General features: G+C 55.4%; 4 protein-coding genes and 1 non-coding gene across 9 annotated transcripts; 4 read left to right on the forward strand and 1 right to left on the reverse strand.

The window, feature by feature from the left end:
- Positions 1 to 8677: 8677 nt before the first annotated feature.
- On the reverse strand, positions 8678 to 161962 carry ANKRD11 (ankyrin repeat domain containing 11). Of its 4 annotated transcripts, none has more exons than XM_062177166.1 (13): positions 161891 to 161962; positions 106164 to 106224; positions 42157 to 42300; positions 31565 to 31703; positions 23667 to 23837; positions 23334 to 23537; positions 22442 to 22584; positions 21103 to 21250; positions 14584 to 20885; positions 12706 to 12804; positions 12464 to 12607; positions 10883 to 10975; positions 8679 to 9571 (listed from the first exon to the last, which is right to left on the reverse strand). In XM_062177166.1, exons 3-13 carry the CDS (start codon positions 42241 to 42243, stop codon positions 9386 to 9388), a joined length of 7716 nt encoding a protein of 2571 aa, XP_062033150.1. In that variant the 5' UTR covers positions 42244 to 42300; positions 106164 to 106224; positions 161891 to 161962; the 3' UTR covers positions 8679 to 9385. The 4 variants fall into 4 exon arrangements, with proteins under 4 accessions (XP_062033151.1, XP_062033150.1, XP_062033148.1 ...); XM_062177164.1 differs by having other exon boundaries at positions 106142 to 106224; XM_062177163.1 differs by having other exon boundaries at positions 42157 to 42303; positions 106142 to 106224.
- On the forward strand, positions 79029 to 162220 carry LOC133747763 (proline-rich protein 2-like). The gene is made up of 2 exons (XM_062176056.1): positions 79029 to 79091; positions 160739 to 162220. The coding sequence occupies exons 1-2, from the start codon at positions 79029 to 79031 to the stop codon at positions 162218 to 162220; spliced, it is 1545 nt and encodes a 514-aa protein (XP_062032040.1).
- A 15538-nt stretch (positions 162221 to 177758) lies between these two features.
- On the forward strand, positions 177759 to 218191 carry SPG7 (SPG7 matrix AAA peptidase subunit, paraplegin). Of its 2 annotated transcripts, XM_062177201.1 has the most exons (17): positions 177759 to 177950; positions 181122 to 181224; positions 184633 to 184719; positions 191469 to 191710; positions 195375 to 195514; positions 196672 to 196774; positions 200033 to 200158; positions 200609 to 200771; positions 201048 to 201221; positions 206596 to 206720; positions 208058 to 208160; positions 209607 to 209717; positions 211198 to 211313; positions 213185 to 213341; positions 214564 to 214730; positions 215216 to 215293; positions 217490 to 218191. In XM_062177201.1, exons 1-17 carry the CDS (start codon positions 177771 to 177773, stop codon positions 217688 to 217690), a joined length of 2376 nt encoding a protein of 791 aa, XP_062033185.1. In that variant the 5' UTR covers positions 177759 to 177770; the 3' UTR covers positions 217691 to 218191. The 2 variants fall into 2 exon arrangements, with proteins under 2 accessions (XP_062033185.1, XP_062033186.1); XM_062177202.1 differs by lacking the exons at positions 215216 to 215293; positions 217490 to 218191 and adding an exon at positions 213538 to 213793 and having other exon boundaries at positions 214564 to 214666.
- Positions 218192 to 223514: 5323 nt separating this feature from the next.
- On the forward strand, positions 223515 to 225559 carry RPL13 (ribosomal protein L13). The gene is made up of 6 exons (XM_062176357.1): positions 223515 to 223597; positions 223830 to 223942; positions 224021 to 224162; positions 224353 to 224526; positions 224978 to 225034; positions 225356 to 225559. Exons 2-6 carry the CDS (start codon positions 223839 to 223841, stop codon positions 225512 to 225514), a joined length of 636 nt encoding a protein of 211 aa, XP_062032341.1. The 5' UTR covers positions 223515 to 223597; positions 223830 to 223838; the 3' UTR covers positions 225515 to 225559.
- LOC133748959 (small nucleolar RNA MBII-202) lies at positions 224216 to 224296 on the forward strand. Its single transcript, XR_009864552.1, has one exon. It is a non-coding gene; the product is annotated as a small nucleolar RNA MBII-202 (small nucleolar RNA).
- Positions 225560 to 234705: the final 9146 nt, after the last annotated feature.

Genomic DNA, 234705 nt, shown 5'->3' on the forward strand with positions numbered 1-234705 from the left:
CGCACGGGCCGGGCGCGCCGCGGTGCGGGAGCCGCGCCGTCAGGAGCATCTGCGGGCCCAGGCGGCGCCGGAGTGGAGGCGGGGCTTCGGGGAGGGGCCGAGAAGGGGCGGTCCCGCGGGGGCGTGGCCACCGTGGAGGGTGGGGCGGAAGCGGTGCCCGAGGAGGCCGGAGTCGGCGGGGGCGGGGCCAGCGTGGGGGCGGGGCCCACGGAGTCTTCAGGCGCGCGGGGACACCTGCGCCCGCTCCAGTGGGCACGGCGGGGCTGTCCTGGAGGTAAGCTGCCCGCGCGGGTCGGGGTGGTGGGACTGTGGCTTCGTGCGTTTGCGGGGCGCGGCGATAGGACGCGCCCGAGTTGAGGCCCGCGGAGGGCGGCGAGGGGCGTTTGGAGAATCTGCCGCGCGCGCGTGCGGCCGGTCTTCCTCGGGCCGTCTCGGCGGTGGCCTGCGCGCAAGCCCGCACCGCTGCCCGCGCGGCTTCAGCGTCTGAGTGGCTTCTGACTTGGCTCTCGTGTGGTACGAGGCGGGCGCCGCCCCTCTGTGCGCGGCTTCCTGCGCGCGGCCGCGCCCTCGAGGACCGCCCGTCCCATCTGACGAGCGGGCGCGTGCGGGCGTCCGAGCTCCTGCCTTCCTCGCCCGCGCGCACCTGGGCTTACCTGGCGCACCTGGGCTCACCTGGGCGCACCTGGGCTTACCTGGGCGCACCTGGGCACACGTGCGCGTACCTGGGCTTACCTGGCGCACATGCGCGCACCTGGAGCGGGGCCGCTGGGTCCCCGGCGGCCGGAGGAACGCGGGATGGGGGCCCGGTTTCTCTGCGCCCTCGCGGAACACCGCCGCGCCTCCCCGGGCCGGGCACTGGGGCCTCGAGCGGCGGGGCCGCGGCGCAGGCGGACCCCCTCGTCTGCTTGAGAGGCGGTGGGGGAGCGGCTTCACCACGCGGCGCCTGCCCTGGCAGGACGGGGACTGACCGGAGCGCCGGGGCGGACCAAGCCTCCCGGGGAAGAGGGCAGGGACCCGTGGACCTGAGCGGTCCCTGCGGCCCCCGGTCTGCGACAGCCGGAAGCTGGGGTCAGGAACGCCCGGCCAGGTAGGTGACCAGGGCCGGGGCCTCTTTTCTTTATGGTTTTCTGCCTCGGGCAGTGTGGCACGGTGGGCTGCGCCGGCTCGCTCCCCAGAGCCTTAAACCGCAAGGACCGGCCGGAGCCGGGAGCCGGGAGCTGGGAGCCGGAGCCGGAAGCTGCCCCCGGTGGAGGGGAGGTGGCCCAAGACCCCGCCTCGGATGCCTCAGGGCAGGGGGACTCCGTGTCTCAGGCCCTCACCACCCCCAGGCTCCCCCACACTGCAGCACGGCCGGAATCTCCCGCCCCTTGTGAGCAGTGGGCGGACACCCAGGCGTGCTGATGGCCCCCCGGGCGTGCTGATGGCCCCCCGGGCGTGTGGGCCGACACCTGGGCTGCCCCGTGCAGGCTGTCTGAGGCCTTGTCGGGTTCTGCGCTCCCAGAGCGCGGTGCCCAGGGCATGGAGTTCACTTTGGCTGGTGAAGGGTTCATCACTGTGCTTCCCACAGCACTACAAGAGTGTCTGCTGTGGCCACTGGGGCACAGTTCCCGGTCCCTCCACGTGCTGACCAGTGTGGCTGTGACGCTGGCCTTGGTGGCCACCCAGGATGCGACCGGCCAGGTGGTGCCTGGTGGGGTCAGGGAGTCCTCCCGCTGTGGTCAGGGGCCGGCAGTCCTCTAGCTCTGGTCCGGGACAGGCAGTCCTCCCGCTGTGGTCAGGGGCGGGGAGTCCTCCAGCTCTGGTCATGGGCGGTGAATCCTCACACTGTGGTCAGGGGCAGGGAGTCCTCCCGCTGTGTTCCTGGGTGGGGAGTCGTCCTGCTGTGGTCAGGGACGAGGAGTCGTCCCTCTGTGGTCAGGGACCGCTGTGGTCAGCGGCAGGGAGTCCTCTAGCTCTGGTCGGGGCGGGGACAGGGAGTCCTCCAGCTCTGGCCCAGCATTCTGGCCGTTCGGGGTGTCCTCAGGTTCCAGGAGGGCAGCCAGACGAGGCTTCGTGCTGGCGTCCACGGGGTTGTGATGGGGAGTGTCCGAGTCTGTGGTCACTCGGTGGCAGTACTAGAAGTGCTGAGTCTGCACTCCATGCACGCATGCTGGGTTTCCGTGTATTTGTGACTGTTTTTTGAAATGTAGCATCCATTTTTTTCTTTTTAAAAGATGTATGTATTTAATTGAAAGGCAGAAGCAGAGAGAGAGAGAGATCTCTCTGCTGGTTTACTCCCCAGATGGCTGCAATGGCTAGGGTGGGCCAGGTCAAAGCTAGGAGCCCGGAGCTTCTGGGTCTCCCACGCAGGTGCAGGGGCCCAAGGACTTGGGCCATCCTCCACTGCCCTCCCGGGCCGCAGCAGAGAGCTGGATGGGAAGTGGAGCAGCCGGGACTAGAACCGGCGTCCGTAGGAGATGCCATCATTATAGGCAGTGGCTTGATCTGCTATGCCACGATGCTGGCCCCCCTTTTTAAAAGGATTGATTTATTTGAAAGTCAGAGACAGAGGAGTTTGATCAGCTGGCTCACTCCCCAGATGGCCACAACAGCCAGCACCAGGCCAGGTCGAAGCCAGGGACCAGGGGCTTCATCCGGGTCTCCCACCTGCGTGGCAGGGGCCCAGGCGCTTGGGCCATCTCCTGCTGCTTCTCCCAGGTGCATTAGCAGGGAGCTGGATCGGAAGTGGAGCAGCCACGGCACGCAGCGGTGCCCACGTGGGATGCCGGTGTCCCATTGGTGGCTTCACGCGCTACGCGGCAGCGCCAGCCCCTGGGCGTGCCCTTCCTGGTGTTCCTAGCTTTCATGGTACAAGCCTTTCGCCCCAAGGTCAAGGCGGTTCCTGCCTGCTGCGTCTCTGAGGCTCTTTCACCAGCGGCCTTAGCATGGCCATGTGGACCACCCTGGTGGTGTTCGCTGTGTCCTCTCGGCTCGCACAGTGTCTTGGGCTGGGCGTTTGGTGTAGGGGTAGACACGGCTTGGGGTGCCCACGTCCTGTTTTGGGTCCTGGATTGGCTCCTGACTCCAGCTTCCTGCCAACGCAGGTCCTGGGGCTGCCTGGGAGGGAGAGCCAGATGGGTTGTCCCCACCATGCCCGACACCGGGGCAGGGGGCCGCGAATGGAAGACAGTGGCTCACCCCGAGTGTCAGCAGAGGGGTGGGGCGTTGCCCAGCCCTGGGTCCAAGGGGAGGGGTCCCCATGGTGCCGGTGATCTTGGGGAGAAGCCCTCAGCCTTCGCTCACCGGGGGTGCCGCTTGCACTGGCTTCCGTGCCGGCTTTCACTGCGCCGCAGCATTCCCGCTGTTCCGGGTTGGCTGATGGTGAGGTTCCCCTCCCCCGCCGTGTGCACGTGGGCGTCAGGCTGCTCGGGCTGTCCCAGGACAGGTGCCGCTTGCCTGTGCTGTGCGGGACAGTGGTCTCTCGTGTCTGTGGCTTGGGTGTTGGAGGCACTGGCCCCTCCCCTCAGGTGCTGGGGAGAAGTTTTGCCGCTGCACCCAGGGAGCCTTGGGGTTGGCCCCGGCTCCAGGCGGCCTGGTCTGCTCGGACGCTCGGCGTGCATGCTTCTTGATGGGACACGTCCGGTCAGCAAGGTCGTACGGTTGATGGGCGTCCAGTGCTCACAGGACTCGCTGGGATTCTTTATTCCTGTAGAATCAGTAAGCCCCCGCTTTTCTTTTAAATATTACGTATTTGAAAGACACACACACACACACACACATCGATCTTTCACCTGCTGGTTTACTCCCCAAAAGCCCCCAACAGCCAGGGCTGGGCCAGGACAAAGCAGGAACTCCGTGCTGGTGTCCCGCGCGGGTGCAGGGGCCCAAGCAGTTGGCCCGTCTCTCTGTGCCTTCCCAGGCCATCAGCAGCCTGTTCCTAACGTTAGTAATTTGAGTCCTTTTTTTTTTTTTTTTTTTTTTTTTTTTTTAAGCTCAACTACCTAAGGGTTTGTTCATCTTGTTGCTCTGGTTAAAGAATTGCTTTGGTCTCCCAGAGTCCCCGCTCACTGTGCTGCTGTCTCTGCTGTGGTGGCTTTAGGTTCTTTTCTGGGCCCATAAATTGTGAAGTTAGCTTTTTGTCTTCCCCTTTGTTTTATTTTGCCTTTTACAGTTTTTCTTTTTTAAAAAAACTTATTTTGTTTATGAAAGGGGACAGAAGGGGCCGTCCGCTGGACAGGATGCCTGCAGTGGCCGGGCCCAGGGCAGAGCCCGGTGGGAGCCAGGAGCCCTGCCTCCATGCGGTCTCCTGCGTGGGCGGCCGGGGCCCAGGCCTACAGTCCTGACCTGCTGCCTCCCAGGAAGCTGGAGTCAGAGTCCGAGCTGGAACCTGAACCCAGGCACGCCGGCACGGTGCCAGCCGCCGTGTGGTCCCACGTGACTCCGTGGCTGCCCCCACTCCTCGCGGTTCCGTAGCCTGTTAGGAGGACGTCAGTGTTTGTAGCTGTTGCGTCTTGTTGCTGTATTGAACCACTTACTAGTCCGCAGTGTTCTTCCTCTTGTAAAGACAACGTTTACCATTTGAGAAGCAGATAGATACAGAGACAGGAGGCGCCCGTCTGCTGGTTCACTCCGCAGGTGCTGGCAACAGCCAGGACCGGGCCAGGCCGGAGCCAGGAGCTCCATCCGCGTGGCAGGCACAGACCCAGTTAACTGAGCCGCCGCCGCTGCCTCCCAGCATGCTCGTTAGCAGGAGCCAGGAGCCAGAGCCCCGAATGAAACCCAGGCCCCAGTGTGGGATGCAGCGCCTCGGCCTGCTGTCCATGCTGGGCGCAGCGGGTGAAGCCTTGGCCTGGGCACCGCACGCTTCGCCGGAGCGCCTCGGACAGCTCCACTTGAGTCCAGCGTCCTGCCGGTAACCTGGGAGGCAGCAGAAGGTGGCACAAGCGCTTGAACTCCTGCCCCTCACACAGGAGGCCGGCATGGAGTCACAGGTGCCACACGTGACCTGATGCCTGGTCCGGTCCTCGCCCCCCACCCGCCCCCCAGACCCGGGGTCCTGACCTCGCTTTAAGGCTCCTGCTCTCCCCCGTGCTGCTTCTCGCCTGGGGTCTCCTGGGAGTAGAGGAGGGGCAGGCGTCTGCCCAGCAGAGGGCCTCCGTGGGCGGGGCCGCTGCTCTGCCTTTGGGACTGCACCGGGCCCTCACGCGACTGTCTCCAGGGAGCCGAGTCCTACAGTTGCGGGTTTCCGTCTGTTGCCGCGTTATTGAGCTCCGTGACACCTGGGAGATCTTCGTGGCCTCAGCTGCCACTCCTGACTCTCTGGGCTGAAGCTGAGGCGCCACTGACTGCACCCGGAGGCTTTTTTTTTTTTAAGGTTATAGACAGAGGGGTCTTCCATCCGCTGGTTCCCTCCTCAAATGGCCACAGTGGCTGGAGCTGAGCCAATCTGAGCCCAGGAGCTTCCTCTGACTCTCGCACATGGGTGCAGGGGCCCGAGCACTTGGGTCATCTTCCATTGCTTTCTCAGGCCCCTGGATCAGAAATGGAGCAACCAGGACTTGAACCAGTGCCCATATGGGTTGCTGGTGCCACAGCTGAAGGCTTAACCTACTAGGCCACAGTGCTGGCCCCTGCACCCAGGATCTTGTCCTGGCTGGAATCAGGCTGCCAGTTACAGCCCGGCTGCCTCAGATCACAGAGCTTTGTTGTTGTTTATTTAAAAGGCAGAGCAACGGAGAGCGGTTGGTTTGGGTGTGGGGGAAGAGAGAGCTTCCATCCCCTGGGTCACTCCTCAAATGGGTGCAACAGCCAGGTCAGGACCAGGCCCTTGCCAGGAGCCAGAAGTCCATCTGGGTCTCCCACAAGCGTGGCAGGGTCTCTCCTACATGGGCCACCCTCCAGGGTCTCCCAGGAGCTGGGTCGGAAACAGAGCAGCCAGGGCTGCGGTGGGCTCCAGCCAGGGGTGTGGCGTCCCAGGTGGGGCCTTAGTTCTGCGGGGGCTCGTGAAGGCTGCTGCTGTGAGCTGTCCTGCATGTGTCCTCCGTGGTCAGTCTGGGATCCGGGTGGCCGGGGTCTCACTGTTCACAGTCCTTAAAAATTTACTTTGTGATCGTGGGAGGATAGATCTGTCCCCTGGGTCACTCCCCCAGTGCCCGCTGGGGCTGAGCCAGGCTGAAGCTGGGAACTCATTCCAGATCTCCCATGTGGGTGGCAGCCTCCACTGTTGTCACCCAGGGTGCACGGTAGAGAGCTGCAGCCAGGAGTGCGCACAGCTGCTCTGTCAGGGGAAGCGAGTGTTTTCAGCATGAGGTTAAACGCTTGCTCCATGTCCTGGGGGGTTTCTGGACTGCCGGCTGGGCTGTGAGTGGGAACAGGCAAAGGCCCAAATGGGCCCTTCAGGGAAGTAGAGGACCGAGCGCGGCCCAAGCGATGCTTCCCCACGGCCCGGGGCGCCCTGCAGGCGTTTCCACTTCCAGAGCCTGGGCCGCCTGCACCGAGCCCCCAAGCTCAGAGGTCATGGCCGCCGGTGCTGCCCTCTGCCTCCACACGCTTCCCAGCACCAGGCAGTTTTCTCTGGTGATTTCTTATTGCTCCCGCCACCCCCAGCTGCCAGGATTTCCAACTCCCAACTGTGGTTGGGGGACACCCTTGGCACCCTCCGGTGGTCTTCTGTGGAGAAAGCTACTGATGTCTGAGGTCCAGCATCTTCCTGGAAAGGAGAGGCACCCCATTTACCGGTCCTTCATCCCCTCTGCCCGTCTCTGCCTGAGACTGGGAGGAGGGAGGTGGAGAGAGAACTCCTGGCAGCGGGAGCCAGGAGCCGTGCAGGTCTCGCACCGGTGTGGCAGGTGGACACAGCCGTCACCTAGTAGCTGACTGTGTAGGGCTCTGCTGTTGTGTCCTGGGTCTTTGTCCCGTGGCTCCTGCCTTACGGTTCTGCTGCTCTTTTGGTGTGCAGTGGGTACCTTCTAGTACTCCGCTTAAGTTCACGGGGTTCTTACTGTGTTTTATTTTTAAACCCCTTGACCCAAATCCACTGCCGCCGTCAGTGGCTGTCAGCACTGCTTCCTGTTTAGAATCAGAGCTGCAAGCACACAGCCTCTCTGCGGTCCTGGGCATGTCCCTGGCCGGGGCTGTCAAGTCCGTCTCGCTGGTCCCCATGGGTCTGTGGGCGGGGTCTCCTGCCTTCAAGGCTGCCCCTGGCACCTAAGTAGGGGCTCCTGAGCCTCTGGGACACAGGTCAGGGGCTTTCATCCCATTGGGGTGCCTGAAAGAACCAATCTTCCATCTAGTGGTCCATTTCCCAACACCCAGAAACAGCTGGGGCTGGAACTCTACCCAGGTCTCCCCTGGGGGCAGCAGGGCACAAGCACTTGGGCCATCCAGGAGGCTGGGTGGGAGGCAGAGTGCCCAGGATTCAGGCTGTCCCTCCCATCTGTGATGCAGGCTTCCCAGGTGGGGCTCAACCTGCTGCACCAGTCGGGACCCTGACACCTAAAAAAAATTTTAAGAGATTTTTTATTGAGGTGGGGGGGGGGGAAGAGGAGGAGAGAGGGAGAGAGGGGGAGAGGGAGAGATAGGGAGGTCTTCCATCCACTGGTTCACCCATCATGGGATGTCAGCATTGCAGACGGCAGCTTAACCTGCTACGCCACAGCACCAGCCCTGCCACTTAAATTCTTCAACCATAATTTGCTGTTCTTTGAACGTAATTAATTGGTCTTTCATAGACTTCCGGGCTTCAGCAGAAATGCAATCTGCTGGTGGCTTTCCTGCTGTGGGCCAGTGTTTTCTGGAAAACCAGACACTAAACGGAGCCTCACTGCGGTGCCTGTTGGGGATGGCACCGTGCACGCCGAGGGCGTCTGCCAGTGCCACTTTCCCGGCAGCACCTGCATGCTTTGTCTTGGTGCTGCCCTCAACCCTGGCTCTGTGTCCCTGCTCGGAGCCCCGTGAGGCGGACATGGTCTGGGGCACGACAGATGCACCCCGTGATGGCGAGGTTGGGGAGCATCCCAGCTGCTCCATGGAATGCTCCCCTCTCTTCTCGGGGCCCCTCCTCCCCAAGCCACAGCAGCCCCAAACGCAGGCCCTGGAAGCAAGGTGGCTTGTGAGGGAGCCGGGCTGAGCAGAACGGCAGGGGAGCGGTGGGAAGTGCTGGTCCGAGCCCCCTCGCTGCCCCAGGGAGGCCAGTAAGCCAGAGCAAGGCCCTCTGTCACTCCGGGCAGGCAGAGGTGAGGAAGCTGCAGAGGTTGGCTCCCGAGTTCTGTGGCCTCACCCTGAGACCCTGGGCTGTGTGGCGCAGGCCTCATGAGCGTGGTTGGGGCTTGGCGCAGGGCCTGGGACAGCATTGGACTACCAGGCAGTTCTGAGAGAAGTGTTAGCTGACCAGAGGTCTATGGTTTAGAAAACGAGGCCCAAGGGAGGTGGAGGGACTCGAGGGTTCCACAACGTACCAGTGGGCGGCGGCTCAGCAAGGGAGGCCCTACTCCATGCTCACTGCGACCACCAGCACTGGCACCGACCCAGGGGAACCTGGGAGCTGTGCAGACTCCCCTCCCCAACCCCACTTCTTGGAGGCCCCCAGGAGCAGACAGGAGGGCCCCTGAGGCCACATTCCCCAAGGGGGTGCAGCAGGACAGGAGGAGGGAAAGGAAAGGAGGTGCCAGGGGAGCAAGACGTGGCCATGTCCTCTCTGGAGGGCAGCGTGATGTACAAAGAGCATTTTAATTAATTTATTTCTGTCTTTACACGTAACTGAGTGATGTTACATAAGTTATTTACAACTGTGCAGTGATGTGTTGCAAAATAAATTATCTAGAAGGCAGCAAAAGTACATTGTGAATGTATATAAAACTGTACAGCGTTACGGATACACTTTTTATATGATTATTGGCTCTGTAGTGTTTCAAGTTATGTTCTCAGAAAGAGAAACAAAATGCCCAAGATTAAAGGAAAAAAATATACAAACCACGTGGATTTGACTCCATTAAAAACACTATGGGAGAGTCCTGGCTCCGCGTCCCAGCGTCCTCAGCCTGCTCTGAGGCCTGGTGGTGCCATCCTGCCCCCACCCCAACCTGGAGGTCTCTGGAGAGCTGGACCCCTCAGTCCAACTGAACTGATCAGAACGGGACAGGAAGTCCAGGACACGCTACTCTGCCCCTCTTGCCTCTGCAGCGGCGGGACAGGGCCCGAAGCCCGGTCTGCCATGGGCGCCGTGGCGCCATCTCCTGCCTGGGCTGGCGAGGCCGCCTCCTCCCGCATAGCTGGTAGAAGGAGATGGGGCCTGCCTGCTGGCCTCAGGGCCAGTCTGGACGGGGCAGAGGCCGTGGTGAGGTGGTCTCTCCCTCCCCTGCCGGGCTTGTCAGCAGCACTGGGCACACACGCGTAGCTCCTGTGGGCGTCACGCCGGCAGCAGCACGAAGTCGTCATTGACGTCGACCATGGGCACGTAGAAGGAGGGCACCTCGTTCACACACAGGGACTTGTGCCCGGCGGGGTCCAGCTCCTGCACCTTCAGCTGCCACTCCATCCTCTGCACGGCATTCAGGGCGGCGGCCTCGTGCTGCTGCCGCATGAGCAGGCACGTCTGCAGGACACAGGCAAGACCCCAGGCTGTCCACCCACCTGCTGGCTGCAGGGGGCAGGGACCAGCCCTGAGCCCATCGCCCCACACCCCTGGATGCCTGGTCCGTCTGTGGCAGCGCCTGCGAGGGTCCCAGGCTGTCCACCCCCATGCTGGCTGCAGGGGGCAGGGACCAGCCCTGAGCCCATCGCCCCACACCCCTGCGAGGCTTAGGGGATGCCTGGTCCGTCTGTGGCAGTGCCTGCGAGGGTCCCAGGTCTGGGCCAGGCACTTCCACATCTTGGGCTGTGTACTTGGCAGTGATGCTGGCCGCCCACAGCCCACCCTGAGGGCTCTGCCTGCTGCTGTGACCCGAGAAGCAGCTCTGTCACCTCACTCGTGGGCAGTGGCCTCACGTCATCTCCTTTCTAGGAGAAGCCACACCACTCAGGAGTGCACGTGGCAGGCTGAGCAGGGAAATCTAACTGCCCAGGATGAGGTCCAGCTGGGCAGAGTGATGGGTGGGAGGGTTTGTACTGGTCTTCCAGAAATGACCGTGCTTGGCCGCGGGGTGTGGGCTGTGTCTCCACAGCGTCTCACAGGTCTGTGAACCCTCAGGAGGGGCCTGCAGCGGGGGAGGAGGTGGGGTGTGGTACATGCCACGCCATGCACCTGCACAGATGCTGCAGGGAACTCGAGCTGCCCCGCCCGCTGGCGAAGCTGGGGGCCTGGGGAGGGGCTCCCTGGACATCCGGTCTGGCCACTTCCTCTCCACAGACTGTGTACACTCATTTTTCCTCTGCTCATTTCTAAGAGCTCTTTGTGTCACACAAAATCGCATTCTCCACATGGTGTGCAAACTCCTCCCCATGCATTTAGAAGGCTTCCAGGCAGGTGCCCTGTGGCCAGGTGGGCACAGACCCGTCTCAACGGAGACCCCAGCCCCCGGGGCCACATTCTCCTCTGTCCGAAGGCTTTGCCGCATCTGAGCTGAGCTGAGCCGGCTGTGGCTGAGGGGCTGGAGCTCACCACTCTAGGGGGGACTGTGGGTGCGACCCCAGTGGGATGCCCGGCTCTGCTCACCACTGTGTGTGTGTGGAGGGGGACTGTGGGTGCGACCTCAGCGGGATGCCCGGCTCTGCTCACCACTGGGGGGGGGGGGGGACGGACTGTGGGTGCGACCCCAGCGGGTTGCCCGGCTCTGCTCCTTACTTGCTCATCTACCTCCTACCCTGCCAGGTCAGCTGCCCTGGCCAGCACTTCCGAGTGGTGGGGTGTGTGTGCTGTGACCCTGAGGGGGCTCAGCTGGTCAGGGGCTGCTCCCTAGGCACTGACCTTCATGCGGTCGTACTTGTCATCCACGTCCTGCAGCCAGGAGATGAACTGGCGGGCGTTGAAGCGGTCCCGCACCGACTTGTTCTCGTCCCCCTGTGGGAACCAGACAAGGGCCTCGTAAACACAGGTGTGGGGACGGGACTTGGAAGCAGCAGAATGCCTGCTCATTCAGGGGCCGAGAGGCACGAGCCGCGCCCTGCGCCCAAACGCTTCCACAGGACAGCCATGGAGGGGAGGCTCCGACAGCTGCCTGCTGCTGGGCAGGGCCTTGCTTTCTGTTCAGGATGTATTTATGTTTGAAAGACAGAGCAAAGAGGGGAGAGCGAGCTCTTCCATCTGTCCCACAACAGCCAGGGCTGGGCCAGGCCAAAGCCAGGAGGCAGAACTCCATCCGGGTCTCCCCCATGGGTGGCAGAGGCTTGGGCACTTGAACCCTCACCTGCTGCTTCCCAGGCACATGACAAGCAGAGGGCTGGAGCAGTGCTCCCCACAGGACACGGTGGCCCAGGTGAGCCCGGGCCCCTGCTTGTGCGTGTGTATGACACGCGTGTTCTGGGAGAAGTGAAGCAAGGCGCCCTGGACTCTGCCTCCACCTTCTCCAGGACCTGCAAAGCTGGCAGCGGCTCAGCTTCACAGCGACCAAGTTCTTTCCTTTGGGAGGATGTCAGAGAGGCTGAGGTGGTGACCGAGGGTCCTGAGCAGCCTGCTCAGCCTCCTGGCTGTCCTCACCTGCGTGGAGCGCTCTGGGCTTGGTAAACGGGGAAGCAAGCCTTGGAGGAGCAAGAGTAAGGGCTGTGCCCACCTGGCTGGCTGGGCGGCTCCTGAGCTCTGGGAAGGACCGTGGTACAGGAGCGCCCTCTGCTGGCTGAGTGTCAGGGGGGCCCCAGCTAAGCCAGAAATGCTGCTCTGTGCTTGCCAAGCGAGGAGTCTCAACCAACCAAAGATGTGTTAGGTGTTGAATGTGTTAAAAAAGTTGTTAACTAAAACTCACTAAACCACTGGGTGTCACCACATGGCAAGGCCTTGGGTGGTGCTTGAGCTCCTCAGGGCTGGGGAGGGGTCCTCAGAGGCATCTGCCGTGGGACTTGGCCCCAAGGTCTCAGCAGCAAGGAAGGTACGAGTCTCGGGCAAGTGGGCGCTGGGCACAGGGAGAGCAGGGTCCACTCGGCACACGCTGGGTCTGACCTGTGAGCACGGGCACGTCACAAGTCCCCGAGAGGACTGCCAAGGCCAGGAGCCACAGTGTGTGGCTAGGAGGTAGGCAGGGGCCACTGCATGTTTAGACAGAGAGGAAGGAGGTGCAGGCTCAGGCCAGCACTGAGGGGGCAGGTACTGCCCGGACAATTCCAGGGGGCAGCCTCAGCCGGGGGGGGGGGGGGGGGGGGCGTGTCCCCTTGGCTCCAGGCTGTAGGAGCTGTGGTGGCAGCTCCTCCACCCCTATTTGAATAGAAGATGATGTCAGCAACTGTCCCCCCACGTGTTTCAGCGAAGACTGTGGACATGGAGGCCCTGTTTGGTCCACTGCTGAGGCTGACCGAGGCAGGGCAGCCCTGCGGGCCGCGCTGTGGGGAGGGCACTGACCTGGCTCTCCAGAGGCATGTTGTAGACCTCCGAGTCCAGCAGCATGGTGCAGGCGCTGAACGGGACTGCCTGGTTGGCGATGGTCCTGGCGGCCCGGCAGTGCACCCGCAGGATCTCCTGCTCACAGGACACAATCAGCTTCTCCTGGAGGCGGAGGGCGCTGGTGAGCACGGCCATGCGCCTGCTGCCCCCCGAGGCCCCGCGCCCGCGGTGCGCAGCTGCCCCCGGCCCCCGGCCCATACCCGCTCGATGCTGTGCTGCAGACGCAGCTTCCCCCGCACCGCCTCCTGCTGCTTGAACAGCTCCTTCAGGGGCTCTGCCAGGGAGGGAGGGGGCGCAATCTGCAGGCACAAAGGCGGGGAGAGGTCAACAACAGACTGCAGTTCACACAGGTCCTGGTCCAGTGAGCCCCGGCCACCTTGAGACGTTCTTCCATCACCAGGAAAGAGCACCCTGGATGCTGGGCACCACAGAGCCGCCCTGGCCCCAGCCCCGAGTCGTCGTGACCCTCCGTGCAAGTTGAAAGCAGACCGAGAGCAGGCGTGAGTGCCCGGCAGCGAGGCATGGGGGGCTGGCGCTTCACCTATGGTGGGAGCCACATGCCCTAAACCAACCACTAAACTGACCAGGGCATGGCCAAGCAACACAGCCACTGAGGGCAGGAGCTGCCCAGGCTCCCCTGGAAGCGACACTGTGAGGCCGAATGCCTGGGGGGGGGGGGGGCGTCTCCTGGGGTGGGCCCTCGGTTCTGCAGCTCCACGCACCGCACATGGACGAGCACAGGTGTCGTCAGCAAGAACCAGGCCCCGTGCTCAGAGAAAGAAGACTCAAGGCCAGGGCGGGCCAGCCGAGCAGAGACCAGGCCTGCGTGCGGTCTGGCTCTCGAGCAGAGCCACAATCAGCTGCTCAATGGAAGCCAGTGCCCATCTCGGGCCAGCGGGGCAGGCTGTCCTGACAGCACAACTCCAACAGTTGTGCCCAGGGCCGAGTCTGCCAACCAGGCGTGGCCTTGCTCCACCCTGCATAGAGCCCCAGGCCCCGGAGCTGCTGCCGGGGCCCTGCACCCAGAGGAAAGTACCACAGCCTCGTGGAACCGGCTTCCTGGGCCAGCTTGTTCTGAGGGCCTGGCTCAGGCCCCAGGTGGAGGGGGTCCTGGGTGTCCTGCCTGCCTCAGGCCGGTCGAGCACCCTGGGAGGGTGGCAGGCAGGGAGGTTGCTGTCACTGGGAAGGGAAGCTAGGTGGGTTGGAGCCAGCACCTGACACATTGAGCATGCTCCTTGCAGCCTAGGGCCCCCCAGGCCTGGCTGTGCTCCGCACGACGGCAGGTCTCAGCTCTCAGTCCCCAGAGGCAGTGGCTTCTCTGACTTGTCCACTCAGCAGCCGTGTGGCTGGCAGCTGCACATCCAAGGGCCGGCTTTTGCTCAAGAGGTGAGCAGCTGTGCCGCTGCACACACAGGGGCTGTGGGCAGGGGCCGGCCCGAGCAGAGCAGTGGGGGCCTGGCTCTGCCATGAAGGAGGCTTTGCCTGTGATGCTCAAGACCCCTGTGGGCAGGAGCAGCCAGGTGCCCGCGACAGCGACTGGGGACTGTGTGTCTGGCAGGACGCCAGGGTGTGGGGGTAGCGCCATGATGTTCCACCAAGCCAGCTGGGGAGGAAGCAGTGCAGAGGCCCAGGTGTATGGTGGGACTGGGATGAGACTGAAGGACTGGACTGTAGAGGCACAGGACGAGGACAGGCCTAGGCCTAAAACCCCAAGGAGAGAGGGTGTGTGTGTGTTGGGGGAGTTTGGGGGATGACCACCAGGAACTGGGACAGGCCCCCCCCGAAATCCTCTCACTGTGCAAACGCAGTGGGGTGGCAGGTGCACTGATGGCCACACAGGTGGAATCAAGCGTGGGCAGAGGACCACGCCGGGGGAGGCGGGGATGCAGGGCAGCACTATGTGGACCCTGCGTAGAGCCAGCATGAGGCTAGGATCCGGGCTCACAGGAAACAGAGCCGCAGGAGAACACTGAGGGCCAGGGAGGTGACCCGTGTGGCACCTGAAGGGGAGCCGACCATGCCAGCGGCTCTCCTGGCCCCCAAGGCTGCCAGGGCACAGGCCGCGCCGGCGCACTCACCACAGGGATGTGGAGTTTGCTGAGAGGCTTGCCGTCCAGCAGGTAGGAGCCAGTGTAGGTGACGTACTCGGCGTAGCACTGGGGCGCCTGGGGCGGGATGAAGCATAGGATCTTACGCTTCTCCTCGATCTTCTTCCTGATCTGAAGGTACTCAAAGTAGGGGTTGGACCTGTCGCTGTGGTAGGGCTCGATGGCGTCCAGCTTGATGGCGTCCACAATGGCGGCCAGCGTCTGCTGGATGACCTCCCGCGTCTGCTGCGTGGACGTGTGCAACTGCTGCAGCTGCTGGCTGGAGCGCTGGAAGCGGCGCTTTCGGGGGTGCTGGGACTGGGCGTCCTCCTCCTCTGAGCCCCGGGCCTTGGCCCTGGGGGCAGGGGTGGGCGGGGCCTCCCTCTCAGCAGGGGGCGTGCTCTGCTTGCTCTGACTGGCCAGCATCTGGGCTCGGTTCCTGGTCATGCGTTGGGGGATCTCCTCCACCTTGGGGACTCGGGGTGCTTCGGCTGGAGGCTTGGGCTCTGGCTCCGTGGCCTCCGACTGCAGGCCACTTGGGGGGTTCTCGGCCAGGGCCGGGGCATGGGCAGGCACGGCCTCTTCCTCGTCCCGGCCAGCACCGTCCATGGCCTTCGGCTGCGTCGAGCTCTGCGTCGAGCTGTCCACGGTGGGGCCATCAGGTGCGCACTGAGAGGCGGCAGAGTGGTCGGCGGCCTCGGTCTCTTCGTCCTTGCCCACCAGGGGTTGTGGTCCAGCAGCTGCAGGCGCCGAGCCAGAGTCTGATGCCTCGGGGCCCCTCTCGTCTGCCACAGTCCCTGCTTCCACCGTGTCTTCTGCAGGCAGCTCCACCCTCGGCGCCTCGGAGCTCTCGTGCTCGCTGGACGGCCGGCTGCAGGGCTGGTCCGGGGGCGGCGCCGGCTGCTCCTCGGCAGGCAAGGAGGGGGCGTCCCCACCATCAGCGGCCACAGGGGCCCCGGGAGGAACCTTCTCTGGAGGACCGAGAGCTGCTTCTACAGGCTCGGCCTCGACATCGGGAACATCCTTGGCCTGCAGAGGAAGCTCTGGCAGCGAAAAGGGGCCTAGGTCTAGGTCGTCCTCAGAGGTGGGGAAGGCGTCCGGCCAGGTCACCGGCTCCACCTGGCCGAGGGCAGGCAGGTTCTGGCTGCTGTCCAGGAAACTGTTTTCCAAGGCTCCCAGAGGCTCCACCGGAGCCACGGTGGTCATACACGGAGGCTCGGGGTCCACGGCCAGGGGTGCTTCTGGAAGTGAGGTGCAGTTGCTGAAGAAGGGCCCCAGCCTCGCGGGAGGTGCACAGGGCGTGGCCTCCTCGGCTGTGGCGACAGCGACCGGCAGTGTCTCCACCCCATGGTCTTTGGCTTCCTCCAGCCCCGGCTCGGGAACTGGCAAAGGGTAGGAAACAGGAGAGACGGGGTACGAGGTTTCGGAGGCACCCAAGGGTCCAGGGGCAGCAGTGGGGAGGGGCTCTGCAGGGCAGAAATGCCTCGGGGACTCTGGGAACCTCTGAGGAGACTTCAGCAGCAGTTCTGAGCCCACAGGCCAGCTGACGGGGTTTTCGGAGGACAGGGCCTGCTCAGCCGCAGGGTGGGCCCACTCGACAGGCTCCTCAGTGATGACGGCACTGAACGGGCCCTCGTCCAGGGGCTCCAGGTAGCTGGGCTCTGGGGGGATGATGGCGGCGGTGGCTTGCTGGTCCTCGGTGGCGTCCAGAGGAAGGCCCAGGTCAGGAGCCAGTGACCCTTCGATAGGAGGGGCCAGCAGTTCGCCTCTGGGAGAAGGGGAGGATTTGGCCTGTAAACTGGAGAAGACGCCCTCAGGGGAGGGGGTGACACTGACCACGGCTGCAGGAGGGCAGTGCAGGGCCTCGGCCTTGGGCGAGGGGAGGCCATAGTCCGGGGAGTAGTAGCCCGGGGACAGGCAGGCAAACTTGTCCGTGGGGACAGCCGGCAGGGGCCCCTTGTCTTCCAGCAGGTGCTGCACTGGGGAGTTGTAGCTGGAGGCTGCGGGGACGCTCTGCTGCCGGAACAGCTTGTCCCCGACGCTGAACTCCTCCTCGGGGGTCCTCCTGACATCCACAGACACAGAGCGATACAGGCTTGTGGAGAGAGGCCTCGTGGGAGTCTGGCTCGGGTTTTCCGGGAGCCCACTCGAGGCTACGGAGAATCTGTCAAAAAACGAGGGGGAGCAGGCATTTGTGGAGGTGGCGGAGACGGCCATCGAGTGCTGGGAGTCGGCGCAGTCGAACACCAGGTCAGTGTAGTCCTCGGCAGAGCAGGACGGGGTCCTGGGCGTGTGCATCACCTCCTCGTAGCTGGGGCAGGACACCACTGAGGTGGGCGTCGGCACCCCAGTCGGCCGGCCCTGGTCGGGCCTCGGGGAGGCGGGCAGGCCCTCCTTCACAGGAGGCCCGGTGAGCCAGTCTTTGGGTTCGGTGCCCGGCCCCCCGTGCAGCTTGCTCTCGGCGGCAGGTGCAGTGGGCGCTGCCTCCTTGAGCTTCCGGTCTCTGCAGGGGGGCTCGGGTCCCAGCGGCTTCTTCAGGGGGAGGTCGAGGCCCTTCTTGCGCCCCTCATCGGCTGCCTTGGCCTTCTCCTTGAGCCTGGGGTCCCCCGAGCGGTGCCGCATCTTCTCCATCTGCTTCATGCGCTCCTTGTGCCTTTTGTGCCGCTCCTCCACCTCCAGGTCCTTCTGGGACAGCATCCGCTCGAAGCTCGTCATCATGAGGTCACCATCCCCCAGCAGCTTCTCGCGTGGCCGGCCATCCTTTCTGCCCACGTCCCGGGGCGGCGGGGGCGGCGGCAGGGCCGGCGGCTTCTCACTCCCGGCGCCCAGCTTCCCCGCGTCACCCCGGTCCTGCTTCTCCTTCACTCGGGCCTCGCCCGGCCGCAGGCCCTCGTCCCGGGCCTTGTCCTTGAAGGCGCCCGGGGGGTTGTCCTTGTCCCTGGCGTGGCGGTCCCTGTGCTTGTCCCTCTCCTCGCGCCACTTCTCCCTGTGTCTCTCTCTCCTCTTCTTCTCCTTCAAGATGCTGAGGGCGCTGGACCCGTACGGCTTGAGCTCCTTCTCTGCCCTCCTGGCAGGCTCGCGCTCGGGGTCGTTTCTGTCTTTCTTCTCGGCGGAGAGCAAGTCCACGGTCCGCTCCGGCGCGTCCTCCGCGTCGGCTCCCAGGCCGTAGGGAGGGCCACAGGGGTCGGCACCCAGCAGCTCCTTCTCGCCCTGGCCGCAGCCCTGCCGGTCCTCACTGCGCTCCTTCCTCTCGGCCTTCTCCTTCTTGGCTCGGTCGTGGCTCTTCTTGGACGAGGACGAGGAGTGCCTGTGCCGCTCCTTCTCCCTCAGCCGCTCAGGCAGGCTGCCGGCCTCCTTGGCTTTGTCGTCAGCCGGCGGCTCCGTGAAGGACAGCTCCAGGAGGGCGCTCAGGCCGGGGTCCTGCCCGTGCTCGGCAAAGCTGTCGGACGAGGCCTCGCTCATCCGGTCGGCGCAGTCCTCGCGGCACTCGTGCAGGGCCTCCTCCTCCAGCTTCTCCAGGAGGCTCCGCTCGGCGTCCGCACTCCGGGCCGACTTCCTGTCCCTGGCGTGCTCCTTGTCCGCCTTCTCCCGGTGCTTGCTCTTGGCCTTGTCTTCGGAGCAGTGCCTCTTGTCCGCCTTGTCGGGCAGCTTCTGCTTGCTCCTCCTGTCCGGGGCGGCGTCGCTGGTGGGCCGCTCGCGCCGCTCTCTGGCCCTGTCCGCGGGCTCCTTCTCCCGCTTCTCCCTGCCCTTCTCCAGGGGCTTCTCCTTCCGCTCCTTGCCGCCGTCCTTCCTCTTGTCCCTGGGGTCCTTGTCTTTGGGCTTCTCGGCGTGCGGCCTGTCTGCGGGCGGCTTCCTGTGTCTGTCTGGGGGGTGCGGCTCCCGGCCGTCCTCGCGGTCCTGGAGCCCGTCCCCAAGGCCCTCCTTCTCGTCCTCGCTCTCGTCCGTGAAGATGTCGGCCATGTACCAGCTCTTCTCCTTGCCCTTCCTCTCGGGCAGGTCTTCGGGGGCCGAGCCGGGGAACGGCCTCTCCTTCCGCTCCCGCCCCTGCTCCAGGGACGCCTTCCTCTCCTTGTCTTTGCCGTGCATGTCTTTGTGCTTCTCCTTGGTCTCTTTCTTGTCTTTGCCACTCTTGTCGAACTCCTTGTCCTTGGGACCCTTGTCCAGGGCCGACCTGTCGCCCCTGTCCCTGTCGCCGGATTTCTCCTTGTACTTGTCGGCCTTCGCCTTCTCCTTCCTCTCCTTCTCGGGGCCCTCTCTCTTCTCGCGCTCTCGGGCGGGATGGTGCCTCTCCCAGGGCTCCAGGCCCCGGGGGAAGTCGCTGTCACCGACGCCGTGCTCCCTCCCGTCCTCTCTGTGCGCCTCCTCGGGCCGCTTCCGGGCCCCGTCTGGGAGCTCCCTCCTCTTCTTGTCTTTCTCCGGCAGGTAGCCAGGGAGGCCTCTGTGCTTCTCGGCCTGCTCTTTCCTCTTCTCGGTGTTCTTGTCCAGATAGTCCCGGTCTCTCTTCCGGAAGAAGGCGTCCCTCAGGTCGCGGGGCTTCTCGCGGGCCTTGGCGTCCCGCTTCCTCTCCTTGCTGTCGTCCTTCACGGGCTCCAGGATGAGCTTGGCCACGGGGTCACTCTTCATGTCCCTGTAGTCCGTCCCCGGAGAGTCCCAGCTGTCCTCCCCCCTCAAGTCGAAGGTGGAGTCGGACAGGTCCGAGAACCACCTCTCGTGCTGGTCGTCGGAGAGGCTGAACTTGCTGTCTTCGTTCTCCAGGAAAGGGCCCTTGCTGCAGTAGTCGTCGAAGGCGCAGTCTTCCCGTGGGGCTCGCTCCCTCTTGGGCTTCTCCTTGTCTTTCGAGGCCCTGTCCTCCTTCTTCTCGGCCTTGGAGGGCCGCTCCTTCGCCTTTTTCTTCCTCTCCTCCTTGTGCGGCCGGAGCTTCTCCTCTTTGGGGGACTTCTCCTTGGCCGGCTTGTCCTTCTCCACTCTGTTTGCCCGCTCCTTGTCTTCTCGGAAGGACCTGCTCAGCTCCCTCACTCTCTTCAGCGACTTCTCGTCTTTGGAGACCTTTATTATATCATCTTTAAAGAGCCATTCTTTTTCTTCTGACTTCATTTTGCTAAGTTTCTCTTCCTTCTTAAAGTGGTCTCGCTCGTGCCTCAGCACCCTGGGTTTGCCGTCTGCGGGGCCATCGCTGTCCAAGAGCCCCGCCTTCTCGGCCTTGGGCCTGGAGTCCTCGTACTCGTAAGCCAGGCTTCTCAGCTTCAGCTCCTGGCTGACGGCGCAGGCCCCTTTCCCCCTGTCCCTGTGCCTGTGCCTGGTTTTGTGTTTCTTGACGACCTTGCCGTCCTTGTCCAGCCTGGGGACGGCGCTCTTCCTGTCAGGTGCGCTGGGCAGGCCGCCGCGCTTCCTGTGCTCCTGCTTCTTCCTCGCGGGCTTCAGCGACTCCACGCTCGAGCTCTCCGAGGAGCAGTCAGACTCGCTGGTCAGTCTCGTCCTTGTGGAGTCTGACAAGGAGCTCACCTCGGACCAGGCAGGAGAGGAAATGGTTTTCCAGTTGTCCGTGCGCCAGTGCTTGGCGTGCTGGTCTGTGTGGCTGGGGTTATGCTTCTGGGCTGCGGAGCTGCCGTGGGAGGAGGCGGAGGAGGCAGACAGCGAGCTGAGCAGCGAGGGGTCTTTCAGCACCAGCGGGGACCCCTTGAGGCAGCCGGAGCTCCCCGCTGAGTCCCCGTCGTCCTCCTCACTCTCCGAAGACTCGCTCTCCGACTCTGACGAGCAGAACTTGTCGCTCCTTTTCCCAAACCGAACTTCTTTGCCTTTTGTTTCTTTCTTTCGCTTCTTTTTCACTTTATTCTTTTCTTTTTGCTGCTTGGAGTTAGAAGACTCCCGTGTTTTGTTAGCAGGCACCACCGTGTGTGCCGCGAGCCTCAGCTTCTCTCCCGGCCCCACCGCGAGGCCCACGTCCTCCTCGTCGGACGTGTCCGACAGGATGCGATGGGCTGCCTTCTTTGGTGCGATCGTGTTATTTTTAGTGTAACTTTTAACTTCCATCTTGGGTATGGAAATGAAACTATTCGCCTTGGCCTCCTTCCTGTAGTCCTTTTTCAGCAAGTGCTTGTCGTCCACGGGGGGAACCCTGTCCTGCTCATCGTCCTCGTCGAACTCGTACTCGTCCTTGACGGGCGTCGCCGTCTTCTGGGGCTCAGGGTTCTTGGCCTTGTGCTTCAGGCCCTTCTCAAACTCAGAGTCCGTGTTGTTGCCGTCCACCGAGCTGGACGGCGCAAAGGACGGGGCATCCTCCTCTTCTGAGCTGTCTGTTGGAGACAGGGAGGGAGGCGTCAGGGTAGGGAGGGGAGAGCAGAGGCTGCCGGGGAGGGGAGGGGAGGGAGGCGGGGCGGCCCCCCTGCTTTTGGAAAAGCACGTCCCTGGGCCTAGTTACGTGTGCGCCGCGCTCGGGCAGAAGGAAGCCGGGAGCTGCTCGGAGAGGCTGGCCTCTCAGCAGACAGACAGCAGGGCCCACGGGCGGCTTACCTGTGGAGCTCTCCTCGCTGGAGGTGTAGGTGCCTTTGCCCAGCAGCAGGTTCACCATCGTGGGGGAGTTGGCCACTTTCAGAGGGGTCTCGCCCTTTCGGTTGCTCTGCTGGGGATTCCCTCCGTACCGCAGCAGCAGCTTCACCACCTGCAAGACCCAACGGCCACGTGGGCAACAGTGAGGAACACGACCGCGTGTCCGTCCCGGAGCCCCGGCCCTGACCTCGAGAGGGCGCCCAAGCTGTGCTGTGGGAGGGCACAGAGGCCAGCCGGTCCCATGGTGGGCCCACTGTGTGACGGCAGCGCAGGCCCTGGCCCTCCCAGGCCACCCCACCTCCGCGTCTCCTCAGTTTCTCCTCCACAGCGCGTGCACCACTTCCCTGGGGTCCCACGTGCCGCCACAGGGAGCTCCTCAGCAGTGTCGGCAAGCCAGTGTCAGAGCCTGGTGGTCTCGGGGCACTAGGGGACGGGACGAGGGAGGACACAGACCTAGCATCTGCCAACCGGGTGACTCTATTTCACTTACACTGGAAAACAAGATAAGCTCTCCCTGGTCTGACTCCAAGAGAAAGGACAGGCAGGTGAAGGTGAGTGACAGGGACACTCTAGGGGCACTGCCACAGCTCCGCCAGGGCTGCAGAGCCAGCATCTGTGTTCAACACACTCAGGACAGCGACTTGTTCAGCTTGAGTACAAAGACTCAACTCAGCCTCAACGTTCACCCAGCCTGACGTGACAGCATTAACACAATCTTCACCAGAGCTTAATGCAGCCCCTGCGGCCGGCCCAGCCACAGCCCTGTGACCGCCCCGTGAGCTCACACACCCACAGGTTCTGGGCTTACAGCACGGACGTCCTGGGGGCCCTGCTCCCTTTCTAGGCCAGTCCCGCAGTCCAGCAGACAGGCTGACCTGTGCACCTTGTTCAGACCCGGAGGTTGTGTTCTCCTGGGCTGTGACAGGGACTGTGTTCCTGCTCTTGACCCTGTCCCCCTGGACGATGGCTCTGGCCCTTGTGCTCCGTTTCTCAACCCTGGAGGAACCCTGCCCTCAGCTGGAGCAGCACCGTGGGAGAGGTGAGAGGGAGGCAGTGGCAGCCCCTCTGCGGCCTCCATCCCCCTGGGCGGTCTTTCTACCAAACCCAGGTAGCCCCCATGACTATACGACACCAGCTTTCCACATGCGCACTTGGTGGGGCTGCAGGAATGACCCGGGATGGGGGTGGGCACACAGAGGGGACAGCCAGGCCTTTGAGGCAGGGGAGCCACAAACTCACTTTTCTGTACCCAACAAGTATGCAAGCTGGCTAGACAGAGGAGCAGGAGCTAGGGGATGCCAACCTTGTAGTGGCCGTTGTTGGCGGCATCGTGCAGGGGCGTGTCGTCATCCAGGCCCTTGGTGTTTACCTCTGCACCTGCGGCCAGCAGCTGCTTGGCAACGTCGTAGTAGCCACGGTTGCACGCCTCGTGCAGCGCTGTCCAGCCTGGAAAAAGACACTACGACGTGGTCACCAGGTCCTGCAGAGGCTCACTCTCATGTCGGGGCAGTGCTGCGCATGCACCGGATGCCGAGGGGCAGGGCCAGCACCTCTTGTCTGCAGTGACCACCTCGCTGCGCTTGGCCGGCCTAGAGTAACAAACCCTACTCGCCCTACGTGTACAACGGGAGAGGCCCCACTTTGCAAAGTGGTCAGCGGAGGATCAGAAAACGCTTGTCCTCAGGCTGTGCGGATGGAGGGTGCCTCCCACAGCCAGCTGCTGCCAGAGTGCACGGCTGCCCCCATCGGTGTGAAAGCAGGGCTCCCCCTCCTCCCACCATGGAGACAAACCCCAGTTCCATTTAGGGAAACTGCTCTAGAAGAGAAAGGGCTCTAGGTTAGGCAGGGGTCAGACAACGGTAAACGCAGCAGGTGTTCACACAGGACCCTCCCTGCATCCCACTCTCAAGGTGATGAAAGGCGGCAGCTCAGCCTGGGCTCAGCACGGAGGCGCCCTCTGGTGGGGCACCAGGGAACTTCCCAAGACTCCTCCAGAACCTGAAACTGCGGATTCTGCAGCACAGCAGAGTGAACATGGACTTCTCCAGTTCCCTTCAAGGCGATGAAGAGCAAAATTGAAATACTTCCTGAGAAACAACCATGCTCCTCACAAACGGCAAGCCGTGAGCGTGGGCCAGCCCACAGAAAGTCCAGGGAGGGCCGCCATCCCAGGCCCCGGCGTGGGGGGCACTCACCGGCAAAGTCCTTGACGTTGACGTCCGCCCCCTCGCCAATGAGCTCCTTGATGCGGCGGGCGTCCCCCCGAATGGCGGCGCGGTGCAGGCGCGTCTCCCCACGCTCGTTTCTCTTGTTCACTTTGTCTTTGGTCTTGGAGGCGGAGGTGGGCGTGCCCTTCTGACACACCGTGGACTGGGAGGGGTGCTTTGGCGTCGTATCAACTGCAGGCCAAGGAAGGACAGGCAGGGCGTCAGCCTCCTTCATGAGGGGAAGGGGTCGCCCATCCCTGAGTACCCCCAGGAGCAGCCAGTCTGTCCCCAAGCCAGGGCCCATGGCCGCCTGGGGCTCACCTGGGCTGTTTGCAGACTCCTCTGCCGTCATCTGCATGAGGAGCGCCACCTGCTGGCGCTCAGAGAGGGGGTAGCCGGCGCGGATCCCAGACAGCCCCATGCCGAACAGCAGCCCAGCCTTGCGTGTGACAGGCTCCTTCTTGATCCTCTTCCGCTCGGGACCCTGCTTCTCTGTGAGGCAGGTGGAGAGAGGGAGAGGAGATTTCATGCCACAGGACCCAGTGTGGCAGAGCCCCTCCACTCCACCTGCAGCCATCAGAGCATCAAGTGGTGGTGAGAGGGGGCAAGCAAGGCACAAGAAATGGAAGCATCTATACCCCCCGCTGGCTGCAACTCGGACACCTGCTCATCAGCCAGACACCCACTGAGTGCCTCCTGAGCCCCAAGAGCTCCTGCCACAGACGTGGCAGCTGCCGGGCACCCATGGCCAGCACCCAGGACACACGCTTGGGATGGAATTCACCTTCCCACTCTGCCTCAAACAAACAGTGCATGAATCGAGGCCGACTTCTCACTCCTGTACCTATCTTCTGGGAACCTCTGCTATGCCACGGGGCTTCCAGCAGCAACCCAGCCTGTCCCGTGAGATGGACTGAGCTGCAGGCGTCAGCACAGGCACTCACGAGACACCCGTCTACCTCCAGCTCTTCTTCCCAAAGGGGCAGTGCTGGACTCCCTAAACCTCTGACACACCCTCCGATGCCCCAGCACTTCTGCGGGGGCAGGGGGGAGGTTCCAGGTTGAGGGGTCCAGACTACAGGTTCCGTGGAGGGCCTGCTGTGGGCACAGACCACTGTGGGGGGTGCAGGGGTGCTGTAAGCCGGTGACTGACCCTGGGGAGGTGAGCTGCGTCTGCCCGGCCACTGGCAGAGGCCGTGGTCTCCAGCTGCTCTGCTCAGAATACACCCGCTGTAGCCCTGAGCGTTTTGTTAAAAAAGTACTTTTAAAACCTAAATCTGGGGCTGGTGCTGTAGCATAGCAGGTAAGCCACCACCTGCAGTGCTAGCATCCCATATGGTCGCAGTTCGAGTCCTGGCTGTTCCACTTCCAATCCAGCTCTCTGCTATGGCCTGGGAAAGCAGAAGATGGCCCAAGTCCTGGACTCCTGCACCCTCCTGGGAGACCCAGAAGAAGGTCCTGGCTTCAGATCAGCAAAGCTCCAGCCATTGCGGCCATTTGAGGAGTGAACCAGTGGATGGAAGACCTCTCTCTGTCTCTGCCTCTCCTCTCTCTCTCTGTGGAACTCTTTCAAATAAATAAATCTTAAACAAACAAACAAACACAGCGGGCACTGCGGCTCAAAAGGCTAATCCGCGGCCTGCGGCGCCGGCACACTGGGTTCTAGTCCCGGTCGGGGCGCCGGCTTCTGTCCCGGTTGCCCCTCTTCCAGGCCAGCTCTCTGCTGTGGCCCGGGAAGGCAGTGGAGGATGGCCTAAGTCCTTGGGCCCTGCACCCCATGGGAGACCCGGAGAAGCACCTGGCTTCAGATCAGCGCGGTGCACCAGCCGCAGCGGCCATTGGGGGGTGAACCAACGGAAAAGGAAGTCCTTCCTCTCTCTCTCTCTCACTGTCCACTCTGTCAAAAAAAAAAAAAAGAAAAAGAAAAAAAAAAAAAAGAAAAAAAAAACCCTTGACCTCTGCAAGCAGGGATTGTGCTGTCTCTGGCCTACGTGCCCCTGTGTCCTCATATGGCCCTCAGGCCACACTCTCCAGTGTTAGCCACACGGTGACAGACAACAGACCAGGGAAACGGCCCACGCCTAAGCGGAGGGACCGACGCTGCTGAGGGCTTGTGCTCTGGGACCTCCCCGGGCCCAGGGGCTGGGTGACAAGCGTGCTCTTCATGGGAGAGGGTATCCCATGCCACCGCTCCCTCTTCCTTGCCCAGAGCAGGGGACACTGTCTTCTGGACACCATCTCAGATGTTCACAACTTTCCAGGCGTGTGCACGGCATAGTTGAATCCTGGCTGTGAGTGACAGCTGCCGATTCTATCTAGTCACTTCAGAAGTCAGCGGCCAGTGAGCCAGCCCTGCTTCTGTGCTGTGTGGGGGCCAGAAACTCACTCGAGGTGTGGTCCCTACCCAAGCACAGATGTCATTTCTAGGCCGTAACAGGAACCTGGCAGAACTCTGTCTAAGCCTTAGGACAGAAGCCCACCCTATACATGGGTCTAGAGGACTCTGAATGAGGAAATGGAGACGACCTGCTCCTGCATGGACTCTACCATCTCAGGTGCCTGCCAGGCACTGGCCTTGCTCGTCTTCAGGAGCGCTCCAGGAAGCAGGGGACACTCCTCCTCTGCTCTCCCACAGGTGACCAGAGCACCTGTCCTCACAGACACACCTATATACAAATACTGAGTATTTCTGTCCCACAAGCCTAAACCACAGACAGTCCACATACTGCACGGGACATCCCAATGTTGGGAAGGGACTGTCACTCTTACCTAGGCACCACACCCACTCCTGGCTGCCACCTGATGGTCACTGGCAACTGGCCCCTCCATTCCTGGGCCACGTCTGTCAGGGCTCGACACTGCTCTTGGAGGTGAGAAGAGCCTGCCCTGTCTGCGGCGACTCCACCCCAGCATGCCTCAGCTCTGCCCTCCGCTTCTGTCCTGCAGGTGAAGGGTTTCACAGCAGTCCCAGTGTGCTGCCCAGCCCTGGGTGTGGGCCACTGCAACTCAGCTTCCATCTCTAGACCAAGGATGGAGGAAAGCAGTGTGGGCACGGGGTGTGCAGACTTCCACCAAGGCAGAACAGGCCCCAGGCACGGCTGCTCGCTTCTACGGCACTGAAACATGGTGAGAATTTAAGAAAACAGCAGCACTGAGCCCTGCTGAGCCTTCCGAAGCAAGAGGTCATGGGAGCTGGGCAGGGTCCTGGAGGAGTTGCACTGGCACTAGGAAGGCCAGAATCACAAATTCCCACACACCAGAACCTGACAGGTGAAAACAGTAAAAGACACAGAGGTTGGAAAATGTCCCCAGAGGCCAGCACTGTGGTGTAATGAGCTGAGCCTCGGCCTGCAGCGCCAGCATCCCACATGGGTGCCAGTTCGAGTCCTGGCTGCTCCTCTTCCAATCCAGCTCTCTGCTATGACCTGGGAAAGCAACAGAAGATGGCCGAAGTCCATGGGGCCCTGCACCCACATGGGGGACCCAGAAGAAACCCTTGGCTCTTGGCTTCAGATTGTCCCAGGTCCAGCTATTGCAGCCATTTGGGAGTGAACCAGTGGGTAGAACACCTTTCTGTGTCTCCCTCTCTCTGTGACTCTACCTCCCAAATAAATAAATAGATCTTCCAAAAAACCAAGAAACCAAACAAAACTGTCCCAATCCCTGTGTGCAGCCAGGACAAGGCCAGGCAGGCTCTGGTGTACCGCCCTCCCTGCCCCTGGTCTCTCTCAGCGAGGCCCCTGGTAGCTCTGCCGTGCCCTCACCTTGAAAGTCCTAAGGTGCTCACTGACCTAAGGTCCTGTGCACCCTGACCCTCGGGGTTGGCCACCAGCCTGAGCGCACTTCGGAGCCCTCAAGGCAGGCCTTTCTGAAACTTGGGGAAATGGAGTCTTTTTTTTTTTTTTTTTTTTTTTAAGATTTACTTATGTATTTGAAAGTCAGAGTTACAAAGACAGAGGAGAGGCAGAGACAGAGGTCCTCCATCCACAACTGGCCCCAACAGCTGGAGCTTCGCCAATCTGAAGCCAGGAACCAGGAGATTCTTCCAGGTTTTCCACATGGGTGCAGGGGCCCAAGAACTTGGACCACCTTCCACTGCTTTCCCAGGCCATAGCAAAGAGCTGGATGGGAAGAGGAGCAGCTGGGACTAGAACTGGCACCCATATTGAATGCCGGCACTGCAGGCGGTGGCTGTACCCGCTCCGCCATAGCACCGGCCCCAACAGAATCTTAAAAAGGAAAAACTTTTCCTTGCTAGTCTAAGCTCCCCTTTGAAGAAAAAACAGCTTTAACTGAGAAAGGAAAAATGGTTTAGAAGCAGCACACCCAGTGACACATCATGCTGAACTCTCGACTGAATAGTTTATTCCAGGGCTAACGCTGTAGCACAGGTTAAGCCACTACTTAGGATGCTGGCATCCCCAGTCCCAGGGCAGGTTTGAGTCCCAGCTGCTCCGCTTCCAATCCAGCTAGTGCCTCTAGGAAGGCAGCAGAAGATGGCCCAAGTGCACGAGTCCCTGCCACCCATGTGGGAGACGCAGATGGAGTTGCCGGTTCCCGGCTGTTGTGACCATTTGGGGAGTGAGTCAACAGATGGAAGACACCTCTCTGTCCCTCTCTGCTGCTGCTGCTCTACCTTTCAAACAAATAAATCTTATTTGTTTGAATTGTTAAGATTTATTTTTAAGATTTATATTTTTCATTATTTGAAAGGCAGAGATACAGAGAGAAGGAGAGAGAAAGAAAGAGATATAAATTTTCCATTTGCTGCTTCACTCCCCAAACAGCTAGGGCTGGGCCAGACTGAAGCCAGGAGCCAGGAGCTTTCTTCCAGGTCTCCCACATAGCTGGTAGGGGCCCAACTACTTGGGCCATCTTCCATTGCTTTCCCAGGTCATTAGCAGGAAGCTGGATCAGAAGTGGAGCAGCCGGGACTCGAACCATCACCCATATGGGATGTCGGCACTGCAGGCAGTGGCTTAACCTTCTATACCACCGCGCCAGCCCCATAAATAGATCTTTAAAAAAAAAAAAAAAAAAGATTTTATTTTTATCTGCTTCTTTGCAAGTGAGAAGCCCAAAGCCTCCGTTCAAGTCAGGTCCTCTGTACCCTTGGGCCCCGCCAACATCCACAGAGCAGACCTGTTCTGACAGAACTCAGCTGGACCCTTACCTGATTCCCAGGGAGGCGACAGAGCCCCAGACCCACCCAGCCCGAAACCTGCACCGGGCCTGCCCATTCTCCCATCGTGGCAGGGTGGCGGGTCAGGAACAAGTTTGTCTGTTGGGGGTTCTGGGAAGAAAGGACCAGGAAGCCACTGTGTCCAGTGTTACAGCTGGGCAAAGATGGGTATAGAGCCAAAGGTGGGTCTGGCCTGGCCCTGCCGGACTCCACTCTGTGCCACAGAAACTGTGTTCCTGGCTCACTGTGTACACAGGGGCACTGGCAGCCTGGAGAGGGGACCCAGGCTGAGGCTGCAAACGGGCTGTGCCAGCCACAACCAGCACTCACCAGTGTGCGGCTGACACGGCACAGTCCTCTTACACACTCAGCACCCGCAGTGCTTAGCAAGGCGACGTCCAGACTCCAAGCAACCCTAGCACACCCAAGGCCACAGACGCCCACAGCAAAGCCCGTCTCCTCCAAGGAACAGGGCTGGCCTAGAGCAGACCTCGGACACACCATTCCTACCACAGGAACCAAGCGATCACACTTGGAAAAGGAACAACCCCTGCTGAGTGACAGGGCATTGCCACGTGCACCAGGGGGGAACCTCAATCACAAGATGCAAGCAAGACAAGACAATATTTCCCATTTTGCTCAAGAGAAACACACAGGGTTCTGAGGAGACAGCGGCAGGGGAGGAAGAAGGCCTAGATGCCAAACTGAAGGCTACAGCAGAGACTTCCCCAGCAGGGGCGGGAAAGCCCTGGGAGGCTGGAGGCTGGTCAAAGCTGTCTCACTTAGAGATCCCTCAGGTTGTGGGGAAACGTCACACTCAGCAAGGAGACACAACAGTGTAATTAAAAGCAAAGAGCAACACAATGTAACTGCAGCCTAAATATTTTGGGTGCTAAAGCTCCAACCTAATACCAGTGTCACATGGGCAGGGCACACGTGGGGCTGAGCTGGACAGGAAGCTGTGGTTCATTTCCTGGCTGAAGGGGCTGCCTGCTTGGGCAGCAGGTGGAGCTGTTAGCCGGCTTATGGACTGGCATGTCACAAGGAGAAGCCCGTGGCCTGCCACGGGGATCAGATCAAGGTGCCCTTCCTCCCGTTGCCTTTGCCCTGCAGCCACATGGAGACCTGGCCCCGGCACCTGCTCCTGCCCAGAGCCTCTGGAACAGCACAGCACTTCCCTACGTGCTCCTGTCTTCTGTGACGTCCAGGCTCCAATTCACAAGGCTGAACCACCCTGTCCTGGTGGGCTGCCTTAGAATGCACCACGTGGAGGACTGAACCCTGCCAGGGTTGAGGCAGTGCAGGGGCACAGCCGAGTAGCTTCCCTGGGCTCATCAGCACCACCCTCAGTCCTCAGGAGCAACAGGCAATGCCTTGGCCTCCTTGGCAGAGGGTGAGGAGACGCCGCGGCAGGAAGCTCTGCAGGGCGCCAGGGGGCAGCCTTGGGCCTGGGGACCCTCCCTTCCTCCTCCATGCCTGTCACTCCTGGGGACCAGAATGGTTGTCTTGGCCTCGCCCCCATGTGGTTCACCCTGCTGATGGAGCAGGCAGTGTACACGAGCACCCCTCAGGCTGCCTCCAGCAAGTGCAGGCAGGAGGAGGCAAGAGTGGCCAAGGCCACAGGCTGGGGCGTGGCTGGAGCCAGCAGAGCAAAGATGTGCTGGTTTAAAAGGTTTTTGGTGAAAAAGTCAACGTTCCAGCAAAAATTCCACACCTCTGTGTCAGAATCACTTTACTGGGGAATCTAATACATTACACAGATATCCAAGAAAATGGTGTTTTAGAATCAGGCTGCAGGCCAGCACTATGGTAGCACGTTAAGGCTGCTGTCTGCATCCCATATGATGCTGGTTCACATCCCAGCTGCTCCACTTCTGATCCAGCTCCCTGCTAACGCGCCTGGGAAAGCAGTGGAAGATGGCCCAAGTGCTTGGGTCCCTGGCTGTGGCCTGGCCCAGCGATGGCTATCCAGGGAGTCAACCAGTGATGGAAGATCAATCTCTCTTTCAAAATAAGGAAGTAGAACCTTAAAAAAATTAATAAAATCAGGCCCCCAGGGAAACAAACAGAAGAAGAGGAAACCTTTTACATTTCTTCCCTGCTTGCCTAGAAAGCTGTTCTCACAGTGGTCCTCACTGGTTTCTCGCCCCACCTTAGCAAACTCTGCTGTGAGCTCTCACGGCCATGCCACAGGACCCCTAGAGGCCTGCAGAGAACAAGGAAGCCAGTGGAGCAGCCCACCCAGTGACAGGCCGGTGAAGGCCCCAGTACCCAGGAGGGCCTGGGTAAAAAGCATGCCCAAGCAAGGCGGCACGGTGCAGTCGGGGAGGGAGGGGCGCCCTGAACAGCAGGCCCGGCCCTGCTGGGCAGTGGCAGCACCAGAGCTCGTGGATGCCTCCCCTCACGGCCATCACCCAGAAAGCAGAGCATCGGCAACGACCACCAACTCTCCGTGCACCAGCAAAGGACAAAGGGTGTCCCTGGGAGACAGCAGCACCCTACCCCTCTAATGTTCTTCTCTGGGGCACCCCTCCCCTGGCCAGGTCTCACCGTGCAACCTTCCAACACCAGGAGCTATGGGTGCTGTCCCTACAGCAGGTTGCCCCCCCAACCTTTAACCAAGCACGTGGCCAGGACAGGAGTAAGTGAGGCTCCCGCAGCCAACACAGGAGTTCACAAAGGCCCTGACATGCCCCCCACCCCCGCCTTGCAGCGTGAGGGTGCTGCCCAGGATGGAGAAGGCCCTGGGCCCGTCCAGGACACAAGTAGAGGAGCTGTGCTGACCCTGCTCGGTAGCTCTAGACCCTAGCCACACCCAGGAATGCCACTCTGGCCCCACTCCCATTGGGCACCCCCTCAATTCTCACTGCACACCGCGGCAAATGGCTCAGGTGCCTTTGCAGCCTCCCACAGAGCACGGCAGCCTGACAGCTAAAGCTTGGGGGCCCCCGAAACCACAACCACCCAGGGCTGTCTCCTGCCTGCACTGCCCCAGGATTGCTCCTGGGGCTACGGTGGGGCTGGGAGGGGCCGGTACCTGTGTCAGAGTCCTTCTGCTCGCCATTGGCCCCCACGGTGAAGGGGAGCTTCCGTTTGGTTGCACGCTCTCTCACCTCCTTGGCTCCATCACTGCGGTCCAGCTTTGGCGTCTTGTTTAGGGAAACTTTATCTTTATCCTAGAAGAGAAAGTGATGCATTCAGACACCAGAAGTGCGATTCTCCAAACCCACTGCCTGCCTCCCTTCTTCCTGGGCCAGGAGAAGCGGAGCTCTTGCCTGGGCAATGTCCAGCTCTTCCTACCCCAGGCTGACATGTGCAGAGCCAGCCAGGCTCCTGGCCACGCCCCTGCCGTGGCATGAGCGATGGCCTGTCACGGATCAGTCCAGCCATGCCCCGTGGCCGTCTCACTCCTTGTCCTGCACCTGGAGGACTCTGGGGAAATCGCTGCTGACAAGCCTTCTTGGTGCAGGAAGCAGGCAGACAGAAGGCACCCACGCATCTCCCATCCCGGCCCTTGTATCCTGGTGTACTAAGTCAGGAGGAGAAACAAGACAGAGGCTGCCGGTGCAGGCAGTCGACCAGGGGTGCTGGGGCACCGGGAAGGCAGGCCGAGCGCCCTCCTTTCTGGAGCTGGAGTCGCCTCCCACTGCCACCAGACGCTCTCTGGGCAGCAGTCTGCCTATTCTGCTCCTGATGCCCCTGCTTTTTGCCCTCGCTCTGGCCAGGGACACGGCCAGGAGTTAGAGGGCTCACAGGTGAGCGCATCTGGATGCAGCATCCCCACCAAGGAAAGGCCAGCACACGCCTCTCCTAGGGTGAGGTTCCAGAAGCACCAGCACCAGCCACACCCTGGCCAGCCTCAGGCATCCATAGCATTGTGGAAGGAACAGGGCAGCCCTGGGGAACTGGACACAATGCCCACACGTGTCCAGCGGGCAGCACTGTGGGCAGCTTCTGCAATCTCACTTAAGCGGATGTCTCTGTGGCTCAGAGGTGACAAGACACGAGTGTCCGGATCCCAAGATCAGGAGGAGGTGGAGGTGAGAGGCACAAGCAGGAACTCCTCTCACTGGGACTGGTCACAGGGCAAAGGTGCAGGCCCCCAGGCTGCCCAATGAATGCTCACACTGGACAAGGTACCTCCCCCACCCAGGTCGCAGGAGGTGGCCCTGGGGCCTGGGTGCATCCTCACACGCTGTAGCACAGTGGCTCAGCCCCAGGAAGCCCCCGAGGGAGGCCTCTGTGTGGCCTCTGGCAGCAGACATGCGCCGCGGGGCCACTGCCCCTCCTGTGGCAGCTTGCTTGCTGGAACCCCCCCCTAGAAAAGCTGCTGGCCCCAGGTCTACCCTCAGCATGCTAGAGACCCCTGGAGTCTCCTGGCAGACCTGCTCTGCCTCAGGGCCAGTGCTGGCCAGTCCTGCCAGCAACCATCCAAAACCCAAACACCAGTCTTGTCCTTTCAGAGCACAGAGATAGGAGGAACGTCCCCACTAGTCTAGCGAGGCCGCCGTGACCACAGCTCTAGAACTGGAAGCCCGAGCCATGGACAAGGGGGACTCAGATTTGAGTTCCTGGCTCCTGGCTCCCGTCAGAACCACCCCGGCTACTGAGGGAATTTGAGGAGTGAACCAGAGGATAGAAGATGTCTATCTCCATCTGACTTTCAAGTAAATAAAAATATATCCACTTGCAAAAATTAAACAGACATGGGTGGGGGACATCTTCCTGGGAATGCTGACAGCCAGGAAGCGAGGTTCTCCCCTACGATGAGGCTCAAGTCATAACGACTCAACAGCCCATTACAAAAAAAACCATTCTGGCTGGCGCAGTGGCTCAACAGGCTAATCCTCCGCCTTGCGGCGCCGGCACACCGGGTTCTAGTCCCAGTCGGGGCACCGGATTCTGTCCTGGATGCCCCTCTTCCAGGCCAGCTCTCTGCTGTGGCCCGGGAGTGCAGTGGAGGATGGCCCAAGTCCTTGGGCCCTGCACCCCATGGGAGACCAGGAGAAGCACCTGGCTCCTGCCATTGGATCAGCGCGGTGTGCCGGCTGCAGCGCACTACCGCGGCGGCCATTGGAGGGTGAACCAACAGCAAAAGGAAGACCTTTCTCTCTGTCTCTCTCTCACTGTCCACACTGCCTGTCAAAAAAAAAAAAAAAAAGAGGGGAAAAAAAAAAAACTAACAAAATGGTGCATGTGCATGGCCGCCACCAAGCCTTCCAGGGCGACTTGCAGGAGGAGCGCAGCTCCAAGCTGGGAGACATCTGTGCCTCGGAAATAAGGCTGCTTTGGAACTGCATCCGCTCAATGCTTTTGTTTCGTTGTATTCCCTTGAGAGAAAACAAAGTACTAACCTTAAGATTATATGACTGGGGGGCCTGCGCCGTGGCACAGTAGGTTAATCCTCCGCCTACAGTGCCGGCATCCCATATGGGCGCCGGTTCTATAGAGTCCCAGCTACTCCACTTCCAGTCCAGCTCTCTGCTATAGCCTGGGAAAGCAGTCCAAGATGGCCCAAGTGCTTGGGCCCTGCACCCACATGGAAGATCAGGAAGAAGCTCCTGGCTTCAGATCGGCACAGCTCTGGCCGTTGCTGTCATTTGGGGAGTGAACCAGCATTTGGAAGACCTTTCTCTCTGTCTCTCCCTCTATCTGTAACTCTACCTCTCGAATAAAATAAAATCTTTTAAAAAATTATGACTGCATACATAAAAATCCAAAGGAATATAAACTTTGAAATTAAGAGGTGCTTTCAGAGAAAGTACTTGCTATCTGCTACAATTTGAAAATGACTTATTATTAAAAATACAATGAACAACTGGCAACTGGAGTTTATTTTCTGAAATGCATTTATTTATGTGAAAGGCAGAGAGAGAGAGAGAGAGAGAGAGAGAGAGAATTTATCTTCCATCTGTTAGTTTGCTGTTCAAGTGCCCGTAACAACTGGGGCTGGGCCGGGCGGAAGCCAGGAACGGAAAACTCCACCTGGGTGCATCCCATGGGCAGTGGAGACCTCAGCACCTGAGTGTCACCTGCGGCCTCTCAGGGCTCGAGCACGTCAGCAGGAAGCGCTGGGAAACAGAGGGCTCTGGACTCTGTTACGGGAGGTGGACGTCGCTGTGCCAACTGTCCACCTCAGGAAGTGTTAAAGTATCACTTGATATTATTATCCAAATACATCAAGTACACAGAATAAACCCAAGAAAAGATGCTCAAGCCCTCTCCCTAAGCACAAAACACTACTAAGAGAAAACTAAGAACACACTCAGGGTCTCAGGGCAGTTCTCCCGGACTGGTCTTCACGTCTCAGAAGGGCAATCCCAAGACTTCCTGTGGGGCCCTCTGGACAGAGATGCCAAGGACCACACTGCAGAACAGGGTCAGTCCTGGAAAAAGGGTGGAATGGAAGCCCTTCCCCGGAGGTTCACATCAGGAGAGAAATGAGAGCCACAGCTCCCTGGGGACAAAGGGCCTACAAAGCAGCAGAGGAGATGGAAGCCCGGGGGTGTGCACAGGGAGCAGAGTGTCCCTGGTCCAGAGAGAATGTCTGCAGATGCCAGCAGAGGAGACCCTCCTGACCAGCAGACAGCAGAAACACAAAGCCACACGGTGCCACCAGACCATTTAACACCAGCAAGGGTTAACAAGGACGTAGACTGATCCATTTTTTAAAAGATTTATTTATTTATTTATTTATTTATTTGCAAGTCAGAGTTACAGAGAGAGAAAAGGAGAGGCGCGGGGGGAGGGTGGTGGTGGTGGTTTTCCATTCGCTGACTCACTTCCCAACTGGCCACAATAGTCGCAGCTGCACCAATCCGAAGCCAGGAGCTTCTTCTGCGTCTCCCATGCCAGTGCAGGGGACCAAGAACTTGGACCATCTTCCACTGCTTTCCCAGGCCACAGCAGAGAGCTGGATCGGAACTGGAGGAGCTGGAACCAGTGCTCACATGGGATGCCGGCACTGCAGGCGGTAGCCCCACCTGCTATGCCACAGCGCTGGCCCCATTGACCCATTTTTAAAATTCCATTTTCTACAAACTTCTTGAAGTACTCAGATGGCTCATGGCAGTATTCTGTTACCTGCTCACCCACAGAAGGATGACCAAACTGCCAAACATTCACACCAGTGCCACACAAGACAAGCCATGACTCAGCTGATTCCGACTGTGCACCTTACTTGGGGGGAGCGGCCCGGGGAAGGCTCCCAGGTACAATGGCAGCACAGTGTCATTTCTTCTGCACAGAGACAGGCTCTGGATTTAAAGTAAAATAGAAACTACGATGTGCATTTAGAGTTCATCAAAAAAGTTCCACTATTTTCTGGAATATTTATTTATTTTATTTGTACAGAAACAAAGAGGGCAAAGGAGAGAAAGAGGTCTTCCATCCGCTGCGTCACTCCTCACATGGCCAGGGTTGGGCCAGGCCAAAGCCAGGAGCCTGGAGTTTCTTCTGGGTCTCCCAGAGGAGTGCAGGGGTCCAGCACTTGGGTATCTTCCATTGCTTTTCCCAGGCCATTAGCAGGGACCTGGATTGTAAGTGGAGCAGCTGGGTCTAACTGGCACCATATGGGATGCCAGCATCACAGGCAGAGGCTTAACCTGCTACACCACAACGCTGGCCCCAAAATCCGTATTTTTGATGCTACTGTAAATGCATTTTAAAATGCCAATCATGCATACTAGCTTTGCACCGCAGGCAAGCGGAACTCACTCTCAGGGCTCCCCGCACAGTTCTTGGGCCTGTCTCCTCCTTGGCCTGTGGATGAAGGTAGTGCCGCCCCTCCTTCCCCATCTGTGAGGCCATGCTGGTCACAGCTGCAGGACACGCTGACAGTACTGGCGACAGCAGGCAGCTTTCTGCCTCGTTTCCAGTCAGGTGGGAAAGATCCAGTGTTGCGGTCCTGAGTCTGGAACGAACTCGAGGCTCCTCCCAGCTTCTCTGCGTCAGGCGGAGAAATCCCCGTCCACTCCCACTCTGCGGGGGGCGTGCGTCTGGAGATGCTTTTGCTGCTCAACTGAAAGGATCACACGGCTTTCTTGCTGTAATTTATCAATAAGATGGATTGAGCTGATGGACTGTGGATATTAAATCTGCCTTGAATTCTTGGTACAAACTCTATTTGGTCATGATATACCACCCTTACACCAACAAATTCAATTTACTAAAACTCATTAACATTTTAAGCCTGTGTTCACAAGGGCTACTGGTGAAGCTTCCGTGCTCTGCGGCTGGTGTCAGTGCAGTGTTGAGGAACAGCTGACCGCCCAGCTGTCCCTGGACACAGAGTGGCCTTCTCCCCTCCATCACACCCTATGCAAAAGCAAACTGGAAACGAGTCACAGACCTGCATGTGAGAACTAAAATTACAAAACTTAAAAGCAATCAGACTGGAGTTCCAGGGAGGTTAAACAAGAATGAAGAAAAATTGGGGATTATGAAGGCAACACACACTTGAGGGCAGCCAGTGAGGGGCAGGCAGCAACCCCACCAGACAAGACCCGGGTCACGAGAATCGTCTTAACCTTGTTTTCTTCCTAAAGTGAGAGGCTCTGGCTTATTGTAGTAATTGCAGCAGGGAAGGAATGCAGGGAAGGAAGTGACAACGCAGGACTCTGACTGGAGCCAGGCACTCAGTCACATGGCAAAGCCCGGAGGGCACCTGTGGTGCGAAGTGCTCAGCAGAAGCTGGGACGTCAGACTCTGACCACAGCAAACGCGCAGAGTTGGAGGGTGGCACATCCCACTCCTCGTACACTCGGTGGTCGCAGAGGTTGTATGGGTTAAGAATCAGGGCCACGGAGGAGTTCTGGGCAGCCTGCAGGTGGCAGGCCCCCACACTGGCTTGGGAAGAGAGGATGGCCAAGCCCGGCCAATTTGTGCTTCCTTCTCTGCCCCAGCAAGAGACATAGAGAGACCCTCAAGCGAATGTGGACGCTGCAAAAGCGACCTGGCCTCTGCTGCTGCAGTGAGAGCCAACACGAGCAGAATGCTCGCTCCAGAACTCCTGCAGCCGTGGGGAGGAGGGTGGGCCTGTGGCCTGCCACCCTGTGCACAGATCTTAGCAAGGCCTGCATGGAACCACCAGATGGGGCAGAGCATCACCACACCAGCCACAACGCTCTGAGCTTCCAAATGGAGGCCACCTCTGAAGCTGCCCCTCTTAGATGAGGGGCGCTGGCGAGCTCACAGCCCCACTGGTGGCTCTGATTCAGCCACCTCCACAGACTGGCTTCAGGGGGTGTGAGGGCACCAGTAGCTTCTCTGGATTGTGGTGACACAGTGCACATGTAGTTCTCAAACCAGAGGGACCCGGTCTTGAGAGAGGCAGGTGCCCCTCCCCTCATGGGCACTGCTGACCTAGGGTCCGAGCGCAGGGAGACAGAGCAGCCAAAAGCACACAGCAGCCTGGAGGGACACCATCAACAACACGGGGCTGCTGGCTCAGGCTCGGGGGCTGCAGGAGGCGCTGCAGCAGGCTACGCAGCTGACAGGGAGGGGTCAGACCCCTGCGGGAAAGGGCAGGAGTAAACAGCAGGTACACGTGGTATGGAGGTGCTCCATGCATGCAATCGCCTGTAGCCTCATCACCAACCTCTCAGATCAAGGCTCCATGAGGAAAATCTGAAAACAGGCTGCTTTGTATCACATGGAAATGCACCTGTGGAAAACGGAGTTCATGACGGAAAACTAAGCAGAAATATCGCGAGCGGCCATCGTGGGCAGCAGCACCCTGTGTTCCTGAGCTTTGCCACTAGGGAGGCCTGCATCCCAAGGACAGGGGCACCTACAGCATCGGGGCATCCTCCCAGCTTCCCATGCTGGTGGCAACCCAGGCCAAGACAGCGTCACTTGGGCACAGCACCGTCAGTGCTGTCAGATTTTCTCTTGGACAGTTTATAAGAAAATAGGACACGAGCATCGTGGCGCACAGGGTATGCTGCCACCTGTGATGTCCCAGCATCCCATAGTTCTAGCTGCTCTGCTTAAAATCCAACTTCTTGCTGTTGTACCTGGGGAGGCAGCAGCGGATGACCCAAGTGCTTGGGGCTCCACCACCCACATGGGAGACCTGGATGTTGTTCCAAGCTCCTGGGTTTGGCCTGGCCCTGCCCTGGCTGGTGCAGTCATTTGGCAAGCCAACCAGTGGATACAAGCCCTCCCTCTCTTTCTCTAATGCTTCGCCTTTCAAATGAATGAATGAGTAAGTTCTTAAAAGAAAACAGGATACCCCTGCATTACCATCTATGCCTCTGCAGACACAGCTCAACCCACAACAGCAGGACCAGGCACACTCACTCAGTCCCCTTTGTATTTCAACAAAGGAGCAGAGCCAGAGCAGTAGAGCAGGCTTCGGCTGCAGGCTTCCCTCAGGCCCAGCCCAGCCCATCTCCAAACACGTTCCACTGCCCACTGAGCCCGTGCGTGAGGACCGCTTTTTGCACCATCGTTGTCACAACTGGCCACCTGGGAAAAAGAGTTAATGCCCGTATCGCCAGCTTGACGGCTGCGGGTTCCTCTTCCCAGGGTGGGTGCTCACCATTCTCCCCACTGCCGAGTCCCTGGGGAAGTGCAGGCCGTTACTCGTTCATCCGTCCACAGCTACAGCTCTGGAATGCCACCAGCAGCTCCCCAAGGGCACGACACAAGCATCCTTCTTCCCAGAGCACATGCCAGGCACAAGAGTGGCCTTGACCTCTACAGCACTGCTGGGGTTAAACACACGGACCTAAGTGTGACCCACCCAGCCAGGGTGCAACACCACGCCCCAGGGCTTCCACGGCTCAGCCCCTCTCTGGAGAATGCAGAGGCAGTGACAGGAGCTGCAGCCCAGGAAGACAGCTGAGCCACAAGCACAGGGGTGCATCTCCACAGAGAACACGGGGGTGCATCTCCACAGAGAACACGGGGGTGCATCTCCACAGAGCACGGGGGTGCATCTCCACAGAGAGCACAAGGGTGCATCTCCACAGAGCACGGGGGTGCATCTCCACAGAGAGCACGGGGGTGCATCTCCACAGAGAGCACGGGGGTGCATCTCCACAGAGAGCACGGGGGTGCATCTCCACAGAGAGCACGGGGGTGCATCTCCACAGAGAGCACGGGGGTGCATCTCCACAGAGAGCACGGGGGTGCATCTCCACAGAGAGCACGGGGGTGCATCTCCACAGAGCACGGGGGTGCATCTCCACAGAGAGCACGGGGGTGCATCTCCACAGAGAGCACGGGGGTGCATCTCCACAGAGAGCACGGGGGTGCATCTCCACAGAGAGCACAGGGGTGCATCTCCACAGAGAACACGGGGGTGCATCTCCACAGAGCACAGGGGTGCATCTCCAGAGAGCACAGGGGTGCATCTCCATAGAGCACGGGGGTGCATCTCCACAGAGAGCACGGGGGTGCATCTCCACCGAGAACACGGGGGTGCATCTCCACCGAGAACACGGGGGTGCATCTCTAGAGAGCACAGGGGTGCATCTCCACAGAGCACAGCACGTGCTGCATTCCACAGCCAGTGAGGCGAGGAAGCTGAGGCCGACGCAGCCAGCAGCACTGTGGCAGGAGGTGGACAGTGAGAGAGAGACAGAGAAAAAGGTCTTCCTTTTGCCATTGGTTCACCCTCCAATGGCCGCTGTGGCCGGTGCACTGCAGCCAGCGCATCGCACTGATCCGAAGCCAGGAGCCAGGTGCTTCCCCTGGTCTCCCACGCGGGTACAGGGCCCAAGCACTTGGGCCATCCTCCACTGCCTTCCCGGGCCATAGCAGAGAGCTGGCCTGGAAGAGGGGCAACTGGGACAGAATCTGGTGCTCCAACCGGGACTAGAACCCGGTGTGCCAGCGCTGCCGGCGGAGGATTAGCCTAGTGAGCCGCGGCGCCAGCCCACCACAGCTCACTCCTGACACAACTGGCCACAGGCACTGAGCTCCAGGTGCTGTTTCCGGGGCCAGCCTCAGCTGGGAGGTCCTCCAGCCCACAGCCTCCACCGCAGGAGGGAGGAGCAGGGCAGGGTCTCCTGCTTCCCTGCTGGCAACGCCAATTCTGTTGCATGGAAACTCGTACGCAGACCAGAACACCACAGCTGGATCAAGGGCACCTTGACCTATCTGTGTGAACCTGCCCAAGTACTTCAGGGCCTCAGCGTCTCAGTGCCAAGGGGCGGGACGCACCAGCAAGCACGGTCCCATTCCCGTCCGCCAGTCCCAGGGCCCCTGTGGCAGTCTCCCCTCCACCTCCTCACTGAGACTCAGAGGGTCGTGGTGCTGGCCACCGCAGGACTCAGCCTCAGCCGGCCCCGGGCGGCGCCCACACCAGGAGCATGGTTCAGAGGCACAGGTACTTCTACTTGTTCTGTCTCAATAGCGGCTGGGCACGTTCACCCAGAACCACAGCAACCAAATGACAGTTTGTTAATTTTCACACATGCAACACCTGCTAACCTGGGACCGCACCAAACCCAGTTATGATCAAAGATAGATGAGTCAACAAAGCAGGAGGGCCCAGACACACAGGGGAGGACCATCCTAGACCCTCTCTCCCAACCAAGTGCTGGAATAGAGGGCCAGGGGACGGAGCTGGGAGTCGGACCACCCAGCAGCAGTGTACAGGGACAGCTGGGTGGACCGTCAGGACTCCGTGACAGGAACCTGCCAGTCTGTGGGCACACAAGCACCTCACCATCACTAACCCCGAGATGCTCCCATCCTGTTGAAGACTGGGGAACTGAACTCAGGGCCGACAGCTGCCTTGCCGACAGTCACAAAGCCAACACATGACAAACACTGAACTTGAACCTTGTTCTGATTCCAAATTCATTCTCACCAGATCCAACCTGGCACTGCAGGGCAGCAAGCTCGCAACCCAGGACTGTGTAACACACACTCCCACCCTACACTGCAAGACAGGAAGTGTGCACCCCAGAATCGTGTCCTCCAGACCTCACACACACTGGACAGGAAGTGCATAGCCCAGGATTGTGTCACACACACCCCGACCCCACACTGCAGGACAGGAAGTGCACACCCTAGGACCGTGTCCTCCACCCTTACCCCAAACTGCAGGACAGGAAGTACACAGCCCAGAACCGCATCTCACACACACACACACACACACACAGGAAATGCGCACCTCAAAACTGTGCCCTCCCCCTCCTCCTCCACCCTGTACTACAGGACAGGAAGCACGCACCCCAGAATCCAGTGTTAACAGCTCTCGATAAAACACAGTGGTTTGGATTTACGTCTTCTTTTCCTGCTCACATTTGGAGTAAAATTCCCCAGCAGTGCTTGCAGTCGGGATACAGAAGTGCAGTGAAGCGTCTGGCGGTCTGAAGGGTCCACTGACACGTGGCACAAATCCTGCGGTTCTGGGGCTGGAGATGTGCAGCCAAAGGCAGGCTGCAGCCGAGAGCAGTGTCTATACACAAACCTGTTAGTGAAAGCTTGACTTCGGTCCCCAAATCGTAACCACAACCATTAGGAGGAAGCAAGCCCACGTGTAGAGAGCCCTCCCCTCACAGCCACTTGCTCTGGCTGACCAGGAGCCATGGGGAAGGCGGGCACTGCCAGCCAAGAGCCTGGGTCTGAACACCACGCACGGGGGCCCGCGGCGGCAGGTGCGAGCATTACCTTCTTCCCAGGTTGTTTCTCCACCATGTCGCTGCGGAGAGCGAAGTCTTCCTGCTGTGGTGTTCTAGAACACCCACCCTTGGGCATCGTTCTGCTCCCTCACGTGGCCGTCATTTATGCTGCTATCGCTTCGTCGTCGACCGTCTGCTTCAAGAAAGGACACAGAGGTCAGAATCCACCGTACCAGGAGGCAGCCAGAGCCCAGCCACCTTCACACTGAGCTGCCCAGGTCTGAGAGTGGCTGCGGCTGAGCGCAGGGGGCCAGAGCCGCCACACCCCACGTGGGCCTTGGCCAGAAGCACTGGCTCAGGACACACACCCCCAAGGTGCTCTTCCCAGAGGCAGAGAGACGACGGCCACGTCCTGCTGACAGCAGGCAGGCACCTTCTAGAAACCACCCCAGTACACGGCTTCAGGTCCTCCTTCCCATCAGCCGCATGCCCTGTGCTGCACTGTGACCTACTCACCCACGTCCCGTGCCTCCCTCAGGCAGCCCTGTGCTCAGGACACACTGCCCATCCACCTGCCACTCCTCTGCGGACTTCTTCACGGCGCCCCCTCGAGGTCCCGCTGGAGTAGTGTACTGTAACAAGCATCACTGTGCTCCATTTCTGGCGTTAAGGACACAGCTATCTCACCCTGGGGAGGAGGGAAAGCTGTGGGCTCTCCCTCTGCACCGCCTCCTGCCCCAGCGCTCCCAGACAGGGTATCTGTCTGCCTACTCAAACTCTGGGTTCTAGACTCCACCACAGAGCTGCGAGTCACAGCCTGGACAAACAGGCATCTCAGCACCGTGCCCAGGGCCAGCTGTCAAACAGCTGTCTAGGAACCAGGAGGACATGCTTCAGAAGGTTGTTTTATTTTTTGTTTTTTGTGTTTTTTTTTTTTTTTTGACAGACAGTGAGAGAGAGACAGAGAGAAAGGTCTTCCTTTGCCGTTGGTTCACCCCACAATGGCTGCTATGGCTGGTGCGCTGCGGCCGGCGGGCTTCGCTGATCCGAAGCCAGGAGCCAGGTGCTTCCTCCTGGTCTCCCAATCAGGTGCAGGGCCGCTGCACTCCCGGGCCATAGCAGAGAGCTGGACTGGAAGAGGAGCAACCGGGACAGAATCCGGCGCCCCGACCGGGACTAGAACCCAGGGTGCCGGTGCCACAGGCGGAGGATTAGCCTATTGAGTCCCGGCGCTGGCCTGCTTCAGTAGAAGGTTTTTAAAATCCCGGCCTGCCTGCTCTCAGGATGGACAACTGGACAAAGGCGTACCTCAGAGGCGCACAGGCTCTGTCTAGGCCAGCAGAGCCCATGGCCTGTCACTGCAGTCCTGCAGCATCTAGCTGTGCTTCCTGTGCCCAGGTGTCCACGCTAGGGCTCTGGTCAAGGATGGTTCTGAGCCCCGTGTTCAGTGGAGAACCAGACTCCTCTTCCCTCATGAGCAGAGCAATGGCCCGGAACAGTGAGAGGAGAGCACGGCTGACTTACAGACCAACTGCACCCCGATTCCGTAAGAGGAAGCACAGTGGACAACTGGCGAGACTGGGCGAGCTCTGCCACAGCCATGCCCATGGGTGCAGATAACACGCCAAAGCACAGGCCGAGCCCAGAAAGCGTCAGCATCTTGCTGTCATTACTGCTGCCCTTTGGGGAGCACAGTGCGAGTCCCAGGGTCCCTCCTTTTGATTCCAGAATGCCAGCAAATACTGCTTCCATCGCCTGCAGCTGCTCCTTGCTCACTGGGGAGGTACGAGGTGTCTGCCAAGCACACCTCACTGCAAGAGAAGCAGTCCACACACTGGGAGCTGGCCAACAGCGATGCAACTGGACTTGTTTTGAAAGGCTGTTGTCCTTAAGGCACATCCTCGCTGACCTCCCCGCAGAGCGCCAGGGATCCGAAGGCTCGCCCGGGAGATGAAGGCAGGCGTCACCCGCCACACCCACCACAGGCAGGTGTCACTGTCAACTCCTGGTGGCTTAGCGGTACTGCCCAAGTGTTCTGCTGTGCCCTCCCAGGACCCTGGCTCCGGCTCCCTCAGGGCCTCACACTGCAGACCTGAGTCACTGGCAGCAAGGTAGACTTGGCCTCTTGACATCCAAGCACAGAACTCAGACTGTGGAAGGCCAGCATGGTGAGGTTTCTGGCTGGCAACTTGGACATACGACCATCTGGCCCTCTCCTGACCTCTCAGGAACCCAGGCCACAGGACCATGGCTCATGCCACAGCTTTTTCTAAACAGCTGACTGGCCAGGAACAGAGGCTCGGCTACACGTCAGTCCTTGTCCATCTCAGCCCCTCAGGAAGCCGCTGATGGTGCTGTCCCAGGTCCTCGTGGCCGCACTCCAGCCTGTGCCCCAGCAGAGACAGGGCCCGTGAGGAGGCAGTCACCTATGTGCTACAGGATGTTTTAGAGGGTGGGACTGCTGTGAGCCCTAAGTCTCCCTGTTCGGAGCTGAGCATTTCACTGCTAACCACGGAAAGGGGCCTTGTGCAGAGTTGGGAAGCTGTCTTGGCTGGCCTCTGAGGCTTTCTGAGCACCACCATCAAATCAAACGCTGGGGCAGGAGCCCAGGGGCACAGTCTCCCTGGTCAGGTGACGCGGCTACTCCTCTTAAAGGTGACTTCACAAGCAGCTTCCACCAGCTGATTTCACAGACGGGAACAGAGAGCTGCCTGCGGCCAGCGAAGGGACCCACTGTCACCCGGTGGCCAGCGAGAGGCTGGCCCTGCTTGGATCTCTTCACACATAAAGTGGAAGCTCCAGGTGGTGGCCACCATGGAAACCTGCATCTGTGGGGCCGGAGAGGCACCTGTTCCAAGGGCTAACAAGGAGCCCTGGGCCCACCTGCAGGGCACATGTCCCCACAACGACAAGGTCACAATCAATCCCTAAGGGCTGCAGCATTCAAATGTGAAAAATGCTGTCAAGGTCAGTCTAGGAAAAAGACCAGGACTCTCTCTGCACTTCAAGATGCGCATGTGCAGGGGCCACCAGCATCTCGTATGGGCGCCAGTTTGAGTTTAGGCTGCTCCACTTCCGATCTAGCTCCCAGCTAAATGGCATGGGAAAGCAGAAGATGCCTCGAGTTCTTGGGCCCCTGCCACCACATGGGAGACGTGGAAGAAGCTCTTGGCTCCTCACTTCAGCCTGGCCCAGCTCTGGCCCTTGTAGCCATCTGGGGAATAAACCAGCATATGGAAGATCTCTCTCTCTGTGTAACTTTCAAATAAATAAATCTTTTTTAAAAAAATAAAAGGGTGTGTGGGCACTTGAGTGGAGGTACCCACAGCTCCGCCTCCCGCCCATCTGCCCTGCCCCACCCAGCACAATGCAGCGTGTTCCGAGAGCCTCCCTCAAGGCCAGACCTGAAACAAGAGGCCAGGTCATCACTACAGATGCTAGCCTGTCCCTGCTTCTCGGGGTGACAACAGCAGGAGACTATAGGGAGAGGGAGGGCACGTCTCCCTGCCGTTGGTAGAGCAGGGACAGGGCCTTGGAGGTAGCTGCTGGGTCTGTGCCATGCAGGGTACTCCTTGCAGAGGTGCGCCAGCCCTTCAGCACCAAATCTGCATTGAGCTAACACCCTGTCCTGCACACCAATGGCCAAGAACAAAACAAAACTTCTAACAACAATGCCCTTCCTTAGAACTGGTAGGAAAAAACAGCAAAGGGCTGAAACACATTCTTCCGACAGAGCAGAGGCGTGTTTCTGGTGTCTGTAGCCGCCCAGGCCCCAGGAACGGAGAATCCAGGGCCCATGCCTTCTCATGGTGCAGGCGGCTGGCCAAGCTCCGTGCCGTCCAAGAGGCTGCTGCACACCCTACTTCCTGTGTGGAGCAGACGCAGGGCAGGGGCAGCAGCCCTGGAGACAGGTGCAAGGCAGGGGCCACTTCCTCTCTATAGACACTTCAGAGACCCTCACCCCCAGGCCCACAGACCACGGCTGCAAACCAAGAGCACCCCAGAGCACTCTCCTCTTAAAAGACACAGAAACACACCAAGGGCACTTCCTAATGGCAAAGGGGAAGAGAGGCTCCAGCAACGAGGAGTCTTGAGCAAAATCTCAGAAGGAAAGGCATGTGGCATTGTGGCACTTCCCATGGGGGCGGTGTCCACGGGGAGGCGGTCCCAGCCCTGCTGACACAGCACTGGAACAGAAATTGAAATGGGACTGGACACAGGAGCCCCGGCTGCCCACAGACACCAATAGCCAAGAAAGCCCCTGGTAGTCACTCGGGCCTCCTCGTCCAACTGAGCTGCAACCAGAGGAGGTGGAACCCTCAGTCCACACAGAGCCCAGGTACACGCCGCACTGTTCAGGGAACTTGAGAAATCCTCACCCAGTCCACCCTGTGAGGCTCAGGAGGAGATGGGGCCACCAAAGAAACCCAGGGTGCTGCAAAAGAGAAACCAAGAACTGCACACAACTCTTGTTTGGGTAGATTCTGGAAAGCCAGGATGAGAGAACACTGCAGGGTCTGCTCCTGTAAACAGAGGCTAAGGCCCAGAGAACAGAAACGAAGCACGCAAAGCGCAGCCCGTGGCCTTCCCTGGGCGGGGGGGGGGGGGGGGCGGCAGCACCAGAAGCCTCCCCACACTGCAGGCTCTGGGGGCAGTGCAGGGAAGACAGGGCTGAAGAAACGGCTGCAACGCGACCCGGGCCGGGCTGAGCCCAGCTGGGCTCAATCATTTCAACACCTGAGTATATGACAATGTGCGACTCCAGCGCAGGGGCCCTGGGTAAAGCTGCATGGGAACGCACACTGGCTCCTCACTGTTGGGGTCAGGGCACGTGTGAGGTCAACACCAAGACGCCACCTGCCCTTTCCAGTGTTGGTGGGCACTGGCAGGTGACATGCAGCAGGAGGCAAGGTCTTTAGCCATTGCTCTCAGAATGAGGGCACAACAGCGAACCTGTCCAGTGTCACCTACAGGTGCCCTGGATAAAGCACTGCACGGACTCAAGCTCCCAGCCCTGTTCTTTGCTCTCCATGCGGCAGAGCTGTAGGAGCAGCACAGCATGGAGAACGGGGCCCATCTCCACAGAATGCAGGGGGCTGGCTCCAGGAACTCCCGCACAGCACAACCTGCAGGTTCGCAAGTCCCCTGCGTCACAGGGGGTGGGGTCTGCACACTGCATCACACAGAGATCACCACACTGAGTCGCTGACAGCCTACTCCTGATTCACTGCAGAGGGAATTTTTGGTCACAATGATGCCAGCTCCAAGTCCTCACGTGAGCACAGCATGGCTGGCATGTGGTCAGCGGGGAACGCTGCCTCTGGGGACACCTGCAGCCCGTACTGGAGTGCAGGGTCCGGTCCCGGCTGCTCCATTTCTGACCCAACTGCCTGTTAATGTGCCTGGGAGACAGCAGAGGACTGGCCCAACCACTCGGGCCCCTGCCAGCCTCTTGAGACCCTCAGGCACAGTTCTGGCTCCTGGCTCCATAGCACTGGCTGTTTCGGGCATTTGGTGTAAGATCAATCAATCAATCAATCAATATCTCTCTATCCCCTCCTTTCAAGGATGAAACTAAACATACACAGCAAGATTGTCATTTCAAAGAAAGCTGACAGCAGTCTTGGCACTAATAAAATTTCACATGAAGCCTTCAAGTAGACAACTGAACTCTGGAGCACACACGACTTCCCGACACCAAGACATTTCATGAGGGCGGAGGTGGCTGTTTCTGATAACACCTAGGATCTGCACAACTCAGCAAACCAGTATTTTCCAGATGAGCAACAGGAAGTCGAACAGCCCGTCGGAGCGAGGCCAATCCTCTGGCAGAACAGACTGGGGAGCACAGGGCATCCCACACTGCTACTCCCACCACAAAAAACCTGCCATCTCCTGAGAAGGAGACAAAAACATGCCTCCCTTCCCCACTAGGTCACCTGTGTGGGGTCAGCTGAATGTAGCAGACTGAATGCAAAAAACACGCACAAGTATTCAGCTGCTTTTAGTTAAACCACATAATAGAGATTTGCAAATGTTTCAGTGTCCCTCTACACACTAAATTACTGATTTCTTTTGTAAAATATTTTCCAGTAAAAATCTGGACATAATACTTTGTAATCTCTAAATGAAGTCTCAGTTGGATTTCTGTTACTGTAAATTAAGACACAGCACATCCATGCACTGGGCTTCTCCGGGGAAAGCTGCGCAGCTCACCCTCACCCTTCTCGCCCTCGCTAGGGTGTCTGGGGGAACTGGTTCACCCAGCAGGGACGTGCAACACAGATGGCAACTGGGCAGAGCCCCACACTGGCCGAGAAGGGTGAGCAGCCATCAAACAACTAGTTTTAAAAAAATAAAAGTTCCAAAAAGACACTTAAAATTAAAAGAAAAAGCCTGAGATAAGTGGAACATGCGTGGGTCCCATGTCTGGTGCAGTGGCTGCCACCCCACCGGGGAAGCCCGCGTCCCATATGCACCTGGGTTCCCAGTTCTACTTCCCAGGCTCTGGCTTCAGCCCGCCTACCCCTGGCTGTTGGCAGGCATTTGTGTAGCCAGCCAGTGGATGCAGTCGGTGTGTCTGTCTGTGTCTCTGTTTCTATTTCTGGAAGAGGGGGAGGGCACAAACAGGGAAACACACTCAAGAGAGACAGCCCTTCACCCACAGGAGGTACCAACCTGTGCCAGCATATGCCACTGCTCAGGAGCTACAGCTGGTGACCGGGCCTGCGCCTGGCCAGGAGTCCACTCCAGGGAGACCATAACCCTACATATAAAAGGCACAGCCATGAAGCCAGGAACAGATCTGCACGATCTCAACTGAAGATCTCACAATCTCAACAGCTTGTCAACCACCAGGTAAAAACCACCACGGCTGCAGAGTCTGAGAGCTCGGCCCTGTCCCTGGTAGAGGTCTGCCCACTGAAGGCCCCCTCTCCACAGGAGGACAGCATTCGCTCAGAGTACATAGAAAGTTCCTGCACACCAGTAAGCAAAAGAGAAACCATCTAACACGGAAATGGACACAAGACACTCAAGGAAATCTAAAGGGTGGATGAAAAGGTTCTCAATTCCATCAGTAATCAAAGAAATGCAAGCTAAAGCCAAAACAAGGTAATGAGTACTGGAGAAGACTCCAAGCAAAGAAAACTGATACATATTCTCAAGGAAGCGCATTCCCCAACAGCGATCATCTCATTGGAGGACAAGACCAACCCACGCACAGAAGCAGCACTCCTAACAAAGAATGCTGCATGGCAACACCAAGAAACCTCTCGGCGTGCAGGGGACAATGCCTTCTACACTGACACAGTGCTCCAGTGACATGTCTGTACAGTGGTGGCCAGGGTGGGGCATGGCACTGGGCCTGGGGTTCTAAGGCTTGGTTTCACAGGTGCTTGCGCAGGGATCAGATTGTATTTCACAATGAATACAGACCAAGAAGTGAGAGGACTCAGGCTGAGAGACTGTTGGCCTTGCTCGTGGGGCCTCCTGCAGTGGCCCTGGCTCCAGGAAGGGGCGACCTGGAGGGCAGGAGGGAGCACCCCAGGACTGCTCTGCGCTGCGCGTAATCCTATCCTATGCACAGAGCACACAGGATGCTCTAAGTGCAGGAAGCAGAGGGTTCTGAAGCTTTAACAAAAGCAAGGTGAGCACACAGCTGAGAGAAGAGGCGCTGAACAGGCAGCAGCAAAGATTCCTAAAGAAAGTGTGGTAGCAGACAGACATGCAGGCCTGCGTGTTAAAGCTTCACCTGACCTTTCTCTCTGTCTCTCTCACTGTCTATGACTCTGGCAAAATAAAAATAAATAAATAAATGAAAAAGGGGCCGGCGCCATGGTTCACTTGGCTAATCCTCTGCCTGCGGCGCTGGCATCCTATATGGGCTCCGGATTCTGTCCCGGTTGCTTCTCTTCTAGTCCAGCTCTCTGCTGTGGCCCGGGAGGGCAGTGGAGGATGGCCCAGGTCCTTGGGCCCCTGCACCCATATGGGAGACCAGGAAGAAGCACCTGGCTCCTGGCTTTAGCCTGTCCAAGGCTTAGCCATTGCAGCCGTTTGGGAAGTGAACCAGTGAATGGAACATCTCTCTCTCCCTCTCTCTGTAACTCTGCCTTTCAAAAAAAAAAAAAAAAAAAAAAAAACCATGACGACACCAAATGCAGGTGAGAGTGCAGGCCTCTAAAAGCTGTGTGACTGGGGCTGGCGCTGTGGCAAAGGAGGTTAAACCTCCCCACCTGCAGTGCCAGCATCCCACATGCACACTGTTCAAGTCCCGGCTGCTCCACTTCTGATCCTCTAGACCCCTGCTAATACACCAGGAAAGCAGCAAAGGTGCCCCCATGAGAGACCCAGCCGAAGCTCCTGGCTGCCCAGCCATCTTCAGTTACTTGGTGTTATCGTGGTTTTTAGCGGGCCCTGGACATACAACTCAACAGGTGCACACGATGGCGTGTAGGCCAGAAAAGACATCTTACATTTACAGAGAAACCTGCAGAGAAACGCTTACAGAAGCTCTGTCCAAGATAGACAAGACAGGAAAAATCCTCTGGTGGTATGGGGGGGCGGGTGTGTGGCTGAGTGACGGACACCCACTGCTATGTCAGAGTGCCTGGACTTCACTCCCGCCTCTGGCTCTTGACTCCAGCGACTGGGCTCCTGTCACCCACACCGGAGCCTCTGGCCCCATCCTGGGTCTCCAGTGCTGTGGGTATCTGGAACGTGAACCAACAGATAGAGGTGCTCCACTCTCTCTGCCTCTCAAATACTTTTCAAAAAACAAATAGATAAAAAATAGAGCCTCAACAGCTGGGTTCCACAGCTGTGAGTTGTGAACTCTCGACACAGCAGCACTCTGGCAGGCGTCTCTGTGGGTGCCCACCTCCAGAGGACACAGCCTGTGTGTCCCCAGTGACAAACCACATGCTGACGAGGAAGGCAGGGCTGGGAGAGGACAGCAGAGTGTATGCCCAAGGGTACATCCAGCCCTCAGCCCCTCTTGTTCCTGTTCCAGTTACCACGAGAGACACTGGGGAAAAGCACACAGGACTGCATTTGGGGATTGCCTGTGCATCTATCATTCCTTCCAAAGCTCTTTTTAAAAAAGAAAAAGCAAAGCAAAAAACAAGAAAAACACTGCAGTGGGGGAAGGAGTATCATGCAGTTTTTTTTTTTTTTTTAAGATTTATTTATTATTTATTTGAAAGGCAGAGTTAGAGAGAGGCAGAGGCAGGGAGAGAGAGAGGTCTTCCATCTGCTGATTCACTCCCCAGATGGCCACAATGGCCGGAGCTGTGCTGATCCAAAGCCAGGAGCCAGAAGATTCTTCTGGGTCTCCCACATGGGTGCAGGGGCCCAAGCACTCGGGCCATCTGCTGCTTTCTCAAGCTATAGCAGAGCTGGATCAGAAAATGGAGCGGCCGGGACTTGAACCGATGCCCATATGGGATACCAGCTCTGCAGGCCACAGCGCTGGCACAGTATCACACAGTTTGTAGGTGACATTTGTGACAGTGGCTTCCCTGCAGTTTCAAAAGCCCACTCAACTAATATACTGCAGATGGAACAAGGTGAAGAGGACGCGACAGGGTAACTTCTATAACAAATTATGTTGTGTGTTTAACCTCAGAACCATGCACTGCTCAGGACTTCAGACCCAAGCATGTGGCAGGAACTCAAGCACCTGGGCCGTCACCTGCTGCACCCAGCACCGCGGCAGGGAGCTGGGTTGGAGCAGAGCAGCGGGGACTGGAACCAACAATCAGATGTGGGACGTGGACGCTCCAAGTCGTGCTTAACCTGCCCCGCAGGTGACTTGAAATTAAAACATGGCAAATGGACTCCACAGTAGTGGGACCAATAGAAACTTGTGGAAAAGCAATAAACAAAAAATAAAAAACTTCCCTGCTCTCAATAATGACACTGTTGGTGGTTGTGTGACAACTCCTGAGGCTGCTGATGCACCTGCCACATGGACGATCATAACTGCGTCTCGAGCAGCCAGAGTTCTGCAGGGAGGGGGAAGGACAGAGCGGGAAGCGTGTGCGTGAGGCAGGACGGCCTGGTAACAGTTTCCTGCCTCAGATGAGGTGTACCGGTCGTCAGTCTGGGCGCTGTAGGCTTAAACTGCTTAGAGCTCAGCGCTGAGGGTCCTGGTTCCGGCAGGAGAGGGACAGCCATCTGGGATGGCCAGGTTGAACCAAACATCCCGAGGAGCACGGCGTTCACTCAGGGTAATTTGCATTCACACCTCAGGAAAGGCAGTGATGGTGATGAACCCAACATTCCAAACGATTTCAATCCATCACAAACTAAATGACTCAGTAACCCTAACCCTCACCTTTGAGGATTACGAGAAAATTAACTCAGTATTTAGAAACTGGCAGCCAGACACTGGTCTCCCCGTGTGACCACGTGACCGTGTTTGTCAGAGGAGAGAACGAGGGAATCAAAGGTACCCACCTGCAACTTCAGCGAGTCGTTGAGCACACTGTGCACCACACACGACAAGAAAGGCTGCACAGCGGCCAGATGGCACCATGGTCCTCTAAGGACACCGACACCCCGCCACAAAGCCAAACAAGACGAATTTCATCCAGCCTGTAGCTCCCACTGCCGATGTGCAGCCATCAGGGACCAGGACTGGGTCCCGCCCACAAGAAACCCCTCCGGCCTGCCCCTGGTGACTTCCACTCTCATCCCTGCTGAGGCACAACGGTTAATAAACGAAATCCACTCCACATTAATTCCACTTGTTTGTATTCTTCAATGAGGTAACAGAAAACTGTGAATTACAGAGACAGCTCACAACAGATTTGGGACGCAGAGCAGCTCCACAGACAAAAAGATCCCGATCTCTAACCAAAGGGAAAAGAACAAAGAGGATTTGCAGGATAAACATGACTTGGAAGACAGGACTTCGTAAGAGGCTCGGCGGTGCTCCCATGGCGTGGCCGGCTCCCTCATCCACCTCTCGGTGAGCTGTGATGGCCCTGTGACTGTCTCACAAGAGGAGCATACGGTGCAGGGTGTCTCGTGTGATGGGAGGTCACAGGCCACAGAGGCAGGGGACGACGGGCTCCCGACCTCACTCTTGGCACAGCCAAGTTCCCGGGCTCCCTGCTCTTGGCGCTGTGGAGGAGGACATACACTTACTGGGGTAAAGACCCACAACCACAAAGTCAAAACGCCAGAAAGTATTTGTAAAATGTGTCAAAGGGTTACACGTTACAAAACTCTGTCCACAATGAGCCCTTCCCGAGTAGTCCAGCAACATGAAAACAGAAACACAAAGACCAACACATGACGGACTCCAGAAGCAGCCACGCTCACCGCTACTCAGCCACCCATGCTGGGTCCGGCTCTGTGGCTTTAAGATGACACACGTGGAGGGTGAACACACTACAATGACGAGAGAGAAGGGCAAAGCCAGCAGGTCCCACCCCACTTCCAGCCGTGTGGCCCTAAGCAAGGCAGCTCCCGAGCTGAAAAGGCGAATGACTTTTATAGTTTTCTTTTACTCAATTTATACAAAAGTCTTCAAAAGGGAAAATAAAATAAAATTAATGTGACAGTCTATTGGGAGAACCACTGGTTCTCCTCAAGCTGTCAGCCTCCGGAATATTCTACAAGACAGTTTCCCAAGTGCAAACACCCAGGAGCTGGAACGGCAACGTGGAGGCTGACTGCACTAAGAAACAGGTGATTTCACCTGAGGAACCTGCAGAGCTGAGCCAGCAAGGCAGCAGTAGCTGCAGCCAACGCCTGCTCGGGGCACAGCACAATCCCAGCTCACAAAGATGCACTGGCTGTCCCTCCAGCAACAAGCAGCCCGGGCAGGCTCTTACCACCACCCACCAAGTAAGAGGGCTTCCTTCCATGGCCAGGACGAGGAAGGCAACCTGGGTCACTTCCCTAACAACTTAGGCTGGCTTCTAAGGAAGCCTTTTGCAAAATGAAGCCTGATCTTTGTCTCACACCTGTTCCAGCCCCGGGAAGGGCCCATACATACACAGAATGGCAAGCTGAGTCCCTTGTCCCAGAGAGCCGTGTTGCACAAGGACTCCACACACACCACATTCTGTCCGAGCTGATGCTTGCCCCTGGGGCACAACAGCAGCTCTGGGAGAGCACGAGAACCACCCAAGTGCCCACTCCAGCCTGCTCAGCTGGCCGAGCCCCAGAAATGTGCTCAACTGTTTTCCCTGCTGCATACAACGAGGACAAGGGCACATGTTCTTAAAGGGTTTTTGGAGAATCAAATGGAAACATACTTTGGAAGTTTTATCTAAATCCAAGTCATGAGTACAAAGCATGAACAGAAAGAGACATGAAAACACAGCTGCTTTGGGTCTGGGCTGGCGCTGTGGTGCAACAGACAAAGCCACTGCTTGACGTCAACAGTCAGCAGTCCTGGGGCTCCACTTCTGATCCAGCTCCCCGCTGATGCACCTGGGGAGGCAAAAGAAGACGGTTCCAGTTCTTGGGGGCCTGCCACCCACGTGGGAGACCCAGACATAGTCCCTGACCTGAGGCTTTGGCCTGTCCTGGTCCAGACCTGGCTGCTGTGGCATAGGAGGTAAAGCCGTGCTTGCAGTGCCAGCATCCCACATGGGCACCAGTTCATGTCACGGCTGCTCTACTTCTGATTCAGCTCCCTACTATGGCCTGGGAAAGCAGTGGAAGATGGCTGAAGTCCTTGGGCCCCTGCACCCATGTGGGAGACCCAGAGAAGGCTCTTGGCTTCAGATCAGCGCAGTTCTGGCCTTCGTAGCCATCTGGGAAGCGAACCAGTGGATGGAAGACCATTCTCTGTGTCTCTGCCTCTCTGTAACTCTGCTTTGCAATTTTTTTTTTTTTTTTTGGCCAGGCAGTTAGTGAGAGAGAGAGAGAGAGAGAGAGAGAGAGAGAGAGAGAGAGAAAGCTCTTCCTACTGTTGGTTCACTCCCGTAATGGCTGCCACGGCGCCAATCCAAAGCCAGGAGCCGGGTACTTCCTCCTGGTCTCCCATGCGGGTGCAGGGACCCCAGCACTTGGGCCATTCTCCACTGCCCTCCCAGGCCACAGCAGAGAGCTAGACTGGAAGAGGAGCAACCGGACTAGTACCAGGCGCCCCAAGCAGAGGATTAGCCAAGTGAGCCATGGCGCTGGCCTAAATAAATCTTTAAAAAAAATAAAAAAAGAGTGGGGATGGAAGCTCTCTGTCTCTGTCTCAATCTACCCCCTACTACTCAACCCCACTTTGTCACCCTGCCTTTCTAAGAGAGAAATTTTTAAAAAAAGAAAAGAAAAAGGGGAGTGGGGGGCTGGTTTTTTCAAAGGGGCCAGTCCCTTCTAACTTTGTTTAGAAAACAAAGTTTTCACCTAGAAGCAGTACACTTTTTTCTGATGCAACAGTCCCTGATTCAGCGCGGACGCAGGACCTGTGGCAGAGTGCAGAGGCAGTGCCACATCCTCACCCCTTTTCCAAACCAGTGCACCAGGGAAGGCCGTGTTGGCCCCAGTGACAGCGGTCAGCTGTGGAGTGTGCATACGTCAGGGCCAGTTCTCAAACAGTGAGATCCATGAAAGAAACCCCATGTCGGCCGGTGCTGTGGCTCCCTTGGCTAATCCTCTGCCTGCAGCGCCGGCACCCTGGGTTCCAGTCCCAGTTGGGGTGCCGGATTCTGTCCCGGTTACTCCTCTTCCAGTTTAGCTCTCTGCTGTGGCCCGGGAGTGCAGAGGAGGATGTCCCAAGTGCTTGGGTCCCTGCACCCACATGGAAGACCAGGAGGAAGCACCTGGCTCCTGGCTTCAGATCAGCACGGTGCCAGCCGTGGCAGCCATTACGGGGGTGAACCAACGGAAGGAAGACCTTTCTGTCTCTCTAACACTGCCTGGCAAAAAATAAAAAAATTACAAGAAAGAAACCCCATGTCAAAGGCATGCTTGACTCTGGGAACTCTTGAAAGAGCCCAGGACCACCCGTGGGTTGGCCATGGTGAACTCCAATTCCACACAAAGCACTGCTATCATTAATGGCATGATAGTGCATTTCTTTCTTTTTTTTAAAGATTTATTTTGAAAAGCAGAGTTACAGAGAGGCAGAGACAGAGAGAGAGGTAGAGGTCTTCCATCCACTGGTTCACTCTCCAAATGGCTGCATCGGCCAGAGCTGGGCCAATCCAAAGCCAGGAGCCAGGAGCTTCTTCCGGATCTCCCACACAGGTGCAGGAGCCCGGGCACTTAGGCCATCTTCCACTGCCTTCCCAGGCCATAGCAGAGCTGGATCAGAAGTGGAGCAGCCAGATGGGATGTCGGCCCAGCAGACGGCAGCTTTACCCACTATGCCACAAAGCCGGCCCTGCAACAGCACATTTCTTGTCAGCACTTGGTGAATTCCACTCACCTGCCAAAGGATGACATCTTGGGTGCTCCAATGTTTTGGCAATTATGATAAACTATTTTTTACTAAGTTAAATGCCATCTGGGGAGTAAACCAGCAGATGGACAATCTGTCTCTCCCTCTAACTCTGACTTTCAAACAAATCAAGTATCTTTTAAAAAAAAAATGCAGAGGGCCGGCACCCCAGCCCACCTAGTTAATCCTCTGCCTGCGGCGCTGGCATCCCATATGGGCGCCAGGTTCTAGTGCTGGTTGCTCCTCTTCCAGGCCAGCTCTCTGCTGTGGCCCGGGAGGGCAGTGGAGGATGGCCCAAGTGCTTGGGTCCCTGCACTTGCATGGGAGACTGGGAGGAAGCACCTGGCTCCTGGGTTCGGATCAGCGTAGCTCCAGCCATAGCCGCTATTTTGGGGGTGAACCAACGGAAGGAAGACCTTTCTCTCTCTCTCTCTCTCACTGTCTAACTATCTGTCAAATAAATTAAAAAATAAAATGCAGAAAGGAAATGCCAGGGCCCATCACACAAACAAAGATCAGGCTTTTACGATATGTTCTCATCATATGTGCACATATGGTGTGACCAGAGAACGTTTCAAACACCGGCCTAACGTGTTGAGACTGAAATCCATAGTCAGACGCATCTGAGTCTGTTTATACAAACAGAAACAAAACCGTTCTTAGATTACAAGTGCTGGACAGCATCTGACACATAATCCCAGCGCTCACGGAATGACCTGCAGCATTCAACCCTCAGGCTCAGGATGGAGACCTAAGCTTCCCAAAGAATGCCCAGGAAGTGGGCTCACAGGTGCCGCTGAGTTCACCTGGGTGCCGCTGAGCTCACCTCTCCACAGTTCAGGTTCCTACCCCCTTGCAACAAACCTCTTTCACAGCTTTGATCCCCAAAAAGGAGGCGGTCCCACCACGTCCAGCCCCAGGGGACCACAAAGCCACAATTTAAACAATACAAGTGATGGTCCGCAGAATGTATGGGAGGCCTGCAGAGACCCAGGGCACTACTCCAGGCTGCACAGCCACCAAGGGCTGTGATATCATACCAACTTGTGCAAAGCAGCCCCAAGGTCCACAGGGAGGGTGGACAAACTGGGGTCCGTGGCAGCATGCTGGACTCCAGGAGCCAGACAGCAGCACATGTGCAGGAGCTTCCGCCTGCATGAGGCACCCACGGATCTGGAGGCAGAGTCTCTCTCTGGGGAGAACCAGGAAGAGCTCTCTGTCTTGGGGGGTGGGGGTGGGGGGCACAAGAACCAACATCGTGTGTAAACAATCAGTGCCTCTCCTGCCCTAGGTCAGACATCAAGGAACAATGAAAGCCAAGACAGACTGAGCTCCCTGACCACCCCAGTAACTGAGCACCTGATACCTGGGGTCTGCAGGGATCAGGAGAAAGCACAGGTGGCAGGACAAGAAGTGGGCTTGTTCCACGGCTGTCCCTCCTGAGTGTGTCATTCTGCACAGGCGGACAGACCCAAGGCTGGCGAGGGTGAGAGCCTCGTGCCTTCCTTGCTGCCAGCTCGGACCCTTGCAGCTCTCCGCAAACAGGGGCCTGATCAGAGACCAGCACAGAACAGGAGCCACTTTGGGCTTCAGGGAAGCAAGCTCTCAGATGGCACACAGTGGGAGGGGGAAGGAGCAGGCCTCCCACAGCCCTAAAGCCCTAGGGCTCCAGCTAGTTTACAGAACCCTCCCTCCCTCCCTTCCTTTCTTTTTCTTCCTTCCTTTCTTTTTTCTCCCTTCCTCCCTTCCTTCCTTTCTTTGTTTCTTTTTTAAGATTTATTTATTTGAAAGTCAGAGTTACACAGAGAGAGGGGAGGCAGACAGAGAGAGAAGTCTTCCATCTGATGGTTCACTCCCCAATTGGCCACAATAGCAGGAGCTCTGCCGATCTGGAACCAGGAGCCAGGAGCTCCTTCTGGGTCTCCCATGTGGGTGCAGGGGCCCAAGCACTTGGGCCATCCTCTGCTGCTTTCCCAGGCCACAGCACAGAGCTGGATCGGAAGTGGAGCAGCTGGGTCTCGAACCTGAGCCCATACGGGGTACCGGCACTTCAGGCCAGGGCGTTAACCTGCCACACCACAGCACCAGCCCCTCGAAAAACTTTTAACTGTGAATCTGCTGATCTGCTTCTCAGCCCAGCCAAAACCACATGCATGTGACACAGCCTAGGCTTCCAGCCACCCGTGCCAGGGCATCCGGGGAACTCAGAACTCCTGTCTTCAAGGGCCTGGAACGCTCAAGAGACAGAGGCAAGAGCCACATCACCACAACTGCACCGGGGCCTGAGAGCAGGTGTTCAACAAACGGGCTGCACACACCCACCCTAGGGATGCCCACTGCCTGGGATGTCCCTCAATTCTTACCAAGTCAGCATTATAACCATGACCCCTTCAACACTGGCAGGAACCCAGGGTAGAGGAACCTCACAGGAAACAGCAGGTCTGCGGGCAACCCCGCCACCACTGGGCTGTGACTGCAAGGTCCTTGTGAATTCCCCACTCTATGGGGCTGTGTTTCTCATGGAGGTACACCAGCCCAAACATAACCCTGTTAGAGACAAGAGCAAACTTAAATGCCAAACCCAACAGACTCATGAGTGAAGACAGCACACGAAGCACCCTCTGCAAGGTTCCTCATGACCAGGAGCAAACGGCGCATGTTTGCTGCACCTCCTGGGGCCGTCTCAGACGCGCCACTCATTCACTCACCAGGATGGGCCGTGACTCAGTGGGACGACGCAATATTCACTCTTCCTGGGCTCCCTGCACTGGCCTACACTCTCCCCACCTGCCGAGCCAGGGGTCCTGCCTTCTAAAGCTCACCCCTCTGTATGGGACCATACCCTGTTTGATCCTCAATGCTGTCACGGCAGTCACCTCCTGACACAGGAGCAACCTGGGTCTGGCAGGCACCTATGCAGCCCAGCACCTCCACTGCCCGTGCAGAGCCAGGACAGCCTGCTTACAGGGTGTCACAGATGCCAGCCTGCTTACAGGGTGTCACAGATGCCAGCTCCCTGCAAAACTAAACATCCGCTTGGGAAAGGCCTGTCTGATGCAGAAGTCCTGCACTCACACACAGCCTTTGGTTTTCAGAAGAGCTTTTACAGAAACAGGCATAAAAAACCTATCATCTTTGCTTTCCTTGTGTTTAGAGACTCGGTTGGGCAAAACAGCAATTTTCTCCCTTAACTGCAACGTGTGCCCCTAGAGGCTAAATAAGCCAAATCAGCAACAACGGGGCTTTCCAGAGACGAACCCCACAGGAAGCCAAGGGGGCCTCGCCGGTCTCAGGCCCGGAACCCAGCAGGGGCTGTGGGTCTATCTGCTCCCATGCCAAGTGCCTGTGGACAAGTCACAACCCTGGCAACCTGAGATAGCTCCCTGTTGACACCAGACGCTCACCTGGGTGACGCTCAGACATGGTCCTGAACAAGGGTCAGTAATGACCGTCAGTGAACCCCTGTTCATCGGCCTCCTGCTTCCAGGAGAGCAGGACTGGGTTTCCCGTCACGAACACAGGGCAGGCTCAGAGGTAGAGGATGTTTGGCAAAGCCTGCAGCATTGGGAGATGTGCCCTCAGCCTGGGTGAACACAGAAGTCGCGTACAAAGGAGGCTGCTGACAGCAAGGGGTGGCAGTCAAGGGCTGGCCTGGGTGTGCACCAAGTCCTGGCCATCCGTCTACCTCCAGCCCCAAGTCTGCAGTGAGAAGGCGGACAGTGCTGTCCTTCAGCTAACCCCAAACACATGCCCCGCAGCCTGGAACAGCAGAACCCTAAACCCCCTTGTCTTCAGAAATGGAACATGGCATGGAAGACGAGGTCGCAGGGGGCGCGGGCTGGGGATGCTCAGCTGTCACAAACACCCAGACTCAGTGCCAGTGCTGCTGCCACCGAGACCATCCCCAGAGTCAGGCCTCGGCACAGCCACAGAGAAGCAGGGAAATCAAGTCAGGTGTGCTTATTAAGGAAGCATTAACCAAGAGGAAACAATGTCTCAATTTACAATGGGTACTGTCCCCCAACACACCAAGCACCCCCGGCCCACTGCACAACTAGCTGGGCAGCACAGCACACTGGGGAGCGTCAGTGCCGCCGCCGCCCCCCCCCCCCCAACCGTGGCTGTCGCCACATCCAGCATCATGAGAGGATGGGACCACACAGTGCTAGCCCAGGATAACATCTCTGCTGAGAATTCACGTTACGGCAGCTACAAAATGTGCACCGCTCAGATATCACCGCAAGGCCAAGGCTGCCTGGGCACCCACCACACGCTTCCCAGACAGCCTACTGTCTTGTCCTAGGAAACAAAGCAACCTGACTCATAGGAGGCACAAAGTGCAAACTACCAGGCATCGACAACCACCGAACGAGAGAGACTGAGCTCTCTCTGCGGCCTGGGAAAGCAGTGGAGGAAGGCCCAAGTGCTTGGGCCCTGCACCTGCATGGGAGACCAGGAAGAGGCACCTGGCTCCTGATCGGTGCAGCTCCAGCCATTGCGGCCATTTGGGGAGTGAACCAACCGGAAGGAAGACCTTTCTCTCTGTCTCTCTCTCTCTCTCTCTCTCTGTATTTCTACCTGTCAAATAAATAAATAAAATCTTTATTAAAAAAAAAAAAAAGGTTGATTTATCTTGGGCTGGCACTGTGGTGTAGTGGGTAAAGCAGACACCTGATACAGGATGCTGGTTCAAGTCCCAGCTGTCCCACTTCCAATCCAGCTCTCTGCTATGGCCTGGGAAAGCAGTAGAAGACGGCCCAAGTCCTGGGGCCCCTGCACCCATGTGGGAGACCCAGAAGAAGCTGCTGGCTTTGGATTGGCCCAGCTCTGGCCACTGAGGCCAACTGGGGTATGAGCCAGCAGATGGAAGACCTCTCTGCCTCTCCTTCTCTCTTTCAAATAAATAAATAAATCTTAAAAAAAAAAAAAAAAAAAAAAAGACGACGACTGATTGATCTGCAAGGTGACAGGGAGACACAGAGACCAGCACCCTGGGATCTTCCACATGCTAGTTCACTGCCCAAACGGCTTCAACAGCCACGGCTGGAAGGTGGCAGAGATCCAAGCCCTGGAGCCATCCTCTACTGTTTCTCAAGGCAGATTAGCCAGAGCTAGATGAGAAGCAGAACAGCTGGAATTCGAACAGGCACTGTGATGCTATGGGATGTAGCACCACAGGCAGCGGCTAACCTGTGCGCCATAGCACCCCCAACTCTTATGTTGAAATCTAACCCCCTCCAGTGAGGAAATCGGGAGGATGGGCCTTTGAATGAGCCCCCACAGCACTGCCCTTTCTGTCCTCTCGGCAAGGACACAATAAGGAGGCACCTGTGAGCCAGGGAGGCCGTCTCCCAGCCTCCTGATCCTGAAGGCTTGTGGGTATTTGTTCAGAGAAGCCAGAACAGGCCCAACAGGAATCACACAGATATGGCCATGTAAACCACCTCTTCATTTCTTTTTAAAGATTTTATTTATTTGAAAGTCTGGGTTACACGGGTGTGTGTGTGTGTGTGTGTGTGTTTTATCCACTGGTTCACTCTCCAACTGGCCACAACTGCATTGATCCAAAGCCAGGAGCCAGGAGCTACTTCCAGGTCTCCCACACAGGTACAGGGGCCCAAGGACTTGGGCCATCTTCCACTGCTTTCCCAGGCCATAGCAGAGAGCTGGATTGGAAGTGGAGTAGCCAGAACTCGAACCGGCACCCATATGGGATGCTGGCATTGCCTACACCACAGTGCCGGCCCCCATTTATTTTTTAAATATTTATTTATTTATTTAAATGAAAGGCAGTTACAGAGAGACAGAGAGGTCTTCCATCCACTGGTTCACTCTCCAGTAGGCTGCAACGGCCAGGGCTGGGCCAGGCTGAAGCCAGAAGCCAGGAGCTTCCTTTGAGTCCCCCATGTTGGTGCAGGGCCCCAAGCACTTGGGCCATCTGCTGCTGCTTTCACAGGCACATCAGCAGGGAGCTGGATCAGAAGGGGAGCAGCCAGGACTCAAACCAGCACCCATATGGGATGCCGGCATCATAGGTGGCGGCTTAACCAGCTACACCACAGTGCCAGCTCCTACCCCTTAATTTAAAAAAAAAAAAAAAAAAAAAAAAAAGGAAAAGATCCATTTACGTGAAGAAGACGTGCAGAGTGCACTGAATGGTGCCACCCCACCCTCTCCAGCTGTCAACCTGACTTAAAAAACGTCTGTGCAGAGGACCTGGACACCCCGACTGGACTCACAGGACACAGAAAGAGAGACAGCGGGACTGGAGGCCGTCTGCAGCAGGCAGCACAGCCTGCCAGCAGCTGGCACTGTAGAGCGTGACCTGCAGAGCCTCAACACCATCGCTGCTCAAGACACCGGGTGTGCGGTCACAGCTGACAGCCGCCCTGGGACCAAAACAACACCTACACAAAACGAGTGGGCTGTTCTACACATGAACACTGCCCAAGGCCAGCATCAGAGGCCGCTCCTGTATCCTTGAGCATCCACTCAATCTGACAGCCCACCCTGATGCCACTCAGCCCCTGGGCCTCAGGGATGTGTGCAACCAGAGGATGCAGGAGCCAGCTGAGGAGCAACAGTAACTATTTATTGTTTTCTCTTTTAAACAAATTCTTTACTGATTGATTTGAGGCAGAGTAGGAGAGAGAGATGCAGACTGCGATCTTCCACATGCTGGTCCACTCCCCAGATGCGTGAGGGGCTGGACCAGGCAGAAGTCAGAAGTCAGGAACCCCACCAGGGTCGCCCATGGGTGTCAGGGACTGAAGCACTTGGGTCATTTGTCACTGCCTCCTGGACGCACTAGCAGAAAGCGAGGCTGGCAGCACAGCGCAGCTGAGGTCCAAGTGGGCAGTGCACTACGGGATGCAGACCTGCTAAGCATAGCTTAACCAATGCTGAGCCACACACCTACTTGAAGTATGGTTTGCTTAAAAATGTTCTAAGCATACAGAAGAGTGAAAGGAACACCATGGGTACTCTTGTCTGCACATACCTGCTTTGGAAGGTTAATACAAAAAGGTCACCTGACACATGACCCTTCTGAACCACCTCCTGCCACAGAAGGGCATCAAGCTGCTGCTGATGCGAACCGTGCCTGCAGTCCGTGAGTACACGGGCACCGAGTGGGACAGCCGTGCTGCAGGTCCTGCTCTGGGGCCCCCTGCTGCCGCCACCTGCAGTTCTACCCTTACTGACTGCAACTGGCTGCAAAGATTCATCTCATCAGCTGCCACTGGTGGGCTTCCACTAACAAGACTGCAACAAGTGCTGTTCTGCCGTTCTTGATACATAAGGTTTACAATGAGACGTGGCACTGCAGTCAACTAAGTACATCTTTCAGAAGTGTGATGCAGCCTCCCACTGCAGGCTTCAGATGAGGGCAGACGTCTGGTTATCAAATGAGCAAGAGATCTTGATGCAACGGGGAGCAACAGCAATTTGCATAGAACATACACTTTGGTAGAATGAGATTATTGTAAACAAAAATAGACAGTAATTAACAATTCACTTAAATCAAACCTTTAAACTCAAGTGCTAATGCAAGGCTCTTTGGCTGACAGGAGGGGCCAGTGTCCAGGCTTGTGATCTCTCAGGAACTAAGTGGAGTCGCTTTCCTCGGAAGAGAATCTCAGGGAGTCCACACCGTCCTTTCTGGGGGTGGCAGCAGCATAGGGCCAGAGGAGCACCTCACTGTCCACACACACTAAAGGTACAGTGCCCGAGAAGGACACACATGTGACACAAACACTTCAAACTCCTCCAACAGTCCTGACTCCACACGCAGTATCAGAACAGAAAAACAAAACCAAGACTTTCACCGAGAAAAGCCTCAGGTCCAAAGCCCGTGTCTGAAGGGTGAGACAGGCGAGACCAAGAGCAAACTCTGAGCTTCTGCTACCGAGGTAAAGACAACAGCGCGGTTTCACTCCCCTCTGTCTTAAACACATCGACAGCTTTTTCATTTTCCATTATCAGGTAACTCCATCAGGTCATCGAGTCAAAAGGGAACGATGTACACGGGGCAGGCTATCTGCAGGCTCCACAGGTGGGAGGGGCAGACACCCCCAAGCGGTTTCCCAGCCTTCCAGAAGGACTGTGTGGGCCGCCAGCCTTGTCGCCATAGCAACAGCTCCAAACATATGTGCAGTGACACGAGCTGATTTCTGAAAGCTGTAGAGGATAACGGTATAAAGATAATTCCAGATTAAATAAGGACCACCCACTCTCTCCCCTGTCTGACCCAATCCCTAGAGCCCTGATCACACTGATAGCAATGGCACCTGTGTGAACACGACTGTAATCCCCTCTCAGACCAAACCATCTGTGTAATGACACACCTATAAAAAGCAAAGGAAAGCCCCTCAGTTAACGGTCTCTGTGTACTAAAACAACCACATGCAGGGGGCCGTGGGCCAGCCCCTCACCACTCTCCAACCCCAGCTGAGCAGGGGGCCCTTTCTCTCAGGTCCTTCAAGTTCTCAGCACCTGGCGACCTAAGCCCAAGGAAGATGCTTACTGGCAGATCTTCACAGACCATGGCTGCAAAAACAGCTCCCGGGCTAAACCACAGGGATCTGACAGAGCAGAGCAATGGCCCAGGAGCCAGCACTTCAAAGACACCACTGGGACCCACATCCCATACAACTGCCGGTTTGAGTCCCAGCTGTGCCACTTCCAATCCAGCCCCCTGCTAAAGTGCCTGGGAAAGCAGCAGAGGACAGCCCACGTGCTTGTGCCCCTGTACCCACATGGGAGACCTGGACGGAGATCCAGCTTCCTGGCTTAGCCCTGGTCCAGCCCAGCCGTTGTGGCCATCTAGAGAGTGAACCGGCAGAAGGAAGATCAGTTGGTTGGTCTCCCCCCGCCCCCCCCCCGCCCCCGTATCTCTGCATTTTAAATAAATGAAATAAATCTTAAGAAAAAAATAAAGGAAGGAAGGAAGAGAGAAACCACCCCACTGTCTAGTCCAGGAGAATGCCAAAGTCCCAGATATTTTGAGACCCTGATAGGGAGGCATCAGGTCCAGTATCAACCAGCAGGAGAGCCATGTGCTGTCCAGGGCCTGCCAGCGGGGGCACCGCACGAGGACAGACGGATGCTGTCCAGGGCCTGCCTGCGGGGGCACCGCACAAGGAAGAGCACCAGCTGCGAAGGAAGAGCCACAGGAACTCACAGTGAGGACCCCTACTCCCTCCCGCTGCAGCACATGATGAGAAAAGAATCACGTGCTCTCCCCCTCTACAGTATCTCTGGAGCATTTCACAGAAAGTAAGGCAAGTCCATCACCACACTCAAGGTGGTATCTTTAGGAGAAACGAACTTGCCACTTCAGTTGCAGAAATCTGCTCACGGGCTCTGCAGCTCCACACGCTTGTCCTCAGTCATGACACTCAACACCAGACACTACACGTCACTCAGCTTCTGCTGGGATTTATCCCCAGTGAGCCTAGGAGCAGGAAGAGGGAAAGAGGTAAAAGGCAGCTCACATCGCCTGTCTCAGAGAGCAACTACTACACACTTTGTAATTCTGAGTGCTCGATACAAGACCAACATAAGTAACACTGAAGTCTGTTCACAAACCAAGTGCATTTGGTTTAAAACACATCTATGCTCCCAAAAAGAAAAACACATACTTCAAAACTCTAACACTTTCCTTTACAGATCCAGGGTTTGTAAATCACATTTGTGGCAAATTCTTCCGAGGTAAAATCCAGCTCATACTTGTGGCTTTACATGTAAATTTAAAAAAAAAAAAATATTTATTTGGAAGGCAGAGTTACAGGGCAGCAGGGTGGGGGTAGGGACAGGGTGAGGGAGATCTTCCATTCACTCATGGCTCAACGGCTGGGGCTAGGCTAGATGGAAGCCGGAGCTTGGAATTCCATCCCAGTCTCCCACTTAGGTGCAAAGGCCTGAACACTTAGGCCATCTTCCACTGCTTTCCCAGGTACATTAGCAGGGAGCTGCATCAGCAGCGGAGCAGCCGGGACACAAACTGGGACTCGTGTGGGATGCAGGCATTCCAAGTGGCAGCTTAACCCTCTGTTCCACGACGCTGGCCCTAACCGTGAATTCTCAGAAGTCAGGATACTTAAGGTATTTCTAACACAGAAACTGCATGCATGGGAGAATGAGACACAGAGGTTAAGGATCAACTGCAGGAAGCAAGGCAGTGCATCCGAAGCCCAGCTCCCACTCCGGGCCGACAGGTGCTGCAGCTTCACTGGCCAAGGCTTCACTCCTCCAGAAAGCACTTCGCAGTCACTGCCTGAGGAAGGCCTTCAGACCCAAGGGCAAGGCACAATGGGCTGTGTGCAGCAGTCTGGACGCTGGCCAGGACACAGGCATTCCCGTTGGAGTGCGCAGGTCAGAGCCCTGGCTCTGCTCTGACTCCAGCTTCCTGCTGATACACCCCAGGAGGCAGCAGGGATGGACTAAGAGACTGGGTTTCTGCTTTATGGTTTCAGCCTGGCCAGCCACAGCCAATGCAGGCATATGGGGAATGAACCAGTGGATGGGAGAGCTCTGTCACTCCCGCCGCTTCCCCGTGTGTTTCTAGAACAAAGCATTATTACACAGACATTATGTTTCAAGGAAGTGCCTCAGACTTTGAGGGAGAAACCAAAGTGCAGTGTCCAGTGGGGCCCCTGACTGAAGAGAGCTACAGGGGCAGCGCCAATGAAGTCACCCTGGCCACACAACGCAGGGCTGCTTCAGGTGCAGAGGATCCTCACGTCCAACACTCTGGGTCCCAAGGACAATCTGTGGGCACAAGCATGAGTGATCACTGCCGTTCAGAGGCAGGACGCCCTGGCTGGAACTATGACAAGCAGTTTAATTTGTCTCAGTCTCTTCATCTGTACACTGGGAGATTCACCAAGCTCCAAGCTGTCTGGAGGATTCTGGGGTGGCTTCGCCGTGAAAAGCAAGTAGCAGGCACACACTGGAAACGGTAGTCAGTGAGTTGGTGCCGGGCACACAGCAGTAGCTCTTAACCATGGTTTCCCAGCCCCTCAACGCCTGGGCTTAACGATGCACTCACGTCACATCTGTGCATCCCCTCACCAGCCAATGCTCTCACAGATGGATCATTGCCAGAGGACGCGCAGAGATGGAGCTCAGACAAGCCACAGCCATGCCCCTGCTGGCCAGGCCTCAGGCCTCCACACAGGACCACCAGTTTGAGACCCTGCCTCTCCAGAGCATCACCGGAAACCACTGTCGCACCAACGGGGGGGGGGGGGGGGGCACTCTTGTCCAATACGCTGGATAGAATTTATTTTCTGGAAAATAAAACCGTTCCATCTGCCTCTCTGCTTGCTTGCCTGAAACCTGCCACAGCACCTTGCAACAAGCCATTGATGAAACCGCCCAAGGGGGAATTCGGGCTATGGGTGAGGCTCCCTGGCCCAAGTCACAGACTGAGAACAAGGTTCACGAGTTTGAGAGCCAGACGTCACAGCAGAGGATTTAACAAGAGGCAGGAAAAGCGACCCTCAGCAAAGGTATGAGGGGGTGACAAGAAGTGGGACCCTGCAGGAGCTGTTACCGCTGAGACACCCAAGCACATGCTCTCTGGCTGCATCACAGCAAAGGAAACATCAGTGAAAGGCAGTGAGAAACACTTGGTAGGAGTGAAGACCATAAGGGAGACACGGACACACGGCATAGCCACAGCAGCAGCGGGGGAGTGCAGGTGCATCTGGAACACCGCGACATCGCTGTCCGACAACTCCAAGCCCTGGGTGGGCAGGGCCATCAGGAGCCTCCACCATCACGAGCAAAGGTGCACTTCAAAGGCGACCACAGCAAGAACAATTTTTACATCTGCAGACAGAGAAAGGGGAAAGACGAGTCACCGCCAACAGGGAGCGCAAAGAGCTGTGGTCTGGTTGGGCCGGCTCCCTGTGTGTCTGGGGAGCTGATCAGAGCTCACGGCACTGGGGATTACCAGCATTACTAAGGGCTTGACCAGGGCTTAGTCCTCCAGCCCCTGCCCTCCGGAGCACACAACCACATGGCACAGCCTGGGCCATGAGTGATCCTGGCTTTCTCAGCCCGGGAAAGCCTGAAGTCCGTCTCTGTTCTAATGATAACCAAACTCCCCTATGCTGTAATACAGCAGAAACAGATCAAACTAAGTAAACAGACCAAGAAATCCCGTGAAGACAAAGCTTGCCAGACCTGCAGGGGACTGTGACCAGCCCGCTAGAATAAGGGAGTAAACTCCAAGACACTGAGAGGGTGAGCCAGACTACCATGCAGCATACAGCGGAGGAGGGAAAGTCAGTCTCAATGGTGCAAAGGCTCTTTCTGGACAGAACTAAGACAGCTGCAAACACGCACGTAGGAGAGCTTCAGAGTAAAGAGCAAGAATCCACAGGGCCACAATCAAGGCAGCAGACTACAAAGTATCCTTGCAACACACAGAGCAGGAAGAAGGCCTCCCCCAAACATCACAGGACAAATGTCTGGAAGCAAAGGGAGAACAATCAGCCAGGAGTCACACAGTAACCCTCTTTGTTCAAGGGCTCAGGCAACAAACACCAAGGGGCAGAGGGAATCTGAAAACCAGGAAAGCACAGGCTGCTCAGACAGCCAAGGAAGCAGGACCTGGTACTGGGAATTCAGCAAGGACCAGGGTCAGAGAAGAGGTCAGGTGGGAGGTAAGGCACGCAGAACTGGGAGTGCCAGGTACACACAGAACACCGAGGAGACAAGGCGAAAAGGCTCTGAGAAACCTGTGTCCCTAGAAGGCCACCCCAATACAGAGCAGAGAGAAGACCGATGAAGCAGGATCATGAACAAAGGCACACGACAGAGGCCCACGGAACAAGACGGATGACACCCCGCAGGAAAGCAGCGGGCAAAAACCAGCACATCCACGGCGACTGGTCAGAGCTCACTGAAAGGGAAGTGCAAGCTCGCTGGGTGAAAAGCGGCGAGAGCTGCAACAACTGAGCCCCAGTCAGCGCCCACGGACGTTCTGAAGCCCATCACACACGAAGAACAGTGAGTCACGGGGCCCTCGGCCGCTGAGGCTCCCCTGACCTGAGCGTGCGTGGCAAGCACATCCACAAACCCCTCCTCGGGAACTCCAACAGTAAGTCTGCGTGAACACCGGACTGTTGAGGTCACGTGACACAGGAGGCTGCCGTGCACACAGGTGCGAGCACTGTGACCTTCCGTGTCCTACAACACTTCAGTAAGCAAGGCTGTTTGTTCAGAGGGCACAGGGAGAGGCACTACACCACGGGGTCCACCCGCTCAGGGAAGGAGCACCCGCTGCTCTTAGTCTGCTCCTTGTCCTTGCATGCACACACATTTATCAGAAATCTTGTTTTCTTTGCACTCAGATGACCAAACACTGTTTCTTATTGCAAAACAACTTTTGAGTTTCTGAGATAAACCTCACTTGTTCTCAAACTGCTTTAACTTAAGGACTTTTACACCTATATTAACATGAGAAATGTCACTAATTCTGACGTCTAAGAGCCCTGCCTGGAGAGAGAGGCAGGAGGTGGCCCAGCTGTGGCACCACGGACCCTCCTGATGCATGATGCACATCTCCAAAGTCATCTAGAACCAAAGATTTCTTTTTTTTTTTGACAGGCAGAGTGGATAGTGAGAGACAGAGAGAAAGGTCTTCCTTTTTGCCGTTGGTTCACCCTCCAATGGCCGCTGCGGCCGGCACATTTCGCTGATCCGAAGCCAGGTGCTTCTCCTGGTCTCCCATGGGGTGCAGGGCCCAAGGACCTGGGCCATCCTCCACTGCCTTCCCGGGCCATAGCAGAGAGCTGGCCTGGAAGAGGGGCAACCAGGATAGAATCCGGCGCCCCGACCGGGACTAGAACCCAGTGTGCCGGCGCCGCAAGGCAGAGGATTAGCCTGTTAAGCCACGGTGCCGGCCTCAAAGATTTCTTCACATCAATGATTTTCTTCCCCTTATTTTCTGTAAAATTCCCTCACTAGCCCTTCAGTGGCTGCAGTGGCTTCTTTCACAAGGGATATGATGATGATGATGATGATGGTGGTGGTTGGAGTCTGTCTTCTGCCGGACCTCTGAACTGCCAAGGGCCATGAATAAGGCAGGAGCGGCCTTGCTTGACTCTTCCAATAGATGTCACCCTGGACATCCCAAACACTACAGGATGACACGAACATGTATGTAAAAAATCCTATGAAATCTATTTTTTTTTTAAAAGATTTTACTTACTGAGAGTAGAGTTACAGACAGTGAGAGGGAGAGACAGAGAGAAAGGTCTTCCATCTGTTGGTTCACTCCCCAAATGGCTGCAACAGTTGGAGCTGTGCTGGTCCGAAGCCAGGAGCCAGGAGCTTCCTCCTGGTCTCCCATGTGGGTGCAGGGGCCCAAGGACTTGGGCCATCTTCTACTGCTTTCTCAGGCAATAGCAGAGAGCTGGACTGGAAGAGGAGTAGCCAGGACTAGAACTGGTGCCCATATGGGATGCTGGTGCCGCAGGCAGAGGATCAACCTACTGCACCACGGTGCCAGCCCCTGGATTTTTGTTTTGTTTTTGCCTTAAGAAGAAGGAGAAGCCAATATGAACATTTTATTATCAACTCTGCTAATATGGAAATAATTGTATTTAGCTGGATAGAATAAAGTAATTCCAACAAGGTAATAATTCAGCTGCTTGAGGTCTGATTGTGCAGCGAATGCAGCACACAGCTCAAAGCATGCTGGAAGGGCTGAAGATCAGCACGGATGGGAAGTTCTACTAACACACACTCTGCACATCCTGCAAGCAGAGGCTGCTGGCTACCAGGCCACATGCAACGGCTGTGATGGGCGGGGTGCTCTCCTGGCAGGAGAGGCCCCACTGCCAACAGTTCAGCAGCCAGGGCGAACATCCCTTATGGCAAACATTTACCACAAATAATCAGAGGGCAGAGGTGGAGACCAGGGCAGTGTGCAGGAGCACAGAGGGAAGGCAGCCCAGTGGCCAGGCCAGGGACAGGGCTGGGGGGAACTGCACACAAGCTTTCTGGAGGCACGTCTTCCAGGACAACTAGCCAGAGACTGTGCTGGCTTCAGGGACCCCACCAGGAACAGAGCAGCCAGCCATGACAGGGACAGAGTGGAACCCTGAAGCACTGCAGGCAGCAGTGAGAAACGGTGCAGTCCTTAAAACACTAAATCCTAGAATCACTGCATGATAAAGAATTCCACTTCAGGGTGCTGAGAGCAAGGTCTCACGAGCTGTGCACAGTTCCGACAGCAAGGCTCAAGTCACTAACCAAGGCCCACTGGCAGAAGAGTGGATAAGCAAGATGTGGTCTATCCAACAATGGAAGAGTACCATGACCTGTCCCAGCAGGCCCCACCAGCAAAGCAGGGCGCCACTCCACAGGAGGGAACCCAGCTGGGGCCACTTACACAAACAGTAGAGTAAAAGTAATGCAAAGTACAAAATCCTTTTTACACAAATTATAAGCAACTCATATGCTTAATTTTTCTGGAATGATTCTCGTGAGATCGCCCAGTGAGGCCGGGGGAAGCTGTGCCTGCCTCACCGGCACCTGCACAAGGCCGCACAAGGCCCAGGGCAGCCAAGAGCTCCTACCCTAGCATCAGCTGTATCACCATTACACATATTTCCACATCTACACAGAGCCTTCAGGTTTTGTAAGTGTGCACCATGTGGCCCCAGTGGAAACACCTTTCCCTCTCAGCACAGTCTCTGCACAGGGGAGTCGCTATCCCTCTGGGGGACACAGTCAAGCAGGCCTCCTACAGAGGTGCTGTGTGAACCAGAACAGACGGTCAGAAAAGCAATACCCACACCCAAAACACTTACACTTCCAACATTTTGCTACTTGAACAACAGGAAACCTATAGATGTCCATCAAAATGCACTTTCCACTGTGGGAGGCTTATGCCACCGCCCGGAGGTGGAAACTCCTCCCACATGTGCCTGGCAAGCATCTCAGAGGGCCTGGGATTCCCTACCCACTGACCCAGGTACTCCTACAGGTGACAGCACAGAGGACTCAAGAGGGTCCGGCACTGTGGCGTAGTGGGCCAAGTCTCGGGCACAGGTTTGTGTCCCAGCTGCTCCTCTTCCAATCCAGCTCTTTGCCGAGGGCCTGGGAAAGCAGTGGCACAGGTGCTCGGGGCCATGCAGCGGAGCACTCAAGAGCAGCCAGCCCATTCCTGGGTACACAGATGGGCAGTGCACCTGCCCCAGAAGATGCAACGGCTGCCACTGGGCATCATTTCCTTCACGCCACTAAACTCCATGTCTCAATCCGAGTTCCACTTAAGTGCAATTCTGGTTTATTGCCTAAGATTCTAAAACTCAATCATAGCCATTTTAACTTAGCTTTAAAGAAAAAAAAAAAAGGCTTCTATTTTACTTCAGTAAAAATACAATGTCAGGGTGGCAGAACAGGTTGAGCCACCGCTAGCAATGCCAACAGACCATATGGGCACCGGTTCAACTCCTCCACTTCCAATCCAGCTCCCTGCCAATGCACCATGGAAAAGCAGCAGATGGCCCAAGTCCTTGGGCCCCTGCACTCATATGGGAGATCCAGATGAAGCTCCTGGTTCCTGGCTTTGGCCTGGCCCAGCCCCAGCCACTGCAACCATCTGGTAGTGAACAAGCAGAAAGATTTCCCTCTCTGTAACTCTGCCTTTCAAATAAATAAAAGAATTCTTAAAAAAAAAAACAATATAATGCCAGGGTAGGTGTTTGGTATAGCATGTAAGATGTCACTTGGGATCCTGTATTCCCTGTGGGAATGCCTGGGAGTCAGCCCCAGCTCTGCTTCCAGCTTCAGCTTTGTGCAAATGCACACCCTGGGAGGCAGCAGTGATGGCTCAAGTCCTTGGGTCCCTGGGACCCTCCGGGGCAGCCCCCATCCAGTCCTGGCTAATGTGCGCATTTTAGGAAGTGACCCAGTGGATGTCTGAATCACCAAAAAAAATAATAATAAAAATTTTAAAATAAAAGTACATCCCCAATTACATTTCATTGTATCATAAAGTGCTTTTCCAAATTACTTCAAAGAGTCAGATACGGCCTAGGCCTAGAAGACGGCGACGGCAAGATCCAGAGGCGAATGAGATCTCTGTGACACTCAGCAGAGTCCCCGCGCTGCACTCACACTTCTACTTCCAGGCAGAAGCAACCCAGCTCCTTCACTCAGAGCCAATATCTGACTCAACAGGGTACTTTAAAAGGCACACAGAAAACAAAATTAAAAGCTGTCATTTTGGTGCAAAAGATTTAGAAGTCTATACACATGAGGGGTCTCCAAAAAGTTCACATAAAATTCAAGTGTTTTAGTAATAACATAGACTTATATTTTAATTTCATTGTCCACCAACTTTCTGATGTACTCCCATCTAACTCTGAATTGTCAGCTACCATGATTACCAAGCAAAACATTTCTCTGCTTCATATTTTAAAACTGCAAAGCACTAAAGTCCACACTGCCAATGTCACCTGAAAACCTCCCCAAGACAACTCTGGAAGCGCTACGTGCTTTCCACATCTGGTCAACAGGGACAGCTTGGCACAAACCGCTCAAGTACCCTTTCTACAGAAAATGTTTATTTTCATTTATTTGAAAGGCAGAGGACACAAAGAGAGAGCTTCCATCCACTGGTTCACTCTCCAAATGGCTACAACAGCCAGGGCTGGACCAGGCCAAAGCAAGGAGCCAGGAACTCCACCCAGGTCTCCCGCATGGGTAGCAGGGGCCCAAGGGCTTGGGCCACCATCTGCTACTTCCCAAGTGCACATCAGCAGGAAGCTAGAATTAGAAGCACAGTAGCTGGGACTCGAGTCAGGCAGTCCAATGCAGGACATGGGTGTCCCAGGTGGTGGCCTGACTGCGGTGACGTAACACCTGCCCGCTCTTGAAGGCAGACTTTTCCCACCTGGTAAGATGAGGAGGGGATTCCCTGGGCCCAATCTGGCCAACAGAGCCTCACACTTCCCACACTGCAGCCCCTCCGGTGGAGCCCATGACCCGTCGTGTCTGCCTGTCCATCCAGGTGCTGCAGTCTCGGCTGTTCAGGCTAACCCCTCACTCTTGAGCCTTGGCTGCCAGCCAGGAGAGTTCCCAATGGGACAAGAGCTCCCTTTTCAGCTGTCACCATGAAAGCTGCTCTCCACCTCGTGCCTGTCCACCCAAAGCCTGGAGCTACACAAACTTGTGAGGACCACCTTCAAGTACCTTCCTGAGATGCACACGTTCAGCCTACACAACACATCAGTGATGGCATTTCCTTAAATCCTGTATAAAAGCATACAGTGTCACAGTCACTACAATCAACATCACATAATTCAGTTGATAAGCACACACCTAAGATGAATGATGCTTACTTACATGTGATGAAACTGAAGAATCACACATCATAAATGCTGAAATGTCACCATGGTTAAAGGAGCACAGATCTACGGTTGTCAGCAGCACTAGCCTACCCTGGAACTCTGCAGCACTCACACTCCCCGCTGACTACGCCGGCACCACTGCACCGAGACCAGCGGCGACAGCATTCTTAGAAACAGCCGTATTCAAGACGGGCATGAGTGGCACAGAGCCACCTAAAAGATCTGTTGTAAACCCTGACCTGCTTCATCTATCACTGGGCTCCAGGGAGAAGAAAAGATTTAGATCCACCAAACATGCCTGTCAGTGCCACTCCCAGCACACACAGCTTCTGACTCTGGCTTCCTGCTAACGCAGACCCTAGGAGGCGACAGTGGCGGCTCACTGACTGGCTCCCTGGAACCCACACAGGACACCTGCCCCTGCGGGCGGCACGGCAGCTAGGCTGACAGGCCAGGATCACAGCCTGCTCATCCTCATCGCCTCCTGGCACTCAGGGCCCACCTCTGTGTCCTGGGGGCAGCCCTCTACCTGCAGTCACACAGAGTATCAGGTGCTTCTGGTGGATACTCTGCTGTGGCTTGAGCAGCTGCAGGTGGGGAAAGACATGGGCACTGGGTCTGCCCTGAGCCAGGGGCAGCGCTCCCAGCATTCCTGTGGGTCTTGGCTGCAATGGAACTGGGAACCACACAGTGCTTGGATTTTCTGAACTGAAGCAGCTCCAGGGATGCCCGGGTACCCACATGCTAGTGCTTTCTCTCTGCAATAGCTGATTTCTGATTCACAATGAGCTGTATTTAGCTCCCCCTCCCAGCCGTTCACTCTGCTCTTCCTGCGCGTGGCTCAGTCATTCCGGGGATTGAAGGAGAGCTCTGCCATGCCCTGAGGTGTGCATCAGCCCTGGGACACATGGCTCAGCACAGGCCCATGCATCTTCAGAGAGCCTGTCACAGAGTGAGCCCGCCTGGCCCAGCATAGCAGCCATACCCCTGGAGGTGGATTTTTTTTTTTTTTTTTTTTTTTGGACAGACAGAGTGGACAGTGAGAGAGAGAGAGACAGAGAGAAAGGTCTTCCTTTGCCTTTGGTTCACCCTCCAATGGCCGCCGCGGCTGGCGCACCACGCTGATCCAAAGCCAGGAGCCAGGTGCTTCTCCTGGTCTCCCATGGGGTGCAGGGCCCAAGCACTTGGGCCATCCTCCACTGCCCTCCCGGGCCACAGCAGAGAGCTGGACTGGAAGAGGGGCAACTGGGACAGAATCCAGCGCCCCGACCAGGACTAGAACCCGGTGTGCCGGCGCTGCAAGGTAGAGGATTAGCCTATTGAGCCGCAGCGCCGGCCTGGAGGTGTTGTTACAGTCAACCATGAACTTGCTCCACGGTCCTGGGGAACTTGACTCTTCCCAGCTGTCTGAGATCTGAGAGCCTTCTGTGTTCCTTGGGTTATTCTCACAGGACACGCCCAGAGACGCACTTTGGCACCCAGGAGAGTCCCTTTTCTAGAAAGTACACCTGTGGTTCTTTATTATTATTATTATTAAAGATTTATTTATTTATTTATTTGAAAGTCAGAGTTGCACAGAGAGAGAAAGAGAGGCAGAGAGGGAAAGAGGGAGGGAGGAAGAGAGAGAGAGAGAGAGAGGGAAAGAGAGAGAGAAAGAGAGAGAAAGAGGTCTTCCATCCATTGGTTCACTCCCCAATTGGCCACAACGGCCAGAGCTACAATGATCCAAAGCCAGGAGCCAGAAGCTTCTTCCAGGTCTCCCGCACAGGTGCATGGGCCCAAGGACTTGGGCCATCTTCTACTGCTTTTCCAGGCCAGAGCAGAGAGCTGGATTGGAAGTGGAGCAGCTGGGATGCGAACAGCTGCCCATGTGGGATGCCAGCACTGCAGGCAGTGGCTTTACCCGCTACACCACAGCACCAGCCCCAAAACAGCCTTTTAAAAATATATATATATTTACTTAGGGGCCAGCGCTATGGCATAGCAGGCAAAGCTGCAGCTGGCAGTGACAACATCTCATATGAGTGCTGGTTCAAGTCCTGGCTGCTCCACTTCCAATCCAGTTCCCTGCTAATGTGACTGGGAAAGCAGTGGAAAATGGCCCAAGTATTTGGGCCCCTGCAACCACGTAGGAGACTTGGAAGAAGCTCCTGGCTCCTAGCATCGCATTGGCCCAACTCCGGCCACTGCAGCCATTTGGGGAGTGAGCCAGCAGATAGATGAACAATTGATCTCTCTCTCTCTCTTAACTCTGCCTTTCAAATAAATAAATCTTAAATCTTTAAAATTACATTTATTTATTTATATGAAAGACAGAGTTGGGGGGTGGGGATCTTCCATCCGCTGATTCACTCCTCAAATGGCTGCAAAGGCCGGAACTAGGTTAGATCACCAAGAGCTAGGAGCTTCTCCTGCATCTCCCATGTGGATGCAAGTGACCAAGCACTTAAGTCTTCTTCCACTACTTTCCCAGGCACATTAGCAGGCAGCTAGATCAGAAGTAGAGCAGCTGGGACTTGAACCAGTGCCTGCTTTACTCACTACACCACAGTGCTGGCCCCCACAGCAACCTTTTGTCATTTTTCTCTTTTTATTTGAAAGGCAGTCAGGGAGAGACAGACAGATACACAGAGAACTTCCATGCACCGGTTCACTGCCCAAATGCTTACAACAGTTGGGGCTGTGTCAGGTTGAAGGCAGGGGCCAAGGCCTCCGTGTTACCCTTCCCCACCAGGTTGGAGCTCTTCAGGGTTTCTTCCGCAGGGAACCTCATGCAGATATTGCAGGGAGTTCCATCAAAAGACCACCCAGCAGGAGCTGCTTGGGCCACTCTCCTCCAGCCACGCTTAGCTGAGGTCTCACCCCCAGCCTCCTCCAAGAGCCCTTCCCTCTGCCACCTTTCAGACAGGGGCACTGCCAGACTGCTCTTCTCACACCACGTACTCCCCTTAAGAAATGCCGGGCATGGCAAGCTGACACCTGTCAAGTACCTCGAGCCCCAGGAAAGAAAACCTCGATGACCACCGGGCAAGCAATATGCCCAAGATCTGCTGAGGCCACACACTTCTCCAACTCCACCAAGATGTCCTCTGGCTTCTCTGTGCTGGGAAAAGAATCAGCTTAACAAAAGATTTTTCTTTTTTCTTTTTTTCTTTTTCTTTTTTTTTTTTTTTTTTTTTTACAGACAGAGTGGACAGTGAGAGAGAGAGAGACAGAGAGAAAGGTCTTCCTTTGCCGTTGGTTCACCCTCCAATGGCCGGCGTGCTGCAGCCAGCGCACCGCGCTGATCCAAAGGCAGGAGCCAGGTGCTTCTCCTGGTCTCTCATGGGGTGCAGGGCCCAAGCACTTGGGCCATCCTCCACTGCTCTCCCTGGCCACAGCAGAGAGCTGACCTGGAAGAGGGGCAACCGGGACAGAATCCAGCGCCCCGACCGGGACTAGAACCCGGTAAAAAGATTGTTTTCACACACATTCTACAAAGCTCAAATATTTAGGTATAAATGAATGGGGTGGAGGGGGAAGAGATAAAATTTGTTTTTTGACATTTATTTTCATTTGACTTGAAAAGCAGAGAGACAGAGACAGACAGAGACAGGTCTTCCATCTGGCTTGTTCACTCCCTAATCCAGATCGCCCATATGAGTGACAGGGACCCAAGCACTTGAGCCATCACTGCTACTCCCCAGAGCGCACCTCAGCAGGAAGGTGGGTCCACAGCAGAGGAGGACTCAAACCAGGCACAGGGACACAGGGTGCACATCTCCACCCCAAAGTCCCAAGTGTCTGCTGAGCAAACGCTCCATGCATCCACACCGAGGTTAAGTGACTCCAGCCGCAAAACCACACTGGCCTGTCCCCTGCTCTGCTCAACATCAGAGAAGCCAGGATTACACAATGTGGCCCCCGGTGCCACAGATGCACAGGGCTCGCCCCTCTCCTGAGAGGAGCAGGCACACGGGGTGCCAACAGCAGGCCACTTTCCACAGGGACCATACACAGGTGACCTCAAGGACCGCCCTGACAGCAGGATTTACTGCTGGACTGGCGCAGGGAGGGAGGCCCTGGGAGTGACAGCCACAGGGGACCAGTCCCTCTGGTGTTCAGACACTGGCTTCCTACTCATCTCCTCGCGACAGATGCTAAAGGTCCATGCTGCCCAGAAACGTCTGCCAAAAACCGAAGGCCAAAAAGACACCCGTGGTGCTGATCAAGGTGAGAGGCTGATGGGGGAGAAAGGTCATCTGTGTTATTAACAGAAAGGAACCACAAGAACAAGTGGTTAATTCAAGGGCTGCTTTTTTAATGTGACATAATAGAAATCCACCGAAGAGCTGTCATTTAAGATCTCCAGAGAAATCCACGATGCTTCCTCCCAGACACAACTCCCCGAGCCTCTGTCCATCCACCTGACGTCCCCGAGGTGCAGCAGGACGCGCGTGCCTCCTGCTGACAGCTGCGTCTGACTCACAGCCTCCGCACCAACTGCCTGGTTGCTTCTGTAGGAACACGGCTACAGCACGAGGCCAGAGCAGGCCACTGCAGGCTCCAGACACAGCGAAGGCAAGCCAAAGGGGACAGAGCAAAGCCCAGTGGGCACAGGTGTGGACCCCACAGGAGATAAAGACTGCCCCACTCCACACCTGCCCTCCTGCCCCCATGTGAACACCCACGAGGTCCCCTGCAGCCATCTCTCAGTCTTTCCGTCAGCCTCAGTTCGCCCTCAGAAAAGATCTGCAACACCCTGGTTCCAGGCCCTCCACTCTACCCGTGGTCCTCAACCCCCTCAGAGGAGAGAAGGTTCTGGAAGGTTTGTCCCAGACTCCAAACTGAAATCCCTGTTCAGAAGCACTATGGATCTGGGGTCTGCTGGCGCAGCACACCCTAGCAGGAGGGCGGGGCGGGCACCTGAATTCCCCTCCGTGCAGGCAGCCACGTGCTCTGAGGTACAGGCAGGATGGGATTCAGTCACCTGGGGACCCAAATAGAGCTGAGATGCAGAGCTCAACACCCACGTCCACAGCCTTTACGGTGAGAAGCCCTGGAAAAGCCAGAGTCCCGAGGAACAAGGAAGGCAAGGCACGCCACACCACGCCATGCCACGCCACGCCACACCAGCCAAGCCAGGAGGCACAGGGAGAGATTTTCTTCCCTTTCCCTCAATCAGGGCATCTTTCTTATATTCATCACTTGGTGACACCAGCTGTGAAACCACAGCTGTCCAGGGCAGAACCCAAGGGAGAGGACAGGACTTCCGGGCTGCGGTGTGAATGTCCCCCAAACACCATGGGCTGAAGCTGAATCCCCACTGTGGGGGCTTCGAAATGCCAGTCTCTGAAAAGAGACGGAATCCTGGAGTGGCACTATCATCGAGGGACCAGAGCCTGGGCAGTCACCCTCATGGGATACGGGGCAGAAAACCTGTGGGGCCCTGCAGCTCCTGCCATCTCCCGGAGGCACTCAGAAGCACAAGACAGGTGTCATGCTCAAGACGAGATTTCCTAATGCCACGTTTTCATATTTCATGGAAATACTGCCCAAGGCCCCAGAAACGCAGGTTCACTCCAGGTCCAATCCAGTAACCCTGGCCCCGTCAATCAGTGAAGTCACTGCCCATGGAGAATTCCCACAAAGTAAGCCGCATGACTGTGGCCGTGCAAGGGCCTGCCTGCCCAGGATGAAGGGCACAGGGCCTCTCCAGGGACGAGGTGCCTCTGGGGCGGAACGGGGTCCCAGGGCAAGTTCCCCAAGAAGGAGCTGCTCCGGGGAGCCCAGGCACCTCCAGCTCACACCAGGGCCTCCACCCAGTCCTCATCAGCTGCCACCCCGTGAGCTATCCTCAAAACCTTCTGGGAGCAGCCACGTAGCCTACACATCAGGAAGCATGCTATCACACTGGAACCCCTAGGTTCAATTCCTGGGTCCCCACAATCCACGTGGGAGACACTGGCTGCATGCCCAGGTCCCAGCTGTGGCCCCAGCTGAGCCCCAATCTGGATGTTGCAGGCATTTGGGGAGTGAATCAGCAGATGCAAGTGCTCTTTCTGTCTCTGGCTCTCAAATAAATATATATATATTTATTTATATATATATTTACATATATATTTATTTATATATATATTTATTTACATATATATTTATTTATATATATTATTTATATATATTTATTTACATATATATTTATTTATATATATTATTTATATATATAAATATATATTATTTATATATATTTATTTATATATATTTATTTACATATATATTTATTTATATATATATTTATTTACATATATATATGTAAACATATGTAGTCAGGATATTAAATAAATTTATATACGTATTCAGGTTATTAAAGGAGAACAGTAACTCTAAGCTCTCTGAACCACTTTACAAAGTCAAGGAATACAATCTCAACTAAGGATAAATGAACAACTTAGTTTTTTTGCATTTACATGCAAAAGAAACAAAAGAGCTGCCACGGTCTTTCTGGTTTCTTTAAGCTTTACTTTTACGTGAAGTCCTTGCCAAGCAAAAAAAAAGCTTCAGATGAACAACCTAGCCACTTTAACACAAGTCCACAGCAGGCTTTCTGTGAACGTGACGACTGAACAGAAACGGGGCTCCTCTGGCAGGCGACTGGCACCAGCGCTTGGGGCATCTCTCAGGGAGCTCACGCCCACATCCGAGCGTCTGGGTTCAAGTCCCGGCTCCACGTTCAATCCTGTTTCCTGCTCATGCACTCCCTGAACAGCATCAGCTGATGGCAGCTCAACTCCCCGGGTCCCTGCAGCCTGCATCAAAGGTCTGGGTTGTGTTCCCACTTCCTGGTTTCAGCCTGGCCAGGCCCCAGGTCTTGTAGACATCAGATGGAGGATTTCTTTGTGTACCCATCTGTCTGCCTCTCAAATAAAATGAAAAATAAAAAATAAAAAAAATTTTTTTAATGACTTCATGACTCAGACTCGAACCCAAGCACTTGTTACGCAACGCAGCCATCCTAAGGAGCATCTCTACTGTTGCACCAAACACCCACTCCCTAAGTTCCTAAGATTATTTTCAAAATATTTTAGATTTACAGAAGTTGCAAAATTAGCTCAGAGTCCCCGTAGGCCTTTACCCGGCCCACAGAGTGAAGTCAGCACAGATGGGTCCACGGCGATGTGTGGGCTGGGTCTGTGGAACGGTCACAGAAAACATGGGACGCTCTCCCCAGTGGGTCCTTCCTGGCGAAATGGAGCAGCTCCTGGATACATCCACATGAGAGAGAAGGAAGGGTTGCTGCCTCTGCCTACAGCTCTGAGCACACATGGAGTCCAGGACACACGGAGGGAAGTCAGAGCCAGGCAGGCCAGGCCGCAAGTAGACAATCACATCACTGAACAAACATGGAGACCCAGCTCTCACCTTGTCTCCTCCCACTTGCAGGTGGGCTGCACTTCGTGGGCACCTCGACAAGAACACAGTGTACAAGAGGGGCAGGGGTCTAGGTACAGAGCAGGGGCCTGGCAAAGTGAGCAGTGCCCTTCCCCCAAACGAAGACGCCATTCTAATGAGAAAACGGGCGTGCTCAGAAAACGCATGGCTGGTGCTCCTGGAGGTGGGGAGCGGGCACACTGGGACATCCTGACACAGCGAGACTCAGGAGCCCTGAGCAGTCTGCAACACAAACACCTGCTATGCTGGCAGTCAGGGAGGCTGGGTGAGAAGTACATAGGAATCTGGTGTTTTTCTGTAAACATAAAACCCAAAGTAAAAAAGAATATTAAAAAATAAAATCCCAGATATGTCAATAAGCAAAAAAATACACCCAAGAGAAACACCGATCAGCTGAAGCCTCCCCAAGATGCACAGACAGCAGAAGCAAATGCAGACAGGACACTCAACAGTCAACGCGCCCAGGCGAAGCCCTGCACAGGAAAAGCAGGATGGAACTGGGCAAGAAAGACCACACAGAAACAGGAAGTGGGTGGGCTTCGGCGAGCTATGCTGCAGGGTCAGGCATCCGAAGTCCCCAAAGCAGGTGGAGGACAGAAAAAGGTCTTGGGAAAAAAATAAGGCCTTTCAAAGTGCAGAAATTTTGATAAAGACTACACCCTTAGCAATCCAAGACACTGAACAACCCCAGCCACAAGAAGACAACCACAGGAAGGGACACACCAGGACACAGGGCAGGGGCCACTGTAGTGTAGCAGGTAAGGCCTGCAGTGCAGGCATCTCATAAAGGCACCGGTTCAAGTCTCAGCTGCTCCACTTCCAATCCAGCTCTCTGCCATGGCCTGGGAAAGCAGCAGAAGATGACACAAGTCCTTGGGCCCCTGCACCCATGTAGGAGACCCGGAAGAAGCTCCTGGCTCCGGATCGGCGCAACTCTGGACGTTGTGGCCAGTTGGGGAATGAACCAACAGATGGAAGACTTCTCTCTCTCTCTCTCTCTCTGCCTCTCCTTCTCTCTCTGTATAACTCAGATAAATAAATAAATAAATCTTAAAAAAAAAAAAAAAAAGGACACTAGGGCAGTCTGAAAAGCAGTGAACACAGGAGACCAAGGGAGAGAGGAACACATGCAGGGATGATGGCAGGTTCTCTCCTGGGAGCAACCTGAGTGCACAGACAGAGAGTGCCAACCACAGCCAACCTGGGGCTCCGTGCCCCTGAAAACTGCTCAAAAACAGAGGCAATGATCGTGGCTGCACAGCACTGAGAATACACTTACACTTACAACAGGCTACACGTCAAACGGGTACATGAAAATGAAAATGTCTATGTGTACCTGTGTATACACAGCCGTTCTAGTGAGACATGTGTAGTGTGCCCCCATACTCATTCAAGTGAGATGTGTCTATACATGCTTGCCTGTGCCCCCTCACTCTACAGTGAGACGTGTCTATTTGTCTGTTTGCCCCCTCACTCACTACAATGAGACATGTCTATGTGTGTCTGTGTGCCCCCTCACCCACTACAGTGAGACGTGTCTATGCATGTGTTTGTGTGCCCCCTCACCCACTACAGTGAGACATGTCTATGCATGTGTTTGTGTGCCCCCTCTTACCACAGTGAGACGTGTCTATGCCTGTCTGTGTGTGCCCCCTCACTCGCTATAGTGAGATGTGTCTGCGTGTGTCTGTGTGCCCCTGCACTCACTACAGTGAGACGTGTCTATGTGTGTCTGTGTGTGCCCCGTCACTACAGTACATGTCTATGCATGTCTACATGTGCCCCCTCACTCACTACAGTGACGTGCCTATGTGCTTTGGTGTGCTCCCTCACGCGCTACAGTGAGACATGTCTATGCATGTGTTTGTGTGCCCCCTCATTTACCACAGTGAGACATGTCTATGCATGCCTGGGTGTGCCCCCTCACTCTACAGTGAGACGTGTCTATGCGTGCCTGGGTGTGCCCCCTCACTCTACAGTGAGACGTGTCTATGCGTGCCTGGGTGTGCCCCCTCACTCTACAGTGAGACGTGTCTATGCGTGCCTGGGTGTGCCCCCTCACTCTACAGTGAGACGTGTCTATGCGTGCCTGGGTGTGCCCCCACACCTATTAAACAGAGACAACCACCCACCCACTGCTGTCTGCCGGAAGCCCACCACACAGAAGATGTAAAGAATGCAGCCCTCTGCAGGAATGCAGAGCACCCTCCACTGCAATCAAGAGGTGAGGCCATCAACAAGATCTAAAGGTCTTCAAGGCAGTGGCACCTAATACCTGAGCCTCACAGGACCTACAGCCTAAACACGGCTGCACAACAGAAGCAGAAGCACCCTCAGAGACTGTAACACCTTGCTGTCAAAGACACACACAGGTAGACACAAAGTTGGAGCAACTCAGCAAACACCTCCCCAGCATCCCTTGCAAAGCTCACACTTAGCCCAGCATCCAGAACGCACTGGAAGTGACAGACCCACTGCCAAGGCCAAGCTCACTGCCTGTCCAGCAGCTGGACTGTCCAGCAACCACCAGACTCCTGGAATAGAATCTCCCAGGCTGCTTTTCTCTGGACACCAAGTTAGAAAAGGTGAAGTTCCACTGTCCAGGCAGGAAAACACCAGAGTAAACATGTATGTGACCACTGCCCAGCCACACCTTTCTGGTTCCTTTACCCAAAATTACTTTTCTAAACTCCGTGGCTATTCGATTTTTACAAATAAATTCAAAGCCAACACAAATGCTACCCTTCACTGGTATCTCCAGTGGTCTCACCATTCACTGAATACTTCCTCCTACAGGGCCACGGCAAGCCTCCCTGCATGCCTGCTAGATGGTAAAGGCCTTGAGAGCAGGGCGCCAGCCTCACTGCCCAGGAGGCAGTGGGATGACAAAGGCTTGGGGAGGCTCTAAGCATTACCAGGGCACAGTGGCCTGGCACCCGGGGGTAGGAAGTATGTCAGGTAGGCCTTTTCCCATCCCTGTGAAAACCCAGCAGCGCTGTGCGTGGCATCATGCCAATCTCAGTGTCTATTTATATTTGCAGAACAGCAGGAAACATGTCAGAATTAGCATTCTGGTTTGTGTTAAGTCCGTGTATTAGAAAATATTCACGCCCAGAAAAGTCACAACCAAGTTCAGATGATGAAGACAGCTTTCATCATGAGGACGAGAAATAAGGAAAGTGTTTAAGAGGAGAGCTCTGATGAGCTGCAGGCAGCCTTGTCAACAGTTCCCAGCTGGGGGCAGAGCATGCCCCCAGGGCACCCTCCGGCGGGGGGTGGGGGGGTGGGGGGGGTGGGGGGGGTGGAGATCCTCCACAACACAGGCACCCTCCAAAGCAACTGTCCTCTGCCAAGCTCCTCTGTCACCGGGAGCAAACACCTCGTTTCCTCTAAGCCTGCCACACCAACTCAGGAATCACCAAAACCAGTTTAAAAATCCCCCTTATATTAAAGAGAAGGAAGGAAGGGAAGGAAGGAGGGAAGGAGAAAAATACATGGTGTTCTGTACTCGTATAAATAAAAAGGAACAATTTCACATATGGGGGCTATGCTTTATATTAAAAAGCTTCATTAATGCTGGCCAGTATTGTGGCACAGTGGAATAAAGCCACTGCCTGCAAATAGGCATCCCATGTGAGTGCCAATTCAAGCAAGTCCAGGCTGCTCCATTTCCATTCCAGCTCCCTCCCAATGCATCTGGGAAAGCAGTGGAAGCCCACCCAGGTGCTAGGCCTCCTGCCTCCCACATGAGAGACTGGAGTAGAGTTCCAGGCTCCTGGCTTCTAGCTGACCCAGTCCTGGCCATGCGACCTTTTTGCAGAGGGAGCCAGTGTTCCATGGAAGATCTTTCTTGTTTCTCTAACCCTGCCTTTCAAATTAATAAATCTGGTATTTATTTTAAAAAGCTTTAAGATTGTACGGGGGGGGGGGGGGTACGGCGGCATTTCGGCATAGCGGGTAAAGCCACTGCCTGCAATGCAGGCATCCCATATGGGTTTCGGTTCTAGTCCTGGCTGCTCCTCTTCCAATCCATCTCTCTGCTACGACCTGGGAAAGCAGAAGACGGCCCAAGTCCTTGGGCCCCTACACCCACATGGGAGACCACAAAGAAGCTCATGGCTCCTGGCTTCAGATTGGCACAGCTCTGGTCACTGCAGCCATCTGGGGAGTGAATCAGCAGATGGAAGACCTCTCTCTCTGCCTCTCCTCTTTCTATGTAACTGTAACTTTCAAGTAAAATAAATAAATCTTTTGGAAAAAAAAAGATTGTACAGGGGATGTTGTGGAGGTAGGGGGAGGGTTAAAGGTACCACTTAGGGGCCGGCGCCGCGGCTCACTAGGCTAATCCTCCGCCTTGCGGCGCCGGCACACCGGGTTCTAGTCCCAGTCGGGGCACCGGTCCTGTCCCGGTTGCCCCTCTTCCAGGCCAGCTCTCTGCTGTGGCCAGGGAGTGCAGTGGAGGATGGCCCAAGTCCTTGGGCCCTGCACCCCATGGGAGACCAGGAGAAGCACCTGGCTCCTGCCATCGGATCGGCGCGGTGCGCCGGCCGCAGCGCGCCTACCGCGGCGGCCATTGGAGGGTGAACCAACGGCAAAAAGGAAGACCTTTCTCTCTCTCTCTCTCACTGTCCACTCTGCCTGTCCAAAAAAAAAAAAAAAAAAGGTACCGCTTAGGGCATTTGCACCCCATAGCACAGCACCTGGGACCAAGTCCCCCTTTGCCTTCCTGCCAATGCACCTGATAAAGCGGCAAGTAACTGAGCCCCTGCACCCACACGGGATACCTGGACGGGGTTTTTGGCTCCTGAATTCAACATGGCCTGACTTGGGCTGTTGTGGGCATCTGGAGCGGGAACCAGTGGGCAGACAATCAATATTTCTCTTTCTCTCTCTCCCCACTCTGCCTTTCAAGCATAAAACTACTATTTAAAACTGATTGTATGTATAATCATTTCCAAAATCAAGGCCTACAGAATTAGACCCAGGCAGCCCAAGTCCAGAGTGTTCATGTCCAGTTAAGCAGACAGCACTGTCACAAAGTCCGCGTTGTCTCACCCATACCGAAAGCGTTTTTCCAAGACTACCGAGAGCTGGGTATGGAGAATTCCCTAACTTCAAAAAGACACCAGCAAGGATACCCACACACACCGGAGTATGGAAGTTCGAGTTCTGGTCCTATTCCTGCTAATGCACACCTGGGAGAAAGCAGGTAATGGTCCAAGTACTTGGTCCCTGCACCCACAGGGGATCCAGATTGAGTTTCTGGTTCATTCCTTCGGCCTGCCCCAGGCCTGGCTGTTGCCAGCATCTGGGGAAGTAGATCAACAGATGCTAGCTCTACCTCTGTCTCTGTTTCTCTAATAATAAATATTAAAGAAAAAAAAAAGGCAAAGATCTGGAAAAACAAATTACTAAAGAAAGCAATCATACTTAACTTCAGGACAAGATTAAACTGAGCCATGACAGGACACACACTGTAATATTCCAAAGACTCCTGGCCCAGCGATGAGACGTACAGGCAACTCTGAGCAGCTTCGTTAGAGGAAGAATTATGCAAGCAAAGCAAACTGGATGAGCCCTGGGAAGCGCTGCCGGCCGGACTGTAGGAACAGGCTGGGCCTCTTCCAGCGCTACAATCCTGGGGGCAGAGTCCACTCAGAAAGGCCACAAGCAGCGAGCTGTTACATAAGAAACCGCTCTGCACTGTGGGGACCGTGTGCTGACCTCTGCTGGGTCCCAGCAAGAAGAGGGGAAACAGCTTCCTGTGCCAGCGCAGTCCAGGGCAGTGCAAATGTGAGGCCACACGCAGGCACAAAGCAAAGGCCCAGGCCAACAGAGGGGTCAGACTCTGTTCAGGAGAATTCTAGGAGACTCCTTCACTACCGGGAGTCCACATCCGTCTCTGGAACCGCACACAAACTCGTGAGTACGGCAGAGCGGAGAGCAACAGAGAGCAGCATTCTCCTGAGCACACAAAACCTGTGTCCATCAGAATTCAGGCTGCTTTGATTCAATCTTAGCAGTGGGGACCTTTTTTCTGCCAATGGCCATTTGAATACTTGTAGCATCACTTGCAGGCCATAGAAAATTATCAACTTAATCATTAGCCTGCTATAGATTTACTGAATTTTAAGTCTCACCTGGGCCAGACCACATGAACTCACTGCCTTACACAGCACATGGGCTGGCTGTTCCCCACCCCCGAGCTTCTTACAGCAAGCGGGTGACACAGCAAGGCTGATTCCTACGTGCAGCACCAGGACCACAGCCTGGCAAGTCAGAAGCTCTCTTCACTAGCACGCTGCTTGTTTAGCTGGAGTGATGCTGCACTGATGGCCAACAAGGTGAGTAGCCTCACACACACCTTCTCCTCAGAACACACAAACCCAGCTGTTCACACAGGCACTGGCAATGTGTTTCTGTTGCGGAGGGGAGTGTGGACAACAGGAGAACGCCACGTCAAGGCAGCAACTGACCAATGTGTTGTCAGGCAGAGACCAGCACGTCAGACAGCTTCTGACAGCCTCCAGGTCCTTCTGATGGAGAGAAACACAGTATGTCGGGGCTGGTGCTGTGGCATAGCCGGTGGGGCCGCTGCCTGCAGTGTCGGCATCCCATATGGGTGCTTGTTTGAGTCCTGGCTGCTCCACTTCCAATCTGGCTCTCTGCTATGTCCTGGGATAGCAACAGAAGATTGCCCAAGTCCTTGGGCCCCTGTACCTGTGTGGGAAACCCAGAAGAAGCTCCTGGCTCCTCGATTCGGATCAGTGTAGCTCTGACCACTGCAGCCAATTGGGGAGTGAACCAGCAAATGGAAGACCTCTCTCTCTCTCTGTGCCTCTCCTTCTCTCTTTTAAATAAATTGTAAAACAAACAAACAAAAAAATCCCAACACAGTGTGTCCACAATTGGACCTGAGAGCAACTACTTCAAAAAACAGGGCGTGGACACTGCGCCAGCTCAGTCCACAGGCACCAGGGGCACCCACACTCAGAGGCAGGTTTTGGGGCTGAATCAAATAAAATCTCCAAGATTACATCAAAAAGCATTAACTTATTTTCCCATGTTCCAACTGTTTTCCTCATACACTTCAACCAAACCAGCAAACAGAACTGAATGTAAGCGCAGCTCTGAGAACACAGCTGTTGTCTATTAAGCCACATGTAATGGGCTGTGTAGCAGAGCAGTTGTCTTTCACAGCAGTGTTCTCTAGTACGGTGCAGAGGGCTCCCTGCTCCCACACTGTCTCTGAGCAGTGTTCTCTAGTACAGGGTGCAGAGGGCTCCTGCTCCCACACCGTCTCACAGCAGTGTTCTCTAGCACAGTGTGCAGAGGGCTCCCTGCTCCCACACTGTCTCTGAGCAGTGTTCTCTAGTACAGTGTGCAGAGGGCTCCTGCTCCCACACTGTCTCCTGAGCAGTGTTCTCTAGCACAGTGTGCAGAGGGCTCCCTGCTCCCACACTGTCTCCTGAGCAGTGTTCTCTAGTACAGGGTGCAGAGGGCTCCTGCTCCCACACCGTCTCACAGCAGTGTTCTCTAGCACAGTGTGCAGAGGGCTCCCTGCTCCCACACCGTCTCACAGCAGTGTTCTCTAGTACAGGGTGCAGAGGGCTCCTGCTCCCACACTGTCTCCTGAGCAGTGTTCTCTAGCACAGTGTGCAGAGGGCTCCCTGCTCCCACACCGTCTCACAGCAATGTTCTCTAGTACAGGGTGCATTGGGTTCACTATTGCTGCAGTGTCTCTCAGGTCTAACTTGGTCAACTTCACAGTCACGGCACAAGGAAGTCCTGGGAACAAGTGTGTTGTGAAGACGCCACCCCAGCCCACCTTCCACACCTCTCAGGACAAGACCCTGGACCCTAGCTCAGTGCTGAGAAGGGGTGGGCGCGCACGGACCCTGCGTGTCTCCCCTGCGGGCACTGCAGCCGTCGGCCTCTGAACTCCCACGTCACGTGCTCCGCGTTGGGAGCTCGCAGCTGACAGAAGATGTCCCTTCTGTGCCAACAATCCTGCATGGCAAGGATGCGGCGCCGATTAGAGGACGGGGGCCTGTGGGCCTCGGGAGAGTGAGGAGACACCGCCATACAAGTTTTCTGTAATTGCGTACCCAGGACTATCCTCTGAACATCAGTAAGAAAGGACCCCAAATCCTGGTACACAGGCATCTCCTAGAGAGAGGAGGAGTGGACTGCTCACAAGTGCCCCCAGCTGGCCACAGAATATGCACCTTCTATGTAGGGTGAGGGTGTGGGACCCAGCACACCAGATCAAAGCCTTGCCTCGGGCTGCACAATGGACTCCAACCAGGGCACAGCATTCAGGATCAGAACGACTACACACCACAGGGCACTGCAGGCACTAAGAAAATCAAATCCTGCTTGCAGAATGCAGTGGGATTTTGAAACAGTTGCAGCCTCTAATAGTTGTAAGTGCTCTAAATCCAGAATCTGGTCTGTGACAAGTTACCCAAAAGGTGTAAGCAGAGCCACACTTCTCTCCTACCCACAAGTGCACAGTGTGAAACTGTTAACAACTCAACCTGCTTGAGTCATGGTTCTAGGTGAGCTCTTCAGGGGCTTCCTCAAGAGCATCCTCTTCCAGGGCAGACCCCATACTGACTCCACAAAGCATCCAGGAAGGAGTACCTGCTTTTCAAGGCAGAGAGGCCAGGCCTAAACCCAGGTCAGGGCTGGTTTCAGTTTAGAGACAAAAAGAGATCCAAGACGTCCTGCAGGAGGTGGCTGAACAAACTGGTGCATCCAGACGGCGGAATAGGAGCCCTGGGGGAGGTGACGTCACATCACTGAGTGACGCGTCTGCAACAGCTCCACTCGGCAGGATTCCAACTCCCAGATGCTCTGCAGAACCACAGAGCCAAGATGCCCCTTGGCGGCTAGGGGTGGGAGGAAGATGGAGGGGGTGGGCAGTGAGCGGCCATGTGTGGCGCTGCCCGGGCACGCCCACTGGACGCCCACCGCCCAGGGCGACCCTGGGATCCACCGTGGACTCTGGAACATTAAACAGCATCCACACAATTCCTCGACTGTCACAGAAGGGCCACGCTGGGAGAGGCTGTGCAGGGCCGTGGGAGTCCCGGGGAGCTCTGTGCACAGCGTTGCCGTGCACCCAGACTGCAGGAGCGCCCACGCTGCTGCAGGCTGAAGCTGGGCTCACAAAGCTCACGGTACTGGCTAAGTTCCCAGGGCCAACAGAGTTGCAAGGAAAACAGCTTCTGATGTGCATGACAAAAAGCAAGCAGCAGCTCAGGGCCCGAATGAAGGTGAGGCTGAAGCAGGTGCCCTGTGGCTTAGCGGCACAACACCTGGACCTGGCTCCAGTCAGACTGAGCAGCAACAGTATAGGCACTCCTGTAGCCGGATGGCCCCCAAACAACCTCCACACACAATTCCTCATGGGGTCTCTGGCACCCTGAGGTTTACAAACAAGCTCACAGACCCTCTGCAGGGCCCTGGAGAGTGCCCTCTGGCAAGTCAGAAACTGGGGGACTCAGCAGACAGGTCCCACATAACTGCACCTCCAGATCTGGAATCAGCAGCAATCACAGATGGGGAGCGGGTTTCTGGCACAGCGGTGTTCACCACTTAGGAGGCCACATTTCGTATCAGATGCGCTACTTCTGTCCTAGTCTCTCCACTGCTGAGTCAGAGTCCTGCTAATGCAGATACCAGGAGACGGCAGCTCCCTGCCACCTACATAGGAGATGCGAGTTCTGGGCTCCTGGCTTTCACCTGGCCTGGCCCTGACTACTACGAGAATTTGGGGAGTAAAGCAGAGTACGGAAAATTTCTGTCTCTTTTATTACCTTTCAAATAAAATAGAATTTTTAAAAAAGTTTCATTAAACCCAATTTTTTTAAAGATTTATTTATTTATTTGAAATGCAGAGTTACAGAGAGGAAAGAGAGAGACAGAGAGGTCTTCCATCCACTGGTTCACTCCCCAGATGGCTGCAATGGCTGGAGCTGTGCCAATCCAAAGCCAAGAAAAGCCAGGAGCTTCTTCTGGGTCTCCCACAAAGGTGCAGAGTGAGGCCCAAGGACTTGGGCCATCTTTTACTGCTTTCCCAGGCCATAGCAGAGAGTTTAACCCGCCGCTGTGGCTCAGCGGGTTAAAGTCCTGGACTGAAGCACTGGCATCCCATATGGACACCAGTTCGAGTCCCGGCTGCTCCTCTTCTGATCCAGCTCTCTGCTATGGCCTGGGAAAGCAGTAGAAGATGGCCCAAGTCCTTGGACCCTTGCACCCACGTGGGAGACCCGGAAAAAGTTCCTGGTTCCTGGCTTCAGATCAGTGCAGCTCCAGCTGTTGCGGCCAGTTGGGGAGTGAACCAGCAGATGGAAGACCTCTCTCTCTCTCTCTCTCTCTGTCTCCACCTCTCTCTGTCACTTAAATAAAGTCTGTCTGTTTGTTTGAAACAGAGCAAAAGAAAGACAGAAACAGAGATCTTCCATATGCTAGTACATTATACAAATGTTCCCCAACAGAAGCCAGGAGCCAGGAGCTCCACCCAGACCTCCCACATGGGTGACAGAGACCCAAGGAATCCTCCCAGGGTGCCCTTTGCAGAAAACCTGACACATAGCAGAGGCCTCGAACCGGGGCACTCCAGGGCGCAAGCTGGCCACGCTCCCACCTGACATCAGCCCCTCAGCAAAGCCTGGGCACAGGCCTCAGCCAACTCCACTGAGGATCACGGCCCACAAGACGGAGGACCCGATCCTGGTGCTGCTTCTGCTGTCTGCTAACCCCAAATCTGACTCTGCCCCAACTTCCCAATAATAAATGAAATTGTTGTTTAAGAATTTATTAACAATTTGCAACTCCTGGACTTGGTGATCTCTGAGGGCACCGAGCACCGACGTGGTGGAAACAAGTCTTGACGTTGCAGGACTCATACGAGGATCCCGAGGACCCAGCAACAGGGAAGCACACAGCTTCCTTGCTCCCAGAGACAAGGCCACGGGGCGCAGCTGACTGACCTTTCCTTTCCATTCTGAGCTGCTTTCCAGGGTGCCCCACAAGTACTCGAACCACACAGGTATTCTGCTGTTCTACAGCATCACATGCACAGTGTCTGTCAGGAGCTACACAACGCGAACCAAGCCACTCAAGTTTCAGGAGACCCCACTCTTCCGCTTTAGGAATGTTGACACGACACAGCTGGCCTGGCTGACTCGGCCCCTTTCAGAGACCACCGGCAGCAGTCCCTGGGGGCCCTGCTGCCTGCTCCTGGCTGGTCTGAGCTCAGCATGCACGACACAGAGAGGCCTGTCCATCCCAGTCACAGCTCAGCATGCACGACACAGAGAGGCCTGTCCATCCCGGTCAAGGCTCAGCTCAGGGTGCTGCAGTGCTCAGGCAGGTGAGGCAGATGCGAGGAAAAGCTGAAAAAGCAAGGCTGTATCTGTGAACTGAAGCAGGGAGTTCTGTCAGAACGGCCCCAGGAAACCTATAGACTAAAGCACATCCCACACATTCAACCAGAGTTAGGCACGGACAGCAGCTTCCAGACTTGAGAGCCACTGCTGCCCCACGAGCTGGGGATCCAGAGTGCATCCTTAAAAGACAGAGCACAGAGAGTAACAGGGTTGTGAGACTAAGACAAAAGAACGTTCGTAGAAGCTACAAACATGCCAAACTTCTCACTAAAATTCCAAACTGGGCAGGCAAGGACAGCACCACCCGGAGCTGTCAGGTGCTCAGTCTGCCTCGGGCAGGGCCCCAGCCAGCTTCTTCCACAGCCTCCTGCAGGAAGGCCAGGGAGAGCCCCTGGGGACACCCATGTTGGTCTGCCCGCTCCACACTAGAGCTATGGAAGGAAGCAAGGGTGAATGTGCTTCAAATGCAGACTCTACGGGCTGGTGCTGTGATGTAGTAGGCTAAGCCTTCGAGTGCAGTGCCGGCATCCCATACGGACGGCAGCTGAGTCCTGGGTGCTCCACTTCTGATCCAGCTCCCTGCTGTAGCCTGGGAAAGCAGTGGAAGATGGCCCAAGTGCTTGGGCCCCTGCACCCAAGTGGGAGACCCAGAAGAAGCTCCTGGCTCCGGTTCGGCTCAGCTCTGGCCACTGCAGCCATTTGGGGAGTGAGCCAGCAGATGGAAGACCCCTCTCTCTGTCTTCCCCTCTGTCTGTAACTCTATCTCTTAAAATAAAATCTTAGAAAAAAATGTGAACTCTATTATACCTTCCCTGTAGACCATGTCTCTCGTCTGATCAGTATCTGTAAATTCACTTTGCTACCCTAGTGCCTGTCTGGAAGCGAGGCAAAGCCTAAAGGGCCTGCAGCTAGAGTACAGAGGACGTTAGACCACCTGCTGACGGTACCCACCACCTCCATCGCCATGCCAGGGCAGGGGACTGAGGAACAAGCCACACTCACAGGTCCCTGTGGCCACTGGCTCTCCTCTACCCACCTCACACAGAGTGCTTTGAGGGTCGAAGACCTGTGTATGCAAATAACTGTTCAACTTCCTCAGTGTTACACAACTAAGGCCCCTGTAAGCCTGCACTTCCTCTAGTGTTACACAACTAAGGCCCCCTGTAAGCCTGCACTTCCTCTGATGACAAGACTGGCCAAGCACTAGTGACAGCCCCAGTCCTCCACAGGTTCCTTTGCTGCTTCCACAAAGAGGCATCTAACAGTCTCTCCCCAGTCTACTCTGAGTCCCTGGCAACACCATGGCCTGTGCCACAGTAACACTCATAGTGCCAATGCCTTGAATCCAAGCGGGGATGGTGGTGGAGGTGGGCCTGCAGGAGATGCTCAGGGTGGAGAGGGGTGTTCCCAAACCCTCTCCCTGAACCCAGCTCTGCAGCTGTTTGTAAATGTGCTCCAGAGCAACTTTCTCCCAGAAACTGTGCTCTCAGATGACTTTCAGAAGCACATAATACATGACTCGCTTAGGCAGTGAGAGAGAAGATACTCTGTAGAGCACATTGGCACAACAGTTACTCACAAAGCCTCTCTCCACATAAGTAACTTTCTTATCAGGCTTCTTGTCTATGTTGCAGCTCAAGCAAGCATTCTCAACTCCTCACCAGGAAAGAGAACTTGGGACATGCCCACCAAGTCCAGCCCAGGCAGCCCCAGCACCTCACTTCTTCTCCCAAGCATCTCTGCATAAAGGATGCAAAACCGTGACTCCCAACTGATCTCAAAATAAACTTCAGCCGGAAAATCATCCAGGTCCTAGGTCCTCTCTGTTGTCTGACTATAAATTCTAATTCTGACCTGGAGCATACACATCATAGCCTCCGGGCACAGTCACAGGCTTCCCTACCCACACTGCTGGAAGCACACAACTAGTTGCAAACACACCAGCTGGGCTCTGGGTCTTATGGTCAGCCCCAGAGAACCAGAGGTCATCACCCAGGAAGAATGCAAGGTGCTAGTATGAGGTACACGGGACTGTGCCTTTAATAGCACACAGATTCGCAGACACCAGGACGCCCAATGAGGAGGGCAGACCCACCCTCAGAGAACAGTGCCCAGACAAGGTAGGCACAGGGCAGGGGTCAGAGTACATCAGCATGCAGATGGTAAAATCTCACCAGATGAAGGAACAGGAGAAAGGCTTCTCTGAGCGGATGAGCACAGCACTACAAACAACCCTCAGGCCAGGGCAAAGCCTCAGGAGCAGACACGGGCTCCATCCAAGACCAGGACGCACACAATCACAGGGAGAGAGCCCCACACACGGCAGGCTGCAAGAGGACCTCAGAGGGAACACCCACATCACCGGTGCTCAGGGGAAGCACTAACAGGACAGCAAGATCAAGAATGTGTAACAAGTGCTATGCTCGCCCCTCAGCAGGGCTGGCGTCAGGGCAACTCGATGACAGCCATGTCAAAAATTCACAAAGTGCATCTGAGCCCCCACAAGAACAGGCCAAGGGGACACCCAAAGGACTTGTCCACGGTCCCTGCGAGCAATGCACCGCCTCTGGGTATCCACAAACCCTGGGGAGCGTCACAGCACTGTCTGCCTCTCAGAGATCTCCTGCTCTGGCAGGCTCAGGCCCAGGCTCAGGCGAGATCCCCGCCCTCGAAACAAGGCCTGCCTTCATGCGGAGGAAACAGCAGCCTCCTGCTTTCTCATTCTCAGCCTGCCACAGCGACAGCCACCAGAACACTGCTGAGAGGGCCAGGGCAGCTGACTGCACACGGAAGGAAGAGGATGACACGTGCAAGAGACAGACTCCCCTGGAACTAAGCGAGGGGTGACTGGTGCCTCAAGTCTCTCTTACTCTGTTCCCAGGTCACCTTCCACCTGCCCAGGTGAAAAACAAGGTGCACGCAGGAGAAGGGGTCAGACCCATCGCACATGGCTGCCCTCACGGCACACAGCTGCCCAGAGGCACATGGCCACTCTCATAGTACATAGCCATCCTCACGGCCATGTGGCACACAGCTGCCCCACCGGCCTCACGGCACACGGCCACCCTTGGCACACAACTGTCCTCACAGCACACAGCTGTCCTCAAGGTCATGTGGCACACGGCTGCCCTCCTGACACACGGCACCTCTCGAAACACAGGGCTACCCCGAGGCACACAAGCAGCCCCACTGCCCTCATGTACACAGCAGCCACATACATCACAAGAGTGGCAGGCCAAGCCAGCAGCCCCGGCAAGCAGGTCTCTGAACTGACCCATCACCTACCACCATCCCTGCAGCCTAAGACTGACACGGCTACCACGTCCCTCAAATGGGAGAGGAGGGCTCCGAGCCACAAACATGGCACCCTTAACTGGCACTGTGGATAGAGTCCTGGAAAATCGACTTTTTCAAGAACTCTGAGACCTAGAATCTCTGCATGATAAAAATATGCATATCTCTTTCCTTGGGTTTTGTAGGGAAAAAATAACAAGTGTATCCAGCAGAGCCTATGCCTGCCATGAACCTGAGGAACACTGGGAGAGAGGAGAGGTGACATAAAGACTCAGGCCTGAACCTAGCCTCCAAAATACCTGCAGGCTAGGAAGACAGAAAACAGGACCAAGGACAGACCAGCCAGAGCCCTGGGCCTGGCGCCACAGCCTCCTAAGGCATGACCACCAAATATGAAGACAGGGGATTTAAAATAAAAAACAAAAAAGCAGCCCTGAGGTTGTTGGCTCGAGCCTATAACCTGAGCTTATACACCTGACACAGCCTCCTTCCAGCTGCGTCACACCCACTACCGCCAGCCACTCCCTGTCTACCCTGGATCCACCACTAGACCACAGAAGCTCAGCCCCAAAGCACAGACATACCAACGTGGCTGAATCAAGGCACTGCACCACCCCAGTCCACTCCCTGCAATGGTGGCCTCCACTACCTGCTGGGACCCCTGAGAGCCCAGGGGCTGGAACCCCCTTTGCTCTCCTTTCTGCCCCCAATCTGATACCCTAGCAGAGCCTGGGCTCTACTTCAGTGACCCTCACAGGGAAGAAAATGCTGAGAGGCCACCACAGCAACAGAGGGGACGTGACTGGCCTGGAGACTTTTCCCTCGCATTCAGGACAGCTGGTGGCACTGTTTTTGTGACATTAAATGTATCTCAAACCCCTCTTCCCAAAGGACAAACAATAAAGATGCCTACTCTAATTGGGAAAAAGAGAAGAAGAGCCCTGAGCCACCCTTGAAGGCCCCCAAGCCCCTCTCGACCCAGCACAGGGGTGCTCAGACCACACCCACCCAGGCTCCTTCCTCAGGCCCTCTTCCTCCGTAAGCAGAATGCACCCAAGGGGTCAGTGCTGTGGTGCAGCAGGTAAAGCTGCAATGCCGCCTGCAATGCCGATATCCCACATGTGCACCGGATTGAGTCCCAGCTGCTCCACCTCCCATCAATCTCTCTGCTATGGCCTAGGAAAGCAATACAAGATGGCCTGAGTGCTGGGGCCCCTGCACCAGCATGGGGGATCCAGAGAAAGCTCCTGGCTCCTGGCTTCAGATCAGCGCAGCTCCAGGCATTGCAGCCATCTAAGGAGAAAACCAGCAGATGGAAGACCTCTCTCTCTCTCTCTGCCTCTGCCTCTCTGTAACTCTGCCTTTCAAATAAATAAATAAATCTTTAAAAAAAGAATGTACTGAAGCAAACACCATGCTGTAACGTGAACTGTCCCTTCCATGTCTGTTACAAGAACTAAGTAACAGGGGCCAGTGCTGTGGCACAGTGGGCTAAGTCAGTTCATGTCCCAGCTCTCTGCTATGGCTTGGGAAAGCAGTAGAAGATGGCCCAAGTCCTCGGGCCCCTGCACCTGCATGGAAGACCTGGAGGAAGCTCCTGGCTGCTTGCTTCAGATCAGCCCAGTTCCAGGCCATTGTAGCCACTTAGGTAGTAAATCAACGGATGGAAGACCTCTCTCTCTCTCTCTCTCTCCCTACCTACTAAGTAAATAATAAATAAATAAAATCTTAAAAAAAAAAAGAACTCAGGCCGGCGCCGCGGCTCACTAGGCTAATCCTCCGCCTTGCGGCGCCGGCACACCGGGTTCTAGTCCCGGTCGGGGCACCGATCCTGTCCTGGTTGCCCCTCTTCCAGGCCAGCTCTCTGCTGTGGCCCGGGAGTGCAGTGGAGGATGGCCCAAGTGCTTGGGCCCTGCACCCCATGGGAGACCAGGAGAAACACCTGGCTTCGGATCAGCGAAATGTGCCGGCCGCAGCGGCCATTGGAGGGTGAACCAACGGCAAAAGGAAGACCTTTCTCTCTGTCTCTCTCTCACTGTCCACTCTGCCTGTCAAAAAAAAAAAAAAAAAAAAGAACTCAATAACAAAAGGATTTCACAAAGTTTACGGAAAAAGAAATTAAAAGCTGTGTTTGGGACGGCATTTAGCCTAGCAATAAGCCACCCCACTATTGGGGCCAGCGCTACAGCCACAGAGGGTTAAAGCCCCAGCCTGCAGCACCACCAAGCCATATGGGAGCTGGTTCAAATCCCGGCTGCTCCACTTTGGATCCAGCTCCTTCCAATGTGCGTAGGAAAACAGTGGAAGGTGGCCCAGTTACTTGGGTGAGAGACCCAGAAGAAGCTCCTGGCTCCTGACTTTGGATCAGCACAGCTCTGGTTGTTGCAGCCATTTGGGGAGTGACCCAGCGATGGAAGAGCACTCACGCTCTCCCTCTCTCTCTAGAACTCTTTCAAATAAGTTTAAAAAAATTTTTTTAATAAAATATATCCCATTAACAGAGTACTCAGGTTCAATTTCTGGCTCTGTCTCATGACTCAAGCTTCCTGCTAATGCAGATTCTGAGGGGCAGCAGTGACGGCTCCAGTAACTGGATTCTTGCCACCATGTGGGAGATCTGGGACGACATACCCAGCTCTGGCTCTGGCCCTACCCCTAAGTCATCTGGGAGGTAAACCAGTGAATCAAAGTTCTCTTACTCTCAAAACAAAGGGGCAGGTTGTGAGTAGGGGAATAAAGACACTAAGTTTATTTTGATGCAAAATCCATGCATACAACATGCTCAAAAGATCATGTAAAGAGGCAGGTGTCTGGTGCAGAGGCTAAGTTGCCACCTGGATCACCTGATTGCACATCAGAGGGCCTGGATTGAAGTCCCAGCTCTGTTCTCCATTCTAGTTTCCTGCTAATGCACAGCTTTGGAGGTAGCAGATGACGGTTCAGGTACTTGGGTCCCTGCCACTCACATGGGACACTAAGACTAAATTCTCTGAGCTTCAGCCTGGCCCTAGTTCAGGGAGCGAACCAGTGAATGGAAAAGCTCTTTATCTGCCTCTCTGCTTTTCAAACAAATAAAATTATATAAATAATAACTTTAGGGGCCGGCGCTGTGGCATAGCAGGTAAAGCCACCGCCTGCAGTGCCGGCATCCCATATGGCTACCGGTTCAAGACCCAGCCACTCCACTTCCCATCCAGCTCTCTGCTATGGCCTGGAAAAGCAGCAGAAGATGGCCCAAGTCCTTGGGCCCCTGCACCCACGTGGGAGACCCTGAAGAAGCTCCTAGCCTCAGATCAGCACAGCTCCAGCTGTTGCAACTAATTGGGGAGTAAACCAATCAATCAATCTCAATCTCAATCAATCTCTCTCTCTCTCTCTCTGTCTCTCTCTCTCTCTCTCCCCCTGCCTCTCCTCTATCTTTAAAAAGCTTGCAGGGAAGCAAGCATTTGGCACAACAGCAAGCCAGCACTTGGGCTGCCTGTATCCCACACTGGAGTGCCCAGTTCAAGTCCAGATCCTTCTAGTCCCCATCCAGCTTCCTGCTAATGCACACCCGGGGAAAACAATAGGTGATATGGCTCAAGTACTTGGGTTCTTGTCACCCACACAGGGAGCCCAGAATAAGTTCCAGGCTCCTGCCTCTGGCCTGCTCCAATTGTGGGCATTTGGGAAGTGAACAAGCAGACGGAAGATCTCTGCTTCTCAAATAAAATGAAAAATTTTAAAAATCTTTATTTTATTTGAAAGGCAGAGTCCAGACAGAGAGAGAGAGAGAGAGAGAGATTTTCCATCCACTGGTTCACTCTCCAAATGGCTGCAATGGCTGGAGCTGGGCCAAAGCTTCATCTGGATTTCTCACATGGGTGCAGGGCCCAAGCACTTGGGCCATCCTCCACTGCACTCCCGGGCCACAGCAGAGAGCTGGCCTGGAAGAGGGGCAACCGGGACAGAATCGGTGCCCCAACCGGGACTAGAACCCAGTATGCCGGCGCCGCAAGGCGGAGGATTAGCCTGTTGAGCCGTGGTGCCAGCCGACACAGAAGCTTTTTATCCTCAAACATAACAGCATGGAAGAAGGAACCAGTGCTGTGGCATAGTAGTTTAAGCTGAAGTAGAGCCTGGTTTAAGTCCAGGCTATTCCACCCCGATCCAGCTTCAACCTAATGCATATTAGGAGGCAGCAGATACTGGCCCAGGTGGGAGACCTGGGGGGAAGTTCCTGGCTCCTGGCCTACGCCTGGCCCAGATCTGGCTGTTGTAGCCATTTGAGAAGTACATCAGAGGTTGGAAGATCAGTATCTCTCTCTCCTTCCCTCCCTCCTGTCACTCTGCCTTTCAAACAAATGAATAAATCTTTAAAAAAAAAAAAAAAAAAAAAAGTGAAACCGTTTAAAACCTTTAGCCGGTTTAAAAAACTGATGATATTAAAGAAAAATTAGTATTCCATGAGAATCAGTGTATTTACCACAATGGACAGGAAACAAGTGACGTCACAGCCATAAACAAGGCTCTACAAACAGTCCACAAACTCTGCTGGGCGAAGCAGAGCCTCCACAGGCCGCCCAGGCACAGCACCCTGCTCCTCGCGCCTCACCTCACGGGCTCCCCAGTGCTGCTGCAGGAAGCGTGTGGGATGGAGCTGGGAAAACTGAACACAATCAACACTTTCAGGATCAATGAACTCATCTGAATGACACTTCAGACCCCGCAAGTCTGTCTGCTCTTAAGGGTCCAGACACAGAAAATCCCCTAGAACCCTCAGATTACAGTAAAAATTGGTCACATTGAAAAACTTGGTACTTTTTAAGTTGACATAGTTAGCCACCATTATTCCTTTAATAATGAAGCAAAGAATGCTTTCCTGTGTATATTTAAATCCTAACAGAAGTTCTGGTTACAACAGGCAAGATGGGGCCGGCGCTGTGGTGCAGCAGGTTACGCCACCCTCTGCACCCTCTGCCAGTCTCAGCTCCACTTCCAATCCAGCTCTCTGCTACGGCCTGGGAAAGCAACGGATCATGCTCATGTGCTTGGGCCCTGCACCCGCGCGGGAGACCTGGAAGAAGCTCCTGGTTTTAGCCTGGCACAACCCCAGCCGTCATCTGGGGAATGAATCGGCAGATAGAAGATCTCTTTCTCTGTCTGCATTTCCTTCTCTCTCTACCTTTCAAATAAATAAATTAAAAAAAAAAAAAAAAAAAAGGAAGACAGAAAAGAAAAACAGGGCAGAGAATTTGGACTGGGAACCGCGCCCCTCACAGAGCTGTGACTCTGTCCTCGGCACAGGGCCAGAATGTGGGCAGAAGCCAGGTGGCACTGGTTTCTCCTGGTGATGTCCCTCGAGCAGGACAGGGGCCAGGGAACAACTGCTACTCCCCACCCTGCGGCTCAGGCATAGACAGGCGTGGCTGCAGTAGGTGCTGGGGGCTGACGGCCCTTCACAGATCCAGCTGGGAGCCAGCAGCATTCAGACAGTGACACACGACACACACACAGGGACAGTGACACACAACACACCCAGGGACAGTGACACACGGCTTACACTCAGGGACAGTGACGCACGACACACAGGGACAGAGACACACGGCGCGCACACACAGGGACAGTGACACAGAGCTCACACACAGGGACAGTGACACACGACACACACAGGGACAGTGACACACAACATACCCAGGGACACTGACACACGGCACACACACAGGGACAGTGACACACAACATACCCAGGGACACTGACACACGGCACACACACAGGGACAGTGACACATGGCACACACCCAGGGACAGTGACACACAACACACCCAGGGACACTGACACACGGCACACACACAGGGACAGTAACACACGGCACACAGGGACAGAGACACACAGCACACACACAGGGACAGAGACACATGGCACACACTCAGACATAGCGACACACAGGGACAGTGACACGACACACACACACAGAGGGACAGTGACACGCAGCTCACACTAAGGGACACTGACACACGGCACACACACACAGGGTCAGTGACACACAGCACACACACAGGTACAGTGACACACAGGGACAGTGACACATGGCTCACACATAGGGGCAGTGACACAGAGCTCACACAGGGACAGTGACACACGGCACACACACAGGGACAGTGACACAGAGCTCACACACAGGGACACTGACACACGGCACACACACACAGGGTCAGTGACACACAGCACACACACAGGGACAGTGACACACAGGGACAGTGACACATGGCACACTCACAGGGACAGTGACACAGAGCTCACACAGGGACAGTGACACATGGCACACTCACAGGGACAGTGACACACAGCACACACACAGGTACAGTGACACACAGGGACAGTGACACATGGCTCACACATAGGGGCAGTGACACAGAGCTCACACAGGGACAGTGACACACGGCACACACACAGGGACAGTGACACAGAGCTCACACACAGGGACAGTGACACATGGCACACTCACAGGGACAGTGACACACAGCTCTCACAGGGACACTGACACACCACACACACACAGGGACAGTGACACACAGCTCACACTCAGGGACAGTGACCCACGACACACACACAGGGACAGTGACACACGGCTCACACTCAGGGACAGTGACACACAGCTCACACACAGGGACAGTGACATGGCAAACACACACAGGGGCAGTGACACATGGCAAAAACACACAGGGCAGTGACACATGGCTCACACACAGGGACATGACACAGAGCTCACACACAGGGACAGTGACACACGGCACACTCACAGGGACAGTGACACAGAGCTCACACACAGGGACAGTGACACATGGCACACTCACAGGGACAGTGACACACAGCTCTCACAGGGACACTGACACACCACACACACACAGGGACAGTGACACACAGCTCACACTCAGGGACAGTGACCCACGACACACACACAGGGACAGTGACACACGGCTCACACTCAGGGACAGTGACACACAGCTCACACACAGGGACAGTGACATGGCAAACACACACAGGGGCAGTGACACATGGCAAAAACACACAGGGCAGTGACACATGGCTCACACACAGGGACATGACACAGAGCTCACACACAGGGACACTGACACACAGGGACAGTGACACATGGCACACACTCAGGGACAGTGACATACGACACACACAGGGACACTGACACACAGTGACACTATCATGCTGTGTACCTTGCAAGTTCATCATTTCAATAAGTCAAAAACTGATCGCTGATATTTTAAATATATTGTTCAATTAAAACAAAAAATATTAACTCCAAGTCTCTTCATATAAACACCGCTGCCTTTAGTTATCATAACACACCACTTTCCAAAGGCGAACTGTTTCTGGAAACTTGCTTCAGAGAGAGGTGGCTCAGGCTGGCACTGGGCACTGGGGGATTCACATTGTGCAGACACACACACCTGTGCACTCACGCCACCAAGAAGCACATCAATGCCCTATGTCTGAAAACTCCCTTAACGGTTCTGGCAAGAGCTGCACCAGCTGCCTCCTTAAGCTGGAGTATTAGCCCATAGAAGTGTGAGAAACACCGAATCTAATTAGTATAATGCATGTGATCTCTTCGCCTAGCTAGGCACTACCACTGTCACTTTGCAGACAGCAAACTGAGACTCCGAGTGCTGATGAAACTCGCTCCGGTCACATGCACGCTGGACGCCAGGCAGGCCAGGCTGCAGGAGAGGGATCAACAGCACAGCAGAGAGGCTGCAGAAACCCAAGCCTTGGAGTAGAGCAGGTGCTCACGCTGCGCCACAGGCAACCAGAGCGACAGCGACAGCAAACAGCGGAGGATGTACACAACAAGCTGCTAGGGAACTCGGAGGGCTGTTCTGTTTTCTAAAAGCCTGCAGGAAAGGGCCTCAGGGAGGCTCTCAGGAGAGGGCCCCGCCCCTGCCCCGGGCTGCCCTCAGCCCTCACACCCACACAGCTCAATGCAGCCAGCCTCTGTATTCAACCCAAACACCAAAGAAGGACTGTACTCTGCACTAATGGAGACTGCCGCAGTCAGAGTGCTGGGCACTGCACGCCTGGAGGCCCACCAGGCAGTCCTGCTCAGACCACCACCAGGGGGTCTAGTATCACTAGATACTCGCTAACAATCTAGTTTTCCACACCAACAGAAGCAGCATTTCGCACTGTCCTCACTACAGGTGAAGACCAGCCTGACTCTCTCCGAGCAGATGCACAGCTCAGAACAAAGGCTGAGGGGTCATTTCCCCCGTTACGCAAGCACGGAGCAGAAACCATCAGGCACAAAGACGTCGCACCTCAACACCAGCCCCCACTGGCTCCTGGCTCCTGGCAGAGACACCTCAGCTCTCATTTCCCCACTTCCGAGGAAATACCTGGGAAGACCAGCTGGAAGTGTTACAATTCAACAGTGACAGAGGAAAGAAAACCAGGAAGTAGCAGAAAGGGCTCCTTGTGTGCTTGCTAGGCGTAACCGCAACACAGCTCCTGTTCTGCACTGGCCAGGACACGGGAAACCAAAATGAGCCCAGCTGTTACCACTCCTGCTGTTCACAGGCGTCTCCCACGGGAGGACCGCGTCCTGTGGCGGCATGCACTCGGTCAGATCTGGGGAGGCATCCGTCCGTCCTCTCACAACATGTGCCAGTCATCTGCAGGAGGCAGCTTATTTCTTGGCAACCACTCCCTGGCCTCCAGCTTCTAGGAACCCAGCCTGCAGCCACCAGGCCCCTCCCCAGGGCACCCTGCCCAGAGCACAGGGCCCTCACAGCTTCTTCCCACAGCTGTTCCTCATGCCCATGTCACCGCGCAGCTCAGAAGGTGCAAAGCAAACACAGCCACGGCAGGGTCTTGGGCCTCCCGGCTGCTGCGGAGGGAGAATGACAAGATAACCCTCCTTTCCAGGTGAGCTCTCCAGCCCGTCAATCGTCAGCAGCACTCCTCTCGCTCTAACACCAGGGATCCCAGTGACCCCACAGAGCTCCACAGACGCCCACAAAGTCAGACGCTTACGTGAGGCTCCTCCAAGCACAAGAAAATTAACCCGGAAACATTCACTGTTTTCATACTCATCTTTACAGCCCAATGAAAACAACACGAACTGAAGAGCGAGCACGCAGGGTTTACCGATTCCATAGCTGAGACTCACGGTGACGATGACTGCGTGTTAAACCCAGGGCGGTGCGTCCCACAGCAGGGCTGCGAATCCTCTGAAATGAGAGAGCACAGTCAGCAGGGGAGCGTCGTACGAAGACACGCAACTCCCACACACCTCCACCCCACTCCTGTCCACTGGGACACACAAAGGCCCTAGGATGTCCGCTGGCGGCTGCAGGCACCGCTGCCCCTGCCCGCGCAGGTGGAGGGACGCCCTCAAGGATCCAGGGCCAGGACGGCTAGCCCAGCTGAGAAGGGCATAGGTGAGTCTGACAGACACCTCACAAAACTATTATCAAACTTGTGTCAACATTACATGTCTTGCAGCCTAAGTGGGCTTCCTGTCACACTCAAGACGTAACCTGTCCCTTTGTCCCACAAAGCCCCATATGGCCTCCCACTCCCCCAATCATAGCACCACCTGCCTCTCCCTACTGCAGAAACACACCTGAGTCTCCATGCTTCCTCTGCCATTTCGTTCTGTGTGCTGGTTCCTCCCGGCAAATATTACTGGGCACCATAACCCCCTCTATGCACATTCTACACTCTTAAACTACTTAAGGGTTCATTCTCAAAGATCTAAGACCACAATTCACACCAAATATGCTACACGCGATTCAATTCAGAAAAGTGGTATCAGCAATTCTTCCCAACACAGCCCAGGAGAAATGTGACATCCAAAGGAACCCACAAATGCCTGACATTTTTTGTTTTATTTATTTGAAAGGCGGGGGTGAGGTGAGGGGAGAGGGGAGAGGGGGAGAGGGGAGAGGGGGAGAGGGAGAGAGCACTTCCATTTGCTAGTTCACTCCCCAAATGGCCACAAGAGCCAGAGCTAGGGGCATCCGAAACCAGGAGCTTCCTCTGAGTCTCCCATGTGGGTGCAGGGACCTAAGGACTTGGACTATCCTCTGCTGCTTCCCCAGGCCACAGCAGAGAGCTGGATTGGAAGTGGAGCAGCCGAGACTTGAACGCTGACATCACAGGCTGCGGTTTCACCCGCTATGCCACAGCGCCGGCCAAGTGTCTGTAGGTTTTGTATCTGATGAAAAGATCTGGTCTGGGGGGACATACATAGGCACAGGACACTTTCTGGGCAAGCACAAGGTGCCGTTGTGGAAGGCGTTTCCCTGAGGCAGCCACAAACAGGAACTCCGTCTAGGGAAGAATTCACCTCCAAGCTGGTTCCTTATAAAATATGAGTCCCCTCTGCACTACCAGCACCCAAGAATGAACAGTTTATCAAATATGAAACATCAAGTAAAAGCTGCCGCCTGCAGTGCCAGCATCCCATATGGGTGTTGGTACAAGACCTGGACACTCCACTTCTAATCCAGCTCTCTGCTGTGGCCTGGGAAAGCAGAGGATGGCCCAACTGCTTGGGCCCCTGCACCCATGTGGGGGACCCGGAAGAAGCTCCTGGCTCCTGGCTTCAGATCAGCCCAGCTCCAGCAGTTGTGGACATTTGGAGAGTGAACTAACAAAAGTCTTTAAAATTTTTTTTTAAAAAATGAAGTGTCGGGCCCGGCGCTGTGGCGCAGCGAGTTAACACCCTGGCCTGAAGTGCCAGCATCCCTATGAGCGTCAGTTCGAGACCCGACTGCTCCACTTCAATCCAGCTCTCTGCTATGGCCTGGGAAAGCAGTAGAAGATGGCCCAAGTCATTGGGCCAGGGCCCCTGCACCCGTGTGAGAGACCTGGAAGAAGCTCCTGGCTCCTGGCTTTGCATCATTGTAGCTCCGGCTGTTGCAGCCAATTGGGGAGTGAATCAGCGGATGGAAGACCTCTCTCTGTAACTCTTTCAAATAAATAAATTAAAAAAAAAAAAAAAAAAGGAAACAAAAGTGGCACTCCTGTTTCTCTGCTCCACTATGAGGGATGGGCTACTTTATTAAAACTGCCCCAGATAATAACAAATCACAGCACACTGCCCCTGCCCTGGCCAAGCCCTAAATGGCGCCTGGACAGTCAGTGACCACAGTATTCTTCCCTTGACTCTCACCTAACCGTATAGGGAGTGGTCAGTCATTGACCACAGCACACTGCCCCATCCCTGACCTAATCCTGTAGGGTGCCGGGGACCACAGCAGGATGGGGGGGAGACAGGCACATGACTGCTAACCAGGAGTGAAAAACAGAGGGCTCCGCGACAACTCAGCCTGCTCTGGAAGGGGCAGTGGGGAGAAGACGCCCAGAAATCACATTTCCACCAATCTCCTTTACAGCCCTTACAAGAAAAGGTGCAAAGTGAGGGAGCAAGTGGGACTAAGGCCCTTCCTCAGGTGACCCAGGCAAAGGGCAGCCCGCAGTCGTGCACCACCAGGACAAACAGGGCATCGAGTGGCAGGCCCAGCAACCTGCTTCACCCTGGAACTGGCGCTCTGCTGCTGTGCCCAAGAAGGCAGCAGAGGATGGCCAAGTACCTTGGCCACTGCCACCCACGTGGGAGATGCAGATGGAGCGGCGGGCTCTGGGTTTCAGCGTGGACCAGCTCTGGCTGTTGCTGTCATGTGGGGAGTGAACCAGCAGACTGAAGCTCTTTCTCTCTCTCTCCCTCTCTCTGTCACTCTTTCAAATAAATGAATCAACTCTTTTTCTTAAAAAAAAAAAAAAAAGGAATGTTTCAGCAGGCATCAGGCAGAAAGACCAGGACATAACCTGGGATAACCATAACGCCACTTTTCAATTCCAGCTTCCTGCTGACTTTATAAGTGAGTTCAGTTGCACAATGCGAGATTAACACATCACAATGAGCTGCATCACCACACACTAGCACTGAAAAGTAAAACAAGAAATTCCACTTGGGGCCAGCATTCCATATGGACACCAGTTCGAGTCCTGGCTGCTCCACTTCTGATCCAGCTCTCTGCTATGGCCTGGGAAGCAGAAGATGGTCCAAAACCTTGGGCCCCTGCACTAATGCAGAAGTCCTGGAAGAAGCTCCTGGCTCCTGGTTTTGGATCAGCCCAGCTCCAGCTATTGCAGCCATTTGGGGAGTGAACCAGTGGATGGAAGACCTCTCTCTCTCTCTCTCTACCTTTGAATAACTCTGCCTTTCATATAAATAAATAAATCTTTTAAAAGAGGTACTCCCTTCAAAACAGTATCAAAAAGAATAAATAACAATAAATGTAATCAAAAAGATACAAGGCAAATATGCTGAAAATCACAGAACTATGCTGAAAGAAACTGAGTGAAGCCAGTGCCTGTGATGTTGGCATTCCACAGGAACCCTGGTTTGGATCCTGGCAGCTCCCTGCTAATGGCCTAGGAAAGCAGGGAGGATGGCCCGAACACCCACATGGGAAACTCGGATGGAGTTCCATGCTCCTGGCTTTGGCCTGGCCTAGTCCTGGCCATTGGAGCCATTTGAGGAGTGAACCAGTAGATGGAAGATACCCCTCTCTCTCTGTCTTCTACTCTCTGTAACTTATAAATAAATAAATCTTAAAGTGTGGTGGCATTGGGACATAGATGGTAAAGCTGCTTCCTGTGACACTAGCATCCCATATGGGCACTGGCTCATGTCCTGGCTGCTCCACTTGCGATGCAACTAATGGCCTGCAAAAGCAACAGAAGATGGCCCAAGTCTTGGGCCCCTGCCTTCCATGTGGGAGACCCAGATGAAGCTGCTGGCCATTTGAGGAGGGAACCAGTAGACAGAAGATCTCAATCTCTCTCTCTCTCTCTCTCTCTCTCTCTCTCTCTCTCTCGCTGCAATTCTGACTTTCAAATAATAAGTAAATCTTTAAAAAAAAAAAAATTAGAGCCCTACATAAATGAGGAAAATACCAAGGACAGACTGAAGACATAAAACAGTTAAGTCTGCAACACAGCCCCAGGCGCCCTGGTGACTGGATGCATTGCTTACTCAATGCATTTTCCCAAACCCAGATGGTGATCCTCAAATCCTGATCTCTATAAATGCTATCCTTAAAACATCTTACAGAACTCACAGAGGGGCCGGCGCCGTGGTGCGCTAGGTTAGTTCTCTGCCTGCAGCGCCGGCATCCCATATGGGTACCGGTTCTAGTCCTGGTTGCCCCTCTTCCAGTCCAGCTCTCTGCTGTGGCTGGGATAGCAGTAGAAGATAGCCCAAGTGCTTGGGCCCCTGCACCCGCATGGGAGACCCAGAGGAAACTCCTGGTTCCTGGCTTCGGATCGGCGCAGCTCTGGCCGTTGCAGCTATTTGAGAGTGAACCAACGGGAGGAAGACCTTTCTCTGTCTCTCTCTGTCTGTAACTCTAGCTCTCAAATTTAAAATAATAATAATAATAATAACCACCTTAAAAAAAAAAAAAAAGAACTCACAGAAAAGTTCTTAGGCCTTTTCTGAGAGCAAAGAAGGAAGGTGCTCATCTAGTTCCAGGGTTTTTTTCCTGAAAGAGTTGTTTTTTGTTTTTTAAGCCTTCTGGAGAGGACCAGATTTTTCATTAGTAAGGAGGTCCTGACTTGATATTTCTTCAACACCATCAGCTCTCAAGTCCAAGACTCTCCCACATCTGGCCCAGTAATATCCTTTCCTTCCCACACACATCACTGTCCCCAGATCCACAAAACTCCTCTGATTCAACAATGTGCTCAAGTCACCACCTGCCTCGCCACCACAGAAGGGGAAGGGCTCACACACTGGTGGGCGCAGTATGACCAGCGTCTGAGGGACAGAGGGCTCCCCACCAGGCGTGCCCCTGCCTTCCTGAGACACCACTCTGAGGCCCGTCACTGCAGAAGGGAATCTGTTCCTGAAGAATCATCCTTCCTAACTCCTACCTGGAAACCAAGATGTTCATCTGTTGTGTCTGTACTTCTCCCACTGACCCTGGCAACAGGTGCACCTGCCAACCTAGCAATCAGGCAGGTTCCACGCCAGCCCCTGACTCCAGGAGTTCACCTCGATTCCTTCCTTCCTTGGTCAAATTCATGGAAATTCTCTCATCTCCCAGGAGCTACCAGAAAAGCCCTGCTTGCAGAAGTCTGAGGCAGCAAAGGTGAGGCCCGGAAGATAAAGCAGCTCCAGCCGATGCAGGTGCACAGCCCCCCAGCTCTGCTCTGTTTGCTGGCAAGCAGCCAGCACCTCCATGTCACCACCATTGACCACACCCATCTCCTGTGCTGCACATGTCACTTCACGTGACCCCCGTGACAACAGTGTCATCTCCTCTCCTCTTCTGAAAGGCTGGCTCCTGGGGCTGGCGCTGTGGCACAGTGGGCTAACACCCTGGCCTGCAGCACCAGCATCCCATATGGGTGCCAGTTCAAATCCCGGCTGCTCCTCTTCCCATCCAGCTCTCTGCTATGGCCTGGGAAAGCAGTAGAAGATGGCCCAAATCCTTGGGCCTCTGCACCGATGTGGGAAGACCCGGAGGAAGCTCCTGGCTCCTGGCTCCAGATGGGTGCAGCTCTGGCCGTTGCGGCCACCTGGGGAATGAACCAGTGGATGGAAGATCTCTCTCTCTCTCTCTGTAACTCTGACTTTCAAATAAATAAATAAATCTTTAAAAAAAAAAAAATTAGAAAGAAAGAAAGGCTGGCTCCAACTCCAGCTTAGAGCCCAGATCCTAATGGGCACACACCTGCCCTCTCTGCTCCTGGGAAAATTTCATGTCAAAGCCCTGCCTGTGCCAAAACACCAGCACAACACCGGCCATTACAGAGAGATAACTTATTGTACACCTCCAACACCCAGGGCAGGGGCCACTGCCTGCAACTGGCACCCCATCCAAGCCGATCCAAGTCTTAGCTGCTCCACTCCCAATCCAATTCCCTACAGATGGTCTGGGAAAGCAGTACACAATGGCCCAACTACTTGAGCCCACATAGGGGGCCTGGATGGGGTTCCAGGCTCCTGGCTTCAGCCTGGCCCAGCCACAGCCATTTGGGGAGTGAACCAGAGGATAGAAGATATTCCCCCCTCCTCTCTCTCTGTAACTCTTTCAAATAAATAAGTATATCTTTGTTTTTAGTGCAGGGCGAACTTAGTCCATTCTCCATTTACAGCCAGGAAAGCAGCATTTATCTAACACATTACTGCCCCATCCCAGGCTTCCCTTCCCAGTTTCCATTCCTAAGTCTATTTTTTCTTTTTAAAATTTTTATTATTCATTTTTATTGATTTTAAAGGCAGAGAAGCAAAGAGAGATTTTCCAGCTGCTAATTTACTCCCCAAATACTAGCAACTTAAGCCAGGAGCGCAGAATGCAATCCAGTCTCCCACATGGGTGGCAGAGACCCAAATACCTGGGCCATCGCCTGCTGCCCCCCAGGACACATACTAACAGGAAGCAGACATGGAGAGCAGAGCTGGGACTTGAATCCAGGCGCTCTACCATGGGACACGGCACTCAACACCTGGGCTGTCTCTGCGGCTCTCCTGTGGCATCCACCTTGCTGGATTTTCATGACCACGGCCCTTTATCCCAACTCGCCAAAGCTCACTCCTGAACTCACAGTGCCAACCCCCAACCAGAGGTGGCACCCTGCTCCTCAGGTGTGTCTATTACTCTGCTTGCATTTCTGCCCTGTTTCAAGGAAGCACAGAGCACACCACTCATCCAGCTGACCTCCTTCCTCACCATCAGAAGCCAGCCAACAAATTCTGCCAACTCCAACTCCTACGTAGCACTGTCTTTCTCCCTGCTGGCAGTGCCCTGAGGTCCAACCCAACAGTGCCCCACCATCCCTTCACCTACATTATCCTAACTTCTTCCTCCCCACCTCCAACCACACACTGCTGGAAAGTGAATTTGCCACATCTGACTCACCTCGAATTTATGCCAGCTCTGGCCAAACAAGGGATGTATCAATGCTTATTCAAACGTCAAAGCCACAGTAAAGAACCTGCTTTGCATGAGTATGCATGGCACACGCCTCAGTGTTTGTGTTGGCCTGTTGGCCGGCAGCAGCTGGCTGGTTTTGCACATGGGTGTGTGCCTCCGTGACTCGTAACATCTTGTGGACCTCTGACAGCTGCCGGACACTACACAGGATCTGGATGCTGCTGTCCATGCCTTCACCTGCGCTCCCCAGGACAGAAGAGCCTCCAGCCAGGGGGATGTCTCTTCCCAAACAGCCCAGTCCACTCTGGCCAACTCCCACTCAGCCTCCAAATCCAAATGCGGGCCGTGACCCCAACCTCACCCGCTCAGTGCTGCTCCAGTTCTCCAGGGCAGCGCTGCTTTCCTGTCTGCACTACGTCATCACTCTTCCCAGGACGCCTTCTCCAAGCACACCCCAGGCATCCACACCGCGGTCACAGCTGCGGCATCGGTCTGACAGCTCATAATATCTGAAGGCAGACACTGCTGCAAAATCCTGCCGTCTCACGGCTCAGGCCACTGAAACTGGTCACACAGCACTCACTCAAACCGAGGATACAGTACTGAAGAAATTCTAGACCTCAGGGAACACAGAATTCACTGCAAGGTTAATAGCAGGTATGGCTACAAGCTACAAGCCCACTTTTTATAAAAATATCACCATAATAAAAAAGCCTCTCCCTCCTTGGTCTCTGCTTGAGTCTACCCTTCAATCCACTCAACTTATACTCTTTGAAGCAGATGAAAACTCACCTCACACAAATGTGGTTCACAGAAACACGAGCTTGGCAATGAAAACATAGGCAGAAAGCAGCACTGCCCAGATCTGTACCAAGAGGAAAGACAGGCGGCTCCCAGAGGCCCTGGCGGCACGGACTCCTGCAGGACAGCCGCTGGTCCTGCTGTGCCTACGGAGGCCAGCTGAGAGCTCAGCCTCCTCCCCAGACTCCACTTCCTGCAGGACAGGCATCCCCAAACCCCTAACGCCCTAAGACGATGCCACCATCAAGCTCTCGAAACACTGCAGAACAGAAAACAACCAGTGCTCAGTGGGTCTCACTCAAGCACAACTGAGCTCAAACTCCAAGGCCTTCCTGGAAGAGCAGCACAGGAGCAGGAGACACTCGGGCACAGGCACGGCTCAGAGTCCGGCACGGCAAGGAGAGGGCTGCTCTGCCTACATGAGTGGACAAGATCAGTAACGTCTGTCTCTCCTCTCTAAATGCGGCACAGTGACCAAGAGGCAAACAAGACACTGGCCTCTGGACACCAAGTCTGCAGCCTGCAGTCTCCCAGAGGAGCTCTGCGTACTACCTGGACCCCCAGTGTCCCTCTCAGCTGTTCCTTTCAACACCCACAATCCAATCGGGGCACCTGCAGACCAAAACACTTCTACTGCATTTCTGCTGTAATAGAATTATTGAACCTGAGGCGACTGAGATAGTTAACAACCTGTGCAGCTGTCGGCTGCCCAAACCTCTCCCACAGCTGCACGACAGGGCACGGAGGCTCACGCAGTCTCTTCAGCAGACTTGTCTGCCTTCCTGTGCTCTCTGGTTGGATTCTGAGTTTCACAGGCATTTATGAAGCAGACCTCGGTGAGGACAGAGAAAACATCGTGGGGAAGCTCAACACAGCTGCATCCGACCCCACAGAGGACCACAGCTGAGGACCTGGAGGAAGTCGTCCCCAACCTCCTGAAGTGACACGCACCAAGGAGACAAGCAGCATTTGTTTACCCAAGAAGCACCAATCTACAAGCCGCCATGTGCAACACAGTGAAACAACGAAGCTGGAGCCCCTGAGGAGCCACCCACAGCTGGCTGCAAACAGGAAGGCCTCGTGTTCCATCAGCGGAGGTAGCACTGATGCAGCCCACGCCCTGGAATGCAAACCCACAGTCTCCGAGGCATCAAACCGTAAGTGGAAGATGTCTTCCTTCAGTCTCCTCACTTTCACGCCACACCTCCTGGGCCTTGTCTCTGCCCTCATTCTCTCCCTCCCCAGTCCACACTACTGCCTCCAAGCCAGGGTCCCCCACATCCTCTATCGCAAGCCTCTTCCGAGCTCCCAGCCATCACCTCTGTCCCAGGACTGTCCACGCAGAGCACTCAAGTCAAGACCTTTCTCTCTGTCTCTCTAACTCTGCCTGTCAAAAAAACAAAAGAGAGAGAGAGAGAGATGGGAGAGAGAGAGAGAGAGACGGAGGGAGGGAGGGAAGGAGAGGGAGAAGAGGAGGAGGAGGGGGAGAGGGAGGGGGAGGGGGAGAGGGAGATGCCATGGAGCTAAAAACTGCACTACAGGGACAGGCATGCAGAGGAGCAGCTGCCACCACTGGGCACCTGCATCTCAGCGTCCACTCCTCTCAGTCAGCTGATGTGCACCCTGGGAGGCAGCACGTGACCTAGGTTCCTGCCCCCGACTGGGAGGACACCTGATTCCAGGCTTCAGTCCAGCCCAGCCCTGGCTGTGAACCAGCAGATGGGAGAGCAATCAACCCCCACCCCCACACACACACACACACACACGGCCTAGCAAATGAAAATAAACGACACCTAAAAAAACCCAAAACTGTACTAAGAGGAAAACAAGTTAATGTCTCAAGTTCTCCACATAAAACGTGGCGAGCAAATGTGCCCGAGATGCATGGGTCATACACACCTGGGCTTCCATCCTCGAGAACGGCAGCAGAACACACACAGCGGAGCCCCAAGAAGCCTGCCCAGGTCGCCACTGCACACTGGCACCTGTGCGTGCAGCTGGGAGCTGAAGTCACTGAGGGCAGAGGAAGTGCCTGCAGCTCCCTGAGCCCAACGCCGCTCCGGCTCCACCACCCAACTGGGACCTCTGGCTCCAGAGGAAATGGCAGCATGCGGCAGCAGAGTCACCCCCAGTGCAGAGGGCCGGTGGTCTCCCTACTCCCTCATGCTCCACTCTCGAAGAAACAAAGGCGGATGACCCACAGACTCAGTGTACTGCTGTTTCACATCAGTGCCTCACAGACTGATCTGTCAAGGTAAGATAAGTGTGTCCACAGGGCATAACAAACCAAAGGTCAAAGTCCAACCCAGGCAGATGCAGGAACCAAGCCCAACAGAGACTGCAAGAGTTGTCAGGGCCTCCCCACAGGGCTACAAAGAGGGAGGCCACCTTCCTCCTTCCTCCCCACAGCAGGAAAGCCAACCCCTGTGGTGCCCTAAGAGGCATATTTGGACTGTGGGCAACGCACGCGCGTGGGAATCCTCCAGCACCTGCCACTAGCTTGTTGGTGTTGTTTTAAGATTTATTTATGTGAAAGAGCTACAAAGAGAGAGGAGGAGAGGGAGGGAGGGAGAGAGAGAGGGAGAGAAAGGTCTTCCATCCGCTGGTTCACTCCCCTACTGGCCACAACAGCTGGAGCTGGGCTGATCCGAAGCCAGGAGCCAGAAGCTTCTTCCGTGTCTTCCACAGGGGTGCAGAGGCCCAAGGACTTGGACCATCTTCTGCTGCTTTCCCAGGCCATAGCAGACAGCTGGATTGGAAGTGGAGCAGCCGGCACTCAAACTGGCACCCATATGGGATGCCAGCACTGCAGCCAGTGGCTTTACCCACTATGCCACAGTGCCAGCCCCTCCCCCCTTTTTAAAAGATTTATTTAATTAGCCACTAGCTTTCAAAAGCAAGTGATTCCTGTGTGGTATGTGTGCTGCAACCTCCTGAAGCAGAGTCCCAAAATATTTAAATAAAGAAGCTACAGAACCTCAAACAGGTTCTACTGCACACATTTAAAAAAAAAAATTGGAAGCTGGCATTGCAGCATAGTAGGTCAAGCCACCACTGCGGCACCGGCACCTCACATGGGCATGCTGGTTTGAGGCCGGCTTCTCCATTTCCAATCCAGCTCCCTGCTAATACACCTGGGAAAGCAGCAGAAGATGGCCCAGTGCTTGGGCCCCTGCACTCATGTGGGAGACCTGGAAGGAGATCCTGGCTCTGGGCCTGGCCCAGCTCTGGCCATTGCGGACTCTGGAGAGTAAACAAGCAGACTGAAGATTTCTCTCTCTTCTCTCATTCTTTTTTTTTTTTTTTTTTTTTAAAGATCTCTTTATTTACTTGAAAGAGTTACAGAGAGAGAATGAGAGGCAGAGAGAGAGAGAGAGAGAGAGAGGTCTTCCATTTGCTGGTTCACTCCCAAATGGCCAGAGCTGAGCCAATCTGAAGCCAAGAGCTTCTTCCGGGTCTCCCACATGGGTGCAGGGACCCTAGAACTAGAGCCATCCTCTGCTTCTTTCCTAGGTGCACCAGCAGGGTTCTGGATCGGAAGTTTGGCAGCTAGGACTTTAACTTGCTGAGACACAGTGCTGACCCCCCACATTTTTTTTTAATCCTGAAAATCCAGAGTCAGAATAAATTCAACTGCCCAATAACAAATGCAAAGTCACAGAAAAAATTTCAAAAACAAATTATTTCAAAGTATTTTCAAATTATTTCAAAGTATAAAAATTTAACACCAGGGCTGGCACTGTGGTGCAATGGGTAAAGCTGCTGCCTGCAGTGCCAGCATCCCATGGGGTGGAGTTCCAGCCGTTCCACTTCCAATCCAGCTCTCTGCTACTGCCTGGGAGGGCAGTGAAGATGGCCCAAGTCCTTGGGCCCCTGCACCCGCATGGGAGACCTGAAAGAAGCTCCTGGCTCCTGATCGTTGGTGCAGCTCCAGCCGTTGCAGCCAATTGGGAAGTGAACCAGCAGATGGAATACCTCTCTCTCTCTGTCTCTCCTTCTCTCTGTGTAACTCTGACTTTCAAATAATAAATTTTTAAAAATAAAATAAAAATTTAACCACTTTGCGTAACTAGTGTCCCCCTGTTTACCTGCCCATGATGCCATGCCAGACCACTAAGGGCACTCACCCTCCCTACACCGCCTGTGCAAAACCTTTCTGGACGTCACCCAAGATCACAGCCAAAACAGTATTTATTGGCAGACTACAACACAGTCTGTTTAATGTAAACAATTCCAAATTAGGTGTAGAACTTAAAAAACCCTTGCACTGAAAGCAAAATCAAGATCAGCTGTGCTTAAGATCCTAGAAATACATTTTTTAAAGGAGTAACAATTAACTCTCCAATAGGAGAACAGAGGGAGGCGTGCAGTCTTCCGCAGTGCACAGACTACCCAGGACAGTCAGTGCAGGAACCCCAAGACAGAACCAGGTGAACAGGAAACAAGCACTCTGGGGAGATGAGGGCGAGGCAAACTATGCCGGCTTCTCCCCAGACCCTTCCAAGGTGCCACCCACAGGTGCTGGCACCTTGAACAAACCACATTTTTCTCACCAAGGACTAATTTCAATAATCAGCACTATCCTCACAAGTCTTTGTTTCTGGACGCGACAGAAGACGCTTCTGAAGGAGTCTCTCAGCTGCCCGTGAGGCACGACACGATGCTGGAACCTGACCCTGAGCAAAGGCAGTTCTGAACACTTCACTTCTGCAGACACACTGCTTCTCTCTATACCTCTGGGTTTCGAACAAAAGCACATCCACAATCTTCACCTGGCTGGATGCTGGCCTCACACACCTAGGACTCATTTCCAAAGAAATCTCTAAGTGGCTTGAGCAGGAAGCCTGTGTTCCACAAAGGGCATTAAGATTCTGGGCCCTTGGGGCCAGCGCTGTGGTGTAGCGGGTGAAGCCGCCGCTTGCAGTGCCGCCATCCCATATGGGCGCCAGTTCAGCTCCCGGCTGCTCCACTTCCCATCCAGCTCTCTGCTGTGCCCTGCGAGGGCAGCGGAGGATGGCTCAAGTCCTTGGGCCCCTGCACCTGTGTGAGACCCAGAGGAGGCTCTTGCCCAGAGTCAGGCTCTTCCCTTCCACCACAAACACAAGGCCTGTGTCTCCTCTTCAGCTTGGAGCATTTCATTGCCAGTTAAGACACAGTGCACAGTGAGCATCTCTCCCCAGCCCAGCCTGCAGGCAGCTCAGCACCACAGGTGCATAGGGTGCCCCTCACGGGAACTGCCCTGTGCAGAGCCCTTCCCACACACAAGGCTACCAGCCCTGTGAAGCCCTCTTGACCAGGCCTTGTAGGCAAGACAAATGGACATCATTCTTAAGAGCGAGGAAGGGCTGGTGCCGTGGCTTAACAGGCTAATCCTCCACCTTGCGGTGCCGGCACACCGGGTTCTAGTCCCGGTTGGGGTGCCGGATTCTATCCTGGTTGCCCCTCTTCCAGGCCAGCTCTCTGCTATGGCCCGGGAAGGCAGTGGAGGATGGCCCAAGTCCTTGGGCCCTGCACCCGCAAGGGAGATTGGGAGAAGCGCCTGGCTCCTGGCTTTGGATCAGCGAGATGCGCCGGCCGCAGCGGCCATTGGAGGGTGAACCAACAGCAAAAAGGAAGACCTTTCTCTCTCTCTCTCTCTCACTATCCACTCTGCCTGTCACACACACACACACACACACACACAAAAGAGCGAGGAAGACTTTCTTCCAGCTAAAGATACTCAATGGGATGCATTAAGTGAGACAAAAGGCAATGACCTTTGGCAAAACATATTAAGCAGATCTGTACATGTGAGGATGCAGCAAGAGGCCCATGGTGCCCAGTCAGCCCCCGGTGAGAGCAGACCTCCCCTGAAAGACGCCAGCACTGCACAGGGGTCAGGGGCTTGGCCTCAGCAAAACGCCGCCCACACCAGGCTGCACACAGCGGATACTCAGAACACACTCGCTTCAGCAGAGAAGAGTGTTCAAACTTTTGTATGCCTGCATAGAATAAAGACATGTTTCAAAACAGGCAAACACTCATGTGCACTTCTTAAAATCACAACCAGAAAAGAAACACTCTGTACTGAGACTCCCCACATGGAAAAAGCAGTAAGTAAAGCCAATTTATCCATAAGGTGCAGCTTCCAGCCCAGAGAGGACTCTGCTTTGCTGTAACTTTAGCTGGCTGAAAACTCTGAAGCCAGTGCTCACTCAAACTCCTTTACCAAAGACTTGCTGCGAGGAGCAGCTGAGAACCCAAGCACTCAACCTCTGGGTACCAGCAGCCTACCCTGAGGGACATGGCGTAGGTGGGATTAGCTGTCAGCATCAGCAGCTTCACCAACTACTATCACTGACCTGGAATCCAACTTGCATAACAGTACAAGAGCACAGGGCCTGCACCATGGCGTAGAAGGCCTCTGCTTGTGGGGCCAGCATCCCATATGGGCGGCAGCTTGTGTCCCGAATGGAAAAGCAGTGGAAGTGCTTGGGACCCTACACCCACCTGGGAGACCCAGAGGAAGATCCTGGCTCTGGATCAGACCAGCTCTGTCTGTTCTGACCATTTGAGGAGTGAACCAGCAGATGGAGGTCCCTTCTCTCTGCCTCTCCCTCCATATATAATTCTGCCTTTCAAATATATAAAATATTTTTTTAAAAAAGTCAAAGAGGCAATAAATTATCACTGCAGGGGATTAACCCCCTGGCATGAAGCACTGGCATCTCATATGAGTGCTGGTTTGAGTCCCAGCTGCTCCTCTTCCCATCCAGCTCTCTGCTATGGCCTGGAAAAGCAGTAGAAGATGGCCCAAGTCCTTGGGTCCCTGCACCTGACTTTGGATCAGCTTAGCTCCAGCCGTTGTGGCCATCTGGAGAGTGAACCAGCGGATGGAAGACCTCTCTCTCTGTAATTCTTTCAAATAAATAAAATAAATCTTTAAAAAAACATTATCACACGGGGCTGGCGCTGTGGCGAAACAGGTTAAAGTCCTGGCCTGAAGTGCCAGCATCCCATATGAGCGCCAGTTCTAGTCCCGGCTGCTCCTCTTCCGATCCCTGCACCCACGTGGGAGACCCAGAATAAGCTCCTAGATTCTGGCTTCGGATCGGCGCAGCTCTGGCCTCTGCGGCCATCTGGGGAATGAACCGGGGAATGGAACATCTCTCTCTCTCTCTCTAACTCTTTCAAATAAACAAAATAATAAATCTTTAAAACAATATATAGCATTGTACTTTCTCTACTGACTCTTCTCCAAAAGCAAAGTGCACCTCTTAGGAACCACTTCAGGGCCTGTCAGCATGTGAGGCTTCTGCTGGAAACATGAACCAACCAAAACCAACCCTGAATCAGGGGCTGAGCTCCCTGGAGATAGTGCCCCAGACAGGCCAGCTGCCTAGGACAAGGCACATGGGAAAACCCACGTGACTCCACAGAAACCTACTGTGCATCAGGGGCTTGTGTCCATACTTACTGAACTTCCTGTCTCTCCAGAGCAGATGTAGTTCAGTGGAGGTCAACTACTGAGTGCTGGTTCCTGCCTAAGAAGCTGTGACCTTATGTGCCCCGTTGGCTTGTGAAAACAGGTTACATCACATCAAGTGAAGGAGGAGAGCCGATTCACTTGTTTAACAAACACTCTACCACAACTACACAAATCCAGCCTCCTTGGGTCTAACATGTTAGCCCTGGGAGCAAGAGTCCCCTTCCACAGGCCTCATTACCATCGCCCAACTCTGCTGGCCAAGACATGGGCGTCTAGTGCAGCGGTTAAAATACTACTTGGAACTCCTGCATCCTACATCACAGTACCAGTTCAAGTTCCAGCTAATCCACTTCCAACCCAGCTTCCTGCCAAAGCATCGCTGGAGGCAGGCGATAATGGCTCAAGTACTTGTGGCACTGTGTAGGAGACCCAGATGGAGTTCCAGGCTCCTGGTTTTGATGTGGCTCAGCCTTGGCTCTTGTAGGCATTTGGGGAGTGGATGAGTGGATGGAAGATCTCTGTTTCTCCCAATCTCTGTCACTGCCTTTCAAATAAACAAACTTTTAAAGAAAAGCAATCTTGGGGCAGATGTTTGGCACAGTGAATAAGACAGACAGACACACTCACACACACACACACACACAAAGAGGAAGAAGAAGAAGAAAGAAAAAAGAAGAAGATTCCAGAAGACAAGCACAGTAATGGGGAGAAGTGAGCTATCCTCAGGCTGCTCAAGAATCTCTTGCGGCTAGCATTGTGCTGTGGCGGGATAAGCGACTGCCAATGGCACCAGATGGATGCCAGTTCCTGTCCCAGGTGCTCTGCTTCTGATCCAGCTTCCTACTGACGTGCCTGGGAAAGCAGTGGAAGACGGCCCAACTGCTTGGACCTTGGTCACCCACACGAGGGACGGGGATGAAGCTCCTGGCTCTTGGCTTCCACCCAGTCCAGTCCCAGCTGTTTGTGGCCATATGGGGAATGAACCACTGGATGGAAATTCTTTCTGTCTCTATCTAATTCTTTCAAATAAATCATTTTTTTAAAAAAAATGAAGAATCCGCCGGCGCCGCAGCTCACTAGGCTAATCCTCCGCCTTGCGGCGCCGGCACACTGGTTCTAGTCCCGGTCGGGGCACCAATCCTGTCCTGGTTGCCCCTCTTCCAGGCCAGCTCTCTGCTGTGGCCAGGGAGTGCAGTGGAGGATGGCCCAAGTGCTTGGGCTCTGCACCCCATGGGAGACCAGGATAAGCACCTGGCTCCTGCCATCGGATCAGCACGGTGTGCCCGGCCACAGCGCGCCTACCGCGGCGGCCATTGGAGGGTGAACCAACGGCAAAAGGAAGACCTTTTTTTTTTTTATTTTTGACAGGCAGAGTGGACAGTGAGAGAGAGACAGAGAGAAAGGTCTTCCTTTTGCCGTTGGTTCACCCTCCAATGGCCGCCGCGGTAGGCGTGCTGCGGCCGGCGCACCGCGCTGTTCCGATGGCAGGAGCCAGGTGCTTCTCCTGGTCTCCCATGGGGTGCAGAGCCCAGACACTTGGGCCATCCTCCACTGCACTCCCTGGCCACAGCAGAGAGCTGGCCTGGAAGAGGGGCAACCGGGACAGGACCGGTGCCCCGACCGGGACTAGAACCCGGTGTGCCGGCGCCGCAAGGCGGAGGATTAGCCTGTTGAGCCACGGCGCCGGCCAGGAAGACCTTTCTCTCTGTCTCTCTCTCTCACTGTCCACTCTGCCTGTCAAAAATAAAAATAAATAAATAAATAAAAATAAAATGAAGAATCCTGGGTTGGCACTGTGGCATAGCCAGTAAAGTTGCCGCCTGTAACGCTGGCATCCCATATGAGCGCCAATTTGAGTACCAACTGTTTCACTTCCAATCAGCTCCCTGTTAATGCTCCTGGGAAAGGAGCAGAAGACGGTCCAACTCCTTAGGCCCCCACACCCACATGGGAGACCTGTAAGAAGCTCCTGGCTCCCAGCTTCAGATTGGTCCAACTCTGGCCTTTGCAGCCATTTGGGGAGTGAATAAGCAGATGGAAGATTCTGTCTCTCCTTGTCTCTATAATCTCTGTCTTTCAATTAAATAAATAAATCTTTAAAACAAAAAGGTTGTCACTTTTAAAAATTATACACACAACTATATTACACAAATACATGCAAATTACAAGGCATGTGTGTATTGTAAATATACACACATGACACATATACATACATCATAAATACACCATTTATGTGCACACGCATGTACTGCACAAAAGCCACACCCATTTATGCTTTTTACTACATTTTATGTGTGCATGCACAGCATTGCACACGTGGTATACACATTCACATGTACACTGCAGAGACCAATGCATCTCCTGTGTGCATGTTACATGTGCACGTACATACATGCTGCACACAGATAACACACACAATGCACGTCGCTCACATTCTTCGTGCTGATCCTCCTCAGTCCTGTGTGCTGGTAAGTCAGGAACTACAGTGAGGCGCAGGTGATGTGTTCCAAGCACATACACTGGGCAGAGACAAAGCCTGCGATTTTGGCTCCTCCCCCTCCTTCCCCCCAAAGGGACAGGGTACTTCATTTCACCAAAGTCCAGGACACTATTCCCTCAACTTCCCACAGGGGCCTTGTATTTCACTGTAGAGCACCCCGGTTTCAGGACGTCTCAGCTTGGACTTTCCCTTGCTTTTCTACTTCCAGCCTGGGAAAGCCTGGGCAGCAAGCTAGCCCACTCACCACGCCCAGCCAGCAGGACTGGGGACCATCTCCACCTCAAGCACTGCCATAAAGCCCGACCTGAGTGTCCCCACTAACCTCACAGCCTCTCAAACCTGAATTCCTCAGGCACGCTGGTGCCAAGGGACAGGTCTTTCCACTCCTGGAATCTCCTCTTCAGCTCCACAGCCACCTCTGTCCTGCAGCAGTGCTCCTGCTTCCAGGTTCCACTGCTTTCCTGAACAGCAGCCACTGCCCTCTCACTCCAGGGGCCAAAACGTAAGCTGTGCCAAGCTGTGCTCCTGACACACAAGGTCCAAGAGCCAGAACTGGCCTCAGACCTCAGCTAAGCGTATTAGTCAGGTGATCTCCCTCCCGAGGTTCTTTTACAGCTTAGAGGCGCACCGAAATCCCACCCCCACAAAAATGCCAAAGTAGGTCTCAGTTCTACAGCACAGAACCCACTGACCCAGCACTGCACTGAAGCAGAAGGGCTGGACTGCACTGGACAACATGAACGAATCCAAATCCATCAGGGAGTGACCCACGGTGCTCAAAGTGGCAGCTTATCTACACCAGGTCCTGTTATTAGTGACACTTAACACAGTCAAACCCAAATGGTGACTCAGGAAAAGTTACGTCCCCCGCCCAGAAACACACTGCCAAAGTGAAACACACTGCTAAAGTGACTGGGAACGGGAAGCTGCTGAATTCCACAGGGCTCCAGCTGAGACCCCGGGAACAAAGGTTCAAGAACACTTCTCAGCAACAGCACAGAGTTCTTCCAACCTGGGGAATTCTAGGCACTGCTACTTCCCAGCTGCTCTCAGGTGGTGCTGGGAGAATCACAGGGCCTGGGGGAGGCCTCTTCAAAGTGCTCAAGTCCAGGGCACAAGCCCAGCTTCCAAGCTGCTTCAGGAAGCCTGTTATCAATACTATTTCCTCCAGGCATTCCAAACAGGTCCAGCGCTGCCCCTAGGGGCAGATGACAGCAGCAGAGACAGCATGGTACAGGAACACACAGGACCCAAGTGTCAATCCTTCACACAGTGCCAGCTGGAGTCCTGGCTGCTCCATTTCTGATCCAGCTCATGTGTCCAGGGAGGTAGCAGCTGATGGCCCCTGCTACCCATGTGGGAGACCTGAACAGAGTACCTGGCTCCTGGCTTTGACCTAGCCCAGCCCTACCTGTTGTAGCCATTTGGGGAATAAGCCAGTAGATGAAAGATCTCTCTCTGTCCCTTCCCCTCTGTCACCCTATCAAATAAATAAATAAATCTTTAAAAAAAAAAAAAAAAAGCACCAGCTTTAGTGACTTCCTGGAAAACTGTCCTCGTCACTCCACTCTCAGCTCCAGGTGGAGACACAGGCACAGATGAAAAGAGGAACGAGGACTGTGCCTGCTCCGCAGCTGCACGGAGGCCCGGACTCCTCCGCCGGCCCCACCAGAGGACCTCTGGGGAGTGAGCCAGCTGAGGTGAGCATGCCCTCTCTCTGCCTCTACTGTAATTAATTTATTCAATAGCAGCAGCGCGCATCGTTAACGACTTCATCAGCAGGGGATGGAAGCTTGCTGATGACTTTTTTTTAGCTGTCATACAGTTTTTATTACAAGTTTAAAATAATTTTCTAAAATAATTTGAAAGGCAGAGTTAGAAAAAGAAAACAAACAGAAAGAGAGAGAAAAAGAGAGAGAGAGAGAGAATCGATCTTCTATCCGCTGATTCACTCCCCAGATGGCTGCACAGCTGGGACCGGGCCAGGCTTAAGCTAGAAGCCAGGAACTTCATTCAGCTCTCCCACATGGGTGCAGGGACCCTAATATTTGGGCATCTTCCGCTGCTTTCCCAGGTGCACTACTGGGAGCTGGATGCAAAGTGGAGCTGCCGGGACTCAAACTGGCACCCACAAAGGATACTAGTAACACAGGTAGTAGCTTAACCCTATACATCACATTATGGGCCTCAATAAATACTTAAAAAATTCTACTTGAGCAGGTATGAAACAATTTTAAAAGCCTTAAAAGCATTACCTTTAGGTAAAAATAGTAAAACCCCATGCTGCACAGATAACAGATACCCGTAGTTCCAGTCATCTGATAAACGGGCAAAAAGCAAACATCTAACATCTTCCGCTCTCATCTTCTGTCCACTCCCTACCACTGAAAACTCACAGCCATAGGTTTCGTACTGGGTGACCAACAACGGCAGAGAGGGGAAGCCGGCACAGACTCAGCCCTGCCCTGCTGGGCTGGTGGAGCAGCTGTTTCTGTCTCCTTGCCATCTGTGGCTTTGGGTTTACTGAGTGTCAGTGCTGGGAACTCAAGCTGCGCTGGCACTGGTCCCTTGGGACTCTTGTCCTCCTCACTGCCACCCTCTCCCGGCTGTCTATAATCCCAAAACATATTCTGCCTGTCTCCCTGACCTCCCCTGCTGTGAGCACCCTCCATGCTTCCAGGAGCAGCGGTGGACACCCAGGTCTCCTGGGTCCACAGGAGGGCTGAGCCTTCGCAGCGTGCCTTTCCCTCACGGTCACCATCCTGGTAACTCTGCTACAACTGCAGGAGCCTCTGACGGCTACAATCTGCTGCACGTTTACTGCCTTGAACTGGAACTAAACCAAGGCCTGGAACACTCACTGCCTCCTCATCCAGTCACAGTAGAAAACTTACACACTGGCATGTATGCACATCTGTCTATACCCAGGGACACATGGGTGTACACGTGTGTCCTCACAAACACAGACACACACACGTGTACACACCCACCCTCACAAGCCCAAGGACAAGCACGTATGTACAACACTGCTCTTCACACACCCAGACACACATGTACATACCCAGGAACAAGCTCATGTGTTCACGGCCATCCTCAAATACCCAGGGACATAACAACAAACCCCCACAGAGGCACCCTCCCATGAGAGGGTGACGCGTGTACACTGCTCACTTCTGCACGTTTGTAAATGGAGTTTTCCATTTTGCAAAAAATAACTAAGGCTCAGAGACAATGCAAGGGCACTACTGGGTAGAGCTGGCTCGCAGGACAAGAGTGCCCCAAAGGCCAGTGGCTATGCCTTCTGGTAAAACCTAAGTGATCAATACAGACACCCAAGTCTTATGGAAATGAGCATCAGCACAGAGTGAGTCCCGTGGACCCGGCTCCTAAGAGCTGCCCCTGGTGAGCAGAGCTGCCAGCCATGGGCAGGCCTCTGCCGTCTGTTCATGGTTACTTGAATGCCTCGAAGGGGAACTGCGTATTTCAACAGAGACCCGTGGCTTGCAAGTCTAAAACATTAACCATCGGCCGGCGCCGTGGCTCAACAGGCTAATCCTCCGCCTTGCGGCGCCGGCACACCGGGTTCTAGTCCCGGTCGGGGCACCGATCCTGTCCCGGTTGCCCCTCTTCCAGGCCAGCTCTCTGCTGTGGCCTGGGAGTGCAGTGGAGGATGGCCCAAGTCCTTGGGCTCTGCACCCCATGGGAGACCAGGAGAAGCACCTGGCTCCTGCCATTGGAACAGCGTGGTGCGCCGGCCGCAGCGCGCTACCGCGGCGGCCATTGGAGGGTGAACCAACGGCAAAAGGAAGACCTTTCTCTCTGTCTCTCTCTCTCACTGTCCACTCTGCCTGTCAAAAATAAAAAAAATAAAAACATTAACCATCTGTGCCCTCTGTAGAAAAGTCTGCCAACCCCTGGCTTAGGTCACAAGCCAAAGCTTCACTCAACCACAGAGAAGTGCACCCAGCAGCCTAGCCCTGTTGTGAACAGTACTCAGATGTCAGAACCCAGAGTTTTATGCAACCAGGGAAAAGTCCATCTTAGCAGGCTAGCTGCTGGGCTGAACGGTGCTCAGCAGTTCTGTTTGAAAACTAAAGGCCAATCTACAGAGTCAAGAGTTACCTGGGGCTGGAAGGATCTTAATGGGTAACAAAAAAGCTCTCAAACTGGACTGCATTAGAATTGCATCCTTAAAGTGGATCAATTTATGGCAGGAAAAGTATACTTCAACAGATCTTATAAATTATTTTTTAAAAAGTCAACTATCTGTTCAATTGCATGTGTATAATCTAATACCTAAAACTTAGGGCACAATGCTGTAATAAATCCATAAGAACTCTTTTAAACAAGTGTTTAATCTTTAAAAATTTTAACCTCTGAGCCGGCGCCGCGGCTCACTAGGCTAATCCTCTGCCTTGCGGTGCTGGCACACCGGGTTCTAGTCCCGGTCGGGGCACCGATCCTGTCCCGGTTGCCCCTCTTCCAGGCCAGCTCTCTGCTGTGGCCAGGGAGTGCAGTGGAGGATGGCCCAAGTGCTTGGACCCTGCACCCCATGGGAGACCAGGAGAAGCACCTGGCTCCTGCCATCGGAACAGCGCGGTGCGCCGGCCGCAGCACGCCTACCGCGGCGGCCATTGGAGGGTGAACCAACGGCAAAAGGAAGACCTTTCTCTCTGTCTCTCTCTCACTGTCCACTCTGCCTGTCAAAAATAAAAAAAATTTTAAAAAAATTTTAACCTCTGAAATCAAGCAGCACATGCAGCTGGAGACACTGTGGAGGCTTACCTCAGGACACTGGGGAAGTCCCAAAGCCAAGGGCAGTGCAGGCTTCCCCCAGCCCTGCCCAGAAATGCAAACCATCCACCTGGGAACACCTGCTGGAGTCCACACTGCACAGCCAGCCCCTGGCTGTCCTGCCCACAGCTCCCTTGCCGTGCTCAGCAGCAGCTGTCGCTTTCTGGCTGCCACACTTGCCCTTGTTCCCTTGCCATGCGTTCAATAACTACCTCTGATCCAGGGAACTCTTCCACCTCCTGCAATGCCAGCTTCACTGGGTGGCTTCTCATGGGAGACATGACAGAATCAGACCTTAGCCAGAAGCTGCAAGCATAGGGCAGGTAGACCAACCAAGCTGAAGTGCAAGCCCCACGAAACTCAATTCTCGTCGGCACCATGGCTTAACAGGCTAATCCTCCACCTTGCAGCGCTGGCACACCGGGTTCTAGTCCCCGTTGGGGTGCCGGATTCTATCCCAGTTGCCCCTCTTCCAGGCCAGCTCTCTGCTATGGCCCGGGAAGGCAGTGGAGGATGGCCCAAGTGCTTGGGCCCTGCACCCGCATGGGAAACCAGGAGAAGCACCTGGCTCCTGGCTTTGGATCAGCGAGATGCGCCGGCCGCAGTGGCCATTGGAGGGTGAACCAACAGCAAAAAGGAAGACCTTTCTCTTTATCTCTCACTGTCCACTCTGCCTGTCAAAAAAAAAAAAAACTCAATTCTCCACCTTCGCACCCAGAGCACTGGGTACTCAGTGGCAAAGACAACCACATCCCAGATGTGGCTGAAGCAACTAATTAAGCACAGACACCAACTAAAGCCATTCACTACCAACTTTAAAATCAAGAATACTGGGGCCGGCACTGTGGTGCAGTGGGTCAAGTCGCCCGGACTGCAGTGCTGGCATACATCCCAGCTGCTCCACTTCTGAGTCAGCTCCTTATAATGGCCTGGGAAAGCAGCAGAAGACAAGCCAAGTACTTGGGCCTCTGTACCTACACGGAAGACCCAGAAGAAAATCCTGGCTCCTGACTTCAGCCGCATCCAGCCCGAGACATTACGGTCACTTGGGGAATGAAACAGTGGATGGAGGGTCTCTGTCTTCCCTTCTCTCCCCAAACAGCCACAACAGTGTGGACTGGGCCAGGCAGAAGCTGAAAGACAGGCGCTTCACCTGGGTCATCCATGTGGCTGACTGGGATCTAAACACTTTGGCCTCAGCTCAGCCCAGGGCCATTGTCAGCACTTGGGGATTGGACCTGCATAGGTCAGCTGTGTTTCTGCCTCTCAAATAAGAAAAAAAAAAAAAAAAAAAAAAAAAAAAGGAAAGAAAGAAAGAAAAAGCAAGCAAGCAAGCAGATGAGGGACCAGTATGGGTTAAACAAGTAACATGACCATCTATCTCTATCAGAACACAAATCCAAGCTGATCCAATTTCTTTTTTTGTTTTTGTTTTTTGTTTTTGACAGGCAGAGTGGACAGTGAGAGAGAGAGAAAGAGAAAGGTTTTCCTTTTCCGTTGGTTCACCCTCCAATGGCCACTGCGGCCAGCACACTGCGCTGATCCGAAGCCAGGAGCCAGGTGCTTCTCCTGGTCTCCTATGCAGGTGCAGGACCCACCTCCCTGCTGTTGCACCTGAGAAGGAAACGGATGAGGCCCCAAGTGCTTGGGCTCCTGCCACCCTTGTGGGGAACCCAAACGGAGTTCTGGAATCTCAGCTCCAGCCTGACCCAGATCTGGCTGTTGTGGCCATTTAAGGAGTGAACTGCAGATGGAACACCTCTCTGTCTCTGTCGGTCATCTGTCTATCTATCTCCCTCTCTCTGTCACTCTGGCTTTCAAATAAATCAATCTTTAAAAAGAGGAATGGGTGGGGGAAAAACCAGTTGAGACATAGGCTCTGCCTCACAGTGGGCTGCTCTGAAGGAAGACACCCCACTCCCGGCCACCTGCTGCTCTGCACCCAGAGTGAGTCACTGCTGAGAAGTGGTCCAGGGACGACAATGAAATAGCAAAGAAACATGTTCCGAACGACTCACCGTTGTAAAGTTTAACCAAAACAAAGTCAACTTTCTTCCTTAATACAAACATTCCTGCTCTCGTCTCCCTTTACCAGTCAGTCCTTCAGTAACTCAGACGGGCAGTGTTCACTTCTCAAGAAGCATGCACTGTACGTGGCAAATACCCAATCCTCAGCACCACCGCCAAGTTCAGACACATCCCACTCATCACCTCCAAGGCAGCCGGCTACAAAGAAGCCATTTCATTTAACTGCATTTCTTCAAACAGAACCCTCACTTGTCTTACCCTGATGGAGCAAAACATGATTTAAGTTCCCAAATAGGGAGATAAGCCTATTTTTACCTTCTATATCCTAAAACTCACTCAAGAACAGCTCAAATGCAGCCTACCTCTACTACAGCACCAGCACTCACCGACTTTCATTGATTACTGCAATTAACTAAATGGTCCACATCTAAGCCCTCAAGTCTCAAATCTAGGAGCACACCAACCGGGAAGCAGGAGCTCAAAACCACTTCCAAAATCTAAAATACGATGTCTTCCTCAGAGGGCAGGGTTAAAGCACTAAATCTGGCACGATCTGGGGCAGCGGTTCAGATTCGCAAACACAAGGCATCGTATCTTCCACATACACACAGTTACACACTGCCACTGCTACAGGGGGACAAGTCCCAGACACTATGCTTCCAGTCCAGCTCCTCACTGATGCACACCCTGGGAGGCACTGGGGTCCCTTCCACCTACATGGGAGACCTGGATGTAGTTCTTGGCTTTGACCCAGACTAGCCCCAGCTGTTGCAGGCATCTGGGAACTGAACCAACTCACTTGCTCACTCTCACTCTCTCTCATGATCTACCTCTCAAATAAATGAATCTTTCAAACAAATATTAAGATGATACATTTTTAAAACTTCCTACATTAATCAGTAAAAATTAAGTCTACTCAATTTCAGCGCCAGAGTATACACTACTTCAATACTGTGACAAAACAAAAGTACACCAACTGTACAGTAGAGTATAGCAGTTTGCAAGAACAAAGTACTTACACAGCCGCATTCTACATTTGGGGACAACCTAATTTTATTTCAACAAATGAAGGACAAACCAGGATGACTCAAGAAAACGGCAACCAGTATTTATCGCCAGTAAAATCTGAGCATTCAAGCAAAAACACTGTTTGAAAATGCACGTCTCGGCCTCCACTGTGGACCAGATCCACTCTTCCCCTTATGCTAATATCTGAACAGCAACAGCTAAGGAGGCCTCCAGACTCTGAACAGAAAGAAACGAGGAGGAAGAGAAGCAAGGGGAGCCCCGGTTGGAAGTCCCAGGACAAAACACAAAAGAAGAAAGCTGTCCAGCTCTGCAAAGAGCCCCAGGGACTGCTACTGCTCAGAGCAGTGATCAGCGAGTGCAAGGCAGGAAGCAGCCAGAGGAACTGTGCACGCCCACCTGAAGAGCCGACGACAAGTATGCTGGGCCAGGAACAGTTAATGTGAGAACGTTCCCAGAAAGATTCTCAATCAGTAGTCAGGAAAAAACCACCCTTGAGTAAATGTTCCTTCTGGTCCCATCTAGCAGAGCTTGAAATGAAGAACTGGAAGAACCAAGCTGTGTTCCAGCAGTGTAAGTACAACCCAGAACAAAGCCCAAGGATATTGATGGCAACACAAAAATATGCAGGAACAAACGAGGGAAAACTAATGATACCTGGCACACAATCAAAAACCAGCAACACAGCAGGAGAACTGCAGGCAGCATTTCTCAGGCTGAGCAACACTTGTGCAACGAGAGAAAAATCCACCAGACTGGTACACAGATGAGATAGACAAGGACACACCTTCCATGTGTTCTACAAGCTACAAAGAATTATGCCAAGTAAAGAACCCAAACCAAACTTCCTAGGTGTGGACGACTGACACAGGAGCTGAGACAGTGCTTGGGACACTCATGCCCCTTACTAGAGTGCTGGGTTGAAATCCCAGTCCTGCTTCCCATTCCAACTTCCACCTAATGTGCACCCAGGGAGGAAACAGGTGCTAAGTCAGGCAGCTAGTTCTCTGCCTCCGACTTGGGAGATCCACACTGGGTTTGGAAGATGGTGTGCTCTCACTCACTTGCTGTTTTTCTGGTTTTTTAAAGATATTTTGTTTATCTGAAAGTCAGAGTTAGAGAGGAGAGGCACACAGAGAGATCAAGCTCTTCTATCTGGTGGCTCACTCCCCAAACAGCCACAATGGCCGGAACTGAGCTGATCCAAAGCCAGGAGCCAGAAGCTTCTTCCAGGTCTCCCATGTGGGTGCAGGGACCCAGGCACTGGGGTCATCTTCTGTTGCTTCCTCAGGCCCATTAGCAGGAAGCTGGATGGGAAGTAGAGCAGCAGAGCCGTGAACCAATGCCCACAGGGGATGCCAGCACCGCAGGCAATAGTTTTACCCACTAAGCCACAGTGCAGACCTCTCCTTTTGCCTTTTAAACAAATAAAAAATAATTAAGGGTAGGTGTCTGATATGGTGCTGTTAAGACTCCACCTGGAACCGCCATCCCATGTCAGAGTGCCCAATTCAAGTCCCAGCTCCTCCAGCTCCCGCTCCTGCTAATGCCCACCTTCCCTAGAAGGCGGCAAATGACCGAGACACTGGCTCCCAGCTTCGGGCTGACTCATTCTCAGCTCTTCTTGCAGGCATCTGGGGAGTGAACCAGTGGTTGGAAGACCTCTCTCTCCCACTGTGCCTTTCAAATAAATATTTAAAAAAGCAATGAAGCACTTTAATACACACCTGAACATATTTAAGGGATAATAAAGAGTGCCTAGGGTATCAGACTCTGCAGTGGGCAGTAACCCTGCAGACAGCAAACGTTCTCCACGGGCAGACTCCAGGCTCTGGCTGTGTCACATTTCCAGCCACCTCTCCTTCATTTATGTGGAGTCACCAACCAAGGACCAGAAATACGATCTGAAGGAATCACAGCCACAAACTCCTAAATTTGATGAAAACTGTAAACCAGGTAATCCAGAGAACTCAACAAAGTCCAAGCACAAAGTAAGAAGAAAATCCCACTAAGACACAGCCAATCACGAGGGCCCCTCGGGAGCAGACCTCTCCCGGATACCCCGTGTGGGACACAGTGGGTCTACAGAACTCAGGACTGAAAGGAAAACACTGAGTTTGCAACTCCTAGCCAGCAAAAACACCTTTCAAAAGCAAAGATAAAATAAACACACTTGAAACAAAGTTGAAAGAATTCATCAGGCTTCCTAGAGACAGGAGGAAAATGCAAACAGGCTGACATCCAGGTCTACACAAAGGAATGAAGAATCTAACAACTCAAACAACACAGTTCTGCTGCCATCTACCCCCAAAAATCACAGAACCAACACAGACAAAAGGGAGTATCATTCAGCCTTCAAGAAGGAAATCACACCAAGTCTACAACAAAGATAAGCCCCAGGGAACCGTCACAGGGGCCACCTAGATGAGATACCTAGAGCAGTCAAATTGACAGAGAGCTCAGTGGTCGCCAAGGGAGGAGAGAGAGAGGACATGGAGTTACTGTTTGGGGGGTGGGGGTGCAGTGGCCCAGCAGGTTAAACCATCACCTGGGATGCGTGCACCCCATACTGCAGTCTCCTCTGCTTCCGATCCACCTCCCTGTGAGCATGCCTGGGGGCAGTGGAGGATGGCGCAGGTATGAGTTTCCGCCACCCAAGTGGAAGACCAGGATACTTTTTTTTTTTTTTCCCCAACGATTTATTTATTTGAAAGTCAGTTACACAGACAGGCAGAGGCAGAAAGAGGTCTTCTTTCTGCTGGTTCACTCCCTAACTGGCCACAATGGCCAGAGCTGTGCCGATCTGAAGCCAGGAGCCAGGAGCTTCTTCCAGGTCTCCCACACAGGTGCAGGGGGCCAAGGACTTGGGCCAGCTTCCACTGCTTTCCCAGGCCATAGCAGAGAGCAGGATCAGAAGTGGAGCAGCTGTGTCTCAAACCGGCACCCATATGGGATGCCAACAATGCAAGCAGCAGCTTTACCCATTACACCACAGCGCGGGCCCCAAAATAGTTTCTGATTCCTGGCTTTGTCCTAGCCCATACGCAGCTATTGCAGGCATGTGGGGAGTGAACCAGTGGACAGCAGATCTCTCTCTCATTCTCTCTGCTACTCTGCCTTTCAAATACACTTTTTAAGATTTGTTTATTTGAAAGGTAGAATTACAGACACATGAAGAAATAGAGAGAGGTCTTCCATCCACTGGTTCACTCCCCAAATGGTCACAATGGCCAGAGCTGAGCTGATCCTTAACCAGGAGCAAGGAGCCTCCTCCAGGACTCCCACGTAGGTGCAGGGACCCAAGGACTTGGGCCATCCTCCACTGCTTTCCCAGGAGCATTAGCAGGGAGCTGGATAGGAAGTAGAGTAGCCAGGACTCCAACTGGCACCCATATGGGATGCCAGCACTGCAGGCCACGGTTTTCACTCACTGTGCCACAGCACTGGCCCCATAAATACATCTTTAAAAAAAAAAATGGATATAGGGTTTCAAAGGGGCCCGGCTGCCACGGGCATTTCCAAAATAAACCAGCAGATCACAGATCTGCCATTCTCTTTCTTTCTGCCTTTTGGATGAAAAAAAAAAAAAAAAAAGCTTTTAATTTAAAAGTCTTTTGGAGCCGGTGCTATGAAATAGTGGGCTAGGCCTCTACCATCAGCACCAGCACCCATATGGGTGCCAACTCGTGTCCTGGCTGCTCCTCTTCCAATCCAGCTCTCTTGCAGCCTGGGAAAGCAGTGGAAGATCTCCCGAGTCCTTGGAAGACCTGGCGGAGGCACTGGCTAAGGATTAACTCAGCTCTGGCCACTGCAGCCATCTGGGGAGTGCACCAGTGGATAGAAGACCTCTCTCTCTGTTAACTCTATCACGCAAATAAATAAGAAAAAACTCTTAAAAAAAAAAAAATGCTTTAGAGCTCCAACTCAGGCTCCCTCCTGCCCCTCCAGGAGTTAGGGGGATCGGGTGGCTTCACAGTTTCCACCCTCTAAGTTGCCTGGTCATTGCAGTGACCACAGGTCCTGGCATCAGCTCAGACTCAGGTGTGATCTGAAAGGGCCCATTATGAACAACAAGACATTCTTCTCACTGAACAAACGCCAAGGGCTTTAGGAATTTTGTGCCAGGAATAAAGGTATAAGAGAAAAAGCAAACATGTTTAGTGAAACAAGTCAGTCTGGGTAGGCATTCAGCCGAGGGGTTAAGCTGCCGGATGGGACCTGCACCCCACATCAAAGAGCCAAGTCTGACACCAGCCTCTGTCACCTGGCTAGACCTTCCTGCTCACAAGCAAACTCTCATCCTCTGATGAAAATACACATTTTTAAATAAATAAAGCATATACTGTATGACATCAAATGTTGACTCTGCATTTTTTTTGCCCACGTAGGTAACTGAAAGTGAAACTGAGGAATGAGTCAGCACTACAGCTGGGTGACGGTTCCCACCTTAGTTTGTATGCTAACACTGTCCTTACCTTAAAAAGAGAGATTTATTTATTTGAAAGGCAAGAGTTACAGAACTGAAGACCTTACTCTACCGAACAGCTACAGGCATCATGCTGGAGTGCAACCATGAGGATGGGGAAGCGGCAGAACAGGCCCCCACACAGAGAGCTCTGCTTATAGGAAATCCTCAGAACTGCGCCATGGGGCCAGTGCTGTGGAAGAGGCCCCAAGTCCTTGGGTCCCCACACCCACGTGGGAAACCAGGAGGAAGCTCCTGACTTCGGATCAGTGCCACTCCAGCGTTGTGGCCATTTGAGGAGTAAACCAGTGGAAGGAAGATCTCTCTCTGCCTCTGCCTCTCTGTAACTCTTTCAAGTAAATAAATAAATCTTAAAAAAAAAAAAGAAAAGAAAAAAAACTGTGCATTTTCTACAGCACAGGAGGGAGTGTCCGGCTCTCTCAAGGCAACCACAGGTGCCAGCTGAATTCCAGTAACTCTATAGCAGGCTAATTTTTTTTTAAATATTTACTTACTTATTTGAACGTCAGAGTTGGGGCCAGTGCTGTGGCATAGTAAGTTAGGCCTCCTCCTGCAGCACTGGCATCCCATACAGGTGCCAATTCGTGTTGCCACTGCTCTTCTTCTGAACCAGCTCTTTGCTATGGCCTGGGAAAGCAGATGGCCCATGTGCTTGGGCCCCTGCATCCACTTGCAAGTCTCAGAAGAAGCTCCAGGCCCCTGGATTGGGATCTGCTAAATTCCACTCACTGAGTCCATATGGGGAGTGTAATTCTCAAATAAATATTAAAAATATTAAGAAAAAGAGCCAGTGCCATGGCTCACTAGGCTAATCCTCCGCCTGTGGCTGGCACCCTGGGTTCTAGTCCCGGTCGGGGTGCCGGATTCTGTCCCGATTGCTTCTCTTCCTGTCCAGCTCTCTGCTGTGGCCCGGGAGGGCAGTGGAGGATGGCCCAAGTGCTTGGGCCCTGCATCCGCATGGGAGACCAGAAGCACCTGGCTCCTGGCTTTGGAACAGTGTGGTGCGCCGGCCGCAGCGGCCATTGGGGGGTGAACCAACGGAAAAAGAAGACCTTTCTCTCTAACTCTGCCTGTCAAAAAAAAAAAAAAAAAGTTACGGGGAGAGAGGAAAAGACAAGAAATTTTCCATCCGCTAGTTCACTTCCTGTGTGGCCCTAAAGGCCAGGACTGAGCCAGATTGAAGCCAGGAGCTTCTTCTGGGTCTCCCACATGGGTGCCGGGACCCAAGCACTTGTGCCATGTTCTGCTGCTTTTCCCAAGTCATTAGCTGGATGAGAAGTACAGCAGCCCAGAAAGCCAAATGAGATGTTGCCGTTATAGGGGGCGGTTTTACCGACCACGCCAAGATGCCACTCCAGCAGGCTAATTTTTACGGTGAAGATTTTCTATGGCTGTGAATGATGTAATAAATATCCAAAAGATCTGCGGCAGAAAAAAGTTTCCCACCCCGCTCGAGACAAACGAAAGCCAGCCACTGCAAGGTAACAGGTGCAGAGGGGCCTAGGAAGCATTCTGGACTGACGCATGCATTCACGTCTTGACTGCAGTTGATACAGATGCCAAGCTTTAGAAAACCGCACACTTCACAAAGTGTAGCTCAGGGACCACACTGTGGCGTGGTGGGTAAAGCCATCGTCTGCAGCGCCAGCATCCCATATGGGTGCCAGTTCAAGTCCTGGCTGCTCCACTTCTGATCCAGCTCTCTGCTGTGGCCTGGGAAAGCAGCAGAAGATGGCCCAAGTCCTTAGGCCTCTGCACCCACATGGGAGACACAGAAGAAGCTCCTGGTCCTTAGCTTCAGATCGGCCAAGCTCCAGCCATTGCGGCCATTTGGGGAGTGAAACAGCGGATGCAAGATCTCTCTCTCTCTCTCTATCTCTCTATCTCCCTCCCTCCTTCCCTCCCTCTCCCCCAATGGGAAATTATCTCCTCCTTCCTCTCTTTGTCTCAAATAAATAAAAATAAGAAAAAAGAATGAAATGAAAGGAGACACAGGGTGTGACGTGCACAAAGCAACATGACAAGGCACACTCGTCTCCACAGCAGCTGTGAAGCTGCAGGCTGCCAGATGCGCTGGGTCCAAACTAATCACATGCAGGGAAAACTGGCACAGATTTAGAAAGGAGAAAGCGAGCTATCAGCCTCTAGCTCTCCCTCAATTTAAAAACACTCCTGGGCGGGGCGTGGACATCTGGCACTGTGTAAGTCACCACTTGGAACACCCACACCCCTTGTTAGAAGGCCTGGCTCAAGCCTGGGCTCCTCCACTGCTGAGCCAGCTCTCACCAGTGTGTACCCCAGGAGGCAGCAGGTGGTGATGGCTCAAGGACTTGGGTCCTTGCCACCCACGGGAGATCCGCACAGAGGCCTGACTCCTGGCTTCAGCCTGATCCAGCCCTGACTATTGTGGGCATCTGAGAAGCAAAGCAGAAAATGAAAGATCTCACTCTGCTCTCAGCCTCTCTCGTTATCAGCCTTTCAGATAAATGGAAAATTAATCAATACAGTTTGAAAAAAAAACATGCCACTGAGAATGGTATTCCCAAAAAAATTAGGGGGGGGGGGGGTGCGGCGGCATCCAAACCAGAAACTATATGGAAATTCTAAAAATTTCCACAACTTAGCCTGTGAGCTGCTGAACCAAAACTTAAAATCTTACTAGGGCCAGCACTGCGGCACAGCAGACAAAGCTGCCAGTGACAGCGCATCTCCAATCTCCCCATTTGGTGTCCCAGATGCTCCACTTCCGATCCAGCTCCCTGCTAATAGCCTGTGAAAAAGCAGTGGAAGAAGGCCCAAGCGTTTGGGCCCCTGCACCCATGTGGGAGACCCAAATGAAGCTCTTGGCTCTGGCCTGGCCCAGCCCTGGCCATTGCAGCCATTTGGCATGTGAACAAGCAGGTGGAAGCGTGCTCATGCACCTCTCTCATATTATGTCTATGCACGTGTATATAATATATATGTATACATAAAAATAAATTAGGCTTTCAAATAAATAAATATTTTAAAAAATAAATAAGACCTGCAGACCTGAAGCCTCGACATCAAGGAGTGATCTCATCCTCTAAGCATTCAGAGCTGAACCAGAGGGATCAAGTTTCAGGATCCACCAAGTCCCCTGCAAGCAGACCAGCCAGAGGAAAAGCTTCAGATCCCAAACAGAACCAGCAGGAAATGTTGAAGGTGCAACCTGATTCAGCATCCTCATCAGGTGGAGGAAGGGAAAACCCTCCTCTAGTGGCCAGGCCCTCCCCAGCAGGACACAGCCTTCTGGGCACCACAGCCCCTCAGTCATTTCCCTTGTTTGCTGGCCACCTGCGGGGCACTCTCAGCATAGTCAACACTGGCCCCAGTGAGCACTCTGCAAAGTGGGGGCCGGCAGTGTCCTGTTCTCAGGCCTCCTCCAGCCCTGACATCCAGGTGACTCATCCATGTGCTCCCAGCTGAGCAGACAGCATCAGACCAGCAGCTGGATCTCACTGCAAGCTTCCTGTCCCTTTCCTGGGGCTGAAGCCACTGTAGAAGGGCCAGGCAAACACCCACAGACACAGCAGCAACACCTAAGAGAGAAGCCCGGAGAACTGCAAACAAGGACAGTGCTTCCACTCTACTTGCAACCCAAGGTGCTGTCTGAGCTTCGGAGATTTGCAAGCTGCAGTATTAGGAGATCTTAGCAGTTACTGAAAGAAGAAACCTCTCAGACCCAAAGAAATCAAGCAACAAAACAAGGCTTGCTGACGTTCACAGCAAGCCCAAAGCCACGGGGGTCAGAGACAGCCACAGACACGCCAACTGCAATAAGCAGCTGAGAAGGGAGAGCTCAGGCCTGCCAGGCGGCTGACCAACCACACCCACCATCTCACCTGTCTCCACAACAGACCCGAGGCTGGGCAGGCAGGGCCAAGGGAGCTGTGAGACATGGGGCACAGAGGCAGGAGGGCAAATGGCAGCCTCTGAGCAGCAGCCCCAGATCCACTCCCAACTACACAGGTGGGGTACACGGGGTCAGAGGGAGACAAGACACACTCCCCCAAGATGGACGCGTCAGACTCTAGAGGCAGACAGCCCTAAAGAGCACCTGGTGCCAGCAGACGGCTTCGTGCGTCCTGCACCACCCCTACTGAAGGGCAGGCAGGCCCTGACTCACCGGCTGCTCACTAACAGAACACAGCAGAGGAGACAGAGCACTAGATGAGGCGTCTCCAGGTGGCGAGGCTGCCACAGTCATGCCCGTGCCTTTACCAGGCGACACAAGACTCAGTCTTCAAAAAAAAAAAAAAAAGATTGATTTATTTATTTGAAAGGCAGTTACATAGAGAGAGGAGAGAGAGAAAATGAGAGAGAGGTCTTCCATTTGCTGATTCACTCCCCAATAGGCCGTGATGGCCAGAGCTGTGCCAATCTGAAGCCAGGAGCTTCCTCTGGGTCTCCCAAGCCAGTGCGGGGGGCCCAGGCACTAGGGCCATCTTCCACTGCTTTTCCAGGCCATATATAGCACAGAGCTGGATCCGAAGTGGAACAACCAGCACCCGTCTGGGATGCCGGCACTGCAGGCAGCAGCTTTACCGCTACGCCACAGTGCCGGCCCCAAGACTCGGTCTTCACTGGTAAGAAAGGCTCTCACTGCTGCTCTGAGAGGAGAGCCACACAGGAAGGAGGCACAGGAGACCTCTGGGAGTTGGGAGCGAGCAAGAGAGCAAGGGCTTCGGCCCCCACAGCCAGAGATGACCCCTGCCAAGGACCAGCTGAGCCTCTGTGAGCACAGCAGCAGACCGGCTATGTCCAGACTCCTGACCACAGAAATACAGACTATGGATGTGCTTGGTATACAACACAGAAAACAAAGACACTCCCCCCCCCCCCCCTTCCCGGGCACATACACACACATCCCATGTGTCCGGGTGCTCTTCCTAGCACCTCCTTCCCAGGCAAACAAAACAGGATACGTCAACTCAAAAGGGAAAAAAAAAAAAAAAAAAAAACAGGATACAAGCAATCACACACAGCACAGACCTCTCCGGCAGTGTTCTCTACAACCTATTACCAACGTGCACTGTGCCAAGCTGAGACCAAGTTGAGACCAAGTGCTCCGCACCACCCCTCCTGGCACTGGCTGCTATATTGCACGTTTCCAAAGTTTCACAGAATGCTGCTCCCCAGGCTAAGCCTCACAACAGTGCACCCCACACATACTCGCGTATAATCCAAACAAAATCCAACTTAAACCTAACTAAGCCTTTAAACACAAATTTATGCTGACAACTCAGCAAGAGAAGTTCCTCCCCTCCTCCTGCACAGCATGCAAGGACCCCAGGTCCTCTCTACATGTCCATTCAGGGTGGCAGTGGGCACCTCTCCGCAGAGCACATCTCAAGCAGAGACTTCCCTGACTACTCTCTCTGGGGAAGGCTGGAACGTTCTAGGACCTCAGGCAGAAAGGAGACCCCTCAGCACTTGACTGGGGTGGGCAGCAGAGAAGAGCACCCCGACAGGGTCTTGTCACAGCAGCCCTGCGCTCACCGCGGTAACACGGCACACTCCACGGGGGCCAAGTCCACACTGACTGCCTCTACACTTCCTCCTGGTCTCCCATGCCGGTGCAGGCACCCAAGCACTTGGGCCATCCTCCACTGCATTCCCGGGCCACAGCAGAGAGCTGGACTGGAAGAGGAACAACCGGGACAGAATCCGGCGCCCAACCGGGACTAGAACCAGGGGTGCCGGCGCCGCAGGCGGAGGATTAGCCTAGTGAGCCGCAGCAACTGCCCCTTTGCTTCATTACAAACATCCAGCCACACCCTGAAGTTTGAAGAGGAATGCGGAACAGGAAACAACCGGGTCGGGGCACAGGCGGTTAAGCCTCCACTTATGACACAGGCATTCCTATCAGGAAAGCCGGTCAGAATCCGGGCTCCACTTGAGACCCAGCTCCCTGCTTATGCCCGTGGGAAGCAGCAGATGGGTCCCTGCCACTCCCATGCATGCTCCTGGCTTTGGCCTGCCCCAGCCCTGGCTGTTGTGGCCATGTGGGAAATGAACCAACAGACAGAAGGTGTCTCCTCCCACCCCCTACATTGCTCTGCCTGCCCAATGAACTAATCTCTTAAAAAGTGAGTCGAGGCCGGCGCCGCGGCTCACTAGGCTAAATCCTCCGCCTTGCGGCGCCGGCACACCGGGTTCTATTCCCGGTCGGGGCACCGATCATGTCCCGGTTGCCCCTCTTCCAGGCCAGCTCTCTGCTGTGGCCAGGGAGTGCAGTGGAGGATGGCCCAAGTGCTTGGGCCCTGCACCCAATGGGAGACCAGGAGAAGCACCTGGCTCCTGCCATCGGATCAGCGCGGTGCGCCCGCCGCAGCGCACCTACCGCGGCAGCCATTGGAGGGTGAACCAACGGCAAAAAGGAAGACCTTTCTCTCTGTCTCTCTCTCTCTCACTGTCCACTCTGCCTGTCAAAAAAAAAAAAAAAAAAATGAGTCGAGCAACCACAGAGTCAGAGAGAGAGGTCTTCCATCCAATGGTTCACTCCCCAGATGGCCGCAACGGCTGGAGCTGCGTCGATCCCAAGCCAGTTTCTTCCGGGTCTCCCACGTGGGTGCAGGGGCCCAAGGACTTGGGCCATCTTCTAGTGCTATCCCAGGCCATAGTTGGATCAGAAGAGGAGCAGCCAGGACTAGAATCAGCGCCCATATGGGATGCTGACACCTCAAGCCAGGGCTTTAACCCGTTGAGCCACAGTGCTGGCCCCCACTTGTCCACATCTTAATAATCCACAAGAGGCTGGCGCCATGGCTCACTTGGTTAATCCTCCACCTGCGGTGCCCTCATCCCACATGGGCACCGGGTTCTAGTCCCAGTTGCTCTTCTTCCAGTCCAGCTCTCTGCTGTGGCCCGAGAGGGCAGTGGAGGATGGCCCAAGTCTTTGGGCCCTGCACCTGCAAGGGAGACCAGGGGAAGCACCTGGCTCCTGGCTTCAGATCGGCACAGCACCAGCCATAGCAGCCATTTGGGGAGTGAACCAACAGAAGGAAGACCTTTCTTTCTCTTTCTCTCTCTCTCTAATTCTGTCATAAAAATTTTTTTTAATTTAATAATCCACGAGTCAGGACCTCATCTTTCCCCTCAAATGTGGGACCAGATGTCCTGATGCACAGACTGTCAGCACTTCATATTATTCTCTGGCTCTCAGAACAATAAAATGATTGCTTTGTAACAATATCATATACACGTTAACATGGGGAAGAAAAACAAACCAAAAGCTGGCCAAACCCAAACCAGGAGAAGCCTCCACACAGGACAGGCGCCCAACCCCATCCAGACTGGGCAGGTAGGCATCACGTCCCATTCCTGACTCAGCAAGGCGGGGCTCTCCAGCCCAGTCATCACCAGCGCTGAGACCTCAAGCTGCAGGGAACAGACTGCCCAAAACCTTTGCTCCCCAGCCTCACACCTGACCCAGTATGACTGGTTCTTCCACAAAGGGGCCATGGCACTACATCCCAACAACAGCCACATGGTCACGCCGGCCAACGCACAGGCTAGAAAAGCTAGAGCAAGCCATCACCCCTCCCCATCCAGCTCCCAGCTAATGCACCTGGGAAAGCAGCAGAGGATGGCCCAAGCCCCTGGGCCCCTGCACTACGCGGGAGACCAGAAGAAGCTCCTGGATTCATGCTGGCCCAGCTCTGGCTGTTATGGCCATTTGGGGAATCAATCAGTGGATGGAAGCTCACGCTCTCACTCCCTCGCTTTCTCTCTACCTCTGCCTTTCAGATAAATAAATCTTCTTTAAAAAATGTAGGATGGGGCCGGCACTGTGGCACAGCAGGTTAAAGTCACCACCTGCAGTTTTGGCATCCCATATGGGCGTAGGTTCGAGTCCCAACTGTTCCACTTCCGATTCAGCTCTCTGCTGTGGCCTGGAAAAGTAGAAGAAGATGGCACAAGTCCTTGGGTCCCGCACTCACGTGGGAGACCCGGAGGCGGCTCTTCACTTCGGATCGGTGTAGTTCCAGCTCTTGTGGCCAACTGGGGAGTGAACCAGAAGATGGAAGATCTCTCTCTCTGCCTCTTCTTCTCTATGTAACTCTGACTTTCAAATAAATAAATAAAATCTTAAAAAAAAAAAAAGTAGGACACAGAATAGACAATCTTTAAAAGTGAATCACTCTTTCAAAAAAAACAATCACAAACACCCACACACTGCCAGTGACCGTGATCCAGTACAATGCTGACTGAAAGCCATCTGACAAAAATCAAATTTTTAAATGCCCATAGCCTGTGACCTGGAACTGTAACAGATGGAGAACACTCACACATGTACACAGGTATGTACAGAACATTTTGATGTCCCTCTGAAACACTGTAAACAAGGCGACATCCACAGGTAACAGACAAATCAGTCACGGCATACCCACATCAAACAGCCCCCCTATTCAGTGATGCCAAACAAATCCCCAGCAGAGCTGGGGACAGCAAGGTGTAGAACTAGCAACGCCACATACACAGACACGCATGCTGCCACACGCAAGGTGCCCTTGGAGAGCACCACAGGTGGCAGCAGAAGCTGACAGCCAGCAGACAATGCCCCACTGCCAGCCTTCACAGGAAGATCATTATTTTCAATGGGAAAAGCTTGAAGGTAAAAGCAAATCAAAATTAAGTGGTTTGAAGAGAAAGTGAAATTTAAGTCATCACAATAGCATCTCAACCTACTATACGACTCTGCAGTTTAACAGACCTGTGTCATTCTTGTTTGTGGTTGTTTTCACAGAATACTGGATACTTTATAAATAAATGAACTTCAAGGGCTGGCATCTGGCCTAGCAGTGAAGGCACTCACACTCCACGTCGGAGAACCTGGGTCCTAGCCTCAGCTCTGGCTTGACTCAGCTTCCACCAGAACAGCTACTGCAAGGCAGCCGCGATGGCACAAGAGTCACTCGCTTACTGCTGCCCGTGTGCAAGATCTTGATTACATTCCCAGTGCCGGCCACCGTGCGCAGTTAGGGAGTCTCTCAAATACGCCAAGAAAAAAAAAAATGGCATTTTATTAAATGTCTAAATGTCCCCAAAACACTGTTTTAAAGCTATTCTGGGGGCCAGCATCATGGCACAGTTAAGCCATCACCTGCAATGCCAGCATCCAATATGCCAATCCAGCCTCCTCTAATAACTCCAGGAGGGCAGCGGAAGATGGCCCAAATACATGGGCCCCTGCTATCTTCATGGGAGACAGGATGGAGTTCCAGGCTCCTGGCTTTGGCCTGACTCAGTCCCAACTGTTACGTCCATCTGGGAAGAGGAACCAGTGGGTGGGAGACTTCTCTAACTCTGCCTTTCAATAAATAAATAAATCTTTTAAAAAAGAAAAAACTATTTTGTTCTGTCCTGCAAATCAGGATGCAAACAAGGTCCCTTGTTGCACAATTTCAGAGCTCAAAGTCCACATCAGGCAGGTCCATCAGCTGGGCCTCTGATAGAGGACTTTGGCTGTGTCATAGGGCAGAGAAATGGGAAGCAAACAACCTGCATGGAGGAGGGGTAACTGCATGGGTGGCCTTGCTTCCTAACACCTGCTCTCCTGAGCGCAAACTCCTCTGTGAGACCAGCACCCAGCAGTGCCACACACGACTGCATCACCTGGCACCTGGCCAGCTACGGAAAGTTCTACCACCTCAACATGGCCACGCCAAGGACCACGCCTCCAACACAGGACCCTTTGGAGGACAAACCATGCTGCCCAATGCTCATTATAACCATGGAAAAGGAGGATGGCACAGGTATATGGCTTAGAGGTGGCAATACCAGTTAGGACATCCACATCCCACGCTGGTTTCTGGGCTCAACAGCCAGCTCTGCTGCACACTACCGGTTCCTGCTAATGCAGACCCTGGAAGGCAGTGGTGATGGCTCAAGTCACTGAGTCCTGACCATGCACGTGGGACACAGGGACTGATTTCCCAGCTCCTGGCTTCACACCTGGCTGGGGGAGAGAACCAATAGATGGCAACTCAATCTTTCTTTCAAATAAGTTTTAAAAAGAAAAAAAAAATATGCAGAAACAATGCTATAAGAAAAAAATCTAATGGCATAGTTCATGGTGTCAAATTAGTACATAAAAATTGTGGGGGCTGGTGCTGTGGCATAGCAGGTCATTCCCTGTACGTGCCAGTTCAAACTCCAGCCACCCTACTTCTGATCCAGCTCCCCACTAATGTGCCTGGGAAAGCAGCAGAAGACGGCCCAAGTCCTAGGGCCCCTGCACCCACATGAAGAGACCCAGAAGCTCCTGGCTCCTGGCTTTAGACCCACCCAGCTCCAGCCCCTGTGGCCATCTGGGGAGTGAATCAATAGATGGAAGATTTCTGTGTCTCCCACTCTAACTCCCCACTGACTTTCAAGTAATAAATTTAAAAAAAAAAAAAAAAAAAAAACTGTGGAGGGAGGGGCTATTTGACCTGCCCGTTAGGATGCTGTTTAAGACAGCCACACCCCACCATCAGTGATTGGGTTTCCATACCAAGCTCTGGACTGCAGCTAACACGCAACCCTGGAATGCAGCAGAATGGTTCAAGTAATTGGATCCCTGCCATACACGTTGGAGACCTGGACTGAGCTCCTGGCTCCTGGCTGCAGGCCCGCAGGCCCGCAGGCCCCCAGGCCAAGGCTGCGGCAGGCTTCTGGGGAGAGAGAAGGGAACTGGAGCTCACTGCTGGTTCACTTTCACTTTCTCTCCTCCATTGACTTCTGAAAGCCAAATTGTTGGAGTAACTTTTTTTGTTCTCCAAATCTATCCATCTATTCCAAACATCTCTGTAGGAAACAAAAATCCTTATGTTGTCGACCGACTTCATGCCTTCATCCAAAACTTGAACATTCTCCCAAGCTCACCGGAGTCAGCCCACAATGCCCCAAAGAGAACAGGTCTCAGGGTCCCATGTGTAAGCGACCGGGCAACACGTGAATGTGTCCTCCCTTGCCAGCTGCCTCCTCAGTCCACACGTCCCTTACACCGCCCCTGGGAGTGTACAGATGGCCCAAGTGTTTGGGCCTCTCCACCCACATGGGAGACCAGGAAGACACTCATGGCTCCTGACTTCGGTCTGGTCCAGTCCTGGCCATTTCAATCATCTGGGGAGCAAACCAGTGGATGGAAGATCTCTCTCTGTCTCTCCCTCTCTATAATTCTGCCGTTCAAATGAATAAAATAGGGGCTGGTGCTGTGGTGCAGCGGGTTAATGCCCTGGCCTGAAGCACCGGCATCCCACATGGGCGCCAGTTCAAGACCCGGCTGCTCCACTTCCGATCCAGCTCTCTGCTATGGCTTGGGGAAGCAGTAGAAGTTGGTCCAAGTCCTTGGGCCCCTGCACCCGCGTGGGATACCTGGAGGAGGCTCGTGGCTCCTGGCTTTGGACTGGCACAGCTCTGGCCATTGCAGCCAATCGGGGAGCGAACCACTGGATGGAAGACCTCTCTCTGTTTCTCTCTCTCTCTCTCTCTCTGACTCTTCTCTCTCTGTGTAACTCTGACTTTCAAATAAATAAATAAAATCTTTTTTAAAAATGAATAAATCTTAAAAAAAGAAATTTTTAACAAATGCAGGTTCTCCCCGGACTAGTGAGGTTCACTAGCACAGGGTCTCTGGCACTGCTGGATCCTTTGGTTAGGTGACGGATGCCCCCTCACCCACGGTGGACACGTGTCAAGACCCAAGGGTCACCTGAACATCACTGCGCCCTATGCGCCTGCAGCTGGGCTGTTCTTGCTGGGAACTTTCACCTCTCTACTGAAGGGCAGGCAGGCTGTCTCTGGCACACTGGAGCCGTCTCTCAGTTCAGCAAGGGCTACTTGAGCACAGGTGATCTGATGACCTGGAAGGCCACGAAGTGACAAAGGGACAAACAGGTGACTCACATCCTGGGGCTCAAAACAGCACACAACTTAAAACCTACAGATAGCTTATTTCTGGAATTTTCCACTCAGTATTTTTGGACCCTGGCTGGTTTCGGCTAAGCGGAACTGTAGAAAGTGAAACCGAGGCTGGGGTGGGGGCAGCCTGAAGTGCTCGGAGCAGGTGCGGTCACAGGGAAGACTGTGTGCTGCTCTCTACTCCATGCTGACTTTTCCAAGTCCCTCTGTTACCACGCTGCCACTCACACATTTTTACCAGTGGGTAGAAGACATCTCTGTCCTTCCCTCCCTCCCATTCACTCTGCCTTTCTTTTTTTAAATAGGAATTTGAAAAAAATTGAAAAAAAAATTATTTTGGGGGGGGTTTATCTTGGCTTATCGATTTTGCACTGCTACAGTATCAATCCAGATGATGTTTCTTTTTTTATTTAAACATATTTTTTAAAGATTTATTTATTTACTTGAAAGACAGAGCTACAGAGAGGGGGAAAGACAGTGAGAGAGAGAACTTCCATCTGCTGGTTCACTCAACAAATGGCTGCAATGGCCAGGACTGAACCAGGCAAAACCAGGGGTCAGGAGCTTCTTCTGCATCTCCCACAGGGGTACAGGGGCCCAAGCATCTGGGCCACCTTCTGCTGCTTTCCCAGGCACACTAGCAGGGAGCTGGATGTGAACCTGAGCAACCAGGATCAAACCGGCACCCACGTGGGCTGTCGGCGTTGCAGGCAGCAACTTTACCCACCATGCCACAGCACCTTAGACTAATTCTTGTCAACCAGATTTTTTTTTAAAGATTTATTTTATTTATTTGAAAGAGTTACAGAAAAAGGTAGAGATAGAGAGAGACTTCTATCCACTGGTTCACTCCCCAGATGGCCTCAATGCCTGGAGCTATGCCCATCCAAAGTCCGGAGCCAGGAGCTTGTTCCAGATCTCCCACGTGGGTGCAGGGGCCCAAGGACTTGGGGCATCTTCTGCTTTCCCAGGGCATAGCAGAGAGCTGGATCGGAAGATGAGCAGCTGGGACTAGAACTGGGACCCACACTGGAAGATTGGAAGATTAACCTACTGCACCACCCCCGTCAGCCAGATATTATTTACATATGTATTCATACAGCTTAGAACTATAGGAAATAAACAAGTCCAGGATGAATCTAGATACATACCAGGGCAAACACAGGGTCTCTGTTTTCCCAACAGGGCATCCATCTGCAGGTCTCGTTACCTCCAGTATCTCCAATCCCTGCTCCCCCCACGGTATCCAAAACTGTAATTCTGGCCTCTACACTGTCCTAACTAAATTCCTTGAAGATAAGCAACAGAGCGTTCTGGACAAAAAAAAACCTGCTCCAACACTAAGATCTAACAGGAGGACCCCACCTGCCCCTGTCAAACTTCCCAAGATGACCGATTCCTTTCCTGGGCCGAGCTGCCCACTCCTCCTGCAGAACCTACACACTGCAAGACCAGAGCTAGTCCCACAGGCTGAGTGTTCCCAGGCAGAAGGTAAAGTGGTGGGGAGTAAACACAGAAGCAGCAGCACCCCACCTGCACCACCTTCCCCTATGTTCCCGCTGCTGCCTTGTCACTCCTCACACAGGTGCTCTCCTAACTTGCCCCAATCTCATGGAATCAACTTACCCTCTCTTTTTTCAAGGTTTTTTTTTTTTTTTTTTAAGTAAATCACAAACATCACTAAATCTTTGCAGTTTCCTGTACCACACAGTCCACTCCACCAATCTCCTCGCTATTTCAGGATTATTCAGGGGTAGGCACTTGACACAGCAGTTAAGTCACTGCCTGGGAACACCAGCATCCAATACTGCAGTGCCTGGCCTACGTCCCAGCTATGCTGCTTCTGACCCAGCTTCCTGCTAATGAGCATCCTGGCTCAAGTGTGTGGAAGGCGCAGATGGAGCTCCTGGCTCCTGGCTTCAGCCTAGCCCAGTCACAGCTGTTGCAGGCATTTGGAAAGTGAACCAGTGTGTGAAAGATCTTTGTCTCTGTCCCCATACCTGTCGGCCTGGCTGGCTGGAACATGTATGTGTGTGGGCTCTTCCTATGCATTTTCAAGTAAAATGAAAATAAGTAACATTTTTATTAATTTCATAGTTTTGGAGCAGGCACTGCGGTGCAGCAGGTTAAACTGCCACATGGGATACCCCCATATCATCAGAATCCCAGCTCCTCAGCAATTCTGACCCGGCTCTCTGCTACTGCACCAGGGAGGCAGAGGACGACGGCCCCCAGTACTTGGGTTCCTGCCACCCACATGTTTCCTGGCTTCAGCCTGGCCCAACCACGGCTGTTGTGAACATTTGGGGAGTGAACCAGCAGACAGAAGATCTCTATCTCCCTATCTCTGCCTCTTTCTTTGTGACTGCCTTTCAAATAAACAAATCTTATTTAAAAATTTCTAGCCGGCGCCGCGGCTCACTAGGCTAAATCCTCCGCCTTGCGGCGCCGGCACACCGGGTTCTAGTCCTGGTCGGGGCACCGATCATGTCCCGGTTGCCCCTCTTCCAGGCCAGCTCTCTGCTGTGGCCAGGGAGTGCAGTGGAGGATGGCCCAAGTGCTTGGGCCCTGCACCCCATGGGAGACCAGGAGAAGCACCTGGCTCCTGCCATCGGATCAGCATGGTGCGCCGGCCGCAGTGCACCAACCGCGGCGGCCATTGGAGGGCGAACCAACGGCAAAGGAAGACCTTTCTCTCTGTCTCTCTCTCACTGTCCACTCTACCTGTCCAAAAAAAAAAAATTTTTTTCTTCTTAAATTTGAGGACCTTACCACTGCCATGGTTAGCATTAGGAGACCGTGGACAACAAGTACAGTGGAATTCACTTACTACTTTTTGTCCTTCCAATGTTATTCCAAAATAAAAGTTCATTAAAACTCAACTTGTAGGGGATAAAGCCGCCTCCTCTGGTGCCAGCATCCCATATGGGTGCCGGTTCGAGTCCTGGCTGCTCCTCTTCCGATCCAGCTCTCTGCTATGGCCTGGGAAAGTAGTGAAGGATGGCCCAGGTACTTGGGCGTCTGCACCTGCATGGGAGACCTGGAAGAGGCTCCTAGCTCCAGATCGGCCCAGCTCCAGCCTTTGCAGCCAGTTGGGGAGTGAACCAGCAGCTAGAAGACCTTTCTCCCTGTCTCGCCCTCTAACTCTCTCTCAAATAAGTAAAATCTTTAAACAAAACAAAAAACCAGCAACTTTGTCCTTGACTTTTATTTCCAGCTGACCACTGTCACACTGCACTGACCATCCAAAGTCCCTGCTCCAACCGCACCTGTTTGGCAGGCAGAAGAATGCGCTCAGAGACCGACATCCTGCAAGTACCCTAAGCCACAGGGAAGAGAACAAGGGCCGTGAGCCAGCAGACGGGGAGAGCAGCCCAGGTCATCCAGGCCGTCCAGTGTAATCCCAAAGGTCCTTGACAGTGGAAGAGGGGGCAGAAGAGGAGCCAAGACACGTAACACTGTGGACACTGACGACGGGCAAGGTCCACGGTGGCTTCTAGCAGCTGGAGGCAGCAGCAAGATAATTCTCCCCAGGAGCATCCAGAAGGAAGCAGACTTGCCAGTACCTCGGTCTCAGCCCAGGAGATGGTGAGGCTTCTAATTCACAGAGCTGTGAAATTACAGCCGCATTTGTTGTTAGCCAGTTCCGTGGTGATTTGTCACAGTATCAACAGAGAAACATAAAAACCACATTTCTCTAAGTTTCTACCTCTCACAACCTCCCAGGCACACTCCAACTGCCTCCTACTTCCCGTCCCCCTTGAATGAGCTTACATGTGAGCTCAGAAGCAGGTTACTAAGGAACAGGAAAGAAAACTTCCAGTTAAATTCTCAGATTCACTCTCCAACTTCCTACAACCTCACTGTACCATTTGCCTCCACGTAAATGTTTCCTTCACAGACTAGTTACTGTCCAGCCAGTGACCTTTGGGAACCCAAGTTTAACAGAATCAGATCTAACCTCTCTGCCAGAGAAAAAACTGAAGTTCACATGTAAATCCCATTAAGTCTGCATCTGCTTAAAATGACCTCAACCAGTGCATGAAAGCACCTGTCAGCTTCCAGGTTTCATGCAACAGCTTCAAGATGCCAGAGGAAAGCACTGTCGCAGACCTGAGCGTGCACATACTTCATACATTTCGCTCTGCCTGAAAGGACTCTCAAAGCAACAAAATTCTCCATGTAGGCAACCTAAATGAGAAGCAAAGCACATAATTATTTTAAAAATGATTTATTTATGTCAAATGCAGTTAGGGGGAGAGACAAATAGATCTTCTATCCACTGGTTCACTCCTCAAAAAGCCCCAACAGCTAGGGCTGGGCCAGGCAGGAACCAGGAGCTTCACCTGGGTCTTCTACCTCAGTGTAGGGCCCCAAGTATTTGGGCCATCCTCTGCTGCTTTCCCAGGTGCATCAGCAGGTAGCTGAATCACAAACGGAACTGTCTAGACTCAAACCCATGTGGGATGCCTGCCCCCGCCCCCAAAAATAATTATAAGAAAAATTTCAGAAAGTCTAGAAGTCTTCTGAAATCAGGAGCCATCCCAGAGCTGTAGAATACTAGGATAACTGCAAGTTCTCAACATGTTTTTCTGAGTTCTAAAAGCTGGATTTTCTTACTTATAATCATCTAAAGGCAAGGTTTTTTGTTTTTTGTTTTTTTTTGTTTTTTTGGTTTTTTTTTTTGACAGGCAGAGTGGATAGTGAGAGAGAGAGAGACAGAGAGAAGGGTCCTCCTTTTCGCCGTTGGTTCACCCTCCAATGGCCGCTGCAGCCGGCGCATCTCGCTGATCCAAAGCCAGGAGCCGGGTGCTTCTCCTGGTCTCCCATGCGGGTGCAGGGCCCAAGCACTTGGGCCATCCTCCACTGCACTCCCGGGCCATAGCAGAGAGCTGGCCTGGAAGAGGGGCAACTGGGATAGAATCCGGCGCCCCAACAGGGACTAGAACCCGGTGTGCCAGCGCCGCAAGGTGGAGGATTAGCCTGTTAAGCCACGGCGCTGGCCTGCACAATCTTTTAGTTAGCCGGACTATTAACAATTTTTTAAAAATTATTTTGAAGGAGACACCAGCGCTGTGGCTTAACAGGTAAAGCCACCACTTGCAAAGCTGGGATGCCAGTTTGTGTCCCAGCTGCTCCACTTCCAACCTAGCTCTCCGCCAATGCCTGGGAAAGCAGCGGAGAGAGGATGGCCCAAGAGCTTGGGCCCCTGCTACCATGTAGGAGACATGGAACAAACTCCTGGCTTTGTCCTGGCCCAGCTCTGGCTATTGCAGCCATCAGGAGAATGAACCAGAGGACAGAATATCTGTCTCCTCCCTCTTTCTGTAACTCTTTCAAATAAATAAATAAATCTTTAAAATAAAAAAGAATTTGCGAGTGTAATAAATTGTAATTTTTAAAATTAATTTGCAGGTCCAGGGCAGGTCATTTGGCACAAAGTGGCACAACAGCATCCTATCCTGCAGTGCCTAGTTCGCGTCTCAACTTATTTTCTGATCCAGCTTCCTGCTAATATGCATCCCTGGGGCACTCTGGTGCTTGGGTCTCTGCCACCCACATGGGAGACCTACACAGAGCCTCAGGCTCCTGGTTTCAGCCTGGCTCAGCCATGGCTGTGAAGGCATTTGGGATGTGAATCAGGAAGGGAGTTTTACACCTCTCTCTCATGTAATAATACGAGGTGACTGGCACAATGGCTAATACACCAGTGAGGACACCCTGCCCCACTGCAGAGTACCTGGGTTTGACTTCTCAGCCCGGCTCCTGCCTCCAGCTTCCTGCAAATGCAGACCCTGGGGAGCAGTGGCAATGGCTCCAGTAATGGGGTTCCTGCCACCCACATAACAGACCCGGAGTGAGCACTGCTCTACCCTGCCCAGCCCTGGCCACTGCAGGCTTTTGAGGAGTGAATCAACACATGGGAAATGGGACACATTCTCTGTCTCTGTCTCTCTCGTCCTGTGCCCTCTGAATGCGTACATAAAATCTTAAAAATTAATTCTTTCAAGAGTGTTTCTTTGAGGTTTTTTGGGCTTTTCTTTTCATTTCCCGTTTTACAGGATGTAAAACCACATTTAGGCACATGGTGAAGACTAACAAGGTTCTATTTCTTAAGGGCAATGGGGTCCTCACTGCTTCTCACCCTCTGTTTTAGGGAGGCTTAAACAATCATTACAATCTCCACTCTGCATTGTCACCAGAATTAAATCAAATTCTTTTGGGTTTATTCTGATGTGAATACAAGGGGAAATAAGCTAATCACAACTTCGGCCCAAACCGCATGAATCAAGCACTCTGTGCCATCTCTCCATTACTTAGGAACAGCAATCACTCCAAGACAGCAGCATCCAAAGACTGAAAACTGCAGCTGGAGGGGACGCAGCAAAGGACCCTCTGCTACACTGTAGATGACCACAAAGTTATTAACCATTTACAAATTTCAACTCCAGCCATTCCTAAGGATCAGATTTTTACAGTTTTACAAGTAATAAGTAGATATTTCTCATGAATTTTACCACTTTCACAGAAAAATCTTTTATTTAAATAATCAAAAAATGTTTTATGTTAAGAAAAGGCCAGCAGCATTTCAAATAATGAACAGGTACACAATGGTCACTGTACAAGTGGGAGAAAGGGTGCCTACGGATTCTGAGGGTAACAGACTGCTGTGGGCACCAGGTACAGCCACCACCTGCAGTGCTGGCATCCCATATGGTTGCCAATTTAAGATCTGGCTGCTCCACTTCTGATCCAGCTCCCTGCTAATGTGCCTGGGGAAGCAGCAGCAGATGGCCCAAGTCCCTGAGCCCCTGTCACCCACGGGGGAGACCCAGATGAAACTCCAGGGTCCTGGCTTCAGCCCGCACAGCTCTGCTCATTGTGACCATTTGGGGAATGAAGCAGCGAATGAAGATCTCAATTTCTCTCTCTGTAACTCTTTCAAATAATAAATTTTTTTTAAAAAAATTGCACCACAGAGACCCCAAGAGCAGCATGGGAAATGCAGGCCTGATGGGCAAGACACTGCCGCCATCATGGCCTCAGAGAGCCTAAGGGAGGGCTGGGGAGGCCACCAAGAGGCCTTGCTGTGAGCAGCTCTGAGCCTTTCAGCCCTTGGAAAACCAGCTGTAGGGACAGACTTACTTTGGGTCCAAACTGAAAACACACAGAACTATCTATCCACAGAGCCAGCTCTAGAACTGAGACTTACCCCTACAAGTGTTGGATTCCAACCACAACACCTTTCCCTGACACAACCTGCAAAGCTGGAGGTCACAACCCAGCTCACTCCTATCAAAACCAACACCTAAGTCCTCACACCGGAATCTTCTGCTTTTTTTTTTTAATTGAGAAATCACAAACCTACATGGGAGGGCAGTAACACACAACTCCATTTTAGTGTACTTCCCTCTGAAGAACAGATTATTTTCTTCACTAAGATGCTAAAACGTTCAGAGGACTCTGCTATGAAGCTAATCCGCTGTTCCTGCCTCCTGCGGCCAGAGGTGCTCCAAGTGACAGAAGAAATACCTGGTGACCAACAGCAGAGGCAACAAGCCAGAGGGCACAGCTGTCCATCCAAAGCCAGGGCGTGGGATCAGCAGGACTGCCTTTGCTTCCAATAGACAGTGCTGCTGACACCACTTCCACAGAGCGCATCTTCTTCCCTTTACTGGCTTCCCCTGTCTCTTGTTCCTTCTCACACCTCTATCTCAACTACAAAGCCCAAGCTGTAACAGAAAGAAACAAGAAAACAGCAACAATGCCCAAATATTTTAAGTTCATGATCCAAAGTTTCCCCTTTCAAATTATTTAAGCACCTCCATGTATAGGCTTTAAGTAAGTCAACCAATATTTCTTGAGTACTAGGTGGGGCCTAGTTAACCAGCCCTGTCCCCAGTAAGCTTCCGACCCTTCAACTGGGATCGGACAGCAATTCCCCATCCTCAGGTATCTCATATGTGCACCAAGTTCTATGGGGTTACAAGAGACACTTTTTTTGGGAGAGGTGATTAAGTAGTATGGAGGCCACAGCTGTGACACAGCGTATTAAGCCGCCACCTGCAACCCAGCATCCCACATGGGCATGGGTTCCAGTCCCAGATGCTCCACTTCAGATCCAGCTCCCCGCTAATGTGCCCAAGAAAGCAGCAAAAGATGGCCCAAGTAGTTAGGCCCCTGCCACCCACATGGGAGACAAAGATGAAGTTCCAGCCTCCTGCCTTTGGCCTGGCCCAGCCCAGGGGAGTGAACCTGCAGATGGAAGATTGATCTCTCTCTGTCTCTCCCTCTCTCTCTGTAACTCTACCTATAAAATAGAATACCTCAAATGGCCACAGCAGCCAGGGCTCAGCTAGGCCAAAGCCAGGAGTCAGGAACTTCTTCTGGGTCTCCTCCTACATGGGTGCAGGGGCCCAAGAACTTGAGCCATCTTCCACTGCTTTCCCAGCTGCAGTAGCAAGAGGTTGGATCAGAAGTGGAGCAGTCAGGACATGAACTGGCACCCACTTGGGCTTTACTCGCTACACCACAATACCAGCCCCAAATAAGTAAGTCTTAAAAAAATATATATATATTTGGGATGGGCTTTGAGCACAGCAGGTTGAGCAACCAATTGGGACATCACGTTCCATATCAGATTGCCACAACTGGGACATCCACGTTCCATGTCAGATTGGCAGGTTAGTTCCCAGCTCCTGATGACTCAAGTACTGGAGTTCCTGCCTGGCCAGAAGATGGAAGATTCTCTCACTCTGCCTTTCAAATAAATAATCACACACACACACACACACACACGTGGGGTAGCACTGTGGCACAGCAGGCTAAGCTGCTACTTGCAACACCTGCATCACCTACCTAAGTCCCAGCTACTGTGCTACCAACACATCTCCCTAACGCCCCTGGAAAGCAGCACTTGAGTTCCCACCACTCTGGCAAAATTAGAGGTAGTTCCTGGCTCCTGCCTGGTGCAGCCATTTGGGGAGTGAACCAGTGGATGGCGGATCTCTCTCTGTCACACTGCCTTTCAGATAAACAAATCTTTAAAACAAAACAAACAAAAAAAATGTTAAGACTCAAGGGCTGAAAAAAGTTTAATGTCCAGGACATATCAGCAACTCAGACAACAAACCAAACCAGTTAAGAGATGGGAAAAGGACCTGAATACAGAGTTATCAAAATTAGAAATATAAATGGCCAACAAATATATGAAAAAATGCTCAAATGCAAATCAAAACCACAACTTCACCCCTGTCAGAACAGCTATTATCCAAAGAAAGAAATCAACAAACACTGGCCAGGATGTGGAGAAAGGGGAACTCTTACACACTGTTGATGAGAATATTAATTAGTGCAGGCATGGAAAACAGTGTGGAGGATGCTTTAAAAACTAGGACTAGAATTGCCATATGATCCAGCAATCTCACTATTGGTTCCAAAAGCCAGGAACTCATCACATCAAAGAGCTCTCTGCTCCACCACGTGAATACCAGCACTGTTCGCAACGCCAAATATGGAATCAACTCAGGCATTCATCATAAGACAGATAAAAAACAAAAGGTCTATATCTACAATGGAATATTATTCAGCTACTAAAAAGAATAAAATTCTAGCATTTGCAGCAAAATGGCTGAAACTGGAAGACATGTTGAGTGAAATAAACCACACAAAGGAAAATATTGCATGCCCTCCCTTATACAAGCCAAAATTTAAAAAAAAAAAAGAAAAACAATGCCCATGGATATCAGTTTTGCTGCAAACAGTGTTTCGTCAAACTGAGTTTTAAATCTTTGTCAAACTGAAAGGAATTAAATACTACTGTAATTTTAATGATTTTGTGGCTATTTTACAATTTATAGAAATGAAGCTAAACATCTTTTCATTTGATTTTTCCTGCTAGACTATGGTCTTCTTACTTTTTATCTATTGAACTCTTTAGCAGAGCCATTAAGCCTTTGACAATAATCAAAAATGTTATCTAAAAAAAATTAACTGAGAAAAAAAAAGGCTAAGAGTCATTTTGGAGCGGGAGTAGGGCATCTGCACAGGAAGCGAGGGGGCTCAGCAGAGGAATCCGTTCAATGAGGCCAGCCCAGCAGTAAGGGGCACAGGCCACTCCGGGAAAGGCCAGCACAGCCAGGGACCAGGACCAGGGACCTGCGGGTCATCAGGGTTAGGAGCAGGCACCATCTGGGATGTTCACACCACCGCTGCATCAGACACTACTTAGGAGACAGCGCTGCGCCACAGCAGGCTAAGCCTCTGCCTGCAGGGCCAGCACCCTCCACGGGACTGCCCGTTGGAACCCTGGCTGCTATACATCCCAACCTGCCAATGTGCCTGGGAAGCACATCATGACCCAAGTGCTTGGGCCCCTGCACCTACGTGGGAGACCCGGATGGAGCTTCGGGCTCCAGGCTTCAGCCTGGCCCAACCTTTGCTGTTATGGCCATCTGAGGAGTGATTCAGCAATACAAGATTTCTCTCTCCCTCTGTCTCAATCTCTGTTGCTCTGCCATTCAAATAAATACCTTTTTTTTTTTTTTAAAGATTTATGTATCTATTTACTTGGAAGGCAAAGTTTAGAGAGAGAGAGACAGTGGGACAGAGAGAGAAAGATCCTGCATCCACTGGTTCACTCCTCAAATGGCCACAACCACCAGAGCTGGGCTGGTCCAAAGCCAGGAGCTTCATCCAGGCAGGTCTCCCACATGGGTGCAGGCACCCAAGGATCTGGACCATCTTCTGCTGCTTTCCCAGGAGCATCAGCAGGGAGCTGGATGGGAAGTGGAGCACCTGTATGGGATGCTAAGGTCACAGGCGGCGGCCAACGCCCCCATCCCCCTCAAAAGGACATTATTTGACCGGATAGTGAACTAGAAAGAAAATGTTAAATCTGGAGGGGGGGGGGGGGGAAGGGCAGTCAAGGAAAACACAAAGCCCACAGCGGAGTGCAACTCTGGCATGAGGGATTCCACGAATAAGGCCCCTCAAACCACCAGTCAGCAAAGCAGCCATTCAAGGGCTCAGTGCCTCAGCCTACAGGTTTCCACCCCGGCTGTCCTGCAACGGTCGGAGCCTGAGAGCTGGGGACGGACACCCTCCTTCACGGCTTTAAGATACAACTAAAACAGCTGAACTGTACAGACTCCATCTGGAATTCCGATGAAGAGGACAGTGCTGGAAGCATCTCCAGGCAGCACCTTCGGGTGGCTCCCACGCCGTGAACGGCCGTCACTCCTGGGGCTGCCACCTGAGGGTGAGGACTCGCATGCTGACAGACCAAAACACTCGTTTTGCCAAAAATGCAGACTATTCCCTGAACCAGCATCTCCTGTTACTGTCTAATTACATTGTTTAACTGGCCATGGGCTCATCGCCCAAATGCAAAATCACTCTGATATTTGGAGAAACATAACCTCTTATGTCAAGTCCACTTAAAAATACAAGGCAAACAAGCTTCTTGGACAATATTCTCGAACGCGAAACTCTGCAGCGACACTGTAATTACAGCGAACGTGACAGCCCCGAGCCCGCCGCAGCCCAGCTGGCTGAGAGCCGGGTGCACGGGCTGGCCCCTCAGCGCCGCGGGAGCTGTGCCCACACACCCAGGACTCCGACCAGGCGACACCCTCAGAAACGGACTTCTGTTACATCCTGCTCTGGGTATTTTATTAGAGTTTGAAAAGAAAAGAAAGAGAAGGAAGGCGATGATGACCGTGACCACGACCACGACCAGCGCATCTCAAGGCTGCCAGCCTAGGTTAAACTTAGCCGTATCTCTGCTTAGCCTTCCAGGAACGAGAAGCACACACACAAACAACAGGAAAATGCCACAGCACGTTGGTCTTTGTTCCCTCGCAGCGCCCCGCACTGCAGATAGCAGCCAAGGCAGTGGGAGCCTGCCCCTAGGGAAACCCCAGGGAGCAAGGGTCGAGGGCTCCCACCGCACCGCGGCCTACCTTCCTGTCACAAAGCCGAGCAAGGCGGTCTTCCTGTTCTATTTTGTTTTTGCTGCACGACAGTTGCAAAGTTACCATCAGAGGAGTTGAGCAGTAACCCTCCACAGACACGGCCCGACTCCGTCTCCAGGGCGCAGAGGCTCGTTGGAGACACCGAGTTCTCAGAGGCGCTGCGCAGGGCCAGTCTCCGACTCGGGGCTAGGCAAGCTGGTCAAGGACTAGGCTTGCACAAACAGAAAGCAGGAACCGTCTCCACAGCACTTTCCCCAGCAGCAGGACCGTTACCGCCTGGCTGTTCTGCAGCCCAACAAGTGCACACCGAGAAGGGGCCTTGCCGCCACAGGAAGCCGTCCCGGCGAGGGCTGCAACGCTCCCAGCAATCTGCAGGAACCCTGACCCCCGCGCACGCGCGGTAGCTGCTGAGAAGCGTTTTCCACGGGAGCTGAGGGCCCTCTTAGCCCAACTTAATCTTCCAAAAGCTTCTACCCGAACTCTAAGGAAGCTGGGGTCCACACGGGAGCAAACACCCCAGCACCACCACAGAGAGCACCCGGGGCAGCGCCACGACTCGCCCCCCAGACGGCACCGACACAAGGGTCAACATCACAATCCATGTGGCAGGGCCAGCCCTGCACACGCGCGCGCGCACCCGGCTACCGCCCTGCCGGGGGATGACGAAATGAGGAACGGAAATTAACATTTCAGGCAACGTCTCACATTGTTCCTTGAGGCCAAGGGCTGCAGCCGCCGCCGCCGCCTTCCTCCCGCTCGCCCCCGGCCCGCCTCCCCTCCCCCAGACCCCCCTGCCGCCCGCATTCCTGCCCTCGCCGCGCGCGCGCTCCCGCGCCCCCCGGCCCCCGCGCCGCCCCCTCCGGCGCCGCGCCGAGGGCCGTCTGCCCCGGTTCCACACAGCGCCAGGAACAGGGACGCCGGGCGAAACGACGGCAGCCGGCGGGGCAGGCGCCCTCGTGCGGGCCAGGGGTCGGCGCCCCGGGCCGCCCGGCGTCCACCGCGGGCCCCTCACGGCGCCCCCGGAGTCCACCGCGGGCCCCTCACGGCGCCCCGGGCCGCCCCGAGTCCACCGCGGGCCCCTCACGGCGCCCCGGGCCGCCCGGAGTCCACCGCGGGCCCCTCACGGCGCCCCGGGCCGCCCGGAATCCACCGCGGGCCCCTCACGGCGCCCCGGGCCGCCCCGAGTCCACCGCGGGCCCCTCACGGCGCCCCGGGCCGCCCGGTGTCCACCGCGGGCCCCTCACGGCGCCCCCGGAGTCCACCGCGGGCCCCTCACGGCGCCCCGGGCCGCCCCGAGTCCACCGCGGGCCCCTCACGGCGCCCCGGGCCGCCCCGAGTCCACCGCGGGCCCCTCACGGCGCCCCGGGCCGCCCCGAGTCCACCGCGGGCCCCTCACGGCGCCCCGGGCCGCCCCGAGTCCACCGGGCGCCCCGGGCCGCCCGGTGTCCACCGCGGGCCCCTCACGGCGCCCCGGGCCGCCCCGAGTCCACCGCGGGCCCCTCACGGCGCCCCGGGCCGCCCCGAGTCCACCGCGGGCCCCTCACGGCGCCCCGGGCCGCCCCGAGTCCACCGCGGGCCCCTCACGGCGCCCCGGGCCGCCCCGAGTCCACCGCGGGCCCCTCACGGCGCCCCGGGCCGCCCAGCCCCTCCAGCGCCCAGGCCCACGCTCGGCTCCTCAGGGCGACCCGCAGACCCCTCGGGTCCGCCCGGGGCGCCCCCTGGGCCCTCCCGCGACGCCCCCCGACCCTCAGGCGCCGCGGAAAGCCCGCCCTGGGCCCCTCACGGCGCCCCCAGACCACAGCGACGCTCCAGGACGCCTCGCAGCCCGCCCCGGCCCCCCGGCCCCCCGGCCCGCGGAGGCCGCTCAGCCAGCAGGCCGCAAGGCCGCGCGCTCCCGGCCCCCGCCCCGACCCTCGGCCTCGGACGGCGGCTCTCACCGGCTCCGAGGGCGGCTCGGCGGCGGCGGGGCGCAGGCGCTGCCCATGCAGCCCCGCCGGTTTCCCGGCCGCGCGGCCCGGGCGGGAAGGCGGCGGCGCGGGCTCGGGGCGCCGCCGAGCTGCGAGGGCCGCGAGAGGCGAGCCCGCCCCTCGGGCGCGCCCAGGGCTCGCGCGGGGCCGCGGTTCGGTCTGACGCTACTGCGGGGGCGTCTGGCCGCGGGCTCGGCGGCGGCGCCTCCCGGGCTGGGGCCCTCGCTCCATCGCGCTCCGTCGCGGGCGGCCTCTGGCTCCAGGACCCAGCGGCGGCTGCGGCGGGCGCCGGGCGCATGAGACGCTCCCGCCCATTGGCCCGCCGTATCCGCCACCGCCATTGGCCCGCCACCGCCGAGCCGCAGGCGTTGCGCACGTCACGGCGTCGGGAGGAAGTGCGATTCCGGGGTGAAGAGACGACGCTGCGATTGACAGCTCCCCGGACGGCCTTGGGGCGGGACTAGGACGACGTCCCGGGGACGACGGCGCACGGCCGTGCGTCGGGGCGCACGGGGCGCGGAGGCTTACGGGACGCTGGATTGGCTGTCTGCGTCTCTCAGGGGGCGGGCCTTGCGCTCTCGGGCACGACGATTGGTCTAGCCGAGTGCCGGAACCACAGGCACCGGGTCTGGAAGCGAGGCGCGGTACTGAAGGAGGTGGGAAGCGAAGTGTCCGCTGAGCGGGCGCGCGCTCCCCAGGAAGCGGCTCCGTCGCTTTCGCCTGCCCCGGGGCAGGGCTCCCCTCAGCTGCTCCTGGCCGGGCGTGTGCAGTGTTCGGGCGCGGCCGGCCCCGAGCCGAGGAGGCCGTCTCCGCGGACTGCTTGTCCGAGCCGCCCGGGGCGCACCGGGCCCGTGCAGCCGTCGCTCTTCCACGTGAGTGGCGCTGGGGGTGGGAAAAGCGGCGGTGCACGCCCCCCGGCGCTGGGCCGCGGCCGGCGGGAGCCCGGCGACGAGGCGCATCCGGTCACGTCGGCGGCCGGGGCCTCCCCGGGCAGGTGCAGCTCTGCGGCGCAGGGGTGGCGCGTGGCTGCCGAGACCGCGGAGCGAGGAAAGGTTGTGCCCCGTGGTCGCAAACTCGAGGTACAAGTAGAAGAAGCAGAGGCGAGTGTTTGGCCCGGCGGTGGGACGCTCACGGCCCGTATCCGCGCGCCTGGCTCCAGCCGGGTCTCTGCTCCTGACCCCGGCCTCCCGGGAATGCGCGCCTGGGAGGCTGCAGCGGCTGCGTTCCCGCCCCCACCCCCACGGGAGACCTGGATTGAGTGTGGCTGCTGCCTCCAGCGGGGCTGTCGCTGGCATTTGGGGAGCGACCCAGTGGGTGGGAGAGCGAGCCCCTCAAGTGCTCCGTGTAAAACAGGAAAGCCAGCCTACCCGTTTCCGACCGGCATTTATGAAAAGGGGGCCCACGGTTTCCGCGTGTGCCTGATTGTCGAATGACGAGATTAGGCCGGTGAACGTCAGGCCTAGACCCTACCCCACGTGTTGCGTAAGTGGCGGTGACTGGGGGTTGGTGTTTCGTGTTTGTTCCCTCCCTGGACTCCTGGAGGCGGGCGCCCGCCTGCCGTACCGCAGCGCCTGCGATGCACCTGGGAAGCTCAAGCGCGTGGGCCCCTGCCGCGCACCTGGGAGACCCAGGCGGAGTTCCTGGATCCTGGCTTTGGCCTGGCCCAGCCCTGGCTGTTGTAGGAATGTGGGGAGTGGAACAGCAAATGGCAGTCGGACTGAAAACGTGCCGGTGTAAAAGGTGAAAGCCACGGAAGCAGCAACTACGGAGGGAGAAGAAGCCGAGCGTAGAGAATTAAGCCGTCGGATGCACTGATTCGAAAGCTGCTCCTGTCCGCTGAGGGCCAGCACGAGGAGGGAACTCAGGACTGGGGATTTGACAGGTGCAGCTGGCCCGCGGACATCGCAGTTTCAGCAGCCGTGTGACCCTGACCCCAGGGTGGTCAGAGTCGGAGGCAGCGCCGCTCGGGAGGTGGTCAGGTCCTAAGGGTGGAGCTCTTCCCTTGGAAAAGAGGCTGAGGGAGCAGCCCTCAGCACGCCCCTCACCTGCAGAGCTGTGTGCTGAGTGCTTGGAGAGTGCGGGGGGCAGGATGACGATCAGGTCTCGTCTGGAGCTGGCTTTCAGGGTTAACTGGGTGAGATGTGAGGGAAGCGCTGTAGGTCTGCGCTGTCCACAAGTGGCCATCTGCGACTACTGGCCCCTTAAACTGTGAAGGCTGTCTGCCCCAGAGGTTAAGAACACATCGCCTGGGACCCCTGCATCCCACATTGGAGAGTGCCTGGGTTTGAGTCTCACATCTGGTCCTGATTCCAGTTTCTGTCGGTCCTGGGAGACTGCAAGAAATGGCTCAAGTAGTTGGGTCCCTGCCACCCAGTGGGAGTCCTGGATCTTAGTTCCCCACTGCTGGTGTTGCCTGGCCCAGCGCTGGCTACCAGGTACATTTGGAGAATGAACCAGTGCATGAGAAATCTCTTGTGTGCTTTTCAAATAAGTAAACTTAGAAGAAAAATAAATAAAGAGGGGCTGGCATTGTGGTGTAGCAGGTTCAGCCGCCACCCGTGGCAGCGGCATCCAATATGAGTGCTGATTTGAGACGCAGCTGCTCCGTTTCCAGGCTGCTCCCCTTCCAATCCAGCTCCCTGCTGATGTGCCTGGGAGAGCAGCAGCAGATGGTCCAAGTCCTTGGGTTCCTGCACCACATGTGAGAGCCAGAAGAAGCTCCTGGCTTCAAGTTAGTCCAGCTCTGGCCATTGCAGAAGTGAAGAAGTGGATGGAAGATCTCTCTGTCTCTGTAAACTTTGCGTTTCAAGTAAATAAATCTTTTTTTTTTTTTTTTTAAGAAATGAGAATCCAAAGTATGTGTGCTGTAATATAAAATACACTCCAGAGTTTGAAGGCTTGGTACAAAAAGAACATAAAGTATCTAACAAACACTTTTTTTTATTTGTGACACGTTGAAATGACAGTTTTTAGATATATTAAACATAGTGGCTAAATTATCACATTCCTTTATGACCATGGTGACTAAGAAATGCCAGTCATGCCTCGGCTCACGTTCTGGGAAGGTGACTTGAAAGGGCAGCGCTGCATCCAGCCAACAGAAGCGTCCACTCTGTCCCACTCGAGTCTGCGGCCTGTATTGGATTCAGGATAGAAGAGATAGGGGCAGGACTGGGAAGACGGCAACAGAGAGAGGGAGCGATCTGTACTCTGGTTTGCTCCCCACGTGTCTAGCCAGGTGTGAGCTAGGCCAAAACCATGAGCCAGGTCTCCCACGTGGGTGGCAGAGGCCCGGGCACTTGGGCCATCATCCCCTACCTTCCCAGACATGTTAACAGGGAGCTGAATTGCAAGTGGAGTAGCGGGCGCTCTGATAGGGGATGCTGGTGCCACAGGCAGCAGCTTAACCCCCCAGGGTCTGCTACTTCCTAGATGCTAATTGAAGGCTCAGACAGCCTTTGAACAGGCTGCAGACTGCCCAAGGGCAGGCCCTAGGCGAAGAGCCCCTGGCAGCACAGGACTCATTGGAAGAGAGAAAACAGGAGGCCCTGGCCCACGTCTGCACCAGGGTGAAGCTGGCTGGCAAGAACACAGTGTGCGGTTGAGTGGAACTGAGTTTGAGCACAGTCGGCAAGACACCATGGCCTGCAGGACCGGCGCCTGCAACGCCAGCATCCCACATGGGCACTGGTTCAAGTCCCAGCTGCTGCTCCTGGGAAAGCAGTGGAAGTGCTTGGGCCCCTGCACCCACGTGGGAGACCTGGAAGAAGCTCCTGGCTTCGGCCTGGCCCAGCCCCAGCAGTTGTGACGATTTGGGGAGTGAACCAGCAGGTGGATCTCTGTCTCCTCTCTAACTCTTTCAAATAAATAATTAAAATCTTGGTTCCTTTAATGGGTACCTGGGTTGCCCTGGGTATTCCTATTAGGAGACCTAGAGGCGGACCAGAAGCAAGCACCCTGGGTGGCCCTGGGTTCGAGCCCCTCAGGAAGGCCTGTCTTCAGACCCTTCCCCACTACAGTGCTGCAGCCATGTTCACTGGATTCTTCCTGCAAACACTCGTTCAGGACCTGCTGTTTACCAGGAGCTGGGGGTTCAGCTGTCAGTGCAAGCCAGGCGCTGACATCCACGTGTCGGGCCACACGTGGCTGGACACTCAGGTGCGGCTTCCAGACCCAGTGGTGTTGGGAGGGGAAGAGTGGCTAAGCAGACCAGCCCTTAAGCAAAGGCACTGGAAGCTCCCCCCACCCCTCTTCCTGCTCCCCACACTGCCCATCTCCCTGCAGTGCACTGGGAGTGCCAGGGCCTGCGGATCGGCCCCTCCCCGCTTCCCGCAGGCTGGGCAGAGGTCAGTGCTGAGGCGGCAGCCCGGCTTCCCTGCTGATGGTCCACTTCCTCTTCCACACAGCACCTTCCCCCCCGCCTCCTCCCTGTGGCCTGTGCTCACACAGCCCCTCCGTGTTCTCGGCGCTGGAATCAGGAAGCAGCGCACACTTCACAGGAAGTCATTCCGTGTTTTCCTTTCTGGTTCCCAGAGCGCTGAGGTTTGCTGCCCTCCAAAACCACAGCCAAGGAAAAGCCCCAGGCTCTGGCCTTGACCTGGCCAGCACCAGCACCGCCCCAGACGCGCTCTGTAGTCCCTCAGCTGTGGATTTTCTTTTTCAGATACTAACGTTTTTCTCTTACTCCCCCCCAGCCCCCATTTTAATTGTGGTAAAATGCACATAACAAAAATTGCCATTTTTGGCCGGCGCCGCGGCTCACTAGGCTAATCCTCCGCCTTGCGGCGCCGGCACACCGGGTTCTAGTCCCGGTCGGGGCACCGATCCTGTCCCGGTTGCCCCTCTTCCAGGCCAGCTCTCTGCTGTGGCCAGGGAGTGCAGTGGAGGATGGCCCAAGTGCTTGGGCCCTGCACCCCATGGGAGACCAGGAGAAGTACCTGGCTCCTGTCAACGGATCAGCGCGGTGCGCCGGCCGCAGCGCGCTACCGCGGCGGCCATTGGAGGGTGAACCAACGGCAAAAGGAAGACCTTTCTCTCTGTCTCTCTCTCACTGTCCACTCTGCCTGTCAAAAAAAATAAAAAAAAAATTGCCATTTTTAAAAAATATTGATTCATTTATCTGAAAGAGGGGGAGAGATGTTGAGAGGTCCTCCATCCGCTGGCCCACTCCCCAAATGGCCACAATGGCCAGAGCTGGGCCGATCCAAAGCCAGGAGCCTCCCCAGGTCCCCCATGTGGGTGCAGGGCCCAAGCACTCTGTCCTTGTCTCTGTAACCCTGCCTTTAAATTTTTTTATTTACTAATGTATTTTTTTTTTTTTTTTTGACAGGCAGAGTGGACAGTGAGAGAGAGAGACAGAGAGAAAGGTCTTCCTTTTGCCGTTGGTTCACCCTCCAATGGCCGCCGCGGTAGCGCGCTGCGGCCGGCGCACCGCGCTGTTCCGATGGCAGGAGCCAGGTGCTTCTCCTGGTCTCCCATGGGGTGCAGGACCCAAGGACTTGGGCCATCCTCCACTGCACTCCCTAGCCACAGCAGAGAGCTGGCCTGGAAGAGGGGCAACCGGGACAGGATCGGTGCCCCAACCGGGACTAGAACCCGGTGTGCCGGCGCCGCAAGGCGGAGGATTAGCCTGTTGAGCCACGGCGCCGGCCTTACTAATGTATTTTTTTATTTGAAAGGCAGAGCATCAGAAAGGGAGAAAACAGAGAGAGCTAGAGAGCTCCTCACTTGCTGGTTCACTCCCCAAATGCCCACATGAGCCAAGGCTGGGTCAGGCCAAAGCCAGGAGGGCAGAACTGTATCTAGGTGTGACTTGTGAGTGGTAGGGGCGCAGGCACTTGAGCCAGCACCTGCTACCTCCAGGATGCACTACTAGGATCAGAAGCTCAGAGTAGCCAGGACTCAAACCGGGCATTCCAACGTGGTGTGCAGGTGTCTAACAGCCTCCTAACCACCGCACCAAGCGTCTGCCCCAGTTTTGGTATCATTTTAAAGCCAAAGCAGATGATCAGTTAATCACTACATAGTAAATCTTACAGTCCAAGTAGGATGACTGAAGGTAGGGAGAAGTCTCCCAGAGGGCTGTCACGTTGCGTAGCATGCTCTACGTAAGGACTCAAGTGGGAAGAGGGGCTGAGGGTGGCTGCATGCCAGCGTTCTGAGCACTGTGGCTCCAGCTGTGGCCAGAATCTGAAACGCCTGACAGTCCAGGTCAGAAAGTAAGGACTGTAAACATTGTCCCATGAGTGTGCACCTCGTGTGTGTGTGGCCCTTTGCATTCATGTCAACACCCCAGCCACGGAGGTGTTGGGAAGTGCGGCCGCACGGCTGAGTGACACTGGCCAGCCGTCGGCACAGCATCCTCAGGCGAGCCCTGCCCTGGTCTGTTCACGTTCGCTACTGCTGAATTCAGCAAAGATCCCAGAACAGATTACTCAGATCCCCTCTGGATACTTCAGGATGTTACCCGGAGAAAGGCTCCCAGGGGAAATCTTGAACCCAGCGCAGGATTCCTTTTTCCGTGTACGAAGCTCACAGCCGGCTTGGTCTTGGGGGGGAAGCTGCAGAAGGGCAGCGGCAGCAGTGCAGGGGTGGCGTGTCCTCCGTGCAGAGGGCAGGCTGACAGCAGCCCCAGGATGCTTTGCCCTGCATGGACCAGTCCCCGCTCAGCCTGCACCAGTCCAGACATCTCCTGCACAGAACACAAAGTCCAAACGCAGCTTCCAGGCTGCCCGGTTCAGCAACTCGGTGACATCATGGGAGCCAGTTCTGCTTCACCCCAATGCTACTGCCCAGCCCAGGGCCTTCAGTGAAAAACTACACGAGAGGGAGCTGGGAGACTCACCATGATTGATTTAGGCCACCTGCACTTCAAGTGGGTGGCCTGGGCTCCCAGAACCCTTTGTGGGAGGCAGCAAGGTGTACGCACCTCAGGTTAACACTGAGGGGCTGCTGTTTCCCCCTTGTCTTGGGAATGTCCATGGAGCTGTCCAGAGCCAGTGTGGTGTGTCTCGGTGCCAGCGTTGTGACAGCCGCGATGGCTGTGACTGTGCTGTCAGTGTTTCTCAGCTTCAGTGCCAACAGAGAACATCCGTAGATACAACCCACATAAGCAAAAGCACTTCGGTCTCAATTTTTTAAAAAAGGTTTTATTTATTTGAAGGGCAGAGCTACACAGAGGCAGAGGCAGAGGCAGAGAGACAGAGGTCTTCCATCGCTGGTTCACTCCCCAAATGGCTAGAGCTAAGCCGATCCAAAGCTAGGAGCCAGGAGCCTCCTCCGGGTCTCCCACACCAGTGTAAGGCCCAAGGACTTGGGCCATCTTCTTCTGCTTTCCCAGGCCATAGCAGAGAGCTGGATGGGAAATGCAGCAGCCAGGACTCAAACTGGCACCTATATGGGATGCCGCCACTGCAGGTGGCGGCTTTACCTGCTACGCCACAGCGCCGGCCCCAGTTTCATTGGTTTTAAAGAGCCTAAAGAGGGGCCTGGCATTGTGGCACCACTTGCAATGCTGGCAGCCTATTCAGGCACTAGTTCGAATTCTGGCTGCTCCACTTCTGATCCAGCTCCCTACTGATGAGCCTGGGAAAGCAGTCACCCACTACACCCACATGGGAGACCCAGACTTTTCACTAGGCCCAGCCCTAGGCATTACAGTCATTTTGTAAGGGAACCAGCAGATGGAAGAACTGTGTCTCCCTGTCTGTAACTCTGCCTTTCAAATAAATAATAAATAAATATTTAAAAAATGAAAACAAGAGCCGGCACTGTGATTTAGCCCTAGCCATTGCGATCATTTTGGGAGTGAACCAGTGGATGGAATACTGATCTCTCTCTCTGCCTCTCAAATAAACAAATAAATCTTTAAAAACAAAACAAAACCTCAAGAGGCCCAGAAACCCAAAAGCTTGGGGGCTGTTGGCTTAGATTCAGCACCACAGCATCTTGCACTGGGACAGGTTCAGCTGTTACCTGCACAGCACAGCACTGACCAAGGAAGTTAGGTATGCATGGGCAGAGCCACAAAGATGAGTACATTCTTTAAATTAGGCACAAGCTGTACTTAATGCTTGAGTACTCACAATTAGAGTCTGCACTGGGCTTATACTCTGTCTTCCTGGAGAAAGATCCACACCAACCACTCTCCATACAATCACTGTGTGAAGGCAAGAGTGGGAGACCACTGTCAGCTCACTGCTGGGACACTGGTTCAGAGCCCAGGCTCGGGGCAGGAGTGGGACCACTGTCAGCACACTGCTGGGGACGCCTACCCGCCGTGTTGGAATGCCTGGGTTCAAATCCTGGCTCCACTCTGCATTCCAGATTCCTGCTAACACACACCCAGGTGTTCAGCAGAGATCGGCTGAAGTCGGGTTCCTTCCACCCACACGGGAGCCCTGGATGGAGCTCCCGGATCCAGCCTGGCCCAGCCCTGGCTGTCGCAGGCTTTTGGGGAGTGAGCCAGCAGATCTTCGTTCTCAGATTCTCTCCCTGTGTCTACACCTTCACATTTAAAATCATCTTTTTTAAGAAAATGTACACTGTGGCCGCAGACTGCCTGGCCCCCAGCCCTGCCCCTTCTTCACCTGTGACCTCAGGGCAATGGGCTCACAACAGCACCTGCCAGCTAGGATTCTTGTGACGATCACACATTATTGTTTTTAAATTATTTGAAAGAGAAGCAAAATTCTTCCACCCATTGTTTGACTCCGCAACAAGCTTTCTTGGGCTGTATGTACACCTGCTGTGTTAATGAGGATGCACTGATTTGGCCGAAGGTCAGGATAAGCAAAGGCAGCCACTGACTTACAGTGCGGTAAGCACTGCTGTGACAGCGGCGTCCGCCCTGCAGCACCAGTTCAAGTCCTGGCTGCTGCTTCTGATCCAGCTTCCTGCTACCACACCCGGGAAAGCAGTGGCTGAGTGCTCATGTAGTTAGGTCCCTGCCACCCGTGTGGGAGACCAGGGTGGAGTTCTGGTTCCTGGTTTTGGCCTAGTCCAGCCCCAGCTGTTGCAGGTATTTGGGGAGTGAACCAATGAGTGATCTCTCTGTCCCATCCTCACCTCCCACAGAGTGGCAGGACCTATGTGCTTAAGCCATCATCTGCTGCCCGCAGGATGCCTGATCGCAAGTGGAGGAGCCCAGACTTGAGCCAGACGCTGAGATACAGATGCAGGCACCCCAGGTGGTGACTCGAGTCACAATCCTTCCACATGGCTCTGTACACGCAGAAGACCTAAGTGCTAACCACCGTTATGAACCGAGGAAATGCCTAGGCTGTTCGATGCTGCCAATGCTGCTTCACATTTTATTTCAGTTGTTATCAACTACGCAACACACAGGGTGAGCCTTCCACGCTGGACACGCTGCGCTGGGTCTTGTCTCAGCATGAGTGTCGGGCGCATGGAGACGGAGCTCGAGGGCAGCGTGGAGGCGACAGCTGCTGCCGCTCAGGGAAGGCTTAGGTTGGAAGACTGAGTTGACGTCCACTTCACAGAGGCTTGGACGTGACGCCTCCGTGTGGCACAGGCAGCATTGGACTGAGTGCAGCACAGGGGGTTTGGGCACTGAGAAGAGCTCTTAGCTGTGGGGCTGCTGAGTGGGGAGCAAGGACGCATAGCAGGCAGGGCGGGCATTTGGCGCAGCAGTGCCTGGTTCAACTCCCAGCTCCTACGCCTCTGCTGAGGTGCATCCTGGGATGCAGCAGGTGCTGGGACCCTGCTACCCACATGGGAGACCCAGGCTCCCGGCCTCAGCCTCGCCCAGCCCCAGCCACTGCAGCCATTTGAGGTATAAACCAGCAGATGGAGGCACTCTATCTACCCTGGCTTTCTGTCTCTCCCTAACTCTGCCTTCCTAATTAATTCAATAAATCTTTTTTTAAAATTTTTTTTTAAATTTATTTATTTACTTGAAAGTCACAGTTACACAGAGAAGGAAAGGCAGAGAGAGAGAGGGGTCTTCATCCACTGGCTCACTCCCCAGTTCACCACAACGGCCGGAGCTGCACCGATCCGAAGCCAGGAGCCAGGAGCCAGGAGCTTCTTCCAGGTCTCCCACATGGGTGCAGGGGTCCAAGGACTTGGGCCATCTTCTGCTGCTTTCCCAGGCCATAGCAGAGAGCTTGAACCAGTACCCATATGGGATGCCAGCACTGCAGGTGGTGGCTTTACCCACTATGCCACAGTGCCAGCCCTAAAATCCTTTTTTTTTAAAGATTTATTTATTTGTTATTTGAAAGAGTTACACAGAGAGGAGAGTCAGAGAGAGAGAGAGAGAGGTCTTCCATCCAATGGTTTACTCCCCAATTGGCCGCAATGGCTGGAGCTGCGCCAATCTGAAGCCAGGAGCCAGGAGCTTCCTCCAGGTCTCCCATGTGGGTGCAGGGCCCAAGGACTCGGGCCATCCTCTACTGCTTTCCCAGGCAACAGCAGAGAGCTGGATCGGAGGTGAAGCAGCCGGGACTCAACCAGTGCCCATATGGGATGCCGACGCTTCAGGCCAGGGCATTAACCCACTGTGCCACAGCTCTGCCCCCCCCCCTTTTTTTTTCCCAAAATTTTTATTAAAGGTGTTCGGAGGGGCCAGTGTTGTGGCACAGTAGGTTAAGCCACTGCCTGTGATGCCAGCATCCCATATGGGTGCTGGTTTGAGTCCTGGTTGCTCCACTTCCAGTCCAGCTCCCTGCTAATGGCCTGAGGAAGCAGTGGAGGATGGCCCAAGTAGTTGGGTCTCTGCACCCACACGGATGACAAGGACAGAGCTCCAGGCTCCTGGCTTTGACTTGGCCCAGCTCTGGGCGTTGTGGCCATTTGGGGGAATGAACCAGCAGCCAAAAGCGATCTCTCTCCCACCATCTCTGTATCTGCCTTTCAAATAAATAAATAAATTTTTTTAAAAAGGTATTCAGAAGATAAAGGGTTAGAATTCAAAGGCGTTAAATAGAGAAGTGCTGCTGGGCTGTCCCGCGTCTTAAATGACTATAAATTGCCCGTGGCCCTGGGTCAGCCTCCACGCCACTGCGAGACCAGCAGGACACCGGTGCTCGTGGCACCAGGCGGCCCTGCACAGGTGCCTCAGTTCCCCTTACCAGCATAGGTGCAGTTGACGGGATTTGTTATATTCTGTTCTGTTTATGAAACGGAACTCAGCCAGGATTGCCCCAGGGCCCAAATAAACAAACGACAAGCTAAACAAGACACAAAATTCAGAATAAGATGGCAGAACCCAGACTGCGTGCTGTGGCTCGAAGCATCTCACACTTAACCCAGTCCACTCTTCCCTCCTGCCAGAGCTTGCCAGGAGCTCCAGGAGCAACACAGGCTCCTCTGAGGGGCTGCGAGCCGAGCCCCCATCGCCCAGCCCGGGTCTGGTCTGCCAGTGACCCACAGCCAGAAGGCTCCCGAGCAGGCCACAGATAAAATTCTGCATGGAAGCCACCACCTGCTCTGTGAACCAGCCCTTTAAGCTACACGGAAAAGGAAGCAGCACCCAGAACAGCTGTACCAGCTTCCCCTTCGACACTAACCCTAGTGGTCACGAGCCTGTCCCCTTGCTTAGGAGCTAGGCTGGGGCCGTCACTGCAGCCATACGGTGCCGACTCCAGGCTCAGCTGCCGACCAGAAAGGGCAGCCAAGCGAAAGAATAAGCACAAGAGAATCTGGCTTTCCTGCCTGGTGGAGAGCCAGCTCCTCTCTCTGGGCCGGGGCAGCTTTTCCTCTGGGGTGGGGGTGGCAGCTGCAGCCTCCTCCGGGCCTCCCCTGTGCCCACCTTTTCGCCCAAGGGTCTCCGGCAGGAGCCGAAATGACGCCTTCAAGACAGACCTTGTCAGTCCTCGCCTCAAATCCCCCGCGCTCCACCGTCCTCAGGAGTGCCGTGAGCTACCTGTCCACGCTGCATGGCTCTGCTAGGTACTGCCCAGCACGGGGGTGAATGGTGTGCAGAAAGAACCCAGAATGTGCCAGCTCCACGTCCCTCTTACCAAGTGTCTGGTCAAAATCCCACACCCAGCCTTTCTAGGAAGCACTAGAGAGCGTGCAGCTGTTTAGTCGCAGGTTTTTTGCTTGTAGAAATGCACTTTTCAGGGGCTGGTCCTGTGGCATATTGGATAAAGCCTGCAACCCTGGCATCCCATATAGGCGCTGGCTCATGTCCTGGCTGCTGCACTTTCCGATCTTGCTCCCTGCTAACAGCCTGGGAAAAACAGCAGAAGATGGCCCAAGTGCTTGGGCCCCCGCCACCCATATGGGAGACCCAGATGAAGCCCCTGGCTCCTGGCTTTGGCCTGGCCCAGCTCTGGCCATTGCGGCCATCTGGGGAGTGAACCAGAGGATGGAAGACCTCTCCTCTCCCCAACATTCTGTAACTCTTTTTTTTTTTTATTTGACAAGCAGAGTGGACAAGTGGACAGTGAGACAGAGGGACAGAGAGAAAGGTCTTCCTTTTCCGTTGGTTCACCCCCCAATGGCTGCTGCAGCCGGCACGCTGTGCCAATCCGAAGCCAGGAGTCAGGTGCCTCTCCTGGTCTCCCATGGGGTGCAGGCCCCTAGCACTTGGGCCATCCTCCACTGCACTCCCGGGCCACAGCAGAGAGCTGGCCTGGAAGAGGAGCAACTGGGACAGAATCCGGCGCCCTGACTGGGACTAGAACCCGGTGTGCCGGTGCCGCAGGCGGAGGATTAGCCTATTGAGCCACGGCGCCGGCCTGTAACTCTTTCAAAGTAAATTAAAAAAAATCTTTTTTTTCAGGAAGAACAAACAGTGATTACAAAATCTTGTTTTATATATATATATGAGCTAAAACCCAGTTAGTTAATAAATGGCATGAAAAGAAACTTTCTGGACAAAGAGCTTAACAACATTCGCCAAAATTCAGAGATGAAGTTGTTTCCAAACACCCCACAAGGTGCTACTCTCTAGGAGCCTTCTAGGTTAGACAGGTGTCCAGGTGCAGAGCTGTGTGGCGGCTCCCACAGGGCCTCAGCTCTGCACGCCAGGGCAGGTGTGACAGCAGCAGTGTGTGTGTGTGGGGGGGGGGGGGGAGCTCAGGAGCTGCCAGCTTGGGAAGCAGCAGTAATTATTTGCTGAGATACTGGTAAGAAGCAAAGACCTTAACCCAGAAGGACCCAGGTCATCTCCGTCCCCAGCTCCCTTATTAACCATCTTAAAGCTCAGGGCAGCTGGCCTGGCAAAGGGCAGATGTCACAGTGTGGGTGGGAGGGGTTGGTCCCCCCAGGCCCAGAGGGCTGTAGTGGGACCTCTCATAGTGTCCCCTCTGTGACCAGAGGAGTCACCTCCCACGCAGCAGCAGATCGCAGAGCTATGGTGGCCTGGGTGCACAGGGGACAAAGTCCACACGTCCACGGGGAATAAAGGCAGGGAAGGAAACAGCGGGAGCAAAGGAACGCAGGCGCCCCACTCCGCGGCAGGTCTGCGGGTGAAGGGAGATCGGGAACTGGCTGTCCTAGGCACCCTCCCCCGGGGTCCAGACCACGGGGGCCCTGCTGCCCGAGGCAGTGCTCGGTGTCTGATCCCTGCCACCCCGGCAGGGCCTGGGACACAGCCACCCTCAAACCGCAGTTGTGAGTGCGGCTCTGCCTTCTGTTGCTCAGAGCTGCTTTCACGTGCGTTTACTGCACTTTCTCTCACAACAACCCTGTGGGAAAATCAAGGCTGACATTAACCTAGCTTTGTAGCTAATTATTATCCCCATTTTACTGAAGAGAAAATTGAGGGTTGGAGAGGTTAACACCCTGTTCCAGGTGATCCTCGGCCGAGGACGGGATCCAGTCACCCCCGGCCAGGAGAGGACAGCAACAATTCCATCGACATTAAAATGGCTAATTATACTCTTCCCTAAACACACAGGGCAGTAGGCCACTGCCTGCAACGTCAGCAACTGCGGCCACTCCGCTTCCCATCGTGCTCCCTGCTCACGGGCCTGAACCACCGCGGAGACTGCCGAAGCGCTCGGGTCCCTGCCAGCACACCGGAGACCTGGACAGGATTCCTGGCTCCTGGTCTGCCCGGCCAGACCCAACCTTTGTGGCCATTTGTGTCTTTCCCTCTTTCTGTGGGACTCTTTCAAATAAAAAATGATCAGCTTTGCTGAAGGCTTTATAAAAATGTATCTATTTGAAATGTAGAGTGACAGAGAGGGGAGACAGATTTTTCCATTTGCTGTTTCATTTCCCAAATGCCTCCAACAGCCAGGGCTGGGCCAGGCTAAAGCCTCAGAACTCCATCCAAGTCTCCCATGTGGCTGGCAGGGTCCCAAGCGCTGGGGCCATCATCCACCACCTGCCCAGGTGCATTTCACGGAGTAGGTGGACTCGAACCAGCACTCCAACGTGAGATGCAGGTGTCCCAACCAGAGCCTCAACCCACCGTGCCCAAGCCTAGCCTTTGCTGGAGCAGACTTCGAGAACCTTTTTCCTACCAAGGGCCACTGGGATATTTATAACATCACTCACAGGCCATACAGAATTACCAACTTAAAAATTAGCCTGCCCACTGTGGCATAGTAGGCTAAACCTCCACCTCCAGCACCGGTTCCTGTCCTGCTGCTCCAATTCTGATCCAGCTCTCCGCTATGGCCTGGGGAAGCAGTGGAGGATGTCCCAAGTCCTTGGGCCCCTGCACCGGCGTGGGAGACCTGGAAGAAGCTCCTGGCTTTGGATTGGCCCAGCTATGGGCATTGAGGCCATTTGGGGAGTGAACCAGTGGGTGAAAGACCTCTCAAATAAACAAACAGAACCTTAAAAACGAGTCTGCTATAGATGTACTGAATTTGGAGTCCCGCCTGTGGTTGCCTTCCAGGGCGGAACAAGTGGTTTCCAGGCCACCCGTGCTACTGAGGCTGAGTCACAGGTCACCTGCCAAGGGCTGGGTGCTGGTCACTTCCTGCCGGGGCTGCACAGCACAAGCTGCCCAGGGAGCCTGACTGCAGTCACGGGACCAGGCTGGCCAGACGACCACAAACTGGCACGGCCATCTCATCCCTCCGAGGGGCAGAGTCAGAACGCCCAACCATGAGCTGATTCCACAGATGCCCACAGCTCAGGGGCTGCGTGAGGCTGAAGCCCAAGCCTCCCACGGGGGTGGCCAGGGCCCAAGGACTCTCACCTGCCCCGCTGTGGGGAGCGGGAGGCCGGCGGAGGCAGCCGGGCCCGCGGCTGCTCCGCACACACAGCCCTCTGCAGAGGTGAGCGCCAGCACCCCGGACCCCGGGGGCGGCCTGCGCACACCCGGAGGGACGCTTCCTCGCTGTACAGCAGGTACTGACCGCCTGCTCGGCCGGCTTTGCTAGGGAAATAGGGACCCCCAGAGCACGCGCCGCCACGTTCACTCAGCGAGCTCTCCGCCCAGCGCAGCCGGCGGGCGCACAGCGAGGCACGCAAGCCCGGGGCCGGGCGACAGCGAACCTTCCGGAGCCGGGGCGCAGCAGGGCCGCCCCGTCCTCCGCCCTCCCGGTGCAGGCGGCGCTCCGGGCTCCCAGGGACGGAGGCCGCCCGCCCGGGCACCGCCCCCGCTTCCGTCCAGGCAGGGAGCAGACGCCACGGCTGGGCCTCGGGACGGCTCTCAGTCGGCGCTGGGGTGAGAAGCGCCCCAGGCCGCCGGCTCCGCAGGAATAAACGAGAACCAGACCCCAGGCGCAGGCGAGGCCCCCAACGCGCAGGTGCCCCAAGGAGGCCCTGCCGGGGTAGACGTCCGGCGGAAGCCCCCGACTGCGCAGGCGCCGCGGGGGGCCCGCCCTAGCCCGACTGCGCAGGCGCCCTGAGGAGGCCCTGCTCGCGCTGACGCCCAGGGAAAGCCCCCAGATTGCGCAGGCGCAGGTCTCTGGCCAAGATGGCGGCAGTGCTGCTGCTGCGCGGCTTTCGGCCAGGCCGGGGTCCCGGTCCTGTGCGGCTGTGGCGCCCAGGCCCTTCTTGGAGCCCGGGCGTCGCTAGCGGAGCCTGGAGCAGGCGGCCGTACGTGGCCCTCAGGCCTCCGATGGGCCGTGCCGGGGCTGGAGGCGGCGCCCGACAGGTAACCCCGCGGGCGGCCCCCTGAGCCCGGGCTGCGGCCTTTCCCGGGGTGTACGCGGTGTGCGGGTGTGCGGCTTCTGGCGGAGCTGGGCTGCGGGCAGTGCTGTGGCGTCGCCGTTGGTTCTGCGGGAGAGGCGCACGGCCCCCTCCCGGGTCTCCCCCGGGACGGCAGGGCCGGCGCCCGAACCCCGGAGCAGCCCCGGCGTGTGCGGCTCTCCCTTAGTGCGTCATGTTTTACCGTGATCTGTGAGGGACTGTTGAAATTATAGATTATAGGTAACTTACTAAACCCGGACCCGTGGCCGCGCTGAACCCGAAGGCCCGTGCCGATTTATTGCACATCCTGTTCTGTGCCGCGAGAAATGCAGTAGGCTGCCTCACCGGCTGGTATGGCCCCCAGCACGCCAGGGTGACCTCGGCTTGCCGGGCCGGCAGTGGTGACAGGAAGGGTCCAGGCCTGCCCCCCGCGGTGCTGACCCCTGTCCTGGCTGTGGCACTAACCCACGAGGGGGCCGGAGACAGCTGGGCAGGGATGCCCTGAGGACAGAATTTAAACAAGTGACAGTAGAGAGATGGAACAAATTAAACCGGACCGTTGGTCTAAAAATAAAATGTATTCATTTGAAAGGCAGAGCCGGAGATGTCTTCCATCTTGGCCGGAATGGCTGGGCCCAGCTGAAGCCAGGAGCTGGGAGCGATAACTTGGGCATCCTCGGTTGTTTCCCCAGGAGCGTTAGGGAGCTGGCTCGGCACCCATATGGCATGCTGGCACTGCAGGCGGCCACTTAACCTGGCGCGCTGCCTTGGTACCTGGTGGGGTTCGTCAGGGAGTTGGGGCCAGGAGCACAGAAGCGGTCTGAGCTGCAGCCTTGGAGAACCGCCCCTGGCGTCCTGCGAGGGCCTGGGCGGTGCAGGGCAGTCAGCTCCAGCCTTTGACTGGCTCAGCAGCTGTTGCTTTGCTACTTCACAACTTTGAAATAATGGTCAGATATTAAGTCACATTTCAGGGCATTGTAAGCAAATTTGTATTTGAGCTTTAAATTTTTTATTGAAACTTTTACTGTTTTTTAATTGAGAGATATAGATCTCTAATCTGCTGGTTCACTCTCCAAATGCCTGCAACAGCTGGTCCCAGGCCAGGCCAAAGCTGAGAGCGAGGAACTGCACACTGGTCTCTCCCACAGGTGTCAGGAGAGCAAGGTCTTGAGCCATCTTCTGCTGTCTCCGCGGGTGCACGGTAGCAGGAAGCTGGAGTCGGGAGGGGCTCTTGGCTTGAACCCAGACACTGCAGCAGGGGCTGCGGGTCCCCAGTGCTGTCTCCGCTGCTGTGCCCAGTGCCTGCGGTCTGCATTGTTTGAATACTGTGGTGCCAATGGGGCCCCGAGTATGGTGGTGCCAGTGTGACCCCGAATGCGGTGGTGCCAGTGTGACCCCGAGTATGGTGGTGCCAGTGTGACCCCGAGTACGGTAGTGCCAGTGTGACCCCCGAGTACTGTGGTGCCAGTGTGACCACAAGTACGGTGGTGCCAGTGTGACCACGAGTACGGTGGTGCCAGTGTGACCCCGAGTGCGGTGGTGCCAGTGTGACCCCGAGTGCGGTGGTGCCAGTGTGACCCCGAGTGCGGTGGTGCCAGTGTGACCCCGAATGCGGTGGTGCCAGTGTGACCCCGAGTGCGGTGGTGCCAGTGTGACCCCGAGTACTGTGGTGCCAGTGTGACCCCGAGTGCTGTGGTGCCAGTGTGACCCAGAGTACTGTGGTGCCAGTGTGACCCCGAGTGCTGTGGTGCCAGTGTGACCCCGAGTGCTGTGGTGCCAGTGTGACCCCGAGTGCTGTGGTGCCAGTGTGACCCCGAGTACGGTGGTGCCTGTGTGACCCCGAGTACTGTGGTGCCAGTGTGACCCCAAGTACGGTAGTGCCAGTGTGACTCCGAGTATGGTGGTGCCAGTGTGACCCCAAGTGCTGTGGTGCCAGTGTGACCCCGAGTGCTGTGGTACCAGTGAGACCCCAAGTGCGGTGGTGCCAGTGTGACCCCGAGTGCTGTGGTGCCAGTGTGACCCCGAGTACGGTGGTGCTTGTGTGAACCCCAAGTACTGTGGTGCCAGTGTGACCCCCGAGTACGGTAGTGCCAGTGTGACCCCGAGTACGGTGGTGCCAGTGTGACCCCAAGTGCGGTGGTGCCAGTGTGGCCCCGAGTGCTGTGGTGCCAGTGTGACCCCGAGTGCTGTGGTACCAGTGAGACCCCGAGTGCTGTGGACCCGTGAGACCCCAAGTGCGGTGGTGCCAGTGTGACCCCAAATACGGTGGTGCCAGTGTGACCCCAAGTGCGGTGGTGCCAGTGTGACCCCAAATACGGTGGTGCCAGTGTGACCCCAAGTGCTGTGGTGCCAGTGTGACCCCGAGTGCGGTGGTGCCAGTGTGACCCCGAGTGCGGTGGTGCCAGTGTGACCCCGAGTATGGTGGTGCCTGTGTGACCCCCAAGTGCTGTGGTGCCAGTGTGACCCCGAGTACGGTGGTGCCAGTGTGACCCCGAGTACTGTGGTGCCAGTGTGACCCCGAGTACGGTGGTGCCAGTGTGACCCCGAGTGCTGTGGTGCCAGTGTGACCCCAAATATGGTGGTGCCAGTGTGACCTCGAGTACAGTGGTGCCTGTGTGACCCCGAGTGCTGTAGTACCAGTGTGACCCCGAGTACGGTGGTGCCAGTGTGACCCTGAGTACGGTGGTGCCAGTGTGACCCTGAGTACGGTGGTGCCAGTGTGACCCCGAGTACTGTGGTGCCAGTGTGACCCCGAGTGCTGTGGTGCCAGTGTGACCCCGAGTGTGGTGGTGCCAGTGTGACCCTGAGTACGGTGGTGCCAGTGTGACCCCGAGTACTGTGGTGCCAGTGTGACCCCAAGTGCTGTGGTGCCAGTGTGACCCCGAGTACGGTGGTGCCAGTGTGACCCCGAGTACTGTGGTGCCAGTGTGACCCCGAGTATGGTGGTGCCTGTGTGACCCCCAAGTGCTGTGGTGCCAGTGTGACCCCGAGTACGGTGGTGCCAGTGTGACCCCGAGTACTGTGGTGCCAGTGTGACCCCGAGTACAGTGTGCCTGTGTGACCCCGAGTGCTGTAGTACCAGTGTGACCCCGAGTACGGTGGTACCAGTGTGACCCTGAGTGCTGTTTGTTTCCAGATACTTCAGTGTCAGCAGCTAACGTCTGCCTTTGAGGGGACGACTGGATTGATACTGAAACAGCATCTGCTTCCAGATCCAGTCAGACTCTGGCGACTTTTAGGTGTGTATCAGCTAAAGACAAGTGACAAGGCAGCGCCTGTTGCTTGTGACTGTGTTAGGATAATATTAGTGTTTCTTTCAAGTTTTACTTACTTCAAAAAATGAAAGAGGCAGACACAGAGAAAGATCCTCCATACGCTGGTTCACTCCTGACATGTCCATCACGTCCATAATGGCTGGGCCTGGACCAGGCTGAGGCCAGGAGCCTGGAGCTCCATCCTGGTCTCCCACGTGCTGAGAGGAACCCAAGCCCTGAGGCGTCATCCGCTGCCTTCTCGGGCACATCAGTGGGAAGCTGGATCAGAAGCAGAACAGCCAGATTTTTTTTTTAAGGATTTATTGATTTACTTGAAAGGCAGAGATACAGAGAGAGAGGAGAAACAAATCTTCCATCTTCTGGTTCACCTCCCAGATGGCCCCAACAACCAGGGCTGGACCAGACCAAAGCCAGGAACTTCTTTTGGGTCTCCTACGTGGGCGCAGGGACCGAAGCACTAGGGCTATCCTCCACTGCTTTCCCAGTCTTTTTAACAGGGAGCTGGATCATAAGTGGAGCAGTGGGTACTTGATCCAGCCACCATATGGGATGCCAGCTCTGCAGGCGGTGGCTCTAACACTGCAGTGCCCCGGCGCCGGCCCCAGGGCAGCTGGGGTTTGAGTCAGCACTCCTGTGTGGGATGTGGGCATCTCACGTGGCAGCTAAACCCGCAGTGCCACGGCGCTGCATCTCACGTGGCAGCTAAACCCGCAGTGCCACGGCGCTGCATCTCACGTGGCAGCTAAACCCGCAGTGCCACGGCACCGATTCTGCTTTCACGCTGCTGAAGAAGCCTAAAAAACCTCCAAGAGGACCTTTGCTTCCTGCTCATTGTGCGCCCTCTCGGTCCTCGGTCCTTGGACAGTCTGAGTGAGGTTTACTACGTGGGAGTGAAGCCGCCCCTGCCCCCCTGCCTGTCACGTGGACCTCAGCTGCAGTTCTCTGCCCCCACTTGATGGCTGCAAGTCTTCTTACTAGAGATTGAATCGCTGAACTAAGGGAGCAGCACGTGGTCAGGGCGGCTGCAAAGCTCCAGGCTCCAGGATTCAGCACTCACAGGCCGCCCTCCTGCTGCTGCCCTGACCCTAGGCCGTTCTGACCAAGCAGCAATAACCAGTCCACCTGTAGACCTCAGACGCCTGGAGCCCACTTTGCCATCACTGTGTCTTCTTGCCAGCCTACAGTTGACCAACACAGCACGTCCACGGCACTGGATCAACCAGAGAGCCACACAGAGCTGGCCGTGTGCTGCTCAACCCCGCTTTGTAAGACACACCACCCCCCAGGAATTGAGCTGTAGCTGTGGCACTCTTTGCTCTGCACTGAAAAAGAAATCCACGCTTTCTTCCAGCTGCTGCTGTTGGGCACTGGCTTGCTGTGCCTCGGCGGTGTACGCTGGGTCGCAGGTTTCTACAGCAGGAGTTTCTCTTAGCTCTTTTTACTTATTTTGTTTTGAGTTCTGATTTGTGGCAATCGTTGGGCAATCTGGAAAAGGTTCTTATTGAGTCATTTCCAAAACTCTACTAAGGATCTACAGAGTGGCTCCAAATGTTTTATGTCAGAAGGTAACTAGAAACACCCACAATAATTTGCTGTTAAATCGGACTGTACCTTTAATGAACCTTGTGGCGTGCTGTGGTCTCTAGACCTTAGATTAAAGATTCCTAAGGAGAAAAGGTAAAATCATGCCTCCTGCTCACATCACACAGCTGGTGCTGCTGCCCTCTGCCAGGGTCTCTGAACTGCAGTTGTGGCCTGGACGCAGCTTGGTCCGGTCAGCTTCAGGTGGCAATCAGGACTGCTGTCCTGTGCGTTCCGTTGATGGTTTCGTGAAGAAAGTGAGGGTCAGGTCATGGATGTGGGACTTTGCCCCTTCCTTCCTCCCTCCCTCCCTCCCTCCCTTCCATTTTCATCTACTTGAAAGCCAGAGCAACAGAGAGAGAGAGATAGAAAGAAACACATAAATTTTATATCTGCTGGTTCATTTACCAATTGCCTGTACCAGCCAGGACTAGGCCAGGCTACAGCCAGGAGCCTGGACTCATTCCAAGTCTCCCACAGAGTGGCAGGGGCCAGAGCACTTCACACATCACCTGCTGCCTCCTAGGGTCCATAGAGGAGGCTGAATTGGAAGTGGAGCAGATGGAACTCGAACCAGGCACTCTGATGAGGGATGTGGGGGTCCCAAGCAACAACTTCACTTGCTGTGCCATGACGCCTATCCCGCCTCCCCCCACTTCTATTCTTTTTTTTTTTTCTTTAAAGATTTATTTATGTATTTGAAAGAGTTATAGAGAGGCAGAGGCAGAGAGAGAGAAAAGTCTTCCATCTGCTGGTTTACTCCCCAAATGGCCGCAACAGCTGGAGCTGGGCTGATCTGAAGCCAGGAGCAAGGAGCCTCTTCCAAGTCTCCCACGTGGGTGCAGGGGCCCAAGGACTTGGGCCATCTTCTGCTGCTTTCCCAGGCCACAGCAGAGAGCTGGATCAGAAGTGGAGCAGCTGGGACTCGAACCGGCACCCATATGGGGTGCTGGCACTACAAGCGGCAGCTTTACCTGCTATGCCACAGTGCTGTCCCCTCCCCCATTGCTAAACCCTGGCCTGTCCAGACATGAACTAACATGGCGCCTCTCTGCAGAGGGTGTCCTGCTGGCCCGTCTCCAGGCAGTGAGGACTGGGCTGCTGCTGCTACATCATGAGTACGGGCCACTTCTGCCTGGTGTTTAATTGACTTTATAAATTGAAGGAGTTGTTCCCCCAACTCAGGCCATTTTCTCAAACTTACGTACATAATCAATTTTTATTCCTTCACATTAGCTGTTCAAATACCAAAGTTATTTAGCCTTATTTTTGTTCTGCAATTAGCAAACATTGTGCTATATTAAGAATGATAGGGGCCGGTGCCATGGCTCACTTGGCTAATCCTCTACCTGCAGCACCAGCATCCCATATGAGTGCCGGTTCTAGTCCTGGTTGCTCCTCTTCCTGTCCAGCTCTCTGCTGTGGCCCAGGAAGGCAGTGGAAGATGGCCCAAGTGCTTGGGCCCCTGCACCCGCATGGGAGACCAGGAGGAGGCACCTGGCTCCTGGCTTTGGATCGGCACAGCTCCAGCCGTGATGGCCATTTGGGGAGTGAACCAACAGAGAGAGAACCTTTCTCTCTGTATCCTTCTCACTGTCTGTAACTCTATCTCTTAAATAAATTTTTAAAAAAAGTGATAGAAGGATATGCATCTTTATCTCAAGCTTGTGAATCTTATGGCCAGTGCTTCAGATATTGTCCGTTGTGATTTGGTTGAGAATTCACGGTTTGTCTAGGCCAGCCCTGTTGTTGCAGACTCTGGTGGTTAACGTCTTTCTGTGTTGCTTGCAGGTGGTGTTTGCTTTTTTAACAGCTCAGGGAGGAAGCAGAAGAACAAGGACAGTGACAGATCCAAGGGGAAGACCCCTGAGGATGAAGGTATGTGCATCTGCTGTGCTTTCTGTTTTTTAATTTTTATTTATGTGAAAGAATGATCCATCTGCTGTTTCACTGCCAATGCCTCTAACAACCAAGGCTGGGCCAGGCCGCGGCCAGGACCTGGGTGCTCACACTGGGTCTTCTGTGTTTCCAGGGTGCAGATTAGCAGGAAGCTGGTTTGGAAGTGGAGGTGCCAGGACTCAAACTGGCATCTGATGCAGGATGTGTGTACCCTAAGTGGTGAAGAACACCCACCCCGAGAGCCAGGCTCTTTTCTAGGATTCATTTATTTATTTCCTCAAAAGGCAGAGCAACAAAAAGTGAATTAAGAGCTCCCATCTGCTGGTTCACTCCCCAAATGACCACAACAGCCAGGAACTCTATCTGGGTCCCCAACATGGGTGGCAGGGGCCTAAGAACTTGAGCAGTTAGCCACTGCCTTCCTAGGAGTATTAGGAATCCGGGTCAGAAATAGAGCAGCCAGGACTCAAACCAGCACTCCAATAAGGGAACCCCACAGTGGTTTAACCCGGGGCAGCAAAATGCTAGCCCCTCTCCTCTTTTTTTTTTTTTCTTTTGTAATTTCATTTGCTTGAAAGGCAGAGAAAAATAGAGATCTTCCATCTGTCAGTTCATTCTCCCAAATGCCTGTGAGAGCTTGGGCTGGGCCATGCCAAGGCCAGAAGCCAAAAGCTCCGTCTGGGTGTCTCACAGGGATGTACTAGACCCGAGTACTAGAGTCACCATCTGTGGCCTCCCAGGGTGTGCAGTAGCAGGAAGCTGGAGTCAGGAGCAGAGCTGGGAATCCTAACCAGGCCCTGTGATGTGGTCGTCCCAAGCAGTGTCTTTTTTTCTTTTTTTTAAATATTTATTTGCTTTATTTGAAAGGCATAGTTACAGAGAGAGGGAGGGAGAGAGAGAGGGATCTTCCATCTGCTTGTTCACTCCCCACATGGCCGCAACAGTTGGAGCTAGGCTAGACTGAAGCCAGGAGCCAGGAGCTTCATCCAGGTTTCCCATATGGGTGGCAGGGGCCCAAACATTTGGCATCTTCCACTGCTTTTCTCTGGCCATTAGCAGGGAGCTAGATTGGAAGTGGAGCGGCCAACACTGGTGCCCGTTTGGGATTGCAGCGTCCCAAGCAGAGGCTTCACTCACTGTGCCACAGTGGTGGCCTCTAAATTAGCTTCTTATTTCATATACCACAGTGAATTCTAAATGGGTTACATCGTTAAACTCAAAAAGCACATCTTGAGTTGGAAAACATATAGGGAAATATTTCATGTGTTACATGGCAAAGGCTTTGTAGTTAAAAAAAAAAAAAAAGAGTTCCTGCTGTGGGAAGGGTGGGTCGGCTCAGGCATTCTGCACTGTCTAGGTGGGGTGTGTGTTGTGCAGATACGTGTGTGTTCCCTTCTCTGATGCTTGGGAGGAAAAGCCGTGGCAGCTGTCTTGCTGTCACTGTTGGCCTGTTTCAGTGCCCGATGCAGGTTACTGTTCCAGCAAGCATTGTGGCCGCCTGGTGACGGCAGAGCGGAACTTCCGCTGGCTCCTCCTGTGCATCCCGCAGCTGTGTGTGTCTGGTGAGGCGCAGGTGGCTGGGTGTGGGGCTGTTCTTGGCTTCATCTGCTTGTCCATTTGGGACTGAGTTGTGGCTGCCTCAGGAAAACAGGATAAAGATCACAATGTCTGTGAAATTTGCATCAGAGGATAGTTATATGTGTGAGACCCTCCCCTGGGTTCCCCGGGCCTGTTGTGGTTGTGGAGAGAGCTGTTTGCTTGTGAAATCTCGGGACTAGGGGCACAGCCCAGTGGCTGGTCCTCAGCCTGCCTTCTCAGCCTCCTTCGCGCCATCGTCCATCATGCTGGGGATGTGAGAGCACTTCTGTCTCTCCTGGAGCATCAGCTGCTCTGAGTGGTTGCAGATCCAGGTCCACAAAGAGCAACTGCTTGGGTTACCACTTGCTGATGAAAAGCAACAAACTATGTTTTGTTTTGTTTTTTCCAAGAGGCAGACAGCATCAGAAAAATGAGCTTCCATCCACTGATTGCTCCCCTGATGCCTGCAATGGCCAGGACTGGGCCAGGCTGATACTAGGAACTAGGAACTCAGTCCAGGTCTTCCATGTGGGTAGCAGAAACCCAAGTACTTGAGCCACTGCTGCTGCTTTATAGGGTGCACATTAGCAGGAAGCTGGAGTTGGGAGCTGGAGCCTGGGGTCTCCCTCAGGCACTCCAAGTAAGGGTGTGGTGCCAGCTGGTGTCTTAAATGCTGGATCAGATACCTGTCCCAGGAACAGACTGTTCAGTCTTCATTTATTGTCATTTGAAAAATATTTTTTTACCTTTGTATATCTGGAAGGCAGAAAGAGAAAAACCTTTTATCTGCTGGTTCACTCCCAAAATGCTGTGGCAGCTAGGACTGAGTCAGGCTGAAGCCAGGAGCCAGGAACTCCATCCAAGTCGCCCACACGGACAGCAGGGACCCAGGTACCTGAGCGGCACTGCTGCCTCCCCGGGTGTGCACAGGCGGTTTGATGGGAAGCGGAGGGAGGACTCAGACAGGGCCCGAGGACTGATTGACTGCTGCACCAGACGCTCACCCCAGGAGCAGACTGCTGACGCATGAATAGCTTGGATAAACGGAAAGAGGATCAGGCCTAGTGAAAAAACAGTTCTGATTGTTCCCCCAAGAAGAATGCTAGTGAGAAGACTTGCCTCTGGTCCTGTGGGCTGCTGTCCAGTGGCTGGAGTTGATGGCACAGGAGGCCCTCGGCTCCACGTGAGTCTGCATTGTGTCAAGCTGTGTGAATACATGGGGTGTGTGTGAGACATCCCCAACATGTTCTCCCAGGAGCAGCGAGCACGCGCAGGTTGAAGGAAGGTCAGACAGCTCCAGAGTGGTGTCCGGTGCTGGTTGATGCCTGGCCTTGGTTTGGAAAGAAACTGGGGGCTTTGTGGGAAGGGGGCAGAGGGTCTTCCTGTTGGTAGGAGTGCCGTTTGCCTGTCATCTTCCGTGTAGGATCTTGGGGTCGGTTTTGGTGTCCTCTCTTACTCCTCAGAGATCGTAGTTTTGTTAGCTAGTCCTGTGTGTGTCTTTCCTTACTGATTCTCTGTTATGTCCATGGCATTGGCTCTTACAATTTCATGCATGATGAGTCTTACTTCTCCTGAAAGCCAGCCCACTTTTTTAAAAGATTTGTTTATGTACTTGTTTGGAAGAATTAGAGAGAGAGAGATCTTCAGTCTTCTGGTTCACTCCCCACGTGGCCACAATGGCTGGGCTAAAGCCAGGAGCCAGGAACTTCATCTGGGTCTCCCAGGTGGGTGGCAAGGGCACAAACATTTGGGCTGTCTTCCGCTGCTTTTCCCAGGCTGTTAACAGGGAGCTGGATCAGAAGTGGAGTAGCCAGGACACGAACGGGTGCCCATATGGGATGCTGGCATTGCACATGGTGGCTTTACTTAGTATGCAACAGCGCCAGCCCCAGTGAGCATTTGAAGTTCTCTGTGCGGGTGCCCTGGGCCTGAGCCTCCTTGTGCCAGCCCTGACCATGGCCGCACTACAGCCGGTTGCTTCCCCGGTTCTCCGTCTTGGTCAGTTTCACAAGGGACTGCCCAGTCCCTCATTTGTCAAACTAATCCTAATCCTTCGCAAGGCCAGCTTAGGGTTGCACACAGACGGCTCAGACAGCTGGCTGCACATGGGCAGAGTGGGCTGGGCTGTCACGGTGAGGGTGGCCTCCAGCACGCCTTGTAAGGCAGTATTAATGTCTCCTGCACCTCTAGCATGTCCTCCTTGGCTAGGCGGGGGGGTGAAGCTGAATTTTAATATTATTTGGGGGCTGGCATTGTGGCATAGAGGGTAAAGCATCCCATACGGGTTTGAGTGTGAGTTTGAGTCCTGGCTGCTCCACTTCCTACCCGACTTCCTGCTAATGCCCCGGGAAAAGCAGCAGAAGATGGCCAGGTGTTTGGCCCCTGCCACCCATGTAGGGAACTGGAAGAAACTCCTGGTTCCTGGCTTTGGCCTGGCACAGCACTGGCCATTCCATCCATGAGAGGAGTAAAACAGTGGATGGAAGATCATTCTGTCTCTGTAACTTTGACTTTCAAAGTAAATACAGAAATACAGAAATCTTTCAGCTAGACAGAACTTGATGGGAAACCTGAGCTCTCAGCAAGTCATCCTAAGCAATCAGAAGAAACTAACAATTCCAGACTTGAGTGTGCCTGCCCTCCCCCGCAGTCTCTGCCAAGTGAGGCGTGGGACCCAGCATGGCAGCGAGAAGCCGCGTTGTGGGGCTCCATGGGTTGCACCTTGAAAAGGGTTGGATTTTCTGAAGAAAGCAGAGACCAAATCCTCCCTGTGCTTTCATTTGATTAGAAATTCTTGCTCAGAGTGTCAAAGCTTAGAGTGTGAGATGCTTTTTAATTTTTAAAATTTTATTTACTTTTGAGCAAGATCTCTTACATGCTAATTCACTCCCCAAATTCCTGCAATGGCTGGGTCTGGGCCAGGCTCAAGTCTGGAGTTGGGAATTCAAACCAGGTCTCCCTTGTCGGTGACTGAGACTAAGTACTTGAGCCATCACCTGCTGTCTCCCAGGGTGCTCATTAGCAGGATGCTGGATTAAAAGTAGAGCTAGGGGGACAGCACTGTGGCGCAGCAGGTTAACGCCCTGGCCTGAAGCGCCGGCATCCCATATGGGTGCCAGTTTGAGTCCCGGCTGCTCCTCTTCCAATCCAGCTCTCTGCTGTGGCCTGAGAAAGCAGCAGAAGATGGCCCAAGTCCTTGGGCCCCTGCACCCATGTGGGAGACCCGGAAGAAGCTCCTGGCTCCTGGCTTCGGATCAGTGTAGCTCCGGCCATTGCGGCTAACTGGGGAGTGAACCAGCGGATGGAAGACCTCTCTCCCTCCCTCCCTCTCTCCCTCCCTCCCTCTCTCTCTCTCTCTCTCTCTCTCTCTCTGCCTCTCCTCTCTGTGTAACTCTGACTTTCAAATAAATAAATCTTTTTTTTTTTTTTTTGGACAGGCAGAGTGGACAGACAGAGAGAAAGGTCTTCCTTTTGCCATTGGTTCACCCTCCAAGGGCCGCCGCGGCTGGTGCACTGCGCTGATCCAAAGGCAGGAGCCAGGTGCTTCTCCTGGTCTCCCATGGGGTGTAGGGCTCAAGCACTTGGGCCATCCTCCTCTGCACTCCCTGGCCACAGCAGAGAGCTGGCCTGAAAGAGGGGCAACCGGGACAGAATCCGGCGCCCCGACCTGGACTAGAACCTATTATGCCGGTGCCGCAGGCGGAGGATTAGCCTAGTGAACTGCGGCGCCGGCCTCAAATAAATAAATCTTTTAAAAAAAAAAAAAAAAAGCCGGCGCCACAGCTCACTAGGCTAATCCTCCGCCTGCGGCGCCGGCACACCAGGTTCTAGTCCCGGTCGGGGCGCTGGATTCTGTCCCAGTTGCTCCTCTTCCAGTCCAGCTCTCTGCTATGGCCCGGGAAGGCAGTGGAGGATGGCCCAGGTCCTTGGGCCCTGCACCTGCATAGATGACCAGGAGGAAGCACCTGGCTCCTGGCTTCAGATCGGCGCAGCACACTGGCCACAGCGCCCTGGCTGTGGCGGCCATTTGCGTGGAAAAAGGAAGACCTTTCTCTCTCTCTCTCTCTCTTTCTCACTAACTCTGCCTGTCCAAAAAAAAAATAGAGCTAGGACTTGAACCCAGGCATTCCAATAAGGGATGCAGGCATTCTAAGCCACATTTCAATCACTACACAAGACGTCAGTCTCCACAACTTAGTTATTTTTTTGTTTTGTTTTTAAGATTTATATATATATTTGAAGTAGAGCAGCCGGGTTTCAAACTGGCACCCATATAGGATGCTGGCACTGCAGGCTGTGGCTTTACCCCTTACGCCACAGCATTGGCCCCCACAACTTAAATGTTGCTCATTTAACAAATACTAAGTTCAGGATGCTGGTTGGGTAGGGAGGGAGACAGGCGTATAAGGGTTCAGTGGGGTTGGAAGGTTTTATTTGAGGCAAGTTGTGATAAAAGGTATTTGTTTTATGTTTAATAACTCATATTATGCTGCACACAACCTGTTGATAGTATATAGTATGTACTCAGGTCTGAAGGCTGTACTTGTAGCTTTGTCAGCGTATACTTGCCGGGAAAAGCGTGTAAAGTTGCAGTAGCATGGTGGTGCTAGGGAGGCTGCGCCATGTGGGGACCTGTTCTTCCGGTCTGAGCTGGTGGGACCTACTCCCGCTTCTGTCTGAAGTAACATCAGTGAACAGAGTGTTGGCCATCTCCACACATAAGTCGTGTTTGCTTTTTGCTACGTTGGCAAAAAGGCAGAATCTTGTAGGAAACTGGATGCTGCAACTTCTGAGTTGAGTTTTTCCCAAGGAAGGGATAGAGCCCAATATTGCAGCACAGTGGGTGGAGCCAGTGCTTGGGTTGCCCTCAGCCCATATGGAAGGGTCGGGGCTGGCACCCTGCCTGCACAGGAGGCAGGGGGTGATAGCTCAGTGATGCTAGGAGGCGTGGGTGGAGTCTAGGTTCTTGTCTTTGGCCTGGCCCAGCCCTGCACCAGTGGATGGAAGATCTCTCTCTTTGCCTTCCCAGTAACTAGAAATAAATGATTTTTTAAAAAAAAGGATATGTGGGTTACCTGCTGTGGCTCTGGAGTGTCCTCTGACTCCCCCTGCTGTGCTTGTGTCTTCTCCCTCTGCCCCTGGCTGGCCAGAGGAGAGGAGGCGGAAGGAGCGGGAGGACCAGATGTACCGGGAGCGGCTGCGCACGCTGTTTGTCATCGCCGTCATCATGAGCCTGCTGAATTCCTTCAGCACCAGCGGTGGCAACATCTCCTGGAGCGACTTTGTCAACGAGATGCTGGCCAAGGGCGAGGTGCAGCGGGTGCAGGTGGTGCCTGAGAGCGACGTGGTGGAAGTCTACCTGCACCCAGGAGCTGTGGTGTTCGGACGGCCGGTGAGTGAGGACGGGGCCTTCCCCTTCAGCCCACCCCACATGTGTGTGTCCTAAAATGAGCCGAGTGGGGCCAGATTTCTGTGTGGCAGCTCCACACAGCAGAACTGCAGGAAGACAGTGGGGGCTTGTTGTTGGGGACAGTGGTGTCAGTGGAGTTCTGCATGGTGCTGCTAAGGCCCACAGTGGCTGTGGGAGCTGTGTCCAGAGAGGAAGAACAGGAAGTCAAGAGCAGCTTGGTTCAAGTGGAAACTCTGGCCGTGGGGACTGAGGCGGGGAGGCTGCAGCGCTGTGGTCTTGCCGGCTGGGCTGGGCAGTCGGCAGGAGGGGCTCTGGCAGAGTCACGCAGGAACAGGGGAGTTCACCTGAGCAGCTGAGGAGCATCTCTGGGGGAGGGCAGGGCCTGCAGCAGAGAACGGAGACGGAATGGGTCCTCAGCAGCAGGGACTGCCTGCAGCGTGGACAGAGCTGCACCCTGAGGCTGGTGAGAGGAGTGAGCTGAGGACCAGGCCTTGGAGAGAGGAGAGCAGGGCCCTCTGCTCACGTGCCCCTGGGAGAAACCCCATGGGGTGTGCACTGTGATGAGGGACTGAGATGACACGGTAGAGATGCAGTGTCTGGGCCGAGGGGAGTGGCATCTGTGTCAGGCGGAGGGCTCTTCAGAGCTGACAGGGGCGCCCCGAGGTGACAGCCGTGAGCTGTCAGCCCCTCTGGCGCCAGAGGGAGCTGTGATGAGGCTGGGCCTTGGAAGGCTCCACAGTGAGAAGGAGCCCCCAACCCCATGCTTTCTCCCATCTGCTTGTCTTGTGTCTCTCCCAGTCGCTGCGACACCCCTCTTAGATTCACACAGTGGGCATTAATACCAGAAGGTGACCCCTCTCCATGGTTTTCGGTTACCTCCATGCTGGCCCTGAGAACTGCTTTTGCTAATAATGTAAATGCATTCATTTTCATTGCATTTTAAAGGCGGAGAGACAGAGATCTTGCATTCACTCATTCACTCCCCAAATGCCCAGAACAGCGGTGCCAAACAAGGAGCTCAGAACTCCATCCAGGTCTCCCATGTGGGTGCAGGGGCCCAAGGACTTGGGCCATCTTGTTCTGCTTTTCCAGGCCACAGCAGAGAGCTGGATCGGAAGAGGAGCAGCTGGGACTCCAACTGGCGCCCATATGGGATGCTGGCACTGCAGGCTGGGGCTTTAACCCGCTGAGCCTCAGCGCTGGCCCTTCTATCACATTTCTTTCATCTCCTTCTCCTCATTTGTTAAAAGTTTGGACAGTGTGGCACTAGGCCTTGTGAGGCCTTTCACATCCGCACGTGTGCGTTGCAGGCAGCCACCCCTGGCGCGCTGTTCCTGGAACCATGGTTTACTCCTTTGAGCAGAGTCTTCTCCTTCCCCGTGTGTCCTGCCCTGTCTCATGAGTGACTGTGAGCAGAGGCACTCGCTTTGGGCCAGCGCTGGCCTTCACTGGGAAATACCTGCGGCTGTGAGCCCAGTACGCCTCTTCAGGAAGCACATGCCCCCCACCCCAGGGCTGTCCTCAGAACTGGCGGCAGTGCAGTGCTGATGTAGGTGTTGGCTGGCAGCCAGGATCCACGGGGCTGCACGCCCTCACCCTGAGCCCAGACCCCCATCAGGGTGGCTGCCTGGTCAGGGTGGCCGAGGCCTCTGGTGTCAGCCTCGCTGTCCTGAGCATGTCCAGAGGCAGGGCCAGCACACATTATGTGTGCAGAGCTGTTGCTTGTGGACGTGGGGCCTTCCCAGCACGTCCGCACTTGGTCTTCCGTTTGGCTGCTTCCTCAGCCTGCCCCCGGGTGGCTCCTGGTTCCACCTCTTTGCTGAGGCACCCATCTTGTCTTGGGCTTCCTGAGGTTTTCTTGTCCCTCTTCAGCCTCCGTCCAGAACACAGGCATGCTCCGTAAGTGCAGAGGTGGCACAGCCCCACATAGACAGCCTGGCGGTGCCTGGTGTTTCTAGCCCAGCAGGTGATTCCACCCTTCAGTGTGGGAGCTCAGCCAGGAGGAGTGACCTGGTGAAGCAGCCTGCTCCAGAGGGAGGGCTCCGCTCTGTGTCTCGAGTTTGCAGAGCGTGTGGAGGAACCACAGGATCACTGCTGGCCTTTGACCCCGTCCTACACTGGCGCCACCACCAATGCCACAGAGAGCCCGGAAGCCGGGTTTTGCCCCCTCTGTGGCCTTGTGGCTGACCCTGGCTAAGCTCAAGTGTGAGCTAAACATGCAGATCTTAATTCGGGAACCAGCAGCAGGCAGGAGGGACTGAATTAAGGAGGCCGCCTGTGTATGTGGTGTGAGGAGGACCAAGGGTCAGGGAGGCCCCCTGTGTGTGTGGTGTGAGGAGGACCGAGGGTCAGGGAGGCCGCCTGTGTATGTGGTGTGAAGAGACCAAGGGTCAGGGAGGCCGCCTGTGTGTGTGGTGTGAGGAGGACCGAGGGTCAGGGAGGCCGCCTGTATGTGTGGTGTGAGGAGGACTGAGGGTCAGGGAGGCCGCCTGTGTGTGTGGTGTGAGGACTGAGGATCAAGGAGGCCACCTGTGTATGTGGTGTGAGGACCAAGGGTCAGGGAGGCCCCCTGTGTGTGTGGTGTGAGGAGGACCGAGGGTCAGGGAGGCTGCCTGTGTGTGTGGTGTGAGGAGGACCGAGGGTCAGGGAGGCCGCCTGTGTGTGTGGTGTGAGGGGGACCGAGGGTCAGGGAGGCCGCCTGTGTGTGTGGTGTAAGGAGAACAAGGGTCAGGGAGGCCGCCTGTGTGTGTGGTGTGAGGAGGACCGAGGGTTAGGGAGGCCGCCTGTGTGTGTGGTGTGAGGACCAAGGGTCAGGGAGGCCGCCTGTGTGTGTGGTGTGAGGACCAAGGGTCAGGGAGGCCGCCTGTGTGTGTGGTGTGAGGAGGACCAAAGGTCAGGGAGGCCGCGTGTGTGTGGTGTGAGGAGGACTGAGGGTCAGGGAGGCCGCCTGTGTGTATGGTGTGAGGACCGAGGGTCAGGGAGGCCGCCTGTGTGTGTGGTGTGAGGAGGACCAAGGGTCAGGGAGGCCGCCTGTGTGTGGTGTGAGGACTGAGGATCAAGGAGGCCGCCTGTGTGTGTGGTGTGAGGACCGAGGGTCAGGGAGGCTGCCTATGTGTGTGGTGTGAGGACCAAGGGTCAGGGAGGCCGCCTGTGTGTGTGGTGTGAGGACCAAGGGTCAGGGAGGCCGCCTGTGTGTGTGGTGTGAAGAGGACTGAGGGTCAGGGAGGCCGCCTGTGTATGTGGTGTGAGGAGGACCGAGGGTCAGGGAGGCCGCCTGTGTGTGGTGTGAGGAGGACTGAGGGTCAGGGAGGCCGCCTGTGTATGTGGTGTGAGGAGACCGAGGGTCAGGGAGGCTTCCTGTGCGTGTGGTGTGAGGAGGAGCGTGCTGGGAAGGGACTCAGTTAATTGAATCTGGTTCAGCCCCAAGGTCTCTGCTGCTGCATTCCTGGGACATCTCGTAGATTCACCTTCCCTGACACAGGGTGGTCGCCTCTGATCACGCACTGTGCTAACACCCCTGCGTTCTCAGATTATCTTATTAGTGGAGAACAAGTTACTCAGTAAATACATCTCGCAGTTTTGTTTCTGAATTTGTAGCCATCACTGCGAAGGCTGGTCTGACTGCTCCCTCCCCTTTGGCTTGCAGCGGCTGGCCTTGATGTACCGAATGCAGGTTGCAAACATTGACAAGTTCGAAGAGAAGCTCCGAGCGGCTGAGGATGAGCTGAACATCGAAGGCAAAGACAGGATCCCGGTCTCCTATAAGCGCACAGGGTTCTTTGGGAAGTATGTCAATCATTTATGTTGACTGTTGAACTAAACCCCGCTTGCCTTTGCAGCGTGAGAAGCACCTGTGAGCAGAAGGCTCAGGCGGGTTTTCCTGGCAGGGGGAGGGCTCAGCCCATGTAGGGTGAACCAGACCAGCCTGGCAGGTTTGGAAAAGCAAAGTCTGTTGGAGTTTGTTTTAGTTACTTTGTTGAGTTGTCTGTGGTGTTTCCTTTTTATTTCTTTATTTGAGTGGCAGATCACCTATCTGCTGGTTCACTGCCCAAGTGCCTGCAGCTGCTGGGAGTTAGGGGGTGGGTGAAGCCTGGAGCCAGGAACTCAGTCCAGGTCTACTGGGTGGGTGACAGAGACCCAGTTCCTTGAGCCATTGCTGCTGTCTCCCGCAAGCTGGAATTGGGAGGCAGAGGCGGGAGCCCCAGCAGTCCGATGTGGGTGTCCTAAGTAGCATCTTAGCTCATAGACCAAGCCAGGGGCGCATTCTGGGTGCTGTCTACAGGGAAGCACGTGGAGCAGGCAGTGGGAAACAGCAGCTCCTGTCCCATGCAGACAGCAGCAGTGGCCTGCAGGAGCTCTCCCAGGTAGAGCCCAGCAGCCTGGCAGTTTCCTTAGTGGAAGTCCGTGAGTCATCCTGTGTCCCTTAGCAGCCCTGCTGGGGCCAGCGGTGACGGAAGCAGCAAGTAAAGAGGCACCATTCCGCCACAGTGGTTGACGGCTGGGCAGAGAGCCCACTCTCCAGCGGAGCTTTGACTGACCCCGCCATGCCGCTCATGGCTGCAGACATGCGCTGACGCTGGGGCTTTCCTTTGCCCCGTGCCGCCCATGGCTGCAGGCATGCGCTGGCACTGGGGCTTTCCTTTGCCCCGTGGCTCGTTTGCCTCAACAGGTGAAAAGTGACTGCCGCTAGGCAGAAACCACTCGACCTGGGTGTTTGCTATTTCCTGATCAGTCCAACCTCTTAGGCACTGTCACAATCAAGAGTGGTGAGAATTGGACAAGAAAACCTATTTCTGTGACCACTTCGTTGTATGTGCAGGTCCCAATCATGGGGAGCCCCTTCCTGCTTAAGACGTGTTGTCAGTGGTCATCCTGGCCATGTGAGGTGGGTGTGTCAGAGTCCAGGCAACAGTAACTAACCCAATGACTGTCCCTCTTCTCAGTGCCCTCTATGCCCTGGGGATGACTGCGGTGGGCTTGGCCATCCTGTGGTACATGTTCCGTCTCGCTGGGATGACAGGAAGAGAAGGTGGATTCAGTGCTTTTGTAAGTTGTACAAATGAGCTCTCACTGAACTTGTGGTGTCTGGAGTGTCTGTGGTTGTGTGCTGACTATGCAGGAAGAATCTCTGTTGTGTGTGAGCAGCTGTAGAGTGTGTGTGGTCAGAATCCCTGTTGTGTGTGAACAGCTGACCGTGGGTGTGGTGAGGATCCCTGTTTGTGTGAACAGCTGACCGTGGGTGTGGTGAGAATCCCTGTATGAACAGCTGATGGTGTGGTGAGAATCCCTGTTTGTGTGAACAGCTGACAGTGGGTGTGGTGAGAATCCCTGTTTGTGTGAACAGCTGACAGTGGGTGTGGTGAGGATCCTGTTTGTGTGAACAGCTGACAGTGGGTGTGGTGAGGATCCTGTTTGTGTGAACAGCTGACAGTGGGTGTGGTGAGAATCCTGTTTGTGTGAACAGCTGACAGTGGGTGTGGTGAGGATCCTGTTTGTGTGAACAGCTGACCGTGGGTGTGGTGAGGATCCCTGTTTGTGTGAACAGCTGACAGTGGGTGTGGTGAGGATCTTTGTGAACAGCTGACAGTGGGTGTGCTGAGCCTCGCCTGTTGCAGGTGCACCTGGAAGGCAGTCTTTGGCAGCTCACGCCTCGCTTTCTGATTAGCTGGCAGACTGCGAGGTGCAGCCTGAACTGCTGATCTTTGTCCTTGACCTCTGATGTGGCTGAGTCTCATGAGTTTTTAGAGCAGTGTGTTGCGGTTTTTGTTGTTGTTGTTGTTTTTAGAATTATTTTATTTATTTGAAAGAGTTAAAGGGAGAGGTAGAGCCAGAGACGGAGGTCTTCCATTCTGCTGGTTCACTGCCCAAAAGACCGCAACCACCAAAGCTGAGCTGATCAGAAGCCAGGAGCTTCTTCCGGGTCTACCACGCGGGTTCAGGGACCCAAGGAGTTAAGCCATCATCCACTGCTTTCCCAGACCACAGCAGAGAGCTGGATCGGAAGGAGCAGCCAGGACTCAAACCAGCACCCATATAAGATGCTGGCATTTCAGGCTGGGGCTTTAACCTGCTATGCCACAATGCTAGCCTCTCTGCGGTTTTTACATCAGTCAGGATTGCTCTCCGTGGGGTTTTTATTTAAAATTTACTTATTTATTTTTTAAAAATTTTAGTTATTTCATTTGAAAGACAGAGTTACGGAGAGGCTGAGGCAGAGAGAGAGGCATCTTCCATCCGTTGATTCACTCCCCAGATGGCCACAACAGCTGGAGTTGCTCCGATCCAAAGCCAGGAGCCAGGAGCTTCTTCCAGGTCTCCCATGAGGCTGCTTTCCCAGGCCATAGCAGAGAGCTGGATCAGAAGTGAAGCAGCAGGAACTCGAACTGGTACCCATATGGGATGCCGATACTGGAAGTGGCAGCTTTACCCGCTACGCCACAACACTGGCTCCTAAAATGTCCTTTTTTATTTTAAAGGCAGAGCGACAGAGAAGGAAAGACACCTTCCATCTGCTGGCTTACTCCCCAAATAGTAAGAACAGCTAGGCTGAACCCAGGAGCCAGAAACACGTCTGGGTCTCCCATGTGAGTGGCAGGGGCCCAGGTACGTGGGCCGTCATCCCCTAACTCCCAAACACATTTCAGGAGTCGGTCAGAAGCACAGAGTAGCTGGGACTTGAGCCTTGTGCACTGCTATGGGATTAGGCAGCTTAGCCCTCTGCACGACAACACCCATCCCAGGATTATGGTTTTTTCCTTGATGTCCTCTGGTAGCTCAGAGGCTGACACATTTTATTTATTTAAGTAGTTTTCTTTAAAAAGTTGTGGTGCAGCGGGTTAACACCCTGGCCTGAAGCACCGGCATTCCATATGGGCGCCGGTTCTAGTACTGGCTGCTCCTCTTCCTATCCAGCTCTCTGCTATGGCCTGGGAAAGCAGTGGAAGATGGCCCAAGTCCTTGGGCCCCTGCGTCCGTGTTGGAGACCCGGAGGAAGCTCCTGGCTTTGGATTGGCACAGCTCTATCCATTGCAGCCATCTGGGGGTAAACCAGCAGATGGAAGACCTCTCTGTCTCTACCTCTCTCTGTAACTCTGTATATCAAATAAATAAATCTTTTTTTTTTAAAAAGTTAACATTTTCTTTTTATTGAGAGAGACAGAAGCAGACCTTCCATTTACCGATTCACTCCTCAGATGCCTGCAACAACTGGGGATAGGCCCAGCCAAAACTCCAGGCACCGGAAATCCATCTAGACCTCTCACATGGGTGGTAGCACCCTGAGTTCTTATGTCAGCATCTGCTTCTCCCCAGGGAGCACATCAGCAGAGTGGGGCTCACACCTGGGCACTGTGGTAGAGAATACAGGTGTCCCAAGCTGTGTAGGTGTGGGGCTCGGCCACTGCAAACCAGGAGCCCAGAAATCAGTCCACATCGCCCGTGTGGGTGGCAGGGACCCAAGTAATTGAGCTGTCACCAGCTGCTTCCCAGGGTGCGCATTAGCAGGGAGCCAGAGTCAAGCAGAGAGCCAGGACATGAACCAGCACCCTGATGTGAGACATGGGCGTCCCAAGCCAGGTCTGTGTGCTGGGCCAAGCCCCAGCACCGAAGCTGAATACCTTTAAACAGTGTCCTTGAAAGAACAGCCTCCTTTTAAGAAAACGAAAATTGTTGACTTGGAAGATAGAGTTAGAAAGAAATTCCATGTGCTGGTTCACTCCCCAGGTGGCCAGGCTGAAGCCAGGAGCCTGAAGCCTCTCCTGGTTCTCATGTGGGTGGCAGGGTCCCAAGCAGGGAGCTGGATTGGAATTGGAGCAGCCAGGACTTGAGCTGGTGCCTGTATGGGATGCCAGTGTTACAGGCAGCGGTATTACCTGCTGTGCCACAATGCTGGCTCCTTACAGACTTTATACAAAAGATTTATCTGTTTATTAGAAAGTCAGAGTCATGGAGGGAGAGACAGAGAGATCTGTCCTCTGGTTCACTCCCCAGATGGCCACATCACCCAGAGCTCGGGTGCCTGGTGTTAAGTAGTCATGTCTTCAGTACTCAGAGAAGACCTCGGGGCCCCGGGCGGAGTCGTGTTTATGTAGAAGACACTGAATTACCTAGTGGGGGTAGATTTCTTCTTCCAGGCGAGTTGCTAGACAACCTTTTTGTTGCTCGGTAATGTGAACTCAAGACTGCCCTTGTTGTCTGACACAGGGTAGAAGTCTGGTCCTCCTGGGGCTGTGTCCGTGCAGGTGTGAGGAGCAGAGCCTCTGGCTTGAGCTGTGACCTCCGCTGCCCCTTCCTCCTTCTGCCTAGAATCAGCTGAGAATGGCTCGTTTCACAATTGTGGATGGGAAGGCAGGGAAAGGAGTCAGCTTCAGAGACGTGGCAGGAATGCACGAAGCCAAGCTGGAAGTCCGTGAGTTTGTGGATTATCTGAAGGTGAGAGCCAGGCACGGGCAGGATGAGGAGGCTGGGGAGATCGGGACTGCATCGCATGTCAGGGGCCACTTGGGTGTTTGCGACATCATCTGGGGCCATACAAAAGTATCAAGTTAAAACCCAGCCTGCTCGAGGTGTTCTGAATCCTGAGTCCTGTTGCAGTTGCCTTGGCAGGGCCAGACCAGTGATTTTGCAGGCCTCACACGGCCCTGGGGCCGGGAAGTCCCTACCCCGGCACTAGGTGTTGGGTTTTCAGTGGTGACTTCCTTGCCCCGTGGGGACAGAAGCCCAGTGCACGATCACTCAGCAACAGTGCAGGGCTGGCTTGGGCCACTTCCATTCAGGCCACGGCTGCCTTGCTTGATCTCTGGACGGTGTTGTGCATGTTTCAGAACGGCTTGAGCCGCAGCCAACCCAGTGGCCAATGTTGTGCTGTCTGCCGCTCTCTAGAGCCCGGAGCGCTTCCTCCAGCTCGGTGCCAAGGTCCCAAAGGGTGCGCTGCTGCTCGGCCCTCCTGGCTGTGGGAAGACACTGCTGGCCAAGGCAGTGGCCACCGAGGCCCAGGTGCCCTTCTTGGCAATGGCTGGCCCAGAGTTCGTGGAGGTCATTGGAGGTGGGTGAATGGAGGGGTTGCAGGCTGGCCTGGTCAGCCATGGCTCTGTGTGACTGAGGGGAGGGAAGATGGGGCCAGAGACAGACAGATGGAGTCAAGGTAAGGGAGTGAGGCCCGCGTGGGGGCATGGGCAGCCAGGCACTTGGAAACCACTTTCCCTCTAGGGAAACTTGTAGTTTGTGTCTAGGGGAGGAGGACCCTGTCCATTTGGTGTCCTTGGGGCATCTGGACTCTGTCTCTATCACCTGCCCCACCTGATGCTCTCTGCTCCCTCAGGCCTCGGCGCTGCCCGTGTGCGAAGCCTCTTCAAGGAAGCACGCGCACGAGCACCCTGCATCGTGTACATCGATGAGATTGACGCCGTGGGCAAGAAGCGCTCCACCGCCACCTCGGGCCTCTCCAGCACCGAGGAGGAGCACACGCTGAACCAGCTGCTGGTGGAGATGGACGGTGAGTGCAGATCCCCACACCGGGGAGCAGCCGTCTGGGTGCCCAGCTGCTCCGACTCGTACTGTGGGGCGTCGTGGCTTTCCCTCCTGCAGACCTCTCACCCACCCCCACTGCCCCGGTGAGGGACGTGGGCTCGAACACCTGCTTCTGCTAGCTCCCTACAGATCTCGTTGTAAAACCTCCCTGTGGCAGGTGGAAGAGCTGAGCAGCTGTCAGACGACAGGTGTGACTGGGTATTCACGGCCCCTCCAGGCACTGTCCTGTGCAGGTGATGGTGGTGGAGGCCAAGCAGAGCCTTGGGTCTGTGCTGCAGCCGGGTGACGCCTGGGCTGGCCCCAGCACCGTCTTGGGTTTCCAGAGATGCCAGAGGTGACCTGGAGTGGCTTTTCTAAGATCCAGGTTGTTGATATGGCTATTATGGTAGACATTTGAAATTTACCAATTTGACCTTTTTTTTTAAAGATTTATTTATTTTACTTGAAAGTCACAGTTACACAGAGAGAGAAGGACAGGCAAAGATAGAGAGGTCTTCCATCCTCTGGTTCACTCCCCAGATGGCTGCAACAGCCAGGAGTTGTGCTGATCTGAAGCCAGGAGCCAGGAGTTCTTTTGGGTCTGCCACACAGGTGCAGGGGCCCAAGGACTTGGGCCATCTTCTACTGCTTTCCCAGGCCACAGCAGAGAGCTGGATGGGAAGTGGAGCGGCCAGGTCTCAAACCTGCGCCCACATGGGAAGCCGGCACTGCAGGTGGCCGCCCCAACATTTGACTTGCATAGTGTAGTGTGTTAAGCATATCCACATTGTTGTGCGAGCACCAACATCTATGTCTAGAACTTTCTTGTCTTTTTTAAGATTTATTTATTTATTTGAAAGGCAGAGTTACAGAGAGGCAGAGGCAGAGAGAGAGGGAGATCTTCTGTCTGCTGATTCACTCCCCAAACCTCCACAACGGCTGGAGCTGGACAAATCCAAAGCCAGGAGCCTGGAGCTTCTTCTGGGTCTCCCACATAGGTGGCAGGGGCCTAAGCACTTGGGCCATCTTCTGCTGCTTCCAGGCGCATTAGCAGGGAGCTGGATTGGGAGCAGAGCAGCTAAGACTCCAGCTGGCACTCCACTGTGGGATACTGACTATGCCAGTGTTGCATACGGCAGCTTACCCTGCTGCGGCACAGAGCCAGCCTGTAACTTTTTTCCTTTTTGAGGCTGACCGGCACGTTGTGTCACAGACCACTGTGTGTCTTCTTTCCCGAACAGCAGCGGACACGTGGCCATGTGAGTCCTGTTGCTCTTTGGGCTTCTGCTTTGTGAGGTCTTTAACTTTCCTTCAGAATTTGGGTCCTATTTTAAGTATCGATTAGGGAGACAGCTTTTTCCTCAAAGTATTTTTAGTCTCCAAGAGCACTGATTTGTGTTTCTCTTTTCATTGTTGCGCACTCTGTGGAATAGTACGATGTTAGCTAGTATATGTACCGTATGATTTTGATTATATATGACTAAGGCTGAAACTTTTTTTTAACATCTTGTTTTAAATGATTTTAAAAGGTTGTGAAATGGGTCCGTTGTGTCCACCGTGCCCCCTGAAGGCTCACGTGGCGGCAGGTGTGTGGGGTTGCTGCCTTGTGTGTCATGTTGAGTTGCCTCGTCTCCCTGGTCTGCTCCCGTCCTCGACCAGAACCTGCTGATTGTCTTTTGTGGCTGTGACCGCTTGTGCAGGCCAGCTCTGAACAGCAGCCTGTTTCAGAGAAGGGACACTTCTGTGCTGGGATCCGGCCTCCTGGTGTTGAGCTCACAGGATCAGGCGAGTGCAGGGGTCTTGGAAGGACGTGGTACAGCCTCGTGCAGGCCCTCCTGTCTCGGCTGTGGTTTTGTGATTCGTGACGTGAGGCTGAACCATGTCCCTCAACCCTGTGACTCTGCGAGCCTCCCGTGTGCTGACAGGCTTAGCGAGGGACTCGGGTGGGGGTCCCTGCCGCGCAGCCCTCACAGCACACAGCGGGCGTTGCTGGGAGCAGCCTCGACTCTCTGCTTATGTTACTTTTCACACCTGAAGACAGAGAACCCTTTGTGGGCAGACTTGAGCCCCCCAGGAAGTGTGTATCAGATGGCATTTCCCTTGAGCATTTCCGCCCACTGTGTGCTCCCCCCTCAAGTTGCTGACCATGGCCTTCGGAGTACAGCCGGCTCCACACAAGGCCCTTTGTACAGAGGCCCAGCTGTTCCCTCGGGGAGGAGGGGCTGTGTGTTCCTGGAGATGCAGAGGCTATGTCGGTCGTGGGAAAACTCAACAAGGAAGAGGCAGGCCTCGTCCGGGAGAGCAGTCCCGTCCAGTGTGTTGGGGTCCTGGGCAGACAGGGACCTTTGTCCTGTAACGTCCTCTCACGTGAGTGTTCGGCCAGGCTCCTGTAGAACACAGTGCTGGCATGTGACCAGGAGTTCCCTCAGGAGCGGCTGGAGGGGTCTCCCAGTGACCTGGGCATCTCTTGAGTGCCACCAGCCTGGACCCACCTCCAGCCAGCTGGACACGGATTCCTTAGAATGTTACGCTGTGACTGTTTTTTCAACACATGGGAAAGAAAGCACTAAATAGCCTGCACTCTGTGTTGTCTGCTGTGGGCCTCGCTGTGTCCAGGCCATGTCCAGGCAGAGCATGTGGGAGCACCCAGCGAGCTGTGGGCAGCCACCATATCCCTGCCTCTGTCCACAGCGGTCAGGGACTGTCACACATGGCTGCATGTGCTTCCTCATGGCAGCCGGCAGGTGGGCAGATGGATGCTGACAGAGGGAAACGACATATCCAGGGCCTGCTGTCTGTGTCACACCTTCAGAGTGTCCCAACACTGCAACCCGAGTTGGACGGTGGCCAGTGTCTCTGTGGCCCCTCTCTGTGGCTGCACTGCAGTTCTGTGTTCACAGCAGCCCGGCCCCAGTGTGTGCCTGCCTGCCCTCCCTCCCTCCCTCCCTCCCTCCCTCTCTCTCTCTCCCCCCTCCCTCCCTCCTTCCCTCCCTCTCTCTCTTTCCCTCTTTCTTTCTTTCGTTGAGTTTGTTGACTTATTTATTTGAAAGGCAGAGATATTTTGTCTGCGGGCTCACTCCCCGGATGCCCACAACAGCTGAGTCTGGGCCAGGAACTCCATCCAGATCTCCCAGGCACCCTGGCAGGAAGCTGGCTCTGAACTAGGTGCTCTGAGATGGGATGTAGAGCCCGCTGAGCCCTGAAGCTCACCCCCAGTGTGCACTTCTCTCCCAGAGCCTGTGAGTGCGCACAGCCTGGACGGAGCTGCACATGGGCAGTATGAGGTCTCACTGCCCGGGAGGCTGGCCCTGTGCACAGGCCCACCTCCTCTGGTGCAGGCTGCTGTCTGCCCTGCTGTCCTTGTGTCCTCTGGTCGGAGAGGATGGGCTCTCTGACCCCAGATGTCCCCAGATGTCAGAAGTCCCCGGGGGCCAAGGCAAGGGCTTCCGTGTTTGGCAGAGCCCTGGCATCCTTTGTTCGAGGCCCTGGGCAGCAGTCTCGTTCATCTTAGAGGGACTGCATGTACCTGTTTGCGGGTATGAGCAGCCAGCAGCCCTCACAGCTGGCGCCTGTGGCTTCCTGAGCACTGGAAGACAGGGAGAGCTGGGCAGGCGATGCGTGGTGTGAGTAAGGTCCTCGCCGCTGTCTACTGCAGCACAGGCGGACTACTTGGCTCTCGGAAGGGTTTTTCAGGTGTCAGAAGACAGAGCACAGCATCTTCAGCGCTGCTTCACGGTGCTCTCCGGGCATCCCTGAGAAGACGGACATGTGCCGCCGGCCCTGCTTCTTGCGAGCTGGGCCTGCCCCAGCAGTCTTGTCTGACAGACCCAGGGCTCTGAGTGCCTGGGGAACCACCACGGCGGAGGCCCCCTGTCAGTGAGGCCAGATGTCCCTCCTCGTCAGCATCTTTGTGGTTGATGCGTTCAAACCCAGGCTGAGTGACAGGGATGGAGGAAGAGACAGAGACCGCTCATATCTGTTCACTCATTCACTCTGCAAATGGCCACAGTGGCTGGAGTGGACCAAGCCGCAGCCAGGAGCCTGGAACTCCGTGTTGACGCCCATCTCCTGTGGGTGCCAGGAGCCTGGAACTCCGTGTTGACGCCCATCTCCTGTGGGTGCCAGGAGCCTGGAACTCCGTGTTGACGCCCATCTCCTGTGGGTGCCAGGAGCCCAGGCACTTGAGCCATCATCTGCCTGCCTTTTTTTTTTTTTTTTTTTAAGATTTATTTATTTATTTGAAGGTCAGAGTTACACAGAGAGAGACGGAGAGGCAGAGAGAGAGAGAGAGAGGTCTTCCATCCACTGGTTCACTCCCCAAATGGCCGCAACAGTCAGAGCTTCGCTGATCTGGAGCCAGGAGCTTCTTCCAGATCTCCCATGTGGGTGCAGGGGCCCAAGGACTTGGGCCATCTTCTGCTTTCCCAGGCCACAGCAGAGAGCTGGATCGGAAGAGGAGCAGCCAGGACATGAACCGGCACCCATATGGGATGCCAGCGCCACAGACAGCGACTACCTGCTAGGCCACAGCGCTGGCCCCATCTTCTGCCTGTCTAGGGGCGTTAGCAGGGAGCTGGCTGGGAAGCGGAGCAGCTGTGACTGGAGCCAGTGCTCTGGAGGGGAGGCCGGTGTCACAGGCTCCTAGTGGCAATTTCTGAACTCAGCTCTCTGGTGAGAAACTTTGGGCCTGCGCCTGAGAACAGGTGTTAAAGATGGTGTGATTCTGTCCAGCGCCGCGGCTCACTAGGCTAATCCTCCGCCTTGTGGCGCCGGCACACCGGGTTCTAGTCCCGGTCGGGGCGCCAGATTCTGTCCCGGTTGCCCCTTTTCCAGGTCAGCCCTCTGCTATGGCCCGGGAGGGCAGTGGAGGATGGCCCAAGTCCTTGGGCCCTGCACCCGCATGGGAGACCAGGAGAAGCACCTGGCTCCTGCCATTGGATCAGCGCGGTGCGCCGGCCGCAGCGTGCAGGCCATGGCGGCCATTGGAGGGTGAACCAACGGCAAAAGGAAGACCTTTTTCTCTGTCTCTCTTTCTCTCTGTCCACTCTGCCTGTCAAAAAAAAAAAAAAAAAGGTTGGTGTGATTCCGCCTCACTGTAGGGAAGGCTGTGGTGGGCATCCAGGAGGAGTGGGGCAGGCCCCAGTGCTGGGCAGCAGCCTCAGACAAGCCCGTCTCGGGTCCGGAGGCCAGGCCGTCGCACCCTGTGGACAGCCTGCGGGACCCGTGTGTCCTTGTTCTCCGCACTGACGCTGGTTGGACACATTCGGGGAAGCGGGTCTCGGGGCAGTCCATCCTCCGCATCGTGCAAGGGGAGCTGTGCTGAGGGATGCACCCTGAGGCGCCTGTGCTCTTTCCCTTAGGAATGGGCACCACAGACCACGTCATTGTCCTGGCATCCACAAATCGAGCTGACATTTTGGACAACGCTCTCATGAGGCCAGGCCGGCTGGACCGACATGTCTTCATTGATCTCCCCACGCTGCAGGTCAGTGCCTGGGGCTGCCTTCCCCTCCTCCTGCTCTGCCTGTACGGCCCCCTACAGTCCCACAGGTGTCTGACCATCAGGACCAGGCGTGGCGTGGACCTGCTGTAGCCACGGTGCCTGAGGGGCAGAGCTGTGTGGCCTCCTGCTCTCCTGGGGTCAGGGCTCTTCTTGGTTTGGAGGTTTTTCTTCCACATCTGGGATTGAGCATAGCCTGGGTTGAGTTTTATGGCAAATTCTTGGGAACTAACTCCAGGGTAGGAAAAAGCATTGTCTTTTGTTTTTGTTTTAAGATTTATTTATTTATTTGAAAAACAGAGAGCTTCCATCCACTGATTGACTCCCCAAATGGCCGCAACAGCCAGGGCTGGGCCAGAGGGAAGTCAGGATCCAGGAGCTGCTTCCTGGTTTCCCATGTGGGTGCAGGGCCCAAGTACTTGGGCCATCTTCCACTATTTTCCCGGGCCATTAACAGGAAGCTGGATCAAGAATGGAGCAGCTGGGACTCAAACTAGTGCCCATACAGGATGCTGGCACTGCAGGTGGGGCTTAACCTACTACACCATAGCGCCAGCCCCAGAAAATGTATTCTGGCAGGGCTTCCTTCCTTGTCGAGCTCTGAGAGAGCCCCAGGTCCCCCAGCCCTCAAGTGCTGCCCATGGAAGTGGGGAGGGACAGGTCCTGGTGGCCTGGGGCCTCTTGTCCCATGGCTACCGCCCTCTCAAGCCTCCCATTGGGCAGCACCCCCAGTTGCAGGGCCTTTGTTGAAGCCCTGAGGGGAGGGGAGGCTGAGCCCGTGAGTTTGTTGATGCCACCATCAGCTGCAGTGTAGGGAGCAGGGCTGGTGCACCTGGCTACCCTCTGGTCTCGGGCTGCTGCTGATCCCACACAGAGTAGAGAGAGGAGAGGCCTCGCCCCTCCAAGCCCAGGGCTCCCCTGGGAGGCTGTCACTCTGAGCGGGTACAAGACATTTTTGTCCCAGGACACGTGTGGTGAGGCAATCTAAAGTGTTGCAAAGTAGACCGCTGCTGTGTCTGTTGTGTTTCACCTGTTCTATTGATTCTTTTTCTTTTTAAAATGCTGCTTGTGACTCTAAACTGGTTTCCCCAGAGATTCCTGTGGGCCTTCCCAGGCGTCACAGTGTGGGGGTTAGAGCTCCTCCACGTCTCCCCCCACCCCTTCCCTGGCAGGAGAGGCGGGCCCCCAGGCGTCACAGTGTGGGGGTTAGAGCTCCTCCACGTCTCCCCCCACCCCTTCCCTGGCAGGAGAGGCGGGCCCCCAGGCGTCACAGTGTGGGGGTTAGAGCTCCTCCACGTCTCCCCCCACCCCTTCCCTGGCAGGAGAGGCGGGAGATTTTTGAGCAGCACCTGAAGGGTCTGAAGCTGACACAGGCCAGCAGCTTCTACTCCCAGCGTCTGGCAGAGCTGACACCAGGATTCAGCGGTAGGTCTTGCCCCCGCGGGCTTCTCTGGGGCCCTGGTCGTGACACGCCTCCCAGGGGAGACCCCATGTTGGGCAGCAGGATGTGCGAATGACATGGAGGCCACTTCTTCTTCCCCACAGGTGGGAAACCAGGGGCGTTGACTCCACAAGGCAGCAGGTGTGTGCCTCCCTATGGCCCTGCCTTCAAGGCATGGTGGGACTGGCTGCTGTGTCGGCTGTGGTGTCTTGGGGACTGTCCTTCAGGTCTTTTCTGCACATCCATGAGACCTCCCTGCCCCCCTCACAGTCCCACATAGTTTCTATATGGCCTCATTGGCAACCGTAATGTAAATGAAAACGCCTTTTACTGTGACACCACTTTTTTTGAAGCATTAACTCGTGTCTTGTGGACCTGAGTGTTCTATCCAGTGGTGCCTGTGTGAAGTATTGTGTGGTGAAAGCCTAGGAACATATGGGGAAGCTGGGTTCGCAGTTACAGAGCGAGGTGCACACAGGAGAGACAGGAAGGCCTGCACTTGGTGGGAACGACGCTTGGTCTGGGGCTTCTTTAGGAGGTATTTATTTGAAAGGCAGGGTGGGGGCCGGCACTGTGGTATAGCAGGTAAAGCCACCGCCTGCAGTGCCGGCATCCCATATGGGCGCTGGTTCTAGTCCCGGCTGCTCCGCTTCTAATCCAGCTCTCTGCTATGGCCTGGGAAAGCAGTGGAAGCTGGCCCAAGTCCTTGGTCCTTGGGCCCCTGCACCCACGTGGGAGACCTGGAAGAAGCTCCTGGCTTCAGATCGGCACAGCTCTGGCTGATGCAGCCAACTGGGGAGTGAACCAGCAGATGGAAGACCCCTCTCTCCCTTTCTCTCTCTCTCTCTCTCTCTCTCTCTCTCTCTCTCTCTCTCTCTGCTTCTCCTTCTCTTTCTGTGTAACTCTGACTTTCAACTTTCAAGTAAATAAATAAATACTAAAAAAAAAAAAAAAAAAAAGGCAGACAGAGACCTTTCACCTCCTGGTGTACTCCCCAAGTGTGCACAACAGCCAGAGCTGAGCCAGGTGAAGCCAGGAGACCAGAACTCCATCTGGGTCTCCCAGGTGGGTGATGGGCCCGAGCACTTGAGCCGTCACCTGCTGCCTCTGAGGTGCACTGGCTGGGAGCTGGACGGGCAGAGCAGAGTTCCCAGGACTCAGCCCGGCTCTGAAGTGGGGTGCATGCATCCCAAGCGGCAGCCTGACGTGCCCTGGGCAGTTACTTCCATGAAGTGACCTCCATCAAATGCAGTGCAGCGACCCCTGCCTCCTGGTCACCTCCCTCCCCAACTTCGCTGCTGTTCTCCTTGGGCTGCTCTTCCCCTGGTCTGCTGTTGGCAAGAGCCTTCCCTTCCCTGTCCCTCTGAGATCAGGCAGGGAGGGGCACACCTGCCCCGTCCTCTGCCCAGGCCCATGGTGCATGTTGACAGGTGCGGACATCGCCAACATCTGCAACGAGGCTGCCCTGCATGCTGCGAGAGAGGGACACACGTCCGTCCACACCTTGAACTTCGAGTATGCCGTGGAGCGTGTCATTGCTGGTATGGCCATCGTTCCCCTGCGTTCCAAGGAGGGCTCGGACCCAGAGATGCTCAGTCTGAGGCCAGTCCTATCCAAAATCAAGATAGAGACAGTTTCAGGTGGGGCCTGATCCAGGCTGGCTCTCATGTGATTTAATTAAGTAGCAAGGTATCATAGGAGAAGAGAAGAAATGGAACGTTTTCCAGTTTGGTAGGTTGTGTCTGTACAGTAGACTTGGCTTTCTTTAGTTTAAGACCCTGCAGGTTTATGTCAGAGCAGGCTCATTCTTCAAATAAGAGTAGGACATGTCTTCCAAACCCACCTGACCCCGGAGAGAGGCTGAGCTCCAGCCCAGGGGCAGTCTGCAACCACAGGCCTGCTGGGCTCTCCCCAGGCTGCAGAGGGAGGCCTGTGCATTCTGCCTGATGGATCCCAGCTCTTGGTAGGAGGCCAGAGCTGATCCCGCTCCTAGGGCACACGCCTGATTGGTCCCCACTCCTAGGGCACACGCCTGAACTGATCCCGCTCCTAGGGCACACGCCTGAGCTGGTCCCCACTCCTAGGGCACACGCCCGATTGGTCCCCACTCCTAGGGCACACACCTGATTGGTCCCCACTCCTAGGGCACACACCTGATTGGTCCCCACTCCTAGGGCACATGCCTGATTGGTCCCCACTCCTAGGGCACATGCCTGATTGGTCCCCACTCCTAGGGCACACGCCTGATTGGTCCCCGCTCCTAGGGCACACGCCCGATTGGTCCCCACTCCTAGGGCACACGCCTGATTGGTCCCCACTCCTAGGGCACACGCCCGATTGGTCCCCACTCCTAGGGCACACGCCCGATTGGTCCCCACTCCTAGCACGGACACCTATACCTGTGCTGTACTAGAAACGCAGTGCAGCCTGTGTTCAGGGGGAGCTCGTTAGTAAGGCCTGTGTTCCCTGTAGACAGCTCTGGTTGAGGTGGCTGCTCTGTCCTAGCCAGTGTCCAATACAGGATCTGTAGTCTTATAGGAAATGGTGGTAGACAAGTGTAGTGTCGGGCTTACCACACGTCTGACCTTACAGCTTGTTCACATTGTGTACATTGGAAACTTAGAGGTGTTTAGGCCTTGAATGGGGCTCAGCAACACTTTTAGCTGGGGAAATGTGATACAGGGACTGTCTTCCCGCTATGGGTATCACCTTCCAAGGGGAGGTCAGTGAGCCCAGAACCTAGGACTTGGGAGCCTGCCCTCCAATCCAGCCTTCTCTGGGGCCCAGGAGGGGGCACTCCTGTTGACGAGGACTGCATTGCTAGAAGCACCGTGCACCCTGTCAGCTCTCCCACCTCACGAGTGCCCCTGGGACTAGGGTGTCAGGAGTGGTGGCTGCGGTGAGGCTGTGGGGAGAGGACTTGCTCTGGCGGCACAGGTGGAAGCAGCACCAGGCTAGGGGAGCCTGGCTCGCCCCCCTGGGTGTGCAGTACCCGGACACTGACCCTGGGCCTTCTTGCAGGGACTGCCAAAAAGAGCAAGATCCTGTCAAAGGAGGAGCAGAAGGTGGTTGCGTTTCACGAATCGGGGCACGCACTGGTCGGCTGGCTGCTGGAACACACCGAGGCTGTGATGAAGGTGAGCCCTGGGCTCGCCTGCCTCTTCGCAAGCCTGGGGAGGGGCTGGGAAGCAGCTGTCCCAGACAGTGGGCAGCAGCCAGGGCTGGGTTGTGTGTCCACGTCTCTGCTGTGGCTTCAGTTGCTAAGCGCCTGACTCACAGTGGTGGCGACTTGGGCTCCCTGTCCCCTCCACCCTCAGATGCCAAATGAGCCACGTCATGCTTACTGTCCGCTCTGAAGTGAGTCCTGATATCGAGAAGAGCAAGTGCAGTTTGTCCTTTTTCTAAAAGAATGATTTAGACATCATCTTGTAATATATATATTAGCTATTTGTTAAAGATTTTATTTATTTGAGAGGTGGTGCTGCAGAGAGAGAGAGAGAGAGGCAGAGAAGGGTCTTCCATCCCCTGGTTCACTCCCCAGATGCCCTCAGTGGCCAGAGCTGGGCCGATCCAAAGCCAGGAGCTGGGACCTTCTTCCAGGTCTCCCATGTGGGTGCAGGGGCCAAGCACTTGGGCCGTCTTCCACTGCTTTCCCAGACCATAGCAGAGAGCTGGATTGGAAGTGGAGCAAGCAGGACATGGAGGCTTAGCCTACTGTGCCACAGTGCCAGCCCCGTAATACGTATTTTTAAAATCTGAAAGAAAGAATGAGAGAGAGAGATCTTCCATGCACTGGTTCACTGCAGAACCAAATGCCCACAACAGTTTAGACTGAGCAAGACTGAAGCCTGCAGTCAGGAATTCTATTCAGGCCTCCCATATGGATGGCAGGGACCCAGTACTTAAGCCATTACCCCTGCCTCCCAGGTACACATTGGCAGGAATCTGGGTCAGAGCAAAGGCAGGGCTTGATGCAAGGCACTCTGGTGTGGGATGCAGACGGCCCATGTGGCGGCCAGTGCCTGCCTGGGGAGCACGCGTTTGTCCCATCAGACGGGTGTGTTACCAACAGCTTCCAGAAACGTGGCTGTGTGGCCAGGGATCCTCATGGCCCTGCAGGTGAAACAGAACGCTTGGGTGTGGGTGCTCCGTCTTCACTGCTGAGGGTGTGGGCTGTAGTTGTGCAGAGACCAGCGGCCCCACATGGAGCTGCTGAGGAGCCCTGCGGGTGGCTGGAGGCACGCTGGCAAAGGCAGCTGCAGACACGGAGGCCAGCTCGGTCATCGGAGTTGAGCCTGGGCCGTCTTTCGGAGATGCCGTCACAAAGCCGACTTGTCCGCCTGCTTCTCTTTGAGGAGACTCGGAGGGAGATGAAGCATGTGCTGCTCCTCCGTGCCTGTGTGCAGTGAGGCGAGCCGCATGCTCGCCAAGAGCTCCTCACTTTACTTCATAAACGGTTTAGGAGCAGGCTGTGCTTGGGGCACCTGCAGCCCATGTCAGCCCGACTTGAGTCCCAGCTCTTCTGCGCTGAGCTGCCTTCCTGCTGTGGTGGCCTCTGCTCACAGGAGCCTTTGTGACCGCATTTCATGGCAGTTTAGCTGTGGACTCTTAGGACATTCGTGGGCATGGACTTCCTGCTGCCCTAGCGCTCAGAAGCAGCTGGGCCAGCATGAGACCTACTCCCTTGCCATCTCTGTTTCCAGTGCAGCTGTGCTGGTGGAGGTGGGACTTGTCCATGTCAGCCTCTCCCTTCTGACTTGCTGTGCGGTCAGCACACAAGGAAGACACGCCCTGAGCGTGTGTGGACAAGGGCCCCCGTTAGAAACCCCTCTGCTCCTGTGAGCGAGTCCTCTTCCACATTAGGGCTCTCCCTGCGTACAGAGCTGAGATGGTACACATTTGCCTTCCTGCTCTAGGACCCCCCGGGGCAGCCCTGCCACACCTTGTCCCCACTTCCCTTTAAGCGAGTGTCCTCCTTGTGAGCTCAGGCCATCTTGACCTTCCATAGGTCTCCATCGCACCACGAACAAATGCCGCGCTGGGCTTTGCTCAGATGCTGCCGAGAGACCAGCACCTGTTCACCAAGGAGCAGCTGTTTGAGCGCATGTGCATGGCCCTGGGCGGCCGAGCGTCCGAGGCCATCTCCTTCAACAAGGTCACCTCCGGTGAGGAGCCAGCCCGTGCCGTCCGAGTGCTCTCAGTGCCCTTCCTGCACTGTGCTGCTCTGGTACACACAGGGGTGGAATCTGGGAGAGAATCCGGGTGATGAAGATGTGGTTTGGAGGTAATCAGGGACGTTTAAAGGATGAGCTGTGTCAAAGGTTTAGAACTAAGCATGGCTTTTTAAATAACCTTACACAGGACAAGCATTTGGAGAGGTTAAAATGCTGCTTGGGATGCCCACACCTCGCATCACAGTGCCTGGTTCTGGTCCCGACTCCGCTTACAGTCTCAGTGTCCTGCTGATGCACACTTCAGGAGGCAACAGAGGATGGTCCCTGCCACCCACATGGAAGACCCAAGTGGAATTCCTGGCTCTTGGCTTGCCTTTGCCCAGCCGCAGCTGCTGTGGACACGTGGGGATTAAACCAGTGGAGGAGAAATATCCGCCCTTCAAGTAAATAAATAAAATATTAAAAATAACCGTATAGAAACATCCACGTACGTGCAGACTACGCATGCCTTTATGGTTACCTATTGGTGATGGCTGCACCAGACAGTAATACTGAAGCCCTTGCTGCTCTAAATCTTTACTTCTCTGGGTGTCAGGGAAGGGGGCAGGGGACAGGGGAGGGTCCTGGCCTGGCCCAGGGACCAGCAGGTTGTAAGGTTGACTGGTTTGCCTCATGCTTGCCTGTACCTCAGCCTAGGCACTGCTGTGAAATAAGTCCACAAATTCACCTTCAGTAGCTGGTTTTTAAGCAAAATAACATTTCTTAAAGTTTTTAGACTCTTTTTTTCATCTTTAGGATTTATTTATTTACTTGAAGGAAGGGATACAGAGAGAAAGAGAGGTCTCTGTCTGCTGGTTCATTCCCCAAATGGCCGCAACGAAGGCAGGAGCTTTATCCAGGTCTCCGGTGTGGGTGCAGGGGCCCAAGCACTCGGGCCAGCATCCCCTGCTTTCCCAGGTGCATTAGGAGGGGCCTGCATTGGAAGAGGAGCATCCAGGACTCAAACCAGTGCCCCTATGGGATGCCAGTGTCACAGGCAGCCACGCCACACCATGCCATGCCACAACACCAGCTCCTAAGAGTCCTTTAAGGAACAGGCACTGGTAGAGATGTGTCTGGCACAGCAGGGGCACTCTTGGAGATAAAGTGGGTGGGCAGTGCAGCGCCCGTCCGTGTGTATCTGAAGTTCTGATTTCTTGACCCCACCCTCCAGGGGCGCAGGATGACCTTAGGAAGGTCACAGGCATTGCATACTCCATGGTGAAGCAGTTCGGGATGGCCCCTGGCATCGGGCCCATCTCCTTCCCCGAGGCACAGGAGGGCCTCCTGGGCATTGGACGGCGCCCCTTCAGCCAGGGCCTTCAGCAGATGATGGACCACGTGAGTCTGCATATGCCCACCACCACACCCCTTGCCCACAGGGTCTGCTACCCAAGGCCCTCCAGCTACTGGCTACCTCTGCACAAGCCACCCAGAGCCCAGAGCTCTGCTGCAGGCCTGGGCTATGTTGTCTCTTCGGTCTGTGGAGTATTTTTTCTCACATGAGGTGCTAGATGGCTCTCACGAAACTGTCGATGTGAGTCTAAGAATCTGCAGACCGGACCCGGGGGCCTGTCATGAGGCACCTTCAGCTGCTCTTGCACTCGGGAGGTAGCTTGGGTGTGGCAGAGGACAGACAGGGCCCGCCTGGTGTGCAGGCATCCTGAGCTGGCCTTCCTAGGCCGCTCATTAGGAGAGAGGAGGCGTGGTCTGCACCTGTGTTTCCTGCCTGCCCTTCGATGTTGGGATCAGAACACAGGTGCTGAGTCTGTATGTATGTGTTGGTCAGCTGTCCTTTCTCATGACAGATAACCTCTCCTTGGCAGGAAGCAAAGCTGCTGGTGGCCCAGGCCTACAGACACACTGAGAAGGTGCTGCTGGGCAACCTGGACAAGCTGCAGGCGGTGAGTTCGACCACGGCACCGGCCAGGCTGACAGCTGACCACAGTCTCACCAGACCCGCACCCTCCTGCTCTTCACGCGTCTCCTCTGCACAGTTCACAGCAGAAAGAACACCCGGCCTGGCCATCGTAGCACTGTCTCGTGCATGTCACCCTTCTCCAAGTCTTAAACACTTTCCCTGAAAATTTAAAGCAAATGTTGTGTTGTAGACTTAGAAAAAAGTTGCCGGCCGGCGCCGTGGCTCAACAGGCTAATCCTCCGCCTTGCGGCGCCGGCACACCGGGTTCTAGTCCCGGTCGGGGCACCGATCCTGTCCCGGTTGCCCCTCTTCCAGGCCAGCTCTCTGCTGTGGCCAGGGAGTGCAGTGGAGGATGGCCCAAGTGCTTGGGCCCTGCACCCCATGGGAGACCAGGAGAAGCACCTGGCTCCTGCCATCGGAACAGCGCGGTGCGCCGGCCGCAGCGCGCTACCGCGGCGGCCATTGGAGGGTGAACCAACGGCAAAAGGAAGACCTTTCTCTCTGTCTCTCTCTCTCACTGTCCACTCTGCCTGTCAAAAATTAAAAAAAAAAAAAAAAAAAAAAAGTTGCAATGCAGTGCAGAGCCCCCACACCCTCCTCCAGACTCTGCGTCCTTAAAAGTTTCCCTGGGTTTTTCTGTTTGTGTGGTTTTTTTGTTTTGTTTTGTTTGGTCTTTCCATCTATTTGAAAGGTAGAGCCACAGAGAGAGAAAGAGAAAAAGAGGTCTTCCATCCACAGGTCCACTCCACAAATGGCCTCAACTGGCTTGGCTGACCAAAGCCAGAGGCCAGGAGCTTTCTCTGGATCTCCCACGTGGGTGCAGGGACCCAGGCACTTGGCCCATCTTCCACTGCTTTTTCAGGTGCATTAGCAGAGAGCTGGATCGAAAGTGGAGCAGCCGGGACTTGAACTGGTACCCATATGGGCAGTGGCTTCACCTGCTATGCCACAGCGCCAGCCCTGGGATAGTGCTTTGTCCACCACGTTGTTCCCCGGGGACCCAGCAGGGACACACTGCAGTCCGCTGGAGTCCGCTTCATTCTCTCTTGTTCAGACACCCCGGTTGTCCTTTCCCAGTCCTCATGTCTCCTCTGGGCTGTGAGTTTCCAGACTGTTCGGGTTCAGTATTTTGACCTTGACAGTTCTTTTGGCTCATCCAGTGTCCCCCGCAGTTTTTGTCTGATGTTTTCTGAGCTGAGCAGAGGATCTGGGGAGAAAGCCCCTGACACGGTGGAGGAGGCCGGCTGTGCCTTGGGCATTCAGGCGGGTGGAGCGACTGGAGGGTGGTGGTTCCTTCACTTCCTCTCGTTTCTGAAGGGAGGTAGCTGCTCTGTGAGGCTGGGAATAGTGGTTCCAGGTCTTCAGAGTGGGCCCCTAGCCAGCAGCCTCCCAGTAACTACAAGCCATGCAGAGCCTCAGACTGAGGCCTGTGCATTGACGTGCAGAGCCAGGATCTCACCATACACAGGGTGTACACGGAGCCAGGAGCCCACTGTACACAAGGCCCCGTGCACACAGAGCTGGGGCCATTGCTGTATAATGGGGAGGAGGGGGAGAGGCAGGCTGCTGGCTGGGCAGCTCATTGGCTGACACGCGGGTTCATGGTCCTTAGGAGCAGAGCAGGTGAGCCTGCAGCCACAGGTAAATTGCCCATTTCGGGGTTCACCGTTTTGTTTAGAAAACGTGGAAGAGTGCTTCCGTCACAAACCAGCAGCGTTGTTTGTCACAGGACTGAGCCACCATCATGGTCCTGGGGCAGTGTGGAGGCACAGAAATCCCCCATCCCCAGAGCGCAGGGCCCTCCACCCTCATGCCTCAGCGTCAGCCACTCTCCCCAGACATATACACCTCGGTTGGTGCAGGAAAGTACAATTGCCAGAAAGCAGAGACTTTGAAGGGGGTGGAAAAGTTAATGAGGCTTGCAGCTGGAACCTCAGCTTCCAGGTGGAGACAGGGGGTGATTCTTCGCCTGAGCTGCCTTCCTGCTTCTGCTTCCTGGGAAAGTGGCCCGTCCACCCACCCACGTGTGTCCTGCTCTCAGACAGGCCCTCCCGCCTCGCCGCCACCTCCCTGGCACACAGGGCGCTTTGTCGTGCAGCCGCGTCTTGGGCTCGCGGTTCTCAAAGACTCTTGTCTGTGTCTTGCTGGGGACTCACACTGCCGGGTTTGTTCTTTTCAGCTGGCGAACGCCCTTCTGGAAAAGGAAGTGATAAACTATGAGGACATTGAGGCCCTCATTGGCCCACCGCCCCATGGGCCGAAGAAGATGATTGCTCCGCAGAGGTGGATCGACGCCCAGAGGGAGAAGCAAGCCTCCGGAGAGGAGGACACGGCCCCACAGCCCCCCGGGCAGGGGCAGGAGCCATCGTGGCCCAGATAGTTGGAGTGGTGCAGTCATGCACCTGCAGTGACCCAGGAGAATTTCCAGCCGAGATCGAGAGGCTGGTGGGGTGTGTGGGTTGAGCTTGCTGCCTGTGTACCTCAGTTTCCCCTACGGGGAAGTGTCAGTGCTTGCTGCCAGTATGCAGATAAGTTCTCCGTTCCCAGGATGCCATCTGCCTGGCTGTGGTGACCGGGGCCGCTCGGCAGCCAGGCTGAACAGCCCCCTGTTTGCGCCCGTCTCCGTTCCTGTGTCTCCCTCAGAATGCTAACGGCTCGGCGATGAAAGCGCCCTCTGAGCCGGCTGTCCTCGTCCTCACTGGCCCTGTCACTGTGCCCACTTTCCAGCAGGGTCAGACTGGGGCCGGCACTGAGCTCCTGACGGTGGAGACACTGCCACCTATCGCCCTGTGAGCAGCTGTGCATCAGGGACCTCGTGCTGGTCCCGTCCAGCAGCCTGGGAACTGTCGCCACCTTGCTAATAAATGCCGTGGATAAGGACGCTACGCCTGTTCTGTGTTCTCAGCTCCACTCAGCCCTGGGGCCTGCTTGGACGACACTCTTGTTTTCAGTTCATACCTCCAGCTGGGCAGAACCAAGAGAAAAGCCCCTTTGGAATGGATCTGGGGTCTAAGCCACACTTGAATAAAGGGACCGGGACACCAGCGGTGGCCTTGGTTCCTCAAGTCGCCCTGGATGCCGCAAGCACTCATCCTTGCTTGCTTGCGTGTCACCTTCCCTGATGGTGCTGGCATTGGGACCAGATGCTGACCCCTCCTGACAGCAGCACGTCCGGTGCTGGAGCAAGGTGTGGACACCTGAGGGTGGGCAGCTGTAGCTGGTTTCTGTTTGTTTGTTTTAATTTTTTGACAGGCAGAGTGATCAGTGAGAGAGAGAGACAGAGAGAAAGGTCTTCCTTTGCTGTTGGTTCACCCTCCAATGGCCGCCGCGGCTGGCGAGCTGCGGCCAGCGCACTGCGCTGATCCGAAGCCAGGAGCCAGGTGCTTCTCCTGATCTCCCATGGGGTGCAGGGCCCAAGCACTTGGGCCATCCTCCACTGCACTCCCAGGCCACAGCAGAGAGCTGGCCTGGAAGAGGGGCAACCGGGACAGAATCCGGCGCCCCGACCAGGACTAGAACCCGGTGTGCCGGCGCCGCAAGGCGGAGGATTAGCCTAGTGAGCCGCGGCGCCGGCCGTTTAACGTGTTTTACACAACACTGGCCCCTCTGCATTTCTTGAGAAGACACATTGGGCTTTTCCCCAGTTCTCCAGATCCGTGACCTAAGGTCAGCACTCGTTTGGGAGGTTGCTGGCTACGTCCTTACCCTCGGTAGCATCTCCTACTGGTTCTTTGTTTTGTTTGTTTGTTTTGACAGGCAGAGTGGACAGTGAGAGAGAGACAGAAAGGTCTTCCTTTTGCTGTTAGTTCACCCTCCAATGGCCGCTGCGGCCGGTGCTATGCAGCCAGTGCACCGCGCTAATCCGAGGGCAGGAGCCAGGTGCTTCTCCTGGTCTCCCATGGGGTGCAGGGGCCAAGCATTTGGACCATCCTCCAAAGTGCTCCCTGGCCACAGCAGAGAGCTGGCCTGGAAGAGGGGCAACTGGGACAGAATCCAGCGCCCCAGCCGGGACTAGAACCTGGTGTGCCAGCACCGCAGGCGGAGGATTAGCCTATTGAGCTGTGGCACCGGCCCCCCTACTGGTTCTAAAGCTCGTACAGCCTAGCTCACCATCCTGTGCTCTCCCCACAGAGATGGGCTGTGTCTCATTTGCAGAGTTGTTTCCTGAGAGCGCAGTGGTGTGCAGCCACGGGGGTGGGTACAGCACAGCTGCTGAGGTGAAGCCTGGCTTCCAGCTCGTGTCCCCAGTCGGCTCCGCGTCACACTTTGTCACCTTAGTGCTGCTCCGGCTGATGGAGTGAGTCAGTGACCTTGTGCTGAAACCACGCTGCTCCCCACACCACCTCTGGGGTCCTGGACACGAACAGGCCTTAGCCCAAGCACCTGTGGCCAAAACTGGCTTCGTCCAGCTCCATTGTAAGAACAGCCCTGGGTGTGGATGTGTAATTCTTTTTTTTTTTTTTTTTTCAAGATTTATTTATTTTTTTTTTTTAAACTTATCTATTAGTTGCATTTTCTGCAAACATTTATTTTTTTGACAGGCAGAGTGGATAGTGAGAGAGAGAGACAGAGAGAAAGGTCTTCCTTTTTGCTGTTGGTTCACCCTCCAATGGCCACCGCGGCTGGCGCACCGCGCTGATCTGAAGCCAGGAGCCAGGTGCTTCTCCTGGTCTCCCATGGGGTGCAAGGCCCAAGCACTTGGGCCATCCTCCACTGCACTCCCTGGCCACAGCAGAGAGCTGGCCTGGAAGAGGGGCAACCGGGATAGAATCCGGCGCCCCAACCGGGACTAGAACCCGGTGTGCCGGCGCCGTAAGGCGGAGGATTAGCCTGTTAAGCCACGGCGCCGGCCCGGATGTGTAATTCTGAGTGCTTCCTGAGTTGCGTGTCTGAGGACTCCCTGTGGGAACGAGTGCGTGCTCTAAGTGATGTGAAGATTGAACACGACCACAGGGAGCCTCCGAAACAAACCTGCTGCAGCAGGTTCAGCCACCACTTGTGGCGCCGGCGTCCCGTGCTGAAGCACTGGTTCAAGTCCTAGCTGCCCTGCTTCCCATCCATCCCCCTGGTAATACAGTCTGGGAAGTCAGTGGATGACGGCCCAAGTTCTTGGACCCTTACCGCCCACGTGGTGAGCTCCTGGTTTCAGGATTTAGCCTGACCGAGTGCCAGCAGTTACGGTTATGTGAGGAGTCAAGCAGCAAATGCAAGATCTCTTTATCTGTCCCTCTCCATGTCTCTGTGACTTTCAAATAAATCTTTAACAACAACAACAAAAAAACCCGGGTAGGTGTTGTGGTGCAATGGGTTAAGCTGCCGCCTCCAATGCTAGCTTCACACATGGGCGCTGGTTTGACTCCTGGCTGCTCCACTTCCGATCCAGCTCCCTGCTAATGCAGCTGGGAAAGCAGCACAAGGCCTTGGGACTCTACCCTCTGGCTTCAGCCTGGCCCAGCCCTGGCCATTGGGGCAATTTGGGAAGTTCACCAGCAGATGGAAGATCGCTCTAACTCTGCCTTTCAAATAAATGATTCTTCCTTATTTAAGCTCTAGGATTGTAGTACTGGTCATTTTCCTCTACTCTGATCTATTCATAAGTAAACATTTAAAAAATGTTTTGGAGGGCCACAGTTGTGGTGCCGTCTGCAGCACCAGCATCTGATACGGGCGCCAGTTTGAGTCAACTCCCAGCTGCTTCATTTTCCATTTAGCTCCTTAATTCATCTGGGAAAGCAGCAGATGGTGGCCCAAGTGCTTGGGCCCCTGAACCCACACGGGAGACCTGGAACAAGCACCTGGCTCCTGCCTTCAGACTGCCCAGCTCCAACGACTGAGGCCATATGGAGAGTGAACCAGCAGCTGGAAGACACCTCTCCCACTCCCTCCCTCTCTCTTCCTCTCTCTAACTCTTTGAAATCTTTTTTTTTTTTTTTTTTAAGTTTCAGTTATTTTCATTTTGTTTGAAAGGCAGACACACTGATGGAGAGAGATCATTCGTTGGTTAATTCCCCAAGTACCCACAACATCTAGGGCTGGGCCAGACTGAAGCCAAGATCATGGAACGCCATCCTCGACTCCCACATGGGTGGCAGGGACTCAAGTACTTGGCCCATCATTTGCCACCTCCCAAGACGCACTTTAGCAGAAACCAGAGGAGCTGGGACTCAAACCAGGCACCCTGATATGGAATGTGGGCTTCCCAAGTGGGATCTTTTTTTTTTTTTGACAGAGTGGACAGTGAGAGAGACAGAGAGAAAGGTCTTCCTTTTCTGTTGGTTCACTCCCCAACGGCTGCTGTGGCCAGCGCACTGTGGCTGGTGCACCGCGCTGATCTGAAGCCAGGAGCCAGGTGCTTCTCCTGGTCTCCCATGCGGGTGCAGGGTCCAAGCACTTGGGCCATCCTCCACTGCCTTTTCGGGCCACAGCAGAGAGCTGGACTGGAAGAGGAGCAACCAGGACAGAATCCGGCGCCCCGACCAGGACTAGAACCCAGTGTGCCGGCGCCGTAGGTGGAGAATTAGCCTGTTGAGCTGCAGCACCAGTTCCAAGCAGGATCTTAACCACTGCACCAAACGCCTGCCAGTTTTGATTCAGATAATGATGGACTTTCTCAGAGACATTGGTATGATCTGTGTGCAGGCCCCAAGTTCGGGAGTTTGAGAGGCTGACTGGTTGTTTGTCCAGTGACATTATCCTACTCGTTTCAGACTTACTAGGCCGCTGCTTTTTCTAATTCAACGATCAGCCCATATTTAGAAGGCAAACCTGATTAACAGAAAGTTCTCCAAGGGTACATTTTTCCCTCTTTGCAAAACCATAACAGTTTGCTGCTATGGTATCTTTTAAAAATCCAGAGTATGTACCTGGAAGAGTTCCAGGTGCTGAAAGACACACTCTGTCTTAGGTTGGAAGTTCTTGAAGATTCAGACTGGGGCTGGCGCAGGCCAAAGCCAGCCGAAAGCTCTTAAGCATTTTTTTAAAGGTTTATCTATTTGAAAGGCAGTTACAGAGAACAGAGGCAGAGAGAGAGAGAATCTTCCATCCACTGGTTCATCCCTCCAGCTGGCCGCAATGGCCAGAGCTGCTCCGATCAGGAGCCAGGAGGTTCTTCTGGGTCTCCCACGCAGGTGCAGGGGACCAAGGACTTGGGCCATCTTCTGCTTTCCCAGGCGGACTCGAACTGGTGCCCATATGGGATACCAGCACTGCAGGCGCCGGCCCCATCTTGGGCAATTTTATCTGTGAACTTCCGTGCCTGTCAGCTAGCACCTACCCCAGCCGAGTCTTTGCACAAGTCAACTGCAAAATTGTTCCCTAGCCTTTCCCAGTGCAAAAGCTGAGTGTTCTCCACAGAATTCTGCACGAGAACAGTCACCCTTTTCTATTTTGTGTATTTTTCTAGAGAAGTGAGTATGGATGAAGTTGGCTTCTGAGGTTTTGGTTTGTGCAGCGAAGTCTTCAAAGTACAATTTCCTTCCGGCTGACTCGGTTCGGAGCAGGCTGGACCCCTGCCCAGTGTCCCCAGGCAGCTGCGGCTGCGCTGGACGTGCGGGTCAGGGCAGCTGTGCCCAGAAAGAGCAGCTGGAGCTGGGGAGGGAGGTCCGTGCCAGGAGCTGGGGACGGGGCTGGGGGTGCCGTGAGGAGAGGGGGCTCGGTCCCCGCCGCGGCCGGGTGGACGGCGGGTCTCCTCCTCACGGTGTTCGCGAAGGCCGCGGGGCCCGGAAGCGGGCCGAGCACTCTCCCTCCACGGCGGCCCTAACCGAACTCCTCAAGCCGCTCCACGACGCCGCGCCCGGCTCCTCCTCGGCCCAGCTCGCGCGCTGCGGCCGGCGGGCGCGGCCTGTCGGCCTCACCATCGCGGAGAAGGGCCGGGTCTGAGCTCGCAGCGCTGTGCGCGCCCTCTTCCCGACGGCCCACTCCGCGCCGGGGCCACGCCGCCTCCGGGTCCTCGCAGTGGGGCGCCGGGCCGTGAGGACGCTCGCGGAGGGGAGAGGGGCGCGGGGCGGGGAGCGAGGCCGGGGGCGTCCCCGCTTCACGGCCGCGCGCGCGCCGAACGCACCCCGAACGGCCTCCGCCCCGCCTCGGACGAGCGCGGCCCTCAGGCGCCGGGCCGTGGAGGCGGGACTCTCCGGGACGCGGCGGCGGCGGCGGCCTTACGTCACTTCCGCACCGCCTGGCTCTGATTGGTCAGAACGCTGCGGCGCTTCTGATTGGCCGGGCCTACCACCATCCCAGCGGGCTTCGCGGCGCCTGGTCCTTTCCGCTTCTCTGTTCTCGCGCGGAGGAGGTGAGTGTCCTTTCCCTGCCGCCATCGAACGGCATCCGACCGTATCGCGCTCCATCCACCGCCATCGGCCTGGTGCCGCAGCCGACACGGCCATGGAGGCAGCTAGGGCCTCAGGCGGCGTCCGGCCTGGGCGGGGAGGGCGCGTTCGGGCGGCCCGGGCCGGGGCGCGGCGGGCGCGGGCGGTCAGGCCCGGCCCCGGCGCCTCACGCTCGGCCCTCGCCCCTCGCGGCAGCACGCAGCCATGGCGCCCAGTCGGAATGGCATGATCTTGAAGCCGCACTTCCACAAGGACTGGCAGCGGCGCGTGGCCACCTGGTTCAACCAGCCGGCGCGCAAGATCCGCAGGTGAGCCCGGGGCCGGGGGCCGGGGGTCGGGGCGCCGCCCGCGCCCGCCGTGACGCCGCCTCCCTCGCTCCCTCGCAGGCGCAAGGCCCGGCAAGCGCGAGCCCGCCGCATCGCCCCGCGGCCCGCGGCGGGGCCCATCCGGCCCATCGTGCGCTGCCCGACCGTGAGGTACCACACGAAGGTGCGCGCCGGCCGCGGCTTCAGCCTGGAGGAGCTGCGGGTGAGTGAGGGGCCGCGCGGCGGGGCGGGGCGGGGCGGCCGGGCTCGGGCGCGTGATGACAGTCTCCGGAATCGCTGCATCGCCGTGATGAAAACGCGTTCGAACCCTTTTTCTCTGAGCGCCGAGCCGGGCCCCGGGGGCCTGGCGGCGCGGGGCTCCGCGGGGCTCCATGCGTGCATGTCTGGGGCAGGTGGCCGGCATCCACAAGAAGGTGGCACGGACCATCGGCATCTCCGTGGACCCGCGGCGGCGGAACAAGTCCACCGAGTCCCTGCAGGCCAACGTGCAGCGGCTGAAGGAGTACCGCTCCAAGCTGGTCCTCTTCCCCCGGAAGCCCTCAGCCCCCAAGAAGGGCGACAGCTCGGTGAGTGCCCGGGGTCAGCGTGTGCTGCGCAGGGTAGAGGTCGCTGGCACCGAGTCGCACTCCCCCAGTGCCTGCCCTCGGGGCGATGTTGTGCCCCATGTGGAAGGCAGGGACCTCCGGGGGTGCTGGAGGGGTTGGACATTGTTTCTGGGGAAGCACTTGAACCTTTGGTGCCCTATTTCCGTGAGTGCTTCTGGAAAAATCTTGTAGTGTGAGTGGGCCGTGTCCATCTATGTGGCCTTCCTGGGGTGGACCGGGGATAGGATTGCTGTCTCCATCCTGGGTTTACTGGCAAGTGGCTCATGCATAGGACAAGACACGTTCCACTTGGACCTGTCTTAGAGCAAAGTTGAGCAGCCCACAAACATGCAGCAGCACAGGTGCCTGCACCTGGGGGTGGATGACGGGTCTTTAGCACAAGGCGGCTGACCTGGGTTCTCACAACTCACAGGCTGAAGAACTGAAGTTGGCCACCCAGCTGACAGGACCAGTCATGCCCATCCGGAACGTGAGTAGAGGCGCAGCGTGCACACTGCGCTCCTGGGGCAGAAGGGAAGATTCTGAGTTTGTGGGAAGCAGTGTCCTTTGGCCCTGGGAAGATCACCCCTGAGTCCGAACTCTGGGGACCCCTTTCTGAGACTGAGAAGGGGGGAGTTCCCTGTGGAGATGTGTGGCCCCTCACCATGCTGAGTCAGAGTCGGGGTGAGGCTCTGAAGGAGCCTGTCTTCCTGATCTGCCTCTGTCTCCATCACTTTTGGCTCCGCCCATCTCCCGTGGTCCCTGCTGTCCACTTGGTGGGATTGGGTCTGACCTCTGTCTCCGTTTCCAGGTCTACAAGAAGGAAAAAGCCCGAGTCATTACAGAGGAGGAGAAGAACTTCAAGGCTTTCGCCAGTCTCCGCATGGCCCGCGCCAATGCCCGGCTCTTTGGCATCCGGGCAAAAAGAGCCAAGGAAGCTGCAGAACAGGACGTTGAAAAGAAAAAATAAGGCCTTGTTGGGGACTTACACAATAAATCCACAGTCTGCCCGGTCTCCCGTGGTGTGTCTCCAGTAAGCAGTGACCTGAGTGCGGCCAGGCCCTGTCTGGGTGTGGTTCCGTGAAAGGGCCCAGACCGAGTGGGCTCTGCCTTTGGCTGCTCTGTGAGACCACAGCAGTCTCCAGGATGGGTGGTCACTCAGTCTGATCTGCGCCTGTGAACATGGAGCTTCCCTGCCCAGCCCCTAGGGAGAGCCCGGGGCTCAGCTCCTTGGCTTGGATGCCTTGTGGCGCTGTGGCTCCTGTGTTGCTCCCCGTGAGGTGCTCACACACGCCCAGCTTCGCCCTGCCTGGATGTCAGCCTGCTGTCGCAGTTGCTGTGACCATAGCTCCCGCAGGGAGACAGCGCTGTTACCTGAACTCATCTGGATGCTCCAGCGCTGCCAGCTGCAGGTCTTTAGAAATGGTGATGCGTGTGACGCCCATCACCTGCCGCTGCTACAGGTACCCAGGGTGCACCTGATGGATTTGGGGAGCTATGACCCACACTGGTACGTGGAAGTCGGGGATCATGCTTAGCTGCCTCATTTATGTTGCAGCATGGGATTCAGGACATGGCACCCCTGGCTCTTTTCTGGGCCTCTGAATTGTCTGCTTGGAAGGGCTCGTGGCCCCTGCATCTGAGTCTGGGTGGGGGTGACGTGCTGCTGTGGAGGCAGACAGGTTCCACAGTGAGGGTCTCCCTCACTGCACCTGTGCCACAGCTGGGGTGGGAGCAGGGAAATCACTAGTTCGCTGTATGTGCCAGCAGCAGCCTGGAACACGTGTGGGGAGGAGGCGGCGGCACAGGTCCTGCGGGCTTAGGGTCCTGTGGACATTGCTGTGTGTGTCCCCACACCTTGGGAGTGACCTTTGCCGGGGTCCAGCCCACAGAGACCCAGGGTACTTGGGCTCCCAGTCTCAGCGTCCACGGCTACCCAGCATTGATCTTAGCAGTAGGTCTGTCTAAGAAGAGGCCCAGGCTGGAAAAGCCCCTGCAGTGCGGCAGCGGCCTCTTGTAGGAGACTGGGCCAAAGAGACGTGGGTTTGCTTGTGAGCTGGTCCCAAGCACTGTAGGCTGAGGGTGGCTTGCAGGCTGAGAGCCCCAGGGACTGAGTGACCCTGGACAAGCCTGGCTCCTCCCCTAGGCCTGGGTACACACAGTTGTAGCTGAGATTCATCTGTGGGTCTTCTGCCACCCAGGGTGGCACTTCTCACCTTGTGGAACATGGGTTTTACACATTGTGGGGCGCAGTGTTGACAGCAGTGCCTGGGCAGCTGCAGAGCCTAATGGGGTTGCCCAGGCCTCTGCCTGGGGTGGGGGTGGGCTGCTTTTCCTTTAGGAATCTGAGTTCCCTGGCTGCTTGTTGTTTACGTTGTTTGCAGCTGGGAGAAGCTGTGATTGTGAACAGGTGCCCCTCAGCTCCCTGAGCTTGATCTTATTGGTTAATTGAAAGGCAGAGTTAGAGGCCTTTCATACGCTGGTTCACTCCCCCATGGCCCAGCCAAAGCCAGGAGCTTCTTCCTAGTCCCATGTGGGTGGCAGGGGCCTAAGGTCTGGGGCCATCTTCCCAGGTGTTCTAGCAGGCTGGCACCCATATGGGATGCTGGCATCGCAGGCTTCACCTGGTGCACCACAGTGCCGACCTCTGTTGCCGTCTTTTTGGTTGGTTGGTAGTATATTCAGTACATTGTGAAAGACCTACTAGATAGAAACAAACGGAAAAGTAAAGACAGCAGCACCCCTTTGGGAGCGTTGGTTCAAGTCTTGGCTGCTTGGCTTCCACCTCAGCTCCCTGCCGATGCCCCTGAAGTCACTGGGTGATGGCCCAGATACCTGGGCACTTACACCTGGGAGACCTGGGCAGAGTTCTAGTCTGGCTTAGGCTTGGCCTGTTCTTGGCTGTTACAGCCATTCAGGGAGTGAACGAACCCACGAGGTGGAAGAACTCTACTCTGCCTTTTTCTTTGTAGGATTTATTCATTTTGTTGAAAACGAGCAGACACAGATATTCCATCTGCTGGGTCACTCCCCAAATGGCCCAGCACCCAAAGCTGCGCCAGCCTGAAGCCCGGAGCTTCTTCCAGGTCTCCTGTGTGGTGCAGAGGCCCAAGCACTTTGGCCATCTTCTGTTTTCTGCCGCTTTCTCAAGCCATAGCAGGGAGCTGCCTCAGAAGTGCAGCAACCAGGACTTGAGCTGCCACCCACGTGGGATGCCACGGCACCAGCCCTCACTCTGCCTTTCAGATAGAGAAATTCCACCCAGAAGCTGAACCCTGGAGGCACAGGAACAGGAATTAGCCTTTGCAGGCGGAGTTGGCTGCTTCTAGTGGGGCTGGGGCACCATGTGGGGACGTCCACAGCACGTCCTTGGCAGGTCCCCTTTTGGATCTAATGCCTTCTGGTCTGTGTCAGTACTCTGTCATGTGCTGGCAGCTTTTCCCCCTTCTGGAAGGTTTCAGAGAGGGCCTGGGGGTTTGCAGAGTCGGGGGTGGGGGGAGTACAGGCTCCTGTCTGCTACGATCCTTTGAGTTTCCACCCCAGGACCCGTGGGCGGCCACACTGCTGTGAAGCCCAGGGTATGACCTGACCCCTGGGACTCCAGCCACGCAAAACACAAGCCTCCGTCATGGCCTGAACTCTGGCCCCACGATGCCTGCCCGTGAGTCCACCACCCACTGCACACATCTGGGGAGGGGGTGCAACTGGCATTCAGCAGGTCCAGGATTCCAGCTAACATCGTGGTCTGAGGAAGCACGTGAAAAAGTGGCTAGACTCAACATACACACTCGCCTGCCTGAAGGCTGTGGGTTGGAGTCCAGACAGCAGCACCCTTGCCCTGGCTTGGGAGGTGGGGAGCCCTCTGCCCTGCTCTGAGCCTCAGCTTTCCAGGTGCCGTGGGAAGCCCAGGAGGCGGTGGTCACTCTAGCAAGCTCACAGGGGTCAGGACGGATGCCCCCGAAGGGTGGGCTTGGAAACATGTCTGTCCCAGGGTTGTGTGGGTGGAGTTGCCAGCCCACCCCTGGGGACTCCCTGGTCCTTGCTAAGTCACTGCTGTCGGCCACAGGTGGTCAAGAACAACCGTGGCTCCCTGTGCTGCTTTGAGGGACCTGGGCCCTGAAGGGGTAGCTAAGAGAGCGAGGCCCCAGCTCAGGGCAGGGGTGAGGGGACGTAGGGGACCCCAGGCTGGCAGAGGGGGCCTGGGCTTCCCAGTGCCTGGTCTGGGATTTAGCTTGGCTTTGGGAAGTTCTCCATGACCTTTGAGATGCAGAGAGCCTTGGGGGCCGGGTGAGCAGGGGCCCCTGGAGAAGCTGTGGTACACCTGAGAGGTGGGGTCAGGAGGGGGTCCCTTTGGGGCCTGCCCTGCCTGACAGTGGGAGGTGGGTGGGTGGGTGTGGTGGGGGCTGCCCTGGACCCCACTCTCCTGTGGGCCTCTTGCCTGCCCAGCTGCTATGGCCCCTGAGCTCACTGGTGGGTGTCAGGCACAGCAGTGTGGGTGGGGCTTCTGCCTGTCCCTCTCCCAGGGTCAGTGGGCTGTGTGAACGCCAGGTACAAGCAGAAGCACAGCTACAGGGACAGGGGAGGTGGTCCTGGAGGACCTAGAGGTGAGGCGAGGCCCTGCATGCAGCCCTCCCCCTAAGGAGGCTCTGTGAGTCCCACCCTACCCAACCCTGAAGGACTGAACGTGAATGTGCAGTGGGGGCTGTGGACACAGTTGGCATGGTCTTAGGCGAGGTCCCGGGCAGCACTGGTGGGACAGAGCCCAGGACAGCCTCCTGTGCTGTCCAAATGCTGCTTTCGTGGCTTTGTTGAGCAACAGCAGGATGGGCCAAGAGGGATCTAGGGGTTAGACAGCAAGGCCCCCTACATCCCACAGCTCTCTGCTCAGGTTTCCCCACCTGTGCAATGGGTGCAGGTGCGTAGCCCAGGCAGTTGCTGGTGACCATGCAGGTGGCTATTGACTTCACCCCGAAGAGCTGCCGCCTGCCAGCCCGTGAGTAGCTGTGGGCAAGGTCTGCCAGCACTCCAACAGGTGCACCTGGCTGCAGTCTGGGGCCATCCCAAGGGCTTGGCTCTGGCCAGCGTCTCCCCCTGATCCCAGAGTTCCCCACGTGGCCAGGACCACCTGTCTTGGCAGCGAGAAGAGGTTTTCTGCAGGTAGCCGCTTGAGCTGCTGTGCCCTAGCGCCGGCCCCCTGTGCATTTTCAGTCTGCCCCAGGACCTGCCACTCCTGGCCCTGTGTGCTGCTGCTGCAGCAGCTGCCTGTGGCTCTCTTAGCTGTTCATTTTCAGGGGAACACCAAACAGAAGTGGCGAGAATGGCACAGGACCCTCCAGCAACACCCCACCCTGGACTCCTGCCTGTGGCATGTTCTCTGTGCCTACCCCATCCCCTTCTGCGCCCTGTGAGAACCGTTGTTCACGCTCCTCCCCATGCTGCCTGCTCTGCTGGGCTGGTCTCTGGTCTCTGACCGAGTCAGGGTGTGAGCTCTGAGGAAATCCTTGACTTGTGCATTTTCTGGGGTGCAATTTTTAGCAAGGTCACTGGGTGCTGGCTTTCTGAGGAGGGAAGTGGACTTGAGCTGATCTCGTAGTGTATGCTAGACACCCTGGCAGAGCTAGCATCAGTGCTAGGTCCTGTCCCTCGGGTCTCAGTCCCTTCAGGCTTGTGGGGAGCCTCCCCCTACTGGGGCCCCCAGCTGGCTTCTCTGGCCTCAGACTGGATTCATCCTGGCTTAGTCACCTCCTCTGTAGGACATCGGCTCCGCCAGTCCCTGGGGGGTGGACCCCAGGCAGGGTCCAGACCAGAAGACAGGCCCTGGCATGGAGCACAGCACACGCATGATGTTTTTGTCCTTACTGAGTTTATGATGATCGCAGTGTGGGTGCCCTGCTTCTAACTACCAGGCTGCTGGCTTGGGTGGTGGGAGAGACCCCATGTCCTCCCCTGTCCCCAGCAATACTACCTGACGTGCACGTCTCCCACGTGGACTTCACAGGCAGGCAGGTGCTGGTTGGAGCGCCAGAGCGGCTGCTGGGGGAGCCTCCCAGGGGGCCGCCTGGGGTCCAGGTAACGCCCAGTACCTGAGGCTGGGGCTTTCTGATTTGGGATTTGGGGAAAAGCAGAGGAAACCATCGGGAGACCTTCCGTGGATCCACTGTGCAGCTTTCCCAGCTTTCCCAGAGCCTCTGTGATCCCAGCTACACACATCGTCTGGACGCACACGCACACGCACACGCACATGCACACCAGGACTGCCTGGGGAGCCCAGCAGTGGTCTGGATGCCTGGAGACAGGGCCAGGGCATCAAACACAAGCCCCAAGGCTGCCTCGAGGCCAGGTAGGGGTGGAGGGAGGCAGGGCCTGGGGGACCCCAAGGCAATGGCCCCATGCTGTGCCTGGTCCTGCCCAAACCCGGTGTGTATGGGCAGGGGGTCCCGCTGGGGGAAGGGAGGCAGGAGTGGCCATTTCTGCTCTTGGTGGGGGTGGTGCCTTGGGCCCCCGTCCCCATCATGTGGCTCCTTTGGGCTCTGGGTGGAGTTGGAAGGGGCTTCAATCTGCACTCAGTGGGATGTGGGTTCCTGAAGCCGCTCAGGAGTCTCAGGCCTGACCTGCCTAAGTCCCTGGCCCTGAATTCTCTTGTCTGGAAAAGCACACGGTCTGGCCCTGAGTCCCAGCCCAGCCACCCACCCTGTGGCCTGTTTTTAGCAGGGATAATAGACATGGCAACGTGGCTATGCATTCAGGAATGGTCGGCATGGGCCTGGGGATGGAGAGGACAGGAGAGCAGTGACCCTCTGCGTCCAGCGACCTGCAAGTGGGTGGCGTCCAGGCCGTTGAAGGCACCAGGTACAACTCAGGGTTGAATGGGTCACACGAGGCGGGCACAGGCACCTCGGGGGAACATGTCTGCCCATGGAGCCCTCCAGGCCAGAGGCTCTGGGTCTGTCTCCCACTCCTGCCCTTGGCAGTCAGCCCTGGGGTGGCTGGCCAAGTGGGAGGGAGCTGCTGCGCTTCCAGGCTGTGCGGCAGGAAGCTGTGACTAAGAGCTCCACATTGGTGCAGGGGGGCCAACAGCTGTCACAGGAGGAGCCAGCTGGGGGTGGGGCAGGCGGGGAGCTGCCTCTCCCCTCAACCTTTGCCTGATGAAGCGCTCCTGTAGGTTGCCGCATGGGCAGAGCCTGGTGTAGACAGGGTGCAGCTGCCTGTCCCTGGGAGTTCAAGGAAGGGTGGGTCCAGGCTCAGAGAACAGATGCACAGCCGTGTCAGCAGCGGGGCCTGGCCCGTTCCCGGGGCTCACAGCTGCCACCCCCAGGCTTTGGGTGTGCACACGTGTGTATTCCGGCACTGACCATGACACATGTACGTGTGCGTGTATGCTGTGTTCCGTGTGTGTGGATACGTGGGAGGAGTTGGCATTCTTTTCTGCAGCTGCCTTTTTTTTTTTTTTTTTTTTTAACAGTGGACAGTGAGAGAGAGACAGAGAAAGGTCTTCCTTTGCCATTGGTTCACCCTCCAATGGCCGCCGTGGCTGGCGTGCTGCAGCCGGCGCACCACACTGATCTGAAAGCAGGAGCCAGGTGCTTCTGGTATCCCAGGTGGTGCAGGGCCCAAGGACTTGGGCCATCCTCCACTGCCTTCCTGGGCCACAGCAGAGAGCTGGCCTGGAAGAGGGGCAACCGGGACAGAATCCGGCGCCCTGACCAGGACTAGAACCTGGTGTGCCGGCACCGCAAAGCGGAGGATTAGCCTAGTGAGCCGTGGCGCTGGCCAGCAGCTGCCTTTTTTAAAAGATTTTTAAAATTTATTTGAGCCAGCCCCATGGCTCACTTGGCTAATCCTCCGCCTGCGGCACCGGCACACCAGATTCTAGTCCTGGTTGCCCCTCTTCCAGGCCAGCTCTCTGCTGTGGCCCAGGAAGGCAGTGGAGGATGGCCCAAGTCCTTGGGCCCTGCACCACCTGGGATACCAGGAGAAGCACCTGGCTCCTGGCTTCGGATCGGCGCAGCGCTGGCCATAGCGGCCATTTGAGGGGTGAACCAACAGAAGGAAGACCTTTCTCTTTCTCTCTCTCTAACTCTGCCTGTCAAAAAAAAATTTTATTTATTTGAAAGTCATTTTTCTTCAGCTGCTTTACAAAGCCTCTTCACAAGCTCCCACCCCACCTGGGCCTGGGCTACCATGTTGGGTTTTACCCCATCACAGACGTGGAACCGACTGGGAATCGCAGGGTCTGAGTGACGGGACAGCATGGGGGCTGGCGTTGAGCGCTGCTCCCCTCAACACCCAGCCAGCCACAGCCCATAAGCTTCCATTCCGCAGCCACAGGTGGAACCCTGGCCAGAGGGGCTGGCAAGGCAGCCCTGGGTCCACCCCCATCTCCCCACCCCAGGAGGCCTGCAGGCCACACTGTGCTGTCAGCCAGACCACGGTGCAGGGCTGAGGGCTGGCCGATGGACCCTGAAGCTCCCAGCCCAGCCCTGGGTGGACGCTTCTTGGAGCCACTTCTGTTTGACAAGGATGACCCTGGGAATTCGATGAACAAAACCTCCCACAGCCCCTGGGGTGGAGTAGTAGCCAAGGGGAATCTAGGCCTGGCTCTGCCTCCAGCCTCTGTCTGCCCTCTGCCCAGTGCTCAGCAGGGCTGGGGCCGGGACAGGGAGGGGCCAGGGAACTGAATGAGTCACTGCAGCTGTGGTGGTGACCGGCAGCTTGTCCACACTGGAACAAACAAGCCGCTCTGAACCGGGGGGGCGGGGTGCAGGGACACGGCATCTCTGAACAGAGTGGTGGTTCTTAGACCTCTGAGACAACAGTGAGGAAAGTGGTCTTGTGGTGCAGCCGTGACTGCCGCTTCCACCACAGAGTGAGGCCCAAGGGGCATGGCTTGCCCTGGTCATGAGGAGGGGCTGAGAAATCGCCCTGGCGAATGGCCATGAGCAGAGCGGTCTGCGACGTTTTAACAGGGTCTGCTCCCTGAGTCCAGGGTAGCAGAAGCAAGCAGGCATCCTCTGTGAAGCACAGAGCAAGGACACACAGCTGTCCCTCCGCTCCCAGCTCCTCGAGGGGCCCAGGGCAAAGGTCCCAAGGGTCCAGCTGGGCGCGGAGCCCGGGGCCCTCCCCGATCACTCGGCCGTGTCAGGCTCTGGGGCAGAGCAGGTGGTGGTCGCTCCTTGCCCAGGGTCTCGGCGTCCTTGGAAACTCAGGACAGGTCTGCTAAGGGGACATTGTCCAGAGGAGACAGGCCCTCTCTCTGGGCCTACCCCAGGGGCAGCGGTCTCCGGCCACACCTCCAGTGGGGTCAGTTCTGCCAGGCTGGGCCCCTCGCGCTGACAGGACACCCACAGCACATGGGGCTGTGGGAGCCAGGCAGCACAGGTATCCTGGCTCCTCACGCCCTCCCCAGCGTCTGCCTTCACCCAGCAGAGGGCCTGGGCCGGCGTCGGCCAGCGCTGGAGCCCCCACAAGACCCGCTAGGAGCTGAAAAGACGCCAGTGTGATGAAGCTCAGGACCAAGTGTGTAGGACGTGAGCGGCAGAGGCTCCGGCCGCCTTGGGGGGCCCCCAACGGACGCAGGCCCCCGGGCCGCACCCAGCACCGGCTCTCACGCAACCAGGCAGTGTCTCTGACAGCTGGAGTGAGCAGAGACCCCACACAGCAGACGGCCCTCATGTACACGCACACATATTTCTGTGTACTCTGAGGTACTGGGGATGGGGGTGCCAAGGAGCACTATGGAGATGGTCTGGACACAGACGCCTGGGCCCCCTCCTGCCCGGTGCTCCCTGGCAGCACCAAGGCCTGAGGCCAGCAAGCCCAGCTGGACCCTGGGCATGTGGCCCCTGGTGGTGTGGCCTGGACCATCACAGGCTCGAGGTGGCCCTGCAGGGAGCTCCCTGCTTTCTGTGGTGACAGCTGCGAGCCAGGCACCCCTCAGAGCAGGGCTGGTGTCTAGCACAGCTGACGTGGGGCTGATGGGCTGGCAGGTGCGCGGTGGCTGGGTCATGTTCCTTGGCCTCATGGGGCTGCAGCTCACCACTGTACTCAGAGACCTGGGTTCACATCTGTTCCGCCCGACCCTCCCTCAGCAGTGGGAAGTCCTGTGTGCCTGACTCCTGGGGAGCCAGTCCTGCTGGGGGGAGGGGCAGCTTTTGTCTTGGG

The sequence above is a fragment of the Lepus europaeus genome, chromosome 19, assembly GCF_033115175.1.
Source record: "Lepus europaeus isolate LE1 chromosome 19, mLepTim1.pri, whole genome shotgun sequence".
Lineage (NCBI taxonomy): Eukaryota > Metazoa > Chordata > Mammalia > Lagomorpha > Leporidae > Lepus > Lepus europaeus.

Bases quoted from the DNA above. Each gene is read 5' to 3' on its own strand.
- ANKRD11 (XM_062177166.1), bottom strand. From the start codon at position 42,243: ATGCCCAAGGGTGGGTGTTCTAGAACACCACAGCAGGAAGACTTCGCT. The intron at 31,704-42,156 runs GTAATGCTCGCA...TTTCTCTTCTAG, and splicing joins AGAAACAACCTGGGAAGAAG to GATAAAGATAAAGTTTCCCT. The intron at 23,838-31,564 runs GTACCGGCCCCT...CCTGCCTCACAG, and splicing joins GCAGAAGGACTCTGACACAG to AGAAGCAGGGTCCCGAGCGG.
- SPG7 (XM_062177201.1), top strand. From the start codon at position 177,771: ATGGCGGCAGTGCTGCTGCTGCGCGGCTTTCGGCCAGGCCGGGGTCCC. The intron at 200,772-201,047 runs GTGGGTGAATGG...CTGCTCCCTCAG, and splicing joins GTTCGTGGAGGTCATTGGAG to GCCTCGGCGCTGCCCGTGTG. The intron at 208,161-209,606 runs GTAGGTCTTGCC...GCATGTTGACAG, and splicing joins GCTGACACCAGGATTCAGCG to GTGCGGACATCGCCAACATC.
- RPL13 (XM_062176357.1), top strand. From the start codon at position 223,839: ATGGCGCCCAGTCGGAATGGCATGATCTTGAAGCCGCACTTCCACAAG. The intron at 224,163-224,352 runs GTGAGTGAGGGG...TGTCTGGGGCAG, and splicing joins TCAGCCTGGAGGAGCTGCGG to GTGGCCGGCATCCACAAGAA. The intron at 225,035-225,355 runs GTGAGTAGAGGC...CTCCGTTTCCAG, and splicing joins CAGTCATGCCCATCCGGAAC to GTCTACAAGAAGGAAAAAGC.
- LOC133747763 (XM_062176056.1), top strand. From the start codon at position 79,029: ATGCTGCCCAGAAACGTCTGCCAAAAACCGAAGGCCAAAAAGACACCC. The intron at 79,092-160,738 runs GTGAGAGGCTGA...CCCCTCCCCCAG, and splicing joins CACCCGTGGTGCTGATCAAG to ACCCCCCTGCCGCCCGCATT.